This window comes from Leucoraja erinacea, chromosome 22, assembly GCF_028641065.1.
Source record: "Leucoraja erinacea ecotype New England chromosome 22, Leri_hhj_1, whole genome shotgun sequence".
NCBI lineage: Eukaryota > Metazoa > Chordata > Chondrichthyes > Rajiformes > Rajidae > Leucoraja > Leucoraja erinaceus.
Window position 1 is genome coordinate 31730290 of NC_073398.1, and position 207754 is coordinate 31938043.

The following is a 207754-nucleotide window of genomic DNA, read 5'->3' on the forward strand; positions in this document are numbered from 1 at the left end:
GCGCCTGATACGCAGGTTCGATCCTGAATACAGGTGCTTGTCTGTACGTTCACCACGTGAGCTGATAGGACAGGTTTGGAGAGATATGGACCGAGCGCAGGCAGGTGGGACTAGTGTAGCTGGGACTAGTTTCCCAGTGTGTGCAGGTTGGGCTGAAGAGCCTGTTTCCACACTGTATCACTCTATGACCTGCATGGGTTTTCACCAGCATCTCCGGTTTCCTCCCGCACTCCATGAACGGACAGGATTGTAAGTTAATTGGCTTGGTATAACTATAAATTGTCCCTAGTGTGTGTAGGATCGTGTTAGTGTGCAGGGTGATTGCTGGTCGGCAAGGACTTGGTGGGCCAAAGGACCAGTTTCCGCGCTGTAACTCTAAAGTATAAAGTAGTCTCAACTATTGACGCTCCTTGCATGAGGTGGCTTCTTTCCCCCAGGGAACTCTAAAGGGTATGAAGGCAAACCTGGCATTAAATACACCAGCTCAACTCACAGTGGGGTGGACCTAATCAAATGTCTGGAAGATAGCAATGGCTGTTATTGAAAAGAGTCCACTTTGAGTCAAATAGTGATGACAAAAATAGCAGCAGCTGATGAAATGTCCAGTCTATCATGGCTATTTCATCTCTTCTAGCTGTTGGTATTTAGACCAGTAGGTGGCAGTCTGTTCCACAAATTGCAGCAAATTGTGGACGCAACCCAGACCTTCATGCAAACCAACCCCTTATTCCATTGATAGACACAACATGCTGGAGTAACTCAACGGGACAGGCAGCATCTTTGGATAGAAGGAATGGATGAGGTCTCGACCCGAAACGTCATCCATTCCTTCTCTCCAAAGATGCTGCCTGTCCCGCTGAGTTACTCCAGCATTTTGTGTCTTCGGTTTAAACCAGCATCTGCTGTTCCTTCCTACAGTAGTCCCTTCCATTGACTCACGCTTATACCTCACGCTGCCTCGGCAAGGCCAGCAGCATAAACAAGGACCAGTCGCACCCCGGCCACTCCCTTTCTCCCCTCTCTCATCAGGCAAAAGATACAGAAGTGTGAAAACGCACACCTCCAGATTCAGGGACAGTTTCTTCCCAGCTGTTATCGGGCAACTGAATCATCCTACCACAACCAGAGAGCAGTCCTGAACTATTATCTACCTCATTGGTGACACTTGGACTATCTTTGATCAAACGATTCTGGCTTTACCTTGCACTAAACATTATTCCCTTACCATGTATTTGTGCACAGTAAATGGCTCGATTGTAATCATGTATTATATTTCCGCTGACTGGATAGCATTCAACAAAAGCTTTTCACTGTACATCAGTACACGTGACCATAAACTAAACCAGAACTGGTATCTGGGCTCGAACAAAGCTTAGGCATTTCCTTCTCTGCTTCCGAAACTTCTTTGATACAAGTTGCCATATAGGTTACACTCAGCCCAGTAGCTGAGGCAGTGAAATGTGTTGGAAGAGTTCTGGTCCTGGTTCCTCTGAGTCTAGCCCACGGAACGAAACACTGGGTTAAACAGTGGAGGGGCAGAGGCGAACAGTGGGAACATTGTCAAGTCAACAATACACTGTGCGTCATTACAAAAAGAACATGACCAGTTTGGCAGCTCAGACTTTAACATCGCGGAGCCCGGGATCTTTTGCCGATGATCGGCAGTGTTGGAGCTCCGCCCAGCAGGGCCTGTGGATTTCTGAAGTCTCCGTCTCCGGTAAAAAGCGGCCGGTTCAGGAACTCCAAGCAGCAGAGTGTGTCCCGATCCGTTCCGACATCGGAGTTTCGATCATCTCGGCGAGAGAGCCTGTACATCAGGCCGTCCGTATCGGCGACTACATAGGGCTCTAGGCCCCCGAGAGGAAGATTGACTGAACTTTATTGCCTTCCATCACAGTGAGAAACGTTGATTCCACTATGGTGGATGTTTATGTTAAATTCTATTGTGTATTGTGGAGTCAGGAAAGTCGCTGTGTGGTGCCACAGCTGGTGGCCGCTGAGTGGTCCCTCCCACCCTCCCTCCGCTTTCCCCCCTCCCCCACACCCCCAACCCCCTCTTTCCACCCCTCCCCCCTCCCCCACACCACACACACCCCCTTCCCCCTTCCTCCCCACAACCCCCCCTCCCCCCCACACCCCCATTACCCCTCCCCCCACCCCACCCCACCCCCCCCACACCATCCCAACCCCCACTAAGTTGGAAGCAGTTGAGTACATTTATAACACCTTTCAGACTTGAATCTTGAAAAATGGCACCAAAGCGACTCTTGTACACCATCTCAGTGTACTACCCCTAAACACTTGTACTTAACTATGATTATGCTGAGGTCTAATAATACTTTTCACTGAACTGTATGCAAAAATAGAATTTCACTGTACCTTGGTACATTGGACAATACAGTACCGTTGTACCATTGGCTTGGAGCCAGAGCAAGGACAATGGGCCTCTGGTGTGGCCCAAGGCAGTGAAGAAAGCGAATGGTATGTTAGCATTCATAGCAAAAGGATTTGAGTATATAGGAGCAGGGAGAAAATAGGTGCAGGAGTAGGCCATTCGGCCCTTGGTTCTACTGCAGTTCTACAGGGCTTTGGTGAGACCCACCTGGAGTATTGTGTACAGTTTTGGTCTCCTAATCTGAGGAAAGACATTCTTGCCATAGAGGGAGTACAGAGAAGGTTCACCAGACTGATTCCTGGGATGGCAGGACTTTCATATGAAGAAAGACTGGATAGACTCGGCAGGAACTTTGTAAATTCTAGCGAAGAATTTAGAAGATTGAGGGGGGATCTTATAGAAACTTACAAAATTCTTAAGGGGTTGGACAGGCTAGATGCAAGAAGATTGTTCCTGATGTTGGGGAAGTCCAGAACAAGGGATCACAGTTTAAGGATAAGGGGGAAGTCGTTTAGGACCAACATTTTTCACACAGAGAGTGGTGAATCTGTGGAATCCTCTGCCAGAGAAGGTAGATGAGGCCAGTTCATTGGCTATATTTAAGAGGGAGTTAAATGTGGCCCTTGTGGCTAATGGGATCAGGGGGTATGGAGAGAAGGCAGGTACAGGATACTGAGTTGGATGATCAGCCATGATCATATTGAATGGCGGTGCAGGCTCGAAGGGCCAAATGGCCTACTCCTGCTGCACCTATTTTCTATGTTTCTATCAGGCAAGAGATACAGAAGTGTAAAAACACACACCTCCAGATTCAGGGAGGTTATTCTTCCCAGCTGTTATCAGGCAACTGAACCAACGGTGCAGGCTCGAAGGGCCGAATACTCCTCCTATTTTCTGTGTTTCTATGTTGTAGGACTGCATGCATCTCTGTGAAGAAGGAAGGGTGGGCTGGGGTGGGGTGGGAGGAGATGATGTCCACACCCAGTAATGGAAGGTTGGTACACTTCAAAGTGTTACATTGTTACATTGTGTCAGTGTTCTAGAATACGTGTGACAGAGGCTGCTCATTGGACCGCTGCCTGGGAAAATAGATCACACAGAGGGTGGAAGGAATTTCAGGTTGCCACACAGGACATTGACCATCCACAACCTGTGTGCAACATACCAGATGCCAGGACACAATGCTGGGACCAAATGTGTATTTCAGGGACCTCTGGAATCAATGCATTATTTTCAAGTAAGTTTGAGAATTTGGACTGTCGTTACGTTGCCTGATTGCGAGGAAGTTTCTTGTCAAGGATTTTCTGTACCGAATGGACATTCTCTGAAGGAGCCTAGGGGGTCATCTGATTAAGAGGTGGCTGAACCATAGCGGTTAGTAAAACAGCATTATTTTTCCCAATGCACGCTGAGTTGGGTGGTCATGGATTAAACACTGCAAATTGCCTCAGGATTGCTCATTTGCTGACCAGTGTCCACACATGCTGCAAGTGTATGAGTGGAGAAATATCGGTGAAGGGAGGGTTGGTTTCAGCCATAAAAGGGACACAAGAGTTACCACCAGGGGGCGCCGCACGATTGGCAGCCCCGCCACCAGTCTATTTGTTTTTTCGTCTTTTTTTTTAAAGTTTAAATTTTTTTTATTTTTAGTGTGTGTTATAGGTTTATGTAAATGTTCTCTGGTTTGTTTTATGTGGGGTGAGGGGTCAGGAGAAACGTTTTTTTTTCAGTTTCTTATCTTACCAACGATGAGATTAATTTTCGGATCGCATTCTCCGCATCCGAAATTCTCAGGCATTCTCAGGCAGCCTGGTGTGAGACAGAAGGATTGACGAGTTGCAAAATTGTGAAGCCAGAGGATGGAATGTCGCTCTGCGGCCTACCATCGATGGAGCTGGAGGCCTCCTCGAACTGACCTTGCGTGGACTTACATCGGAGTCGCTCCAACCGCGGCCTGCGGACTTTACATCGGGAGCTCGCAGTCTCGGGAGAGGCCGTGGATGTTGGGAGCTCCAACGTCGCGGAAGGTTCGGCCAGCCCCGACGTGGGGTTCGATGGTCCGGTGCGGAGTTGCTGACATCCCCTCGATGGAGGAGTGATCGCCTCGCCTTGGAGGGCCTGCCGCCGGCTACGGGAGTCAAGATCGTCCCGTCAACGGATGGCTTGACGCCCTCAACCGCAGGAGAGCAAAGGAAAGAGATTGAACCTTTTTTCGCCTTCCATCACAGTGAGGAATGTGGAGGAGTCGTTGTGGTGGATGTTTATGTTAAAATGTGTTTTGTGTGTTCCGTTGCTTTTTATTTGCATGACTGACTCGGCAAATGAAATTCCTCGTATGTTGCGAAACATACTGGGCTAATAAAGTATGATTGTGTGATTGAGTAACTCAGCAGATCAGGCAGCATCTCTGGAGAACAAGGATGGGTGACGCTTAGGGTCGGGACCCTTCTTCAGACTGGTAGTCTGAAGAAGGGTCAGAGAAGTACAGGGGGGGGTGGAGGGGAGCGGGTGGTTATTAAAGCTTACCTAAAACTGTAGAATTCCATGTCCATATTGTTGGGTTGTAAAGGTGGCTGTAGACCAGCTCTTAGATCTGAGGGTTAATAGTGGTGAGGGAAACTGTGTGAATATATAAACCAGGTCCGTGGAAATGGTAGCACTGTGGTTGATCCAGACCCTTGATCCGTCAGTTCATAGAATTAGGCCACTCAGTCCATCAAGTCTACTCCACCATTCAATCATGGCTGATCTATCTCTCACTCCTAACCCAATTCTCCTGCCTTCTCCCCATAACCCCTGACCCTTATTTGTACTACTCAGTCAAATTCTACCAAAACAGCTAAGTTCATGTCATTAAAAAGAAAGACCATGACAGTTTTGAACTGTTGCAAATCTCAAACCAGTTCATGAACGTTCTCTTGGGGTGGACCAGGCTGGTGTGGTCTGGACTGATCTGCCCAGTGGGTCCAGGCTGACCATGGCTACAGACCGACCAGCATGTGGCTGGTTTTTAGCTACTCACGGAGGTGTCCTGGCCACGCAAGGGTTCATCCAAATACCACACAGGAAAACATGTTACCAACCACATCCAGGCAAACTTGGAAATTGAGTTTTGTTCTGTTGAGAGAAGGCGCATGGAAAGGGCCCTTTGGCCCACCACGGCAACCATCGATCACACATTCACATTCGTTTTATTCATCCCACTTTCCCATCCCCTCCTCCCACACTGGGGGCAGATTTTTACAGAGGCCAAATAACCGACAAACCCGCCCGTCCTTGGGATGTGGCTGGAGACCAGAACACCTGGAGGAAACCCACTCATAGCGTCCTTCCCCACTGTGAGGTGTCAAAATGGGACACAGAAACAGAATACATGCAGGCCGTCACGGTGGCGCAGCGGTAGAGTCACAGCCTTACAGCACTGCAGACCCAGGTTCGATCCTGACCACGGGTGCTGTCTGTGCAGAGTTTGTAGGTTCTCCCCGTGAATGCGTGGGTTTTCTCCGGGTGCTCTGGTCTCCTCCCACATTCCAAAGACATACTGATTTGAAGGCTAATTGGATTCTGTAGATTGTAAATTGTCCCCAGTGCGCAGGATAGTGCTCGCAGTGATCGCTGGTTGGCGTGGACTCGGTGGGCCGAAGGGCCTGTTTCCGTGCTGTTTTATCTCTAAAGTCAAGTTCTAAAGTAAAGAAATTGCCACCGTACACACGAGATATTCCACTAAAGGTTTATGCCTCATCCATTCCCTCCACATCCATTTTTAACGGTGTCATTATTCTTAATTCCAAACAATCTTCCAAGCACTGAAAATCCACAAAAGCAAGGTCTCATTCTTTCAGATTTCTGATTATTTCTGAGATATTATTTCTCTCTCTCTTTTCGCCTTCTCTTTCTCAATCCTTCCTTCCATCCATTTTGCCCTCTGTACCTTCCTTTTGCGTTTCATACTCGTGAACCTGGAGGTTGCCCGTCTGAACTAGTAATGTACATTCTCTGACATTTGGCTAATGGTAATATTACACTTGAACCTTAACGCAGCACCAGGCAGCGATGGTTTCCCTATAGAATGGTATCAAATATTTTGGAATGAGCTGAACCCACTTCTTCTGACAGCCTTTAACTGGATTATCAAAGAAGGCAAGCCACCCCCGTCATGGAACGAGGCAATTATAATATTAATCCCCAAAGAGAACAAAGACAAGGAAAATTGTACCAAATACAGGCCGATGTCAATTCTAAATGTGGACTATAAATTATATTCTTCAATTATCTCCAAACGATTTGAAAAGTTCATGCCAGATTTAATTGATGAAGACCAGACTGGTTTTATAATAGGCAGCCAAGCACGGGGCTGTATTAGAAGAACCCTACTTATAATACACAAGATTCAAAAGGAAAGGACACGCGCTGTCCTGATAAGCCTAGATGCGGAAAAGGTTTTCGATAGGGTTAATTGGGAATTCTTATATCAAACACTAGAAAGATTTGGCCTTACTGAAGATTCAACTCAAGTTATTAAAGCAATTTGCCAGCAACCTACTGCAAGAGTAAAGGTGAATGGGTCCTTCACTGAGAGATTTGTGATAGGAAGAGGAACGAGACAGGGATGTTGTCTTAACCCTACCATGTTTGCTATGTATATTGAACCATTGGCTCAAGCGATTCGTCAAGATAGGGAACTGAGGGGAGTGATTATAAGAGACAGAGAACATAAAATTGGCCTTTTTGCAGATGACGTAATGATGTATCTCACGGAAGTAAACACCTCCTTTCCAAGGATGATGGGATTTATAGAGAAATGTAATTTTTATGCAGGATATAAGGTGAATATTTCAAAAACTGAAACCCTCCTATTTAACTGTGCTCCTCCAGAAGTACCAAGCAAAAGTATAATATTAAATGGGATTAAAAATCAATCAAATACCTAGGGGTGTATATAACAGAAAATATATATCAATGTTGTATGGGGCCAATTATAATCACATCAACCAAAACATATGGAAGGATATAGAATGATGGTCCACCTACCCGATGGATTTTAGTTGTAAGATAAATGTGGTGACAATGAATATTTTGCCAAGGCTATTGTACTTGTTTCAATCTCTGCCAATAGAGATACCTTTAAAACAATTCACGGAAAGGAATAAATTAATATCTAGATTTATTTGGGGAGGGAAGAAGGCCAGAGTTTGATACAATACACACCAGTTGCCAAAGGACAAAGTTGGAATGGCACTTCTAAATTTCAGGACATATTTCTATGCAGCCCAACTTCAACCACTAATTAATTTGTGTGAGGACAGTTATATAGCTAGGTGGAAAGAGATTGAGACATACATCCCTGATTTCCATGTACAAACACTCTTGGGAGAAAAAGCGCTTCCTGGACATATCAGGAGTAAACATAGAAACATAGAAATTGGGTGCAGGAGTAGGCCATTCGGCCCTTCGAGCCTACACCGCCATTCAATATGATCATGGCTGATCATCCAACTCAGTATCCCGTACCAGCCTTCTCTCCATACCCCGATCCCCTTAGCCACAAGGGCCACATCTAACTCCCTCTTAATGCCAATGAACCAGCCTCAACTACCTTCTGTGGCAGAGAATTCCAGAGATTCACCACTCTCTGTGTGAAAAATGTTTTTCTCATCTCGGTCCTAAAAGACTTCCCCCTTATCCTTAAACTGTGACCCCTTGTTCTGGACTTCCCCAACATCGGGAACAATTTTCCTGCATCTTGCCTGTCCAACACATTAAGAATTTTGTACTATAAGATCCCCCCTCAAACTTCTAAATTCTAGCGAGTACAAACCGAGTCTATCCAGTCTTTCTTCATATGAAATTCCTGACATCCCAGGAATCAGTCTGGTGAACCTTCTCTGTACTCCCTCTATGGCAAGAATGTCTTTCCTCAGATTAGGAGACCAAAACTATAATCGAGTATAATTGATCCAATAACGATATTTACTTTAGGAACCTGGTTCACTCTTATCAGACAACTTAAACTGAATAAACGACAAAAGATTTTAAGATGGATAGCTTTGGATAACAAATTTAAAGCAGGGATGTATGACTCAACATATAGAGAGTGGAGGAAGAAAGGAATGACTGCATTTTGTACTGTTACTGAAAATGGAGCCCTAAGAGGTTTTCAAGATTTGAAGGATAGTTTTGCACTTCGGAACCAAGACTTGTTTAGATACCTCCAACTGAGAGATTATTACAATAAAAAAGTTAAAAGGGAGGCACTAGAAGAAAAGAATCCGGTGTTAGAAGTGATAGTTAATGCGTATCATCAAAAAAACATCAAGGATTATTTCTCAACTTTATCATAGATTAATGATGTCAAGCTCAAACTACATTTTATGTAAAATTTAAGTGGGAAAAGGAACTGAACATCACAATCTCAGAAGAAGATTCAGATTCAATTTAATTGTCATTGTCAGTGTACAGTACAGAGACAACGAAATGCATCAAAAGAATGGCATCATATGTGTGTAACACTGCAGACATCCACTAATTCACAAAAATGGAGACAATTGTCTATTGTCTATAATTTAATTGGAAATTTTTGATTTGTTTCTTTATTACGCCTAACATAAAAAGCAAGCACATTCTAAGGCAGCAAACATGCTGGAGGCAATGGGGCCAAGCAGACACAAATCATGCACATATCTTCTGGAGTTGCCCAAAAATAGAACCATTTTGGGACAGAGTGAATTCAGTATTAAAGGAGGTATTAGGATATATAGTCTACAAGAAGTGTTCCATTTTATACCTGGTTAATATAACTACAATGGTGCTGAAGGAAGATCATTATTTGGTTAAAATCCTACTCACGGCTGGCAGAAAGGCCATTACAAGAAACTGGCGTGCAGCGGACACACCCAGACTTAGACAATGGTTAGACATAGTACAGGAAATATTTGTGATGGAGAAAATGACATATTTTCAAAGAGTGAAAGAAGACGAGTTTAACAGAAAATTGGAAACATGGATTAGGTATAAAAATAAAGACATCAACACTGTATAATTGTATTGACAATAATGTAAGTTATTGGAAAATGTTTTAATAAGAAAATAATTCTGTATTCGCCATCATTAATTGTAAACTGAACCTGCGCTGCACTGTTGCACGTTTCACTGCATTGTTGTATGTTTTGTTGTTATATTTGTGTTTTATTTGTTTATGCATAAAAACAATAAAGACTAAAGTGAAAAAAAAAGAAATGTGTGAATTAATAGCAGAGTAAATCATTTTTATATTAATTGTCTCTTTTTTATTGTTTATATTTTGTGTTTAAGCTATCCATTGAAATACTTGATAATGAATAGAACTTAAAATGAAATGAAAATAGTTTGCTCAAAAAAAAAAGAACTTTAACCCAGCTAATAGAGTTGGAATTTTTGGGGGTAAATATATGCAGTTGGTGACTGTTTGGAACTATTAAGGGCCTGTCCTACAAACATGTAACTGCATGCGGCAAGCGCGACCAAACTGGAAGCGGGGGCCACGTGGAGGTCGCGTGATCCCGTACGAGTTGACGTGAAGTTCGAGCAAAGGCGTACGCCATCAGGACGCTGCGTACGGCATCAAGACGCTGCGTATGGCGTCGAGACGCTGCGTATGGCGTCGAGACGCTGCGCACGTCCGTCGAGGCGGTGCGTACGGCCTCAATGTGGCTGCGGGCCGGCAGGCCGTTGCCGCGCGGAATTTTTGACACGGTCAGTTTTTCAGAGCCCCGCGCAATGTCGGGACCAGCCCCGCACAACTCCATACGGCTCTGGCGATCGAAGTGAGACCAGCCCCGTGAGGCCGTACGGTTCAAGTGACCACGTTAGGGCGCACTTGCCGCATGGATTCGCATGCTCGTGGGACAGGCCCTTAAGCATGCAAAAATCCTGGAAACAGCAGGAAGGAAGGTGGACCCGGCGTGGGGGAACCACCGTGTGGAGAGGGGGAGGGTAGAACAATGGACAATGAGGACCCGGCGGGAGGAGACCGCCGTGAGGGAGAACAAAGAGGAAGTGGCGCCGCGAGGTTGGGTGGGGATGTGTAACTTTGTAATCACTCTTCATGGGTGACCTCAAGGTATGCAAACAAAGAATTTCACTGTGACTTGTGAGTAAAGCTTTCATTTGTCCACTCATCCATTTCAAAATCCATCCGGTTCATCAACGTCTTGTGGAAACGTCTTGAAATAAACCAAATGTCTTCTATTTTCCGCAGGACTCCGGCGACTGGAGCAATCTCCAGGCATAATAATGCGAATGAGGCAGGGGCCAAATGTGCCAAGTTTGTCATGAAGAAGTGTGATGGTAAGAGACCAGTCACCATCTACTTCCAGATGGATGGAAGCAAAAACACAAGATGTTGGAGTAACTCAGCGGGTCAGGCAGCATTACATGCGGTGGCTTGTTCCAAGATGGCGTCCAACCCAAGCGACTATTTGCGTGCTAGCCACAGAAGCAGATGGCAAAACTCACATTACAATCGCTCCACACTCTTAAATCTGTGTTGCCACAGCAACACTTCCCACTTTAACTACGATATTGTATCTCCACGCTGTAAATAGATCGGTTGTAATCATGTATTGTCTTTCTGCTGACTGGTTAGCACGCAACATAATGCTTTACACTGTACACTGTTATAAGGGTATATGGACACACTGATCTGTTCTGTAGTCAATGCCTACTATGTTCTGTTGTGCTGAAGCAAAGCAAGAATTTCATTGTCCTATCAGGGACACATGACAATAAACTCTCTTCAACTCTTGAATCTCGAATCTACCTCGGTACACGTGACATTAAACTGAGCTGAACTCTGGAGAACATGCTTCTTCTCCTCTGTTGTACAGTCTCTCTATGGTCCTTCCATAAGCTAGGGCACTGTCCGATTCACCTTTACCCCATTGTGAACTTTGGAACTGGTTTGCTACAATGCTGGGACTGTACACTGTATACCTTCCCCTTTGAACAATGTATTGTACTTCAGTTTGACCTGATTGTGTATGTGTATAGTATTATCCGACCTGTATGGATAGCATGCAAATCAAAGCTTTTCATTGTACGTTGGTACCCACGACTAGAATAAAATTAAACCTAAATAGGGGATAGGCGATTTTTCAGGTTGGGACCATTCTTCAGACTGGTTGTAGTAGGGGGAAAAAATGGAGAACCAAAGGTGAAGAATGGGAACAGGTCAAGTCTAGTGCGTCATTGGAAAATAATACGATCACGGGCTTAGCTGTTTGGACGTGTACTGCCTGACGAGGTAACAAAAAGCCGTGCCAATCTGATGAAGTTAGCCCATTGTCAGAGTTTGTACGTTCTCCCTGTGACTGCGTGGGTTTTCTGCGGGTGCTCCGGGTTCCTCCCCGTCCCAAAGACGTGTAGGTTTGTCGGTTTAATTGGCTTCTGGAAATTGCCCCTTAGTGTGTCGGACAGGACTAGTGTGTGGGGTTGATCACTGGTCAGCATGGGCACGATGGGCCGAAGGGCCTGTCTCCACACTGCATCACTAAACTAAATACTCTGTCCTGTCTGTCTGTGGCTGCCAGTGAGATGGAGGAAGCAAGCAGTGCAATATGTAAAAAGTATAAAATGCAGGTCAGAGCTCCAACTGAGCTTGAAACCAAACGCCAAATTCTGGAAATTCCAGCGCATCAGACAGAGTGTGTCCACAAAATAAGGTGAACGTTACAGATAGAAAACATCCAGCAGAACGGGCTCATTTTGATATAAACAGGAAAGATAATTATATTGATACAATTAATGGCCCAAGATGGCGCCCAAGTCAGGGGGCTCTTTACGTGCTTGCAAAGGAAGTGGATCTGCTGTCCTCCATTTCAATCAACCCATTCTTTTAAGTCTTTTTTTCAATAGCAGCACGCATCCTGTATCTGTACACTGTGGTCGGCTCAATTGTAATCATGTATAGTCTTTCCACTGACTGGATAGCATGCAACAAAAAGCTTTTCACTGTCACTTCGGTGCATGTGACAATAATAAGTTAAACTAAACTTATCAAGGGACTGCAGATGCTGGAATCTTGCACAGGTCACAAAGTGATGGGGTAGCTCAGCGCATCAGGCAGCATCTCTGGAGCACAGTCCCTGATGTCAGAAACATAGAAACATAGTAAATAGGTGCAGGAGTAGGCCCTTCGGCCCTTCGAGCCAGCACCGCCATTCAATATGATCATGGCCGATCATCCAAAATCAGTACCCCATTCTCACTTTTTCCCCATATCCCTTGATTCAGTTAGCACTAAGAGCTAAATCTAACTCTTGAAAACACCCAGTGAATTGGCCTCTGCTGCCTTCTGATTCACAACTCTCTGGGTGAAAATGTTTTTCCTCATCTCAGTCCTAAATGGCCTACCCCTTATTCTTAAACTGTGACTCCTGGTTCTGGATCTAGCCTGTCCAATCCCTTAAGAACTTTATATGTTTCTATAAGATCCCCTCTCACCCTTCTAAATTCCAGTGAACACAAGCCCAGTCGACCCATTCTCTCTGCATATATCAGTCCCGCCATCCCAGGAATTAACCTGGTGAACCTACGCTGGGCTCCCACAATGGCAAGAATGCCCTTCCTCAAATTAGGAGACGAAATTAGAAGAAGAGTCTCAACCTCATATGTTGCCTATCCATGTCCTCCAGAGATGATGCCTGACCCATTGAATAACGCTGACACTTTGTGTTCTAGGCAATTACATTAAAAGTTTGACCTAAATATTGGTTCCTGAAGTCTACATGGGGGGACAATGATGGTAAGGTACATTTCTGAAGAAGGGTCTCGACCCGAAACGTCACCCATTCCTTCTCTCCAGAGATGCTGCCTGTCCCGCTGAGTTACTCCGGCATTTTGTGTCTATCTTTGGTTTAAACCAGCATCTGCGGTTCCTTCCTACACATAAGGTGCACTGCATCAGCTTTACTTGAAGCTTATGAGAACAGTGCTGGAGGCCACAGGCAGATTGGTCAGAGTGGGAGGGGGTGGAGAATTATGGCGCCAGACAGCTGGAAACTCAGTGGGCCGTTTCACAGCTTTTTCATGCCTCTCTACTCTCGCCGCCTCATTGCCTTTGTTAATCGTTCAACCAGGCAGTGCTGAGAACATGATTTACCCCTCACCTGAGCAACCCTGGCCTTAGCTTGCCAGAGAAGTCACCTTTGTCCTCTCCTTCCCTCCTTCACTCCCCGCAACTTTAACACTAATTTGCTTTCCAACTTCCCAATTCTAACCAAAGGTCTTCAACCTGAAATGATTACAATTTTAGACACAAAAAGCTGGAGTAACTCAGCGGGACATTGTGTAAAGACACAGCTTTTCACCCAACAAACAGCTAACGATGGCCTGTTTCATTTATCATTGTTACTTATTTTCATATCTTACATTCATTGTTCTTCATCTCTCTAGGTCAGGGTTGGGGAACCTGCGGCCTTAAGGCCATTAAGTGCGGCCTTTTGAATGATTCCAAATTTCGTAGAACAAATCCTTTTATTCTTATTAATATGTTTTTGTTTATCTTTTATTATTTTTATTTTTATCTTAAAATGAACGTATTAAAAATACCAAAGAGTAAAAGAAGATTCAACAAAATAATCCTGTATCTAATTGAAGTTTCTTGGATGCGGCCTTATTAGATTACAACTAACTTAATGCGGCCTTCCAACATGAAAAGGTTCTCCATCTCTGCTCCTTTTCCCTAACTCGTCTGAAGAAGATCTCGACCTGAAACATCACCTATTCCTTCTCTCCGGAGATGCTGCCAGTCCCGTTGAGTTACTCCAGCTATTTTGTGTCTATCTTCGGTTTAAACCAACATCTGCAGTTCCTTCCTACACATGATGACAATTTTCCCCTCCACAGATGCTGCCTGACTTGGACAGTACAATACTCATTATCTCGGAGGTGCATCAGGCACACCTTAGTTTATTTTAGTTTTTTATAGTCACGTGTACTGAGGTACAGCGATAAGCTTTTGTGTTTGTCAAAGAGCAGACAATACATGAATGAAACTAAGCCATCCACCGTACACGGATAAAGGATAAAGGCGGTATCAGCGTTTTAATGGAAGACATAACATTGTAGTCTGATATTTCTGCTTGTATCACAATTGATGCCACGTAGGACCTTATGTATTGTGATCAGCAGAGACAGGTCACGTGACAATCGCAGTTGCATCATAATGCATGTCACCTGAATAGGGACCTGACCTTACATCGGTTAGATAGACACAAAATGCTGGAGAAATTCAGCGGGACAGGCAGCATCTCTGGAGAGAAGGCATGGGTGACGTTTCGGGTCAAGATCCTTCGTCAGGCTGTGCCTCAGGGAGAGAGGAAGTGTAAAAGATCAAAAGAGTTGAAGGTCAGAGAAAATGTAGAATAGACCATTGTTAGCTTGGGGAAGGTGACACAAAGCAAACAGAGATGAAATGTAATCCTGGGGGGGGGCAGTCAGACTGGTCGGAGAACCAGGAGGGGGGAGGGGATGGAGAGAGAGGGAAAGCAAGGGCTACTTGAAGTTAGAGAAGTCAATGTTCATACCGCTGGGGTGTAAGCTACCCAAGCGAAATATGAGATGTTGTTCCTCCAATTTGTGCTGAGCCTCTATCTGACCATGGAGGAGGCCCAGGACAGTGTGGGAATGGGAGGGGGAGTTGAAGTGCTGAGCCACCAGGGGATCAGGTAGGTTAAGAACGGACTAAGCGGAGGTGTTCAGCGAATCGATCACCTCGCCTGTGCTTGGTTACATACGTATGCTTACATGCATTATGCCTGATCTTGTCACAAGGATCAGACTTCAGAAGTACAGTGCATTGAGAAAGTATTCAGACTCCTTCACTTTTTCCACATTTTGTTACATTACAGCCTCATTCTAAAATTGGTTAGTCATTTTTTTTAATCATCAATCTACGCACAATACCTCATAATATAAAAGCAAAAACAGGTGTTTAGTAATTATTTCAAAATAATTAAAAATAAATAACTGAAATATCACATTTACATAAGTATTCAGACCCTTTGCTGTGACTCAAAATTGAGCTTTGGTGCATCGTGTTTCCATTGATTATCCTTGAGATGTTTCTACAACTTGGTAGGAGTCTACAAGTGGTAAATTAAATTGATTGGACATGGTTTGGAAAGGCACACACCCGTCTATATAAGGTCCCACCGTTGACAGTGCATGTCAGAGCAAAAAACAAGCCATGAAGACGAAGGAATTGTCTGTAGACCTCCGAGACAGGATTGTGTTGAGACACAGATCTGGGGAAAACATTGTTTGGAGCATTGCAGGTCCCGAAGAGCACAGTGGCCTCCGTCATTCTTAAATAGAACTTTGAAACCACCAGGACTCTTCATAGAGCCTGGCCAAACTGAGCAATCGGGGGAGAAGGGCCTTAGGATAGAGACTTAATAACATATTCAGGGATGGTAACTGACAGAGCTCCAGAGTTCCTCTGTGGAGATGGGAGAAACTTCCAGAAGGACAACTATATATGCAGCACTCCACCAATCAGGCATTTTATTGTAGAGTGGCCAGACAGAAGCCACTCCTCAGTTAAAGGCACATGACAGCCCGCTTGGAGTTTGCCAAAAGGCACCTAAACAAGATTCCCTGGCCTGATGAAACCAAGATTGAACTCTTTGAACTGAATGCTAAATGTCATGTCTGAAGGAAACCAGGCACCGCTCATCACCTGGCCAATACCATATCTACGGTGAGGCATTGTGGTGGCAGCATCATGCTGTAGGGAGGTTTTTCAGCGGTAGGAACTGGGAGACCAGTCAGGATCGAGGTAAAGATGAACGGAGCAAAGTATAGAGAGATCCTTGATGAAAACCTGTTCCAGAGCGTTCAGGACCTCGGACTGGGGCAGACGTTCACCTTCCAACAGGACAACGACCTAAAGATCACGTCCAAGACAACGCAAGAGTGGCTTTGTGACAAGTCTGTGAATGTCCGTAAGTGGCCCGGCCAGAGCCCGGACTTGAACCCGATCGAACATCTCTGGAGGGATCTGAAAATAGCTGTGCATCGACACTCCCCATCCAACCTGACAGAGCTTGAGAGGATCTGCAGAGAAGAATGGGATAAATTACCCAAATACAGGTGTGCCAAGCTTGTAGCGTGATACCCAAGAAGACTTGAGGTTGTAATCACTGCCAAAGGTGCCTCAATAAAGTACTGAGTAAAGGGTCTGAATACTTATGTAAATGTGATATTTCAGTTATTTATTTTAAATTATTTTGCAAAAATTTCTAAACACCTGTTTTCACTTTTTTATTGTGGGCTATTGTGTGTAGATTGCTGATAAAAAAATGAATTTAATCCATTTTAGAATAAGGCTGTAACGTAACAAAATGTGGAAAAAGTGAAGGGGTCTGAATATTTTCAGAATGCACTGTACATCTTAGCTGGCAGCCTTGGTCTTAGAGAATAGAACTGGTTCTCCATATTCAGAAGGATGTGAATGATGTTACCATAGCAGGATAGTAGACTTGTCAAGGATGCTTTCACTTGGGTAACAAGTTCAATAGAGCCCCGATAAAGACTTTAAGGAGTTTGTACGTTTTCCCCGTGACCTGCCTTGGTTTTCTCCAGGATCTCCAATTTTCTCCCACACTCCAAAGACGTATAGGTTTGTAGGTTAATTGGCTTGGTAGAATTGTAAATTGTCCCTAGTGTGCGTAGGATAATGTTAGTGTACGGGGTGATCGATGGTCAGCGCGGATCTAGCGGGCTTGTTTCTTTAAACTAAACTAAAATAAATTAGATTTGATTTGGGGTCAAAATTGAGACTTTGAGAAAAACCGTTCATTCCAAGTTCTTGTCCTACTTTAGATATTGTTTTCCAGCACCTCTTCAGTCTACAGTCCACTCAAAGGACATTTTTTACCCTAGTAGGTCGATCAGGTGGCAGTGTGTTGTAACCGGCAGCCTTGAAATTATTGAAATGAACCAATGGAGGTTATCAGTCACTAAAATGAAATTAATCATGTATGCAATGGCAAACGTAGATATTATTCCTATACCCAGAGGAGGTAGTTGAGGCAAGGACCATTGCAACGTTTAAGAGACATTTAGACAAGTACATGGATAGGACAGGTTTAGTGGGAAATGGGCCAGACGCAGGCAGGTGGGAGTAGTGCCATATATGTTAATATGCTCTCTATGGTGCAGCGGTAGAACATTGTCAGCAGCTGTTGGGGCAGACCAGTCTTTTTTAATGTCCTCAGGAAGAACAGTCGTTGCTGTGCGTTCTTGACCAGTGCAGCGGTGTTGGTGGACCATGTGAGGTCCTCTGAAATGTGAGTGCCCAGAAACTTAAAGCTGGACACTCTCTCCACACTTTCCCCGTAAATGGAGATTTGGGGCCTATTCTCCATTATGGGACCTCCTGAAGTCAATGATCAGCTCCTTGGTCTTGGAGGTGTTTAGTGACAAGTTGTTACGTGTCCCCTCCTCATTCTTCTAAACTCCAGCTAATACAGGCCCAGTGTGGCCAAATGCTCACCATAGGTTAACCTACTCATTTTTGGGATCATTCTTGTAAACTTCCTCTGGATCCTCCAGAGAGCCAACACATCCTTCCACAGATATGGTGCCTACAATTGCTCACAATATTGCAAATGTGGCCTGACCAGCGCCTTATAGAGCCTCAGCATTATACCCCTGTTTTTGTATACAAGCCCTCCGGGATAAATGCTAGCATTGAATTTGCTTGGCATGTGCTAAAGGGATTGTGCCCATGTTATGCGACTATAACTCCAGCCACAGCACCATCCGTCCCCTCCTCTCCCAGCTTTGGGCAAGTCTATAGTCTCCTCATTGTTCTCATCTGTCTTCCCAGATCCCACAAAACCAGAGTGAAACCACATCATCTCAGCCCCAACAGAATGCCCAAGAAGACATAGAAACATAGAAACATAGAAAATAGGTGCAGGGGGAGGCCATTTGGCCCTTCGAGCCAGCACCACCATTTATTGTGATCATGGCTGATCATCCACAATCAATAACCCGTGCCTGCCTTCTCCCCACATCCCTTGATTCCGCTAGCCCCTAGAGCTCTATCTAAAGGGCCTCTCCCACTTGGCCGTTATGTGCGAGTCACGCAGATAGCGAGCGAAGATTTTGTTTGAGAAGAACAAGTTTCCCAGATTTAAAGATGTTAGGCTTGATTACAAGTTAATCATTCTTTAGAAGGAAAATCCTATATTTTCCTTGGCTCCTTGATCTATGCATAATTTCCCAAAGATAACATGTTCCCCTGAGTTCTTTGAAGCCAAGGCTTCGAACACACTTAGTAGAAATCTACGAAATTATCAAAATACCGTGACATTTGTTAAAGCATACAGATAAGTTCTACAGTTCTTAACCATTAGAACACCTCTTCTGGCATCTTATTTGTCACCGGTACCGATGTACAGTGAAATTCATTTTTGTACGCAGTCTATAAGTCTGGCATCCATATCTCTGTTCACCGGTTTTCACCGACTAACAGTAACAGTGAAAACATTTTTGCATTTTTTTATTACCTAATCGCCTCTCGCCATGGGCCTGTCCCACTTAGGCGAGGCGAATTGCTTCGCCACATGTGCCGTAGGTGCAGAGTTCCCGTAGCCGCGGCTGGGTCAACCAAAACCTAAGCCGAGGTAGCGAGAATTCTCGTGCCGTAGGTGCAGAGGTAGTGGGTCACCAGGAGGTCGTGGGCTCTCGTAGGTTGTCGCCGGTGTTGACCGGTGAATTTCATTGGCTCATTGGGAAAATAAAACGTAAGCAATAGTTTTCAGAAGCAAGAATAACCGACCGGTAATGTTAATGTCCGCCGAGCTTCACAGCCGTGTATCTCTGGCTTCTTAAAAGTTGTCTCCACTCCTTCTCCCCACTCTGTCTCCCCCTTCTCCCCCCTCTTTTAAAGGACTTAAGTGACCCTTCTGACAATGGAGGAGGCCCAGGAAAGAAAGGTCAGATTGGGAATGGGGGGTGGGGGGGGGGGAGTTGAAGTGCTGGGCCACCGGGAGATCAGCTTGGTTAAGACGGACTGAGCGGAGGTGTTCAGGGAAACGATCGCTTGGTCTCGCCGATGTCAGGATTCTAGAGAAAGAGTCTTGAAGAGGAACCCGACCTGAAATGTCGTCCATTTCGTTCATTCCATAGATGGTGCCAGATCTGCTGAGTTTCTCCAGCAGTTTGTTTCGTTACTCAGGATTCCAGAGCCTCGGAATCTTCCTGATCCTGACTTGTGTTCTTTGTGTTGATGTGAGATTCATTATATTCAAGACATTTACAATGTAATGTCTGATTCCATTCGGATTACTTTCTGCAAAGTAATTTTTTATTTAATGAAAAGGTGGATTAATGGAAAAGCCTGCTTTCTTTGTACCCATTCCACTTTGTGTCCATCCTCCCCCCACCATTGACCACCTACACTTTACATCGCCAACATGTATTAAGGACCACCATATTCAGGAACATAGAAACATAGAAAATAGGTGCAGGAGTAGGCCATTCAGCCCTTCGAGCCAGCACCGCCATTCAATATGATCGTGGCTGATCATCTAAAATCAGTACCCCGTTCCTGCTTTCTCCCCATATCCCTTGATTCCGTTAGCCCTTAGAGCTGTATCGAACTCTCTCTTGAATACATCAGCCTCTTCCGTGCTGTTATCAGACTATTGAATGGTCCTCTCGTAAGCTATGATTGTAAGCTACGATCTCCCAACCTACCTCATTGCAGCCCCTGCGTTTTTTTATCAGCACTTTCTCTGTAACTAACGCTAAAATGATGTAACACTATATTCTGTACTGCTATTCATTGTGCACTTGTGTATTGCCTTGATTGTCCTCAGGCATAGTATGATTTGACTGGGTAGCACACAACCAAAGTTTTTCACTGTATGTCAGTATACATGACAATCATAAACCAACCTCAATACCTTAAATATAAAATGACTTTGTGGAAATTAAAATTAAAATTTTACTATCAAAAATTGGGCTGTTAAAACTTTTGTTAAAATTGGGCTGTTAAAGCAAAGAAATTCCAAATTATCATAAAATAACATTCTTGCTGGAGAACAAAGCATTCTATTTCACCCAGGCACAAGAACTGCAGATGCTGGTTTACAAAAAAATGACACAAAGTGCTGGAGTAATTCAGCAGGTTGGGCAACATCACTGGAGAACATGGATAGGTGGTGTTTCAAGTCAGGACCCTTCTTCAGATTGGTGGTAGTAGGATAATTGATAATATTATTAATAATAAATAAAAAGGTAATAGTAATAGATAATAAAAAATGATAAATGGGTAATAGGAAAATAGTAAGGTAATAGAAAACTGGATAATTAGAGGTGTTGAGGGTGGGGTGGGAGTGGATGGACAAAGCCAGGCAAGTGATAGGTAGACACAAAATGCTGGAGTAACTCAATGGGACAGGCAGCATCTCCGGGGGGAAGGAATGGGTGACGTTTCGGGTCGAGACCTTTCTTCAGACTGATGTCAGGGGAGGGGGTAGGACAAAGAAAGAGGCGGAGGCAGTAAGACTGGTTGGAGAACTGGAAAGGGGGAGGGGATGGAGAGAGAGGGAAAGCAAGGGCTACTTGAAGTTAAAGAAGTCAATGTTCATACCGCTTGGGTGTAAGCTACCCAAGCGAAATATGAGGTGCTGTTCCTCCAATTTGTGCTGGGCCTCACTCTGACAATGGAGGAGGCCCAGGACAGAAAGGTCAGTGTGGGACTAGAACGGGGAGTGATAGTGTTGAGAACCCGGGAGATCAGATAAAGTAGGTTTAGGCAGACTGAGCGGAGGTGTTCAGCGAAACGACCACTTGGTCTCGCCGATATACAGGAGATGTACAAGTGATAGGTGGATACAGGTGTGTGTGGGGCAAGGGTGGGGTGGGGGGGGGGGGTTAAAATGACAGACAGGTAGAACAAAGGCAAGTGACACATTTTTCTCTGTGTTTTCCATTTTGCGCAAGGCATTTCATTTTTGCATCTGATTCTCACAATACTTTGGCAGATTGAATAATTTTTCAGTTATTTAAGATGTCTTTTGTCAATTCTCCCATGACATGTCCCAGAATGTTATCCAGTGAAGCAATAATTAATCCATGTTGGGTGGTCAGATTTCTTGGATTTAAACATTCACGACCACCATGCATGTTGACAGCTTGCTATTATTTTTTAATTAAAAACAAAAATATATTTTATTTTATTAGAAGTAAGTACAGTCATATGGCACCAAAGTGTCTAATATATATTTTCATAATACATTTTATGTACAACTTCTTTTTTTTTGTTGTTACATTGAAAAAAGATTAGAATAAGAAAAAGAAGTTAGATAGTAAAGGATAGAAAGATGTGAAATATATAGTGTGTTAAGAAAGAAAACGAGTAAATGAAGAAAGTTGAGAGAGAAAATAGAGAAAAGAAAATAAAATAAAAAAGAAAAGGAGATCATTATTTATAATCTTGACCAACCCTCGTCCAGTCCTGAAACAGTTATTTTTTACAATTGTGTTGCACCATATGATTCCAAAAAAACGACAAATGGAGACCAACTCGTTATGAATTGGTCTGATTTATCCATTAGGAGGAATCGCATTTCCTCAAGATGAGCGGAGTCCAACATACTTGCAATCCACATTTTAAGCGTTGGTATTGATGTACCCTTCCAAAATTTAAGTATTCATTTTTTTGCTATTATTAAACCATAGTTAAGGAATAGATTTTGAGATGTGTTCAGTTTATTCCCATCTTCCATTACACCAAATATAATCATTTCAGTATTAGGTTCCATTCTTGTCTTGAATAATTTTGTAAATATTTCAAAAATATCATTCCAAAATCTATAAAGTTTTATGCAGGAAACTAAGGAGTGTGTTATAGTTGCCTTTTGGGCTAGACATTTATCGCAAGTGGCGGATATATTTGGATAAAATTTGTTCAATCTAGTTTTTGAATAATATAATCTATGTAATCTATAACCTGCCACAGAGGGTAGTTGAGGCCAGTTCATTGGCTATATTTAAGAGTGAGTTAGATGTGGCCCTTGTGGCTAAGGGGATCAGGGGGTATGGAGAGAAGGCAGGTACGGGATACTGAGTTGGATGATCAGCCATGATCATATTGAATGGCGGTGCAGGCTCGAAGGGCTAAATGGCCTACTCCTGCACCTAATTTCTATGTTTCTATGTTTCTATGTACAATTTTAAATTGAATTAGATTATGTCTTACATTAATTGAACATTTGTGAATATATATCAGGTATTTTTCCCATTTAAGCTTCGTAATTTTTATCATTAGTTCCCTATGCTTGCTATTATTCATTGTCACTTTGCAAAAAAAATATCAGAAGCAACATAATTGAGTGTTTACAGCAACAGTATTTATGCTCTCCAAAAACTAAACACAAGTCCTAATGACCCCAAGTTATTCATTGTGTAGGAACTCCCAAATTATTATGTGTATGACATTATGTACCAAGGAAACTCTAATGTCAAGAATGAGAGATTCTCAGCTAATTTCCACCTTGACATAGAAACATAGAAACATAGAAAATAGGTGCAGCTGGAGGCCATTCGGCCCTTCGAGCCAGCACCGCCATTCATTGTGATCATGGCTGATCGTCCCCTATCAATAACCCGTGCCTGCCTTCTCCCCATATCCCTTGACTCAACTAGCCCATAGAGCTCTATCTAACTCTCTCTTAAATCCATCCAGTGACGGCCTCCACTGTCCTCTGTGGCAGGGAATTCCATAAATTCACAACTCTCTGGGTGAAAACATTTTTTTCTCATCTCAGTCTTAAATGACCTCCCTTTTATCCTAGACTGTGTTCTGGACTCGCCCAACATTGGGAACATTTTTCCTGCATCTAGCTTGTCCAGTCCTTTCATAATTGTATATGTTTCTATAAGATCTCTCCTCATCCTTCTAAACTCCAGTGAATACAAGCCTAGTCTTTTTAATATTCCCTCATATGACGGTCCCGCCATCCCAGGGATCAATCTCGTGAACCTATGTTGCATTGCCTCAATCACATTAATCCTTGTTGTGTAAAATGTTAGTGTAAGGTGTATTCTCACACATAATAAGGAGTCAATAACACAAGGATAAGCCAACCTGAAGAGTAGTTCTTGAATGCAGGAACCTGTTTGTCTAAATGCTTAATCCACACTGGATATTGGCTTTAGGATTAGATTTAAATTTATTATTGGCACCTGTAACGAGGTACAGTGCAAAGCCTTGTTTGAAACGTATCCAGTCAGATCAGATCAGAATATCACACAAAAATATAATCAAGCTAAACTCAGGTACAATAGGTAGAGCAAAGGGGAAGATACAGAGTGCTCAGCATTGTAGCGCACCAGTTCCAGAGACAAAGTCCAAAGTCCACAGTGGGGTAGAGGTGAATGGGACAGGACCTAAGCTTATGGAAGGACAGTTCAGAAGTCTGATAACATAGAAACATAGAAACATAGAAAATAAGGTGCAGGAGTAGGCCCTTCGGCCCTTCGAGCCTGCACCGCCATTCAATATGATCATGGCTGATCATCCAACTCAGTATCCTGTACCTGCCTTTTCTCCATACCCCCCTGATTCCTTTAGCCACAAGGGCCACATCTAACTCCCTCTTAAATATAGCCAATGAACTGGCCTCAACTACCTTCTGTGGCAGAGAGTTCCAGAGATTCACCACTCTCTGTGTGAAAAATGTTTTTCTCATCTCGGTCCTAAAGGATTTTCCCTCTTATCCTTAAACTGTGACCCCTTGTTCTGGACTTCCCCAACATCGGGAACAATCTTCCTGCATCCAGCCTGTCCAACCCCTTAAGAATTTTGTAAGTTTCTATAGGATCCCCCCTCAATCTCCTAAATTCTAGTGAGTACAAGCAGAGTCTATCCAGTCTTTCTTCATATGAAAGTCCTGCCATCCCAGGAATCAGTCTGGTTGAGTGGGGCAGAAGCTGTTCCTGAGTCCGGTGGTGTGTGCTTCCGTACCTTCTGCCGATGGGAAACTGAGAAGCGATGACTGGTGGGGTGGGACAAGTCTTTGATTCTGTTGAATGCTTTTACAGTACAGCGTGCCGTGTCAATGGTGGGGCGTCCGATATGGACTATCCCAGTGCAGTGCTTAAACTGGTGAATGGTTCACCCAAGGGTGAATGAAATTATTTTGGAGTGAATAAGTTAATTTATGTTTTTTGCTCATGTGACAAAATAAATTATGTATAAAATGATACCCAAGGGAGAATAAGATGAAAATTACCAAAAAACATAAGAAAATTTAGTCGAGGGTAAATGAAATTTTGTGAAAAAGACTCAAGGGTGTGAATGACACTGAAATAGTTTAAGAAGCACTGAACTATCCCACATCCACAACTCTCCGTCAATGTTCATGCCACTAGGGTGCAGACTGCCCAAGCGAAATATGAGGCGCTGCTCCTCCAATTTCCGGTGGTCCTCACTCTGGACATGGAGGAGGCCCAGGACAGAAAGGTCAGATTCGGAATGGGAGGGGGAGTTGAAGTGCTGAGCCCCCGGGAGATCAGGTTGGTTATTGCGGAACTGCAGATGCTGGTTTGCACCAAAGATAGACACAAAATGCTGGAGTAACTCAGCAAGGGTCAAGCAGCAACACTGGAGTAAAGGAATAGGTGACGTTTCTTCTTCAGACTCAGTCTTCAGACCCTTCTTCAGACTGAGAGTCAGGGAGAGGGGAACTACAAAGGCACGAAAAGGTACAGAGATCAAATGAATGAAAGGGGTGAAAGGAGCAAGTCAAAGCCAACAACGGTGATTGAGGAAAGGTGGAGCCCACAATGGTCAATTGTTGGCTGTGGAGAAGATGATAACGAGTGGTTACAAACAGTGAAACTAAACGGGTTGACAGTGAAACTAGTAGGTCGGCAAGGATGGGGGGGGGGGGGGGGGGGGGGGGGGGGGGGGGTGGGAAGGAATACAAAGCTTACTTGAATTTAGAGAAATCAATATTGATATATTTTGGGTTTTAAGTTGCTGTTCCTCCAATTTGCTTTCTATGGATCACCTATCAGAGTTTGTCAGAGTCATTTGAGACATGTCGAATTTCCTCAGCCTGCTGAGGAAGCAAAGGCATTGGTGTGTCTTCCTGTTCTTTGTTTCAATGTGTATGAAGGAACTGCAGTTGCTGGTTTAAACCAAAGATAGACACAAAGTACTGGAGTAACTCAGCGGGCCAGGCAGCATCTCTGGGGAGATGGAAGGGGTGATGTTTCAGGTCGAGGCCCTTCTTGAGACTTCTTCGTTTCAAGGTGGTAGGTTCACTGACAGATCTAGCCGTGACAGAGAGTCGCTTTCTCCGGAGGAGTAATCAAGTCCTTGTCAAGAAGAGAAAGATGGCCTTTGATTTCACCTAACTGCTGCACGGCCCTGTTAAAACAACTCACCTGTATCGTATAAGGATCCAGTACAAGTAGTGATGCATCAGATGACAACCGCACTTTAATCATAATGTTGCATAGTAATGAGGTGATTTAGTTACAGCACACAACTGCTGCTTACAAAACGTACACTGATTGGCAAGAAAAGAAAAGTTGGCAGCAAATTTGGTGGTGGCTTAAGGAGGGTGGATTCCATTTTACGATCCTCTCACCCTGGAGCTCCAACGCAATGGTCCTGGAAGTCTCATCTGATCAGCCTGGGAGACCATGAGCTCCGGAACCACTGGGCCGGTCAAGGGAGGATCCTGACGTGTTGCTTCGTAAAGGCCTGGAACCGGCCCCGAAGGAGGTCAGGGAACACCGTGATCAATAACCAGGGCACCAGGAACAACTGGACTTCTATGGAATCGATAACAACTGGCCATGGAACATTGATGTGGGGCCACTGCTAATCAACGAGCAGCTACAGTAAGAAATGGGGTCAGACTACATTATGTCGGGTCATATAGTTGATCAGTTGTAGGAGCAACTCCGCCATTCAATAATAATAATAATATCTTTTATTGTCATTGCACATTAGTGCAACGAGATTTGGGAATGCAGCTTCCATCCGATGTCATAACTTAAATAACTAATAACATTTAGATTTAGATACCCCGAGAACATGGTTTTGTAAAAATAACATTACAACAGTAAAAAAGTTCAAACAGACTAAAGTGCAGATGTGTCTGCGTGACGTGACCATCCGAGGGAGACAGTCCATGGGGGTGGGGGGCACTCAGCAGGGCCGGTTCAGAGCCGCTATAGCTCTGGGAATGAAGTTGTTCCTGAGTCTGGAGGTGCGGGCGTAGAAGGTCTTGTAACATCTGCCGGAGGGAAGTAGTTCGAACAGTCCATTACAATGGTGTGAGGAGTCTTTATGGATGCTGACAGCCTTCCTGAGGGAAGTTCATGTTCAACTTCAATCCTTGGAAATCCTTTAAAACCGAGATGAGAAGAACTTTTTTCACACAGAGAGTGGTGAATCTCTGGAACTCTTTGCCACAGAGGGTAGTTGAGGCCAGATCATTGGCTATATTTAAGAGGGAGTTAGATGTGGCCCTTGTGGCTAAGGGGATCAGGGGGTATGGAGAGAAGGCAGGTACGGGATACTGAGTTGGATGATCAGCCATGATCATATTGAATGGCGGCATATGGGCTCGAAGGGCCGAATGGTACGAGTACTCAGGTGGGACTAAGGGGAAAAAAAATTGTTCGGCATGGACTTGTAGGGCCGAGAATGGCCTGTTTCCGTGCTGTAATTGGAAATATGGTTATATGATCATTTGAATGGCGGTGCATCGAAGGGCAATGGCCTACTCCGCACCTAATTTCTAGAGGTATGTTTCAATTAATTGGAAATACATTTGGCATCCATCATACGTTCTAGAGGTAGAATTAGGCCATTCTGCCCATCAGGTGTACTCAACCATTCAATCATTGCTGGTGTTTCTTTCCCTCAACCCCATTCTCCTGCCTACTCCTCATAACCCCTGACCCCCGTCACAGCCCCTTTGGCCCAACTTGTCCACACCGGCCAACAAGTCTCACCAGCACTAGTCCCACCTGCCTACATCCCTCTAAACCTCTCCCATCCATGTACCTGTCTAAATGTTTCTTAAACGTTGCGATAGTAACCGCATCCCCACCCCCTCCGACAGCTCGTTCCGCACACCCACCACCCTTTGAGTGAAAATGTTACCCCTCGGGTTCCTATTAAATCTTTCCCCCCCTTACCTTAAACCTATGTCCTCTGGTTTTCGATTCCCCTACTCTGGGCAAGAAACTCTGTGCCTATACCCGATCTATTCCTCTCATGAGATGGGCATCATTAAATATTTATTTCTGGTGTTGCACTGATATTAATTACGAACTGCACTTCCATGTTTCTATCTAATAGCCTCTTAATGGCCTTTATGCCACTATTGTCTCTGTATCCACCATCACCCCTGGCAATGCTTTCCAGTCCCTCTTTAGTCTCAGGTTAAAAAAAACTAAACATGCTCTCTAGACATTTCCACCCCGAGAAAATGATTCTGTCGTTCTACCCTTACATATGCCTTAGTTTAGTTTAGTTTAGAATTACAGCATTGAAACAGGCCGTTCAGCCCAGTGACTCCTCCCCGACCAGCGACCCCCGTACACTAGCACTATCGTCACACACACTAGGGACAATTTACATTTCTGCCAAGACAATTAACCTACAAACCTGTACGTCTTTGGAGTGTGGGAGAAAACCGAAGATCTGGGTGAAAACCCACGCAGGTCACGGGGAAAACGTACAAACTCCGTACAGACTACACCCATAGTCAGGATCGAACCCGGGTCTCTGGCGCTGTAATGCCCCTGTCCCACTTAGGAAACCTGATCGGAAACTTCGGGAGACTTTGCGCCCCACACAAGGTTTCCGTGCTGTTCCCGGACGTTGCAGGTGGTTGCCGGAGGTTGCAGGCAGTGGAAGCAGGTAGGGAGACTGACAAAATCCTCCGGGAACCACACGGAAACCTTGGGTGGGGCGCAAAGTCTCCAGAGTTGTCCGTTCAGGTTTCCTAAGTGGGACAAGGGCATAATAAGGCAGCAACTCTACCGCTGCACCACAGCGCTGCTTCTCATAATTTTATATAATTCTATCAAGAATGTTCATCATTTTTCATCATTTTTCTGATGAAAAGTCAACAAGATGAAATGATAACCCTGTCTCTCGAAATTCTTGAGTAGCTGCCACATTTAATGGTTTTATTCCATGCTTCATTTGTTGACAGACAAGGTCCTTGGCATTACTTAACAACCATTAAATCATTCAGTGTATTTTCCTGTTCAATTTCCCAGCAACTTTCCTGAGAAACAAATACACAAATATACTTCACAGGAACAGTCACAACCAAAACAGATCTGAGAGAAACGAGGAACTGCAGGTGCTGGTTTACAAAAAAATTACACAACATGCTGGAGTAACCCAGCGGGTCAGGCAGCATCTCCGGAGAGCATGAATTGGGGGTGTTTCGGGCTAGGACCCAATGATCTTAAATATCTTGAGTTTAGTTTAGTTTATTGTCACGTGTACCGAGGTACAGTGAAAAGCTTTTGTTGCGTGCTAACCCGTCAGCGGAAAGACAATGCATGATTATAATTAAGCCATGCATAGTGAAAAGGGCCTGTCTCACTTGCGCGTAATTTACGCTACATCATTTACGTGCATCGTAACACGCACGTGATGCCGCATGGTACGCGATGACATAGGCAGTGATGCGTGGCGGCGCGCGCCGTTGCAGGATTTGTGATGTACAAAATCTTTGCATGCTATCCGCGTGACGCGCAAATGACGGCCAAGTGGGACACGCCCTTGAAGTTACACGATAAAGGAAATAACATGAATAACGTTTAGTGCAAAGTGCCCATTAAAGTCCGATCAAAGTTAGTCCGAGGGTCTCCAATGAGGTAGAGGGTCTCCAATCGGGTGGCGGCACGCACGGCAGCCTCGTCAGCAGTCTGTTCGTCCTTTCACTCTTTTTGTTATTTTTAGTCTGTTTAAAAGAATGTTCCTGGAGGTTTCTTAGTCTTTTTTATATGGGGGAGGTGGGGAGGTGGGGAAGGGGAAGGGGGAAACCGTTTCCCAGTCACTACCCGGTCGAGGATGCGTCTATTCTCCGAGTCGCATTTTCGCACTGAATTACCATCGCGGAGCGGGCGATGCCTTACCGGGGATCGCCGTGTTGGAGCTCCGGAGTGTTGGGCCTGCTGATTACATCGCGGAGCTGCGGTTTGCGGAGCTTCCAGCCACGGGCGGCGCTGACGTTTAACATCGCGGAGCCTGGGATCTTAGCCGAGGATCGCCATTGTTGGAGCTCCACCCAGCTCGGCCTGTGGACTTCGGGAGCCGCGGTCTCTGGTAGAAAGTGGCCATTTCGGAAACTCCATGTCGCTGAGAGTGTTCTCCGTTCCGACGCCAGACCTCCGATCATCCTGGCAAGAGGGCCTAAAACATCGGGCAGCCATAGCGGCAAAAGCAGAGGCCTGACCACGGGTGAACAAAGAGGAAGATGACTGAACTTTATTGCCTTCCCTCACAGTGGGAAACATTGATTCTGTTGTGGTGGATGTTTATGTTAAATTCTATCATGAATTGTGTTCATTTTAGTCGTATTGGCTGTACGGTAACTCAAATCTCACTGTACCAATTAGCGCACGTGACAATAAATGTCTCTTGAACTCTTGAACTCTTGAGATAGTAGTTCAGGACCGCTCTCTAGTTGTTGGTAGGATGGTTCAGTTGCCTGATAACAGCTGGGAAGAAGCTGTAGCTGCTGTTAGTGCTCTTAGTGGAGTAGTGCTGGATTAGTGTGAACTTGTTTGGCTTGGGGGACATCCTAATCCCATGAGTTCACCATTACATTTTTAAGGGTGACTCACTTGTGGAATGTCCTAATCGCATAAGTTCACTATTTCATTAGTCTAGGGTGACTCATTTTGTTAGTTTAATTTGTCAATTGGTCAACTAGTCTGTTGGTCTTGGATATTTCTGAAAATTAGGAAGACAAAAATGCTGGGGAAACTCAGCGGGTGAGGCAGCGTCTATGGAGAGAAGGAATAGGCGACGTTTCGGGTCGAGACCCTTCTTCAGAAAATTAGGGGACTGACCAGGATTGATTAACGCTCAATGCATAAACTATGAAATCCAGCAGGCAATAAAAACCTAACCTATGTGAAACCCAAAGTCTGGAATGTAAAGGTGAACTGAGGTTTGGACCTTGCTTTGGTGGGTCGATCTGTTAATTTTTATACGGGATGCATTGTAGATCCACTCCTATTATTCCAGGATTGGTAGAGTTAAACTATGAGGACATGACTTGGCTTGAAAATGAAAGATTTGACTGCAGTAATTAAGCTGTTTGAAAGGCTAAATGGCCCTGAGGGGGGAGAAATGGAGAAACTATTTCCTCTGATGGACTGAAGTAAACATGATCTTCAAATCTATGAAAGTTTTGGATAACATTTTAACACAGATAGCAAGAGGAATTGCAAATTCGCTTCTCTAAGTGGTTCAGAATGGTGGGACAATCACAGCTTTTAAGACGGTAGGTTTGGTCATTCATAACTATCACACGTTAGATTGGGTTGATGTTAAGAAAGTTGACTATGTGGGAGGTAGAGTCAACTGGCAATTGTTACTCATTGCATGTTCGGAGATTGTAACACAAGGCAAATCTCTCCCCCATGGAGCTGTGGAAGGATTAGCGCTGATCTTTTGACGACAATGAGCCAGCTGGCACATAATATGCTGAGGATCCCTGCTCTCTTCCAAGGGCCACAGTTAAAGTAAACCTCCATGGGTGGCACAGTGCACATCGGAAAAGAACGGCTGCCTCACTGCTCCAATGATCAGGGTTCAATCCTGACCTCTGCCTAGAGTTGCCAACTGTCCCGTATTAGCCGGGACATCCCGTATGTTGGGCTAAATTGGTTTGCCCCTATACGGGACCGCTCTTTTCCTGTATTTGACTGTTACTACTCGGGTCGAGGGGACTGTCGGGTCGGAGCGCCGCGTCCGGCCCCGCCTCACCCGTCCCGACGTAGTGCAGCCCATGGAGTGCAGCAGCAGCAGCAGCAGCAGCGCCTCGCCCGTGGCCCCGTCGGTCGGCTGCCCGGCCAGCTGTCCGACCTTCGGACCTTCGCTTACCGCCGACACCACCACCCCTCCTTCTCACGGCCGATCATCGGTTCATGAGTTGGATGGGGTGCCGGACTTTGCGCGTGACCTTGCGCGGCCCGGGACAAAACTCCTCAGCTGGCCCCGCCGGCTGGGCTTTGTGTGCAGTCCAGCACCCCGGGCCAACTCATCATTCACCCAGCCACGGCCGAGTCGGTCAACGAATTGCCGTTGGGAATTTGTCCCTTATTTTGACCTTTTGTCCCTTACTTTGGAGTGAGAAAGTTGGCAACCCTGACTCTGCCACTGCCTGCATGGAGCTTCCATGACCCATCTGCACCTCTGCATATTTTCCAAAGGGGCGTTCCAATTTCCACCCATAACCCAGGCTGGTAAAAGTCCACTGTAAATTGCCCCTCATGTGATAGGGAGCGGTGGAATCTGAAGGGGGTTGATGGGAACGGGGCAAGAATAGTTTGCAAGGAGAATGAGTGGGGATGGAACTGCAGATGCTGGTTTAAACTGAAGATTGGCACAACTCAGTGGGTCAATGGCTCAGTGAATAATGGAAAGAAAGAAGAAAGGCAAAACAAAAACAGAAAAATAAAAGGACAAAAAAGAGAAAGAAAGAAAAAAGTGGTGATATACCTGCCTCACATCCCTCCCCACCCACCTCACCCAATCCGTAATTAGATTTAAATCCAAAGTTATGTTGTGCTATACTATCCATGTAATAAATCAATCTACTTCTTCTTGCGTATGGCGTGCACTGCCTAAAGTTGTAGGACAACTTGTTCTGTTTGGTCTTAGAAACATAGAAACATAGAAAATAGGTGCAGGAGTAGGCCATTCGGCCCTTCGAGCCTGTACCGCCATTCGATATGATCATGGCTGATCATCCAACTCAGTATCCCATCCCTGCCTTCTCTCCATACCCCCTGATCCCTTTTGCCACAAGGGCCACATCTAACTCCCTCTTAAATAGAGCCAATGAACTGGCCTCAACTACCTACCTACCTGTCTGAAGAAGGGTTTCGGCCCGAACCGTTGCCTATTTTCTTCGCTCCATAGATGCTGCTGCACCCGCTGAGTTTCTCCAGCACTTTTGTGTACCTTCTAAGGACGGACCACGTGAAGGTTGCAATCTCCCACCCCTGATAAATCAATGAATGGTGTCCTTGTCTTCGAAAAATGATCTGTTTTTTCTGCCAAGACTAGTCTAATATTTTCAAGATGTAGCATCTCAGACATGTTCATGATCTACTTCTTAAGAGGAGGGACTAATATATGTTTCCAAAATTTGGAAAAGTGACGCGCTAGATTTTGTTGTCACAGGTCACCCTGGGTCAGCAGAGTTGTGGAGCCTTCTCCGAGAAAATTCCGAAGCCAAGCTTGCACTCATGGATGCACAGATGTCCAACGTATTCAAGGTCTGTATGCTCAACATCATCACAGAACATCGAGAATGAGCCCAGGAATAAATGGGCTACCACACGATGAGCTATCAGTCTGAAGCAGAGTCTCACCACGAAACCCCGAAGATTGAGGGGTGATCCCATAGAAACTTACAACATTCTTAGGGGGTTGGACAGGCTGGATGCAGGAAGATTGTTCCCGATGTTGCGGAAGTCCAGAACAAGGGGTCACAGTTTAAGGATAAGGGGGAAGTCTTTTTAGACCGAGATGAGAAAAACATTTTTCACACAGAGAGTGGCGAATCTCTGGAATTCTCTGCCACAGTAGGTAGTTGAGGCCAGTTCATTGGCTATATTTAAGAGGGAGTTAGTTAGATGTGGCCCTTGTGACTAAGGGGATCAGGGGGTATGGAGAGAAGGCAGGTACGTGATACTGAGTTGGATGATCAGCCATGATCATATTAAACGGTGGTGCAGGCTCGAAGGGCCGAATGGCCTACTCCTGCACCTATTTTCTATGTTTCTATGTAACATACGATGAGCCATCAGTCTGAAGCAGAGTCTCACCCCGAAACGTCACCCATTCCTTCTCTCCAGAGATGCTGCCTGTCCCGCTGAGTTACTCCAGCTTGTTGTGTCTATCTTCAACAAATGAGCCGTTGACAGCACTGGGCCTGTACTCGCTGGAGTTTAGAAGGATGATGGGGTGACCTCATTGAAGCATACCGAATAGTGAGAGGCCTGGATAGAGTGGATGTGGAGAGGATGTTTCCACTAGTGGGAGAGTCTAGGACCAGAGGCAAAGCCTCAGAATAATACGATGTACCTTTGGAAAGGAGATGAGGAGGAATTTATTTCCTTAGAGGAAGACAAATGGCTGTGGAGTTCATTGCCACAGATGGCTGTGGAGTCCAAGTCAATGGTGGTTTAAGGTGGAGATTGACAGATTCTTGATTAGTACGAGTGTCAGGGGTTACGGGGAGAAGGCAGGAGAATGGGGTTGAGAGGAAAAGATAGATCAGCTATGATTAAATGGCGGGTTAGACTTGATGGGCCGAATGGCCTAATTCTGCTCCTAGAACTTATGAACTTATGAACCTATAGAATAGTACAGCACAGGAACAGGACCTTTGACCCACAATTTTATACTGAATATTATGCCGTTAGAATGATCTGATCTGCCTGTAGAGGATCTAGATCCCTCTATTCCCTGAACTTCTAAGTGTCTATCCCATAGCCTCTTCAATGTCATACATGCTCCACCATCACCCCTGACAACAGGGTTGCCAACTTTCTCACTCCCCAATACGGGACAAATTCCTGACGGCAATTCGTTGACCGACTCGGCCGTGGCTGGGTGTGTGAATGATGAGTTGGCCCGGGTGCTGGACTGCACACAAAGCCCAGCCAGCGGGCCAGCTGAGGAGTTTCGGCCCGGGCGCTGAGGGCGTGCGCAAAGTCCGTCACCCCGTCCAACTCATGACCCGATGATCGGCCATGAGGAGGAGGGGTGGTGGTGGTGTCGGCGGTAAGCGAAGGTCTGAAGGTTGGACAGCTGGCCGGGCTGCCGACCGACCGACGGGGCCACGGGCGAGGCGCTGCTGCTGCTGCACTCCACGGGCTGCACTACGTCGGGACGGGTGTGGCGGGGCCAGACGCGGCGCGCCGACCCGACAGTCCCCTCGACCCGAGTAGTAGCGGTCAAATACGGGACAAACCAATATAGCCCAATGATGTCCCGGCTAATATGAAACAGTTGACAACCCTACCTGGCAATGTGTTCTAGGCCTCCACCACCCTCTGTGTAAAATGAATTGCATCACACATCTCCAATCTGACCTCCCGCTGGCTCAGCACTTCAAATCCCCCTCCCATTCCGTATCCGACCTCTCTGTCCTGGGTCTCCTCCATGGCCAGAGTGAGCAACACCGGAAATTGGAGGAACAGCACCTCATATTCCGCTTGGGGAGTCTGCATCCTGGTGGCATGAACATTGAATTCTCACAATTCTGTTAACCTTTGCTGTCTCCTCTCCTTCCTACCTCAGCCCTTGGGCTCCTCCTCTTCCTTATTCCTTTCTTCTCCCTGCCTCCCCCCACCCCCAATCAGTCTGAGGAAGGGTTTCGGCCCGAAACGTTGCCTATCTCCTTCGCTCCATAGATGCTGCTGCACCCGCTGAGTTTCTCCAGTATTTTTGTGTACCTTCCATTAAACTTTCCCCGTCTCATCTCATCGCTGCCCTCTAGTGTTGGGCGTTTCCACCCTGGGGGAGAGGTCCTAACTGTCTACCCTATCTATGCGACTCATCATTTTATATACTCCTACCTAGTCTCCCCTCACCCTCTGCCGTTCCAGAGAAAACAATCCAAGTCTATCCAACCTCTCCCTGTAGTTGAAACCCTTTAATCCATGCAGCATTCTGGCAAACCTCAGCTGCAGCCTCTCCAAAGCCTCCACATCCATCCTGTAATTGGGGCAACCAGAACTGCATGCAATACATCAAATGCAGCCTAACCAAAATCCTGCAGAACTACATCATTTTTTTTAAGGCATTTGAAGTGTACAGTATGTTAGCCTGGACCTTCTGTCCATTACCTAGAGAGTCATAGAGTGATACAGTGTGGAAACAGGCCCTTCGGCCCAACATGCCCACACCAGCCAACATGTCCCAGCTACGCTGGTCCCACCTGCCTGCGCTTGGTCCAAACCTGTCCTATCCTTGTCCCTGTCTAACTGTTTCTTAAATGTTGGGATGCTGCCAACCTCAACTACCTCATCTGGCAGCTCGTTCCATACACCCACCACCCTTTGTGTGAAAAATGTTACCCTTCAGATTCCTATCTTTTCCCCTTTGCCTTGAACCTGGGTCCTGTGGTCCTCGATTCCCCTACTCTGGGCAAGAGGCTCCGTGCATCTCCCGATCTATTTCTCTCATGATTGTATACACCTCTATAAGACCACCCCTCATCCTCCTGCGCTCCAAGGAATAGAGCCCCAGCCTGCTCAACCTCTCCCAAAAGCTCAGACCCCCTAGTCCCGGCAACATCCCCGTAAATCTTCTCTGAAGCCATTTGTTCCCAATGTAGTTTGATGTTTTGTAGCCAGTTGTTTTTCTGTCTACCTGGAGATGAGGTGATCAGGAAGTTGGTGAGAGATGGGAGTAAGCAAGAAAGAAGATATAGACAATTGCTGGCTCCTTGAGAGGGGCAATGCAGAAGGGGATGCGCGGGGGCAGGTATTTTACGCAGAGGTTGATGCATGCCTGGAATGCGCTGCCAAGGATGACAGTGGCGAGAGGTACTAAACTTGTGTTTAAGTGCCTTTTAGATAGACACATGGATATTAAATGGATGAATGAATGAATACGTTTATTGGCCAAGTATGTACACATACAAGGAATTTGCCTTGGTGCTCCGCTCGCAAGTAACAGCACGACATACAGTAACAATTAAGAATGATACATAAAACATTAAACATTAATAATAAAACATTACAGTTTAAACATGTGAATGAAATAAAATACCAGAGCAAAATGAGGCTGCAGACTTTTGGTCATTGAGGAGAGCTACTACTCGTGGAAAAAAAGCTCTTTTTGTTTCTGGCTGAGGCTTTGACAGTCCGAAGTCGCCTTCCAGATGGAAGTGCGGCAAAGAATTTGTGGCCAAGGTGAGAGGGGTCAGAGATGAGTGATTTTACTGGCTCGCTTCCCAGCCCTTGCAGTGTATTCAGAGAATGGACGGATATACAGGCAGAGAAGAAAAGTTCACACTGACATCATGCACCAAAGAGCCAGTTTCTATGTTGTACCGTTCTATGTTTTACATTCATTCAGTTCAGTTCTGTTCAATTTATCATCACATGCACAGGGAAAAGCTTTTTGTTACACGCTAACCAGTCGGCAGAAAGACAAAACATGCTTACAATCGACCCATGTCGTCACTTGCGGATGGAGCACCAAGGCAAATTCCTTGTATGTGAATACCTGGCCAATAAACTTATTCATTCATTCATTTACAATCATACATGATAAGGGAATAACGTTTAGTGCAAGGTAAAGGCAGCAAAGTCCAATCAAGGATGGTCCAAGGGTCATCCATTTATCAGCACTCCACACTAATAAATGAAAAGAAATGCATTTGCCAAATTAAATCCTGCCGACTTTACTGGATCTGACGTCAAAATCAGTACTGCGTTCATATATTAATATTACTCCTTTAATGGCCAATTATATCTCCAATTCTTCTATATTACTGGAGCATGGAAAAATATAGCACATAAAGAGGCTACTTGGTTCAACGTGTATTTACTAGCTTTTTGAAAGAGGAATTCGAAGTCACACTCCCAATAACGCAGCATATTTTTGCTTTTCAAAAATCTTTTGCTTCATGTAGGGTATTTACTAAATCTCCTTCCAGCGTTCCCTTGGGCAGTGGAGCCTAGAGTTTAACTCATAGTTGAATTATTGGTTCTTTCCTGACATGCACCATTAAATCTGTCGCCATCCTAATCGTTTTAAGGACGAGAGGGTCTGAGCTTTCGCGGGAGGTTGAATAGGCTGGAGCAGAGAAGGATGAGGGGTGATCTTATAGAGGTGTATAAAATCATGAAAGCAATAGATCAGGTAGACGCACAGTCTCTTGGCCAGAGTTGGGGAATCGAGGACCAGAAGACATAGGTTTAAGGTGAGGGGGGGAAAGATTTAATAGGAATCTGAGGGGTATCCTTTTCATGCAAAGGGTGGTAGGTGTATGGAACGAGCTGCCAGAGGAGGTAGTTGGGGCAGAGACTATGTCAACGTTTAAGAAACATTTCGACAAGCACATGGATATATAGGTTTAGACAGATATGGGCCAAACACAGGTAGGTGGGACTAGTGTAGATGAGACATGTTGGCCTGTGTGGGCAAGTTGGACCAAAGGGCCTGTTCCACGCTGTATCACTCTAATGCCCCTGTCCCACTTAGGAAACCTGAACGGAAACCTCTGGAGACTTTGCACCCCATCCAAGGTTTCCGTGCGGTTCCCGGAGGTTTTTGTCAGTCTCTCTACCTGCTTCCACTACCTGCAACCTCCAACAACCACCTGCAACCTCTGGGAACCGCACAGAAACCTTGGGTGGGGCGCAAAGTCTCCAGACGTTTCCGTTCAGGTTTCCCAAGTGGGACAGGACTAAACTATTTCAATCAGTAATTGGCGATTGGGAGACTGATATTATTCAAACTGTTTTTGAGAAAGAAAATTGCTTCCAACATAAGATTAAATAATACAGCCTTCGGCAAATCTTCACAGGATGTTAATAATATGTTTTACTGTGAAATAAATCAGGGTATTATCATCATGTTTCAACAAAAGCTCAAATACTAAATTAATGACTACTTTCCGCTGTTCTTGGCTTCGCTGATTTTATTCCAAGAATTCTTGTTATTGCCTTCTGCGATAACATCAAAGTGCTTTCCAAGTTATTGCAAAATAGGTTGGAGTTTCAAACAATTTGCAGGAGTTCATCATAGTTTAAATGCAGCAGCTTGTATGTACAGGCACTTAAACTGACAACTGTCTTATGACATGCATTGCCAATGGAAAAGTTGGCAATTTTGTATATGTCCTCAATTTAACTTTAAATAATGACATTCCCCTCTTTCTCTCTGCAATGTTCATTCATGCGTTGCTTTGTATGGCTGGGTAGGTAACATTATTACCCACCCTTTATAAACTTGAGGTAAATGCTACAGTCCTGGTGATTATTTAGAACTGAGATTACTGATGCGGCACGGTGGTGCAGCGGTAGAGTTGCTGCCTTAAGGGCCCGTCCCATGAGCATGCAACTGCATGCAGCTAGCGCGACCAAACCGGAAGTGGGGGCCGCACGGAGGTCGAGTGATCCCGTTGACGTGAAGTTCGAGCGAAGGCGTATGCCGTCAAGACGCTGCGTACGGCGTCGAGACGCTGCGCACGCCCGTCGAGGCCTCGATGCGGCTGCGGGCCGGCAGGCCGTTGCCGCGCGGAATTTTTGGACAGTTTTTCGGAGCCCCGCGCGATGTCGGGACCAGCTCCGCACAACTCCATACGGCTCCGGCGATCGAAGTGGGACCGGCCCCGCGTGGCCGTACGGCTCGAGCGACCGCGTTAGGTCGCGCTTGCCGCATGCAGTCGCATGCTCGTGGGACAGGCCCTTTACAGCGCCAGAGACCCAGGTTCATTCCTGACTACAGGTGCTGTCTGTATGGAGTTTGTACGTTCTCCCCGTGACCACATGGGTTTTCCCCGGGTGCTCCGGTTTCTACCCAAACTCCAAAGACGTACAGGATTTGTAGGTTAATTGGCTTTGGTAAAGATTGTAAATTGTCCCTTGTGTGTAGGATAGTGTTAGTGTGGGCGGTGATCGCTGGTCGGCGCGGACTCGGTGGGCTGGCGGACCCGGTTTCGTGCCGTATTTCTAAACTAAATGAAACTAAACTAAACTAAACTATATTTGTTTTTTAGGTTAGTTAGGTTTACAGCAAGGAAACAGATCTTTCGGCCCACCGAACATCCATTCACATTAATCCCATCTTATCCCATTTTCTCATCCTCTTCCTACACTCTTACAAAGGGTCAATTGAACTCCAACCTGCCATGTCTTTGGGATGTGGGAAGAAACTGGAGCACCCAGAGGAAACCCACGTGGTCACCGGGAGCACATGCAAACTCCACACATACAGCACCCGAGGTTACGATCGAATCTGGGTCTCGATGCTCACATCGGCTAACATGTCCCATCTACACTAATCCCACCTACTGTACCTGCGTTTGGTCCATATCCCCCTAAACCTGTCCGATCCATGTACCTGTCTAAATGTTTCTTAAACGTTGCCATAATACCTGCCACAACTACCTCCTCTGGCAGCTCGTTCCATACACCCACCACCCTTTGCGTGAAAAAGGTACCCCTCAAATTCCTATTAAATTTCCCCCCCCCTTCACCTTAAACCTATGTCCTCTGGTCCTCGATTCCCCCACTCTGGGCAAGAGAATCTGTGTGTCTACCCAGTCTATTCCTCTCATGATTTCATGCACCTCGAAAAGATTTGCGTAATAAAGTAATATATTAAACAATAATTTGCTGAAGATCCTCACCAATTTTAACATGTATATTTTATTTACTAGTCTGTTTTCAGTATCTACACCAGAGACCTTCGGATGAAACAAGACCGACATCTACATCTCAATTGCTTAAGTGATGATTGGGTTAGTAAGTAAAATCTTTTGCTGGCACAGTTTCCCTCATGAGTCATTATATCTTTAAGGGAGATAGAAAGATTCTCGATTAGTACGGGTGTGTTATGGGGAGAAGGGAGGAGAATGGGGTTATGTGGGAAAGTAGGCTTGGTGGGCCGAATGGCCAAGTTCTGATCTATTACATGAACGTATTACAGCTGGCAGGTGGTCGGGTTGGTAGGAGGAAGCTTTAGGAAATTCCTTCATGCAGAGCTAATGGAGGTAGATACCTTCACAATAGTTAAACGTTGACGAATACTTGAATCGCTTCGACACAGAGAGGTATCATAAGGTCATAAGGTCATAAGAGATAGCAGTAGAATTAGGCCATTTGGCCCATCAAGCCTTCTCCGCCATTCAATCTCTCCCTCCTAACCCCTTTCTCCTGCCTTCTCCCCATAACCTCCGATGCCTGTACTAATCAAAAATCTATCTTATCTTGTCTATTGCAGGGTAAATGGGATGGAAGCCGAAATCTACAAAGGGTTGTCACTAGGCCTATGTTTGTGCTGTCGGACTCTTTGATTCAATACAAAAGCATTTCTTAATCTCGGATCTTATCGAAACATATAAAATTACAAAAGGACTGGACAAGCTAGATGCAGGAAAAATGTTCCCATTGTTGGGCGAGTCCAGAACCAGGGGCCACAGTCTTAGAATAAAGGGAGAAGCCATTTAAGACTGAGGCGAGAAAAAGCTTTTTCACCCAGAGAGTTGTGAATTTGTGGAATTTGCTGCCACAGAGCGCAGTGGAGGCCAAGTCACTGGATGCATTTAAGAGAGAGTTAGATAGAGCTCTAGGGGCTAGTGTAATGAAGGGATATGGGGAGAAGGCAGGCACTGGTTATTGATTGGGGACGATCAGCCATGATCACAATGAATGGCGGTGTTGGCTCGAAGGGCCGAATGGCCTCCTCCTGCACCCATTTTCTACGTTTCTAATGGACTTGTGGTGACATGCAACAAGCAGAGATTTTCTTTATTGATCACATTAAAAATGTTTTGCTCTGGTTCAATTAGACCGAAATATTTGGATCATTGACAATCTTTTTCAATTTAACAAGTACAATGGCACAAAATATGTCACCAGCCAGCGATTACTTTAGTTTAGTTTAGTTGAAAGACACAGTGCGCAAACAGGCGCTTCCTGTATGTGGGATAGTACTGTGTGGGAAGAAACTGCAGATGCTGGTTAAATCCGAAGATAGACATAAAAAAACTGTAGTAACAGCGGGACAGGCAGCATCTCTGGAGAGAAGAAATGGGTGACAATTTTGGTCAAGGCTAGATAGTACTAGTGTAGGGGTCATCGCTGGTCGTTGTGGTCTCAAAGGGCCGAATGGCCTGTTTCCACACTGTACCTCTAAAGTCTAAAGCCCGAGAGTCAAAAGCAACAAACCAAGAGAATGATAGAATTCGCTAGAATTTAGAAGACTGAGGGGGGATCTTATAGAAACTTCCAAAATTCTTAAGGGGTTGGACAGGCTACATGCAGGAAGATTGTTCCCGATGTTGGGGAAATCTTAGAACATGGGGTCACAGTTTAAGGATAAGGGGGAAATCTTTTAGGACCGAGATGAGAAAAACATTTTTCACACAGAGAGTGGTGAATCTCTGGAATTCTCTGCCAAAGAGGGTAGTTGAGGCCAGTTCATTGGCTATATTTAAGAGAGAGTTAGATGTGGCCTTTGTGGCTAAAGGGATCGGGGTATGGAGAGAAGGCAGGTACAGGATTCTGTGTTGGATGATCAGTCATGATCATATTGAATGGCGGTGCAGGCTCGAAGGGTCGAATGGCCTACTCCTGCACCTATTTTCTATGTTTCTATGTTTCTAGAACATGCTGTAGGGGCTGAATGGCCTACTGTGTTTCTGCTTTCCAAATGGGTTACGTTGAGTTCATAAGATTATTAACCCAGCAAACCACTATGAATCATTGACTCTTTTCCTTTCCTTGACTCGTGGCAGGAACAAGATTTTGAGAAGCTCCATCACGCCCGCTTTCACAAATGTGCCAGTCATGTGCGTAACAGCTTGGGCCTGATGAACAGTGCCGCCACAATCAACAAGAATAGAGCCTCTGTCATTATTGCCAACAACCCTTTGCCTGACATCAATGACATGCATGGCAAGGACAGTCCAATGCGCTTCCTAGGCAAGAATCCATCAAAGGTAAACACGAACAAGCTTAAAATTAGTTTTGTTTCGTTTGGAGATGCAGGGAAGAGAAGCGTTCTATTAATTTGCCTGCACCACTGTTTGGTCCAGTGTAGTGGCTTAACACACAAACACACAAAACTTTATTTTAATTTTTGTTAGAAGTAAGTACAATAATATGATACCTTTTTAGGTACCTAGTATATATTGGCATGTTACAATTCATGTTCAGCTTCTTATTATTTTGATTTTAACGATTAAAAGGAGACAGAGACAGATACAGACACCAAACTTTGCCCCAGTGAATTTATTTTGAGTTGAACCTTCTTCTGACTTGGCTTGAGAAGTAGATGCATGTATGTTGTTTCCTCTGACCAGGGTGTCTTGGTTCTTGGTCATCCAAAATATTCCAAATTGGAATTTAAACTGCAGGTGGAGGTCTTGAGCTTGTGATTATTTTTTTTTAAAAGTTTAGTTTAGAGATACAGCGCGGAAACAGGCCCTTCGGCCCACCGAGTCCGCACCAACCAGCGATCCCCGCATACAATGGTTCTATCCTACACACTAGGCACCATTTACAGAAGACAATTAACCTACAGACTTGCAAGTCCCTGGAGTGTGGGAGGAAACCGGAGCTCCCAGAGAAAACCCATGCGGACACAGGGAGAACGTGCAAACTCCGCCCAAACAGCACCCTTGGTCAGGATCAAATCTGTGTCTCTGGCACTGCAGGGCAGCAACTCTACCGTCGTGCCTTTGTGCCAGTTCCAGTCACCCCATTGCAGGAAGGGTGTGGAGGCTTTGGAAAGTGTGCGTGGAATATTTACTAGAATGCTGCATGTATTAGAGGGGCAGTATTAGGCCGGACTGACATGGATTATGTTCTCTGGAATGCAGGAGGTTGAAGGGGAGACCTGATAGAAATATCTAAAATGAATGGAGGCAGAGACAGGTTAGACAGTCAGAAACTTTTTCACAGGATGGAAATTTCACAAACTAGAGGGCATAGCTTTAAGGTGAGGTACACATAGATATGCAGGGAATTGTAGAATGTGAATTATGGGCAGGCAGAGAAGATTGTCACCATAAATCACCACTGGCTTGAGATATCTGAGGTGTTCAATTGTACATGCTACTGTGATCAAATACATATATAATTGCGTAGAAATGTGTTTTTCCCCTTTTGTATGACTCCCACCCCCCCCCAACACTTTAAAAGTATTGCATTTTAGTTGTACAAATCCTCTTAATCGTCTCACTTAAATTTGTATCGTCCTGCACTTAGGGTTTATTTTCAATCCATTGCTAATTTTATTTCCTCATAGTCATAGAACCATACAGAATCGAAACACGCCCTTCAGCCCACCTTGCCCACGCCGAACAACATGCCCCATCTACACTCGTCCCACCTGCCTGTGTTTGACCCATATCCCTCCAAACATATCCTATCCTTGCAGCTACATAACTGTTTCTTAAATGTTGTGATAGTCCCTACCTCAACCACCTCCTCTGGCAACTTGTTCCATACACCCACCACCCTTGAGTGAAAGATAGTTGCCCCTCTAAACATTTCCCCCTTCATCTTAAACCTGTGTCCTCTGGTTCTCAATAGGCAATAGACAATAGGTGCAGGAGTAGGTCATTCGGCCCTTCGAGCCAGCACCGCCATTCAATGTGATCATGGCTGATCAACCCCAATCAGTACCCCGTTCCTGCCTTCTCCCCACATATCCCCTAACTCCGCTATTTTAAGAGCCCTATCTAGCTCTCTCTTGAAAGTATCCAGAGAACCTGCTCTGAGGCAGAGAATTCCACAGACTCACAACTCTTTGTGAGAAAAAGTGTTTCCTCATCTCCGTTCTAAATGGCGTACTCCTTATTCTTAATAAAATTCTCGATTCCCCTACTCTGGGCAAAAGAGTTTGTGCGTCTACCTGGTCTATTCCGCTCATGAATTCCTCATCTTAAATTTCCAGGTAACCCTTTCACAACATTGAATGGGTGAAAGTACACACCGTGTCTACTTTGGTTTTGGTTCGGTGCTCATGCAGTTCTGGGTGAGATTACAAAGTGTTTCACAAAACGCCTGATCAGCTCTCTAAAGACTGAACTGAAACTACTTTTATCTCCACAGCTAAAATATCCTCTGAGGAAGCATCTAACTTTGCCTCCACTCAAAGAATCCAAACACCCATCTTCAAACATCATGAAGCATGAAGAGTATGCAACCACTCAGGAAAAGTTAGTCACCAATCCTTGGTTATATTTAACAGGAGCTTGTTTATATAATGATTTTAGTTTAGTTTATCGTTGTCATGTGTACCGTCGATAGACAATAGGTGCAGGAGTAGGCCATTCGGCCCTTCGAGTCAGCACCGCCATCCAAATGCGTTCATGGCTGATCATCCCCAATCAGTACCCCATTCCTGCCTTCTCCCCATATCCCCTGACTCCGCTATCTTTAAGAGCCCTATCTAGCTCTCTCTTGAAAGTATCCAGAGAACTGGCCTCCACCACCCTCTGAGGCAAAGAATTCCACAGACTCACCACTCTCTGTGTGAAAATACAGTGAGGTACAGTGTTTAGTTTAGTTTAGTTTAGAGGAACAGTGCAGAAACCAGTTTGTGTCTATCTTTGGTATAACTCAACATCTGCAGTTCCTTTTTATTGCAAAAAGAGAATAGATAATGGGTTAAATCCAAAAGAATAAGCATTTTTTTTTTTTTTTTTTTAATGATACTGCCTGTAAGGGAAATTCATTTCGTTGTCTCAAATTGAGACAATGACAATAAATTTGAATACAATACAATACACTTATTAAATGAATAGATAGAATTATGTAGAACTAGACAATCAGTTAATCTGTAAACTTGAGAGCATGAATTTGAAATTACACTGTATTCTATTATTTTAGCATATTAATTAGGCGCAGGTCCATGAATTAAGATTAAAAGGATGTTTATTTTATTTTATGTTTTAGTCTGGAGATACAGCACAGAAACAGGCCCTTCGGCCCACCGAGCCCACGTTGACCAGCGATCCCTGCACACTAACACTATCCTACGCACACTAGGGACAATTTACAATTAGACCAAGCCAATTAACCTACAAACCTGCACTTCTTTGGAGTGTGGGAGATCCCGGGGAAAACCCACGAGCGTACAAACTCCACACAGACAGCACCAGTGGTCAGGATCGAACCCGTGTCTCTGGCGCTGTAAAGGCAGCAACTCTACCGCTGCACCACTGTGCCACCCTGTTTCTAGGTTATTTTTGATAAGGACCCATTTTTAAGAATTGTAACAGTTCACAATAGACAATAGACAATAGGAGCAGGAGTAGGCCATTCGGCCCTTCGAGCCAGCACCGCGGTTTAGCAACTTTAGCAAAATATCTTTTGCGTTCCAAGCAGCAAGATGTCGTGAAGGAGAAAGCTGCTGGAATGCTGCTGAAACGTGTACTAGGAGTCTCACACAATGTCTTATTACATTTCAGAGCTCTGACAACCACTAAGAAGGAGTCAACATCCCACATGACTAAGAGAAAGGATTGGAGGAAGATCACGAAGACAACTAATCTCCACAGTCAAAAATCAACAGCTAAAACAAGTAATGTCACATCAGGAAAAACAAAAAAGATTTTCATCGTTAGTGTAGTATAAAGTAGGAGGTATTAATATTCGCCTTGTACCAGGATGGAAACAAAAGATAACAGAGAGCTTACAGTAGCTTTCAGGTGAGAGGGGACATTGTTTTAAAGGTGTGTGTGAGAAAGAACTGCAGATGCTGGTTTAAATCAAAGGCAGACTGCTGGAGTAACTCAGCTTCTAGTTGTCTGCCAAAAAAAACACTCAGTATCTTAAAAAAAAATCTGGATACATTCTTGATATGCCATGACCAGCAGCTTGGAAGCGTCTATGACGTTATAACTCCAGAGATGCTGCCTGTCCCGTGAGTTACTCCAGCTTTTTGTGTCTGTCTTTAGTTTTAAAAGTGATACGCAAGGCGGATTTTTAATGCAGAGGGCAGTGAATTCTAAGGGGTGGGGGTGGGGACAGACATAATTGCGGCTTTTAAGAGGCTTTTGAATAGGCATGTGGATATGCAGGGAATGGAGGGATATGGATTATGTGCAGGCGATTATCAGTTGGTCTTGGCCTTGGGTTGGTACAGATATTGTGGGCTGAAGGGCCTGTTCCTACGCTGTACTGTGCTATGTTTTATGTTCTGAAGTACTTTTCCCAGGATTGATTATATGCACTGTTCAGCTTGCATGCAGTTTTGACCACTCTCGCCACTTTAAAATGTTTCAATATCCGAGGCTTGGGTTTCTCAACAGATTATCTCAATCGATTCCTCCCTCCCACCTCCCCCACTCCACCCGACCCCTTCATTCTCTCCCCTCACCACCTCTCCTTTCATTGCAAAGGATATCTCGGAAAAAAACGTTAATGATTGCTGATGTGATTGAGGAGCAATATATGGCAATAAAGCTGGAAGATTTTGATGTACTAGAGAGAGTGCAGAGAATATTTTAGTTTTAAATTAGTTAAAGATACAAGGCAGATGCAGGACCTCAGGCCCACCAAGTCTCAGCCGACCAGTGATCGCCCCGTACACTAACAATGTCCTACACACAGTAGGGATAATTTACACTTTTAACCAAAGCCAGTTAACCTACAAACCCATACATGTTTGGAGTGTGGGGGGGGGGTGAAACCGGAGCACCCAGAGAAAACCCACGCAGGTCACGGGAGGAATATACAGACTCGGTACAGACAGCACCCGTAGTCAGGATCAAACTCGGGTCTCTGACGCTGCAAGGCAGCAACTCAACCGCCACAACGAATATCGTCAAGAAAAATGTCGAGACTTTTTTGCTGATGGAAGATTTACCGGCACGGGCTTGTTTGCTTTTGGAACAGTAGACGCAGAGAGAAGATTTAATTTCATTGTACACAATACAGAGAGGCCTACAGACAGCGTAGAAGAGAGATGCATGTCCCTTAACAGAACAAATACAGATCTCATTGGATAAACACAAGGGATATTTTTACACTGACGGAGCTGGAGATGAGGAAATGAATTGTCTGAGACAAAAAAAAGACTCGGTGACTTTAAAAAAATTCTGGATACATTTTTGATATGCTATAACCTGCAGAACAAGCTTGGAAGCGTCTATGACGTTATAGCTCTATCACAACAGAATAACTTCTGTACCATCAATGTCAAATTCCAGCAAGAGTAGTTGACTTCAGTCTGTACATTTCTAGAGAGAGCTAAGGGCCTGTACCACTTTCTATGTTTCACGACCTAATTCACGACCTCTGCCGAGTTTGCCCTTGACTCATACTCGCAGCATGGTCGTCATGAGTTCGTAGGTAGGTCGTAGGTAGGTCGTAATTCAAGTCGTAGGTACTCGTGGCATCAAGTAGGTCGCGGCGTTTTTTTTAAGCCTGATGAAAAATGTCCAAGAGTAAAAAAGGTCGTGAATTAGGTCGTGAAAGTGGGACAGGGCCTTTAGATTTAGTTCTTAGGGCTAACGGAATCAAGGGATATGGGGGAGACGCAGAAACGGGCTACTGATTTTGGATGTTCAGCCATGATCATAATGAATGGCGGTGCTGGCCCGAAGGGCCGATTGGCCAACTCCTGCACCTATTTTCTATGTTTCTATGTTTCGATGTACAAAGAGCCATTTCCAAACAGGAATTTTCTTCCTATAACAACTGAACAAGACAAATTACAAACTTCCTGGATTTGTGAAATAACGGGTAAGGGCATTTACAGACCTGAATAAAACTTCATGAAACAGCAAGGTATAAAGATCGACACAAAACGCTGGAGCAACTCAGCGGGACAGGCAGCATCTCTGGAGAAAAGGAATAGGTGTTGTTTCGGGTCGAGACCCTCTTTCGGACTGAGAGCCGAGGGGGGGGGGGGGGAACTAGAGGTATGAAAAGGTACAGAACAAATCAGAGCCAGCACCGGTGACCATGGAAAGATGGAGCCCACAATGCTCCATTGTTGGCGGTGGAAGAGATGTGATAACAAAGGAATATATGCATGCGAACAGTGGAACTGGCAAGACAACTAGGGTGGGGGGTTAGAGAGAGGGAATGCAGGGGTCACTTGAAATGAGAGAGAGATCAACATTCATACTGCTGTCCAGGTGCTGATTCGTCAAGTTGCGTGTGGCCTCACTCTGACAGTGGAGGAGGCCCAGGACAGAAAGGTCAGTGTGGGAATGGGAAGGGGTTTGGCAACGAGGAGGTCGCAACTCCACACCTGTCCAATCTTTCTTCAATATACTGAGAGCGGCACGGTGGCGCAGCGGTAGAGTTGCTGCCTCACAGCGCTAGACACCTGGGTTCAATCCTGACCTCGGCTACTGTCCATGTGGAGTTTCCACGCTCTCTTTATGACCATGTGGGTTTCCTCCGGGTGCTCCGGTTTCCTCACACATCCCAAAGGCGTGCGGGATCGCTGGTCAATTTGCCTCTGTAAATTGGTCCTAGTGTGTTGGGGAGTGGATGTGAAAAGCGGGATAACATGGAACTAGTGGGAATGGGTAGACACCAAATGCTGGAGTAACTGAGCAGGACAGGCAGCATCTCTGGAGAGAAGGAATGGGTGACGTTCTTCAGTCTGAAGAAGGGTCTCGACCCGAAACGCCACCCATTCCTTCTCTCCAGAGATACTGCCTGTCCCGCTGAGTTACTCCAGCATTTTGTGTCTATCTTCGATTTAAATAATCGTCCGCAGTTCTTTACATACACATAGTGTGAATGGGGTGATCGATGGTCGACATATACTCGAAGGGTCGAAGGCCTTGTTTCCATACTGTGTATCTCTAGACTAAACTAATGCATCCGCAAATTCCAGCTATCAAGCATGAGAAAGTGGTACACCATAAAAACCCTCTCGGATGTAAAAATGTCTAGGATGAGCTTCAGATAATAACACTGAGTTGCAGACGTCCCAAAAAATTGCAGAAAAATAATATCTATCCTTTGTTATTAATTGTAAAATTCAATTAGCTTAAAGGGCCTGTCCCTGGTTTGGTCGGCAAGCGCGACCAAACCAGGAGCGGGTTCGAGCGAAGTCCGCGGGAAGTTTGCGCGTGACGTACGGCGTCGAGGCGGCTGCGGGCCGGAAGGCCGTTGCCGCGCGAATGAACACGGTCAGTTCTTCTGACGGATGTCGAGCACCGCACAACTCCATACGGCTCCGGCGACGAAGTGGGACGGGCCGAGACCGTACGGCTCAAGACCACGTTAGGTGCGCTTGCGCATGGAGTCGCATTTTCGATGAAACATTCAAACAGTATCAATTTATAGAGGCATACACACCGGCAGTAGGGCATACACATTTAAGAATTTAATCTACATTCCTAATATATTACAGAAACAAACCTGTTCAAATTTAAAACATTTGGTTTGTTTTTCAGAGATGGAGATGGCAACACTATTTTATAATATTTATGGGAACAGGAGCACAATAATTACATTATTGGACTAGTTTAGTTTAGTTTAGAGATAATTTAGCACGGAAACAGGCCCTTCGGCCCACCGAGTCCAGACCGACCAGTGATCCCCGCACATTAGCAGTATCCTACACACAGTAGGGACAATTTAAAATTTTATTAACCCGTAAACCTGTACGCCTTTGGAGTGTGGGAGGAAATTGAAAATCTTGGAGAAAACCCACGCGGGTCACGGGGAGAACGTGCAAACTCTGTACAGACAGCACCCGTAGTCAGGATCGCACCCGGGTCTCTGGTGAGCTGTAAGCGCTGTAAGGCAGTAACTCTACCGCTGCGCTCCCGTGCCGCCAAGAATGTAACGTGGGCTAACCTCTGATGACATGAGCTCGAATCACACCATAGTAATTTGCAAACATAACCTCAGTTATTGAAAATAAATCTGGAATAAATGATAGGCACGAAACCACCAGAGCGATCCTGTTTAGTTCTATGATCTCCTGTGGAGAAATGTGGTCGATATGAGTCATACGTGGTGTAACAATGATTATACAATGATTATACAATGATTATTGTTATGCAATTATTATTATTATATAACTTAAATTAGCCAGTGAAATGGCCTAATGAATCATTCAGTCCGGGAGGCACCATGGAACTATCAACAAGTACTGGCTTTCCTACTGACTTCTCCATTACACTGGATAAATATTAAGTGATGTTGCTTGTCCAAGGCAAACTGCATTATGAAAGACCCCACACATCTCCATCATGGACTGTTCACTCTGCTGCCCTCGGGCAAAAGGTATCGCAGTATAAGGAGCAGAACGGCCAGGTTTTGCAACAGCTCCTTCCCCCGAGCCATCAGACTCTTGAATTCCATATAATGTGCCGCCACTATTATCTATTTCATCTTTTTTATTTTTATTATTTTTATTTTATTAGAAGTACAATACAGTGGTACCTTTGTACAGGTTCCCAAAATTATGTTGACATAATACATTCTCTGTACAACTTCCTTTTTTTTTAAAGAGAGAAATAAGAAAAAAAAAGAGGTAGTAAAGAATAAAGGGAAGTCAAGTGTGTGTGAATCAAAAGGGGGGAAAAGAGATAGTGAGCAAAAGAAATAAGCAAGAAAAGACAGCAGGAGGTTATCAAATCGCCTCAAGGAGATTCTTTTTTTGTATACTTGATCATCTTTCACCCATGCCTGAAACCTTTAATTTTTTACGATACTGTTGCACCACATGAATCCAAGAAATCAATAAATGGAGACCAACTCGTTAAGAATTGGTCTTGTTTATCTATTAGGAGGAGTCTCATTTCTTCCAAGTGTGCTGTGTCCAACATATTACTAATCCACATTTTAAGCGTTGGTAATAGTAGCATTTTTCCAGAATTTAAGTATGAGATTTTTTGCTGTTATTAGCCCATAATTAAAGAATGAATTTTGGGGTATGTTTCATCTTTTTATCTATTTTATCTTATTTATCTATTTTATCCTTTTGTTATTTTATATTGCACGGTGAGCCAGATGCAACAAAATTTCGTTCAGACTTGCATTTGTTGGTGTATTTTTGAATGACAATGAAATCTTGATTGATTGATTGATTGATTGATTGAATTGATTCTTCAATGTTACTGCATTATTGAGCTAAAGCTTTCTTTTGACAATAAAGTGGATGATTTTCCGAGCTCAGGATTTCCTGGATCCAAAGGACTGGAGGTGATTAATCTTTTATAAGCTTGAATAATTGACTTTGCGTTCTCCACATTGTGGATTTCTGTGTGTTTGCCCGTCACCCCATATTTAATGCTTGCCTTGTCCTGTTTCAGATTTGAAACCCTGGTCTTCTGAACTACCCAAGAGAGACACAAATTTGCAAACCCTCTCGTGGGAGCCTTTGATAAGGCGTGATGTCAAGAAATGTGAATACATAGCTACAGGCAAGGCGACTATTGCACCTGACCTGACTGGAGTATCCACTTGGACCAGTTTGATGTTAATTAGGATATCAGAAAAAGCTTAGAAGTGTTGACTTAGTATTCACGTCTGCAACTTGCCCACCACACACCCCCGTCTATCCTGTCTACATGAAACAAGGTGGATATGTACGGGCTAATCATAACTCCATGCACATCCTATTTTGAATGGTGAGGCTTGGGTGACATTGTGCAGTGTTGCACAGTCTGGGCTTTCCATCACTGGTGGAAGGAACCGACATGGTAGAAACATAGAAACATAGAAATTAGGTGCAGGAGTAGGCCATTCGGCCCTTCGGGCCTGCACCACCATTCAATATGATCATGGCTGATCATCCAACTCAGTATCCGGTACCTGCCTTCTCTCCATACCCCTGATCCCTTTAGCCCCAAGGGCCACATCTAACTCCCTCTTAAATATAGCCAATGAACTGTGGCCTCAACTACCTTCTGTGGCAGAGAATTCCACAGATTCACCACTCTCTGTGTGTAAAATGTTTTTCTCATCTCGGTCCTAAAAGATTTCCCCCTTATACTTAAACTGTGACCCCTTGTTCTGGACTTCCCCAACATCGGGAACAATCTTCCTGCATCTTGCCTGTCCAACCCCTTAAGAATTTTGTAAGTTTCTATAAGATCCCCCCTCAATCTTCTAAATTCTAGCGAGTACAAGCCGAGTCTATCCAGTCTTTCTTCATATGAAAGTCCTGACATCACAGGAATCAGTCTGGTGAACCTTCTCTGTACTCCCTCTATGGCAAGAATGTCTTTCCTCAGATTAGGAGACCAAAACTGTTTGCAATACTCCAGGTGTGGTCTCACCAAGACCCTATACAATTGCAGTAGAACCTCCCTGCTCCTATACTCAAATCCTTTTGCTATAAATGCTAACATACCATTCCCTTTCTTCACTGCCTGCTGCACCTGCATGCCTACTTTCAATGACTGGTGTACCATGACACCCAGGTCTCGTTGCATCTCCCTTTTTCCTAATCGGCCACCATTCAGATAATAGTCTACTTCCCTGTGCCAAGGTTTCCATGCGGTTCCCGGAGGTTTTTGTCAGTCTCCCTACCTGCTTCCACTACCTGCAACCTCCGGCAACCACCTGCAACTTCCGGGAACCGCACGGAAACCTTGGGTGGGGCGCAAAGTCTCCTGAGGTTTCCGTTCAGATTTCCTAAGTGGGACGGGGCATTACTGATCAACCACAGTGCTGCCTATATCTGGCCCAGCAGTGTAGGGTACAGGCAGAGGAGCCTTGGAGTTACAAAAAGTTTAGTTCTCTATAAGCAATATCCCTCATCTCAGTGACATTGCAAATGGAGGAGACATTCGCTGAACCTGCATGTATTTTGCAAGGAATTAGACAAGAGAGAACTTTGTTCGACGGGTCAAAATATGATGTGCATGATTGTGATAAGCCATTCATTAATGCTCGTAGCTCACGAATGGTGTGATCTTGATATGTAACACACAATTTTATGTATATACTACATTATGTATATTTGTCAATTTGCAAATTATGTACCACTTCATGTAAACATTATATATGTATTATGTATATAAGTCACGCCAGTTTGTACCATGTTATATACATGTTATATACATGTTATATTAATCATTTTACTTTGGGAAATTTGAAACACTTGTATCTCTGTACACAAATATTATTTTATTAAAGTGCAAAAATAAGTGTTAATTATCGATAGAAGTACACAGTTTCAGACTTACAGCATTTGTATTATTTATGATTTGTTTGACTGCAATTGTATTACACTAAGCAATGTTCATTTTTTTGTAAATAATTGTCAAACTGTATCAATGCCACTAGCTTTGAAAGTTGGTTTTACGTGACTGTGAATGCGTTATTTTGTTATCATGGACATTATAAATAATAAAAAAATAATTAGTTTGTGAGTTGTACAGTGCCCCTTAATGGAAGCCAGAAAAGATGCATGGGACACCTTGTAAAGGACCAAATGCAATGAGAGGAAATACAGTCTAGGAGGAGGACAATTCACGATGAACCCCGTCAAAAAGATACTTCCTTTTGTCTGAAGTGTCCCGACCCAACTCATCTCCTGTCCATACCTTCCCTCGAGTGGTCACCTCCTCCCCAGCCAACAATGGACCATTGTGGGCTCCACCTTTCCAGAGTCAGCGAAGCCGGCTCTGCTTTGTCCTGCACCTTCCCATGTCTCTAGTTTCCCCATCCCCTGACCCTCAGGCTGCAAAAGGATCTCGACCCGAGACTTCACCTATTTTCTTCGGAGAAGCTGCCTGGCCCGCTGAGTTACTCCAGCTTTTAGTCTATCTTCAGTGTGAACCAGCATCTGCAGTTCCTTCTCACACCTCCCTAGATGCTGACTGTTCCTCCAGCAACTTGTGTTTTGTTGATGAATAAGATATGTCTCATGGGTTTGAAGGACCATTCACAATGGAAGCCTTTATCCCAAAGATATACTTTTGATTGATTGAAAAAATACAGGATGGAAACTGGCCCTTTGGACCACCGAGTCCATGCCGACCATCTATCACCCGTTCTCACTAGTCCTATGTTATCCCACATTCCTATCTATTCCTAACACACCAGAGGCCGATTAACCTACAAACCCGCACGTCTTTGGGATGTGGGAGAAAGCCGAGCACATAGAGGAAACCCATGCAGTCATAGGGAGCGGGAGAAGGTGCAAAATCCAACACACAGACAGCAGCACCTGAAGTCAGGATCAAACCTAAGTCTCTGGCACTGAGAGGCAGCAGCTCTAGAAGCTGCACCACTGTGCAGTCCCTTACTAATAAAGAGTGTATCATAGAGAGCATTGATATGAGCGTTTTAGTCCAAGCCATTTACATTGTGCTATCAGGATATCATAATTCCATTACTCATATTGCTTAAGCAAACAGTCCATTTTTTTTACATGGACCAATGGTGCTGGAATTCCTGTTTGCAAAAGCAAGTAGTCCCGTTGAGTGACAAGTTGCTGAAGCATTTTATTTTGCAACATTAACAAAACAACAGAACACTTAGAAGCACTCAGTGGATCTATTTCCACCAGCAATCTTTTGTCTTCCCTCTTCGTCCAGATGTGGGGTCCTGATCCAAGCGTCACATACAATAGACAATAGGTGCAGGAAGAGGCCATTTGGCCCTTCGAGCCAGCACCGCCATTCAATGTGATCATGGCAGATCATCCCCAATCAGTACCCCGTTCCTGCCTTCTCCCCATATCCCCTGACTCCGCTATTTTTAAGAGCCCTATCTAGCTCTCTCTTGAAAGCATCCAGAGAACCCACGCCCACTGCCCTCTGAGGCAGAGAATTCCACAGACTCACCACTCTCTGTGAGAAAAAGTGTTTCCTCGTCTCCATTCTCAATGGCCTACTGCTTATTCTTAAACTGTGGCCATTTTTTACACCTTACACCTTGTTTACATCTTACACCTTTTGCTTCCTCACCTATCACCTACCAGCCTCCGTCCCACCGATCCCTCCCTCCTAACCTGGTCCCTTCTGCCTATCATCCCCTCCCCATCTGGTCATACCTTTCACATACCTGCCTCTGTCCCACCCCCTCCCTCCCTCCCAACCTGGTCCCGTCTGACCATCGTCCCCACCCCATACGGTTCCACTTATCACCTCATTTCACAGCCTCTATTCTCCGCACTCTTCTTATACGGATGTATCCCGGCAATCTTTCCTCTTCTCTCCCAGTCTTGACATTGAGTCTCAACCTGAAACAATGACTTGCCCTTTTGCCTTTGATTGATTCCCTGAGTTCTTCCAGCTTTATAGAGTTTCATTTGTTCTAGAGTCCAACCTAGAGTCTTCGGATCATACAACTTGGAAACAGGCTCTTCGGTCCAACTTACGCACATGCCGACCAAGATGTCCCAACTACACTAGTCTCACCTGCCCACGTTTGGCCCAGATCGCACGTGACCTAGAAAAGACACAAAAAGCTGGAGTAACTCAGCGGGACAGGCAGCATCTCTGGCCTAGTCGCCACAGAGGCAGAGTCCCGCTAAACCTCCCCTCTCCATGCACCTGTCCAAATGTCTTTTAAATGCATCTCCAGATTGTTTTATCTTCATATTTACAACGTACATGCTCACAAAGTGTAGGGTTCCAAGAGAAGACACAAGCAACTGTAGATGGTTCTGGTAGACTTTGGTATTATTTTGCAACTAAATTTACTCAGTGCAAGATAGCCCAAGGGCCCTTGAACAATCTCCTTCCTCTTTACAAAGTTGGCTTCTGACATTCTTAATAGATGTTTCTGAGTGTAGATAAATTGAATGGAGTGTATTCCTAACTTGACCCAAGTCTACCTTCCCTCCCCAATGGACAGGCAAGGCAACCATTTTGTGTGCGACTGTCTCATTTGGTGGGTCGGGAGAACAGTGCTCAAAAGAGAATAAAAGGAAAATGAGGAAAACTGCGGCGGAAGGTCAAAAAAAAGAAGTGCCAAACAAGAATAGAAGAGAAGTGAAGAAAATGAGAGAAATATAAAGATCCAGAAATTGTTCCTGTGACAGATGAGATACGAATTGAATGTGCATGTAAGCTTACAAAGCTGAGGAATACTGTGGAATATATACAGGGAATAAAGAATGACCGTGAAATCTTTTCCCGTCTGCTGTGCTTTTTTTTGCTTTGAGATCAATAGGTGAGACCATCCAAGGTTAACAGGTCGGGCAGCATCTCTAGAGAATATGCATAGGTGACGGTACACCAAAATGCTGGAGAAACTCAGCGGGTGCAGCAGCATCTATGGAGCGAAGGAAATAGGCAACGTTTCGGCCCGAAACGTTGCCTATTTCCTTCGCTCCATAGATGCTGCTCCAACCGCTGAGTTTCTCCAGCATTTTGGTGTACCTTCGATTTTCCAGCATCTGCAGTTCCTTCTTAAACACAAATGCATAGGTGACGTTTCAGGTCGGGAGCCTTCTTGAGTCTGCAGTCTGAAGAAGGGTCCCGACCCGAAACGTCACCCATCCATGCTCTCCAGAAATGCTGCCTGGCCCGCTGAGTTACTCCAGCACTTTCTGTCTTTTTGCCTTGACCAGCATCTGCAGTTCTTCATGTTTCCATCTTAGCTCAAGGCACGCCCTCTAGTGGCCAAAGGAAGGGTGGCAATCTCAAGGAATGCCTTGGGTTACACAAAAAAGCTGGAGAAACTCAGCGGGTGCAGCAGCATCTATGGAGCGAAGGAAATAGGCAACGTTTCGGGCCGAAACCCTTCTGAAGAAGGGTTTCGGCCCGAAACGTTGCCTATTTCCTTCGCTCCATAGATGCTGCTGCACCCGCTGAGTTTCTCCAGCTTTTTTGTGTAACCTTCGATTCTCCAGCATCTGCAGTTCCCTCTTAAACTCAAGGAATGCCTTCACTGCTGGGGTTCAAAGTGAATTGGAGATGAAGGGGAGACTATTTGCAAAAATGAAGATCGACTGAACCATACTACTCGTTAACTGTAGGAATGAATTCAACATTGGTGATTTGCAGTACAGTTATTGCCCTGTCTTGGCATAACGTATTTCGAAAATAGAGATCCGGAGATCTAGGGTGTTAAAATCAGTAGAGAACTCCTCATGAAGAAGAGTTTCTATTAGTATAAGTTAAAGCAGCATCTCATGACCATGGAATATGGTAAGTTTACTTTGCGATGTCTTTCACATTGTAAAGTTCTAAAGTGTTTTAGCTGCAAATAAAGTAGAGCTTTCACAGGGAGCCAGAGGGTTACACTGCAAGGAAACAGGCCCTTCGGCCCAATGTGTCTCTGCCAACCATCAAGCATGCATGTGTGTTAACCTTATTTGCCGGCACTTCGTCCATATAACTCGCTCATTCAAAAACTCATCTCAATACTTCTTGATTGCAGTGAGGCTATCGACTTCCACCACCCCTCTCAGATAGTGCACTGTACAAATGGCCCATGATCTGACTGCTTTAAAGCCTCAAGTACAGCTTCTCCACCGCTGCCTGCCATCAAAATGCTGACCACCGCCTTGGCTGCATTGGATGTGCTGGTGCTGGAGAGGGGACGAGCCCAGGAATGAGGGGGTTAACATATGATGAGCGTTTGATGCAACTGATGAGCCTGTACTCGCTGCAGTTTAGCAGGATGAGGGGGGGGGGACTTCATTGAAATGTACCAAATAGTTGAAGGCCTGGATAGAGTGGATGTGAAAAGGACCAGAAGGGAGAGTCTCGGACTAGAGGGCACAGCCTCAGAATAAAAGGACGTATCTTTAGAAAGGAGATGAGGAGGGATTTCTTTAGTCAGAGGTGTGGTGAATCTGCGGAATTCATTGCCACAGACGGCTGTGGAGGCCAAGTCAAGGGATATTTTTAAAGCAGGGATAGATAGATTCTTGATTAGCACGGGTGTCAGAGGTTAAGGGGAGAAGGCAGGAGATTGAGGTTGTGAGGAATAGATAGATCAGAAATGATAGAATGGCGGAGTAGACTTGATGGACCGAATGGCCTAATTCGTCCCCTTTGACTTATAGACACTCTGTAACCCGGACCAATACTTCAGTCTCACCTATCACTTTACATTCAACTCAAAAAAGTAAAAGTAAAATTGAATGGGATTAAATTCCTACTGCCACATGCGTTATTTGTAATGATGCCTTTTCTATTATTGTTCACAGAGTCTTGCAACATGGATGATAACCTTGTGATTTCCATTATTGAAGGTTTGGACGCGTGCTACGAAAAGGCAAAATAGAAGGCGTAATGTGCACTTAAGTCAGAAATAAAAAGGCCATTCAGTGTTTTTGCTTGAAATCGCCTACTTCATTGACTTGTCAAACCTGTATCAGTTGGCATGGTTGCTTGAAAACTCTTTTTTCCTTGTAAGTTCAGACCCATTACACCAGCTCTGGATACTGAGAGCCATTTTGTGGCCTTCAAAGCAAAATTATTGAATGGTGGAATAGACTTGATGGGCCGAATGGCCTAATTCTTCTATCACTTATGACAGTATGACCATGTGGGTTTCCTCCGGGTGCTCCGGCTTCAAATTCAAGCGAGTTTATTGTCATGTGGGACGACAGATGGCGCAATGGGCTAAGTGTTCGGCTGGCGACCGGAAGGTAGCTGGTTCGAATCCCACTTGGAGTGCATACTGTCGTTGTGTCCTTGGGGCAAGACACTTCACCCACCTTTGCCTGTGTGTAAATGTAATGTAATTATGTGAAGCACTTTGGGGTCAATACAAGTTGACTAAAAATGTGCTATATAAATAAGATTATTATTATTATTATTATTATTATGTGTCCCTGATAGGACAATGAAATTCTTGCTTTGCTTCAGCACACAGAACATAGTAGGCATTTACTACAAAACAGAACAGTGTGTCCATATACCATAATATAAATATATACACACATGAATAAATAAACTGATCAAGTGCAAATAACAGATAATGGGTTATTAATAATCAGAGTTTTGTCTGAGCCAGGTTCAATAGCCTGATGGCTGTGGGGAAGTAGCTATTCCTGAACCTGGTTGTTGCAGTCTTCAGGCTCCTGTACCTTCTACCTGTAGGTAGCAGGGAGATGAGTGTGTGGCCAGGATGGTGTGGGTCCTTGATGATACTGCCAGCCTTTTTGAGGCAGCGACTGCGATAAATCCACATTACAAAGACGTACAGGTTTGGAGGTTAATTGGCATCTATAAATCATCCCTAGTGTGCAGGAGAGAACTACTAAGCGGGTGACAGTTGATAGGCATGCACTCAGTGGGCCGAAGGGCCTGTTTCCACGCTGTATCTCTAAAGTCCAAAGTTTACACCGAGTTTAAAACTTTCCTAAATATCCAAATGGGGGTATCTCTGCAATTATACCTCACCATATTCTATGAACTGCGTATTTTTTAGACTATTAATCATGGTGAATTACAAGAATCTAACTAATCCGAAGCAAGGATGGGAACTATTCTTTGTGGAAACCTCTAATTACTGATTAAGAATACCGAGAAAAGATTTGAGAGCTTCCTATTGTGACTGATAAATGGTGCAGGAAAGCAGGATATAGCAAATGAAATGAGGAGGAAATAGAGTCAATGTGCCGACTTTGATAAGTAGACTTTGATGAGGATCATGTAAAGTTGTTTTTTTTTTCGTATTAGATGGGACAGTGGATAATGGACATGGATTCTCAGGCAGTGGTATGCTCCTCCTGCGGGTTGTGGGAAATCAGGGACATTTTAAGTTTATAGACAATAGACAATAGGTGCAGGAGTAGGCCATTCGGCCCTTCGAGCCAGCACCACCATTCAATGTGATCATGGCTGATCATCCCCAATCAGTACCCCATTCCTGCCTTCTCCCCATATCCCCTGACTCCGCTATCTTTAAGAGCCCTATCCAGCTCTCTCTTGAAAGTATCCAGAGAACTGGCCTCCACCGCCCGCTGAGGCAGAAAATTCCACAGTCACAACTCTCTGTGAGAAAAATTGTTTCCTCGTCTCCGTTCTAAATGACTTACCTCTCATTCTTAAACTGTGGCCCCTGGTTCTGGACTCCCCCAACATCGGGAACATGTTTCCTGCCTCCAGCGTGTCCAAACCCTTAACAATCTTATATGTTACAATAAGATCCCCTCTCATCCTTCTCTTTCTTGAAGAACACGAGGGAACCAATTGTTCCAGTTTTGCTTGCCAAATTTTTGCACGGAAAACAATTATGCAAATTGATGTTCTAAGGCAGCAACTCCCTTACTATTAACTCCCCAACACCGCATTCCCATCTTATTCCCCTCCCATTTGATTCATTCACCAGTGCTAACACTAGTCTTTGTTCTAGCAGAGGTGAATTAATAGTCACTGATCAGAATTTTTCAAAATGCAAGCCCGGGTAATTGGGGAACAAACTATAACAGAAAAGTTTATATTATTTTGCTGGCCAAGGTACAGAATTTACGACTTCATTTGGCCTGGCTGAGGTCAGATGGTTCTATTCGGCCTTTGGTTTATTATATGAATTTCAACAGGGTGTTTTTCAGCTCAAGATGCAAACATACCAAGCTCGGTTTAATGTAAATTCAATTTCAAACCTGATGTCAAATTGGCCAGAACAGAATTGGGATTGGAGTTTCTCATGCACTCATGAAATGTAACCTTTCGAGAATGGACATGAGGGATTTTCCTGCCAGCATAGAAACATAGAAAATAGGTGCAGGAGTAGGCCATTCGGCCCTTCGAGCCTGCACCGCCATTCAATATGATCATGGCTGATCATCCAACTCAGTATCCCATCCCTGCCTTCTCTCCATACCCCCTGATCCCTTTAGTCACAAGGGCCACATCTAAGTCCCTCTTAAGTTGTGTATGGCCGCTCCTCCTGCAGTCCGTCCTTTCACCCTTTTTTATTTTTATTTTTAGTCCTGTCCGTATAAATTGTTTCTTGGAGGTCTTCTTTTATGTGGTGGGTGGGGGGAGGGGAAGGGGGAAACTATTTTAACCCCAGTCCTACCTGGTCGGAGATGCGGTTTTTCTCCGAACCGGATCTTCGTCCTCTCTGTGCGGCCTACCATCGAGCTGGAGCTGCGCTGGAGCGGCGTTTCCTGCCGGGACTACAGCTTCGCCGGCGGTGTAGATGCTGGGCAACCAACATGGAGTGGGCGATGCCTTGCCGGGTCGCCTTGCGGTAAGCTCCGGGGCACTGTGACCGCCGACTGCGACATCGTTGGGCTGCGGTGATCGCCAGAGTCGGAGGTCCGGCCGGTGCGGCCTGTGAACTTTGGTCATTGCAGTCTTCGGGGAGGAAGCGGCCGCTTCAGTCCAGGCCGCTGAAGGATGTTCACCGACGCCGATGATCCAGCTTCGCGGCAAGAGGGCCTGAAAACACCGGGTTGGCTGAGGAGGCCAGATATAGGCCCCAACCTTGGGTGGACTATGAGGGGGAGAACTGGATATTTTTAGTGCCTTCCCTCACAGTGAATTCTGCTGTGGGGGGACGTTTCATGTTGATTTCTATAGTGTACTGTTCTATGTCTTTTTTTCTTTTTTCTTTTTCTCTTTTTTGTTTTGTATGGATTTATTGACATTTGATCTGTTCAATTAATTTAATCAATCTCTGTAAAGCACTTTGGTTCAAATACTGGTTTTGTTGAAAAGTGCTATATAAATAAACATTATTATTATTATTATTATTATTAAATATAGCCATTGAACTGGCCTCAACTACCCTCTGTGGCAGAGAATTCCACAGATTCACCACTCTCTGTGTAAAAAATGATTTTCTCATCTCGGTCCTAAAAGACTTTCCTCTTATCCACAATTATCTTCTGGGCCTCAGCAGAATGAAGGAGATTTAGTTCAGGTGGTGCCATCTTTATGTTTGAAGGTGAAAGGAGACATTCTATGAAGAATTGTTTGAACTAAGCAAGAAGAGAGCTAATGTTATGAAAGGTGCGTATGAAGGGAGAAGTGACACATCTCTGTATAGATCAAGGGTCAGCAGGGGTAAATTTTGTCTACCCAGGGAGTAAACTTGTTCATTCTGGATTTGTACATATCTTTTCTCATTGACTGACTGTGTTTGGTTCTGGTATATAAGCGAAATAACATTGTTATGTGCTATTAAAGTTGCCAGGGATAAACGGGATGGAAAAAGGTTGGGAACCCCAGGTATAGATGTATCTATGTGGTGCACCATTTCCAGGCACTTCCTCCATCCAGCTCCTAAAATGCAGCCTAATGAAGTATCCCAGAGCGTCCTCAATCCCAAGATGATCCTCCGTGTACATCATCCCTTGCCTGAGACCCCTGGTTCCATCTCCACAGCCATTGTCCTTTGATGCCCATTTCAGGTGTGTGCAGAAACATCTTCCCAAAATAGGCGACGATAACTGCCCCCAATCCACATTGGCCATGCTCACATTTCACTCCGACCATCGGGAAAAAGTCACAGAAGTCTGACAGCGTGACCTCCAGGTTCAAGACCATACGTTTCCCCAACAACCATCAGGCTCTTAAAGGCAACAAGCACCAGCTAAACTATGAACTCTGAACCGGCCCTGCTGAGTGCCCCCCATCCCATCTGGACTGTCTCCCTCGGATGGTCACGTCGCACAGTTTATTTATTTTTTATTTTTTTGACATCGGTTGGAAGCTGCATACCAAATCTCGTTGCACTGATATGCAATGACAATAAAATATATTATTATATGACATGAGGACATGACTTCAGAATTAAGGGACAGAAGTTTAGGGGTAATATGAGGGGGAACTTCTTTACGCAGAGAGTGGTGGTGGTGTGGAATGAGCTCCCAGTGGAAGTGGTGGAGGCAGGTTCATTAGTATCATTTAAAAATAAATTGGATAGGCGTATGGATGAGAAGGGAATGGAGGGTTATGGTACGAGTGCAGGCAGGTGGGACTAAGGGGAAAAAATATTTGTTCGGCATGGACTTGTAGGGCCGAGATGGCCTGTTTCCGTGCTGTAATTGTTATATGGTTATATGGTTGTTATTATTATTATTATTAACTATGAACTGTCTTGGTTGCACAAGGACTTTGGGCTATTTGCTTTAATGTTGAGTATTTATCTTATTGAAGTTTTTTTGTTTATTATGTTATCTATGAGTACAATGTTCACAGAATTTCAATTTTCTGTTTTTGGTTCATACGCCATTCAAACACTCTTGTTGACTCCCAGTCCACCTGACTCACTTACAGATAATTCCCAGAACGTTCCTTTCTCAATCCGGCAATTGGATCACCAGGTACCAAAGCTACTAGTTAGCATTTAAGAAGGAACTGCAGATGCTGGAAAATCAAAGGTACACAAAAAAGCTGGAGAAACTCAGCGGGTGCAGCAGCATCTATGGAGGGAAGGAAATAGGCAACGTTTCGTGCCGAAACGTTGCCTATTTCCTTCACTCCATAGATGCTGCTGCACCCGCTGAGTTTCTCCAGCTTTTATGTGTAGCTACTAGTTAATATATTTGCTTGGTACTACAATAACTTCACGCCACTGTTTGCACACTACAGCAGAGTCACAGTTAAAGCTGTTCGCATGGAGCGATCCCAAATTCCGTGATATTAAGGGAGCTGTATCTGCGAGATCACGTTCCCCTATTCATGAGCTAGAAAAGCGCCCATTAGAAAGTAAAATCAATAACAGGGCTAATCCTGCATTCTATGTGAAGTTAGCTTTATTTCAGCCCAGAGGATTAAGAAAACAAACATTTCTTGTACAAGTCAACAAAATAGAGAGAGTACAGAGGAGATTTACTAGAATGTTGCCTGGGTTTCAACAACTAAGTTACAGAGATAGGTTGAATAAGTTAGGTCTTTATTCTCTGGAGCGCAGAAGGTTAAGGGGGTACCTGATAGAGGTCTTTAAAATGATGAGAGGGATAGACAGAGTTGATGTGGACAAGCTTTTCCCTTTGAGAATAGGGAAGATTCAAACAAGAGGACATGACTTCAGAATTAAGGGACAGAAGTTTAGGGGTAATATGAGGGGGAACTTCTTTACTCAGAGAGTGGTAGCAGTGTGGAATGAGCTTCCAGTGGAAGTGGTGGAGGCAGGTTCATTGGTATCATTTAAAGATAAATTGGATAGGCATATGGATGAGAAGGGAATGGAGGGTTATGGTATGAGTGCAGGCAGGTGGGACTAAGGGGAAAAAACATTTGTTCGGCACGGACTAGTAGGGCCGAGATGGCCTGTTTCCGTGCTGTAATTGTTATATGGTTATATGGTTGCCTGTGCACAACACCCCTGCATAAGGAAGACAGTTTATTCTTCCCATCAAGCACCTGAAATTCCCCGAAATGTGCAATCCCTGAAGCCACGAAAGTTGGCGGAACAAATCCAGTAGTAACGTCTGTTGGGGTTTTGCGTTTCCCTTTATTTCCCTTCGGGCCCAACTGCCCGAGTTATTCTCTCCCTTGTCGGAGGGTCAAACGGCCACCACTCCACTCGAGCGGTTTCCAAGAGAGAGAATACAACAAAAGGGATTCCCCTAGGTTCTAGACCTCGGAATTATGGTGGGATATGATAAAAGGTTGAATTGACCAGAGTGTGCTGATGAGGGAAAACAGAAACCAAGATGGACTCAAAGCAAGTCTAAAATTTACAGGCTTTATTAAACAATGAGAAATCGAATCTCACCAACACTACATAATACGTGGCTAAACTTATGCTTTAAACTAAGACTATGGACGGAAAACTATCGGGCACGTCGTAAAACTTACTTTACGCAATTTTACCCCCCTTTATCTTCTTAACCTCTATCCTATTTCGGGAATTTCACCAGGTCACTGGGGTACTTACAGTTGGGCTCACGAGCCGTCCAGCAGAGCAGAAAGAGAGAGAGAGTTCTGGTTTGACTCCTGTTTTTATACCTGAGCTTACTTTGAAACCCCCAGGTGGTCCTCTGGATAAAAGGGTTCTTTTGATGATACCCAGTTTCGATTTGGCATGAACAATAGGCTTCCGATGATAAGGGGCTTGCTGATGTCATGATCCCTCAGCCTGATCGTTATCCCATCGCCTGGATGGGCTCCTATTGTCTCGATGGATCGGTCATCCAAGATGGTGATTGTGCGTGTGCTGGCCTGTTTACCACCGTCTGCTGAGGCTTGGCTCCTTCATTTGTGTATCCAAGATAATCTCGTTATCTCCGTCTCAGCCTTCCCTGTCCACCCCAATTCGCATATTTGTGTGATGCCCAAATCCACAGGCCAGACAGGTTTGTAGATTGGGGGTTTTTCCGTTGCAGCCAGCAAATTTGTCTTTTTAAAATGTCCATGTCCTTATCCGAGTTCTTCCATAATTTTGGAGGATTTGCCCCAATAACTTACACATCAACAGCAAAAAATTAGCTCAAGGCTCAAGGGTCTCACGAGAGAGAAGGACTAGTCAAAGACTGGGCTACAATACCAAAGTCCAATACTCATTTCCATCCATTTCCAGCCAGATTGTCTGTTGCGAAAAATGACCGATACAAATGTTGCCCCTTGATTGGTGTGATTAAAAAATTTACACCAGAAGAAAATGACACTGTGAACAGAATGGCCACTTTGGGAGGAGATGAGTTCAGAGAACATGTTGGAGTGGGTATGGATCAATGCTATGAAATCAACACACAAAACATTTTCTTTACTGCAAAAACTTACAACATTTTATTTGCAGTTTTTGCATGCTCCTGTATAACATTTTACAACAGTACAACTTGATTATTAAAACAAGGATAACTTCAATTCTTGATTAAAAAAAACGTATACAACAGTGACCACAATCATCCCGTTCCACCCACTCATTACTCTTGACTCAACCACAATTATGTCTGAAAAATTGGTCATAAATTTGGTGCAAAAATGCTCCAAAATAAGGCTCAGAATTCACCAGAGAGCATCTAAAACCCCAACGGGCCCTGGACTCTGGCCGCGAGGGACTTTGCGCTTCACGCTCGTGATGAGCGCTGTGCGCACATTATTTCATATAAAATTTTTGTAATCCTGTCATGCCACCCCCCTTTTTGAAAAGCTTCGTACGGGCATGCACTAGGGCCCCGTACAACTGCAGAACGAAACAGTTGTGGCAGTGATGTACGTGATACACTTAGGGGGTTGCTCACACCGCAGGTAAAGAAGGATAGGAGATGGGTGACCACCAGGAATGGCAAGCGCAGGCAGATGGTGCAGGAGTCCTCAGTGGATATTCTCCTTTCAAACAGGTTGGATACCCGCAGGAGGGGATAACCTCCCAGAGGAATGTCGAAGCAGCAGCCAGCTTTGTGGCACCACAATTGGATCTGTCTTGCACGGCAGGGGAGGGGAATGTCTGGTGCACAGTGCTGGTTGGGGATTTGTTAGTGAGGGGAAGATAAAGGTTCTTGACTAGTACGAATATCAGGGGAGAAGACAGGAGAATGGGGTAGAAAGGGAAAGAGAGATCGGCCATGATTGAATGGCGGAGTAGACTTGATGAGCCAAATGGGCTAATTCAACTCGTAGAACTTATGAACTTAGGTAGAGAGGTTTGCAAACTACTCATTTATGAACTTATGAACCTATTTTAGTGGCATATGCAATCTAATGAGTCAGGAAAGATAGAAAAGTGCTCAGCTCCAGATAAGGAACTAGATCTTTGGAAGCAAGGTTTCAAAATCAAAGACGCACAAGTGGCCAGAGTTGAAACAGCTTAGAGATCTGAAGTGGCTGTGGAGGGGAATGTGTTAAGGAAAGTGAGGGGAGGGTTAATGAATGGTTAGGGCCAGAGAGGAACTTATAAATAGAATACGGAAGTTGTAATACTTAAAATAATCAGGAAGCTGTCTTCCTCAATGGGTGACAAACAGGAGCAATCAGCCAGCTTCAAGCTTGAGCGTTTGAACCATAAATGATCTTGGCGTATACACTGGTCAACCTGAGGAGCACCTTCAGCAACAGACAGGTTCCACCAAGATGCAGCACAGAACGCCACAGGAGATCCTTCTTCCCTGTGGCTATCAAACTGTACAACTCCTCCCCGTTCTGTCGTGGGGTAGACTGAGACTGACCCCCCCCCCCCCCCCCCCCCCCTCCAATCTTTGCACATCACCCAAGCCTTTGCAGTCGCCACTTTAATTTCATGTCTCATGCACTTCGTGTTTTTGTGTATTTTGTGTTTTCATGACTGTTGGCAGATTAATTTCCCTCCTGGGATAAATCAAGTTCTATCGCATCGTATCGTATCTCCAGGTTGGCATGAAGGAAGTCCCGAAACATGGACAAGGTTGAAGGGTTCAAATCACAGTATTTAACACGGAATATACTGGCTAATGTTTGGTGAGCTTACAAACCATGAGGCAGGATCATGGCAATGGGGAAGTAATGGCAGTGATTAGGGTGCAGAGTCATAGAAACATAGAGCATAGGTGCAGGAGTAGGCCATTCGGCCCTTCAAGCCTGCACCGCCATTCAATATGATCATGGCTGATCATCCAACTCAGTATCCTGTACCTGCCTTCGCTCCATACCCCCTGATCCCTTTAGCCACAAGGGCCACATCTAACTCCCTCTTAAATATAGCCAATGAACTGTGGCCTCAACTACCTTCTGACGCAGAGAATTCCAGAGATTCACCACTCTCTGTGTGAAAAATGTTTTTTTCATCTCGGTCCTAAAGGATTTCCCCCTTATCCTTAAACTGTGACCCCTTGTTCTGGACTTCGGGAACAATCTTCCTGCATCTAGCCTGTCCAACCCCTTAAGAATTTTGTAAGTTTCTGAAAGATCCCCCCTCAATCTTCTAAATTCTAGCGAGTACAAGCCGAGTCTATCCAGTCATAGAGTCATACAGCATGGAAACAGGCCCATTGGGCCCAACTTGCCCACAAACAGACCAACATGCCCCATCTACACTAGTCCTACCTGCCTGCATTTGGCCTATATCCCTCTAAACCTGGCCTATCCATATCCCTGTCTAATTGTTTCTTAAATGTTGTGATACTACCGGCCTCAACTACCTCCTTTGGCATCCTTCGCTCCATAGATGCTGCCTCACCCGCTGAGTTTCTCCAGCATTTTTGTCTACCTCCTCTGGCAATTCACCACCCTTTGCGTGAAAAAGTTCCCATTAAATCTTTCTCCCCTCACCTTAAACCTATGTCCTCTGGTTCTTGGTCCTACTCTGGGCCGCCTACCCGATCTATTCCTCTCATGATTTTATACCCCTCTATAAGATCACCCCCATCCTCCTGCGCTCCAGTAGATGAGAGCTCCCAGATGAGGTGGTTGAGGCAGGTGCTATAACAATATTTAACAGTTGCTCGGACTAGTACTGGTTCGGAGGGATAACCTGCATTAATACAGCAGTAAAATATTCCAAAGTATTTCACCAGAACATAATCAATAAACCAATTGACACCAGACCACTAGGTTATATGAGGGAGAGTTCATGAGATCATCAGAATTAGGCCATTCGGCCCATCAAGTCTACTCCACCATTCAATCATGGCTGGTCTATCTCTCCCTCCTAACCCCATTCTCCTGCCTTCTCCCCATATCCCCTGTCATCCTACTGACAGATACATGGATAGGACAGGTTTGGAGGGATATGGACCAAGTGCAGGCAAGTGGGACTAGTGTAGCTGGGACATTGTTGGCCGGTGTGGGCAAGTTGGGCCGAAGGGCCTGTTTCAACACTGTATCACTCTATGACTCTGTAATCAAGAATATGTCTATCTCTGCCTTAAAAATATCCATTGACTTGGCCTCCACAGCCTTCTGTTGCAATGGAAGTTGACCAAAAGTTTGAACAAGGCATTCAAATTAATAAAAGCCAAAAGCTGTCAAGCAATGTAAAATCAAATTGACAATCACAAAAATATTTTAAGAGCTTGCTATTTTTTTTAACAAAAACAGCCTCCCAAGGTCACAATCAATCCTTTCTAAATGACGGCAGACTAATATCACCATTATAGGACACATTTAACACTACCATAGGGGAATGAATTTCTAATCATTCATGGTTTAAAAGTGTTATTAATATATTTCATGAGTAGCTGTCAAAATATTTTCGCAGATTAAAATGTCAATTAAGTCAACTTGGTGACTGTTTACCTCAGATCTAGAAATGACATTGTTAATTCTGGCCAAACAGGACACTAAAATTGAGTAAAGGCTTCAGTGCTGCTAGGCCATTTGGTCAATTTAAATGTGCCTTTTGCAGAACTGAGACAAGCCGCTGAACGGTGCCAGCTTGTCTGTGGTCCAGATAAGAATGGCAATGAAAGAATGGGACATCTGCAGATTCTTACAATTAGGTGTAAATTGCATGAAACGGATTGGGTGAATGCAAACCAGACATACACATTGTAAAAACTCAGCGGGTGCAGCAGCATCTATGGAGTGAAGGAAAAAGGCAACGTTTCGGGAAGAAGGGTTTCGGCCCGAAACGTTGGCTTTTTCCTTCGCTCCATAGATGCTGCTGCACCCGCTGAGTTTCTCCAGCTTTTTTGTGTACCTTCGATTTTCCAGCATCTGCAGTTTCTTCTTAAATACACATTGTAAATATTGTTGCAAAGCTTTACTTTGCTAGATGTTGATTGGGTTAAGTGTTGAGCCTTGTCTGGGTTTCTTGAATATCCAGGCACGTGTTGCATAATTCATCTCTGTTAACTTGCATCCAGAAACTTTGTCAGATACATTGTATTGGTCACTGTATTATTGGGTTAGGGAAATGTCTATCATGTACTGTGTTAATCGATATCTGTTATTGGGCTGTAAAGAGACCACCCCCATATGGTTCGGCCCCTCAAGGTTCAGGGACCTATAAAAGGCCGCTCCCACGAGGTCCTGTGGCGATCTTCTGGTAGAACGCTTTGGACTGCGTGACCTTTTGGAGTGTCTCTGCTTGCACCAGGCTAGAAGGGCTTGGCCATGCAGATACAAGGATCAAACCCGCGGTGATTAGGTATAGTAGTGGGGAACTGTTATTGTGTTTTTCCAAAATAAAGTTTAATTGCGCAAATTTGACTCAGTATCTTATTGACTGAAACTAGACTGGAGGGAAGCTTAGAATGAGCTATTTACAACATCATGGCAATTTATTTGAGGATTAGTGATTCTAAACAAAAGAACATGCAATAAATAATGTTTTTTGTGTTTTGTTGTGTGTGAATGTTGTTGGCAAGGCCAGAAATTATTGCTAATCCTTACTGTTCTTCTTACTGTTATGCTGGTTTACAAAAAAAGACACAGAATGCTGGAGTAACCCGGCGGGTTAGGCAACATCCCTGGAGGTGTCGTTTCAGATCCGGATCCTTTTTCAGACTGATTCTAATAGCAGGGAGAAAGTGGGAAGAGAGGTGAAGAGCCTGGCAAGCGATAGGTGAAGATCAGCCATGATCATATTGAATGGCGGTGCAGGCTCGAAGGGCCGAATGGCCTACTCCTGCACCTATTTTCTATGTTTCTATACAAAGAACTGCAGATGCTGATATATACCAGAGATAGTGCTGGAGTAACTCAGCGGGTCAGACAGCATCCCTGGAGAAAAAGGATGGGTGATGTTTTGGGTCGGGATCCTTCTTCAGACATCATCTTCCACTTCGGTAGCTAACAGCCTAATGATAAGAACATTGAATTCACCAATCTGAAGAAATGTAATGGTAAATTTCTTTCCAATGGTAATGGTGGCACTACTTTCTACATAAAGAAGCACAGTGGAGCAGCGGTAGAATTACTGCCTCACAGCGCCAGAGACCCAGGTTCGATCCTGACTACGGGTGCTGTCTGTACAGGGTTTGTACGTTCTCCCTGTGACCGCATGGGCTTTCTCCAGGTGCTCTGGCTTGCTCCTAAACTCCAAAGACGTGCAGGTTTGTCGGTTAATTAGCTTTGGTAAAATTGTAAATTGTCCCTAGTGTGTAGGACAGTGCACGTGTACGGGATGATTGCTGGTTGGCATGGAATCAGTGGGCCGAAGGGCCTGGTTCCCCACTGTAATTCTAAAGTATAAAGCTCCACAGTAAAGTCCAAATTGTATCTGTAGAGGTTTGCTATCGTGTTGCAATAACATGTCGAATATTTTTAAACTTCCTGGAGTGTCGATGTGCAGGCTAACTTTCTTTGTCTAGAGAAACAGCGTGGAAACAGGCCCTTCGGCCCACCCACCAACGATCACCCATACTCTTCTACATTATCCCACTTTTGCATTCAACAGACCAGTGGCAAGTTACAGAAGCCAATTAACCTACAAGCCTGCAATTCTTTGAAATATGGGAGGAAACTGGAGCAGCTGGGGGAAACAAGGAGAACGTTGCAAATCAAGGTATGATGGTGATTGTGATTGAGAATAAATCATTTGGGGAGGAACATTAAAGAGCTAGCCCAGGTCTTTCTGCAAACGCTTTGGGAATCTGTACTGGCAAACCAGTATAGTTCACATTGGGGGAGAGGTTGTGTTATCCTATGATCTCCGCCAGTCTATCCCTTGGCCAGAGGATCTGTGCGTGTGGGTGGCCCCGCTGTTTATACAACATCAGTCAAAACTGTCATTTAATAGTTTAGTGTTTAGCTTAGAAATACAGTGGGTGGCCACAGTGGTGCAGTGGTAGAGATGCTGCCAGACTCCCTGAGTTACTCCAGCCCTTCTTGATTAGTACGGGTGTCAGAGGTTATGGGAAGAAGACAGGAGAATGGGGTTAGGAGGGAGAGAGAGATCAGCCATGATTGAATGGCAGAGTAGACTAGATGGGCCGAATAGCCTAATTCTACTAGTATCCCTTATGGCCAATATGTGTATTTTCCTAAACCAGCACCTGCAGTTCCTTGTAAGAGGCGGCACAATGGCGCTGCGGTAGACGGTAGAGTTGCTACCTTACAGCTCCAGAGACCCAGGTTCAATTCTGATTACGGGTGCTCTCTATGTGGAGTTTGGATGTTCTTCCGGTGACCGTGTGGGCTTTCTCCGGGTGCTCTGGCTTCCGCCCAGATTCCAAATGTGCAGGTTTCTTACTTGGCTTCTGTAAACTGTCCCTGCTGTGCAGGATAGAACTAGTGTACGGGTGATCGATGGTTGGCGTGGACTCGGTGAGTCAAAGGACCAGTTTCCATGCTGTTTCTTTTAGGTTTTCTTTAAAGATACAGCTTAGAAACACGGTCCACACAGAGTCCACACGGACCATCGATCACCCATCCATACTAGTTTTATGTTACCCCACTTTCCCACTCCCTACCCACTAAGGCCAATGTACCAAGGCCAATTAACCTACAAACCCGCACGTCTTTGGGACCTGAGAGGACAATGGAGCACCTGGAGGAAACCCACGCTATCACGGGGCGAACGTGCAAACACCATTCATGATGCTGAACGTTACACAGTTAAAAATAGCGTCAAACAGATAGGGGGAATTTTGTGATACACCCTTATCCTGAATCTGGCTTTACCTGGGGCCCAACTCAATTTGGAACAGACACCACATAAAACATCTTGTAGATCAGTGGTGAGTTTCTCGAACAAATCGGTTTATTGAAGGCCTTAACAGTGTGCACTAGCATACACCCTGAGGGAACCCAAAGTGTTTCAAAGAGTCACAGTACCTACAGTATTTTTATATTCTCATGACACCATGGTTACTTGTGAATTCTTAACTTTTTAAATGTCACCATTGATCAATACCTCTATAACTTTTCATCCTTGCCTTTCGCCAGTTGTCTTTAACATTATTCTCCCTGTTACTTAGTATACCATTCTTCAAGTTCAAGTGAGTTTATTGTCATGTGTCCCTGTATAGAACAATGAAATTCTTGCTTTGCTTAAGCACACAGAAAATAGTAGGCATTTACTACAAACAGATAAGTGTGTCCATATACCATGATATAAATATATACACACATGAATAAATAAACTGATAAAGTGCAAATAACAGAAAGTGGTTATTAATAATCGGAGTTTTGTCCGAGCCAGGTTTAATAGCCTGATGGCTGTGGGGTCTTTCAACTTGTATTACAAATAGGTGCCATAAATGTCAGTACCCCTAGTTAGTTTTATTACCCTCAGCTGGTTACAACCCCCAATGTTTATTTAAACTATGCTCGCTGTGCTGTGGAACCTAAACCACGATAAACCTATTAATTGTCTCGCCACCATTCTTACTTTCCATATCTGGGCCCAGTAACGGGGAAGAAGGTAGGAGCTCTCAAGGAGAAAAGAAAGAGTTTATGCTTTGAGTCAGAGGATAGAGACAAGGTCCACACATAAGATTAGAAGTTGTGCAGCCAGAGCTGCGGGACCTGCACACAATGGTGTCTGTCTAGTCGCTTCTTGTGCATGGTGGTGGAAAGATTGGTGGAAACAGGGCTGCGACGTGAACGCTCTTTCCTTCACCCCTAGAGACAAGGTATTAAAGAAGCACTATGCACATCTGTGGAGAGAGAAACAGTGGTCAGGAGCAGGTCATTGATATTTCACTCAAAGTGAAATAAACTGGAGATAGACTAAATCAGAGATAAACCAAGTATTAAACGCATTCCATGGGGAATGGCAGGAGGGGAAATGTGGCCCGCCTTTCCCAAATCTCTGGGCTGTGCAGCGATCACTATGAGAATATACGTGACAATGGCCAAGTTTTGGAAATGGAAACATTTAAATGTTTTAACAAATAGACTGAAAAATGGTTTGAATGAGAATCTTCACTGCCGAGACAGCTACAGAAGTGAATCACTGAATATAATCTAAAGTGGCATTGGTTTATTTATGGTTTACAGACGAAGCTAAGGGCTATGGATAAAGTCGGCTTGAGGCTAATTGTCAGCGTGGAAACAGGCCATGCACCCAACTTGCCCACACCGCCCAACATGCTGCATGCACTAGTCCCAGTTGCCTGCTTTGTCCCACTTACTCGATTTTTTCGGCGGCTTGCCGGCACCCATCATAGTCGCAGCAGGTGACCGAAAATTCTCAACATGTTGAAAATCCAGGGGCGACCTGAGAAAGGTTTGGGCGACTATTCATGACCATGCAGGTGACATAAAGTCCGAGCCTGCTCAACCTCTCCCCATTGCTCAGGACCTCAAGTCCCGGCAACATTCTCATAAATCTTCTCTGCACCCTTTCCAGCTTAACAACACCTTTCCCCTAACAGGGTGACCAAAATGAACACAAAACTCTTAATGATCAAGCAACTCAACGGGACAGGCAGCATCTCTGGAGAGAATGAATGGGTGACGTTTCGGGTCTGAAACATCACCCATTCCTTCTCGCCAGAGAGCTGAAGGGTTTTTGACCCGAAATGTCGCCCATTCTTTCGCTCTGGAGACGCTGCTGTCCCGCTGAGTTTAAGGGCCTGTCCCACCAGCATGCGACTGCATGCGGCAAGCACGACCAAACCAGAAGCTGGGGCTGCACGGAGGTCGAGTGATCCCTTAGAGTTGACGTGAAGTTCGAACGAAGTCCGCGGGAAGTTCGCGCTAGGCGTACACCGTCAAGACGCTGCGTACGATGTCGAGATGGTGCATACTGCGTCGAGACAGTGCGTACGCCCGTCGAGGCGGTGCGTACGGCCTCAATGCGGTTGCGGGCCGGCAGGCTGTGGCCGAGTGGAATTTTTGAACAGTGTCAGTTTTTCGAAGCCCCGCGCGATGTCGGGACCAGCTCCACGCATCTCCATACGGCTCCGGCGATCGAAGTGGGACCGTCCCCTACGAGGCCGTATGGCTCAAGCGAACATGGTAGGTCTCGCTTGCCGCATGCAGTCGCATGCTCGTGGGACAGGCCCTTTACTCCCGCATTTGTCGTCTATCTTCGGTGAAAGTCAGCATCGGCAGTTCCTTCCTTCACTCAGAAAGATCAGTCGCAATCATCACAGAGAAGGCTCAATGGGATTTTCTATCGTGTAGCATCACAGCCTTGTTTGGGAACAGCTCCATTTAACACAAGAAATTGCAGAGTTGTGGACGTAACTGAGACCTTCATACAAACCACCCTCCCTTCCACTGACTCCATCTACACTGCACGTTACCTCGGCAGGCCCCCAGCATAACCAAGGAGCAGTCTCACCCCCGGTCACTCCCATTTCTCTCCTCTCCCCACAGGCAAGAGAAAGAGAAGTTTAAAAACACACGCCTCCTGATTCAGAAGGTAGTCAAAAATGCTGGAGGAACTCAGCGGGTGAGGCAGCATCTATGGAGTGAAGGAATAGGTGATGTTTCGGGTCAAGACCCTTCTTCAGACTGATGTGGGGGTGGTGGGGGGGGGGGGGGGGGTAGAAGAAGAAAGGAAGAGGCAGAGACAGAGGGCTGAGGGAGAGCTGGGAAGTGGGGAGGGAAGGAGGGAGAATGCAAGGACTACCTGAAATTGGAGAAGTCAATGTTCATATCTCCCGGTGGCTCAGCACTTCACCTCCCCCCCTACCATTCCGAATCCAACCTTTCTGTCCTGGGCCTCCTCCATGGCCAGAGTGAGTCCCACTGTAAATTGGAGGAGCAGCACCTCATATTTCACTTGAGTAGTTTACACCCCAGCGGTATGAACATTGACTTCTCCAATTTCAGGTAGTCCTTGCTTTCACCCTCCTTACCCTCCCCTTCCCAGCTCTCCGACAGCCCACTGTCTCCGCCTCTTCCTTTCCTCTTCCCATCCCCCACCCCCACATCAGTCTGAAGAAGGGTCATGACCCGAAACATCACCTATTCCTTCGCTCCATAGATGCTGCCTCACCCGCTGAGTTACTCCAGCATTTTTGTCTACTTTCAATTTTTCCAGCATCTGCAGTTCTTTGTTAAACAGCTCCCGATAGAAACATAGAAACATAGAAATTAGGTGCAGGAGTAGGCCATTCGGCCCTTCGAGCCTGCACCGCCATTCAATATGATCATGGCTGATCATCCAACTCAGTATCCCGTACCTGCCTTCTCTCCATACCCTCTGATCCCCATGGCCACAAGGGCCACATCTAACTCCCTCTTAAATATAGTCAATGAACTGGCCTCAACTACCCTCTGTGGCAGAGAGTTCCAGAGATTCACCACTCTCTGTGTAAAAAAAGTTCTCCTCATCTCGGTTTTAAAGGATTTCCCCCTTATCCTTAAGCTGTGACCCCTTGTCCTGGACTTCCCCAACATCGGGAACAATCTTCCTGCATCTAGCCTGTCCAACCCCTTAAGAATGTTGTAAGTTTCTATAAGATTCCCTCTCAATCTTCTAAATTCTAGAGAGTATAAACCAAGTCTATCCAGTCTTTCTTCATAAGACAGTCCTGACATCCCAGGAATCAGTCTGGTGAACCTTCTCTGCACTCCCTCTATGGCAATAATGTCCTTCCTCAGATTTGGAGACCAAAACTGCACGCAATACTCCAGGTGTGGTCTCACCAAGACCCTGTAGAACTGCAGTAGAACCTCCCTGCTCCTCCCTGCTCAGGGACAGTTTCTTCCCAGCTGTTATTAGGCGACTGAATCATCCTACCACAACTAGAGAGCATTGCTGGACTACAATCTATCTCATTGGAGACCTTTGAACTATCTTTAATCGGACATTATCCGATATACCTTTTACCCTGTATCTGTACACTGTGGACAGCTTGATTGTGAGAATGCATAGTCTTTTCAATGACAGGATAGCATGCAACAAAATAGCGTTCCACTGTCCCTTGGTACGCTTGACAATAATAATCTAAACTCTAAACTCTACTCTTCGGCACTGACCTCTTATGAAACATTGGTTCAAGGTTTGAACACGCCTGAGAAAAATAAATCGGACCTCAGGCAAAGGTTAACTTCCTCCCCATTAAATGATATAATTAGAGTTGACGCTACAGATTTCTGTCTGGTGACTCATGCCCAGCTGCAGGATGTATTTCAGCATCAGGCACCTGTTTGCTGCATCTCCATGGGATCCGATTAAGCTCTTCACCAGATGAGCTCCTACCAGAAAGTTGTCAAATGGACCCACCATGGGACTCGGCATATGTCAGAGTGGGATAGACACAAGAGTTCAAGAGTTCAAGTGAGTTTATTGTCATGTGTTCCTGATAGGACAATGAAATTCTTGCTTTGCTTCAGCACACCAGGACATAGTAGGCATTGACTACAGAACAGATCAGTGTGTCCATATCTATATTACTAAAACTCTGTTCTTGACTGGTTTTGGCGATCTGTGCTGCGATTTCCGAGAGAACGCCGCCACCTTACGGCCGTCATTTTTGGCCACCTCACTCAGAGCCCCCCTCCGCCGTATGTGTGCTGAGGATTTTTCCCATCGATGAAATATGACAGAGATATTAATGATTTTACAAAATTCTCCATTCCCTCTGCTGCCCCCGCTGGCAGCAGGGGGGAGGGACTATAAAACCAGGAAGTGGTGTGCCTCAATCAGTCTCTGCAAGTGGTGTGCCTCAATCAAATTGATTTGAATGACACTGACAAATGTCTACAGCACTGTGAGTACCCTTAATTTGGTTTGAAAATGAAAATATGGTTAGAGGTAAAAAAGCACTGCCTGCAAATGGTTGTTTGGGTTTGGGTTGAAGTAAAAAGGCACTCTCTCTCCCCCCCTCCTCTCCCCCCTATCTTCCTCTCCCCCCTCTCCTCCTCCTCTCCCCCCCCCTCCCCCCCTCCTCCCCTCTCTCTCTCCTCCCCCTCCTCTCCTCCCCCCCTCCTCCTCCTCTCCTCCTCTCCTCCCCCCCCCTCCTCCCCCCTCCCCCTCCCCCCCCCTCTCTCCCCCCCCCCTCCCCCCTCCCCCCACCCCCCCTCTCCTCTCTCCCCCCTCTCTCTCCCCTCATTTCCTCTCCCCCCCTCCTCCCATCCATTCCCTCCCCTAAACCCCTTCCCCCCTCCACCTCCCCCTACCCCCTCCCCCCCCTCCCCCCTCCATCCCCCCCCCCCCTAAACCCCCCCCCCCCCACACCCTACCCCCTACCCCTCCTCCCCCCCCCCTCATCTCCCCCCCATCTCTCTCTCTCCTCCCCCCCCCCCCCCCCTCCCCCCCCTTCCCCCCCCCCTCTTTCCCCCCCCCCCCCCCCCCCATCTCTCTCTCTCTCTCTCTCCTCCCCTCCATTAGCATGAGTGCGGGCGGGGGGGGTAGTTAGTGTGTGACGCTGCATGCCGCCTCCCCCCCCCCCCACACAACCGCACTTTGGGGAACAGACCCAACGGGTCTGCACTTGGTCTAGTACCATAATATAAATATATACACACATGAATAAATAAATTATTAAAGTGCAAATAACAGATAATGGGCTATTGATGTTCAGAGTTTTGTCCGAGCCAAGTTTAATAGCCTGCTGACTGTGGGGAAGTAGCTATTTCTGAACCTGGTTGTTGCAGTCTTCAGGCTCCTGTACCTTCTACCTGAAGGTAGCAGGGAGATGAGTGAGTGGCCAGGATGGTGTGTGGGTCTTTGATGATACTGCCAGCCTTTTTGAGGCAGCGACTGCGATAAATCCCCTCGATGGAAGGAAGGTCAGAGCCGATGATGGACTGGGCAGTGTTTACTACTTTTTGTAGTCTTTTCCTCTCCAGGGCGCACAAGTTGCCGAACCAAGCCACGATGCAACCGTGCAACTCTCTCTACTGTGCAGCTGTAGAAGTTAGAGAGAGTCCTCCTTGACAAACCGACTCTCCGTAATCTTCTCAGGAAGTAGAGGCGCTGATGTGCTTTCTTAATAATTGCATCAATGTTCTTGGGCCAGGAAAGATCTTCAGAGATGTGCACGCCCAGGAATTTGAAGCTCTTGACCCTTTCAACCATCGACCCGTTGATATAAACGGGACTGTGGGTCCCCATCCTACTCCTTCCAAAGTCCACAATTAGTTCCTTGGTTTTGCTGGTGTTGAGGGCCAGGTTATTATGCTGGCACCATTTTGTCAGTCAGTCGATCTTTCTTTTATACTCTGACTCATCCCCATCAGTGATACGCCCCACAACAGTGGTGTCGTCAGCGAACTTGATGATGGAGTTTGCACTATGACCGGCAATGCAGTTATGAGTATAGAGTGAGTACAGCAGGGGGCTGAAAAAGCTGGAGTAACTCAGCGGGACAGGCAGCATCTCTGGAGAGAAGGAATGGGTGGCGTTTCAGGTCGAGACAATAAACAACAGACAATAGACAATAGGTGCAGGAGTAGGCCATTCGGCCCTTCGAGCCAGCACCGCCGCTCACTGTGATCATGGCTGATCATCCACACTCAGTACCCCTGTTCCTGCCTTTTACCCATATCCCTTGACTCCGTTATCTTTAAGAGCTCTATCCAACTCTCTATTGAAAGCATCCAGAGAATTGGCCTCCACTACCCTCTGAGGCAGAGAATTCCAGATTTCCTACCCTCTGTGTGGAAAAAGTGTTCGTTCTAAATGGCTTACCCCTTATTCTTAAACTGTGGCCTCTGGTTCTGAACTCCCCCAACATCGGGAACATGTTTCCTGCCTCTAGCGTGTCCAAACCCTTAATGAGAGAAAGGCACAGAGAGACAGAGAGAGAGACAAGAGAGAGACAGAGAGTAAGAGAGAGGGAGCAGCGCACAATGCAAGGAATAATGCGAATTCTCATTCCAAGAAGCGGGAATTGAAATGTGACATGTGTTCATAGGATAAGCAAATGGAAGGATGTTCCCAGTTGCAGGGGGCGTGGGGAAATCCTCCCTTCCAACCCATGTGTGTGTGTGTGTGTGTTTGCGGAAATGTCCTGGTACTAAACGTGCCCTCTCGCTGGCAACAACACTGACTCCCAGCAAAGCGACCCGAGACACTTGTGCATTGACCTCACCCCGAATACCAGCCAGGGGGATTTATCGCCCTTCCGGAAATAAGGAGAGTGTTAAACAAGAGAGAGAGAGAGAGAGAGAGAGAGAGAGGGAAAAAAAGCGAAAGTGAAAGTTATAGCATGCGGGTCAGCGCCTGTGGACGCAGCGCATTGCGAGAGGGGGCTTTTGATCCTTGCAACCTCCTCTTTATAAAAGTCTGTGGCAAGAGACACAGGGATGGCAGCGCAGAGAGGCTGGACTGCGAGGGGGTGTTGAAGAGGCAGTACCCACCTGCTCCACATGGCCTGGATCAAGCAGTTTCTCCTCCTGTGGTCAATCATCCACGAGTCCCTGGCTTCCAAAGGTAGGACGTGTTTATTTAATAAGTTACCAGACTGGCAGTTTATCAACGCTGCGCCCTCTCTCTCTCTCTCCCTCCCAGTTGTAATTTACATTAGAAACAAGGAACTGCAGAAAGACGCAAAAAGCTGGAGTAACTCAGCGGGACGGGCAGCATCTCTGGAGAGAAGGAATGGGTGACGTTTCGGGTCGAGACCCTTCTGCAGTTCCTTGAGGAGACTCGAAGATGCTGCTTCACCAAGTGCTGGAGTAACCCAGACAGCACCTCAGGCCAACATGGGTAGGTAGGTGTTCAAGAAGGAACTGCAGATGCTGGAAAATCGAAGGTACACAAAAATGCTGGAGAAACTCAGCTGGTGCAGCAGCATCTATGGAGCGAAGGAAATAGGTAACGTTTCGGGCCGAAACCCTTCTTAGGTGATGTTTCAGGTCTACAGAGCAGAAACGTCACCTATCCATGTTCTCCAGAGATGCTGCCTGACCCGCAGAGTTACTCCAGCACTCTGTATCTTCCTGTCCCATGCCTCACATTGGGAGCTGTTTTAACACCAACAACCTTATTGCCCCCTGCATATATTTGGAACTTCACTGAGACTCCATCTCAGCTTTGCCGGGGCTACTATAGAACCACATCGCCAACACTAATGCAGTGCCTTTTTTTGTTAAACAAATATTCAATGGAAATGAAGGGCGACCACTTTTTTAAGAGTCCCTCTTGATTTGTTTTCTCTGTAGCACCCGCCAGGTTAATGTTTTAATTCCAGGAGACACCAGTTCTCTCCAGCAGCCCAACCTTCGATTTGGTCATCAGTTTAGTTCATTGTCACCTGTACCGAGGTACAGTGAAAAGCTTTTGTTGCATGCTAACCAGTCAGCAGAAAGACAATACATGATTACATTCGAGCCGTTCACAGTGTACAGATACAGGATAAAGGGGAATGACGTTTAGTGCAAGGTAAAGTGCCAGTTAAGTCCGATTAAAGATAGTCAGAGGGTCTCCTATGAGGTAGATAGTAGCCCAGGACTGCCCTCTAGTTGTGATAGGATGGTTCAGTTGCCTGATAACAGCTGGGAAGAATAACCTCCCTGAATCTGGAGGTGTGTGTTTTCACACTTCTGTATCTCTTGCCTGATAGAAACATAGAAACATAGAAAATAGGTGCAGCAGGAGTAGGCCATTCGGCCTTTCGAGCCTGCACCGCCATTCTATATGATCATGGCTGATCATCCAACTCAGTATCCTGTGCCTGCCTTCTCTCCATACCCCCTGATCCCTTTAACCACAAGGGCCACATCTAACTCCTTCTTAAATATAGCCAATGAACTGGCCTCAACTACCTTCTGTGGCAGAGAATTCTAGAGACTCACCACTCTCTGTGTGAAAAATGTTTTTCTCATCTCAGCCCTAAAAGATTTCCCCTTTGTCCTTAAACTGTGACCCCTTCTTCTGGGAGAGGGGAGAAGAGGGAGTGACCGGGGTGAGACTGGTCCTTGATTATGTTGCTGGCCTTGCCGAGGCAGCGTGAGGTGTAGATGGAATCAGTGGAAGGGAGGTTGGTTTTGTGTGACGGTCTGGGCTGCATCCTCAAATCTCTGCGATTTCTTGCGGTCTTGGATGGAGCTGTTCCGAGCTGTGACGCATCCCGATAAAATGCTTTGGAGGGATGTGAGCCAAATGCAGGCGATGAGACTGGTGTAGATGGGGCATGTTGGTCGGGGTGGGCAAGTTGAGATAAAGGGTCTGTTTCTCTGCTGTATGAATCTCTAAGTTATGATCAGCGATAGATCATAATATTTGGCTTGTGCAGCGGTATGAACATCAAGTATTTTAGTGTAAATCAGGCAGAAGTCCATATCTTCTCGCAACATTGACCGTGACACTAACAGTGAAGGCATGTGACTGTTGTGGGCAGAGGGAACTAGGAGTATAAGTGTACAGCAAAATTGGATCAGTCCAGTCAGCATAGCAGACTGAAGAAGGGTCGCGACCCAAAACATCACATATCCATGCTCTCCAGAGATGGTACCTGACAGGCTAAGTTACTCCAGCACTTTGTGTCCTTTTGTGGATTAATCAGCATCTGCAGTTCTTTGTCTCAACATAGCAAAATATCTGTCTTCTCCATACTTACATCCAAAATCTGCTAACCCACCATTCTACCTCCAGGTGCCTCAGGTCGGCCGAGTTCGGGCTACTGACTATCCCGCGGTCCAGGTATAAGCTCAGGGGCAACCACGCTTTTATGGTTGCAGCACCTAGACTGTGGAACAGCATCCCTCCTCATCAGAACTGCCCCCTCCATCGACTCCTTTAAGTCTTGACTTAAAACTTATTTCCACTCACAAGCATTTCTTGAGGTCCTCTGAGGGAGTGCTGTATGTATGTATTAATGTATGTATTGTTAGATCTATGTACCACTGTATGTAGCATGTTAGTACGTGCGCTGATGTAAAGCACTTTAGTCAACGAGAGTTGTTTTTAAATGTGCTATAGAAATAAAATTGACTTGATCCACCATTGCAGGTATATCACTTGTTCGCCCACCCTCCAGGGCATGAGCACCCCTTGTCATGCAAGGAAGATACATAAAGATAAAACTCCCTAACGCCCCAGGCACCTGAATGGAAACCTCTGGAGACTTTGCGCCCCGCCCAAGGTTTCCGTAGGTTGCAGGTAGTGGAAGGTCTTACCTGCAACATCCAGCAACCACCTAGCATCTTTTAACTAGCATCGCAACCGGCTTTGACTAAAAAATTACCGATTTTTAAAACGGCAACCTATTTTTAGTCGCGGCCCGTTTTTTAATTTTTTTAAAATAATCGCCGGAACATAGAAGAAGCGGAAACCACTTTTGACCATTCGGGAGACTGACAAAAAACCTCCAGGAACCGCACGGAAACCTTGGGTGGGGCACAAAGTCTCCAGAGGTTTCCGTTCAGGTTTCCTAAGTGGGACAGCGGCTTTGCATAATTTATAGTAAACCACAAGGTGCTGAAGGAACTCAGCGGGTCAGGCAGCATCGGGGAAGGTTGTCTTTAAGAATGATTGCAGTTGTTCTGATAAGATTACTCCAACACCATTGTTGGAGAAGGACCTCTGGGATCTAGGCCCAGGAATGGTGACACATATCCAAGCCGGGATGGTATCCAGCTTGGAGGGGAACCTGCAGGTGGTGGTTCCCCTGTGCTCGCTGCCCATGCTCACATCGGTGATAAAGATTGTGGGTCTGGGAGGTGAAGGATAGTAGGAATAAGGAACTGCAGATGCAGGGACTTTCCCAACGTTTAAGAAACAGTTAGACAGATAATGGATAGGACAGGTTTGGAGGGATTATGGGCCAAACGCGGGCAGGTGGGAATAGTGTAAATGGGACATGTTGTTTGGTGTGGGCAAGTTGGGCCGAAGGGCCTGTTTCCACTCAATGCTAAGTCTAAGGATAACCTTAGTTTATAAAAGAGATAAAAGAGTTTAAGGATAAGGGGGAAATCATTTAGGACTGAGATGAGAAAAATATTTTTTACACAGAGAGTGGTGAATCTCTGGAATTCTCTGCCACAGAAGGTAATTGAGGCCAGTTCATTGGCTATATTTAAGAGGGAGTCAGATGTGGCCCTTGTGGCTAAAGGGATCAGGGGGTATGGAGAGAAAGCAGGTACAGGATACTGAGTTGGATGATCAGCCACGATCATATTGAATGGCGGTGCAGGCTCGAAGGGCCGAATGGCCTACTCCTGCACCTATTTTCTATGTTTCTATGCTGCTTTACACAAAAAAAGTGCTGGAGTAACAGCAGAACAAGCAGCTATCTCTGGAGAGCATGGATAGGTGATGTTTCGAGTCTGGAATCTGAAGATCTGAAACGTCACCTATCCTTGTTCTCCAGAGATGCTGCTTGACCCGCTGAGTTACTCCAGCATGTTGTATCCCTGTGAGGGAAAGTCTATCCTTGATCAGACTTTGCTGGCTTTACCTTGCACAAAACGTCATTCCCTTATCATACACCGTAAATGGCTCGATTGTAATCATGGTTTGTCTTCCTGTTGTCTGGTTAGCATGCAACAAAAGGTTTTTCACTGTACCTCGGTACATGTGACAATAAACTAAACAATAGACAATAGGTGCAGGAGTGGGCCATTCGGTCCTTCGAGCCAGCACCGTCATTCAATGTGATCATGGCTGATCATCCGCAATCAGTACCCTGTTCCTGCCTTCTCCCCGTATCCCCTGACTCCGCTATCTTGAAGAGCCCTATCTAGCTCTCTCTTGAAAGTGTCCAGAGAACCGGCCTCCACCGCCCTCTGCGGCAAATAATTCCACAGACTCTGTGTGAAAAAGTTTCCTCATCTCCGTTCTAAATGGCTTACCCCTTATTCTTAAACTGTGGCCCCTGGTTCTAGATTCCCCCAACATCGGGAACATGTTTCCTGCTTCTAGCATGTGCAAACCCTTAATAATCTTATATGTTTCCATAAGATCTCCTCTCATCCTTCTAAATTCCAGAGCATACAGGCCCAGCCGCTCCATTCTCTCAGCATATGACAGTCCTGCCATCCCGGGAATTAAACTTGTGAACCTATGCTGCACTCCCTCAATAGCAAGAATGTCCTTCCTCAAATTTGGAGACCAAAACTGCAACACAATACTCCAGGTGTGGTCTCACTAGTGCCCTGTACAACTGTAGAAGATCCTCTTTGCTCCTATACTCAACTCCTCTTGCTATGAAGGCCAACATGCCATTCAAACTAAGAACTAAGAACAAAGGGGTTGGAATAGACTGCTCTGCCCTTCAGTTTTCCCTGCAATTCAATGTGATCTTTGCTGATCTCTTCAGGCTTCATTTCCTCTTTCTGTATCACATGGGCCTATAATCCCTGACCTTTCAAAATTTGATCTACTTCCTCTTCAAGGCACACAGCGGCACAGTTGAAAATGCACAGTGGTAAGGTTGTTGCTTCACAGTGCCGGAGACCCAGGTTCGATCCTGACCACGGGTGCTGTCTGTACAGAGTTTGTACATTTTCCTTGTGACCTGCATGAGTTTTCTCCGGATTCTCCAGTTTCCCCCCGCATTTCATAGACATGCAGGTTTGTAGGTTAATTGTTTTCTGTAATTGCCCCTAGGGTGTAGGATTCAGCTAATGTACATTTGGTTGCTGATGGGCTGTTTCCATACTGTATAATGAAACTGAAGGATCCTAATAATCTAGCCTCCACAATCCTCTGTGGTAGAGAACTTTTGCCATTCACCACCAATGTCCCGAAGGACAGAACTGCCAACACAAAGGATAAACCTACTTGACCACATCCTTGGCTTTGGCCAATATCTATGATGGCTAGGTCCTATCCGACTCAACCTCTCCCTGAAGCTCATGCCCTCAGGCCCTCGCAACATCCTCGTAAATCTTCTCTCCACCCTTTCCAGCTTTGCAAGTTCTTTCCCATAACCGGGCGACCAAAACTGAACATGGTGCTCTAAATGTGGCCTCACCAATGTCTTGTACAACCTCTTAGCTTCCATACTCTAGATAGCTTTCAAGATCAAACATCAAGATAGCTTTTGAGTGAGTATAGCCTCAAGGAGTTGGGAGCCCCACACGTCTGCTGTCATTTCGTTTGGCGGAGTAAAAGTGATGGGCCGAATGGCCTAATTCTGCTCCTATCTCTTATGACCTTTCTAAGAATCTTCCTTCATGAGGATGCATGACTTGCAAGACTGCTTCTCGGCTTGATATATCAATTCTTATTTTTCTAAGAATAATGGCTTTAAGGTCTAGAAACTGGGGGTAATTTTCAGAAATACCCAAGACCAACGGCCAACTTCCAAATGAAACAAACAAATTTATGTGAGTCACCCATGAAAATGCAATAGTGAACACATGGGATTAGGACATTCCCCAAGCCAAACCAATTCACGCTAATCTGGCACCACTCCACTAAGAGCACAAACAGCAGAGGCAATTTCTTCCCAGCTGTTATCAGGCAACTGAATCATTCTACCAACAACTAGAGAGCAGTCCCGACCTACTATCTACCTCATTGGAGACCCTCAGACTATCTTTGATTGGGCTTTACTGGCTGTATCTTGTTTAATGTTTTATTTGTCATTCCTAACTGTCACTGTGTGTCATGTTGTCACTTGCGGGCAGAGCACCAAGGCAAATTCCTTGTATGTGAATACTTGGCCAATAAACTTATAAACCTATTAATTAATTAATTCATTCATTTACTAAACAGTATTCATGTTATTCACTTTATCATGTATCTGCACACTGTGGATGGTTCAGTTGTAATCATGTATTATCTCTCCATTGACTGGTTCGTACGCAACAAGGCTTTTCACTGCACCTTAGTACACATGACAGTAAACTAAACACAACTCGTAAACTGGCTGGTGGCGCAGCAGTAGAGTTGCTGCCTTACAGCGCTTGTAGCGCTGGAGACCCGGGTTAGATTCTGACTACTGTTGTTGCCCGTGCGAAGTTTGTACCTTCTCCCTGTGACCGCGTGGGTTTTCTCCGGGTGCTCAGGTTTCCTCCCACACTCTAAAGACGTACAGGTTTGCAGGTTAATTGGTTTTGGTAAAATTGTAAATTGTCCCCAGTGTGTAGTATTGTGCTAGTGTACGGGGTGATCGCTGGTCGGTGCGGACTCGATGGGCTGAAGGCCCTGGTTCCGTGCAGTATCTCTAACCTCTTAAACAATTTCATTGTCATTCACCCTTGAGTCTTTATCATAAAATTTCATCCATCCTCGACTAAATTTACTTATGTTTTTTTCTCCCTTGTGTATAATTTTATATATAATATATTTTGTCACATGAGCAAAAAACATAAATTAACTCATTCACCCCAAAATAATTTCATTCATCCTTGGGTGAACCATTCACCAGTTCAAGCACTGCTCTAAAGTATGTTTGAGAATTGGGAAATGTGAGAACATGTAATGAAAAACTACTTGAAGTGTAAGGTCGTGGTTCTTGAAGAGCAAACAGGATGACGGTGCCAAATAAACCACTCCATTCCTCCATCTATATACTTTTAAAATACTGCGTGTGTGTGTGAATGTCATTTTTTTTGCCTTTGATTCGTTACTCCGCCAAAACCAGATGCAAAAACGCCGAGATTTTTACCATTTCGCTAGCGATTTTACTTCTACATTCGCACATCCACTCCTCATTAAATCTAGTCTGTACACATTTTTTATAAAATCCTTCACCCGCCTCCCCCACTGATTTTTTTTGCCTCCTGCTGGACACCTTCTCATCGCATGCCCCGTGTGACGATAACGGCTGCTGCCGCCTGGCTCGCCTCCACTTTCCCCCCCCCAGCCCGGCTTTGTCACGCTGACGGAAGGCACAGATCGGCTGCTCCCCCCCTGCTGATCTTCGCCGTCCTCGCTGGCGGCCCGCAGGCTCACTCGGGATCACGCCCGCCCGCCCACTTCACCCCCCTCTCCCACTGTCTCTTGCCCCTCTCCCACTGTCTCTTGCCCCTCTCTCTGTCTCTGCCCCTCACTCTCTGTCTCTGCCCCTTCTCTTTGTGCCTCACTCTTTACCCTCCCCCCCCCTCCATTTCTAGAAGCGCCGGTGAGTTGGGGGCTATGCGTCAGTAGATAGGGCCGCTATGGGGTAAAAGGAGCAAATTAATAATATTAATATAATATCAACGGGGTAGTTAGCATGTGTGCGGGGGGGGGGGGGGGATGGGGGGGTTAGTTAGTGTGTGTGACGCCGCATGCTGCCCCCCCCCCCTCCCCGCAACCGCACGTTGGGGGACCAGACCCAACGGGTCTGCACTTGGTCTAGTTTATTACTAAATCAGGGCGAGTGCCTGTATCAACTTTCTGGAATTCAGCCAATCCAAGCAATATCGCTTTCCAAGGCTTAACTGAACAATTGCATATTCATTTCTAAATAAACTATTAACACAGATACATGATGGAATGTGGAAATATCTTTAAATTCTGAACCGTGAGGATCATTTCATTTTCACGCCTGCCCGGGTTGTTGAATTGCAGATGCTAGTTTGCAAAAAAACCCACAAACAAAGTGCTGGAGTAACACAGCGGGCAGGCAGCATCTCCGGTGAACATACTATGTAGGAGACGTTTCTGGAAGATGCTGCTGAAGAAAGGTCCAGATCCGAAACTTTACCTATCCACGTTCTCCAGAGATGCTGCCTGACCTATTGTATTAGGATGCTGCCTGACCTGCTGGTTTATTCCAACACTTTGCGGCTTTTTTTGGTGAATTCCCTTTTCAAGTTATTAAGAGTTGCATTACCAGCAGCTCACTGTTAATTATGCTGTCACAATATCAAACAGATCATAACAGTTTTTCGGTAGACAAAAATGCTGGAGAAACTCAGCGGGTGAGGCAGCATCTATGGAGCGAAGGAATAGGCGACGTTTCGGGTCGTGACCCTTCTTGATTCTGAAGAAGGGTCTCGACCCGAAACAGAGTCTGAAGAAGGGTCTCAACCCAAAACGTCGCCTATTCCTTCGCTCCACAGATGCTGCCTCACCCACTGAGTTTCTCCAGCATTTTTGTCTGCCTTCGATTTTTCCAGCATCTGCAGTTCTTTCTTAAGCATAACAGTTTTTAGTATGTGTATCATCTGGGAAATAGTGGAAGATAGCTGGTAAGTTAAGTCAAATAAGTACTGTCTTAATTTTACTGTGTGAGAGATATCGAGAGCACTTCCTGACGGTGAATCTTCCTACATCTAGCCTGTCCAAAATTCTTAAGGGGTTGGACAGGCTAGATGCAGGAAGATTGTTCCCGATGTTGGGGAAGTCCAGGACAAGGGGTCACAGCTTAAGGATAGAGGGGAAATCCTTTAGGACCGAGATGAGAAAAACCTTTTTCACATAGAGAGTGGTGAATCTCTGGAACTCTCTGCCACAGAAGGTAGTTGAGGCCAGTTCATTGGCTATATTTAAGAGGGAATTAGATGTGGCCCTTGTGGCTAAAGGGATCAGGGGGTATGGAGAGAAGGCAGGTACGGGATGATCAGCCATGATCATATTGAATGGCAGTGCAGGCTCGATGGGCTGAATGGCCTACCCCTGCACCTATTTTCTATGTTTCTATGAAGCTACCAGACAGACAATGGGTTTATCCTAGATAACAATGTGACAATTATCCATTGAAAGCATTTGGTTGCAGGCTGCGGTCAGTAATGATGTGTAGACACTGGGTTCCTGTGTTTTGTTGATTTTGTCCAAAAGTTAGAAACTACACAAAAACACTCAAACATGAAAGACCAATTACCGGAAGCGTGGACAGAGAGAGAGCGAGAGAGCTTAGTTTAGAGATACAGCATGGAAACAGGCTCTTTGGTCCACCGAGTCCACACCGGCCATCGATCACCCATTCACACTCGTTCCATGTTATCCCACTTTTGTATCCACTTCCTGCATACTGGGGACAACTTTTATAGAACTGTGACATAATGTCCCAGCCTCTACACTCAATGCCCATCCATACCTATTAAGGCCATTGTGCCAAAAGTCTTCTTCGCCATCTTGCCTACCAGTGATATCAGTTTCCCCGGTCTCCACAGAGAGTTTGAAGGAGGGTCTCGACCCAAAACATCACCCATTCCTTATCTCCAGAGATGCTGCCTGAGGTCCGCTGAGTTACTCCAGCTTTTTGTGACTCTCCCTCTAGTCTCTTCTGTCCAAAGATCTTAGCTTCTGTCTCCATATCAACTCTGCTCCTGGCTTATGATGTGTGAAATTCACAACCCGACAGACCTGAAAGACGAGATGCTTCATTGTAAAGGTAGTCTAGTTCGCTCCAGAGCCTTGGTGTTGCAGAGAGAAATTTACCGTTCACCTGTTTCATCAAGAAAACCGATGACTATGTTCATAAAATGCTGACGTATTCTGCTATGAAGCCAAATCATGTTGCGATACAAAATGCCAGGCAACCCTGAAATGACAATCACCAAGTCGGAAGGATGCTCTTCTGAAAAAATTGCTGGCAAATGTATTTTAATTTGGTTGGCAGTGGCAGAAAGCATTAGCAACTTTGTTTATTGGTGTTGTGCTGTGGTACAAATGCATTGTGGTCGCGCTGGTACATCTTGTGTGACTTCCGTAATCACAACTCCTCTAGTTCCTCAAGCAGCTAGTCTACAGCCTTGTACTCCCTCACCTTGTGTCTGTGTTTTTAAATCTTTGAATGGCCTCGCCCCGCCTTACCTCTCTGAGCTGCTCCACCTATATGCTCCTACCCGGTGCCTCAGGTCAGCGGATCAGCTGCTCCTTGAGGTACCAAGGTCTAAGCGGAAGCTCAGAGGGGATAGAGCCTTTTCTGTTGCTGCACCGGCACTCTGGAACACCTTGCCGCTGCAGATCAGACAGGCCCCTTCACTGTCCATCTTTAAATCCTCCCTAAAAACTCACTTTTATTCACTGGCTTTCGACACTGGCTGAGACATTGTTCCTGTTTTAGTGCTTTTAATGTCTTTTAATTTTTTACTGTTTTTATAGTCCTGTCGTCTTAATGGTTTTAGTAGTTTGTGATAACTTTTTGTTGATTTCCAATGTACAGCACTTTGTGGTAACTGATGTTGCCTAAAAGTGCTTTATAAATAAAGTTATTATTATTATTATTATTGACTGTCCAAGTATCATAGCAGAATTGCAACGAGTTCTACAGATTTACTGCAGATCAGGTTTGCAATTCTCTGCTCATCTCTGTTGTCATTCAAGCCCAACTCTACCATGGTTATTCAATGCAATCAACAAAGTTGTTTCTAGGGAATGTCAGGTTTAATAAAAGGCATTTGTAACAAAGGAACATCAGGTCAGGTCGGGGGGAGTTCCCCCCGCCAAGGGTACCATGTAATCCCGTGCTACCCGCTCCATGGTCAGATAGTCGGCGACTAAACCGTCTCCCCTGCCTGGTTTTCCAGGTGAGGAGGGGGCTGTGGACCCCCAGCAGGACCAAAGACAAGACCTGTCAAAGGGCGGATGAGCTTCTAGCGAGCCAACGGCCATCCACACTTCAGTGGAAGTTGCGATCGCTGTCGTACACGGCATTGTAAGGAATGATGATAAATCACACACACACACCAAAATCATATACTTCCAGCGACGGAAGTCCGCAGGAACTGGAGGACAGAGATGCGTGGTGCGTCCGTCACCGTTCCCGTCAGAAACCAGCACCACTGTGTCGCTAATGTTTTCAACGATGATGAATGAACGAACCTTTAATGTGGTTCAATTCCAGTAGTTTAGTTTAGTTTAGAGGTAAGGAGCATAAGCAGGTCCTTCGGCCCACCGAGTCCGCGCCGACCAGCGCTCCCCGCGCACTTACACTATCCGATACACACTAGAGACAATTTACAATTTTACCTTAACCTACATACCTGCATGTCTTTGGAGTGTTAGAGGAGAGATCGGAGCACCTGGGGAAAACCCATGCAGGTCATGGGGAGAATGTCCAAACTCCATACAGACAGCACCCGTAGTGGGGATCGAACCTGGGACTCTGGGGCTGTAAAGCAGCAGCTCTACCACTTCGCCACTGTGCCGCCCACGGAGTTTGAGAAAGATATTGAGAAAGCTAATGGAGGCAGCTAGTTTTCTGTGGTGAGGAGCGCAAATAATAGATGACAGTGTCAATTTAAGTAAAATAAAGGAAGGCCATAGAGTAATACAGCGTGGCAACAGGGTCTTTATCCCAACTTTCCCACACCGACCAACTTGTCCCATCTACACTAGTCTCACCTGCCTGCATTTGGCCCATATCCCTCTAAACCTGTCCTATCCATGTACCAAAAGCTTCTTAACATTGCAATAGTACCTGTCTCAACTACCTCCTCCGGCAGCTCGTTCCATATACCCACCCACCCTTTGTGTAAAAAAAAGTTGCCCCATCAGGTTCCTATTAACTCTTTCCGCACTCACCTTAAACCTATGCCCTCTGGTTCTCAATTTCCCTACTCTGGGCAAGTGCCCTATTTATCCCCATCATGATCTTGTCCACCTCTGTAAGATCACCCATCATCCTCCTGCTCTCCAGAGAATAGTGTCCTAGCCTGCCGAACCTTTCCCTGGAGCTCAGGCCTGGCAACATCCTCGTCAATCTTCTCTGAGCCCTTTCCACTTGAACAACGCACTTGGTGGCACGGTGGGGCAGCGGTAGAGTTGCTGCCTTACAGCGCCGGAGACCCAGGTTCGATCCTGACTACGGGTGCTGTGGTTATAGAGTTGGTACATTTTCCCTGTGACCTGCATGGGCTTTCTCCGGATTCTCCAGGTTCCCCCCCGCACTCCAAAGACGTGCAGGTTTGTAGGTTAACTGTTTTCTGTAATTGCCCCAAGTGTGTAAGATAGACCAAGTGTACGGGTGGTGGCCAGTGGGCTGTTTCCATGCTGTATCATTAAACTGTATGATCCTAATAATCTAGCCTCCACAATCCTCTGTGGTAGAGAACTTTTGACATTCACCACCAATGTCCCCAAGGACAGAACTGCCAACACAAAGGATAAACCGACTTGACCACACCCTTGGCTATGGCCAATATCTATGATGGCTAAGTCCTATCCTTCTCAATCTCTCCCTTAAGCTAAAGACCTCAGGCCCTGGTAACATCCTCGTAAATCTTCTCTGCACCCTTTCCAAATATCAAATTCCAGCTTCCACGACCCTGGCAGCCAATATCTCCATAATGGTGATGATATCATATCCACAGCTATCTCATGTGATAATTCACCCATTTTATTCGTTTCGATTAGAGACATAGCATATAAATAGGCCCTTCAGCCCACCGAGTCCGTGCTGACCAGTGATCCCTGCACACTAATATTGTCCTACACACACTAGGGACAATTTACAATTTTACTGAAGCCCATTAACCCACAAACATGTACGTCTTTGGAGTGTTGGAGGAAACCAGAGCGCCCGGAGGAAAGCCAGGCAGATCACATGGAGTAGATACAAACTCCGTACAGACAACACCCCTGGTCAGGATCAAACCCGGGTCTTTGGTGCTGAAAGGCAGCAACTCTGCCGCCACATGTATTACAAACACGTCAATTATTAGGTGCAACTCCTGTACATTTGCTGCTCTTGTGTAAATGCCAAAGGCAAATCATCTCTTCCCATTCTCTGCTGCATGTTGCAACAGGAAAGATTTTGTCATTAGCTACATAGTTTCCAATCATTTTGTAAATCTTAGGTTTTACTCATTATTTGATCAAAACTGAATTAAGAACGTTTAGGTTTAATAATAATAATAGTAATACATTTTATTTAATGGGCGCCTTTCAGACATCTCAAGGACACCTTACATAGATTAATAGGAATAAAAACATATAATCAGAATAAAATAAGCAATAAAGACATCACAGAGACACAAATTAAAAACAGAATTCAATCCAAAAACAGAAAATCAAAAACACAATGTGAAGGTTAAGCACTATCCTGCAAGTTTTGCTCTTGAACCTCGATGTGTCTTGATGGGCTGTTATTATTTATTTGCTGCAATAACGTGGGCGACACGGTGTCGCTGTGGTAGAGCTGTTGCTTTAGAGTTGTTACCCAGAGACGAGGGTTCGACCCTGACTACGGGTGCTGTCTGTACAGAGTTTGTAATTCTCCCCGAGACCACGTCGGATTTTCTCCGGGATCTCCAAATTCCTTCCACACCCCAAAGACGTACAGGTTTGGAGGTTCGTTGGCTTGGAATAAATGTAAATTATCCGATTGGGAAAGGGGGAGATGCAGCGAGATCTGGGTGTCATGGTACACCATTCATTGAAGGTAGGCATGCAGGTGCAGCAGGCAGTAAAGAAAGCGAATGGTATGTTAGCTTTCATTGCAAAAGGATTTGAGTATAGGAGCAGGGAGGTTTTACTGCAGTTGTACAGGGTCTTGGTGAGCCCACACCTGGAGTATTGCGTACAGTTTTGGTCTCCAAATCTGAGGAAGGATATTATTGCCATAGAGGGAGTGCAGAGACGGTTCACCAGACTGGTTCCTGGGATGTCAGGACTGTCTTATGAAAAAAGACTGGATAGACTTGGTTTATACTCTCTAGAATTTAGGAGATTGAGAGGGGATCTTTTAGAAACTTACAAAAAAATTAAGGGGTTGGACAGGCTAGATGCAGGAAGATTGTTCCCGATGTTAGGGAAGTCCAGGACAAGGGGTCACAGCTTAAGGATAAGGGGGAAATCCTTTAAAACCGAGATGAGAAGAACTTTTTTCACACAGAGAGTGGTGAATCTCTGGAACTCTCTGCCACAGAGGGTAGTTGAGGCCAGTTCATTGGCTATATTCAAGAGGGAGTTAGATGTGGCTAAGGGGATCAGGGGGTATGGAGAGAAGGCAGGTACGGGATACTGAGTTGGATGATCAGCCATGATCATATTGAATGGCGGTGCAGGCTCGAAGGGCCGAATGGCCTACTCCTGCACGTAATTTCTATGTTTCTATGTTTCTATAATGATAGACACAAAAAGCTGGAGTAACTCAACGAGTCTGTAGGATGATAAATCCCCAGGGCCTGAAGGTCTGCATCCCAGGGTACTCAAGGTGGCTCTAGAAATCGTGGACTTATTGATGATCATTTTCCAATGTTCTATAGAACAGTTTCCCCCTCCCTCCCCTCCCCCACATAAAAAGATTAACAGACCTCCAAAAGAAACATTTTGACGGACTACAAATAAATAAAGGATGAAAGGACGAACAGCTGCAGGCGGGGCAGCCATACTCAACCGCGCCACCCTCGGCAGTATTCTATGTTAAATTATTCTATTGACACATACTCCATTTCAATGGTAGGCGTATATCTGCCTCCTTATTTCTCCCGTGCCTGCTGGCATTACAAGAACTAGTTTAGTAAGTTTTCACCTGATCTCTAGCCTTTGTTCACCCATTTGACAATCAATCCTCCATCTCACTTATGCCCATCTATCAGTTGTTAGGCTTTAACCCCCCTCCTAACCTAACCTTCCCTTTCCAGCTTCCACCCTCCCCCCCCTCCCCCCCCCCCCCCCATAAATGTTGTCTATATCCGTGTCCTTCAGGGATGCTGCATTCCTCCAGCACTTTGAGCTTTATTCACCTGATCAAATCTGGTTGCATTCATCAAAGCTTTTCGCTGTACCTCAGGGCACATGACAACGAACTAAACTAAGCTAAATCTGAGCTCTGTGGAATCAAATTGAGCTAGTTTGTCAGCTTTTCATTGGTACATGTGAAAATAATAACCTACCCACCCCCCCCCACTACTTTCAGTCCGAAGAAGGGTTCCAACCTGAAACGTAAACCCATCCTTTTTCTCCACAGATGCTGCCTGACCCGCTGAGTTACTCCAGCACTTTTTAATCTACCATCGCGATAAACCAGCATCTGCAGTTGAATGCAGCTGAATACATTGTAGTCGTTAGAAAGTCCAGAAGTGATTGTCTAAAATGGAGACAAATAATGAAAATAGGGTCATAATTCAAACTATTCATCTGCTGCTTAAAGTCTCTTTGGATATTGACTAAAAAGGAAGGCATCTTCGTCATTTGTTGATTTCTGATCTGGCAACTTATTGATTAGCAATGTGTTACGATGAAGAAATGATCAAATTTGGATTCTGAATCTAACATCTTTGAAGATTTGCCTTTCATTCTTTTGAGTCCAAGTTCACATCTCAATCTTCTGGGGTCCCTTTGAGAAAGACAGTGACACAGTGGTAAACTTTGTTTTGCATGCTAGCCAACCAAATCAGATATGCTACATGTCGAAAGGAACTGCAGATGCTGGTTTAAACCGGATAGACACAATATGCTGGAGTAACTCAGCGGGTCAGGCAGCCATCTCTGGTTTGATTTGAAAGGGGGAGGTCAGGGGTGATGGTGAGGACACGACAAGGGTGGGGGTGGAGTCTGAAGAAGGGTCTTGATCCGAAACGTCACCCATTCCTTCTCTCCAGAGATGCTGCCTGTCCTGCTGAGTTACTCCAGCACTTTATGTCTAAATCAGACAATACTATATATAAACACAATCAAGATAAACTCATGTACAATAGGGAGAGCAAAGGGGAAGATACAGAGGGCAGAATATAGTTATCAGCATTGTAGCGCATCAGTTCCAGAGACAAAGTCCAGTGTTCGCAACGGAGTCAAGGTTATGGAAGGACTGCTTAGAAGTCTGATGAGAGGAGGAAGCTGTTCCCGAGTCTGGCAGCGAGCGCTTTCAAGCCTCTGTATCTTCTGCCTGATGGGAGAAGGGAGAAGAAGGAGTGACTAGGGTGGGACAGGTCTCTGATTATGTTTAAGAAGGAACGACTGATGCTGGAAAATCGAAGGTAGACGAAAATGCTGGAGAAACTCAGCGGGTGATGCAGCATCTATGGAGCGAAGCAAATAGGCAACGTTTCGGGTCGAAACCCTTCTTCAGACTCTGAATATGTATTGCAGTCTGAAGAAGGGTCTCGACCCGAAACGTTGCCTATTTCCTTCGCTCCATAGATGCTGCTGCACCCGCTGAGTTTCTCCAGCATTTTCGTCTATCTCTGATTATGTTGGCCGCTTTTCCGAGGCATGATGAATTTAAGATGGAGTCAGTGGTACGGTGTGTGAATGGACTGGGCTACATTTACAGCTCTGTGCAATTGCTTGCAGTCTTGGGCAGAGCTGTTCCCAAACCCCAACACCACGCTTTCTACGTTGCATCTGGGGTCTCGCCAATGTCCAACACGACTGGAACGCGAGCTCATTCTTTTTGCCTTCAATTCCCCAAGCATGAACATGCTGCGAGATTTACTCCTTGCGTGTTGTATGTGCAAACCTGCTATTGAACGCATCTCTGCATTGTAAAGCTTGTAACCTATCTGTATCATTTTATAGCCGCCTTATGGCCCCTTCGCTAATTACTCCCGCCTACCTTTTGCATTGTCAGCACTTTTAGCGGCCATATCTTTGATGCCTCCACTCAAATTAATTCATTAATCATTAAATTGTGAAACGGTTTTGGCCCCGCTTCTAACCAATTCCCGCGACACCGCCCTTCTTATATTGAGCCAACCAGGAAACACCAATCGGAGCATAATCTCCGCAGCTGCTGTAAATTATATCGGCCCTTTATTTCGAAGTTCAAAGTCGAGAGATGCTGGAAACTTGAAATAAAACTATAACATGCCGGAGACATTTCCAACAGGACGGACAGCCTCCGTGGAGAGAGAAAGAGAGCTGGCGATCAGGTTGACGACCTTGCATCAGCACTCAGAAGAAAAATAACTTTTCATTTATTTTAGACAATAGACAATAGGTGCAGGAGTAGGCCATTTGCCCCTTCGAGCCAGCACCGCCATTCAATGTGATCATGGCTGATCATCCCCAATCAGTACCCCGTTCCTGCCTCCTCCCCATATCCCCTGACTCCGCTATTTTTAAGAGTCCCATCTAGCTCTCTCTTGAAAGCATCCAGAGAACCTGCCCCCACCGCCCTCTGAGGCAGAGAATTCCACCGACTCGCCACTCTCTGTGAGAAAAAGTGTTTCCTCGTCTCCGTTCTAAATGGCTTACTCCTTCTTCTTAAACTGTGGCCCCTGGTTCTGGACTCCACCAACATCGGGAACATGTTCCCTGCCTCTAGTGTGTCCAAACCCTTAACAATCTCAGTTAGTTTAGAGACTTAGCATGGAAACAGGCCCATTGGCCCACTGAGTCTGTGACGACCACGTTCACTATGTTACAAACTAGGGGCCACTTATTCACAATTTATTTACCAAAGCCAATTAACGTACAAACCTGTATGCCTTTGGAGTGTGGGAGGAAACCAGAGCACCTGGAGAAAACCCACACTGGGAGAAAGTTAAAAATTTCTGTCCAGTCAGCACCCGTAGTCAGGATCAAACCTGTGTGTCTGGCGCTGTAAGGCAGCAACTCTACCGCTGCGTCTCCATGCCACCCCCTCTGATGAAAAACCTCTCGCTCGACAAGGCACTGCCTGATCTGCTGGGTATCTCAGTTTTAATTCAGATTTTGTACCTCTGCTGTATTTTGCACTACAGTGATTGAAAGGGTACTTTGGAATCAGGCAAAAGTATTGCCGAAGAACCATCTAACTGTTGTGATGGTATATGGACACACTGATCTGTTTTGTATTCATGCCTTCTATATTCTCTTGTGCTGAAGCAAAGCAAGAATGTCATTGTCCTATCTGGGAATCTTGAATCTTGACTGCAGTAGGCCCATATAAAGGACTGGAGTTATGCCAACATGCCTTTTGCAGTCTATTTGGTTTTGGTTTATTATTGCCGTGTGTGCCAAGGTGCAGTGAGCAATTTTGTTTTGCATGCTTTCCTATCGGATCAGATAATTCCATATGTAATTGCATGTATAAAAGGCAGCACGGTGGCGCAGCGGTAGAGTTGCTATCTTACAGCGCCAGTGGTCCGGGTTTGATCCTGACTACGAGTGCTGTCTGGACGGAGTTTGTACATCCTCCCCGTGACCACGTAAGGGTTTTCTCTTACACTCCAATGACGTGCAAGTTTGTGGGTTAATTGGTTTCGGTAAACATTGTAAATTGTCCCTAGTGCGTAGGATAGTGTTAGTGTACGGAGATCGCTGGTGGGCCAAAGGGTCTGTTTCCGCGCTGTATCTCTAAACTGAACGAAACTAAACTGAAACGATATAAACTGTACATTTATTTAAGGTGCCAGCTACTAGATTCCTGGGCATGCCTGCATTTGTTTACAGGCTTTAAATGTTTTGTTTTCATGGCAACAAAGAATTAACAAGGCAGGACTTTGTCTCCTGTGTTTTTCCTCATCTGCCACTTTTATCAGTGATAGAATCAGGACTCTATCCTGCACAAAGGTTGAGAGGGATATGGGTCAAACGCAGGCAGGTGGGACGAGTGTAGCTGGGACATGTTGGCCGGTGCGGGCATGTTAGGCTGAAGGACCTGTCTCCATGTTCTGTGATTCTATGACTCAAAACCTTCCAACCTTTGCATTGCCACTAAAATCAACAAATGAATGAATGGCTGTCCTGTGGATCTGATGCAGAATTACATAAATTGGAACTTTTATTTTCTGAGCGGCGAGCATGGTGCAATTCTTACTAATCACCTTTCTGCGATGGAGTTCTTTATCTATATTACCAAAACTAAGATCTTGACCACTTTCTGACTTTCCGTTTCGTGATTTCTGAAAGAACGGCGCCACCCACAGCCATCATTTTTGGCCACTTTGCTCAGAGTCCCCCTCTGCCGGATTGGACCAGAGGATGTTTCCCATCGATGAAAAATCAGAGACTTATTAATGTTTTTTAAAAAATCGCCATTCCCTCTGCTGCCCCCCGCTGGCGGCAGGGTGGACATACACACATCCACTAAAACCCAGAGTCTGTCACCTTTTTTGGGCAGAATTTCAGGCTGTTTCTCAGCTGCCAGCCTGCCAGGTCTGAGTGACTGTACTGCCAGGCCTCAGTGACTGAGCTGCCAGCCCAAAAATCCATTTGGCCCACAATATCCATACTAGCCCTCGGGATACCTGTCCCTTCGTCCCACGACACCCATACTAGCGCAACAGAAAGCCCCCCCACTGGCCAGCAATATTGGAATTGGTGGATAGATGGAATGTTGTGTTGGGTGTTGGGTGACCAGCCTTCCCGTGTGATGCTGGGACCCAATGGGTCCCACTTAGTCTAGTTCTGTCTAAAGCTTTCATGATCGTAAACACCTCCATCAAATCTCTTAACTAGGATGGGGCGGCACAGTGGCTCAGCGGTAGAGTCGCTGCCTCACAGCGCCAGAGATCCGGGTTCGACCCTGACTAAGGGTGCTGTCCGGGCAGGGTTTGCACATTCTCCCTGTGACTGCGTGGGTTTTCTCCGGGAGCTCCGGTTTCCTCCCACACTCCAAAAACGTGCAGGTTTGCAGGTTGTTTGGCATCTGTAACTTGCCCCTCGTGTACTGGATGTGCAAGTGGGATGACATAGAACAAGTGTATGTGGTTATCGTTGGTCGGTGTGGACTCGGTGGGCCGAAGGGCCATTTCCTCATTGTATCTCTAAACTAAACCTTTGCTGTATATAAGACAGAGGGTAATTCTCTGTTTATTGTTTCCCAAATGTAGCCTTTTATAGTCATAGGTGCAAGCAGACCAGGGTCGACTGGGCTTGTATTCACTGGAATTTAGAAGGATGAGAGAGGAAAATATAAAATTCTTAAAGAATTGGACAGGCTAGATGCAGGAAAAATGTTCCCGATGTTGGGGGAGTCCAGAACCAGGGAGTCAGTTTAAGAATAAGGGTAAGCTATTTAGACTGAGATGAGGATAAACTTTTCCACCCAGACAGTTGGGAATCTGTGGAATTCTCTGCCACAGAAGGCAGTGGCGGCCAATTCACTGGATGTTTTCAAGAAAGAGTTAGATTTGGCTCTTAGGACTGAAGGAATCAAGAGCTATGGGGAGTAAGCAGGAACAGGGAACTGATTTTGGATGATCAGCCATGATCATATTGAATGGTGGTGCTGGCTCGAAAGGCCGAATGTCCTACTCCTGCACCTGTTTTCTATGTTTCGATCTGCAGTTCCTTCCTGCACATGGATTAACTTGACGTTTCAGTATTGCTTGGATTGTGAGCCTGGAGCAGAAGGTTGAATTCCCAATCACTTCACTCAGTGGCAAGAACTGCCAGCCAAAATAACAATAACAGTATTGTGAGTTGGACATCCATGGGCTAATCTGTTCAATTCTTTGGAATTGAGCAGCTTGATCAACATTACTCAGAAGTAATGAAAAGCAGATGTAGGAGTGAAACTCACAACAGTTTGTTATGGGTGTGGTCCACAGAGGTCTTCTCAAATATGATGTTAAGTCCTGCCCTATTTCGGCCGAATCGTCTCCAACCTGCAGGCCACATAGTTTGTGATGTTCAATCCAGCATGAAACTGGATTCCCCCTTATGGGTTAGGATGAGGATGTCAAGTACTAATTTGCCTTGAGCTGCAAGGGATTTGATCTCTCGACGTGAATTTTTTGGACAGCAATGCTTTAGGCACATAGGCCTTTGTCAGTAAAGGGAATCGAGCACAGACGTTGAGATGTTGCTTTCAGTTGTACGTGATGTTGGTGAGGCCGCACTTGGAATATGAATCTCTGCTCTGGTCATCCTGCTATAGGGAAGGTGCCATTAAGCTGGAGAGGGTGCAGAGACGATGCGACAGTGGCCGTTTAAGAGGCGTTCAGATAGTCACATGGATATGCAGGGAACGGGGTGATGTGGATCACACGGAGGCAGGAGAGATAAGTTTAACGACATCATGTTCGGCGCAGATATTGTGGGCACTTGTTCCACAAGTGCTAGAGTAACTCAATGGGGTGGCAGCATCTATGGAGAACGTGGATATGCAACGTTACAAATCAATAGACAATGGACAATAGGTGCAGGAGTAGGCCATTCGGCCCTTCGAGCCAGCACCGCCATTCAATGCGATCATGGCTGATCATCCGCAATCAGTATCCCGTTCCTGCCTTCTCCCCATATCCCCTGTCCCCGCTATTTTTAGGAGCCCTATCTAGCTTGTAGCAGCAGATTTTCATATCGTTCACGTAAGCAGCATCTGCAGTTCCTGTGTCCACACTGTACTGTTCTATGTTGTTTAAGAAGGAACTGCAGATGCTGGAAAATTGAAGGTAGACAAAAGCGCTGGAGAAACTCAGCGGGTGCAGCAGCATCTATGGAGCGAAGGAAATAGGCAACGTTTTGAGCCGAAACCCTTCTTCAGACTGATGGGGGGTGTGAGGAGGAGGGGGGGGGGGGGGGGGGGGGGGGAGGGCAGGGAGAAGAAAGGAAAAAGGAGGAGGAGGAGCCCGAGGGCTGAGAAGGAGGAGGAGACAGCAAGGGCTAACAAAATTGGGAGAATTCAATGTTCATGGCCCCAGGATGCAGACTCCCCAAGGTGCTGTTCCTCCAATTTCCGGTGTTGCTCGCTCTGGCCATGGAGGAGACCCAGGACAGAGAGGTCGGATGCGGAATGGGAGGGGGAGTTGAAGTGCTGAGCCACCGGGAGGTCAGGTTGGTTATTGCGGACCGCAATAGGTGACGTTTCAGGGTGGAGACCCCTCTTCAGTCTGAAGAAGAGTCTCGACCCGAAACGTCATCAATTCCTTCGCTCCATAGATGCTGCCTCGCCCGCTGAGTTTCTCCAGCATTTTTGTCTACCTTCAGGAGCTGGTTAATAATAACTGCCAGCTTTGCAAATGGCAACCCCATACGCAGATGCATTTTATAGAAAGACTGCAGGCTATTCCAAAACAATTTACAGCTAATGACTTATGTGTGCTTACTACTGGAATGCAGTGTGTAGCTACCAGACTCACACAGCCAACATTGTCCTTCTGGCCAAATGAGTCAGCCGTGATGTGTCTTCGACAATTAAACAGTAAAATATCGCATCAGTCAAATATCTGAAGCATGAAAAATATAATGTTACAATAGTGTGACACCAGTCCTCCGATCATTGACATCGACACTTCACGCTGCCTTGGTAAAACATCCAACATAATCAAAGACCGTGCAAGAAAGAACTGCAGATGCTGGTTTACATCGGAGGTAGACACAAAATGCTGGAGTAACTCAGCAGGTGAGGCAGCATCTCTGGAGAGAAGGAATGCTGAGTTACTCCAGCATTTTGTGTCTACCTATGATCAAAGACTGGAATTTAGAAGGATGAGAGAGGATCTTATTGCAACATATAAGATTATTAAGGGTTTGGAAACGCTAGAGCAGGAAATATGTTCCAGATGTTGGGGGAGTCCAGAACCAGGGGCCAGTTTTAGAATAAGGGGTAAGCCATTTAGAACGGAGATGAGGAAACACTTTTTCTCACAGAAAGTTTAGTCTGTGGAATTCTCTGACTCAGGGCGGTGGAGGCCGATGGAGGCCGGCTCTCTGGATATTTTCAAGAGGGAGCTAGATAGGGCTCTTAAAGATAGCGGAGTCAGGGAATATGGGGAGAAGGCAGGAAAGGGGTACTGATTGGGGATGATCAGCCATGATCACATTGCAATGTGTTGGTGGTGTTGGCTCAAAGGGCTCGAAGGGCTGAATGGCCTACTCCTGCACCTATTGTCCATTGACTCATCCCACCTAGGTCCCACTTCTCCCCGCTCCCGTCCAGCAGAAAGTACAGGAGCTTGAAAGCGCGCACCACCAGTCAGCTTCTTCCCCTCTGTTATCAGGCAACTGAACGGTCCTTCCATAAGCTGGGGTATTGTCCAGTTCAACTCTACCCTATTGTGGACATTGGATTCTGTCTATGGAACTGATGTACTGCAACTATGACGAGAAGTATATTCTGCACTCTGTATCTTGCTCTATCTATTTCACTTGGGATTAAGTTGATTGTATTTGTGCATGTGTATATCTGACCTGTCAGGAAATCATGCAAAAACAAAGCTTTTCACTGTACCTCAATACATGTGACAATAATAACCAATAACCAATAGACAATAGGTGCAGGAGTAGGCCATTCGGCCCTTCGAGCCAGCACCGCCATTCAATGTGATCATGGCTGATCATCCCCAATCACAAATACCCCGTTCCTGCCTTCTCCCCATATCCCCTGACTCCGCTATCTTTAAGAGCCTTATCTAGCTCTCTCTATCCCGAGAACAGGCCTACCTAGCTCTCTCTTGAAAGCATCCAGAGAACCTAAACCTAAACCTAAACCTAAACATAATATTGTAGTAATTTTTCATAACGCAAGGCTGCATGTGCATCTGTAAACGCAAATTTCCGTAAGTCAAGCCGGCATTCCAATGTGCCTGCCTGTACTAAAACACCACCCGAAACTCCACCTATTCCTTTTTCTCCGGGGATACTTTCCGCTTTCGTGGAGACTTTCTCCAGATTGCCAGCACGTTTGTAAGCTGGTCATCCAAATAAACTCCCAGCCTGCCAGGCTTTGATCATCCTGCTATAGAAAAGATGAGGTTGTTGCTAGGACTAGAAGGTGTGAGCTATAGGGAGAGGTTGAGCAGGCTGGGACTCTATTCCCTGGAGTGCAGGAGGATGAGGGTTGATCGGGTAGATGCACAGTCTCTTGCCCAAAGTAGGTGAATCGAGGACCAGAGGACATAGGTTTAAGGTGAGGGGGGAAAAGATTACTAGGAATCTGAGGGGTAACCTTTTCACACAAGGGGTGGTGGGTGCATGGAACAAGCTGCCAGATGAGGTAGTTGAGGCTGGGACTATCCCAATGTTTAGGAAGAGTTAGACGGGTACATGGATAGGATAGGTTTGGAGGGATAGGGACCAAGTGCAGGGAGGTCGGACTAGTGTAGCTGGGGCATTGTTGGCCAGTGTGGGCAAGTTGGGTAGAAGGGCCTGTTTCCGCACTTTTTCACTTTATGACTTTAAGACTCTTCGACGCGGGAGAGGGTACAGAGAAGATTTACGAGGATGTTGCCAGGACTCGAGAGCCTGAATTATAGGGAGACTTTGGGCAGACTGGGAACTAGGGCTGATATTATTCCTCCTTAAGGGGAATAAATAGGATGAAAGCACAGAATGTATTTTCCAGAGTAAGGGAATCAACAGCCGGAAGGCATAGGTTTAAGGTGTGAGGTGAGAGGTGAAAGGTTTAATAGGAACCTGAGGGGCAACCTTTTCACACAGAAGGTGATGGGCATATGGAACGAGCTGTCAGAAGAGGTAGTTGAAGCAGGTACTACAACACGCTTTAAAAGACATTTGCACAGGTACTTGGACAATAGAGTATTTACCTGAATACATGCAGCATTCATAATAAAGGGCCTGTCCCACCAGCATGCGACTGCCCCCGCGAGGACGTACGCCTCAAGCCACCGCGTTTGGTCGCGCTAGACGCATGCTGGTGGGACAGGCCCTTAAGGTGGGTGAATTAATGCCATGATTGGAAAGAAATGGTACCTTTTAATGGTCGATATGGAGATGCAGTTGCAAAGTGACCACGTTTAGTTTAATTCTGTTTACTTTAGAGATACAACGCAGAAACAGGCCCTTCGGTCCACCGAGTCCACGCCGACCAGCGATCACCCCGTACACCAGCACTATCCTACACACTAGGGACATATTTACCGAAGCCAATTAACCAACAAACCTACACGTCTTTGGGGTGTGGGAGGAAACCTGAGCAGGTCACGGGGAGTACGTATAAACTCCCACACACTTCACACTGCCTTGGAAAAGCAGTCAACATAATCAAAGACTTATCCCACCCAGAAGTTTGAAAGCGCGCACCACCAGACTCAGGAACAGCTACGTATGCTATCAGGCTTCTGAACAGTTCTTCCATAATCTAAACTGTTCTCTGATTCACTTCCACCTCTAGCAGGCATTGGCCTTTGTCAACGTAACCGGTGCCGTACAATGCTGTGAACTATATAACTACATCCTATACCTTGCCCTTTGCAATGTTGGACTTGAATTTGACTTATTTGTAATTATGTAAAGTATTCTCTGATTTGATTGTATTGCACGCAAAACACAGCTTTTCATTGCTCGCCGATACATGTGACAAAAATAAACCCAAACCTAAATTTATTAAATAAATTTAAATCACACGTTATTTGGGGTAATTGTTTACATTCAAATTATTTTGCCAGTGAGTTGCAACGTTAATTCCAGCTCAACAATATCCTGTACACTACTGTAAGAAATTTTAATTAATTGAAAATATATTTGGCATCCGACTTCCTCATGTTTCCCTGAAATAAATGCGTGCTATTCAGTTAACAAGTTGATTTCCCTCTGCTCCTGAATAATAAATGATAGCCATCATGTTCATTTGGTCTGAAGAAGGGCCTCGCCCCGAAACGTTACATAGAAACATCGAAACATAGAAAATAGGTGCAGGAGTAGGCCATTCGGCCTTTTGAGCCTGCACTATGATCATGGCTGATCATCCAACTCAGTATCCTGTACCTGCCTTCTCTCCATACCCCCTGATCTCTTTAGCCACAAGGGCCACATCTAACGCCCTCTTAATTATAGCCAATGAACTGGCCTCAACTACCTTCTGTGGCAGAGAATTCCACAGATTCACCACTCTCTGTGTGAAAAAAATTGTTCTCATCTCGGTCCTAAAAGGTCCTAAACCTTATCCTTAAACCGTGACCCCTTGTTCTGGACTTCCCCAACATCGGGAACAATCTTCCTGCGTCGAGCCTGTCCAACCCCTTAAGAATTTTGTAAGTTTCTATAAGATCCCCCCTCAATCTTCTAAATGTTCATGTTCTACAGGGATGCTGCCTGACCTGCTGAGTTACCCCAGAACTTTGTATCCTTATCGTGTCCATTCAATTGTCCTCGTGGCTTTAGACAAAAACAAAACAAATGTGGGTCAAGCAGCATATCTAGAGAGAAGGAATGGATCGAGATCCTTCTTCAGACTGTGAGTATCTCAGTCTGAAGAAGGGTCTCGATCCATTCCTTCTCTCCAGAGATGCTGCCTATCCCGCTGAGTTACTCCAGCATTTTGTGTCTATCCTCGGTTGTAAACCAGCATCCGCAGTTCCTCACTACACAAAACAAATGTGAGGATCAAACAGGAAAGTGCTGGCGTAACTCAGCAGGTCGGGCAGCATTTTTGGTAGGGAACAGACAGGCAAAGTTTCCGGTCAGGATGCTTCATCAGACTCTTCTCCGAATAGGTGTTGGCTTTGAGAAGTCTAGACCTATCCCTGAAGGGCCTGTCCCACTTACACAATTTTTTTCGGCGACTTGCTGGCACTCGTCATTTCAAAATGTTGAAAATTCAGCAGCGACCAGATAAAGGTACGACTCTTTGGGCGACAACTCACGACTCAAGACATGTGTGACGTCTGTCTGGTCGTGAGTAGTCGGCAAGCATGATTTTTTTAAGTGTCGGTGAAGAATCATCAAATGTTCGACTGTGACAATCCAATGTTTCAAAGGTTTCAAAGGTCTTTTATTGTCACGTGTATCAATTAAGGTACCGTGATATGCAAATTACCAATGTCTGGGAGAAAGTAGCAGTTTCTTTCAATAAATATCGAATGTGCTGATATACATTGGAACTTGCACAATTTATTGGCAGAGAAAGTATTATTTGGGAAATGTTATTTCCTTTATCAAGAATAAAGGGGTAAGCCATTTAGAACGGAGATGAGGAAACACTTTTTCATACACAGAGTTGGGAGTCTGTGGAATTCTCTGCCTCAGAGGGTGGTGGAGGCCGGTTCTCTGGAACCTTTCAAGAGAGAGCTAGATAGGGCTCTTAAAGATCGCAGAGTCGGGGGATATAGGGAGAGGGCAGGAACGGGTTACTGATTGTGGATGATCAGCCATGATCACGTTGAATGGCGCTGCTGGCTTCAAGGGCTCCTGCACCTATTGTCCATTGTCTATTCACTGCGAATAGCTCGATTGTAATCATGTATAGTCTTTTCACTGACTGTTCAGCACGAAACAGTAGCTTTTCACTGTAGTTCGCTACACGTGACAATGAGCCGAACCAAACTAAAGACTAAACTGGAATAACATCAATCTTTTTTATGTCTTTTTCTTTTCAATAGACACCTGCAGCAAACCCAATTTTAATATTGAAAATGTAGATATGAGTGACATCATGGAAACGCAGTTTGAAGTTGGTCGGAAACTTCGGCTGAAGTGCCAGAGGGGATACAAGAGGAAAGCGGGAAAATCCAACCTCATCAAATGTCAGAACGGCTCAGAATTTGCCAAATGGTCAGATCCTATCCTGCAGTGCATATGTAAGTACCGTGTAACTTTCTAATATGACAGTGTGAAGATTGTGTGACATGACTCTTATGCCCCTGTCCCACTTAGGAAACCTGAACGGAAACCTCTGGAGACTTTGCGCCCCGCCCAAGGTTTCCGTACGGTTCCCGGAGGTTTTTGTCAATCTCCCTACCTGCTTCCACTACCTGCAACCTCCGGGAACCGCACGGAAACCTTGGGTGGGACGCAAAGTCTCCAGAGGTTTCCGTTCAGGTTTCCTAAGTGGGGCAGGGGCATTACGCTGGTCATTCGGCTGGTCATAAGAAATTTGACTAGATATTCTTCTGGAGCTTAGGTAGCAAGGTTAAAATATCCGTAATGTAGTAGACAAATCTCCAGGGCCTGATCAGATATATCCGAGGACATTGTGGGAAACCAGAGAGGAAATTGCAGGAGCCCTGGTTGAGATTTATGAGTGGTCTTTAAATACAGGCGAGGTGCTGGAAGACTGGAGGATGGCAAATGTTGTGCCTCTATTGAAGAAAGGCTGCAGGGAAAATGCTGGGAACTGGAGGCCAATGAGCTTTGCATCTATAGTTGGAAAGTTACCAGAGAATATTAAGAAGGATAGGATATACAGGCATTTAGACGGACTATGGCTGATTAGGGATAGTCAACATGGTTTTGTACGTGGGACTTCGTGTTTCACAAATCTGATTGAGATTTTTGAAGACTTGTCCAAAAAGGTCGATGAGGGCAGAGCTGCAGATGATGTACATATGGATCTCAGCCGAGCTGCCGACAAGATTCCACATGGTAGGCTGCTCCAGAAGTTTATATTGCATGGGATCCAAGGAGAGGTAGCCGAATGGATAGAACATTGGCTTCATGGAAGGAAGCAGAGGGTGATGGTGGAAAGTAGACACAAAATGCTGGAGTAACTCAGCGGGACAGGCAGCATCTCTGGAGAGAAGGAATGGGCGACGTTTCGGGTCGAGACACTTCTTCAGACGGTGGAAGGTTGCATCTCGGACTGGTGGACTGTGACTCATGGTGCACCACAGGATGAGCCCGTTACTGTTTGTCATCTATATCAATAATTCGAATGAGAACATCCGATTCCGATTCCGATTCAATTTTAATTGTCATTGTCAGTGTACAGTACAGAGACAACGAAATGCATTTGTACATACTGTAGATGGCAAGATTAGCAAGTTTGCAGAAAGGGCCCGTTTCCACACTGTATGACCATCTAGTCTTGAGGAATGTAGGGAATGGCAATATGTACTAAGATTTATCAGCTTCATGCTCTGTGGTCACTTGAAACAAACAAGCTCTATCAATTACTACACAACACACCCAGTCTCAATGTGAAAGACACGACCTTAGTGGAGACTTTATGAATCCAAAGTTAACTTTCCCACTGAAGAGTGCCACATTGACCTTATGCCACTCATGTGAGGAGCCGTTAATTACACATTAGTTAAATAGGAGCTTACTATCACACTCAGTGTCAATCACCTCTGGCTGGCATGTTGCCATTCCCATTTTAATTATTAAATTTTAGAGTTGTTTTTGAAAGCATCTTGCCCAGTACGTTACTTTGAAAGTGAAATTATATCTATTCATCTATACCATATAACATGCCCTGCATACGCATGTACCCATCTAAAAGCCTCATAAATACCACAATGTTATCTGCTTCCACCACCACCCCTGGCAATGTGTTCTAGACATGTAATAAAACTTGCCCTGCACATCTCCTTTAAGTTTTGCCCTTTTCACCTTAAACTATGCCCTCTGGTCTTTGGCAATTCCACCCTGGGGGAAAAAATTGTTCTGGTTGTCTGCCATATCTATGCCCGTCATCATTTTATTTACTTCCATCAGGTCTCCTCCCAGCCGCTGATGCTCCAACAATCCAAGTTTATCTAACTGCTCCTTATAGCTAATACCCTCTAATACCCTCCGTCTGAAGAAGGGTTTCGGCCCGAAACATTGCCTATTTCCTTCACTCCAGAGATGCTGCCTCGCCCGCTGAGTTTCTCCAGCATTTTTGTCCATCCTCCAATCCACCGTTTCTCGACCTTTTTACCCCTTGAAATAATTTTCATGTCTAAGGGAAACGCCTACGTAAAAATTATCACATATCTTTAATAATCCCTTTTTTTCTCTTCCATAAACTTAAAGTTCATAAGGCAAACATAATATATTTTTCTGGTAACTGGTTTAAGCAAAAACAAAAAAGAGCTTGCGTTTTTCCCAAGTTTGTTACTGTACCTGCAGGCCAGGAAGCACAGACAGGACTGATGCTGATGCTGTCTGTACTCCAGTGAGTCACTTGATACACGAATCTATCACGGACAGCTCCTGTCCACTGACCACTCAAGGCCGTTTCACGTTGGCGCCGTATAGACGTCGCAAAATAGACGTCGCTAAATATGCCGTATGTGTATAATAAAATTATGAATATGAAATTAAATACAAAAAGGACTCAAAATTACATTTACATATCATTGGCCTATTTATCACTCTATCTCCCGGAAAACCGCTAGCGACCTCTCGGGGAACCCTAGCGCCCCGGGGAACCCCGGTTGAGAAACACTGCTCTAATCAGTCTGAAGAAGCTGTCTCGGAGTTTGGATATTGAATAACAAAATAATGGCTGCCTAGTCCATTCTACAGTGCACTGGGGCTCAGTCTGAAGCAAGGTCTCGACCCGAAACGTCACCCATTCCTTCTCTCCAGAGATGCTGCTTGTCCCGCTGAGTTACTCCAGCTTTTTGTGTCTACCCTCTAATCCAGGTAGAATTCTAGTAAACATCTTCCCCACCCTCTTCAAAACCTCCATATCCTTCCTGGAATGGGGCGACCAGAACTCCAAAGGTGGCCACACCAAAGTCCTATAAAGCTGCATGATGATTTCCTGACACTTATTTTCAATGTCCCAACTAATGAAGGCAAGCACAACATATGCCTCCTTTACCACTCCATCTACTTGTGTTATTATTAGTCATAGTGTCATACAGCACAGAAATAGCCCCTTCAGTCTAATACCTCCATGCTGAATAAGATGCCCCTTCAAAGCTATTCCCAGATGCCCATGTTTGGTCCATATCTCTCTAAACCTTTCCTATTGTCTATTGTCTATTGTCTATCCATGTACCTCTCCAAATGCCTTTTAAATGCTATTATAGCACCTGCCTCAATGATCTTCTCTGGCAGCTTGTTCCATGTACCCAACTCCCTTTGTGTGATCCATTTGCCTCTCGGGTTCCTATTAAATCTTTCCCTTCTCACCTATGTCCTCCGCTCCTTGGTTCCCCTACCTTGGGTAAAAGCCAAGTGAATTTGCTCTAACTATTACCCGCATGGTTTTGTACACCTCCATAAGATCACGCCTCAGTCTCCGACACTCTAAGGGATACAGCCCTAACCTGCTCAATCTCTCCTTGTAGCTCAGGCCATCAAGTCCTGGCAACATCTTGGTAAAGGGCCTGTCCCACTTTCACGAGGTAATTCACAAATCCTCCCGCGTTTTCCCCTCGATTCAAACTCGCAGAATGTTCGTAACTAGTCCGTAGGGGGTCGTAGATATACCGTAGCGGCTCGTTAGGCCAGCCGTAGGTACTCGTGGCATCAGGTAAGTCGGGACGATTTTTCCAGCCCGATAAAAATGTCCACGAGTAAAAAAATGGTCGGGATGAAAGAAATTGCAACTTTTTCCTCGTAAGGAGGGCATCGAAATAGCCGTGAGAATTCGTAGACATACTCATAGGAGTTTGTGAACATACTCGTGGAAAGTCGTAAGAGTTCGTAGTTTACCACAATCTTGATTTATTATTTTTAGGTCCTTTAAACTCGGCAGAGGTTTTGAATTAAGTCTTGAAAGTGGTACAGGCCCTTAAGTCTCCTCTGCACCCTTTCCAGCTTAACAACATTCTTCCTGTGTTAGGATTAACCATGCACTTACATATCATCGGTTAATAGTTCACATAAACAGGGTTGGGCAATCCGCCTTCACAGTCTTTAATTTGGGAATTTCAGGAAATAGATATTCAAAAAAAATCTCAGTGACCCTCAATAAAGAAAGTCACAGACAAATAATTGTATCCGCACAATAGTGTTTGCGGGTTTCATTAATAGCAGTGGGTTACACCCAATGAATTAATGGATTTTTATAGCAGAATACACAAGGATGTAAGGGTCTGGTTGTTTACCAACTTTCCAATTAAGTGTTGTTTTTATGTCAAAAACAAACTTTATTCAGAATAACAAGTATATACAGAACAAAATCCTTGCCAAAACTCCTCATATATTCTTAGTATTCATACGTTCAATAGTGTCATACTCAGTAGTTAGACACAAAATGCTGGAGTAACTCAGCGGGACCGGCAGCATCTCTGGGGAGAAGGAATGGGCGACATTTCGGGTCGAGACATTTCTTCAGACTCTTCTTCAAAGTCTGAATAAGGGTCTCCACCCGAAATGCCACCTATTCCTTCCCTCCAGTGATGCTGCCTGTCCCGCTGAGTTACTCCAGCATTTTGTGTCTATCTGCGGTGTAAACCAGCATCTGCAGTTCCTTCCTGCATATACGTACTTAGTAGTGTTATCACCTGATTTATGCAGAACACCTTTGCTACCCAAGTTCAAGTGAGTTTATTGTCATGTGTCCCTGATAGGACAATCAAATTCTTGCTTTGCTTAGCACACAGAACATAGTAGGCATTTACTACAAAACAGATCAGTGTGTCCATATACCATAATATAAATATATACACACATAAACAAATAAGCTGATAAAGTGCAAGTAGCAGATAATGGGCCACCAATAATCAGAGTTTTGTCTGAGCCAGGTTTAATAGCCTGATGGCTGTGGGGAAGTAGCTATTCCTGAACCTGGTCGTTGCAGTCTTCAGGCTCCTGTACCTTCTACCTGAAGGTAGCAGGGAGATGAGTGTGTGGCCAGGATGGTGTGGGTCTCTGATGATACTGCCAGCCTTTTTGAGGCAGCGACTATGATACCCAGGTGGCCCCCTGCGATGATCTCCCCTCCCCAGAATCCCCACCGGACTCTGGCCCTCAATGTCGACCAGCGGAAGGACTCTAGACGGTGGTCCTCCCCCATGGAGCCTTGGCGTTGGTTGCACCGAGCTTCAGTGTAGCTTCCAAGGGAAAGCTTATCAAGATGGAGAAAAAAATCAAGTTCTGCTGATGGGGTTAGCTGGGAGACTGCATTTTGAATAGAAGTCGTTCAATGAGCTAACAAAAGTTTCCATTTCGGTTTTACATCTGCATGCAGCATGATTGGATTTCAAGTCCTTGCAGACCAGAATTATAGTTAAATATAGTAAATATAGTTCATACCAGTTGCTTTGCAGACATGTGAAGTCTGATGACTGGCTTCAATTTGTAGTAAATATATCCATTCGTAGCCCCAGCATTCCCTCTTTCTCTCTATCCCTCCCCCACCCAAGTCGCACCAGCTTCTCGTTTTCACCCAACAAACAGCTAACAACGGCCTGTTCCCTTCATCATCATCACTTTTTTGCATATCTTTCATTCATTGTTCTTTATCTCTCCACATCTCTCGTTTCCCTTTTCCCTAACCAGTCTGAAGCAATAGATCCTACAGCGAGCAAGATAGATCACTCAACGAAAAAGACGTAGTGCGGTCATGGGCAGATTCATGGGTAATTTTCAGCCCCATTTCCGTAACCGGCTTCCGTCTCCGCACCAAAGATCCCGTAGCGGAGCAAAGATACTAGTGCGGAGACGGAAGCCGGTTACGGAAACATCCCCGTAAAAATAAAAGTTCTTTGGTAAAAATCTTCCCCTCATTTTCAGAATCATAATTTATTAACACAAACTGTTCCCCTGCAACGTTGATTACACTGCCAGTCTGGTCGGGTCGGGTCGGGTTACTGAAATGGATGAAAACTAGGCCCACGTTCCGCTCAGTTGCGTACTACACGTCAGCCCATTGCATTTAGAAGGAGTGCTCTATCTTGCTCCGCTATAGGATCTTTGGTCTGAAGAAGGGACTGAAACGTCACCCATTGCTTCTCTCCAGAGATGCTGCCTGCCCCGCTGAGTTACTCCAGGTTTTTTGTATCTGTCATCGCAATATGTAGATTATCTTGATAACATATATTCCGTTACAGCATATCCCAGCCTTATCTTGATAAAAGATATTCTGGTAGACGCACAGAGTCTCTCACCCAGAGTAGGGGAATCGAGAACCAGAGGACATAGGTTTAAGATGAGGAGGGAAAGATTTAATAGGAACATGACGGGTAACTTTTTCATGCAAAGGGTGGTAGGTGTATGGAACAAGGTAGTTCAGGTAGGTACTATCGCGACGTTTAAGAAACATTTCGACAGGTACATGGATAGGACATGTTTAGAGGGATATAATCCAAATGCAGGCAGGTGGGACTAGTGTAGATGGGACATGTTGGCCGGTGTGGGCAAGTAGGGCTGAAGGGCCTGTTTCACACTGTATCACTCTATGACTCTATTGTCCCACACAGTCACGTTACACATTGATACATTGGTTCCCACAGTCATTTCAGGACCAGTAAGTAAAGATATTATTTTAGAGTTGAACTACTCCCAGCTTACATTGTGTTTGGTTTAGTTTAGTTTGGTTTAGTTTATTACCACATGTACCAAGGTTCAATGAAAAGCCTTTTGTTGATGATATATGCCATTTATTGTCACTATACATGTACAGTGAAACTGAAAGCTGCTCGTACTATCCAGTCCGTGGAAAGACTAGGCATGATTACAATCAAACCGTCAACAATCTACAGATGCAGGATAGAGGGGATAACTCATATTGCAAGATAAAGTCCAGTAAAGTCTGATTAAAGATTGTCCAAGGGTCTCTCCTGTTCTACTCGTGTTTTACAGCTGAGACTGGATAGCACGCAACAAAAGCATTTCACTGTACCTCGGTACATGCGATAATAAACTAAACCGTACAGTTGCACAGGGCTTCTCGACTTATACACTTTACACACCAGAGTCTTGCTCAGCGCGACCCTGCAGGGTGTGTTGTGGATCAGTTCAAAAGGCCAGAGGTAGGTTCCCTCTGGGAAACTGGTAGAACAGGAACTCCCTGCCTTCACTGCCGCTCCAGCATCAGTGAAATGATCACCGCACAGATCTCGTTGTGGAGCGGCTGATGTCGTGTTGTCCAGAGCTAGACCCAGACCATTGGATCCGCGCTCCATGCGTTGCCAAAGATAGACACAAAAAGCTGGAGTAACTCAGCGGAGTCAGACAGCATCTATGGCGAAAAGGAATAGGTGACGTTTCGGGTCGAGACCCTTCGTCAGACTTCAGCAATCTGAAGAAGGGTCTCGACCCGAAACATCACCTATTCCTTTTCTCCAGAGATGCTGCCTGACCCACTGAGTTACTCCAGCTTTTTGTGTGTATCTTCGGTTTAAACCAGCATCTGCAGTTCCTTCCTACACATTCCAGTGCCACCAGACTGGTTTATATCCACGGTCTCTCTCATCTCCTGTTGCATGTGATGAAAGATAGAAACATAGAAAATAGCTGCAGGAGTAGGCCATTCGGCCCTTCGAGCCAGCACCGCCATTCAATATGATGATAGCTGATCATCCTAAATCAGTTCCTGCTTTCTCCCCATATCCCTTGATTCCGTTAGCCCCAAGAGCTATATCTAACTCTCTCTTGAAAACATCCAGTGATTTGGCCTCCACAGCCTTCTGTGGCAGAGAATTCCACAGATTCACAACTCTCTGGGTGAAAAAGTTTTCCCTCATCTCATCAAGAGTCCCAAGAGAGCCACTGTTTCCTCCTCTGTTTTTCTGCGTGCACCATTCTCCCAGAGATGTCCGTCTGGTAACAAGCTCAATGGAGATCACTGCAACAATTAGTGTCCACTGCATCAACACTAGCTATCTGAGCCCATGGTGGGCAACCAACTGTGTAAATATCTGTGTACCTTAGAACAGCCAGGCGACCTCTCATCTGGGGGAGCTCGGCAGCTCGGGAACGCTGCGCCCACGTTGAGCTTTACGGAAGTGTTAGCTGGGTGACCAAGTCCTGGGATTGAAGAGACGCTCTTCAATTCTCGGATCAGAAAGCCAAAGGTACTGCTGTTTGAGTCAAACGGACACTGAAAGAAGCATTGTTTGTATAGAAATCACCACCTACCTGCCGGTACCTCCTACTTAACTGATGTTTATTTTCTTTGTACCTGCAATTGTCAGGGATGGGTGGGACTCCACCAGCAACTCCAAGCACCTCATCAACTGAGATCCCTAAGGATTTGACTCCAACCGTCCATTCCACATCAGGTTTGTTACCTAACGACGCTTGGTCGACTTTGCGAGCTGCGCAAGGCCGTTTTAATAACCTGCTTTCTGACCTCTCAGCACATCCATGTAAACATCCCGCCCTGGTCTTCTGTGCTTCATTATGTTTCGCCCATCGTTTGATTTCTGCCTCGTCGCCTGATGCTTTGAAGCACGGTGATTTTTGTCGCTTTCATCCCATTCACGGAAACATTCTGCAATCTTTTATTTCGTTTGTTCTCTGACTGCAGAACCACACAGCAACCACCATACCTTTGGCATGTGAGATCTAGTTAACTTGTAACACACATTCGAGTGCCACTAACTCACCGCTGAGGCATAGACTCACCCACAGACTTGTTCTTGCTGTAAAGCCTTGTTGTCAGTGTCCAATGTGCTGGCTTTTTCTTCCTGCAGCGATACTCTAATCGCCCGTTTTTGTCTCCTTTGTGTGTCTGTGATTTATGGAAACTGTTGCCATCAATGAAACAACAGAACAGTAAAAAAATACACCGAGAGGTACTGCAGATGCTGGATTGTTTGTTAAACCCATTCATGGAAAGATTGGTGGGAGCTAATAACAGATGATTTAAAGATAAAGGGAAAAGAATCTGGGAGCGGGAAGATGCAGGACAAATCACGGCCTGCTACAGATGACCTCAGGCGAGGAGGTTCCCTGATAGGCAGTCTGTTGGACAAAGGCTAGAGACAGGAGCAACTGTGAGCCCAAGGGGGATGCCTAGTTACCAAGTGTAGAGCTAGTTAGCAGACTTTTAGTCAAGTCGACTTTATTTCTATAGCTCATTTAAGAACAATTCTCGTTGACCAAAGTACTCTATATCAGTGCAGGTACTAAAGTGCTACAACAGTGGTACATAGATCAACAATACACACATAAAAACATACATACAGCGCTCCCTCAGAGGACCTCAAGAAAGGCTTGAGAGTAGAAATAAGTTTTAAGTCTGGACTTAAAAGAGTTGATGGAGGGGGCAGTCATGACAGGGAGAGGGATGCTGTTCCATAGTCTAGGTGCTGCAACCCCAAAAGCACCTTGGAGGAGAGGGACAATGGTGGGGGTGGTTGGGGGTTGAGAAGCTAGTGCAAAGTTATTCCTGGGAAGGGAGCGGGGGGGGGGGGGGGGGGGGGGGGAGGGGGGGAGGGGGGGAGGAGGGGGGAGGGGGGGGGGGGGGGGGGGGGGGGGGGGGGGGGATGGAAGATATTTGTAGAAGTCATCTAAAATTGGAGAATTCAATGTTCATACGGTTGGCTTGTAAGCTGCTCCCTATCTAATTATGTCCTGTATCTTTCGCCCTGTATCTGCCCCCTGGTCCTTCTGGCTGGTAGGGGTGTTGGGTTTGGAAGGTAAGGAGTCTCGGTGAGTTGCCGCAATGCATTCCCTGTAGCTGGCACATACTGCTTCTGCTGGGCACTGGTGTTGGAGTGAAGGTTTTGGTTTGTGGAGGGGACGCCTATCAAGGGGGCTGCTCTTCTCCCCTGTGTGGCGTCGAGCTTCTTGGGGGTTATTGAAGCTGAATCATCCGGGAAATATTCCAGGAGGAACGGCTTGCAGAGTGCATTAGAGGCAAACGTGTCCCGGTCCTTGACTCTGGGAGCAGTGCAGTAATGTTTGCCAGGTAAAGTTCAAGTACCACTTTGTGCCATTACACAGGGAACGTGGCTGGCTTTACCTTGCATGAATAGTCCTGAACTACTATCCACCTCATTGGAGACCCTCAGACTATCTTTAATCAGGCTTTGCTGGCTTTACATTGCACTAAACGTTATTCCCTTATCATGTATCTAAACACTGTAAATGGCTCGATTGTAATCATGTATTGTCTATCTGCTGACTGGATTGAACACAACAAAAGCTTTTCACTGTACCTCGGACACGTGACAATGAACTAAACTCAACTGAACTTGGCGTTTCTTCATAGTGACTTGAGTTAGCACCTTACTGTTCAATTGGCAAACATTTTTACCAGTTTTTACCAATTTTACCAAACACTAACACCTCTAGCTGTGGTGTCTACCACCTTTGGTAATTTATCTGCCAATGTGCCTTATCTGCAAATTCTGCCTTCTGCCACATTAATGTTTACTTAACTCCTCATTTTCACATACTTTTTTGCGGAAAGTGAGAGAGTGAGTATAAATCGTAGGTACACAAAAATGCTGGAGAAACTCAGCGGGTACGGCAGCATCTATGGAGAGAATTAAATAGGCGACGCTTCGGGCCGAAACCCTTCTTCAGATTGATGGGGGGTGGGGGGGGAGAAGGAAGGAAAAAGGGAGGAGGAGGAGCCTGAGGGCGGGGGGATGGGAGGAGACGGCTCAAGGGTTAAGGAAGGGGAGAAGACAGCAAGGGCTAGCAAAATTGGGAGAATTCAATTTTCATGCCATCCGGACGCAAGCAACCCAGGCGGAATATGAGGTGCTGTTCCTCCAATTTCCGGTGTTGCTCACTCTGGCAATGGAGGAGACCCAGGACAGAGAGGTTGGATTGGGAATAGGAGGGGGAGTTGAAGTGCTGAGCCACCAGGAGTTCAGGTAGGTTATTGCGGACTGAGCGGAGGTGTTCGGCGAAACGATTGCCCAATCTCCGCTTAGTCTCCCCGATGTAAATCAGCTGACATCTAGAGCAGCGGATGCAGTAGATGAGGTTGGAGGAGATACAGGTGAACCTCTGTCGCACCTGGAACGACCTCTTGGGTCCTTGAATGGAGTCGAGGGGGGAGGTGAAGGGACAGGTGTTGCATTTCTTGCGGTTGCAACGGAAAGTGCCCGGGGAGGGGGTGGTATGGGAGGGAAGGGAAGAATTGACAAGGGAGTTGCAGAGGGAGCGGTCTTTGCGGAAAGCAGATATGGGGGGAGATGGGAAGATGTGGCGAGTGGTGGGGTCACGTTGGAGGTGGCGGAAATGCGGAGGATTATTTGTTGTATTTGCCGGCTGGTGGGGTGAAAGGTGAGGACTAGGGGGACTCTGCCCTTGTTGCGAGTGCGGGGATGGGGAGAGAGAGCAGTGTTGCGGGGTATGGATGAGGCCCTGGTGCGAGCCTCATCTATGGTGGCGGAGGGGAATCCCCGTTCCTTGAAGAACGAGGACATTTCCAATGCCCTGGTGTGGAACGTCTCATCCTGGGAACAGATGCGGCGTAGGCGGAGGAATTGGGAGTAGGGGATGGAGCCTTTACAGGGGGCAGGGTGGGAAGACGTGTAGTCCAGATAGCCATGTGAGTCAGTTGGTTTGTAGTGTTTGTCGGTCAGAAGTCTGTCCCCTGCGATGGAGATGGTGAGGTCACGGAATGGTAGGGAAGTGTCGGAAATGGAGAAAAATGGTATGTGTTTCACCATGATGGTCATGTGAATCAAGTATTTAGCATTTCAATAGTAGCTTTTCATCTATATCGGTGATTTGAAAGAGAAGATATACAGGGCAAGATTAGCAAGTTTGCTGATGATACAAAAGTGGGTGGTTTTGCAGAAAGTGAAGATGGTTGTGAAAGATTCCAGCAGGATCCTGATCGTTTGTCCAGGTGGGCTGGGGAACGGTTGATGGAATTTAATACAGAGAAATATGAGGTGTTGCATTTTGGCAAGTCTAACATGGGCAAGACCCACATACACAGTGAATGGTAGGCCTCTGGGGAGTGTTGTAGAGCTGAGGGATCTAGGAATGCAGGTGCATGGTTCCTTGAAGGTGGGGTTGCAGGTTCTGTAGATAAGGTGGTCAAAAAGGCTTTTGGTACATTGGCCTTCACCAGTTAGTGTATTGAGTATAGAAGTTGGGAGGTCATGTTGCAGTTGTATAAGACGTTGGTGAGGTCCCCCAAGGAGCCCTGTACAAAATTTCAGAGTGAGCTACACCAACAAGCAATCTGATTTAGACCTTTAGAGATATAGCGTGAAAACAGGCCCTTTGGTCCACCGGGTTCGCGACCCCGCACACAAGCACTATCCAACATACAAGAAGCAACTTGCAGGAGCCAATTAACCTTCAAACCTGCACATCTTTGGAGTGTGGGAGGAAACCGGAGCACCCGGAGAAAACCCACGCTGTCCCTGGGGGGAACGCACAAACTGCGCGCAGATAGCAGCCGCAGTCAGGATCGAACCCAGGTCTCTGGCACTGTGAGGCAACTACTCTTCCGCTGCACCATTGTACGGCCCTTATAGCGCGGAATAATGCCCTTCGGCCCACCGAGTCCGTGCCAACCAGCGATCACCCGTGCACAAAAACTATCCTACACACAAGAAACAATTTACAGAAGCCAATTAACCTCCAAACTCGCACATCTTTGGAGTGTGGGAGGAAACCAGAGCACCTGGTGAAAACCCACGCTGTCCCTGGGGGAACGTACAAACTCCGTCCAGACTGCACTCATGGTCAGGTTGAACATGGGTTTCTGGCGCTGTGAGGCAGCAACGTTACCACTGTGCCACCCCTTAGGAGAAATGTTCTTCTTTTTATTTGTAAGATATTCTGTAGAAACTGATACTAAGCCTAGGGAGAAATATTTCTTTATTTGAAAGGTGAGACGTGTGACAGGGAATCGAAACCGAATGTACCGAGGTGAACATACCTGGATGACAATCACCTTGTTTTTAATGCTAGCGACTACAGATACTTATCTATACCATAAGAATGAAGAAACGGAAATTTAAAAAATGTTTTAAAAAGGTTATCTAAATAAATGGTGTCAGAAATGCTTCAGAACTTCTGAAAGGTCACGGGGAGATGGCAGGATAATAAGGTTGAGAGGGAAAGATACATCAGCCATGATTGAATGGTGGAGTAGACTCAATGGCCTCATTTTGTTTTATTTTAATTTTAGAGATACAGCGCGGAAACAGTTCCCCGGCTCACCGAGTCTGTGTCGACCAGCGATCCCCGCACACTAACACCGTCCCACACACACCAGGGACTGTTTACACATTCACTAAAGCCAATTCACTTACATACCTGTACGTCTTTGGAGTGTGGGAGGAAACCAAGGATTTTGGAGGAAAGCCCACGCGGGTCACTGTAATGCCCCCGTCCCACTTAGGAAACCTGAACGGAAACCTCTGGAGACTTTGCGCCCCACCCAAGGTTTCCGTGCGGTTCCCGGAGGTTGCAGGTGGTTGCCGGAGGTTGCAGGTAGTGGAAGCAGGTAGGGAGACTGACAAAAACCTCCGGGAAACACACGGAAACCTTGGGTGGGGCGCAAAGTCTCCAGAGGTTTCCGTTCAGGTTTCCTATGTGGGACAGGGGCATAAGGCAGCAACTCTACCGCTGCGCCACCGTGCCGTCCCTGTGACTTAAGAACTTAAAAATCACTGACACCATAGATTGCTGTATGTATATAAGTTAAAAAAGAAATTGCAGTCTGTAAACTCTAGAAGGCAACAAATACACCAAGGAATTCCACCATCCGGGCCGCGCCCTCTCTTCCACGCGGTTAATTTGGCTTCCGTAAATTGTAAATTGTCCCTAGTGTGTGTAGGATAGTGTTAATGTGCGGGGATCGCTGGTCGGTGCAGGTTTGGTGGGCTGAAGTTCCCGCTTCCATGCTGTATCTCTAGACTAAACTAAATTAAACCACATGCATTTGATGCTGCTGTGAGCAAGACTCCATCAGACTGAAGAAGGGTTTCGGCCAGAAAAGTTGCCTATTTCCTTCGCTCCATAGATGCTGCTGCACCCGCTGAGTTTCTCCAGCATTTTTGTGTACACTCCGTGGTACATGTTTCTCACTGTTCTTGTGCACGTGACAATAAATGTGACCTTTATCACAGAGTTCATGCATTGTGTCTGCCTCTGATGCTGCTACACCGCCCTTCAACGTTCTCTCTGCCAGTTGTCATGTCCTGTAGCTGTCACCCGCCTGGGGACTGATTCTGGAAAGCACTCCGCAGAACTAGAACATCTGTTGTGCAGGAAGGAACTGCTGATGCTGGTTTAAACCGACGATAGACACAAAATGCTGGAGTAACTCAGCGGGTGAGGCAGCATCTCTGGAGAGAAGGAATGGGTGACCCGCCAGGTCGAGTCCCTTCTTCAGAGTCTGACCCGGAACGTCACCCATTCCTTCTCTCCAGAGATGCTGGGCCTGTCCCTGCTGAGTTACTCCAGCATTTTGTGTCTATCTTTCGCATGCTTACTGCATCTGTTCTCCAGTGTCCTTTGCCAAACTTTTACTGGCTCTCACTCGGTTTGAGTTATTGGGAAGCAGATGTGTTCTGCAAGGAAGCAGCTGCAGATGCTGGATTAAGCTAGCGATGGACACAAAGAGCTGGAGTAACTCAGCGGGTCAGGCAGCATCTCTGGAGAAAAATGAATAGGTGACGTTTTGGGTCGAGACCCTTCTTCAGACTCTGATCTGCAGAACCACTAGGTCCCTTGGAAGACAGAAGGTTTCTTTAGATGTTTCGAAATCAGTGGTAGGACAGCACAGTGGCGCAGCTGGTAAGAGATGCTGCCTCACAGCGCCAGTGATCCTGGTTCGATCCTGACCATGGGTGCCGTCCATACTGCGTTTTACATGCTCTCCCTGCAACCATGTATGTTTCCTTTGCGTTGTTCCGGTTTCCTCCCACATCCCAAAAGATGTGCGGGCTTGTAGGTTAATTAGCTTCTGTAAATTGCCCCTAGTGTGTAGGGGTGGATATGAAAGTGGGATAACATAGAACTAGTGTGGACGGGTGATCGATGGTTGGTGTAGACTGGGCGGGTTGAAGGGCCTGTTTCCATGCTGTATCTTTCAGGCAATCTTTCAGTCAAAATCAGCTATTCTAGTAACAGTTAGATATGGGAAACCTGTTATTTTAGTGTTAATTGTACAGTTTTGCGTAGCGTTGCATACAGTTTTGGTCTCCTAATCTGAGGAAAGACATTCTTGCCATAGAGGGAGTACAGAGAAGGTTCACCAGACTGATTCCTGGGATGTCAGGACTTTCATTTGAAGAAAGACTGGATAGACTTGGTTTGTACTCGCTAGAATTTAGAAGATTGAGGGGGGATCTTATAGAAACGTACAAAATTCTTAAGGGGTTGGACAGGCTAGATGCAGGAAGATTGTTCCCGATGTTGGGGAAGTCCAGAACAAGGGGTCATAGTTTAAGGATAAGGGGGAAGTCTTTTAGGACTGAGATGAGAAAAACATTTTTCACGCAGAGAGTGGTGAATCTCTGGAATTCTCTGCCACAGAAGGTAGTTGAGGCCAGTTCATTGGCTATATTTAAGAGGGAGTTAGATGTGGCCCTTGTGGCTAAAGGGATCAGGGGGTATGGAGAGAAGGCAGGTACAGGATGCTGAGTTGGATGATTAGCCATGATCATATTGAATGGCGGTGCAGGCTCGAAGGGCCGAATGGCCTACTCCTGCACCTATTTTCTATGTTTCTATGTTTCTAATCCTGAGCTGCACCTGTTTTTTAATTAGGTTTGATGGTGGGGGTCTCTGCTCACCCTTCCCCCTGCTCCCCAACAGACTCTCTCCCTCAATCCCCCTGGTCCACTTTCTCTGCCAATTCTTTGCAGAGATGGAGCAGGTAGACTCCGCCCAGGCAAGGCCATGGGTCCCGCTAGGGTACTCAAGCCGTGTGCCAGCCAGCCAGCTGTGCGGAGTACTCCAACTTCAACCTGAGCCTGGATGTGAGAGGCTGTGATGTGGAAGACATCCTGCCTGGTTCCAGTACCAAAGAGGACCCGCCCCAGCTCCTCCAATAACTTTACACATCACAAAGTCCCTGGAGAGGCTGGTGCTCACTCACCTGCGACCCCTGGTTAAACCCTACCTGGACCCCCTGCAGATCACTCAACAAACAAAGATGGGGGTTGAGGACGCCATCATCCACCAGCTCCGTCGTTCCTATGCTCAACTGGATAAGCCGGCAAGCATTGTGAGAGTCGTGTTTTTTGACCTCTCCAGCGCTTTTAACACCATCCGGCCTACACTGCTAGGGAGCAAACTGACGAAGATGCGGGTGGATGCTCCATTGGTGTCCTGGATCACCAACTACCACCAATCACCAACTAGGGACTGTCATATGAGGAAAGATGAAAAAGACTAGGCTTGTATTCACTGGAGTTTAGAAGGATGAGGGGGTGGCTCTTATAGAAACATATAACATTATAAAAGGACTGGACAAGCTAGATGCAGGAAAAATGTTCCCAACGTTGGGCGAGTCCAGAACCAGGGGACCACAGTCTTAGAATAAAGGGGAGGTCATTTAAGACTGAGGTGAGAAAAAACTTTTTCACCCAGAGAGTTGTGAATTTGTGGAAATCCCTGCCACAGAGGGCACTGGAGGCCAAATCACTGGATGGATTTAAGAGAGAGTTATATAGAGCTCTAGGGGCTAGTGGAGTCAAGGGATCTGGGGAGAAGGCAGGCACGGGTTATTGATAGGGGATGATCTGCCATGATCACAATGAATGGAGGTGCTGGGGTTGGAACGACCCGGAGCGGGGACGTACATCGCCCGGCACGGCTTCATGGCCGTGGGACATTCCAGCGCCTGCCGGGGGCTCCAACTTTGTGACATTTAGACCGGGAGCGGGGCCGTAAATCGCCCGGCACGGCCTAAAATGGCCGTGGGACTTATCATCGCCCACCTGGGGCTTGGATATCGGGAGAGACATGGAGAACAGGGGAGAGAAAAGACTTTGCCTTCCATCATGGATGGATGTTTGTGTGAATTAAATTGTGTGTATGTCTAGGAAATTGTCTTTGTTTGTATGGCTGTGGAAACAGAATTTCGTTTGAGCCTCACTGGGGCTCAAATGACAATAAATTGTATTGTATTGTATTGTATTGTATTGTATTGAAGGGCCGAATGGCCTCCTACTGCACCTATTTCCTATGTTTCTATGTTACCTGACTGGACGACCACAATAGGTCAGGCTACAGAACTGAATCTCGGACATGGTTGTGAGCAACACAGGGGCCTGACTGTCTGTCCTCTCTCCCTTCCTGTTCACCATCTACACCTCGGGCTTCAGATATAACTCTGAAGTTTTCAGATGAGTCTGCAGTTGTGGATACATCAGTGAGGGGAGAGAAGCTGAATACAGAGATGTAGTCAACCACTTTGTTGAGTGGTGTGGGCTGAATCACCTGCAGCTCAACACCAACAAGACTAAAGAGTTAATGGTGGACTTTAGGTGGAGAGGAACATCCCCTGTCTGCATCATTGGTGTGGGTGTTCAGTTTACCTGGGAGTACAAATACCTTGGAGTGTACCTGGACAGTAAACTGGACTGGTCCAGGAGGAAAGCTGAGGCCCTGTACAAGAAGGGACCGAGCCGGCTGAACCTTTTGAGAAGGCTCCGCTCCTTCAACATCTGCAGCGAGACGCTACATATGTTCAATCAATCGGTGGTGGCCAGTGACATCTTCTTCGCTGCCGTGTGCCGGGGCAGCAGGGTGAAGCTCGCAGATGCCGATAGGATTAACAAACTCATCAGGAAGATTGGCCCCATCCTGGGGGCGGAGTTGGAGTTGGATTCACGGGAGCTGGTCTTGGAGGGGAGGATGCTCCTCAAACTGTGGAGCATCCTGGACCGTACAGCTCACCCTCTCCATGACACACTGGTCAACCTGAGAAGCACCTTCAGCCACAGACTGGTTCCACCAAGATACAGGATAGAACACCACGGGAGAACCTTCATCCCTGTGGCTATCAAACTGTACAACTCCTCCCCCTTCTGTCGTTGGGTAGACTGAGACTAACTCCCCTCCCCCTCCCCTTAAACTTCTTCTTGCGGATGGGCCTAAAGTTGTAGGACAACTTGTTTTTTATGACTGTTGGCTCTTGAGATAAATTTCCCTCTTGAGATAAATAAAATTCTATCGTATCGCATCGAAAGGAAAACATTTCTCAGCACCTAGCCCTACCAGTCATACTTTTATATTCCCTTTTAATCTTGGCTGGTATATTCTTTCAAACAGTTATCAGTTTTTTTACAGACATATGTGTTCTTAAAAGGTGAGACCAAGGGTCTCGACCCGAAACGTCACCTATTCCTTCGCTCCATAGATGCTGCCTCCCCCTGCTGAGTTTCTCCAGCATTTTTGTCCACCTTCGATTTTTCCAGCATCTGCAGTTCTTCCTTAAACATATCCGTTCGTAGAAGTATTTCTCACAAACAGCCGCTTTGCTGGCTGTAGCCAGCCTCTCTTACTTTCTTAGAATTTAGCCCCACCTTCTGCCTAGAGACAGTTTTGCTCGCATGCACAACTCGGCTGTTTGAGATTGATTTTACCCAAGTGCTGAATACTGCTTTGCAAAAGAAAATATTGCACAACCTGAATTTCAGCCGACACAGAGACAGGTGTTTTTGCTCTTCTGTGTCGGAGAATGAAACTTCAGTTTTTACTTTAGTTTCAGGGTGCCAGCAGGGAGAAGAAAACCAGCTGGGAGATCGGATTTCCCCAACTGTAGCCGAGGGACATTTTTGATCAGAAGGGTCTTGACCCGAAACGTCACCCATTCCTTCTCTCCGGAGATGCTGCCTGTCCCACTGAGTTACTCCGGCTTTTTGTGTCTACGGCTTAAACCAGCATCCGGAGTTTCTTCCTAGGCATATTTCATTGACGTGGAGCAGTGGTCGAGGGTGGTCTGTTCCCTGGTGGGACAAGAGACATGCTGGTTGTTCTTTTTGGTCGTACGCCTCTGAGATTGGCTTCAGATTGAAGTGTTCGGCTACAACGACCAAGGCTTCGGGGGGGGGGGGTTCACCATCGACCTCCCCCTCTCCCACACCGAACGGTCTGTCCTCAGCAGAGGTCTTACCTTAGTCCCCCTCCGTCCCCATCTCAATGAGTTCCGCGCCCACCATGACTTGGAGCGCTTCTGCCGTCGCCTCCGCCTCACAGCGCACTTCCATGGGAAGGAGTCCTCGCCCCCCAATGATGACCCTTTTTCCCGTCTCCAACGCACCCCCTCCTCGTGGAACCCCTCTCGCAACGTCCCAGCTCTGGAACTCTTTATCCAGAACTGCCGCCGCGACGTCAACCGCCTCAACTTCTCCACTCCCCTGTCTCACTCCAATCTCTCCCCCCCTGAACACACTGCCCGACCAAGCTTCTAACCCAGTGGTTCCCAACATGGGGCGTACGCCCCACAGGGGGGCAATTTGATTTTTAAGGGGGGCAATTGTATTTCTTTTCTTTTTACAATTTTTTAGTAATTTCTTGCTCAGAACTTTAACTGTGTTTTGTTTATTTCATTTTTCTTTTTCATGGATGCCATGTTCTTTTGAAGCTTGTTTAAACCAAGGTATTGGCGTTTTAAGCTTCTTCAGCTGAAACGGAGTTCACTTTTTAAATGATAAGAATTATATATCACCACATGGGGGGGGGGGGGGTATATCAGGATTTTAGAGGTGATTAGGTGGGGCATGGCCAAAAAAAGGTTGGGAACCACTGTTCTAACCTCATCGTTCCCCAGCCCCGCACGGCCCGTTTTTACCTTCTCCCCAAAATCCACAAACCCGGCTCTCCCGGCAGACCCATTGTCTCTGCCTGTTCGTGCCCCACCAAACTCATCTCCACATACCTTGACTCCATACTATCCCCCTTGGTCAAATCCCTTCCCACCTATATTCCAGGCACCTCAGACACTCTCCGCCGCCTCCGCGCATTCCACTCTCTAGGCCCTCACCCCCTCATCTTCACCATGGACGTCCAGTCACTCTACACCTCCATCCCCCACCAGGATGGCCTCAAAGCCCTCCGGTTCTTCCTCGACCAGAGGAGCAACCTATACCCAGCCACTGACACTCTCCTCCGCCTAGCGGAGCTGGTCCTCACCCTCAACAACTTTACGTTTGACTCCTCCCATTTCCTCCAAACACAAGGCGTAGCTATGGGCACACGCATGGGCCCCAGCTACGCCTGCCTCTTTGTCGGGTACGTTGAACAATCCTTGTTCAATACGTACCAGGGCCCCATCCCCGACCTCTACCTCCGTTACATTGACGACTGCTTTGGGGCCACCTCCTGCACCTACACACAACTGACTGACTTCATCCACTTCACCACCAACTTCCATCCGGCACTCCAATACACCTGGACCATTTCCGACACTTCCCTACCATTCCTTGACCTCACCATCTCCATTGCAGGGGACAGACTTCTGACCGACATACACTACAAACCAACTGACTCACATGGCTATCTGGATTACACGTCTTCCCACCCTGCCCCCTGTAAAGACTCCATCCCCTACTCCCAATTCCTCTGCCTACGCCGCATCTGTTCCCAGGATGAGACATTCCACACCAGGGCATCGGAAATGTCCTCGTTCTTCAGGGAACGGGGATTCCCCTCCGCCACCATAGATGAGGCTCGCACCAGGGTCTCATCCATACCCCGCAACACTGCTCTCTCTCCCCATCCCTACACTCGCAACAAGGGCAGAGTCCCCCTAGTCCTCACCTTTCACCCCACCAGCCGGCAAATACAACAAATAAGCCTCCGCCATTTCCGCCACCTCCAATGTGACCCCACCACTCGCCTCATCTTCCCATCTCCCCCCATGTCTGCCTTCCGCAAAGACCGCTCCCTCCGCAACTCCCTTGTCAATTCTTCCCTTCCCTCCCGTACCACCCCCTCCCCGGGCACTTTCCGTTGCAAACGCAAGAAATGCAACTTCACCTGTCCCTTCACCTCCCCCCTTGACTCCATTCAAGGACCCAAGCAGTCGTTCCAGGTGCGACAAAGGTTCACCTGTATCTCCTCCAACCTCATCTACTGCATCCGCTGCTCTAGATGTCAGCTGATTTACATCGGGGAGACTAAGCGGAGATTGGGCGATCGTTTCGCCGAACACCTCCGCTCAGTCCGCAATAACCTACCTGAACTCCCGGTGGCTCAGCACTTCAACTCCCCCTCCCATTCCCAATCCGACCTCTCTGTCCTGGGTCTCCTCCATTGCCAGAGTGAGCAACACCAGAAATTGGAGGAACAGCACCTCATATTCCGCCTGGGTTGCTTGCGTCCTGTTGGCATGAACATTGAATTCTCACAATTTTGCTAGCCCTTGCTGTCTCCTCCCCTTCCTTAACCCTCAAGCTGTCTCCTCCCATCCCCCCGCCCTCGGGCTCCTCCTCCTCCCTTTTTCCTTCCTTCTCCCCCCCACCCCCCCACCCCCCATCAGTCTGAAGAAGGGTTTCGGCCCGAAACGTCGCCTATTTCCTGCTGTACCCGCTGAGTTTCTCCAGCATTTTTGTGTACCTTAAGGCTTCGGGGTGATTGGTCTCGGGGCTTTAAGAAACTCTACAGTCCAGTTTATTTTAGCTTTGTCCAGTTTATTTTAGATGAGTTTATTATTGTCATGCATGCCAAGTTACAGTGAAAAGCTTCTGTTTCCATGCTATCCTATCATAGAATAGATTATCCAAGAATACAATGAAGCCACCCACAATTAAAGTGTGCAACATTTAGTCACCATGTTTTTGGAAAGATGCTGTCAAGCTGGGAAGGGTGCAGAGATTAACCAGGATGTTTCCAGGATTCAAGGTACTTAGCTACACAAAGAGGTTAGGCAGGCTGGGACTTTATTCCTTGGAGCGCAGGAGGATGAGCGGTGATCTTATATTGGTGTACAAAATCATGAGGGGAATAGATCGGGTAGCTGCACACAATCTCTTGCCCAGAGTAGGGGAATTGAGGACCAGAGGACATAGGTTTAAGGTGAAGGGGGAAAGATTTAATAGGAATCTGAGGGGTAACCTTTTCACACAAAGGGTGGTGGGTGTATGGACCAAGCTGCCAGAGGAGTTAGTTGTGGCAGGAGCTATTCCAACATTTAAGAAGTCAGTGAAACAGGTACATGGATAGGGCATGGATAGTTTGGAGGGGTATGGACCAAACGCAAGCAGGTGGGACTAGTGTAGCTGGGATATGATGGCCCATGTGGGCAAGTGGTGCCGAAGGGCCTGTTTTCACGCTGTATGTACATATGAATTGAAACTCTGAAAATGACAGGTCTCTCTTGACAGAGATGGAATCCCCAGTTGAGAATTGGCTGTAGAGGTGACTTGGTTAACTGTGAAAACCACAGGACACCTTGCAATTCCAAAACATTAAGATAAAGTGTTTCAAACAGTCTGTCCTTTTACAATGGCCTCAATTCGGCAGTCACTCTGAATGACGACACCTGCCCTGAATCTCAACCACCATAACTCTGTAAGTACAGATAGCACCAGGCTAGCACCAGTGTTGCTGCTGACACCCATTAGATTAGTGAAAGACGTGTAACCCTAGAATTGTGGGTGAAACTGTTTAAGGGACAGTTATTGCTTTGTAATTAAATACTTACTTGGAGCTAAAACATTAATAAGAGTGGAGACAAACGCTGGGGCAACTCAGCGGGTCAGGCAGCATCTCTGGAGAAAATGGATAGGTGACGCTTCAGCTCAAAACCCTTCTTCAGTCTGAAAGGTCACCCGATCCTTTTCTCCGGAGATGCTGGCTGACCCGCCGAGTTAATCCAGCATTTTGTGACCATCCTCGGTGTAATCCAGCATCTGCAGTTCCTTGTTATAACATTAAGACAAATTGCATTGTTAACCGCGCTGGATTAAGTTGCTTTTAAACCCTGCATCAAGTTTTATGTGAATGAAAATTCACGAGGTCGTCTGTTTACAGCAATGACGTCTTTAGCAACATCTGTAGAACCTACATCTGTAGAACCAACATCTGTAGAACCTACATCTGTAGAACCTACATCTGTAGAACCAGAAACATCGGGAACTACAGCAGAGCATTATACAACGACGACAGTCACGTCAGGTGTGTTGCTGTTTGCTGCAGTTACTTTTCAGGAAAATGTCATAGTATTTGGATAATGTTAAATGATATTTGAAAGCGAGCGGTGTCCTTAACATGTTCAATATCAATTAACTTAAATGCTATTTTTGTAGCATTCTTCTAACAATGTTAGACACAAAATGTAGTTACCGATTACATTTGATTCAAAGGCTATAAAATGTGAACTCTGCCTTGACGGGTTTCCAAGGGTTCATTTTAGTGGAGACCGGAGTTGGCTCACGGCAAGTGTAGCTTTGGAGGAAGACGGAGAAGATGAGACCGTGCCTAATATTCATCCCATCTGTCCCCGAATGATGTTATTCACCTCTATAAGAAGTGTATAGAATATGAGAGGACTAGCTAAGCTTACCCAGGGTAAGGTACATCGAAAACAAGAGGGCATATGTTCAGGGGCAAGATTTATTAGAAACCTGAGGGGCAGCTTTTTCACTGAGGGTGGAGGGTATATGTAATGAGCTGCCAGAGGGCATGGTTGATGCAGATGCCATCATGGCATTCAATAGACACTTGGATAAACATAGAAACATGGGAAATCGGTGCAGGAGTATGCGCTTCGAGCCAGTACTGCCATTCAATATTCAAACAAAATCAGTACCCCGTATATATCTGATATCCCTTGATTCCGGAGAATAGGAAAGGTTTAGAGGGATATGGGTCAAACGTGGGCAGGTGGGACTAGCCCACATCTTGGGCTATCTTGGTTGGCATGGAGGAGAAAAGGGCCTGTTTCAGTACAACATGACTGTGATTCTATTAAATAAACATGTGAGGATACACAAGCAATTGGGCATAAATTGTTCCAATTAACATGCCAGGAAATTAATGGGAACACTTCAAGTTAACCATATAACAATTACAGCACGGAAACAGGCCATCTCGGCCCTACAAGTCCGTGCCGAACAATTATTTTCCCCTAGTCCCATCTACCTGCACTCAGACCATAACCCTCCATTCCTTTCCCATCCATATACCTATCCAATTAATTTTTAAATGATAAAATCGAACCTGCCGCCACCACTTCCACTGGAAGCTCATTCCACGCAGCTACCACTCTCTGAGTAAAGAAGTTTCCCCTCGTGTTACCCCTAAACTTCTGTCCCTTAATTCTGAAGTCATGTCCTCTTGCATGAATCTTCCCCACTCTCAATGGGAAAAGCTTGTCCACGTCAATTCTGTCTATCCCTCTCATCATTTTAAAGACCTCTATCAAGTCCCCCCTTAACCTTCTGCGCTCCAGAGAATAAAGACCTAACTTATTCAACCTTTCTCCGTAACTTAGTTGCTGAAACCCAGGCAACATTCTAGTAAATCTCCTCTGTACTCTCTCTGTTTTGTTGTCGGGTTTCATTGCTAAAAGAGATCTCAAGGTGATTTAACTTAAGATTGCAGATTTGCGTTGGGAAGTTTCAACACAGCTGCTGCCAGGCCCTTTAGGGAATGCATGTGAATACGGCTTCTGATGCATTAACCAGCAAGTCAGAGGAATTTCCTGCTTGCTAGGTGGATGAGCCACGTTCATCCAAGAAAATATTTTACAATGAAGAAAGGGACAATTGCCAAGTATGATATCAGTGAGTTGAAATAAAGTTGTGTTTGCCAATATCGAGTTTGCAAGCTGCCCACCGGTTTTGCTTTAAGATGTCAAAAAATGCACCAAATTGCGATGAGTGCCAGGGTAAATGCACAGTAGGATTAATCGGGCAGGTCCAGTGAGCAAAACAAACAGAGGCAGACGAGGGAACATGGGGGAACTAGCAAGCTCAAATGCATTTAGTTTAATGCGACGAAGCATGCAAGTAAACCAAAGAGCGGTGCAGCACCTGGAAGTATGATATTACTCCAATCATGGTATTGTGGTTGAATAGACACTAGACAATAGGCAACAGTCGCAGGAGTAGGCCATTCGGCCCTTCGAGCCAACACGGCCATTCAATGTGATCATGGCTGATCATCCCCAATCAGTGCCCCGTTCCTGCCTTCTCCCCATATCCCCCGACTCCACTATCTTTAAGAGCCCTATCTAGCTCTCTCTTGAAAGTATCCAGTGAACCGGCCTCCACTGAGGCAGAGAATTCCACAGCACAGCGAATCTAATATTAACACAACACAGAACACAGAAGGAGCGCAGTTCTGGCAGTTTAATGCTCCAGGCTTTAGAAGTTGCAGAAGTTTCAGTGCGGGGAAGATTTACAAGGATGTTACCAAGACTCGAGGGTCTGAGCTACAGGGAGAGGTTGAGCAGGCAGGGACTCTATTCCTTGGAGCGCAGGCAGATGAGGGGTGATCTTATAGAGGTGCATAAAATCATGAGAGGAATAGATCGGGTGGATGCACAGAATCTTGTGCCCAGAGTAGGGGAATGGAGAACCAGAGGGCATAGGTTTAAGGTAAGGTGGGAAAGATCTGAGTGGTGTGGCGATCCCTAGGGGCTAGGTCACTCCGTAGGTCACCCCCCTCGGCTCTTGAGGGACAGGGATTATTGTCTGCCCATGGGGTTTCTCGGTAACTGCTCCAGGGGGCGTGCTGTGTGTTTGCCATGATTCATTAGACAGCTTCTGGCCACTTCCTGACCTCCTCCTTGTAGGGAGATAAGTCTCGGAGCCCAAGGCTCTGTTGCAACTCATTGTAAACCAGTGCCAGACGTCTTCTATGTTGTAACTCTGTACTCTCCCCACCCATCACACCATCTGCAATGTCCTCTTACATTCAGTAAAACATTGCCAAGGATGAGGGAATGGAAATCCCAGGGAACCCCATGTGGTCAAGGCAGAGTTGGGTCATACTGGGGGTTGGTAACGGGAGGTGTGAGCTCACTTTAAAAGTGTGTTCTGTTTTTGTTACACGCCAGAGACCTTAGGAAGCACTTTGTCATCGGTGGCGACGACACTAACAGCAGCAGGAGCAGTAAAGTCCACAGCCCTGACCACTGCTACACGACCCCCTTCCGTCACAAGGCAAACCTCCACCATCCCGCCATTAGTCACAAACACCTCAGGTTCGTTGCTAATTGACTCAGGCACAGCCTGGAAAATGGAACTAAAGTTGAATGTTGGAAACCCACCCAAGGTTTCCGTGCGGTTCCCGGAGGTTTTTGTCAGTCTCCCTGCCTGCTTCCATTACCTGCAACCTCCGGCAACCACCTGCAACCTCCGGGAACCGCAAGAAAACCTTGGGTGGGGCGCAAAGTCTCCGGAGGTTTCCGTTCAGGTTTCCTAAGTGGGACGACGGGGGCATAACCCTATGACAGAATTTTTCAAACTGTTTTCGAATATCAATTTCTCTTAAATATCGCCCGTTTGTATATTGCAATTAAAATGTAGGAGGGGGGCCCTTAAACACGACACGGACAGCAGTAAGGTCGACGTCAAATGTCTCGACTGTTGCAACTGGGTCCTCAACACCAGTACCGTCAGGCAGCAAACAGAGCACGGCAGCTGAAACAACAGTCATGTTCAGCACCACAGGTCAGTAGTCCACTCAATGGGTCAGACTTTGCATGCTTCTTGAGGTAGGCTAGGGCATCCCATTACAAACCCAACGGTGATCTAATCATTCTGAGAGATTATCACCCGTGTTTTATTTGGGCAACCCCGACCTTTCCTGGAATGTAATATCAAGAACATCGGAGCACTGTACTAAGATATCCTCCCACTTCCTGATGTACAGTATTAGTGCCACAGCGGTGGAGTTTCTGCATCACAGCGCCAGAGACCCGGGTTCGACCCAGACAACAAATCCAGGTTCTGTCCAAGTGGAGTTTGCACCTTCTCCCTGTGACCTTGGTGGGTTTTCTCCGGGCGTCCCGGTTTCCTCCCACACTCCAAAGACATGCAAGTTCGTAGGTTAATTGGCTTCTGTAAATTGCTCCGAATGTGTAAGGCATAGAACTAGTCTACGGGTGACCACTGGTCGGAGCGGACGCGATGACTCGAAGGGCCTGTGTCTCTCGACTAAACAAAACTAACAGTATGAACATTGTAGATATTTTTCTAACACTGCAAAAGGTAGCTAATTGTAAATATTCTTCCTCTTATATTAAAACCAACTTAGGAATGGAAGCAGTAACAACCAGGACAGCACTGGCAGAAACATCAGTACATTCTTCCACAACTTCAGAAACAACTTCTGAAATTGCTTCTACTGCTGCTGTCACAGGTCAGTTGCATCCAGTCAGGTTACCATCCATGGTGTCACTTCTTCCCTCCAGGGCCTGTCCCACTTGCCACTTTTTTCCGGCATCATTGACTGACGTACCAGGTCACCGAAAAATTTGTGGCGTGATGACATAGCGACGTGCGGTGTTTTTTCAAGTGTCGGGACTTTTTTTTTTGTCGCCGCTGGATTTTTGAAATGTTCAAAATCTTTCGGTGACACTAATATGATGCCGGCAGTCGGCGAAAAAAATCGGCAAGTGGACAGGCCCTCTGCTGTCTCCAGTAAACTCCCTACTCACAAAATACCTGATTGTTACTAAGTTTGCTCTCTTGATCATCCCCAATTTTGGACACTTCGTATCCTTACTTATATCTGTCGTGACCTCAAGCTCCGATACCTCCCTCCGCCTCTTTCCACCTTTAGACATTCCCTGAGAGCTACCGCGTTGGGTTTTACATGTCCCACACCTAGCATTAGAAGATATTTGACTCAGTAACATAAAACTGAAAGCTTAATTTCCACAGCCAAACAATTTCCCTTTCAAACTCCTGGGGGAGTTCAATGAGTTATCCCTTGAAATAATATCCTGAATGAGATTTGTGTGGAAGTTGACACTTTCCCACTGGAATAAGTTGGAGATTCTTTAACCTCCGACCTGTCGATGGGATGGGCTCATCTTCCTTGTTCTGTTCAAATTTGTTTGGAAGGCACGGCGGCACAGCGGTATAGCGGCGGAGACCCGGGTTCGATCCTGACTATGGGTGCTGTCTGCACGGAGTTTGCACGTTCTCCCCGTGACTGCTTGGCTTTCCTTCGGTTTCCTCCCACACTCCAAAGACGTGCAGGTTTGCAGCTTAATTGGCTTCTGTAAATTGTAGGATAGTGAACGGGTGATCATTGGTCGTGTGGACCCGTTGGAGTGAAGGGCCTGTTTCCATGCTGTATCTCTGAACCAAACTAAACAATGGTCATTTCTTCCTGGGATGTCTGAATGTATGTATTGTGTTGGACCTGCCATGAGATACTTTGTTTTGAATGGTTGTTATAGTCTTGGCTTCTTTCCCAAGAAGATGTATTGAGATAGTTGCAGTTAAGTGCAGCGTGCATCCTGAATGGAGAGCAAGATTGTCAGTCACTTTGCTGAGATGTTGTTGGAACGTCAGAATTCGTTTAGACCAGTTGAGCTTCATTCCCTGTGTCTGCTTTGAACCTGTAGTGGATCAGAAGATAGACACGGAATGGTGGAGTGACTTAGCGGATCGGGAAACATCTCTGGAGAACAGAAAGAGGTGACGTTTCGGATCGGAATCCTTCTTCAACCTCGGTCTGAAGATGGGTTCCCACCCATAATGTCACCTATTCCTGTTCTCCAGAGATGCTGCCTGACCCACTGAGTTCCTCCAGCATTTTGTGTCTATCTTCGCTATTAACCAGCATCTGTAGTGTCTTCCTGCACATGTACTGGATCAGCCAAGGCAGTGGTTTAGAAACAAGGACCTGTTTACACAAAGGGACACAAGCCGGTGAAGTAACACAGCCGGTCTGGCAGTGTCCCTGGAGAACAAGGATAGGTGATGCTTCTTCACAGTCCCAACCCAAAACATCACTATTTGTTCTCCAGAGATGCTGCCTGACCCGTTGCGTTAACGGCCTGTCCCACTTACGCGGTTTTTTTCGGCGACTTGCCGGCACCCGTCACAGTCGCAGCCGGTGGCCGAAAATTTTCAACATGTTGAAAATTCAGCGGCGACCAGAAAAAAGTACGACTCTTTGGGCGACTACTCACGACCATACAGGCGACACCCTGCGTAAGTGGGACAGGGCCTTTGCTACTCCACCACTTTGTGTCCTTTTGTGGGTCTGCAAAGAGGGTTTTGCATGTGGTTGTTGCCCTTGGATGATGTTTCAGAATAATTAAGGTGTAGAAGGCCAGCGATGTGCGAGAAAGCAAGATAGACTTGTCTTGCACATCGCCCCTCATGATTCCTTTAAAATGGCCGAGGGAAATGAACACCCATTAAAGTATTCTGATGAAGATAGACACAGAATGATGGAGTAACTCAGCGGGACAGGCAACATCTCTGGAGATGAGGAATGGGTGACGTTTCGGGTCAAGACGCTTCTTCAGACTTGACGTTTCGGGTCGAGACCCTTCTTCAGTATCTCCTCAAAGTATTTTGATGGTGTGTTCACTGCTATAATAAAGAGGCAGCTGCAAATCTGTTCACTGTGAGATCACACCAACCGCAGCGTGAAAATGCTCAGATCATTTGTTTTGGAAACAGCCGACTGAGGGATAAAAAATGACCTGAAAATATAATTCACCACATCTGAGACTCAGGCACGTCGTCTTATCTCGGTCTTGTAACCGTACCGTCGACAGTGATGTGACCACACTGTTACATTTAGTAAGGTGTTCTGTGTTCAAGTCTGAAGATTGAGGGGGGATCTTATAGCAACTTACAAAATTCTTAAGGGGTTGGACAGGCTAGATGCAGGAAGATTGCTCCCAATGTTGGGAAAGTCCAGAACAAGGGGTCATAGTTTAAGGACAAGGGGGAAGTCTTTTAGGACCGAGATGAGAAAAACATTTTTCACACATAGAGTGGTGAATCTCTGGAATTCTCTGCCGCAGAAGGTAGTTAAGGCCAGTTCATTGGCTATATTTAAGAGGGAGTTAGATGTGGCCCTTGTGGCTAAAGGGATCAGGGGGTATGGAGAGAAGGCAGGTACAGGATACTGAGTTGGATGATCAGCCATGATCATATTGAATGGCGGTGCAGGCTCGAAGGGCCGAATGGCCAATTCCTGCACCTATGCTCTATGTTTCTATGGTGTTCCCCTTCCAAAAATAAAGAATGCAGGAGCAGAAAAATAATCTTATAAACAACTTAAGTTTTTGAAAATGTCTAATACAAAATTAAAGCAAAAAACAATGAGGGCGGCACGGTGGCACAGCGGTAGAGTTGCTGCCTTACACTGCCAGAGACCCGGGTTCAGTCCTGACTACGGGTGCTGTCTGTATGGTGTCTGTACATTCTCCCCGTGACCTGCGTGGGTTTTCCACGGGATCTCTCGGCGCACACTTCCTCCCACACTCCAAAGACGTACTTGGTTCGTAAGTTCATTGATTTGGTATAATTGTAAAATTGTGCCTCTTGTGTTGGATAGTGTTAATGTTCGAGGATCGCTGGTCGGCACGGACTCGGTGGGCAGAACGACCTGTTTCCGCACTGTATCTCTAAACTAAACTAAACCAAACAAGATACCAGACTTCAATAGACAATAGGTGCAGGAGTAGGCCATTTGGCCCTTCGAGCTAGCACCGCCATTCAATGTGATCATGGCTGATCATCCACAATCAGGATCCCGTTCCTGCCTTCTCCCCATATCCCCCGACTCCGCTATCTTTAAGAGCCCTATCTAGCTCGGTGGGTGCAGTGAAAATGGTGGGTGGGCAAGAGGGCAGAGTACTGCTCACTTTAATGTGTTTGGTATGAAGACAGTGGGCGGCACAGTGGCGCAGCGGTAGAGTTGCTGCCTTAAAGCGCCGGAAACCCAGGTTCGATCCTGACTACGGGTGCTGCCTGTAAGGAGTTGGTACTTTCTTCCTGTGACCGTGAGGGTTTGCTCCGGGTGCTCCGGTTTCCTCCCACATTCCAAACTGGTGCAGGTTTGTAGGTTAAAAGGCTTCTGTAAGATGTTGGGCCCTTCTTCAGACTGAGATTTGGTGTTGGTCTATTATTGTCATCTAGGATACAATGAACAATGTTGTCGGATCAAGAGAATGGTCAATAGAGCAGGAACTGGATAGACAGCCTTCATCCATTGTACACTGGGCTGTGTGGACTCACTTCGAAAAAGGAAGGTAGGGTCAGATCACAACCCAAAGTAGTAGAATTAAAGGACGTTCTTTTAGGAAGGAGATGAGAACTTTCTTTAGTCAGAGATTGGTGACGCTAAGGAATTCTTTGCCACGGAAGGCTGATGAGGCCAAGTCAGTGGATATTTTTAAAGCAGACATACATAGATTCTTGATTAGTACGGGTGTCAGGGGTTATGGGGAGAAGGCAGGAGAATGGGGTTAGGAGGGAAAGATTGATCAGCCATGATTGAATGGCGGAGTAGACATGATGGGCCGAATGGCCTAATTCTACTCCTATCATTTATGACCTTGTGAATGAAGTCTTGAAGTGAGATAGCCGAAAGGAATAGACACATGGTGGTGGGGTAACTCATCCGGTCAGGCAACATCTGTGGAGGAAATGGACAGGTGACTTTTTGGGTCAGAACCCTTCTTCAGACTAGCCTATAAGTTTCGAGATGTAGCATAAGACCAAATAGTTTTCCATTGCCCAACACTGATGTGATGGCCTGCCATAAACCTCCCTAACTTCATAAATAAGAGATTTCCTTCAATTCTTCCTAGCCCGTATGATTTAGTGAGCACTGGGCAAGATTTGTGTGCAATGTGTTCAGCCATTGCTGGGAGCACAAGGTGAAAAACCCCCATTTGTCCTTAATGTCATGTTGATGTTCCTATAGACACTTGCGATCATAATAAATATCAAACTTCATTTTTATCTCCCACAGATATCAGCCGAACAGTGCCCGCTGGAAAGAGCCTTGGATTAGTCATCGGTAAGGAGCCAGGAATAGGGGTTTATAACTATTTAGAAATTGAAATAGCTGCATTGAGGGGCGACACAGGAGTTATGTTACTGGTCTAAAGGCGAGGAGTAGTAATCTAAAGTACACATGTTCAAATCCCAGTCCAGCACACTGGGGAAATTTAAGGTAGACAAATATGCTGGAGAAACTCAGCTGGAGAGGCAGCATCTATGGAGCGAAGGAAATAGGCAACGTTTCGGGCCGAAACCCTTCTTCAGACTTAAATTTAATTCAGTTAATAGAATCCAATATCTGGAATTACAAATCATTATTGGTTAAAAACTGTGACAAAGTGCTGGAGTAACTCAGCGGGTAAGGCAGCATCTCAGGGTAACATGGATAGGTGACGTTTCACAGAGTGCCGGAGTAACTCAGCGGGTCAGGCAGCTTCTCTGCGGAATAAGGATAGGTGACGTTTCTGGTCAGGAAGCTCCTTCAGACTGCATGCGGGGGAGGGGAGGGGTTGGGGGTGAGGGGAGAGGGGATGGGGGGGGGGAGGGGAGGGCAATGGGGGGAGAGAAGGCTGGTAGAGAGGAGAGACAAGATAACGCTAGGCATGTAATCGGTTGATATATGGGAGGAGGGGGTTTTGATGGAAAAATGGTGGACAAAGTTAGAATTAGTTTGGCTTGGTGAAGGAAAATGGTTAATCTGTATATAAATCATGTTCATAAAGAACTTATGAAAATGACTCATATATGATTTGAGACCCACAACATTGTCTCTCATAACTGCCGTCTGAAATGAGTTGAGTTGAGTTTATTGTCACGTGTACCGAGATACAGTGATAAGCTTTGGTTGCGTGCTGCTTGGGGCAGTAAATGATGATCATATCAATGGTTCCCACAACATGTGAATGATTTTTTAATAAGTAATCACCAACTCGGGGCATGCAGTTAAAACGTTTTTTTCTCTTTTCGGTCTTAAACAGGATAGTAACCACCCTTGGCATTCCTCTCATGACATTCAGCTCCATAAAACAAATGGAACCAAATCTCAAAGGAGGATTGGTGGCTACTTTCATTGCGTCAATATTTCCTTCAAGTCTGAGATCAATAGCTGTTTACAAATCCATTAAACTGATCTATATTACATAAACCATCGGTCAACCATGGTATACGGATAGTCTTAATATTGCATCAGAGTTTCCTAAGCATTAAGAAGTACCTTATAGATTTAATTTTACACCTTGGTGAACCTAACCAGGGTAGTCCCTCTGTTTTTAATAAGGGGCGGCACGGTGGCGCAGTGGTAGAGTTGCTGCCTCCCAGCGCCAGAGACCTGGGTTCGATCCTGACTACGGGTGCCGTCTTTACAGAGTTTGTACATTCTCCCTGTTTCCGTGTGAGTTTTCCCCGGGTGCTCCGGTTTCCTCCCACACTCCAAAGACGTACAGGTTTGTAGGTCAATTGGCTTTGGTAATTTGTCCCGAGTATGTGGAGTAGTACTAGTGTATGGGGTGATCGCTGGTCAGCGTGGACTCAGAGGATCGAAGCCTGTTTCCATGTTGTATCTCTGCAGTCTAAAGTCTAAAGCAGTGTAGTTCCTGTGTTTGACAATAGACATTAAACAATAATAGACAATAGGTGCAGGAGTAGGTCATTTGGCCCTTTGAGCCAACTCCGCCATTCAATGTGATCATGGCTAATTATCCCCAATCAGTAATAATTCCTCGTAGAAACATACAGTAGAAACATAGAAACAGGTGCAGTAGTAGGCCATTCAGCCCATCAAGCCAGCACCGCCATTCAATATGATCATGGCTGATCATCCTAAACCAGTGCCCCGTTCCTGCTTTCTCCCCATATATCTCCTTGATTTCATTAGCCCTAAGAGCTAAATCTAACTCGCGCTTAAGAAATATTTAGATATATATTGTAATTCCTGAAGGATGCTGGATCAGGGTCCCATGCAACTTCTTAGATGAGGATATCGTTGCCAGTTTTAGTTGCCTTTGCGAAGGAGGCAATGAACTACATTCTGGAACCACTGTTATCTGGAAGTGGTAAATAAATCACATGTCTACTGTGCCCTGCGAGTCCTGAATGTTTTAATCACCTATTTATTTTCCCTTCATCCACAGGGGCCAGCACAAGCAGCTGCTTTGTCATATTGCTGGTCATTTTAATCTTCATTTGGCCATTAGTTTGCAAAAACAGAACGTGAGTATTATACCACAATACGATATTACAGTACAGGTATACCGTTTTACGTATAGAATTGTACGTAGATTATAAAATCCACAGACTTTCAGTTCTGCACTATCATGTTCAAGTTTACTTGGAATAAATGAAAATGTATTGTTTATTTATGTATTGCTTGCATCTAAAGTGCTTGTAAAACTGCAGTGAGTAAGAATTTCATTGTGCCTGGCCAAATGATAAATAAACAGTCCCGATCTTGATGTAGAAATTACAGATGCTGGTTTATACCAAGGGCAGGCACAGAGTGCTGGAGTAACTCTGCGAGTCAGACAGCATCTCTGGAGAAGAAGGGTCCCGACCTGAAACATCACCTATGCATTTTCTTCAGAGATGCTGCCTGACCTGCTGAGTTACTCCTACACGTTGTAAATCTACTCTTGATTCTGAATGTTAGTTTCCTAATGCAATCACTCCAGCACCACCACCAAAATACATCATCCACAGATTCACCACCCTCCGACTAAAGAAATTCCTCCCCATCTCCTTCCTAAAAGAACATCCTTTCATTCTGAGGCTATATGGCTCTGGTCCTAGACTCTCCCACTAGTGGAAACATCCTCTCCATATAACCATATAACAATTCTCGACCAGTCCACATCCACTCTACCCAGGCCTGCATGACGGCACACCCATGGAGCTGGCTGGCTGAGAGTTGCATTAGTTTGCTCCAGTGATGAAGAATCTGTGGAATTCATTGCCACAGATGGCTGTGGAGGCCAGGTCAATGGATATTTTTAAGGCGGAGATTGACTTGGTTATTAAGGGTTGATTAGTAAGGGTTACGGGGAGAAGGCAGTAGAGTGGGGTTGAGAGGGATGGATCAACCATGATTGAATGGCAGTGCATCACCTTTGCCCCATGTCTTTTCCTCAGTTGGTGCACCAGGCCGGGCGTCGCTGAGCATGAATTGACCCCAATGGCACTGACGGAGGTACAAACAGTGGAGAATCTGAGTGAGTGTGGACTTTTACAGCAAGAGGCAGAGAGTTGATTTTCACCCACCGGTGATATGGTACCACCATGTACAACGGCGACGAGGGAAAACATGTAAATAGGTCTGAGGATGAGCCAAAGAATCAACGTTGTACGTGCCGCAGCCACTCACGAAGCTGAGATAAATTCAGACTGCCTTCCATTATTGCCACATCAACGAGCCATCTGGATACATTTCATCTGCCTGCTACTGTGGAGAACAGAGACTAGAAAATGGACCACAGACAATTGTTTCTCCTCAGTTATATTTAATGGATGAGCCAGGATCAGGAATTAACTCTAGATACTATTTGTGGGAGATTTTTTTAAACCTCCCTTAAACTGGTGGCAAAGAGGTGAGCAGAAGATTCTGAACTTTGAGATAAAAGGTTATAATTATATATTTCTATTCCATTCACCAGCAAAATAATAACTGATTACATGTCTCGATTTCTGCATGTGTATTCCAGATGGGAGTTTTATTTTTTCATCAAGATGCTTTTATGTACTTTTTAAGATGCATTGCTTAGCAGCTGCACTGTTTCGAATGATTGAAAGATTTCCTTTTCTCAAAGGATCGGTCTCAGGGTTAGAAGTTGCGTCTCACAGTGCCCCATTTTTATGTGCCGCCCGTGCAAAGACAAGTTTAATTTAAATCTCCTTAGCCAAGCACAACAGGAACACAGACGGATACAGCATGACAACCGGCCCTTTGGCCCACTTCACCCATGCCAACCATCGACCATCTATTCACACCAAATCCCACACTAATATCTGTGCATTTGATACCAAATACCAGATGTGTGCGGTGAAATTAGATACCTATTTGGAAATCGTTCTGGGACAATCCTTTTGTGGATTGGAGACCCGTTACCATAGCTGATTACAAGTGGCAGAGCTAACATAACAATTACTTGTATGTGGTGCTTAAAAAAAAGGTGCAGGAGTCGGCCATTCGGCCCTTTGAGCCAGCACTGCCATTCAATATGATCGTGGCTGATCATCTAAAATCACTACACCGTTCCTGCTATTTCCCCATATCCCTTGATTCCTTTAGCCCCAAGAGCTAAATCTAACTCTCTCGAGAAGTCTTATGCGTAGGTAGGCATAACCTGAAACCTGCACCTCTCCTTGCGTTAGTACCCAAGCCAGCATCTTATGATCGAGTGGTGTCAGGGGTTATGGCGAGAATGCAGGAGAATAGCAGGTTGAAGAGAAAGTTAAGTCAACCATGATTGAATGGCGGGGCAGACTTGATGGGCCGAATGGCCTAATTCTGCTCCAATCACTTACGAAGTAGGCACATATACCATCCTTCTGGCTAATAATTTTAAGAAATGGGTTCTTCCAATAGAAAAATGTATAGTTTTGACAGGAACTGTATATATATCTTGGCATTTATATCATTGTATTTATGATATTTGGTGTACTATTTTTTAAATTATAAATATAAATAGGAGTAATGCCTATCTTTACTAATTCTGCATCAAAGTGGTTAATGTGAATTAGATTTGAAACTTAAGTGATTAAAAAACAAAGCCTGAAATAGTAATATCTTAATGTGAAGCTTGGGTGGATGATGTGAATGTTGACTGCATGACAGGCCTGTGGTGACATTTCTGCAAAAACAAATTCCTGTTTATCTTTTAATTCAAAACATTAGTAAGGACTTCCTTGTTTGCACGCAATATGCATGGATGTTATAATTCATATTTATTTATGATTGCATAACAAAAAACTGGTATCCTTAGCTGAAGGGTCGCTTGTCCATGTTCTCCAGAGATGCTGCCTGACCCAGCGAGTTACTCCTGCAGTCTGTGTCCTTTCGTGTAAAGCAGCATCTGTAGTTCCTTGTTCCTACTTTCCTTCACCTCCAAAGCCCGCAATCTTCACCACCGACGTGGTCTTGGGCAGCAGGCAAGGTATCTAATTTCCCAATTTGGTATCTTAACTCCATTTTACAATGCACCATTTTGGGCGGCAAGGTGGTGCAGCGGTAAAGTTGCTGCCTTACAGCGCTGGAGACCCGGGTTCGATCCCGACTACGGGTGCTGTCGGTACGGAGTTTGTACATTCTCCCCGTGACTGCGTGGGTTTTCTCCGAGATCTTCGACTTCCGCCCACACTCCAAAGACGTGCAGGTTTGCAGGTTAATTGGCTTGGTGTAAATGTAAAAATTGTCCCCGGTGTGTGTAGGATAGTATAAGTGGGAGGGGATCGCTGGTCGGTGCAGACTCGGCGGGCCGAAGGGCCTGTTTCCTGGCTGTATCTCTAAACTAAACTAAATTTCAGAACAAACTCGGTGATGAGTGGCAAGACTCTGCTGCAGATGAGGAATTGTGATCCATTACATAAAACGGGCAGCAGAGAACTCCCATGTTGATTAGACTGGATTGAGGAGACAGCTGGTCTTCTTTTCGTGTCCATCTTGTTACAAATGTTGACCTCGCTGCCTGAAAAGGACGCAAGCTTCCGGCGACAATCAGTGGGAGCCATCACTTGTCGCGATCGATGATGGTGGTGGCAGAATTAGCTCGGGATACTTCCAGTTTCCAGCCCCACAACATGGACGCTTCTGCTATGGGGCTGGACAGTTGGTAACCAGGCCAGAGCTTTGTATCCAAACATTGTCAATTAACTTCCAGAACCCTTACGAGACAATAAGAAGCTTGAGTTGGGACTGTTCCTAATCGTTGAGTGAGACTTAGGGTCCTGTGCCATTTCATCATATCTGGCAAAAGACTGAAGAAGGTCCATCTGTCTCCTCAGATCCTGGTGAACTTCTATCGCTGCACCATCGAGAGCATCCTTACCAACTGCATCACAGTATGGTATGGCAACTGCTCTGTCTCCGACCGGAAGGCATTGCAGAGGGTGGTGAAAATTGCCCAACGCATCACCGGTTCCACGCTCCCCTCCATTGAGTCTGTCCAAAGCAAGCGCTGTCTGCGGAGGGCGCTCAGCATCGCCAAGGACTGCTCTCACCCCAACCATGGACTGTTTACCCTCCTACCATCCGGGAGGCGCTACAGGTCTCTCCGTTGCCGAACCAGCAGGTCGAGGAACAGCTTCTTTCCGGCGGCTGTCACTCTACTAAACAACGTACCTCGGTGACTGCCAATCACCACCCCCCCCCCAAATTGTTTGCTATGTCGCTCTTCAAGGGAGATGCTAAATGCATTTCGTTGTCTCTGTACTGTACACTGACAATGACAATTAAAATTGAATCTGAATCTGAATCTGAATCTGAATCTGAAATGAATGACTTTGGGGTTGCAGTTATTTCTGTAAACCTTATTGTGTAGAGCAGGCACCAATACAAAATGTCACCAGCTGGTCAACTGCATTGGTATTGCTTGATGAGGAGGGACGGTGATGAGAGAATTAAACCTGTGATACAACTGCAAGATTCTATACGGATTTTTTATTATACTTGTACCTCAACAAACTCGTGTGCATGACAATAAACTCGGCATGACTTGATATGTAGCTAACCAGGAGGCCACAGAGGTCAGATGATCATCTACGGTAACATTAACTACACAAAAATTCTGCCTAATTATTCGGGAACACTGTTAGGGAGAGCCCAGTGGTGTAAATACCCGCATTCCCTCTCTCTCTATCCCTTCCCCATCCAAGTAGCACTAGCTTCTCATTTTCACCTTACAAACAGCTTACAAAGGCCCGTTTCCTTTATCATCGTTACTTTTTTTGAATATCTTTCATAGAAACATAGAAAATAGGTGCAGGAGTAGGCCATTCGGGCCCTTCGAGCCTGCACCGCCATTCGATATGATCATGGCTGATCATCCAACTCAGTATCCCATCCCTGCCTTCTCTCCATACCCCCCCGATCCCTTTAGCCACAAGGGCCATATCTAACTCCCTCTTAAATATAGCCAATGAACTGGCCTCAACTACCTTCTGTGGCAGAGAATTCCACAGATTCACCACTCTCTGTGTAAAAAAATGATTTTCTCATCTCGGTCCTTAAAGACTGTCTTATCCTTAAACTGGACCCCTTGTTCTGGACTTCCCCAACATCGGGAATAATCTTCCTGCATCTAGCCTGTCCAACCCCTTAAGAATTTTGTAAGTTTCTATAAGATCCCCCCTCAATCTTCTAAATTCTAGCGTGTCTAACGAATTCTAACAATTCATTCATTGTTCTTTATCTCTCCACATCACCGTCTATATCTCTCGTATTTCCCTTATCCCGTCTTAATCAGTCTGAAGAAGGGTCTCGACACGAAACGTCGCCCATTCCTTCTCTCCAGAGATGCAGCCTGTCCCGCTGAGTTACTCCAGATTTTTGTGTCTATCTTCTGTTAGTGAGAGAGGACATTATTTGCTTTTAAAGAAACTGAAAGCTATTTGGAAACCAAGTTCCAAAACTGTGAACTGGACTGGTTACGATTATGGAAGAATGTTGGTATTTGGCAAATCAAGAGTTGGTACTGGCTTGTAATGTCTCCCTCGTGCTTGCCTGTCTGTTCCCTCACTTCTTGGGAAAGGTACTTATCCGCAGCAGCAGATAACAGTCCCCTGTACATATATTTAAAAAACTAACCATCAGAAGAAATTAGCTTGGCGGAGGATATCACATTGGCCTTGTTTTGCTTTCTGTACTTTTATACTCTGTAGTAAATTAAAGCATGATTTTAGTCACATAGACTCGTTTGTTCCATGGTATATAGGATATAGTTGAAATACTTGGAGCAGAGTCTGGCTTCAGCAGACAGGCTATCCGTGATATCATGACAATAAAAACTCCCAACCTCGACGCCTGGTTCCGGCAGTGTTTCTTTAAGTAAATTCCCCGAAGACGATTCAATATGGCGGACATAGGGAGGTTTCCGTTCAGGTTTCCTAAGTGGGATAGGGGCTTAAAAAGGAGAGAGAGAGAGAGAGAGAAGGGGGCTCGACGACTACCAACTACCGCCAGTCTCCACTGCCCATGTTGCACCAAGGTGTGTGGGTCGCGGATCGGCCTCTACAGACATCTGCAGACCCACAAGTAGACGAACCTATGGAGAGGAGAGGACAGTCATACTCGTTTCGAGTGACCGCCGATGATGATGATGATTTAAAAATGTAGTCCATGACACTCAACAGAAAGGCGTCCTCCACTTACAAAGCAGGAGACTGTTGGGCGGATCGAACCAGGCAGGGGAGATCCAGATCTTTCCACAGCCTCAGGAAATCCAAAGGCACTTCACAGCCAAAAGATTAATGTTGAAATATAATGACACAGTTTATCTTATAAAACTAGCTTCCAGAAACCGCACAGCCACATTCAGCTGTTTATATCCCAGGGAACGCGAATGGAATGATAAAGGGCAGCCAGGAAAACTCCTCACCCTTGCTCTCTGTAACTTTGAAACAAATAACATAATAAGGCTACCACTTCTCTAAGGGAAGCAGTAACATTAATTAAACAGAATTAGTTTCATGTAACAGTTGAAGATGCAGCAGTTTTTGGGGAGAAAAATCATTAAGTGCAAACAATTGGTTTGCAAAATGCATTATAAAGAGGTCTGTAAAAACTAGGGTCTACGGAATTAGCAATGTTATTACCACATCAAGAAAAAAGAAAAAAAAAAAAATATATATATATACAGAAGTATTACGTGGACAGTGGTTATTGACAAATCTACACCTGACTCCTGAAGAGTGTTTCTGATCTGTCGGACAGGTGTTTGGGGATTTTTCTTTATTATAGAGAGAATTCTTCTGTCATCAGCTGTGGAGGTCTTCCTTGGCCTGCCAGTCCCATTGCGATTGGTAAGCTCACTAGTTAGGTATGTTGCAAAACCTACCTGAATCGTCGCTGAGAATCTGCCCCAGCCCGTGTGCGCGTTTTGGTGCTGTTTAGAGGGGGCGGGTTTAAAACGCGATTTTTACTAGGCTGTTCCAATCGAAGATGTTCAGCCTAGTAAATCATTAACGAAAAATCGCTGAAAGACCCCGTCGCAAAAGGTATTATTAGTTTTATAGGCCTTGAATAATAGTTATAATAGTTTTAAAATCACTCTCTCAACCCGCGACCTCTCGCAGCCCCAGGGTTTTATAAAGCAAACAATTAAAGGTTATTTTTGCATTAAAAGGGGCTTCTTAAGACCCCTTTATACAAAGTTTACTATAGCGAGTAGTTCATTTTGGGCTCTTTATATCCTGCAGTATTTTTCTGGGCATTTGAGGGCACAAATCCAGCGCAATGTGAACGTTCTAAACCAGCGCGTTCACAAAATGGACTTTAATTTACAGCAATTGAACACTAAATTCCTTCCATTTGGCCTATAAATTGATGTAAATGAGATTTAAAAATCATGTTTTATTGTGAATTATTTGTGAATATTATTTGGACATTTAGGCTATTTAAAAATGTTGATCATTTATTAAGAAATGGATAGATGTTTAGATCTAGTAATTGAAGTTTGAAATTAGCTACAAGTGGGTAACTAACTAATTATATGCTTTAATTTCAGGTCATCCAAGTAAGATTATTTTATATTTGTTTCAGAATGGTTCAATCTATGATAACTGAAAATTTCATTAATCTTCTTAATTTTTAAGGTTATGGGCTTTTGACTGTCCACGATCACAGCTTTTTTGTTATGTCCATAGAAAATCAATAGGGAACAAGATGCTAATTTCCGAGTATGAAAATGGCCATAACTTTTTTATTACTTGAGATATGAAAGTGAATTAGGTGTCAAATTAAACTTCTTATGCTTTATCTGATGGGATAAATTGCAGACTTGATTTTTTAAATCTCAAAATTTTGTAACATTGCTACACCAGTGCTCTCTTTCTTCTTAATGATGTTCCAAACTGTTGATTTTTGGTAAGCCTATGGTTTGGCCGATGTCTCTAACAGTTTTATTCTTGTTTCTCAGTCTCATAATGGCTTCTTTGACTTTCATTGGCACAACTTTGGTCCTCGTGTTGATAAACAGCAATACAAGTTTCCAAAGGTGATGGAAAGACTGGAGGAATGATGAGGTGCTGAGAGCTCTCTTATACCTGCATTAAGGCGGCAACTAAACACACCTGAGCAATTACAAACACCTGTGAAGCCACGTGTCCCAAACATTATGGTGCCCTGAAATGGGGGGGGACTATGTATAAACACTCTCTTTTTTCACACAGAGAGTGGTGAATCTGTGGAACTCTCTGCCACTGAGGGTAGTTGAGGCCAGTTCATTGGCTATATTTAATGTGGCTAAAGGGATCAGGAGGTATGGAGAGAAGGCAGGTACGGGATACTGAGTCGGATGATCAGCCATGATCATATTGAATGACGGTGCAGGCTCGAAGGGCCTAATGGCCTACTCCTGCACCTATTTTCTATGTTTCTAAACACAGTTGTAGTTTCTACATGATGAAACTAAAATGTATAAAAATCGCCTTTATTAAAATCTGACAATGTGCACTTTAACTACATTTGATTTTTTCTATTACAAATCTCAAATTGTGGAGTACAGAGGGAAATAAATAAATGATGGGTCTTTGTCCCAAACATTATGGAGAGCTCTGTAGCTCTTAGGGCTAACAAAATCAAGAGATATGGGGAGAAAGCAGGAATGGGATACTGATTGGGGATGATCAGCCATGATCATATTGAATGGCGATGCTGGCTCGAAGGGCCGAATGGCCTACACCTGCACCTATTTTCTATATTTCCCATATAGTCTGTTATAGTGAAGGTTTGCTGTATTTGCATTTAGACTAATACCACAGATGCCTTCCAAGTTTTCAATGATGAATCGGTGTAGATATTCATCTGCATAACAGGTTGTCTGACATCAGAATCAACACCATTCTTGACGGTCCGTGCAGGAGGAAATACCTCCGGCTCTTCCAGTCTCTCCCGCATGATTAGACGCCCTCGAGGTTTTCGCCGCTGTACCCACTCCCATCTCCAGGAAACGTCAGGGGGGATCACGGCCCCTCATGACTGTTCTAACGCCCGTCCTGACCAGTTGTGGGGAAGCCAGGAGATGGATTAGTGGACCAGTCCGCAGCCTCGTGCATGCGTGACAGAGAGGGCCGTCCACGTTTGGTCCATACTGCCCGAGATCAGAAGCAAATCAGAAAAAAGGAAAAACTTAAAAACAATGCATAGTAATAAAATGCAGAGGAATTACTAGACATTAGAGATACAGTGCGGAGACAGGCACTTCAAGTCCGTGCCGACCAGCGACCACCCTGTACACCAGCACTATCCTACATACTAGGGATAATTTACAATTTTTACTGAAGCCAATTAACCTACAGCCCTGTATCTCTTTGGAGTGTGGGACGAAACCAGAGCACCCGGAGAAAACCCAGGAGGATGGGGAGGAAAGGTTTAGAGGGATATGGGCCAAACTCAGGCAGGTTGGAGTTGTGTAGATGGGGCATTAACGGCCGCGGGACTTGCCATCGCCCGCCGGGGGCTTTAACATCGGGAGAAGAATAGAACACAGGGGAGAGGCAAGACTTTGCCTTCCATCACAGTGAGGAGGAGATTCACTGTGATGGATGTTTGTGTAAATTGTGTTGGTGGTGTGTCTTGGTTCTTTTCTTGTATGACTGCAGAAACCAAATTTCATTTGAGGTTCAAATGACAATAAATAATTGTATTGTATTGTATTATGATCGGCATGGGGAAGTTGGGCCGAAGGGCCTGTTTCTGTGCTTTACGACTATGACGCCAACACGTTTTGTATTGTTACATGGACTGAGTGAGACACAGTGGACAAATCTTCTTTCGCACCGTTCCACACGAGAGCAATGATTAGCCTGGAAAGCAGGCAAAATGTGTTTCCCACTGTATCTCGGTCCCATATAATAAATAAATAAATCAATACCCTCGCCAATAGTTATAATTTCAATGATACCTATCAAATGCCTTGGGCTACATGGTGTCAGGGGTTATGGGAAGAAGGCAGGAGAATGGGGTTGAGAGGGAAAGACAGATCAGTCATGATTGAATGGCGGAGCAGACTTGATGGGACGAATGGCCTCATTCTGATCCTATCATTTGAATTTGTGAAGGTAATTACCTGTGGACTTGGTGCTTTCATCATGGTTAACACTGCTTCTCTGGCAATGCGATTCAAGCATCCACTGATGTGGCATTTAGGGGGTAACCCCTTTCCAAGCAGGTTGGTGGTTAACACAGGCTTCAGAAAGTATTCCTGCAACGTTGAGGTGAAACAGGTTTTAGTGGTGGGGAACAACTCCAAACCTAAAGTGACGCTGACATTGATAAAGTTGATGCTGGGCCTCCTCCACTGTCAGGGTGAGGCTTGACGAAAATTGGAGGATCAGCACCTCATATCTAGTTTGGGCAACTTACACCCCAGCGGTGTGAATATTATACTTCTCTAACTTCAAGTAACCCTTGATTTCCATCCCTCCCCCATCTTAGTTCTCCAGCCAGTCTGACTGTCTTCCCGAGTCATTTTTATCTTTGTATGCTTCCCCTAGTTAACAATGATCCATTCCACATATTCCTTGACCTTTGTCCCCTTTGATGTCCCTTTCACACCTTACGCTTCCTTATCTCTGTGTCTCCATCTCCCCTGACTTGCTGCCGATAGAAGGGTCTCGACCCAAAATGTTACCCATTCCTTCTAAACAGAGTTGCTGCCTGTCTCGCTGAGTTACTCCAGCATTTTGTGTTTCTCTTGATAAACTCAAGTCATCTTGTTCAGCTTGGCCTCTCTCAACAGCGAGGGATGGACCACACAGGCCAACAGCATGCTGAAGGCTTCACATCGATGTTTGCGTGGGTGCAGACATTCTGAGCGGGATGTAAACAGGAAAACTATTCTGTCACGTTAATAGATGAGAACCCATTTACGATGTGACACGCCACAGCCTTCATGGCTAAATCCAGTCAGAATCGTGTGGCAAAGCACCAGCAAAAACAAAATCTAACTGATCCCAACTTCACTTAAGTAGCTGTCCCACTTGGGCGACCTAATCCGCGAGTTCTGGCGTGTTTGCCCTCGACTCATTGTCGCAGCATGGTCGACACGAGGTCGTAGGAGGTCTTCATAACTCTCCTTCATGCTCGAGGGTGGTCTCCGCGTACTGGAGGCCTCAGCTAGGTAGCGGCGTTTTTTTCAACATGTTAAAAAAAATGCCTGCGAGTAAAAAAGGGTCGCCATGGAAAAAATCGATACTTTTTTTACTCGTAGGTTTAGTCGTAGTAGGTCGGCATGTTAGTCGTAGGTAATCGAAGGTAGTCTTCATCATAGTCGAAGGGAGGTCGAAGGAGATCATCTTCACTCTCCACTATTTGGTGTCCAATTTTCCCGAAGTTAGTCGTAGCTAGTCTTCTACATAGTCGAAGGAGGTCTTCAACATGACATTTTTTTCAAACTCTCCTAAACTCTTCTAAACTCGCCAATTAGGTTGCCCAAGTGGGACAGCCCCTTTAGGATGAAAGCTGACCAGATCCTTTTTGATCTTCCTCAGAATCGCAAGGACAATCGCAAGCAAAGAAAGCACTTTTCATGATCTCAAGATTTCCCTAAGTGCCTTAACCAAGATAGTGTTCTCATTCTCACCAGAAGGTTCACAAACCTGGTGAAGTTTGTAAAGACCCTGGTCTGATTTCCAACCCAGTTGCACAATGTACTGGGCCGGGATGAGTAACGGATTAATTAAACTAATGGCAGGGCAGGGCTAAGAATCGATTAATGAGTGGAACCAACTGCATTGTCAGGATTAGATTATAAAAAGCAAGAAACAAGATACTGGAGGAACTCAGCGGGTCAGGAATCATCTGTGGAGGGACATAAAAAGCTGGAGTAACTCAGCGGGGCAGGCAGCATCGGGTCAAGACCCTTCTTCACACTAGTTTGGGATATGGGAAGTTATGAGAGATATAGTCGATGATGTAGAGAGATAAACAACAATGAATGAAAGAGATGCAAAAAAAGTAGCAATGATAGTGGAAACAAGCCAATGTTAGTTGTTTGTTGGGTGAGAATGAAATGCTGAACTCAGCGGACAGGCAGCATCTCTGGAGAGAACGAATGGGTGACGTTTCGGGTTGAGACCCTTCTTCAGAAACCATTCTTCACCCATTCCTTCTCTCCAGAGATGTTGCATATCCCACCGAGTTACTGCAGCTTTTTGTGTCTATCTTCAGTTTAAACTAGCATCTGCAGTTCTTTCCTACACATCTGTGGAGGGAAATGGACAGGCGACGTTTTGGGCTGAGACCCCCCTTTCGATACAGTGACTTAACTATTAACGGAGAGCCTTAAGGGCCTGTCCCACTTGCATGCGTTTGGCACGACCAAAAGTGGTCACTTGAGGCACACTGGCACTGTATGGCCGCGCGGGGCCGGTCCCAAGCGCGGAGTTGTGCGGGGCTGGTCCCGACATCGCGCGGGGCTCCGAAAATCTGACAGTGTCCGAAATCTTCGTGCGCCAACGGCCTGTCGACACGCAGGCGCATTGCGGTCGTACGCAGCGTCTTGACGGCGTACGCCCAGCATGTGGCGATGCGGGATGACGTCACCGCCCGGCGTGGGGTTGCGCGATGACGTCACCACCCAACGCCGTGCGATGCCCAAATTCAGTCGGCCCGCTTCCTGCCCTGCTGATTGGTAAGTATAATGCAAATGACGTCACGCGCGAACTTAGCACATACTTAGCGCGAACTTCGCGTGAACTCCACTTCCGTTTGATCGCGCCTGACGCATGCAAGTGGAACAGGCCCTTTAGAGTCATGCTATGGAAACATTCCTTTCTGCCCATCTTGTCCGTTCCAACCAAGATGCCCATCTAAGCTAGTCGTAATCACCCGCTCCTAGCTCATGTACCTCTGAACCTTGTCTTCTGCAGGTTACTTGAAGCCAAAGTCCACTGAGCAAAGGGTTGGGCTCCAGCCTTCCCTTGGGAAGACCCTAGTTGGTTGTGGGCTTATGCTGGCAAATCCTTGAGAATATGTCCCATTATGTTTCTCTTCTTCTTCTTGCATATGGCGTGCACAGCCTAAAGTTGTAGGACAACTTGTTCTGTTTGATCTTCTGTGCACACCAGGTTGATTGCATTCGTCGAAACAGGGTGGACCACGTGAAGGTTGTTTCTTGGGTGAGCAAAGGGACTGGGAGCAGAGGTGATTTCAAGTCTCAAGAAGAGTATCGACCTGAAAGGTCACCTACTCCTTTTCTCCAGAGTTGCTGCCTGTCCCACTGAGTTACTCCAGCTTTTTTGTGTCCATCTTACTTTTTTCATTTTATCTTTTTTTAAAGAAAAATAGTTTTTATTCAGGTGCCAAGTGATTTCCAGACTCCTTTACAAACTTCTAAACATTAAGGACAATTTTGTAAGCAGGTGGGCAGGCTGAGCCAGCTATCAATGCCATTCTACCAGAGTAGCCGGCCACATTCCCCAAGGGAAGTACTGTACTGCCCTGAAAGATGCTGATCAGCTTTGGAGCTTGTCCCTGACCATTCGACAAGGGAAAGTGAACGGCCATGGGCATGCAGATAGTTGTTTATAGGCGTTATCATTCATTAACAAAGGGCTCCTACAGTGAGGACCCTCAAATTCATTGCTCTTCCCCATTCCTGATCTCCTGACCATTTTTCATTCCTGTCAAGGGCGGCACGATGGCGCGACTGTAGAGTTGCTGCCTTACGCCGCCAGAGACCCCGGTTCGATCCTGACTACGGGTGCTGTCTGTACAGAGTTTCTATGTTCTCCCCGTGACCTGCGTGGCTTTTCCCCGAGAGCCACGGTTTCCTCCCACACTCCAAAGACTCCAAAGTTAATTGGCTTGGTAAAATTGTAAATCATCCCTAATGTGTATGTAAGATAGCGTTAATGTGCAGGGATTGCTAGTCGGTGTGGACTCGGTGGGCAAAAAGGGTCTGTTTCAACGCTGTATGTCTAAACTAAACTAAAACTACAAACTTGTTTTCAGGTGCTGACATTCCCTCCCTAATTATTTTAAGATACTCCCTAAAAAACTATCAAAACCCTTCTATCATCATATGTCCTTATGCACTGCTTGTGCCAAATTATGATTATTAATGCGCTGATGAATCACTTTAGGAGATCAAGAAGGCACAGGCACCAGACTATCAATGAAAAAAAAAGCTACGTTTAGAGCCCGTTTGTTGTAGTTTAAAGAGATGCAGCACCAGAAACAGGAGTGCAGGAAACATCGGAGAATATGGGACTGATTTCTAAAGGCATGCTCAACTCAGTCAAGAAGGAGACACGACTATCAATGAAAGTTTAGAGTTTAGTTTAGAGATGCAGCACAGAAACAGGCCCTTCGGCCCACCGAGTAAGTACCGACCAGCGATCCCTGCACACTAACACTATCCTACACACACTAGGGACAATTTCCACTTACACAAAGCCAATTAACCTACAAACCCGCACGCCTTTGGAGCGTGGGAGGAAACCAAAGATCTCGGAGAAAACCCACAAGGTCACAGGGAGAACGTACAAACTCCGTACAGACATGCACCCATAGTCGGGATCGAACCTGGGTCTCCGGTGCTGCAAGGCAGCAACTCTACCGCTGCGCCATCGTGTTGCCCTCTTGATTTCCAAATGGTCGGATACCAGACTGTTTTGAGTTTTGCTGCACAAGCAATCATTCAGGGTCGAGGAAAGTGTGTCTGAAGTGTGATGAAAAACCTGATAGCAGTTTACAATATTATGGGAGACAAAGATAAGGGAAGACCGTCAGAACCTTTTTTCCAAGGAGCAGATAGAGTAGAGGGTATAGCTTTAAGGTGAGAAGGGTAAAGTTTAAAGGAGAAGTGCAGGGCAAGTTTCTTTTACACAGAGCCCCCGGAGAAGAAGGAAAACCTGCAAACTCCACACAGGCTGCACCCGAGGTTATATTGTTACAATTCAAACTGGGTTGTAACATGTGACTTAATTGCTTGACGTGGATAATTCATTTGATCTAGATAGCAGGAACAGTTGCTTGTTACATAGAAACATAGAAAATAGGTGCAGGAGGAGGCCATTCAGCCCTTCGAGCTTGCACCGCCATTCATTGTGATCATGGCTGATCGTCCCCTATCAATAACCCGTGCCTGCCTTCTCCCCATATCCCTTGACTCCACTAGCCCCTAGAGCTCTATCTAGCTCTCTCTTAAATCCATCCAGTGAGTTGGCCTCCACTGCCCTCTGTGGCAGGGAATTCCACAAATTCACAACTCTCTGGGTGAAAAAGTTTTTTCTCACCTCAGTCTTAAATGACCTCCCCTTTATTCTAACCCAGTCGATGTTACAACCCATTGTGCTCCTTACAGACAGCGCCCGTAGTCAGGATCGAACCCGGGTCTCTGGCGCTGCGAGGCAGCAGCTCTACCAGCTGCGCCACCTTGCCGCCCTTGATGCTCTTGCTCAGTGGGCAAGGGAAAGACTGAAACACATTAACAATCCTACTCACACTGGCGAAGGAGAGAAGATATTCCAAGGACCTGCTCATCACGAGACGTCTCTTCGCCCGGGTCACGGCAATGTAAAGCAAGTTCCAATTGACATCTGGGACCGAGTCTGGGGGTAGAGGTGGAATTTGCATCAATGCCGTGATATCACAAGGCAACAAATAATGGTGAAGAGTCACGAGTGTTTAACTGTCATTTGTACCGAATACAGAATTACATTCTTGCATGCAGCCGTTTAACTGTCCTGTAACACGATACACAGAGATACATCACATTCAATAAATTAATTTTGGGCGCACAGTGGTGCAGCAGTAGAGTTGCTGCCTTACAGTGCCAGTGACCCGGGTTTGAATCTGACCACGGGTGCAATCTGTGCGGAGTTTGCACGTTCTCACCGTGACCGCATGGGTTTCCTCCGGGTGCTCCGGTTTCCTCCCACAATCCAAAGACGTACAGGTTTGTCAGTTAATTGGCCTCTGTAAATTGTCCCTCGTGTGTAGGATAGAGCTAGTGTATGGGTGATCGCTGGTCGGCGCGGACACAGTGGGCCGAAGGGCCTGTTTCCACGCTGTCTCTCTAAACTAAACTAATGACACGTCAATTAGTGTCATCTGGCATCTGAAGAATTTCACACTTTTTAGAATGATGGACTATTTTCGCCACCTCCAACGGGATCCCACTACTGGCCACATCATCCCATCTCCACCCCTTTCCGCTTTCCGCAGAGACCGTTCCCTCCACAACTCCCTAGTCAACTCGTCCCTTCCCACCCAAACCGCCCCCTCCCTAGGTACTTTCCCCCGCAACCGCAGGAGATGCAACACCTGTCCCTTTACCTCCCCCCTCGACTCCATCCAGGTGAGGCAGAGGTTCAATAGACAATAGACAATATGTGCAGGAGTAGGCCATTCGGCCCTTCGACCCATAATTCAATGTGATTATGGCTGATCATCTCCAATCAGAACACGCGTTCCTGCCTTCTCTCCATATCACCTGACTCCGCTATCTTTAAGAGCCCTATCGAGCTCTCTCTTGAAAGTATCCCGAGAACCGGCCTCCACCGCCCTCCGAGGCAGAGAATTCCACAGACTCACAACTCTCTGCGAGAAAAAGTGTTTCCTCGTCTCCGTTCTAAATGGCTTACCCCTTATTCTTAAACTGTGACCCCTGGTTCTGGACTCCCCCAACATCGGGAACATGTTTCCTTCCTCTAACCCTTAACAATCTTATGTTTCAATAAGATCCCCTCTCATCCTTCTAAACTCCAGAGTGTACAAGCCCAGCCGCTCCATTCTCTCAGCATATGACAGTCCCGCCAACCCAGGACTTGCACCTCCTCCAACCTCATCTTCTGCATCTGCTGTTCCAGGTGTCAACTTCTCTACATCGGCGAGACCAAGCGCAGGCTCGGCGATCGTTTCACTGAACACCTCCGCTCAGTCTGTCTTAACCTACCTGATCTCCCGGTGGCTCATCACTTCAACTCCCCCTCCCATTCCCAATCTGACCTTTCTGTCCTGGGCCTCCTCCATTGTCAGAGTGAGGCCCAGCACAAATTGGAGGAACAGCACCTCATATTTCACTTGGGTAGTTTACACCCCAGCGGTATGAACACTGCCTTCTCTAACTTCAGATAGCCCTTGCATTCTCTCTCTCCATCCCCTTCCCCTTCCCAGTTTTCCCACTAGTCTTACTGTCTCCGACTACATTCTATCTTTGTCCCGCCCCCTCCCCCGACATTAGTCTGAAGAAGGGTCTTGACCCAAAACGTCACCCATTCCTTCTCTCCAGAGATGCTGCCTCACCCGCTGAGTTACTCCAGCATTTTGCGTCTACCTTCATAGTTCAGGACTGCCCTCTAGTTCTAATGAAGATGGTTCAGTTGCTTGATAACTGCTGGAAAGAAACTGTTCCTTGAATCTGGATACGTGCATCTTCACACTTCTGTACCTTTTGCCCGGTGGGAGAGGGGAGAAGAGGGAATGGCCAGAGTACGGCTCGTTCTTGATTATTCTGCTGGCCTTGTGCAGGGGTACATGGATCAGCTCACATGGTCCTGAAATGTCTCAGCTTCAGTAAGCTCATGGGTCAGACGGATGGTCTGTTCTGAATGAAACAGTTTGATTGAGCAGGATGAAGGATTAATAAAAAATGTCTTGGAGAAGTAGCAATTTGTGGTCACTATTTGTGCACGCTGGCAATAGGGCCTTGGGTATGATGCCTGTATTGTTGAATACTTTTCAGTGTCTCGCTAGCAAACCTCACGCCCAAATAGTCAAGCTTTTGGACAAGCTAGTCGAGGAGAGAGGAGGGAGTGAGAAACAGTTGTGTGTTATCCTACTTTTAGATGGCATGCCTTGTAGATTTTAAAAAAAAGCAGAGAAATACTTGCCTATCCTGAACCCTGAAAGAACGTGAGGGTTATGTTGGAAGCCTGGAAGTTTTATAAGGTCTTCAGCTATCTGCACCGTCTCAAACTCAGATCCTTTTGCTTTGTGCACCGTTCCCAGAATCACATCTTTAGAAGAACCATAGGGACAGTTAAAGGTCATAATAAGAAAAGGTTAACATCTACTCATACTTACTTTATTAGCCAGGTATGTTTTGCAACATACGAGGAATTTCATTTGACATACAGTCATACTAATATAAAGCAACAGAACACACACAATACATTTTAACATAAACATCCACCACAGTGACTCCTCCACATTCCTCACTTTGATGGAAGGCGAAAAAAAGTTCAATCTCTTGCCTTCTTTGTCCTCCAGCATTCGGGGGTCTCTAACCTTCCGTTGACGGGACGATCTTACTCCCTTCGCAGACGGCGGGCCTTCTCGTTGGGGCGATCAAGCTCCTGCATGGGGGGGGGGGGGGGGGGGGGATCTCAGCTCCCCCGCGCCGGGCGATCTACCTTGGGTCGAACTAGCTAGTCGAACTTCATGCGGTTTTGGAGCTTCCCGACTTGGTCTCTCCCGGGACTACGAGCTCCTTGATGTTAAAGTCTGCACGCCGTTGGAGCATCGATCCCAGGCAAGGAATCAATACCGATGGTAAGTCCACGTACCCGTGGTGAGGCTTGAAGTCAGTCCTGAGCAGCTCCACGATGTTAGGCCGCAGAGCAACCGGAGATACGACCCGGAAAACAATCGCATCTCCGGCAAGGTAAGAGATTGAAGAACATTCTTCAACTTGATTGTGGATGGGCAGGGAGGGAAAGCTTGAAGTGAAGAGTGTGGCAGGTAAAGGGGAGGGAGATTTTTGACAGGTAGATGGTTGGACAAAGGCCAGTGAAGAAAAAACAGACGGTGAGAGACAAAAGGATTGAAGAGTTACGAACTACAGTCAGGTGAATTTGCAGCACAAATGGCTAAGCAATTGCACTGTTCCAAGCTCTTATACCAGGTAGATTGACGGCGTAGTTCAATGGCCTGTTAATTGTGTTGAGCTTGGCCATCAAGCTCTTATCTTAATAGAATTGCTGCCTAACAATGCTAGAGACCCGGGTTCAATCCCGATTGTGAGTGCTGTTTGTAGGGAGTTTATACGTTCTCCCCATGACGTGTGTGGCTTTATTTCTGGGATCTCCCACACTCCAAAGACGTCCAGGTTTGTAGGTTAATTGGCTTGGTATAATCATAAATTGTCGTTAGGGTGTGTAGGATAGGATTAACGTGCAGGGACCGCTGGTCGGTGCGGACTCGGTGGGCCGAAGGGCCTGTTTCCGCACTGTATCTCTGAACTAAAACAAAAATCTGTTTGTTCACGGAAGCATTTTGGATATCTGCTGGACACTTCACAGAGGTGAAGGAATATGGGGTGAAAAGGAGGGGAGCACAATGACAAAGAGGATTAGATGTCACAGCAAGAGGAGGCAGCGGCTGTCTTACTTGCAAATGTCGTGCAGTTGACGCATTGGTTGGTGATTTTCTCCACGAGCGATGGAAGTCCCAGACCGTACTTCTCCACAACCGCGATCCTCTCCTCTAGCTCGGAGTCTCCAACCTGCACTGCGTAGTTTCTCAATCCACGAAAACCCCCTCTACGTTCAAACAGCCGGATGAGCGGATCCCGGATTTCAAGGCCTTTCCAAGAGAAGAGATCGCCACGGCAATTATTCCCCACAGACATCTCCCATTTCAGCTCGCAATGCCACAAACTTAACAAAGATAGATAGCACGGATAGGTACAAAATGCTGGGGTAACTCAGCGGGCCAGGCAGCATCTCTGGGGAGAGGGAATGGGTGACGTTTCGTGTCGAGACGTTCCTTCAGACACATGTCTTCGGGCGTCTTCCACAAAGATGGCAAGGATCTACCCAGGAGAAAAGGAAATGACCAGAACCTATGGTAAAGGAAACAAAGAGACTGCACAAGGAAACCTCGTATTAAGACGGTGAGACCAGAAACTCCAGGTGCTGCAATCTTGAGCAAAACCTAAAGTGCTGGATGAAAAAAAAGACACAAAGAACTGGAGCAGCTCAGTACGAGAGTAACTGAGTGTCTACGGTTGCGGTCTGTACCAAGTTTATACGTTCTCCCTGTGACCTCATGGGTTTTCTCCGGGTGCTCCAGGTTTCCTCCCACATTCCAAAGGTGTGCGGGTCTGTAGGTTAATGGGCTTTTGTAAATTGTCCCTAGTGTGTAGGATAGAACTACTGTACGGAGTGATTGGTGGTCAGCATGGACTCGGTGGGCTGAAGGGCTTGTTTCCACGCTGTCTCTCTAAACTAAACATATCCATGTCTCCTGAAGACAGAGACAATGTGCTGGAGAAAACTCATCATTTTTATCAGGGACGTAGATAGGAGCAAGACTGTGCAGAAAAGATTGAATGACATAATTGAAGCTAATCTCACCGGCTGCTTGTTCCGTCTCCTTGATCATCAGCATCTGGATATCCAGCATTGTGTCCATTCCAAACGTATCAAGTCCCTAAGGAGAGGAAAGGTTGAAGACATTCAGAATGCCATGAACACAAAGCAAAGCTTGTAATCAATGGCCAAGTGAGCAGTGCATCCGACACAGAAGCTGAAATGTTCACCAGCACAAAGGTACTCACTCCGATTAAATATATTTTGTTCGGATTGTCGCTGGTAACAATACGCACAGCCTCGTCGAAGACAGCAGCAGTGGTCCTGCACAGAATTGCCACCTGGCCAACCGGCCTTCCGCTGGTGTTATCTGTAATGAGGAGGTTGCAGGATTATTACAGTTTCGTTGCGTTTGGGAAATCAGTACCGAATCTACTCTCTGTTATATGGTCTCTGTTCAGGTCAAGGGGTTTCATTTAGTTTAGAGATACCACATGGAAACAGGCCCATCAGAGCACCAGGTCACGCATCAACCAGCGATCCCCACACACTAACACTATCCTACACACTATAGGCAATTTACCAAAGCCAATTAACCGACAAACCTGTACGTCTTTGTAGTGTGGGAGGAAACGAGCACCCGCAGAAAGCCCACGCAGGTCACGGGGAGAACGTACAAACTCCGTCCAGACAGCACCCGTGGTCAGGATCGAACCCAGGTCTCTGGCTCTGTGAGGCAGCAACTCTACCACTACACCACCGTGCCACCCCTTGCGCTTTCAACTAGTATCTCTAGAGCATGAAAATAGCAACAGGGCAAAGCTGATGGAAAGAGCAAGGCTAACAACGTCTCACCAAGTATAGGGTTTGAGTAACCACCATCTCCTTCACCCTTCTTCCTCGTGGCTCCACACAGCAAACTGCCACACCACAACATATCCACCCACTTAATGCACTCACTTGATATTGACTTACAGGCACCAACCCACACTCACACATCACTCCCCCAGTCCCAAAAATGTCTCCTCGCCATTTACCATCTTGATATCCACCGACCAAGGTCTTGTCTTTGACTCGTTTGCACACGTCCAGAATTGTTGCTGCAACATAAGCGATCTCAGGTCCAAATCTGAAACTCTACAAGCACAGAGAGAAATCCTAATGATAAAGGTGACACTGCAATCACCCAGCTGCATGGCACACAGCTGTGTTACTCCAACACTCGCTCTCGATGGCCAAGCTTAACACATCACCAGTGAACCAACTTTTCAACCTACCTGGTATAACGAGAAGAAATGGTGGAGCACATTTAAACCTCAGGAGGCCGACAAGTGGCCATCACTGCAGGCAGACTTGTTGACAGAAATTAAGAGAGTCAAGGTTGTTTAATTGTCACATGCACCGATAATGGAACAACGACATTCTTACTTGTTCCAGCTTAATCGGCCCATAAATGCAATAAACATAGAAACATACAAAATAGGTGCAGGGGGAGGCCATTCGGCCCTTCAAGCCAGCACCGTCATTCATTGTGATCATGGCTGATCATCCCCAATCAATAACCCGTGCCCAAAGATTATAGAGGATTACTAGACTAAGTGGGACCCGTTGGGTCCCAGCATCACATAGGAGGCTGGTCACCAACGCAATACTCCACCTCTCCACCAATTCCAATATTTCTCGCCATTGGGGGGAGGCTTTCTGTTGCGCTAGTATGGGTGTTGCGGGCCGACGGTACTGGTTTCCAGAGGGCTAGTATAGACATTGTGGGCCAAATGGATTCTTGGGCTGGCAGCCAACTGTGCAGCAACAACCAAAATTTATTTTGTGAGACAAACTTTTAAAAGCCAAGCCAAACAATTTGGCTGCAGCCACCCGACAACCAAAATTTATTTTGTGAGCACAAACTTGTTAAAAAGGGGAGGCAAACAATTGGGCAGCAGCCACCTTACAGCCGCATCAAGGGGACTCACCGTGGAGTAGACGTGCGTTCAGTGTTATTCGCAGCTCAGAGAGCCGTGACCCTCTCGCTTCCTAGGTCTGGCAGAGACTGAGTGAGGGACTACACTTCCGGGTGTTTTAGTCCTGCCCCCCTGCCGCCAGCGGGGGCAGCAGGGAGAATGGGGATTTTTTTTAAACATTAATATCTCTCTGATTTTTCATCAATGGGAAAAATCCTCCGGTCCCGGAAGGCGGAGGGGGGCTCTGAGCGAGGTAGCCAAAAATGACGGCCGTAGGTGGCGGCGTTCTCTCAGAAATCACACCACAGCGAGCCAAAAGCGGTCAAGATCAGACTTTTAGTAATATAGATATTATTGTTCCACATGATCTATTCTACTAATGTATGGTATGATTTGATGGATGGCCTGCAGAATCAGCATTTCACTGTATCCCTCTACACATGACATTAAGGAAACCATTGACATTGTGCTTGCAAACATGTCTTACTTACAGCCAGGCCGGGCTATTTATTTGTGGGTTTAAAAAGAACATTGTGGAGAGACATGAAAGAATAAGTAAGATAGACACAAAAAGCTGGAGGGTCTTGACGCAAAACGTCTCTCCTTCTCTCCAGAGATATCGCCTGTCCCACTGAGTAACTCCAGCTTTTTGTGTCAATCTTCGGTTTAAACCAGCATCTGCAATTCCTTCTTACACATAAAGAATAAGTAAGACCTTACCTGTGTTAGACTGAGAAGGGTGGGTCGGTGAGCTTCAACCAGGGCCTCAGAAGCACCTTTGAAACTACAGATTTGTTGATGAGGATCTCCCACAAGAAGCTTCCCACATTTCTGAGAGAGTACGATGTCCATAATGACTGAAGAGAAGAGAATAATTCAAGGTGGAGTCGCGGAGAGAGAGAGGAGATTAAAGTGATGCGGAGAGATGTTTGCAGGAAGTTGAGAGGGATTTGGGCCAAATGTCGGCAGATGGGACTAATGTAGATGGGGCATATAGTTCTTACATTTCTTCCCTGCTGCTATCAGACAACCATCACCAACTAGAAAACAGCCATGATTTATCATCTACCTCATTGGAGATCCTCGGACTATCTTTGATCAGACTTTACCGGATTTTAATCTTGCACTAAACATTATTCCCTTTATTGTGCATTTTTACACTGTGGGCGGCTTGGCTTGACTGTTGTCATGTGGTGTCTTTTAGCTGACTGGATAGCGTGCAACAAAAAAATAAAGGGCCAGTCCCACTTGGACATTATTTTCGCGTAATTTACGAGACATCATTTACGCGTCACGACGCACGACGCGTGCGCTGTGACGCGCACGTGATATGTGCATGGTGCGCATATGGTGACGTAGGCAGTGGTGACATGGTGACGTAGGCAGTGACAAGCGGTCGCGCGCGACACCCCAGGATTTTGGGATGTACAAAATCTGCGTGACACACAAATTACGCCCAAGTGGGACAGGCCCTTGACTCTTTCCAGTTTAGTGTCAACCTTCCTACAGCAGGGCGGCCAGAACTGTGCACAATACTTCAAATGTTTGCCTGACCAATGCCTTGCATAGCACAGCATGACGCTCCAGCTCCCATACTCAGACAAGCATGACAAACGCCATCATCACCACCCTGCCCATCTGTGTTGCCAATGTGGAATTATAAACCTGCACCGATGACTGTGTAAACCTTATCTCGGCTTGTCCTGCCAAAATGAAACACACTCCGATGATGCATAAAGTATAAGGTATGATCATCTTACCAGGACTACAATCTTCAGCTTCATCTAAAAGGATAACATCAAACTGTGATAGGTTGGGGTTGCTAAGTTGCCAAAGCTTCAGATAGCCTAAAACAAAGCACAAAATATTAACACCACAAAAAATACTCTGGGTTTAAGAAATCTGAAAGGACGGCAGAAATTGTTTTTAAAGTACTCGGTAGGAGAGGAGGAATCTAAACTTATAAAAACAATACATTTGGACAGGTACATGGATAGGAAAGATTTAGAGGGGCATGAGCATATGGGGCATCGTGGCTGGTATGGACGTGTTGGGCCAAAGGGCCTGAATGTATCTACTGTGCGACTAAGACTCTGAAAGCAACTTTAAACTAGAAACCAGAAAAATATACAAAATTCCAGCCAAACTTCTCAAACAACTGCAAGATTTGTTAGTGGACAAAAGTGCTGGAGAAACTCAGCGGGTGCAGCAGCATCTATGGAGCGAAGGAAATAGGCAACGTTTCGGGCCGAAACCCTTCTTCAGTCACGGTTGAATTACAAAACAGTTACAAAAAAATCAGTCTGAAGAAGGGTTTCGGCCCGAAACGTTGCCTATTTCCGTCGCTCCATAGATGCTGCTGCACCCGCTGGGTTTGTCCAGCACTTTTGTCTACCTTCGATTTTCCAGCATCTGCAGTTCTTTCTTAAATGTAAGATTCATTAGACAGAACATGAATCTGAACTGTGAACTGTTTCTTATAGAACTTACAAACATTCTTAAGGGGTGGACCTCGCAGTATTTTTCTGTAATTGTTCTCCCAGGACAATAGATCTAAAGCAAAAGAAGATTGTTCCCGATGTTGGGGAATGTCCTGGACCCGAGGGGCATAGCAGCTTATCGTGGACTGGGGGGGAAATCCTTTCCAAATCCTCTTCAGATGAGGAGAACTTTTTTGACACAAAGCCAGAGTGGTGAATCTCTGGAAAGGTCTTGCCACAGAGGGTAGTTGAGGCCAGTAATACATCGGAAGCTATATTAGGAGGGAGTTACGCATGTGGCCAGCAAATGGCCAAGGGGATCACTGATGGTATGGAGAGAAGGCAGGTACGGGATACTGAGTTGGATGATCAGCCATGATCATATTATCAAGGCACCAAGCTGCAGGCAGTGGAGAGGGCCGAATGGCCTACTCCTGCACCACTAGGTTCTATGTTTCTATGTTTCTTTCCCCATTCTTCTACGCTAGACTACAAAAAAACTCGCAGTATTTTCTGTTCCTACTGTAAGTGTTCTCCCAGGACAATATCCAATCTAAAGCAAAAGAAACGGAACCTCCTTAAATTCTGGAAGAATGTCTGTCTGTACCCGATGAGCATAGCCCACTTTACCATCGTGAGTCATGAGGTGACTGGGTTCGCGAAGGTCTACCATCTTTGTCCAAATCCTCTTCACATCTTCAACCAGTTCCTGAAACAAAGCCATAATTATTCCCAGTTTGAAAAGGTGATTGAAAAACGAAATGAATCACCATACTAATACATCGAGAAGCATCGTTGATTAGGGTGAAGTTTCACGCAGGAACAGCAAATGGCAGATTTGTGGTGACTGAACGGTCTGGCACAGAGAGGCATACAGCACGGAAACAGATAGCCCTTCAGCCCACTGCACTGCACTATCAAGCCACCAAGCTGAAACAGTGGAGAGGCAGAACAAAGTATGGCAGGTGGACAAAAATGCTGGAGAAACTCAGCGGGTGAGGCAGCATCTATGGAGCGAAGGAATAGGTGACGTTTCGGGTCGAGACCCGAAACGTCACCTATTCCTTCGCTCCATAGATGCTGCCTCACCCGCTGAGTTTCTCCAGCATTTTTGTCTACCTTCGATTTTTCCAGCATCTGCAGTTCTTTCTTAAACAAAGAATACCGGGTAATAAGTAGACACAGGTGAGTTTTTTATTTTGAGAGGCAGATACTTGCAACGTGTTGTCCTGCATCTCCTCTCTTCCCCCCCCCCCCCCCCCCCCCCCCCCCTCAGGACAATCAGTCTCCTGACCCGAAACATCACCTATCTATATTCTCTGGAGATGCTGCCTAACCTGACTTTGTATCCTTTGTGCAAACCAGCATCTGCAGTTCTTTGTTTTTACATTTTTAACACAACCTTTGTTACTCCCAAAGATCCTGTAGCGAGCAAGATAGATCACTCGACGAAAAAGACGAAGTACGGTCATGGGCAGATTTATGGGTAATTTTCAGCCCCATTTCCGTAACCGGCTTCCGTCTCCGCACCAAAGAGCCCGTAGCGGAGCAAAGATACTAGTGAGGAGACGGAAGCCGGTTACGGAAACATCCTCGTAAAAATAAAAGTTATTTGGTAAAAATCTTCTCCTCATTTTCAGAATTTTAATTTATTAACATAAACTGTTCCCCTGCAACGTTGATTACACTGCGAGTCGGGTTACTGAAATGGATGAAAAAAAGGCCCACGTTCCGCACTACACGTCAGCCCATTGCATTTAGAAGGAGTGGTCTATCTTGCTTGCTATAGGATCTTTGCTTACTCCTACATGTACCTATGAAGTTGAGGTGCAGGCAATGGATCCACCAAGAAGATTCAAGATAGAAGATTCCCGACACAAAATGCTGGAGTAACTCAGCGGGACAGGCAGCATCTCTGGATAGAAGGAATGGGTGACGTTTCGGGTGGAGACCCTTCTTCAGGACAGGCCTGGACGCAGCTGCGATAGCTGAACGATAATTCCGGCTGCAATTTGTAGACTCACTAATTTCTCGTGATGTTCCATGGGCTTGATACCTCCGCAGGTGCTCCTGTGGTCTCCTGGTACATGAGCTACACCGATGGCCTCATCCACAGAGGAGAAAAAGGCACAGAGGCTCCGACTGATCAAATTTGCCCGAGATAGACTACCCTGTCCTTCAGGAGATCCCAGCACAGCAAATGGTTTCAGTCCACAAATCATTAGCTTCTTCTTCTGATGGTATCTGGAACAAAAGTTCAAATTATCTTTTGTCAAAACGTTAATGACATCCGAGACTTATCAGTTACCTGCTGTTGCATCTGTTACAAATCATTTATGGCTATGGGAATGCATTAAAAAAATATAACTATGAAAATAGCCATTGCATTTGCTATCACACTTGAAAGTATTGGTAATTTAGAGGAAGCTACAAAGCACAGCTATAAAGCTGTACCGCATAGAAGCAGGCCCTTCGGCCCAATTCGTCCTAGCCACCTTTAGGCTCCACAGTAGAGTTGCTACCTTACAGCGCCAGAGACCCGGGTTCGATCCTGACCACGGTTGCTGTCTGTACAGAGTTTGTAAGTTCTCTCTGTGACTGCGTGGGTTTTCTCCGGGTGCTCCGGTTTCCTCCCACACTGCAAAGAGGTACAGGTTTAGGGCTAACAGGTACAGGGCTAATAGGCTTCTGTAAATTGTCCATAGTGTGTAGGATAGTTCTAGTGTATGGCGTGATCACGTCTAGGATCATTCCAGCAGCTTCCCCCCCCCCTTAAAGGGGATGCATCATCACACACTGTTGTTTCGCCAGGTCAGCATGTAATGTATAGGAAGGCATTGCAGATGCTGGTATAAACCAAAGATTGACACGAAATGCTGGGGTAACTCAGCGGGACAGGCAGAATCTCTGGAGAGAAGGAATGGGTGACAATTCGGGATCGAGACCCTTCTTCGACCTTCAGCATGTAATGTGGTCATTTGTACCCAAGCCTGTGCATGCATGTGCAGGTACATGGCCAGTCAAAAGCATAAACACATGCACACTCACTCACAAACACACACGCATTAAAACAATGTAACTGAATAAAGGTCTATTGGTTTCCTACTTACTTGTGGCCTATACACTGATAGGCTTTGGTACGCATCGTTGTAAAATCCACGTTGGGAGGGAAAAGGTGGGCAACGTCCTCTGGAACGGGCTTGGTGGGACGTACATACAGGAAGCGGAGGTGGGGTCTGTGCCATGCATACTCAATCAGTAAGGAGGTTTTACCTGTACCTTGGGTCGGAGAAGGATTAATAACATTAGTGATGTACAGTACGTCTCAATGTACCATGGTCAGATTGGGAGTGGAAAGCTGGGAATGAGCCAAATCAATTTAACAAACTAAACAAACCAACACGAGACAGACCAAGGCTTTCTTCCATTTTTCATCCCTTGCATTCTACAGTCTGATGGCTTCTTGGAAGCTGCTCCCTTCGAGACACTTTGTCCACAGGGTGATGCTATCTCCATCAGTTCCAGCAATTATTATTCAGCCCTAATTTCCCCACACGAGTCAATTAAAAATTGATCACATTGGTGGCAGGAGCCGCACTCAGGCCAGATCTGATTAGAACATCACATTTATTTCCATGAAGACATTCATGTCAAATAGAATTTTATAACAATCGGGTGATATCATGGTTACTATTGTCAATTTTTTTTAATTATCCCAGATTTATTTGACTGCATTAATTCATATTCAGGATTCTAACTTGTGTCTCAGACTCTACACACTACTGTACTAGCCCTAGAAATACATAGTCATACAGCATGGAAACAGGCCCTTCGGTTCAACTTGTCCATGTCAGCCAAGATGCCCCTTTGCCTGCACTTGGCCCATATCCCTCTTCAGCTTTCTTATCCAAGTACCTATCCAAATGTCTCTTAAATGTTGGTACAGGTATAGTAAATGCTCATGGCACGGATCAATTGCTTTAAGACTTAAGACTTTAAGACTGCGGAGGCCTCAATAGGCCCGACTATGGGTGGACATGGGGATGGGGACTGGACTTTGTGCCTTCCCTCATAATGGGAACCATTGTGGGGGGATGCTTTTTATGTTCAATTTCTTTATTATTGTTATGTTGTTTTCTTTTTTGATGTGCTGCAATGGCAATACACATTTCACTACACCAATTGGTGTATGTGACTAGTAAAGAACTTTTGAACCTTTGATATAGATCATGAACCCGCACTGCCATGATATTTTGTTTTATCATTCATTCAGGAACATTTACTGTGGAGGGGTTGGAGCTTTGACATGGGGATGCTTCACTACCGTTATACCCCACTTGGAGAACTGCGCGCAGTTTGGGTTCTCTGAAGCAAAATTGGATATAGCAGCATTGAAAACGAGACCAGGGGGAGCTTACAGCAGCCAGTCAAATGAACAACTGCAAGGTCCATGGAATGTGGGGGGAAACGGAGCATCTGGGAAAACTACTTGATCGCAGTTAGGACGTGTAAAATCTCCAAAGACATTACTGGAGATGAGTGTTGAACCCAGGTTGCTGGAGCTGGGAGGCAGTGGGCCTGCCTATTGTGCCACTGTGTTTCCAACACTGCAATAAAACATTGCCTAAAACATACGGCAACAACAGTGAATAACTAAGGATATGGGCAATCAGAAATTATATGTCGGTGAGTCTTACATAGGGAACATAAGAGTTAGAGTCTTGCAGCGGGGAAACAGGCCCTTCGGCCAACATGTCCCACCTACACTAGTCCCACCTACCTGCGATAGGCTCATATCCCTCCAAACCGGTCCTATCCATGTATCTGTCCTAATGTATTTTTCGACAGTCCTCTGTCAACCCACTGTGTTTCGGTAAAATTGTAAATTGTCCCTAGAGCGTAGATAGAAGGGGGATCGCTGGCCGGCACACTCACTCAGTGCCCTGTTTCTGCGCTGTATCTCTAAAGTCTAAAGTTTTGCAATTTACCTGCATAGCCCGTTATTTTTATCACGTGGTGTGGCGAAGTTTCAAGGTTTAGTATTCGCTCCAGCTCAGGATTCAGGCTTGCGTTGGTCCTCAAATGCCAGCTATTTTTAAAAAGAAAAGTCGAGGTTCAGGCTATAGGGAGGACCGAGTGTAAATAAGTTCCAAAAGCAATGAGTAAACTGCAAAGTATAAGAACATGCATAACAATTCATACATATTATTAGTTTTAAAAATGCATAGCTGCTCAATACATCCTGCTCAAAGCAATCCACTTTTTATAGATAAAAGGAAGGTTAAATAGATAATTCGAAGACACAGAGTGTGTGAAGGAGCAAGGTGAAGGCAGGCAGCGAATTTGCCGAGATCGATAGAATGGATACGTTGGATCCAAGGCTGAACAAAGCTGCTGGGATTAAGGAGGTTAGATAGATAGATATAGATATGCCATTTATTGTCACTATACATGTACAGTGAAACTGAAAGCTGCTCGTACTCAGTGCATACATACAATTTAGCACAAAAAACAAGAAACAGAAAAAAACAAAAAACAGAAGGGAGATGAGGGGGGGGGGGGGGGGGATAGGTGCACAAATTCTGCGGCGCTACATACATATATACATATATACAGATGGAAGTCCGTGTTGGGCGGTGTAGTCAGGGCATGTGTGAATTTGAATTTACACAATTTGAAGGTTGACAACGACATGCACTTCTACACATGGTTAAAGTCCTTGTAAGTCACAGGATCACAGGGTCGCACAAGGAGATAATAAACAAGGTGATCAAAAGCTTAGACAGTGAGCAACTTTTTTCTGGAACGTCCGAGGCTTAGAAGAGACCTGATAGAAGAACAGATGCTCCCCGACTTATGTAAGGGTTTTACATATGTAAGGGTGGTGATTCTGCAGTATTCAGAAGGCTGTGGAGGCCAAGTCAATGTATATTTTTAAGGCAGAGATAGATAGATTCTTGATTAGTATGGGCGTCAGGGGTTATGGGGAGAAGGCAGGAGAATGGGGTTGGGAGGGAAAGATAGATCAGCCACGATCAAATGGCAGAGTAGACTTGATGGGCCGAATGGCCTAATTCTGCGCGTATCACATGGCCTTATACTGCGGGCCTTTGTGCAAGTCGGAAGTTACACAAGTCAGAAACAGAAGTGCGACTGTGCACGCGTAAACGTGTTACTCGGGGCACCAGTTGGAGCTCCGATGTGGAGACCCGTGTGCAGTTTGCACGCTCTCACTGGGACCACATGTGTTTCCTTCGAGTGGTGTCCTCCCACTTCTCGAAGATGGGCTGGTGGTAGGGTAATGGCCTCTCTATATAGCCCCTAGTGTGTAGGGAATGAATGTGAAAGTGGGATAACAGAGGGCTAGTGTGAATCGGTGATGGTCGACTCGGTGATGGTCGAATCAGTGTCGACTCGGTGGGCAAAAGGGCCTGTTTCCATGCTACGTATATCTCTAAACTAGTACATCTCCAAGGATGTGAAAATCTTGGTTCAGGCACGACCGGATCCCTGGGGGAGAAAATTAGATAGTGGGTGGGAAAGAGAGGACGTGGTGGAGAATGTGGACAATGACTTTGGTCTTCCCAAGTTGAGGTTTTTGGTCTTCCAACCGTCTGACAGCAGACATCATTACCAGAAGTCCCAGCGAGCGAGGATGGACATCCGAAGAAGCGGCATCCTCACGACCCACAGTTGGGTGGGATCTGGGGTGGGCACCCGACCTCACCCCACCCAGCAGAATGGTTCTTCCATAAATAAGATACTAATGTGACAATCAGCGGTAATGTGTTTTTTTGTAAGTTTAGTTTGGAGATACAGCACGGAATACAGCAAGCCCGAATCCACCACTGACCAGCGAACTCCGTATGCTCATACTATCCTATACACAATCTTCAATCTTTACTGAAGCCAATTAACCTATACATCAGTAGGTGCAGATCCAGAGCCAGCAACATTATGGGGGACCCCTACCACCCCAGCAACGGACTATTCCAGTTGCTACGGTCAGGCAAACGCCTCCGCTGTCATGCTGTGAAAACGGAGAGGATGAGACGGAGTTTCTTCCCACAGGCCATTAGGTCTGTAAACTCACCAGAGACTAACATACCGTGCCAAATTACTGTTGTGTTGTGTCTTTTTTAAATTGCTGGGTTTTTTCTAATATATAAATAGTGATTCTGTTCTATTCTGTTCTGTAGTTTTTTGCACAATCTGCAGGCATTGCCACTTTCACTACACATCTTGTATGTGTATTTGACAAATAAACTTGACTTGACTTGAAACCTGTATGTCTTTGGAGTGTGGGGAAAAAATCCACTCAGTCACGGGGAGAACGTACAAACTCCGTGCAAACAGCACCCGTAGTCAGGATTGAACTTGGGTCTCTGCCGCTGTAAGGCAGCAACTCCACCGCGCTGCGCCACCGCGCTGCACTTTATGGAAGGAGAAACTGAATTAAAAGTAATGAGGAAAGACGGGGGCCTTTTACTTATAACTTTTGCCTGGTGGAATGAAGTCTGATTTATTTTAAACAAGCATAAAGAACTCACCTGTTGGACTCCTGTGATGAACAAAGATGCTTCAGCTGTTTACTGGAGACAGTGGCTGGATTCTCCCTCAAGTAGAGTGCGTAGAATAGATTATAATGAATCCTGAAACATATTTACATTAGTAATAGTTTATAAAATAAAATAAATGCTCATACTTTATTTCAGTGCTAGGCAAACATTACATCCAAGGAGCTGGAGGGACAAGGTTATAGAGAGGCGATATTTTACAAATTCTGATGAAGGGGTTTTGACTTGAAACGTTAACCATTCCAGCTGTTATCAGGCAAGTGAACCATCCTCCCAATAACTAGAGGGCTGTCCTGAGCAACTATCTACCTCATTGGAGATCCTTGGACTATTTTTGATCACAGTGTCCTGGACCTAAACAATATTCACTTTATTCCCTTTATCATGTGCCTGTATACTGTGGACGGCACGATTGTAATCATGTATTATTTTTCCGCTGACTAGTTAGGTCTCAACAAATGCTTTTCACTGTTCCTCAGTACACATGACAAGGAACTAATCTCAAACTCTTTCCACAGACAGTGTTGGGGGAGTCCAGAACCAGGGGACAACAGTTTAGGAATAAGGGGTAAGCCATTTAGAACAAAGATGAGGAAACACTTTTTCCACAGTTGTGAGTCTGTGGAATTCTCTGCCTCAGAGGGCAGTGGAGGCCGGTTCTCTGGAAACTTTCAAGAGAGAGCTGGATATGGCTCTTGAAGATAGCAGAGTCAGAGGTTATGGGGAGAAGGCAGGAACAGGGTACTGATTGCGGATGATCAGCCATGATCACATTGAATGGCAGTGCTGGCTTGAAGGGCTGAATGGCCTACTCCTGCACCTATTGTCTATTGAATTTTGGTGGAAGTAAAGGACCTGCAGCATCAGGGAAAATAAACAACCCTTTAATAATCTCCACCCTATTATAGTTACCCAACCAGATGCAACTAAATTTAAAGTAGCTCTTTCTTCCCAATAACCCTTTCTGGCTTAATTCCTCCCTTCACCACCTCCAGTTTAAATTCCATTTGGAATATTATGGAGGGCCAAGAAACCAAGAACCAAGAACAGAGAGATGGCAGGGCAACAGAGTGACAATTAGATCTGAAGAAGGGCTCCGACCCGAAACGTCACCCATCCTTTTTCTCCAGAGATGCTGCCTGACCCACTGAGCTACTCCAGCACTCGGTACAAACCAGCATCTGCAGTTTCTTCCTACACATGACGATTAGGTGCTTTTTACATGGACGCCACTGCAGACATGGCGGCAGCTTCACAGTGTCCACAGCCGACACGCTGATGTGGCTGCAACCAGCGCGCTAGGAGCGCTGCACTGATGGTCAGAAGCCAGTGCAGAGGGGGTGGGTGGCGGTACCTGTTGCTGATGCTGATGCCTTTCTCTCTCAGGGCAAACAGTAAAGTCGCCAGGCAGTACAGGACTTCCACGAGCTCCGTCGCTGGCAGAGTCGAACAGGGTCGCCCCAGACAGGATATAAGTCGCCGGATTTCTTGTACACTATTCGACAGGAGAACAATCACAGCCTGTATCGCCCAAGTGCTTGAAATCTAAATAGCATTAAAAATAAATCACAAGGTTATGTGATTCTCTCTGTATAGCTGGGTTGCAAAGATTCGATCTACAACTAGGGGTGGCTCGGTAGAGTTGCTGCCTTACAGCAATTACTAAACAACAAGTGGATAGAACGTTTAAGATGGTGTAAGGTATGCTTGCCTTCATTGGTCAGGATACTAAGTATTAAAGTCAGAAGGCACGTTGCAGCTGTATAAGACCTGTTTGACCAGACCCCATCTTTAACACCACGTGCAGTTCTGGTTGCTGTATTACAGGAAATATGTGGAGGCTTTGGAGAAGTGCAGATGTTGCCTGTATGTAGAGAGTATTCGTCATAAGGACGAACTTGCATTGTTATCTCTGGAGCGTTATCTCGGCTGAGGGGCGACCTGGTAGAAGTTTACCTAATGATGAGAGGCGTAGATAAGGGAGACAGTCGGAACCTTGTTTATGGAAAGTGGGGCAACCTTTAAAGGAAATGTGTTGGGCACGATTTTTTTGTTTACACTGAGAGTGGTGGGGGTCTGGAAAGTACTGCCAAAGCAGATGTGATGGAACGTTTAAGAGGCCTTTAGACAGGCAGGGAATGGAGGGAACTGAAGGAGACGGATCATTTGCAGGCAGGTGGGATTAGTTTAGATTGGCATTATGGTCGGTACAGACATCTTAAGCCAAGCTGTACTGTCCTACAAACTCATATCGTATTTTTTGTCTGTTCAGGATATAGCAACAATGTCAGGAAGGAAGGAAAGCTACCTGCTAAACTTACCCTGGCTGCATGGTTTATATCAGGAAGTGTCTGGCTCATGCATAACTTGGACTGTTTGAAGAGGGGGTGGTGCTGAAGGCAATTCAGGACAGCATCTGTGTTTACAGATCGCCCGTGCTGAAACAATGACACATACCTAATGAAAAAACACAACATCCACAAGTATTAGAAAGTTTGTAAAAACAGGAAGAGAGGTTGAAAAGCATTAAGCCATGGGTCGCTAAGGACACTCCCACTGGAACGTTTAACTGGATTTTCTACACCCCATGGAATTAGTTATTGAGAGAGATAATCTAACGGCGATGGCACAGTGGTGCAGCCGCTGTGAAGCTGCATGAAGAGCAGGTGGAGAAGGATGAGGCTCGCTGGTCACTGCCACCGCCACCCCGAAATGCCAAGGTTGTGCTGTGGGGACCCGCCCATGGGAGACGTGACCCGGGACGGCCGACCAAGACGACACTGAAGACGTTGATGGAAGACGCGTGTGCAGAGACAAAAGAGGAGCTTGCCAGCTGCATGGAGGACAGAGATGTCTGGCACGTCCGTCGCCGTGCCTGTCGGAAACCAGCTCCACTGCGTCGCTAATGGTTTCAACGATGATGAATAACAAGACAAATGTAGCTAGGATACTGAATTTGGTCATTGTAACACCAAACACTCACCTTATGAGATTTAACATGCACAGTTCGTTATCCTTTGTAATATTATTTTCTTTCAGAATCTTGTCCATTTCCATCACAGCTCTCCCCTCTCCCTTCCTGTATCGATAGTAACGCCTCTTCCACGGCGCAAACTGTGAAACCAAGTTAAGACAACCAAAACATTGATCGTAGAAATGGGTCCATGTTTACGGCAAGATCAACAAGACTTCCGCCACAACAGGGGCAACTCTCAAAACAAAACTCAACGGTTCTCATAACTTGTTGTTCAGCCTTTACAGTGGGGTCAAGGTGAGAGCATTCACGTCGCGGCCCTGTTTCCAGCAATCTTTCCACCACCACGCACAAGAAGCGCAAGGCAGACACCGTTGTATGCAGATGCCAAGAAGTGTGTTACAGCTCTGGCTGAACAACTTCTAATCTTGTGTGTGGACTCGATAAGAAGAAGCCTTTACAGTTCACATCCTCAGCACCAACAAGTAAAAATACGCAGATCCATGCAAATCCGAAATAAAAAACTAATTTCTGAAAGCACTCGGTATCTGTGGAGAGAGAAACTGAGCTAATGGTCTTCAGAAGCAAACCATTGACTGTATCTCCTTTCACAGCTGCTTCTGACCCAACAGCATTTCAAGCTTTTACCCATCGATAGGGCTTTTATGTTCCAGGAGCAAAATTAGTCCATTCGGTCCATCAAATCTACACCGCCATTCACTCATGGCTGATCTACCTTTCCCTCTCAACCCCATTAGAAACATAGAAAATAGGTGCAGGAGGAGGCCATTTGGCCCTTCGAGCCAGCACCGCCATTCATTGTAATCATGGCTGATCGTCCCCTATCAATAACCCGTGCCTGCCTTCTCCCCATATCCCTCGACTCCACTAGCCCCTAGAGCTCAATCTAACTCTCTCTTAAATCCATCCAGTGACTTGGCCTCCACTACCCTCTGTGGCAGGGAATTCCATAAATTCACAACTCCCTGTGTGAAAAAAACTCACCTCAGTTTAAATGACCTCCACTTTATTCTAAGACTGTGGCCCCTGGTTCTGGACTCGCCCAACATTGGGAAAAATTTTTCCTGCATCTAGCTTGTCCGGTCCTTTTATAATTTTATGTTTCTATAAGATCATCCCTCATCCTTCTAAACTCCAATGAATACAAGCCCAGTCTTTTCAATCTTTCCTCCTGCTTTCTCCCCAAAACCCCTGACACCCTTGCTAATCAAGAATCTGTCAATCTCTGCTTTCAAAATATCCAATGACTTGGCCTCCTCAGCCTCCTGTGGCAAAGAATTCCACAGGTTCACCGCACACTGGTTATAGAAATTCCTCCCCATCTCCTTTCTAAAAGTTTGTCCTTTTATTCTGAGGCTGTACCCTTTGGAAATATCCTCTCCACATTCATTCCATCCAGGCCTTTCACTATTCTTATCTTCCCGAATTTTCAGATAATTCCTTTTACACCTCTGGACAGGGCAACAGTAGTGATGCTGCCTCAGCTTCAGAGAGCCGTGTTCGATCCTGACCTAGGGTGCTGTCTGCGTGGAGTTTGCATGTTCTCCCTGTGACCGTGTCAGTTTCTAACGGGTTCTGCAGTTTCCTCCCATGTCCCAAAGATATGTGGATTTGCAGGCTATTTTTTCATCTGTAAATTGCTCCTGGCATTTAGAGTGTGGACGCAAATGTGTGATAACATACAACTAGTGTGAATGGGTTATCAATGGTCAGCGTGGACTCGGTGGGCTGAATGTCCTGTTTTCATGCTGTATCTTTCAATCAATTCAATAAATCAATTCTCCAGATACACCTTTCATTATTCTGTGATTGGTGTCAGCCAATGCAGGAAAAATGTTCCCAATGTTGGGCGAGTCCAGAACCAGGGGCCACAGTCTTAAAATGAAGGGGAGGCCATTTAAAACTGAGGTGTGAAAAAACTTTTTCACCCAGAGAGTTGTGAATTTGTGGAATTCCCTGCCACAAGAGGCAGTGGAGGCCAAATCACTTGATGGATTTAAGAGAGAGTTAGATAGAGCTCTATGGGCTGGTGGAATCAAGGGATATGGGGAGAAGGCAGGTAGGGGTTATTCATTTGGGACGATCAGCCATGATCACAATGAATGGCGGTGCTGGCTCGAAGGGCCGAAAGCCCTCCTCCTGCGCCTATTTTCTACGTTTCTATTTCCATCACCCCATTTGTCATTTAATCTCTCCTATCTTTCATCCCATTTTCTACATTTAAAAAAGTAACTTATTTCTGTGTTTTCTCATTTTTAATGGAAGATTACCAAGCTGAAGCATTAACTCTATCTCTCTCTCTCCACGGATGCTGCCTGACCTGTTGTGTATTTTGGACTTTAGAGACTATTGCCCCTAGTTCTCCCATACAAATGGAAACATCTCTTTTACATCAATGATATTAATCTACCTTAATTATAGGGAAATGTATCTAACCTCTTGAATTTCCTATGACATAAAAGGAAGCCATTTCACCCCATCAAGTCCATGCTTACTATAAGAACAATGCCTCTGCTCACAATTCAGACTCTCAGCTGTAGGACTAGTGCCTACTTTAGTAAGAAGCCAGTTCCATATTGAGTAAAATACAAAGTGCTGGAGTAATTTAGAGAGTCTGGCAGCAACACTGGAAGGAATGGATAGTCATAGGTAATGTTTTGGTTTGAGACCATTCTTCAGACACAACCCGAAACGTTGCTTGTGCATTCCCTCCACAGACGCTACTTGACCCATTGGGTTACTCCAATACTTTGTGTTTTACTCAAGATTCCAGCATCTGCAGTTCCTTGTATCATCCAGTTCCATATCGCTGTTCCCGAATCTCTTTTCCAGCTTTCTAACCCTCTACTACAATTAATCTAAGGAATGGTCCCGACCCAAACCGTCACCAGCCCATGTCCTCCAGAGATGCTGCCTGACCAACTGAGTTACTCCAGCACTGTGGTTTTTTTTTTTTTGCAGTTCCTTGTGTCGGACGTCTCAACCCAAAATGTCACCTACTCCTTTTCTCCGGAGATGCTGCCTGACCTGCAAAGTTGCTCCAGCATTTGGTGTCTATCTGCAGTTCTTTGTGTCTGGAATCAATGCTTGCGGGGAGGTGGGAAGGAACGTACAAGAACGCACTGATATCTAAAGACTCCAAGGTTTACCATTGGGTCACTGAGGACACGCTGCCATTGCTGACAGACAGATCGGAGGCGGTACAAGTCCACCGCTGGCAGGTGACAGAATACAGCCCTGAGTATTTCGTCTGGGAGTTGGGTGACGTGTCCGGAAGGCTGGGAGTGGGAGCCTCTGCATCCCAACAATCCAAAGTAGGAGTCAGGGAGTGGGTCAACGTCCAGCTCAGCTCCAATGATCCCTGTCCTCATCTGATTCTGCTGGAAGGCAGCAGGGGCACCTTCGAAGCTCCGTGTGGAGGTGTCCCCTCCAACGCCGTTATTCTTCGACGGGCATCCCAGTAACGGCACGTGTCGCTCCCCACTGGGGTTCGGGTGCAGGACAAACACGTCACGTTCAATGGACGAGTCGCTGGCGAGAAAGTCTCTGGGGTCAAACGCAAGGTCCACCTCCGAGTGCGGCCGGCCAGCGCTGGCTTTACCGCTGGTCGTGTTCTCCGAGACCCCGTTGGCATTGCGCGGTGCCGGCCTTTGGAGAGGGTCTAACTGGGTGGCTGCTTTCCTGTTCCACGGGTAGAGGCCCCTGTGTGAATCTCTGCCAGCGGCCAAAGAGCTGAATGGTTGGGTCAGTGAAACTGCACCCACATTACTGTTGCTCAAAGACAAGCAGTCTGAGGGAGCAAGTCGTCTCCGCTTGCCTCGTCTACCTGTGCAGAAGAAAAGAAAATCTATTGATATATTTAAATCATAATATGTAGATATTCTGGTTTCTCTAAACATTGAATATCATTTTGTTGCTGTAAGCCTTTATGTATCATGGATTCCTTACTTTCTAACCAAGGAACACAATTAGACCGTTCAGTCTATTGAGTGCTCCACCATTCATTAGTGGCTGACCTATTTTTCCATCTCAACTCCATTCTCCAGTCTTCTCAAAACTATTTTTATCTTGAATCATCAATGGGGCAACATTCTACAACAAATATCATGGTGCATTTTGGCCAGTCTTTGCAGTTCAGGGAATCTTACAATAGACAATAGGTGCAGGAGTACGCCATTTGACCCTTCGAGCCAGCACCGCCATTCAGTGTGATCATGGCTGATCATCCCCAATCAGTATCCCGTTCCTGCCTTCTCCCCATATCCCCTGACTCTGCTATCTTTAAGAGCCCTATCTAGCTCTCTCTTGAAAGCATCCAGAGAACCTGCTTCCACCGCCCTCTGAGGCAGAGAATTCCACAGGCAAAACATTTACTTAACCAAACATTTTCCACGATCTGATCTCTTTCGTAACTCAAGGAATGATTGTAGTGCCTCAAGAGCCTGTCCCACTTAGGCAATCCTTTAGGCAACTGCCAGGGGCTAGTTTTAATGGAATTCACCTACGACACCAGCTAGGTCAACCTACGACAGCAGAAATTGTCGCCACTGTCGCCGAAAATCTTTCAACATGTTGAAAACTTTGCGGTAGTCGTCTGTAGTCACCCAAAAAAAAATCACCCAAGTGGGACAGGCCCTTTAAGAAGCATAGTGCAGGGCGAGATTCTTGCCTCCAAGTTGGAGTGTTACAGGTGAAATTCCCACAGTGCAAAATTTAAGCCGACACTGCCTGAACGTTACACAGCCAGAGGAGTTGAATTTCAAATGGGTTAGTAAAGCAAGAATTTTCATTCAAAGTAGAGAAAAAAAAATGAGAAACAAGAGACAGCAGATCAAAATTATCAAACAGAATAAACATCAATTCAAATTTGTAAATGTCAACAGTAAAGCAACAGTTGGACTTACACTGAGTCATCTTAACGTAAGTCACGTTGCTACCATGTTGGTTTACAGAATATAAGCTGCAAATATAATAAAAAATATTATTAAACATTGTTTAGGGGATTGATCAGACCACTTCTAGCACAATGCAAGGTCTATAATGATTGGCTGGCCACAGTACCAATTGGTTGGGTGGCGCAGCGGTAGAGCTGCTGCCTCGCGTCACTAGAGACCCGGGTTAGATCCTGACTATGGGTGCTGCCCGTGTGGAGTTTGTATGTTCTCCTTATGATCATGTGGGTTTCCTTCGGGTGCTCTAGTTCCACCCACCTCCACCCCCCCAATTTCTTAAGACGTGCAGGCTTGTAGGTTCATTGGCTTAAACAAATTGCCCCTAGTGTGTAGGACATGTAACTAGTGTACAGGAAATCGATGGTTGGCATGGACTCGGTGGGCCGAAGGGCCTGCTTTCATGCTGTGCCTAAACTCAGCTAAACCAGATAGCAGTAGGGAAGTGACAATTTCCTTCAGCAAGCCCGAGTAAAGAGCGAGGGTGGTGACATGGGTATTTGTCACTGGCCACATTGGGAAGTGTAAGTATGGGGATCCCAGCAATGACATAGATGAGGATTGCAGACAAATAATATCATACTGCACAGATGGAAGCCATTTCACCCATTGTGCTTGACAAAGCCCCAATACAGTTAGTCAGACCACTCTGTTCTATCCCCAGAACATTATCAGTTTCCACTTTCATCAAAAGCAAATCCATCCATGTGAAACATCACAAAAACAGAAAATGCTGGATGGAAGCGCTCATCAAGTCAGGCAGCATCCGTGGAAATATTTCAGGTAGAAGACCTGAGCAGTGAGATATCACTAAATAATCACCACAACATTGGTCACTGCTTACATTTGTTCTCGCAAATTCCGACCTACACTTATGACGATAAAGGGCAGTGGCAAAAGAAATTCAGAGATTGGTCTAAAGAAGAGTCCCAACCTGCAGCGTCCCCTATCCATGTTTGCCAGAGATGCTGCCTGACCCGCTGAGTTACTCCAGCACTTTGTATCGAGTCTGAAGAAGGGCCTTGACCTGAAACGTTACCTATCCAAGTTCACTAGAGCTGCTGCCTGACCCGCTAAGTTACTCCAGCATTTGGTGTAATTTTAACAGTGTAACTTTCTTACGAATGTGAGCTGCCATTTCAATACACTCAGGACTAACTTAGGCAAGTGGGTGAGGGAGGAGAGAATTAAGGGGCAGTGCTGATGCAGATGGAGAGGAATCCAGGGAAATTGACAAATTGGTATCTAAATAGTGCTAACACAGTGAAAAGAAAAATGTTTAATGGGTACCTTTGCAATTATCTGGGGGTGGGGTTGAGAGCACACTTACAGTATATACACTGGAGTCAGAGTTGTACAGTATGGAAATAATCCTTCGGCCCACCTTGTCCATAGAATTAAAGTACTGGTAAAACTGGAGAGATTAGGAAAATATTTTCACTTCGAGGGCGCCAGGGGTTTGGAACTCAATCCTTGAATGAGTGAAGGAAGAACTGCAGATGCTGGTTTAAATTGAAGGTAGATACAAAATGCTGGAGTAACTTAGCGGGACAGGCAGCATCTCTGGAGAGAAGCAATGGGTGACGTTTCGGGTTGAGACCCTTCTTCAGATTTAAAAAATGCCTTCCGCTCTTTCCCTCGACCACAGTTCAGGAAATCTGGTCACCCAGCTGGTCTTCTTCTCCCTGCCTATGCACTAAAACCAAACTAAAATCTTAAATCGAAGGTAGACACAAAATGCTGGAGTAACTCAGCGGGACAGGCAGCATCATTTGGAGAGAAGGAATGGGTGACGCTTCGGGTCGAGTCCTGCTGAGTTACTCCAGCATTTTGTGTCTACCTTGAATAGGTGATACAGTCCAAAACTTCCATCACATTTAAACATTGCCTGGATGAGTCAGTGAAGATCCCGCCAATTATCAGGGTGACAAACTAGAAGGCAATGATGCAATTAGGCTGCATAATCACTTTTTGCCCCACACAGATAAGTTAGGGCCTGAAGAAGGTCTCGACCCGAAACGTCACCAATTCCTTCTCTCCATGGAGGCTGCCTCACCCGCTCAGTTCCACCAACATTTTTGTCTACCTTTGATTTTTCAAGCATCTGCCGTTCTTTATTAAACATAGATTAAAAGATTGTCTTTCATGTGGTCGACTTTCTGGGATTCAAATAAAGGTTTTGGTGCAAGACCAGTGAAGTGGGATTAGCAACTTTTAGGGCCTGTCCCACTGCGGCAACCTAATTCAGATTCCACGAGTCCTAATCCACGAGTTCTGGCGAGTTTGCCCTCGATTCATACTCGCAGCATGATCGACACGAGATCGTAGGAGGTCATTGTAACTCTCCTTCATGCTCGAGAGTAGTCCCCGTGTACTCGAGGCATCAGCTAGGTCGCGGCGTATTTTTCAACATGTTGAAAAATGCCCGCCAGTAAAAAAAAGTCGCCATGGAAAAAAAATCGATACTTTTTTTACTCGCAGGTTTAGTCGTAATAGGTCGTAGTAGGTCAGCAAGTTAGTCGTATGTAATTGAGGGTAGTCGAAGGTAGTCGTAGTCTTCATCATAGTCGAAGGGAGGTCGAAGGAGATCATCTTCACTCTACACTATTCGATGACCAATTTTCCCGAAGTTAGTCGTAGCTAGTCTTCTACATAGTCGAAAGAGGTCTTCAACATGACATTTTTTCAAACTCTCCTAAACTCTTAGATTAGGTCGCCCAAGTGGGCCAGCCACTTTAGCTATCTTTAATCCAATGTCCTCATCCTTGTTACATAATTTTCTATTGGTATGTGGGATAACCTGGTTCCAGTGTTAACATGCAATTGTAGTGTTAAATCCAACACTCTCCATTCAGCAGAAACAAAGAACTGCATTGCTGGTTTCAACAAAATATAAACACAAAGTGCTGGATTTACTCAGCAGGTCAGGCAGCATTTCTGGAGAAAAAGGATGGGTGACGTTTTCGGTCGGGACCCATTTTCTGACTGAAGAAGGGTCCCGGCACGAAACGTCACTCATCCTATTTCTCCAGAGATGCTGCCTGACCCGCTGAGTTACTCCAGCAATTTTGTCTACCTTCGATTTTCCAGCGTCTGGAGTATGTTCTTGAACAATCTGCTGCTAACTGGTTAATAACACTGACTGTTAAAGCACAAGATAGACACAAAATGTTGGAGTAACTCAGCGGGACAGGCAGCATCTCTGGAGAGAAGGAATGGGTGATGTTTCGTGTCGAGACCCTTCTTCAGACTAGTTGGAGACTATTAAAGCACTCTATACTTACGTCCTGCACCCAGTATGGGTTTAAACTCCACCCAGTCCCGCTCTCCTTTCTTCCACTGCAACATGATGACAGCAGTGACATTATCCCTTCCCCCACGATCTGTTATATCGGCAGCTTCTCACTACAAACTCTGCTTCACATTTTCAGCTGCCATTTACTCTAATCTCATTCACGGAAACAATCGCCGCTCAAGAGATCCCATAGGCTGCGTTTTACCAATCAGACAGAGGAAAGGGGGCGAGAGTGATTTCGTCTCAATCTGGGACAACTGTGTGCTTTTCACGCTGAACTAGGAGACGGTTCTTGTTTGTTTCTTGCAACTTGCAGATATTGACACATGTTGGGGGACCCCCGCCATCAATGACGCACCTCCAGGGCGTCCCTTGCAAACAATGTTGCACTTTGAGGAGACTGCAGAAACTGGCCTGCACCTCACCAGTTTACAACCCAGCGAACACAAATGCTGGAGAAACTCAGCGGGTGAGGCAGCATCTATGGAGCGAAGGAAATAGGCAACGGTCCGGGTCGAACCCCTTCTTCAGAAATCAATATTGATTTCTCTAGCTCCCCATATCTCTCACTCACCCTAATCATCGTACTAGTTATACTCTAGTCCTGTTGAGTTCCAATCTCTGTATAACTCGTAATCACCTACCCAACAGCCAACAGATCTTCTGTGGGCTCCACCTTGCCTTGATTATCGTTCCTTTCTGCATATCTTCCACGCATTGTCTCCTAAGCGCCTTCTCCCTCTCCTTCCCCTCCCTCTCTCCTTTACCCTGCCTCTCAGTCCCAGGAAGGGTCTCGAGCCGAAATGTCACATATTCCTCTTCTCCATGGTCTGGCCCGCTGAGTTACTCCAGTTTTTGTTCTTATTTTCGGCAGAAACTGATCTGTTCAGGACCCCCCGCAATTATTGATACAATATGGATGACTCCCTGTAAACAAAGTACGGTACTAGGGAATCCTCTGAAAATTTGGTGTAAATCCGAGGATTATTAACTATTAATTTACTCCGAGGGAATCCCCTGCAAACGTTAATCCGAAAGTGATTGAAACTAACTGTTCAACCTTCTCCTCGATTCGATTTGCATTTAAATACCGGGGCCAAACGTGTGTTATTCATTTACTTGCAAGCCTAGGTGAATGAAGTGGGTCCTGCACTCCAAAACATTTGATTTTTTTCCCCCTAAGTGTTGCGAATTTTTTGTCCCTGGTAGGTTTGTGGTCGGACACCGGGAGTCTGGAGGCGGAGCTGAAACACAAGAGAGCATGTGATGTGCAGGAAGGAACTGCAGATGCAGGTTTCAACCGAAGGTGGACACAAAATGCTGGGGTAACTCAGCGGGACGGGCAGCATCTCTGGAGAGAAGGAATGGGTGAGACCCTTCTTCAGACTCATGTTGTTGGCTAGACGCTGGTAGCAATAAGGATGAATCAGAAGGGATGAGTCTGCTGGTGACAACGCATGAATTATGCCCTACAAGAACGAGTGTCAGAGGTTGATCGCAAGCAACGGTGGATCCCAACTCGGATGAAGGAATCATTGATTCTCAGGAGAGGCGACATTGATTACATAACATAACAGCCCATTAAATTCAGATTCCTTAAATGTAGCAAATCAATTTGTTTGCTATAATTACAAGTGAGAAGAGTAATTAATCACTGCTGTTTGTTCGCATCATTTTATTTTCATCTGGATTTATATTTACGTTATAGACTATTAAAGTGGAATGGAGGACAAAGTTAAACGTCTCATCAGATTGACCCAAGAAGGGAACCTCGACTTCATTAAGGGAGAGGTGTGCAAGTGTGAGAGTGTCAGGACTGCCATGGTAAAGGGGCACTTTGGGCGCTCGGGAGACACGGCGCTACATTATGCCGCCAGACGCGGACACCCGGAGATCCTGACATACCTGGTCGAGGAACTCGGAGCTGACGTGGAGCTGCTGAACAGCGATTACAAGCGAGCCCTCCATGAGGCGGCGTCCATGGGCCACGCAGTATGTGTGCGGTATCTGCTTGCAAGAGGCGCCATGGTTGACCCTGTGAAGAAAGCCGACTGGTTAGTGCGCCGCTTGCTGGCAGTCCTCGGTTTGCTCATTTGGGGAGCTATAGGTACAACTCCTTTTAACCCGGTCAAGAGAGGCCTGAAGAAGGGTTTCGGCCCGAAACGTTGCATATCTCCTTCTCTCCATACATGCTGCTGCACCCGCTGAGTTTCTCCAGCATTTTTGTGTACCCAAGGGAGGCTAATGCTGGCTCTGCAGCATTCCTTGGCGGTCAGAAGAATGAGGGGTGACTGAGGGGATGGTGAAAGCAGGTATCTCACATCACATGAGAGGTATTGGGATGAGCACACACATTGCCTTGGCAGAACAAGCTTTTGAGTGCTGAATATAGAATCATGCAGCCCACCGTGTCCATGCCACCCTGATTCATAACAACATTTGCCTGCATTAGGCATGTATTCCTCGAGGCCCATTTCCTATGCACTCTCTCCATTGCTACCATGTTCTTCCCGCGACCAGAACTGTACGCGGTGCTCTAAGTGCAATCAACACAAAGCTTTGTAGAGCGGCGACATCTCTTGCACTCAGTGCTGTGGCCTATGAAGGCAAGCGTTCCAAATACAATTTCTACTATATCTACCTGTGTCGCCGCTTTCAGGGACCTCTGAACTTGCACCACAAGATCTTTCTGTACATCAAAGCTGCTGCCATTTACTCTATGTCCTACTGGGATGGAACTTTTGGCTGGAGTGAATTCCATTTGTCACTATTCTGCCCAACTGACCAATGCTGCAATGCATCCCTAAGCTTCCATACTCCAACAAATTTTGTGTCATCTGCAAACTTACTAATCATGCCACCTATACTCCCATTCAAATCATGTAAACACATCTATACTACAAACACCAATGCTCACAGTACCAATCCCAGCGGTACGTTACTTGTTACAGAACTCCATCAATGGCCCAATAGTTGTTCAGCTTGGTTGTAGGGATGACTCATCTTCATGCCTAGATACTTCCTAAAGGAGGTCAGAGTTTGACTCCACCCTCCTCTCGTGCAGTGTTTTCTGAATCTTGACTACTCTCAGTGAATAGTCCTTCCCCTCAAAACCTTTTACTGTTTGAAATATGTTCCCCATATACACCCACTAAGCATTTGTAAACCTTGAAAGACACGAAGCTCTGGAGTAACTCAGCGGGTCAAGCAGCATCTCTGGAGAATATGGATAGGCGACGTTTCGGTAGAGACCCCTCCTGTACGCCTTTGTCAGGTTAGTTTGGTTTATTAGTGAAAAGCTTTTTAGTTGCATATTGTCCAGTAGAATCAAGCCGCCCACAGTGTCCAGACACAGGATAAAAGGAATAATATTTAGTGCCAGTAAAAGTCCATATAAAGATAGTCTGAGAGTCTTCAATGAGATGGATGGTAGCCCAGGACCGCACTCTAGTTGGTGATAGGATGGTTCAGTTGCCTGATAACAGCTGGGAAGAAACATTTGCTGAACCTGGAGGTGTGTGTTTTCCCACTTCTGTACCTCTTGCCTGATGGAAGAGGGGAGTAAAGGGAATGTACGGGGTAAGACTCATTACACCCTTCAGCCTTCTCCGCTTCAAGAAAAACAAGCCCAGCCTGTCCTGTGTCTCTTTTGACCACTGCAGCAGTACGGGCATTGCTCCTGGTTGGAGAACTCTTGCTGTTTGTTGGCAGAGAGTTTCCAACCCTGGAATTGCCCCGTGTCCATGTGCATACATTGGAGAGACACTAGGTGGTGCTCAAGATGTGTCAGAAAGAACTGCAGATGCTGGTTTAAATCGAAGGCAGACACAAAATGCTGGAGTTACTCAGCGGGTGAGGCAGCATCTCTGGAGAGAAGGAATGGGCGACGTTTTGGGTCGAGACCCTTCTTTGTCCATCAGTCGGAAGTAGGGTCTCGACCCGAAACATTGCCCATTCCTTCTCTTCAGAGATGCTGCCTCACCTGCTGAGTTACTCCTGCATTTTGTGCCTATCTTAGGTGGTGCTCAAGGGCAGGTTTGACAAGGAGACCAAAACATCCAAATGCTGGAATCTTTATTGTGCAAAGCGCTACATTTACCCATTGATCTGTGATGGGTCTCTTAAACGCACAGGGAGGTCATTTCTCTTTCTACCTTGTAGGACACCACTGATGATGGCTTGCACAAGAAAGAACCTGGAGGTGATTAAAGACCTGATTGAATCTGGAGCAAATCCGACCCTGAAAAACAAGGATGGTTGGAACTGTTTTCACATCGCTTGCCGTGAAGGTGATCCGGAAATTATCCTGTATCTTCTCCAAGCCAGCCCGGGCATCTGGGATGTGAAGAGCAAGGTGAAGAGGACTCCCCTCCACACTGCAGGTGATGTGAACTGGGGTCTACTGTGTGGGTTAAAGAAGGGCCATTCTTGATTAGATTATTGTAGTGCTGATCTCCACAAATATAGACACAAAATGCTGGAGTAACTCAGCGGGACAGGCAGCATCTCTCTCGAGAAGGAATGGGTGATGTTTTAGGTCGGGATCCTTCTTCAGAATCTTTCCTCCACAAATATAGAGTTGGACAGCACAGAGAAATGGGCCTCTCGGTCCACTGTGTTCATGTCAACTATTTTGCCCAACTACACTAAAATACTGGATCAGTCTTCCCATTAATTTACATTAGTTGAAGATTTGGCAGACTAGGCTTGAGGGGCTGAATGACCTATTGATGCTGGCCCTACTTCAATGTCGAAGTAGACCAGTCAGCCGCTCAACTCTGTCCTGACAATATTTTACCTAATTTAATCCACTCTCCGATTCCACAACCCTTAATACTTTTGCAGATCAAGTATCTGTCAACGAGTTTCGATCTTTCCGTTCTACCCTCAGTTTACCAATATTTTGAAATATGTTCTAGATTTCCACTACATTTTATGGGCAACTGGTTCGTAACGTTATGTTGAACTTCTAATCTTAACTGTAAGAACTCGCCCATCCCTTTAAACTGGCTACCTCACCTTTATTTCAGTCCATAGGATCTCAATCCAAAATGCCTCTCCACTTCCCTCCACAAATGCTTCCTGATTTACTGAGTTTCTCTAGCAATTTTCCTTTTTTTTTTGCTCTAATCTTAAGGTTATGCCTTGTTCAGAACTTGCCTACCAGAGGAAATGGTCTCTCTTCTTAATCCTTTCAACAAGCAATAATGTATATTATGATTATCACAGTTTATTCTTATTGGTTGTATCGCCACAAGAAAGTCCAAGACCTTGAGCATTTTGTGTCTATCTTCGGCCATTGATGATGTACGGTCTAGATGACTGCTCTCGGCTTCAGTATTTGTTCATGAAACCTCCCGCTCATGAGTGCAGTGTAGGCCTCCCACAGCTAGGAAGTGACACTAGTTCCATGTTTACAAGACATTCTTAGTTTAGTTACATTTCCTTTGTTTTATCATTTAGGCCATGATTAACTTTAAAAGTAGGCATTTCTGTTTGCTTCTTATTTGCGTAATTGGGTTTATATAGAAAAGCCAACAATTGCTATTGTTATATTATCTCTTTCAAAACAACCCCTGCAATCATGCTTATTCCAAGAATGTAGGGACAAGCGTATTTAGCCCCTAGATTATTTAGCCATTCATTGAGACCTAATTCCTCATATCCCCTGAAAACATAGAATAATAGAAAAAAGGAGCAGGGCTAAGCCATTGAATCTGCTCCACCATTCATCAGGATCACGGCTGATCCTCCACTTCGGTACCCTGCAAGCTTCTTCCCAATATCCCTTGGTCCCTTTGGCTTTAAGAAACATATTACCTTCATCCTGAAGATATTTAATGATTAAGGCTACAGTTCCCTCCTGTTGCTAAGCACTGTTTGTGGATTCAAATGTTATAGGTTTCTAACATAAAATATTCTATATTCCAGTGAACATTGGTCTGACTGACCCAATCTCTCCACATACAGTAACATCAGTCTAGCCAGCTCAGCAACCTGTCTATCTTCACTGCTCTTACAAGACCATTGTTCCTAAGAAAAGGATACAACAATTGCATTAAAAAAATTCCACATGGGGCTTCACCGCAGCAAGATATTTATACTCCTGTACACAAATCCTCTTTGCCTTTCTGCTTCACGCTGCACTAGATTCTTACTTTCAGACACTGTTGCATAAGGTCTCACCTAGGCTTCGTGGCATCCTCTCTTTTCACAGTCTTATTACCAATCAGACAATCAGTCTTTCTGTTTTTAGAATTACAGTTATCCACATTAATCTGTATCTGCCACACATTTGCCAACTCATCAAATTTGTCTAAAATCAATTGAGACCTCTTTATATCCTCCTTGTAGCACATCTTTCCCCTCAGCCTAACTTTGTACAGTAGATATGTTACACTTAGTTCCTTCATCTAAACCTTGGTTCGCATGACATTAATAAACTAAAACAAAATCTTCAATCTCAAAACTTGGGCATGTGAATGTGGATAGAAATGCGGAAGAACTCTACTGCAGTCCCAGTTGAGGGCAGTATGTGCTGCTGTACTATAAGAAAGGCGTTAGTAGGATCCTGCAAAAAGCAGTGTGATTACTCAGCACTTAGACAGTATTAAATGAGGGACAATTTGGCCAGGACTAGGGAAAATACCACTGTCCTCGCCAATTTAATGTTTTAGGATCAGCTCAGAGAACAGAAGAGGCTTTGGATTACTGACTCATCCAAATAACAGTACCTTTAAGAGACCAGAATCCCCTTAGTACTAGATTGAAAGCATTGTTCTTGATTTAGGACTCAAACCTCAAAGTGATTTGACTTGACCTCTTGCCAAAGTCAAATCAAATCCCACTTAATTTAGGATTCAATTTTCAACCTGAGATTTGAATCCATGGCCTTCCAAGTCTACCAAATGGGCCACAATATAAATTTAGTTTTTGGTTTTAGTTTAATTTATTATCACATGAACTGGGGTACAGTGAAAAGTTTTTTGTTGCTTGCTATCCAGTCAGCGGAAAGATTATACACAAATACAATCGAGCCGTCCACAGTGTACAGGTACAAGATAAAGGGAATAAGAATTGGTGCAAGATAAAGTCCAGCAAAGTCCAATCTAAAATAGTCTGAGGGTCTCCAATGAGGTGGATAATAGCTCGGGATAAAAAAAGTTTTCTTTTTGTGCAGATATTTTTTCCAAAGCGGCAAATCATTTAGACACAGAATATATTGTACGATTGACAAATTCGATTAAAACAAAACTAAAATAGATTTGTTAAGTCGTGTTTCAGCAAACACAATGCCCCTTTTGAGATATGGTTGTTTGGGAACAGATTGCAAGAATAACATCAGTTGATCCAATCTGCAAATTGTTTCTGTTATTCAGCCATGCACGGGTGTACTGAGGCTGTGGAAGTCCTTCTGGAAAGGTAAGCTCCTTTTCTGAAACAGTGTGATCTTCAATATCAGTGGTGTTGAATGCAGCATTCTATTTTAAGGCATGCATAATAGCTACACCAGGCTCCGCAGTGCAAAGGCTTTGGGTCTTGGGCCAATGCATGATGCAGCCTTCTATCACAACATGCTGAATGTTTGAATTCTTGCTGCTGTATTGTCTGCAGTGCTAGTAGTGTCGCAGATGTGAATGATGCCCTCCCTTATTAAAGGCCCTGCTTCAGATTCAGATTCAATTTTAATTGTCATTGTCAGTGTACAGTACAGAGACAACGAAATGCATTTAGCATCTCCCTGGAAGAGCGACATAGCAAACGATTTGAATAAATAATAATAAGTGTCCGGGGGGGGGTGGTGATTGGCAGTCACCGAGGTACGTTGTTGAGTAGAGTGACAGCCGCCGGAAAGAAGCTGTTCCTCCTTGAGCTGTGCCTTCTATATTAGGTGCCCGATCTATCGAACAGTGTCGCAAGTATTCCAACTTTGATAGCAATGCGTCTGAAATATACAGCCTTATTTATACCCATGTTGAGATTTGTATCACCACAGATATGGGGTGACTCGAGTGCTACTTCTGTCACGAGTGCATCATTTTCTCAATACTATTGCAGCTTTTGTTCTTTGACAACTGTAGGGGCAGGTTCCTGGTGTCACCATTACCCAGGTTTGGGTGTGATTCTCTGACAATATCATCATTGTCCTGTGAACTGACAAGAGACGATTGTGTGTGGGAAAACAACAGGAAATGTCCCAGATACAAAAAGCTTCTTGGCACTTTTGAACAGGTTTATTTTGTTTATGAGATTTAAGAAATTGTGTGCAGACAAGTCTGAACACGATGCACTGCCTCAATGCACGCTGCACTGCCTCAATCACAAGGATGTCCTGCCTCAAATTAGGAGACCAAAACTGTACACAATACTCCAGATGTGGTCTTACCAGAGCCCTATACAACTGCAGAAGAACCTCTTAACTCCTACATCAGCTTCAACTCCCATATCGAGTTTTCCTCCTTCTTAGTTTCTTTCAGGTAGGCAGCTTGTCCTTGACTAAGCTTGACTTCGCCACCTTGTGGTTCCTCTGGCGTGGCTCTATCTTCATCTTCTGGCTCCATTATTTTAAACGGGTCTTGGCAGATTGCCAAGTCTTTAAATTGAACAAACAAAGTCCTCTGCTGGTTGTTCTAATTTTGTTTTGTCAACATTTTCATCACCATAACAAACTGATATTTTAGACAACATCTCTCAAACACCCACGGGCTTAATGGTGACGTTAGTTCATAAGGAATGTGTGTTATCAAGACTTCAAAACAATTTCGAAGGTCGGACTGGCTGGATATCTCCAGACAGTAGAAGAACACTTTTATTGGCTATCTTCCAAGCTAGTGGCTAGCTTTCTGGCTCTTCTTACAGAAGCCGTTTAAAATTAAAGCTTTGCAGCCTCAAAATTCAAAGAAATAATATTCGATTTCTACTCGTAATATCTTGATAATTTCTTCAGATAAGTCTCTTATCTGTCGATAGACCTCGAGGCCATCTCTGGCCGAGATCTATTGTCTTAAGTTCCTCAGCTGGAACCGGTCTTCTGGCCAAAACCTTTTTCAAGATCTTAGCCAAATCTTCTGTCCCACTCACTGGGACTGGCTTTCACCCCCCCCCCCCCCCCCACCGGCGGAGGTATCCTATGACTTAATGTAGCGGCAAATTTTTATATCGTTCAAGAGATTACTCCCTCTAGCCACTAAGTGGACTATATGATGAAGGAGAATGTCGTTATACGCATGTGAGCTTTCCGACAAGAGACCTTCAGAGCTTCTTCACAGATAAATCTTCATAACTCTTTTGATTATTAGATTCTTTATTGTTGATGAAAAATAATACGGTACATCCAACCTTCTTCTGACTTGTACACTACAATCTTCATCAAACTCTACCATATCGCTTTAAAGGTTAGAAAACTCCCCGTGTCTCCGTTACGCTTTGCATGGTCAAAGGGTATGCCTTCCTCATGCTGGTCCAAAACTATTACTAAAAACTAAGCTTCTGCGCAAGAAACCTAGCTCCAAACACACCCTAGAATACGTCATAAATCCCACCCACATAATAACGGGCAGCCTAAAATTTAAAGACACATGCCATAAGTAATGACACACAAAATAAGCCAAATGGCCACTACACTGCTTGAGTCCATTTCCACATTCAGTGGGATTGTAGTCGATCTGTGACTGAACTCTAGACATCTGCCTTGACCCAGTTCCCTCACAATCTTTTGTTATCCTAAATCTTGAATTCAAATTTGAAAATAACAATTGATTGATGAAAGATACAGCATGGAAATAGGCCCTTTGGCCTCTAAATCCACACCAACCCTCGATCACCTGTTCACACTAGTTCTATGATATCCCACTTCACGGGACCCATTTACTTTCAAACCTGCATGAGTTTGGGATCTGGGAGAAAACTGGAGCAACGTGAGGAAACCCATGTGGTCACATGAGGAATGTACAAACTCCATACAGACAGCACCCAAGATCAGGACTGAACCCAGGTCTCTAGCTCTGTGAGCCACCAGCTCTATCAGCAGCACGCTGTGCCCTAGGACCAATAAGCATTTGTAATAGACACTTCCAAGTTTCTGCATGTAAAAGTACTTCTAAACTTAACTCATGAAAGGCTCTAATAGAAACATAGAAACATAGAAATAAGGTGCAGGAGTAGGCCATTCGGCCCTTCGAGCCTGCACCGCCATTCAATATGATCATGGCTGATCATCCAACTCCGTATCCTGTACCTGCCTTTTCCCCATACCCTCTGATCCCCTTGGCCACATCTAACTCCCTCTTAAATATAGCCAATGAACTGGCCTCGACTACCCTCTGTGGCAGAGAGTTCCAGAGATTCACCGCTCTCTGTGTGAAAAAAGTTCTTCTCATCTCGGTTTTAAAGGATTTCCCCCTTATCCTTAAGCTGTGACCCCTTGTCCTGGACTTCCCCAACATCGGGAGCAATCTTCCTGCATCTAGCCTGTCCAACCCCTTAAGAATTTTGTAAGTTTCTATAAGATCCCTCTCAAATTCTAGCGAGTACAAGCCGAGTCTATCCAGTCTTTCTTCATAAGACAGTCCTGACATCCCAGGAATCAGTCTGGTGAACCTTCTCTGCACTCCCTCTATGGCGATAATGTCCTTCCTCAGATTTGGGACATTGTTTAGGCTCTGCACTCGTCCTACACTCTCTGTCAGTGGGAATGGTTTATACACTGTTCTCCTCAATGCACTGAAAACCTAATTTGAGCACAGTTGTGATCTTCTATTCCAAAGATTTTTGCAACTTTTAGCATCCACATCAACCTTGCTTCATGCATTATCAATGTGTTTTTGGGGTGGGAGAATGCAACCTTGGTCACGTGGTCCGCCCTGTTTGAACGAATGCAATCAACCTGGTGTGCACAACCAAATAAGATCAAATAGAACAAGTTGTCCTACAACTTTAGGCTGTGCACGCTATATGCAAGAAGAAGAAGAAGGTGTTTTTGTTTATTTGTTGGAAGATCAGGAATGGCTGGCTTTGAAATGTTACTGTCCATTGTTTGTAGATGTGCTTACGGACCAGATGCCAAGGACAGCTGTGGTGTTACAGCCTTCATGGACGCGGTGCAGCATGGCCACATCACGATTGCAAAGCTCTTGCTGCACAGGCACGGGGTGAGTTGTGATCTGACTGCAGCCAACTAGAGTGTAAAGCTCTCTCTGTTTTTAAATAGCACAGAAGGACGTGACAAGCCAAAAAGAATGTTCAGAAACCACACCAAATCATCGCTATAAAGTATATGGAGAAGGGTCCATGCCTGTCCATGCCCTCCCCAGAAGCAGCCGGCTCCACTCCATTCCTCCAGCAGTTTGTGTTTTGCTATAAATTATACATGTGAGTCATTCTTTATACACTTTCCTTACACAGCCTAGATACACACGCCACAGAGGATGGGTGATTAAGTGTTAAATCGGCACAGTCTTAGGGAAGTAGGGAGTATGTGGAACACCCGAGCATGTACAGACTTGTGCTTCCATTCAGTTCAAGATGGCCCTGGAGCATGGCGACACTCTGTGTGCTGCCCCAGGCGAGTCTACCTGCATCTATTTAGTGTAGTTTAGAGATACTGTGTGGAAACGGGCCTGCCAGCCCACTGAGCCCACGTCGACCAACGATCCCTATACACCAGTTTTATCCTACACACTTGGGATAATTGACAGAAGCCAATTAACCTGCAAACCTGCACGCTTTGGGGATGGTGGGGGGGAAACCGGAGCACCTGGAGAAAATACACACGGTCACAGGGAAAACGAACAAACTCCATACAAACAACACTCCATAGTTCTGGATCGAAACCCAGGTCTCTGGTGCTGTAAGGCAGCAAGTCTACTACTGCACCACTGTGCCATCCATTTACTATTGTGTGCTATTTACTAATGAGTCCTTCGATTTACTTGAATGGCACCCAAAAAATGTTTTACTGTGCAACTGATAATACTACACCAACAAATAAACCATCTATCTTAACTGTGGCAGGATTGGTTGACAGACTGGTTAAAAAGATATTTAGATGCTGACTTTAGAAAATATATTGAATGTAAAAACAAGCAGGTTATGACAGAAATGTATAATGCAGGACTCTGATCATTCACTCTTCAACTCTTTGGAAATCCCCTGCATCTATCTGGTTCTGATTGACAAGCTCCCTTTCGCAGTCTGGGCCCTGGTTCGCAAATTCTCTTTAAACTCATCTGATTCTGTTTCTCCGCACTCCTTTTGAGACTGACCAGGACTTTGTTTCCTGCGCTCCCTCTCCACTGGATTCATTGGCAAATTTATTATTCTACTAAGCAACATCCTCTTTCTAACTAAAAGTGTGTGGGTTATTGAGAGGAATACTATTAAATAAACTGGGAAACCTTCTAGTCCAATGCCAAATCTGACAGATACTGTATAAAACTGGTTGGACCACAGTGTAAGAAATATAACTGATTGTGGTTGCCACTTTACACAGAGTAAAGTGCTGAGGAGAGATTTAATTGATGTGTGTATAATGAAGAGGGGCCTGACATCAGGCAAAGAGGAAAGTTCTATTTCTACTAACACAGGAATTGAAAATCTGGGGGGCATGGATTTAAAATAATTGGTGGGAAGATTAGTAGGAGGATGAGGAGAATTGTTTTCATTTGGAGAATGGTAGGGCCTTGACAGATTGGTAACACGAAACCCCCCGTCACCTTTAGATAGAACGTGGATGTGTAATTGAAGAATCCTGGCCTGCAGAGCTGCGGACTGAGATCTGGAAGATGCGATTCAGTTGAATAAATTGTCGCCCAACTACCCTTCAGGTCCGCGAGGTTGAATGCCCTCCTTTTGAGCCATAAATTTTCTGTAATTCTGCATATAATGTTGATGGTGTTAAAATTTATATTGCAACTGTTTTGTATTTTTTTCTAAATGATAGAAAATTATTCTGTTAAACCAACAACATTGCGTATGATTCCTTGCCTATTTTCACCTACCTGTTAATCAATACCAACCGCATAGTTACATCATGTCAGAGGAACAGCATTTGTCCCAATAGGTCCATGGTGAATATAATATCTATCTCCAACAGCATATTGTGGTATTCTCTGTTGAATCCCTCTTTTCTTTGATCTCACCCGTAAGGATTTGATGGCGTAATGGTTAGGTTATTAGAGTTGCATTCAGATATCTGGACTATTGATCCCAGAACATGGGTTCAAATCCCCACCACAGCACTGAGGAATTTAAATTTGAGTAACTTAAATACATCTGGTGAAAAACTGACTTTGATGATGAATCTACAAGATTATCAGAGCAGATAATTTGCCATCTTCTCCAGTCTAGCCTACATGTCCTTGCATCACCCGGCACGGCGTTAATGGCCGCGGGACAATTACCATCGCCCGCCGGGGGCTTTGACTTTGACTCTTACATCGGGAGGGGAATGGGAAGTGCAGGGGAGAGATAAGTCTTTGCCTTCCATCACAGCGAGGAGGAGATGCGCTGTGATGGATGTTTGTGTAAATTGTGTTGTGTCTTGGGTCTTTTTTTGTGTGTATGACTGCAGAAACAACATTTTGTTTGAACCTCAATGGGGTTCAAATGACAAATAAATTGTATTGTATTGTATATATGAAAGAAGTAACTCAGCAGGTCAGGCAGCATCTCTCGAGAACATGGATAGGTGACATTTTGGGTCGATACCCAAAGCCTAGGAGACCGGAAGTCTAGGAGACCCGAAACGTCACCTATCCATGTTCTCGAGAGATGCTGTCTGACCTGCTGAGTTACTCCAGCACTTTGTGTGCTTTTCTGTATTAACCAGCATCTGCAGTTCTTTATTTTTACATCTTGCTTGCATGTGCTTCCTGAACACCAATCTATTTCCATCACAAGTGATGAAGCTAGTGCAGCTACTACCTCAATTTGCCAGACATTCGGTTTCAACCCTTACCTCGGGTGCTGTTTATGTAGAGTGCTGTTTATGCACATGCTCCCCGTGGCTGCACACATTTCCTCCCACATACTCCCAGTGGCTGCACACATTTCCTCCCACATCTCAAACATGCAGTTTGATCGGGTAACTATAAACTGCCTCGTGTGGGTGATAAAATCTGGCGATGGGAACTTAATAGTGGGTGGTTCATGGTCAGTGTGGACTTGGTGGGTCTGTTTCCATGCTATATCTTTCGTTGTCTAATATGGGAAACTCTGTATTTGCCTGTTCGCAAGAAGACAACCCCACCCAATGAATAAATTGTTATAAATTATGTACATGGGTGGCACAGTAGCACAACAGTTAGTGCAGCTGCCACAAACACCAGTGACCCAGTTTCGATTCTACTCTTAGCGGTGCTGCCCGTGTGATGCTTGCATGTTCTCCCCATGACCACAAGGGTTCCGTTTCCTCTCTCTTCCCACAGCTTATTGGTAGGTTAATTGGTTACTGTTAATGACCCCTCAGGTAGGAAGCAAATGAATCAAAGGGAGTTGATGGGTAAGTGGGTGAGAATAAGTTACAGGCTACGTGGAGAATAACAATAGGGCGACTGAAGGGATTGCTCGATTGGGGAACAGTATGCATCCAATGGACTGAATGGCCACCAAGTAAATAAGTAAGCAATTTAGCTTCCCTTTAAATGCACCATTGCCCTTCTCTTCATTTGCTCTATCTGGCAGTGATTCTGAGCACTTTTTGGTAGGCTCTATGGTATTGAACCTGATATGGTTCATATGTTATGAGCAGAATTAGGCCTTTTTCAGACCATCAAGTCTATTCCGCCATTCAATAGGGGCTGATCTGTGTTTCCCTTTCAACCGCATTCTCCTGCCTTCCCTCCATAACTCCTGACACGAGTACTAATCAAGAAACTCAAAATATATGCCCCTTAAAAATATACATTGACTTGACCTCCATAGCCTTCTGTGTCAATGAATTCCACAGATTCACCACCCTCTAACTAAATAAATTCCTCCTCATCTCCTTTCTGAAGGCACATCCTTTGATTCTGAGGCTATGGCCTCCGGTCCTAGACTCTGCCACTAGTGGAAACATCCTCTCTGCATACATTCAATCCAGGCCATACGGTGACAATTCTGCAGCTTGTTCGTTGCGGTGACCCCCAAAACTCTCTTGTCTATTTCAGGCGAATTTCTCGGCCGCCGACGCTTTGGGGGCGCAGTCTCTGCATCGAGCTGCGGTGACAGCACAGGACAAAGCTATTCACTTCCTGGTCATGGAGCTTGGCGTGAATGTAAATGAGAGAGCCACGGATATGAAGCTGACAGCCCTGCATTACGCGGCCAAGGTCAGTTGTGAAGAATTTGACGGCAATCGTGCTGCTGTACCTATTGTCTTGTTTTCACACTTAAAAAGCACAATTAAAACTGGATGATCCACTACAAAGCTCAGAAATACATTTCCCTCTGCCCATTAAGATGTCAGTACCGTTAAAGCGTTTGGGACGGTAATATAAGGCGACTATAGCGGGATTTCCTGTTTTGCTATTTTGTAGTTATAATTAACTTCTGGTGAATCTGTTTAAAAACAATTACACTGCCCAGTGGAGTCACAGAGATGCTTTGGTGGATCTGTGGTCAGTCAATGCCTACGACTGGTTGTAAGGCACATTACTTGATCAGCTTCTTCACTGCAATGATGATCTGGCCGGAATCTCTTTTCATTATTGATTTCCACTCATGTCGGGCTCACCATGATACAGCCCACTGCTAATTGTGGTGGAATCTTGCACAAAGCTGCTCAGCCAAATTTTCCCTGGTTGGAGAGGTCGTACAGGTCTGGTTTGCCGTCTTGTCAGCAGCTAACCCACTTGTTGGTGAAGGGATCTGTTAGGAAAGGAAAGTGAAGCATGTCAGAATATGATGAGCTGCTTTGCTGAGCACTTGCATTCTGTTTATCATGGCCAACTGGAGCTTCTGATTGTTAGCCATTTAAATTTATTTTTCCGTTTCCTAAGCTAAAACATAAAAAAATACAGCACTGGAACTGGCCCTTCGGCCCATAATGTCTGTGCTGAATATGATGCCAAGATAAACTAACCTCATCTGCCTGCACATGATCCATGTCCATCTATTCCCTGCATATCCATGGGCCTATCTAAAAGACATCTTAAATGTCACTATCAGCTCCTCTGGCATCACATTCCAGGTTAAAAAAAAAACGTGCCCCATGCATCTCCTTTAGACATTGCCCCTCTGACCTTAAAAGTTCACTTTCATAAGTCATAGGAGTAGAATTAAGCCATTCAGCCCATCGAGTCTACTACACCATTCAATCATGGCTGCTTTATCTTTTCCTCTTAACCCCATTATCATGCATTTTTCCTGTAACCTTTGATACCCTTACTAATCAAGAACCTGTCAATCTCTGCTTTAAAAGTACCCAGTGACTTGGCCTCCACAACCGCCTGTGGCGATGAAATCCACCGATTCACCATCCTCGTCTCCTTTCTAAAGATACGTCCTTTTATTCTGAGGCTGTGCCCTCTGGTCCTAAGCCCATTTTGTCACCACCCACCTCCGAGCCTCTGTCACTATTTGCATCCTTCTCTCCACCACTTAACTCCATCTTCCTGGGATCCACCTGCAGCTTTCCAGGGCTTGTCCCACTCTCCACCCACCTCTTTGCACAGGCCATCTCTCCTCTACTCTTTCAGTTCAGTTGAAGGATCCAAATCCGAAAGGTCGACTGTTCATTTCTCTCCACAGATAGTGCTGAGTTCCTCCAGCAGATTATTTTTTAGTTTATATGTTTCTGATTTAGCCTGTTACAAACCATCCTCTCCCTCACTAAATATGCATTTGCTTTTGCACTGAGGAGGCTCGCAAAACATAAATCGTTTTTCTATTCAGTCAATGTCTACAGAAACTGGCATTCTTTCGAGCATCGTTAATGGGTATTTGAGGCAGTAACTTGGGGTTTGCTTTGAAGTAAATAATCGCGATCGGTAACAATGAGAAAATAATGGTAATCAGACAGTCTGGACTATGGTCATTGTTGGTACATATATAAACCACCTGCGGGTAAAGGTCCATAATTCATTTAAAACAATTTATTTAATATAATTGGATGGTGGTCGAATAGTGAAAGGCTTGGATAAAATGGAAGAATGGATGTGGAGAGGATGTTTCCACTATTGGGAGAACCCAGGACAGGAGGTCATAGCCTCAGAATTTGAAGGACGTTTTTTTAGGAAGGAGATGAGGGTGGTGAATCTGTGGAATTCTTTGCCATAGAAGGCTGTGAAGGCAGAGATAGATATACTCTTGATTAGTACGTGTGTCGGGTTGTGGGGAGAAGGCGGGAAAATGGGATTAGGGGGGATAGATCAGCCATGATTGAATGATAGAGTACACTTAATGGGCCGAATGGCCTAATTCTGCACCTATCACATAATCTATCACATACCTTGCATTGTATAAAGAGAATGTTGTAAGAATTACCCGGTACCTTATGCGTGCTTGGCAAACTGAAAGTTCAATTTCCTATTACGTGGTCAACCTGGATTTAAGGAAGTATTTCATCGGCTTCCCCATGTAAGGTTCTAATTAAACTGAAGGCTATGTTAATCCCTTGGTCAATGGCATACCCTATACCAGGGCAGAACTTTTTGGCTACCTGCTTTAACTCTTCCTGAAGCCAGCTTTCTAAATCGGGGTTAATCGGGCAGACGACCTGGGTTCCCAGCCAAGATCCTGTTGCAAAGAGAAAGCCTGCCAATGAAATGAAGGAGAATGCTGGTCTACACTGCAGCAGCTTAGGCCACTGTCACATCCTTTGAAAAAGCAGAAATGGGCAGAAGGTTGGGTACAAGAGCCCTGGTCACTGTTGATTTGTCAGTGTGAGAAGCGCAGGAGATTAACCTTGAGACACAAGGTGGACCGCAGGTGCTGGAATCTTCAGCAATCAGTCTGAAGAAGGATCCCGACCCGAAACCTCACCTGTCCGTTCCCTCCACAGATGCTGCCTGACCCACTGAGCTCCTTCAGCACTGTGTGTTACAGGAGACTACCCTGCATAATGTTCAAGTGGCTTTTACATGGTGTGATTATACCCACCTCTTCCACTTCTCGGGCAGCTTGTTCCGTATATACGGACCACTCTCTGTGTGGCAAAAGTTACCCCTCTGGTCTCTTTTAAATCTTTACCTTCTTACCTTAAATCTATGCCCTCCAGTTTTAGACTCTACCTTGTGGAAAAGACTGGCAATTGACCTTATTGATGCCCCGTTTAATTTGATAGTCACCTCTCCTACGCAGCAGGGCAGAATAAATTATATATAAATTCTCATATAACTTCTACAGCAGTGTGTGTGCACAAGCTGTTGACTGAAGATTAGAAACTCCATTTTCTTTTTAAGAGTAAAATGTCTATGATCGGCAGAAGATTAAGTAACTTTGCTCGCTGCCAAACAAACCTTGTGTTTTTTTTCTGCCTTTTGAAGGAAGGGCACAGTCGCACTATTGAGACACTGCTTACACTAGGATCCGATGTGCGGGCAAAGGATTTCAAAGGTCGCTCGGGTGAGATTTCTCGTTTTAACTCGTTTAGAGATTAAGCAATATCCCGTGGCCATTAAGTGTAGACACTCACAACCTCCATTGAGCTACCTCTTTACCATATGAATAAAATATTTCTAAGAGGGGCACGGTGGTGCAGCAGTAGAGTTGCTGCCTTACAGCGTCAGAGACCTGGATTCATTCCTGACTACGGATGCAGTCTGTACGGAGTTTGTACGTTCTCCCCGTGACCTGCGTGGCTTTTCTCCGGTTTCCTCCCACATTCCAAAGACGTACAGGTTTGATAAGATTGTAAATTGTCGTGTGTGTGTGTGTGTTAGTGTTAATATGCAGGGATATGGTCGGCACAGGCTCGGTGGGCCGAAGGGACTGTTTCCATGTTGTATTTCGAAACAAAACTAAACTATATTAACCAGCACACTCAGAGATCCTTATGCCCACTAAATTACAGTGTGCTTGAGGTCACACTGGATACTGAAAATAATATTAGAGTTTGTTTTTGTAGTACTTTGGTTGGTGATCAGCAGATCAAGCTTTAGTGCTTCATTTCAGACCCAGGTTGCTTATCAGTGACTGTCCTGCGTTAATCATTGTCTACAATCTCATCGGCTGTTGCTAGTATCTAACTGAACTGATTGTTCATCACGAGAATGACACGTCTCTGGACCATTGTTGGTAAGAAACGCCAGAAGGGGCTAGGACCAGGGGTCACAGTTTAAGGATAAGAGGGAAGTCTTTTAGGACCGAGATGAGAAAATCATTTTTTACACAGAGAGTGGTGAATCTGTGGAATTCTCTGCCACAGAAGGTAGTTGAGGCCAGTTCATTGGCTATATTTAAGAGGGAGTTAGATATGGCCCTAGTGGCTAAAGGGATCGGGGGGTATGGAGAGAAGGCAGGGATGGAATACTGAGTTGGATGATCAGCCATGATCATATCGAATGGCGGTGCAGGCTCGAAGGGCCGAATGGTCTACTCCTGCACCTATTTTCTATGTTTCGATGACTTCCCAGGTTTCATCCTTTCCTATGGCCAGTCGACTGTATAACCAATGTCTTGCTTGCAAGAGATCCTATTTTGCAAGGCACCAGGCAAAATGTGTTCCTCTACCAACATCACCAGTACTGTCTAAGGGAGTTATTGCAGGATTTCACTGTTACAGAATCATAGTCCTACAGCATGGAAACAGCCCTTTCGGTCCAACTTGTCAATGCCGACCAAGATGCCCCATCTACGTTAGTCCAACCTGCCCATCTTTGACCCATATCCCTCTGAACCTCTCCTATCCATTTATCTATCCAAACATCTATTAAATATTGTTTATAGCATTTACCTCAACTACTTTTAGTTTAGAGATACAGCATGGAAACGGGCCCTTCAGCCCACTGAGTCCGTGCCGGCCAGCGATCCCCGCACAGTAACGCACTCCAACATACACTAGGGATAATTTACACTTATACCAAGCCAATTAACCTATGTCTTTGGAGAGTGAGAGGAAACCGAAGATCTCGGAGAAAACACACACGGTCACGGAGAGAAAGTACAAATTCTGTACAGGCAACACCGCAATCGGGATCAAACCTGGGCATCCGGCGCTGCAAGCGTGAAAGGCAGCGACTCTACCGCTGCGCCTCCGTGCCTCCCTTACTGACAGCCGACACCTTCTACTTATTCTGACAGCTCATACCCACTTCACTCTGTGTGGAAGAAGTTGCCCCCCTCAGGTTCTTATTAAATCATTCCCCTCTCACCTTAAACACATGTCCTTTGGTACTTGATTCCCATACTCGGGGTAAAAGACTCTGTGCATAGTCCTAGCCCACCTATATATCAGGCCCTCAAGTCCTGGCAACATCCTCATAAATCTTCTCTGGACACTATGCTCTAAATGTAGCCCCACTAACATCTTGTACAATTGTAACATAGGAACTCAACTTCTATAGTCAATATCCTGACTGATAAAAGGCCAATGTACCAGAAACCTTCTTGACCACACCGTCTACCTGTGATGCCGCTTTCAGGCTGTTGTGTCTTATAAGTGACTACACTTCAAAATAACTGTCTGTCCGGTGATTTTCATCATTTTCAGTTCGAAGATAGACACAAAATGCTACAGTAACTCAACGGATCAGGCGGCATCTCAGTGGAAAAGGAATAGGTGAGGTTTCGGCTTGAAACCTTTCTTCAGACTGAGAGTCCAAAACCCTTCTTCAGACTGAGAGTCTTCAGACCTGAAACGCCACCTATCCCTTTTCCCAGAGATGCTGCCTGACCCATTGAGTTACTTTGGTGTAAACCAGCATCTGCAGTTCCTTCCTACACATAATTTGTTATTTCTTTTGCAGCTTTACACATGGCCTGCGCAGGTCAACATGCCAAGTGCATAAGGGTTCTAGTCGATGCTGGGATAAGTGATTCTCCAGATAACACGGGAACATTAGCAAGCCAACTGCTCAAGAAACCAGAAGCACTCGAGGTTCTGCAAGGTACTATGACTGACACAAAATAAATGATATTTAACCAATCTCATTTGCAGTCTATTTCTTTCTACCTGGTACTGCAACATGGGCTCGGATATCGCCAGACACATTCCTTAACCCCGTTCAGTCTATGGACACAGAGCTCACTGCTATTTCCCAACAATCCCAACTCTCCTGCTCCCCCTCAGCTGCCCAGCTGCCTTCTCTTTAATAGTTTCCCCACATTGAAATGTACAAAATACATGGAGGGTGTAGGAAAGAACTGCAGGTGTTGGTTTATACCAAAGATAGACATAAAGTGCTGGAGTAACACAGCGGGTCAGACAGCAGCTCTGGAGAACAAGGATTGGTGATGTTTTGGGTCGGAACCATTCTTCAGTGAAGATAAAGGGGGGGGAGGACGAGGTAGGAAAAGGCATGAACAAATCGGGGGCCGGAAACAGATGACCAAGGAAGGGTGGAGCATATAATGGTCCACTGTTGGCTGGGGAAGAAGTGATAATGAAAGGAGAGAGGGATGCAAACAGTGGAACAAGTAGGACGACTAAGGTGGGGGAGGAGGGAGATAGGGGGGGGATGCAGGGGTTACTTGGAGGGCATGGGGCACATAAATAGTGAAAAACATAGTACCGAAGTAACTCAGCAGGTGAGGCAGCATCTATAGAGGACATGGATAAGGGACATTTCAGGTCAGGACCTTTCTTCAGACTGTTCAGACTTCTCCTGAAGAAGGTCCCCAACCTGAAACATCACCTATCCATGTCTTCCAGAGAATCTGAGCCACTGAGTCACTTCAAGTGTTTTGATCAAGACTCCAGCATCCATAGTTCCTTGTGTCTCGGGGGATACACAGAGGATGTTTTCCCTTAATGAGAAAAATAGATCTAGGAGACAACAAAAAAAGTATTTGGCTGAAATTATGAGAAAGTTCTTAACTGAAAAGCTGGTGGATCTTTGGATTTTTTTCCCTAGGAGGGCCATGCAG

The 207754-nt window shown here is 45.6% G+C and overlaps 4 protein-coding genes across 11 annotated transcripts; 3 read left to right on the top strand and 1 right to left on the bottom strand.

Moving 5' to 3' along the window:
• The first annotated feature begins 3411 nt into the window (after positions 1-3411).
• Positions 3412-59192, top strand: LOC129707926 (uncharacterized). Of its 4 annotated transcripts, none has more exons than XR_008725256.1 (8): positions 3412-3632; positions 10632-10720; positions 32862-32956; positions 40087-40167; positions 42166-42369; positions 44489-44595; positions 45850-46089; positions 51673-51706. XR_008725256.1 is itself a non-coding variant. In XM_055653395.1 (8 exons), exons 1-8 carry the CDS (start codon positions 3577-3579, stop codon positions 58553-58555), a joined length of 822 nt encoding a protein of 273 aa, XP_055509370.1. In that variant the 5' UTR covers positions 3412-3576; the 3' UTR covers positions 58556-59192. The 4 variants fall into 4 exon arrangements, 3 of the variants coding, with proteins under 3 accessions (XP_055509370.1, XP_055509369.1, XP_055509371.1); XM_055653395.1 differs by lacking the exon at positions 51673-51706 and adding an exon at positions 58479-59192 and having other exon boundaries at positions 45850-45962; XM_055653394.1 differs by having other exon boundaries at positions 45850-45962; positions 51673-52183.
• A 20716-nt stretch (positions 59193-79908) lies between these two features.
• On the top strand, positions 79909-147099 carry LOC129707928 (interleukin-15 receptor subunit alpha-like). Of its 3 annotated transcripts, XM_055653397.1 has the most exons (10): positions 79909-80377; positions 107920-108117; positions 116338-116424; positions 131063-131206; positions 134094-134240; positions 134566-134709; positions 135296-135400; positions 139994-140041; positions 142155-142233; positions 143149-147099. In XM_055653397.1, exons 1-10 carry the CDS (start codon positions 80314-80316, stop codon positions 143264-143266), a joined length of 1134 nt encoding a protein of 377 aa, XP_055509372.1. In that variant the 5' UTR covers positions 79909-80313; the 3' UTR covers positions 143267-147099. The 3 variants fall into 3 exon arrangements, with proteins under 3 accessions (XP_055509372.1, XP_055509374.1, XP_055509373.1); XM_055653399.1 differs by lacking the exon at positions 134566-134709; XM_055653398.1 differs by lacking the exon at positions 116338-116424.
• Positions 147100-150643: 3544 nt separating this feature from the next.
• Positions 150644-185931, bottom strand: fbxo18 (F-box DNA helicase 1). 3 transcript variants are annotated; one of them, XM_055653402.1, is made up of 21 exons: positions 185736-185887; positions 182407-182462; positions 180652-181328; positions 177491-177621; positions 176829-176964; positions 175862-176052; positions 174481-174582; positions 171919-172019; positions 170041-170209; positions 168955-169174; positions 167561-167639; positions 166211-166297; positions 165171-165307; positions 163527-163626; positions 162738-162859; positions 162535-162610; positions 161567-161761; positions 160069-160194; positions 157679-157785; positions 152298-152432; positions 150644-151319 (listed from the first exon to the last, which is right to left on the bottom strand). In XM_055653402.1, the coding sequence occupies exons 2-21, from the start codon at positions 182414-182416 to the stop codon at positions 151182-151184; spliced, it is 3039 nt and encodes a 1012-aa protein (XP_055509377.1). In that variant the 5' UTR covers positions 182417-182462; positions 185736-185887; the 3' UTR covers positions 150644-151181. The 3 variants fall into 3 exon arrangements, with proteins under 3 accessions (XP_055509377.1, XP_055509376.1, XP_055509378.1); XM_055653401.1 differs by lacking the exon at positions 182407-182462 and having other exon boundaries at positions 185736-185931; XM_055653403.1 differs by lacking the exons at positions 161567-161761; positions 182407-182462 and having other exon boundaries at positions 185736-185931.
• Positions 185932-186079: 148 nt separating this feature from the next.
• ankrd16 (ankyrin repeat domain 16) lies at positions 186080-206813 on the top strand. Its single transcript, XM_055653404.1, has 8 exons — positions 186080-186215; positions 186956-187800; positions 189908-190128; positions 193126-193168; positions 196788-196896; positions 200896-201057; positions 204214-204292; positions 206635-206813. The coding sequence occupies exons 2-8, from the start codon at positions 187469-187471 to the stop codon at positions 206796-206798; spliced, it is 1110 nt and encodes a 369-aa protein (XP_055509379.1). The 5' UTR covers positions 186080-186215; positions 186956-187468; the 3' UTR covers positions 206799-206813.
• Positions 206814-207754: the final 941 nt, after the last annotated feature.

Excerpts from the sequence above, each read along its gene's own strand:
- LOC129707928 (XM_055653397.1), top strand. The coding sequence starts at position 80,314 with ATGGCCTGGATCAAGCAGTTTCTCCTCCTGTGGTCAATCATCCACGAG. Across the intron at positions 140,042-142,154 it reads GAGCCTTGGATTAGTCATCG|GGGCCAGCACAAGCAGCTGC; the intron begins GTAAGGAGCCAG and ends CTTCATCCACAG. Across the intron at positions 142,234-143,148 it reads TTAGTTTGCAAAAACAGAAC|TTGGTGCACCAGGCCGGGCG; the intron begins GTGAGTATTATA and ends TCTTTTCCTCAG.
- LOC129707926 (XM_055653394.1), top strand. The coding sequence starts at position 3,577 with ATGCTGGGACCAAATGTGTATTTCAGGGACCTCTGGAATCAATGCATT. Across the intron at positions 32,957-40,086 it reads AGATGTCCAACGTATTCAAG|TCTGTTTTCAGTATCTACAC; the intron begins GTCTGTATGCTC and ends TTTATTTACTAG. Across the intron at positions 40,168-42,165 it reads ATTGCTTAAGTGATGATTGG|GAACAAGATTTTGAGAAGCT; the intron begins GTTAGTAAGTAA and ends GACTCGTGGCAG.
- ankrd16 (XM_055653404.1), top strand. The coding sequence starts at position 187,469 with ATGGAGGACAAAGTTAAACGTCTCATCAGATTGACCCAAGAAGGGAAC. Across the intron at positions 190,129-193,125 it reads GACTCCCCTCCACACTGCAG|CCATGCACGGGTGTACTGAG; the intron begins GTGATGTGAACT and ends TCTGTTATTCAG. Across the intron at positions 201,058-204,213 it reads CCCTGCATTACGCGGCCAAG|GAAGGGCACAGTCGCACTAT; the intron begins GTCAGTTGTGAA and ends TGCCTTTTGAAG.
- fbxo18 (XM_055653401.1), bottom strand. The coding sequence starts at position 185,799 with ATGTTGCAGTGGAAGAAAGGAGAGCGGGACTGGGTGGAGTTTAAACCC. Across the intron at positions 176,965-177,490 it reads TGCATGTTAAATCTCATAAG|GTATGTGTCATTGTTTCAGC; the intron begins GTGAGTGTTTGG and ends TTTTTTCATTAG. Across the intron at positions 157,786-160,068 it reads TCTTTCAGGGTTCAGGATAG|ACTCGGTCCCAGATGTCAAT; the intron begins GCAAGTATTTCT and ends CTCTACCCCCAG.